Below are 288,358 nucleotides of genomic sequence, written 5' to 3'. Positions count from 1 at the left end.
GTGCATTGCGCTGTCACTGGTATTTTGATAAAAGAATTTGAACAACATATAAGAAGCATATAAATTATTAAACAGTAAAACATTAACATTTAAGAAGTAAAGTTACATTGAGTACTACTGTAGTGCCTTCGGGTATACCTCATTTTTTCTTTGCCCATTACATGCTTAAATGTATACATTTTTTGGTGTACCTACCCGAGAACATGCGACATATAACCGACCGTGGGAGAAGCATGGATTTTAAACACGCGTTGAGTTCATCTGCTGGTGTCCCTCGTGGAATAACTGGTAACGTTTGACTAAAATCTACAGCGAGTAAAACGACATTACCTCGTTTTTTTTTTTTTACGATCTCTGAGATCTTGCTTTTTTCGGTTCAAGGCTTCATAAGCTCTTTTATGTTCCATGGTGTACTTATCCCAAACCATCATCTTTGAATGTTGCAAGACTTTCGCCTTGTATGTAGATCGGGGTAATTACATTCATTGCATTCCTAGTCTGAATCACAATCTGATTGTAACATCCGCTACGTGCCCTCTTTTAATTGCGAGAAGCAGATATAAATAGCCAAATTCTCGCGCTTCGTTGCAGTGAAGTACCGCATTTAATTTTTTATTAAGAAGAAAAGAAAATCTTTTTAAACGGATCGAAAATATACCAATAACAATTTGTTAAGGATCTGTTTTTTTGTGAAGCTCCCTTTTCACAGCTGTCGCACTACGGCGTGTGTTTCGTTTATTTGACAGTATGTAGATCGTGGTAATTACATTCATGGCATTCATTTTCTGAATCACAATCTGATTGTATGGGTGGTTACCTGCCAGGTCACGCTTGTGGTTTGTCAGCAAGTCGCCTTACGTCCGCCACGTGCCCTCTTTCTGTTCCCAGAAGCGTTTCTATAAACTTAATTTAAACTTACGTTTTACACCGTGCTTTATTTCCCTTATGAAGATGCTTGTATGCTTCACTCGCTGGCTTCTTATTGTTTCGCTCCCTTCTCAATTGTTTAATGAATTTTTTGTTCTTCACGGTTTGCGGCTCTTCCTTCATTTCTCCCTACTGTGTTCTTTTATCTCGCGAATATGTTATTGCAATCCGCAGCGGGAGCGTTTCTATAAACTTAATTTAAACTTATGTTTTACACCGTGCTTTGTTTCCCTTATGAAGATGCTTGTATGGTTCACTCGCTCGCTTCTTATTGTTTCGCTCCCTTCACAATTGTTTAATGAATTTTTTGTTCTTCGCTGTTTGCGGCGCCAGAGTTGAAGCCCCTAACGTTGCGGTCAGCAAGTCGGCTAACATCCGCCATGTGCCGTCTTTCAGTTGCGAGAAGCAGATCATAGAATGGTTTTAACAGTTTACTTTCAAATAATGCAAAGAGTATGCGACACGTGTTTCTCCCTAATTCTGGACTCATCAGGCGTATACACTCACTGCATCCGCTCTCGGGAACCTAATCTCGAACGTCAGCGCCAGAGGTGAAGCCCCTAACGTTGCGCTACGCATGTGGTTCGTTTATACCTCGTGTCTTCTCATTAAACTTTTATCTCACGAATATGTTATTGCAATCAGCAGCGGGAGCGTTTCTATAAACTTAATTTAAACTTACGTTTTACACCGTGCTTTTTTCCCTTATGAAGATGCTTGTATGCTTCACTCGCTCGCTTCTTATTGTTTCGCTCCCTTCTCAATTGTTTAATGAATTTTTTGTTCTTCGCTGTTTGCGGCTCCTCCTTCATTTGTCCCTACTGCGTTCACAGTCTTTTCACGTGATTACGTGGGAGGTGTGATGACGTGACACTCAACTCCTCCTCCCACGGCCATCGAGCTGCCGTCCATTACAGTATATTGTGAAAAAAGAGGTTCCAGTTATGACCATTACGCGTTGAATTTCGAAATGAAACCTGCCTAACTTTTGTAAGTAAGCTGTAAGGAATCAGCCTGCCAAATTTCAGCCTTCCACCTACACGGGAAGTTGCAGAATTAGTGATGAGTCAGTCAGTCAGTCAGTCAGTCAGTCAGTCAGTCAGTGAGTCAGTGAGGGCTTTGCCTTTTATTAATTAGTATAGATTGTGGCAGTTAATTGGAGAGAGGATGGATTAAAGATGGTTGGTGTGACTAAATCTTCTTTATTTTACCACATCAGCATGTGCTGTATTGTTGTGTCTGTGGCTTGGAACTCTCTGGCGGCCCCTTGTGGTCACAGTGCATACTATTTTGGTACAACCATCATAGAGTATCTCTCTCTTATAATAAATAAATCTTGGGACGAGACAAGATTAATTCTGCGAAGAGACGTGACTTTTTGAAGAGACTTTTCGGAGAAGAACTCCCGCGAGACGGAGACTTTTACCATGAGATTCTTTCAAGTCACGTCCTACTTACAACTATTTTCAAACAAGACCACGGTCATCAGGTGCATTCCAGCGCTTAACCTGGACAGACACCAATTCATTAAAGGGCTTACTTATGAACACACACACACACACACTTATGAAGTTCCAGTTTAGAGTCACCCATTCATCTAAATATGGCAGCGAAAGACGATGAAGTCAAATGAATTAACACGAAAATTGGCGAACGATTACACAGCAGATTGGTTAAATGCATATCAATAGACTATGCTGAAGCAGTTGGTGGTGATCGTGCGGAACATGAAAACATTAATTTACAATATCTCATAGAATATCTACAAGTATTAACAGCGTCCGGTCTTCCACCAGCCGAATTATCATTGAAAGAAGGATGTATCGTAATGTTATTGCATAATTTATGTATGAGTGATGGACTATGCAATGGAACAAGATTAGTTGTATTAAAAATTGGTCAAACAATTCTAACATGTAAAATTTTAACAGGCGACAAGAAAGGTAATGTAGTACATATTCCATGAATAACATTAGATAACAAAGGAGATCTTGATATGCCATTTGTATTAAAACGTTTACAGTTTCCCGTTAGAATAGCTTTTGCTATGACAATTAACAAATCACAGGGACAAACATTTGAAAAAGTCGGCTTATTTATTAGAGAGAAAGGAACGATATTCACTCACTGGCAGTTATATGTTGCGTTGTCACAATGAAAATTCAAACATGGAATCAAAACTCAATGCTATCTTGAAGAAAAGTTAATTCTAAATATTGTTTTAACTGACGTTTTAAAGTAAAAGTGACAATAATGCATATGTAATAATTCCCATGAAAATAACAATCTCTTTAAATTGTATATCCGGTTAATCAGACCTGGGGGTTGGCGATCAAAGCGAGCAGGTGGCAAAGCCCCCTAGTTTAACATAAAAATGAAAATGACACTTGTTACATAACAATTACAATCTTTGTGGTATTTGAAATTAACTTTAAGTGAGTTAGTATTCAGTTGAGGGAAGGTCATTTTCCTCTTAAATAATAAAAACGTTCTTCTCGGTATCTCACCTTTCTGCCCTACTAGTGGATTTCCAGGAACTAATTAGGCTTGTAAGCCAGGGAGTGTCAGAATGAATTCATATAACAGAGATCGAAGAACATACTACGCTCTGTATTGTTTCACAGGAGGCAAATTCTACAACCGAAACTCAAATACATTTAAAAAAAAAAAAAAACAACGAAGAAGAAGGTCCCACGCTTTGACAGATTCGAGATTCATGGATGTAAAAACAGAGCCAGGGTTTGCAGGGAATTCCTGGGGGACTTTGAACAGGTGATAAAAGCAAAGAGCACAAGCTCTCCGTCATTGAAGGGGTTGAAACAGGATGAGCAGCCAAACATGTCCCCCGCATTTTAGGGATTCAGTTTTATAAGTTAGTAGCAGGACTTTAGAAACCCTTCTTAGGAAAAACAGACTATTAGCTGTTGCTGTCTCGCGACTCTTGACTGAGTGTGTGTGTGTGTGTCTTTCTTTTTCAATCTGATGGCCGGCTTTTTTCAATTTGTTTGTCTTTTTTTTTTGTTCAGGGCATTAGCCAAGTCTCTGAAAGGTGAAACTGCAGTCTAAGCTGAGAAGCAGGATTGTTTAGCAATTCAGAGCATTGTGCCTGCTTACAATGGGAGTGTGTCAAAGTTCCTGATCTCATGCAAGCCCTGAAATTGGATACAGCAGGAGTCTCGAGTATTTGCTGGGCTCCATCCACCATTGTTTACCTGGAGACCGCTGACACAGGTGTTTGTGATTCACCAGCCCCCACATGTCCTCGAGGATTCTAGGAACTGGGATTCCCATTTGAATTCAATTAGAACAACAACGACGACGATGGGCTGCTTTTTTTTTTTTATTGTGTAATCATGTATCACTTTTGCAGAGGTGGGAATACTCAAGGCTTTCATACATTTTTAAATTATTACTGTTCTGCATGCCCAGGTAAAACCTCTTAGCATACATGACGGCAACTGAGGGATTATTTTTAAATTTTTTATGAAATCTCACATCATTCATTTATCATAAACCTGACATTTCTAAGTCAGGGTCTGAGACACACAAAATAACAATCAAATGTTTATTCTGATGTGCCAATCCAAAGCACTGTTGATCTAAGGGTCCAGAGCCTGAAAAATCAGTCCCACAAAGCAGAAGCAGGGTGAGCTCCTGATTTATTCAAATTGTTGCCTACCTGGAGAAGCTTATAATGGAGCAGTGGCGCTTCTGCATTAGGGGCCGGTGGAGCACAAATGAACAGTACGCTTTGCTCAACATCTTTATAACATTGTCTTTTAAGCAATTGCTCTCCGATTTTCTATTCTATGTGTTTCTTATCTTTTTGTAGCGTGTGATATTGTCTTCACAAGGGTGCAGCAAGCCTATTTCTGGTTGACAGGCTGAACCAATTGGCCCTGCAGTGTTCCCTATACCCTTGGATTAGAGTGCAGCCTGAACTTTCCAGTTTAATGATGGGGCTTGAAGGTCATTGCCCCTTAAAATGAGGACCTCAAGTTTTGCTTTGTCTTGTTTTGTTTTTTTTTTAAATTTCAACTTCCAGTTCAAGCTTTTTACAGATATGGTTGGGCAGCATATGCCAGAAAAGAGGTACAAGAAGTCCAGGACCATTTCCTACCTTAAAAGTAGCCACACTAAGAAAAAAAGAAGAAAGGAAGGAAACCAACAGCCAGAATACATCATTCACAGAGCATTATGCTGCATTTTGATTTTCATTCTAAATTAAAGAGGACTCTGCTGAATTTGAAAAAGCCACCAAAGAAACCTAAGTGTTCTCCTTCCATTTTGTATTAAAGAGGTCAGCAGAATGGCACATCCATTTCAAAGAAGTAGAGAGTCCCGATGCAAAAAGAACAGATACGGTGCCCACCATAGTGTTTGGGACATGGACACATTTTTCTTTGATTTACCCCTCTGCTCCACAGTGTAGAAGCCATAAATCAAACAGTCCAGATGTGATTAAAGATGAAGGTATTTGCGTATATTCCAGTCACACAACACTTTTTCTACATGGCACCCCGCTGTCACACACGTGTGAGTAGGAGGCAGCTAAAGGGCCTGAGTAATTGTAATAAAACATACGACCAGGGGGCGGTGGAGTGAGCTGACTGTCTTCTCAGTTCCCTACAGACCTTTCCCAGGAAGTCCTTCAAGGTTCTGGCGCCTCAGAAGACATCATTTCTGGTGCCGACCCCTTTGCTGATGTCATAAATGGTCCATAAGACATCACTTCCAGTGTCGGCCCCTTTGCTGATGTCACATCCGTTCCAGAAGACATCGCTTCTGATTCCGGCCCTTTTGATTGCGCCACTTCCTTTACGGGCCTTTAAAACCTCCATCTTTGTCTGTAATGATCAGTTCTGTTTTGGACTCTGTGTTATGCACATCGTGCTTCTAAAACTCAACTTTTGCAGCAGGGAAAAACAATATACGGATGGCTGCCCCAAATTTTTATGATGTCTGTGTTGTATTATTATCACACAGCATTTCAGGGCACCATAATGTTTGGGACTCAGTAATGGCGGGTATAGTAAAGCAGTCATATTTATGACTTTGTCGCATATCCCTTGTATGCAATAACTATTTGAAATATGCAATTCACAGACATCAGCAGGTGATGAGGGTCTTCTCTAGTGATGCTCTGCCATCTTCAGCTTCTGCTTGTTTTGGGGGCTTGCCCACTTAAATTGTCTCTTTGGCATATGGAAGACATGCTCAATTGGATTTAAATTGGGTGACTGGCTTAGTCATTCAAGAATTTTCAATTTTTTAGTGTTGAACTGTATTGCCTTAGCAGTATATTTGGGTCATTATCTTGTTGTGGGATGAAGCCCCATCCACTGAGTTTGGAGGCATTTAATGGAACTTGAGCAGATCAGATGTTTCTATACACCTCAGAATTCATTGTACCCGTGCCATCTGCCATCACCAGTTCCATCATCAGTGAAGAGAAGTGTGCCAGTACCTGTGGCAGCCATACATGCCCAAGACATAACACCACCACCACCATGTTTAACAGATGAGGTGATCTTGGGCAGTTCCTTTTCATCTCCACACATTGCTCTTGCCATCACTCCGATCAGGTTCATCTTTACCTTGTCTGCCCACATGACCTTTTTTCTAGAATTCTGCAGGCTCTTTTAAGTTGTTTTTCACAAACTGTAATCAGGCCATCCTGTTTTTGTGGCTAACTAGTGGTTTGCATCTTGCAGTGTGGCCTTTGTGTTTCTGTTCATGAAGTCTGATGATAGTCATCTTTGACACACACTCATCCGCCTCCTGATCTGTCAGACAGGCGTTTGGGGCTTTCTCTTTACCAGAGTGAGGATTCTTCTGTCATCAGCAGTGTAGGCCTTCCTTGGCCCACCAGTCCCTTTGTGATTACTGGGCTCACTGTCTTAATCTTCTTTATTTATTTATCTGGTTTGTACAATGCTATATACTGTATACCCTGCCGTTCTTTATTATATTCTGTAAGTGCTTTGAGCATGGGAAAGGCACTATATAAATAAAATGTATGATTATTATTATTATTATTATTAATAATAATATTCCTGACAGTTGGTTTAGGTAATGTTAAAATTTTGCTGATGTCTCTGATGGTTTTATTCTTGTTTTTCAGCCTCATGATGGCTTCTTTGACTTTCACTGGCACAGCTCTTGTCCTCATGTTGAACAATGGCAACTGCAGACTGCCAAGGGTGGAAGCAAGCCAAGGTATCTTATAAAGCAATGAAGCCCACCCGGGGGATCACAAACACCTGTGACGCCAATCGTCCCAAACATTATGGTGCCCTGAAATGGGAGCTCCACGTATAAAAAGTGTTGTCATTTCTACCCGATGAGACCTCAAGGTAAGCAAATACCCTTAAATGTATTTCTGCAATGTGCACTTTAATCACATCTGAATTGTTTTGATTTTTTTAGACTGTGGAGCAAAGGGTTAAATCAAGGAAAAATGTGTCTTTGTCCCAAACTATTGAGGGCACCGAATGTTTTTTAAAAAATCATTTTTGTATTTTTTGTTGGTCTCAAGCTGACCTGCCACCACCCTTCCACAAGCCCTCTTACTGGACATGCAGTGTGTGTAAGTCTTCACGTCCTGTCTGTGTTGTTGCAGTTTACCCTTTGTCACCTCTTAGCCATTCCATTTCAGTCTTGGTGTGTTTCTATTTCAGTCTGGGGGAGTTTACAGCCAATTGATGATTCCAAGTAGTTACAAGTGTTACTGTTTATTTAAATCTACTCAGCTGTATTTTGTCCAAAGATGACGGTGTAAGAGGTTATCTCAATGATCAGATGCTGATCAAGACAGACCAGGCACCATCCCATCGTTTGATTGATTTTTCATGATGTGAAAGGTGTGTGAACTTGCATGTTTTGCTTGGCATAAGCGGAAGAATGTCAGATATTATTAATTAAGCAAGTTAAGGTTAATGTTAGAAATGTCTGCACACATACAGAAATATTGTGCTATGGCACCACCAAAATGACACTCATCTGAAGGTCCTCTGCAGTCAAACCACTCTGGGGAGGATGGGTTCTTTTAAAGAGGTATGCTTTGAAATGGCTTATGTTCCTCTTTGTGATATGGATAAAGAGTGCTGTTTCCCTTGGGGCTGGGATCTGAAACACTATTTCAGCTGTTATTGTTCAAGCAGTAGCCGGTTTTCTTCTAACAAAAGCCTGATTGTGCAAGTCACAGTGGAGTTTATTATTCTTTTGCAATGCTGTGCTTACACAGTTCTTCCAGCATTATCAGGAGGGTAAGTGGGTGTTGGAGCTGAACATGGACAGCGAAAGACATGAATGTTTATTTGTGTTGCTGCTTCAGTTATTTGCTAATGCCTTCATACTGTAACACCTCTAATGTTTGATCCTGTTGTGAAGGATGGCCAGCATTCTTACCCAGCCAGGACACCCCTCAGGCTGGAAGGACAGGGGGAGATGGCTTAAACAGGGCTTTATTCTCCACCCCAGGACACTAGATGGCAGTGAGCCCAGACTAAGATTCCCACATGGGTAATCGCAGGGCATGCTGGGTATTGTAGTCCCGGAGGACAGCCCTGTTGTGTCCTGTGGGGGCTGCCAGGGGGATCTGCAGGATTGGGGAATCCCTACATCATGGAGTTTCTGCCTCACCTGGCAGTGCTGACCGTACCATATGAGCGGAAGATCTGGAGCACTTCTGGGGCAGTGCCAGCCTCACATCATGGAACCTGAGTCAGGAGGGCGAGGATGAAGGAGCAGAGGAGGCAGTAAGAGACAGAGAGAGGAAAAGAACAAAGAGTGTGCTGTATTGTGCTTGCTGTACTTATGGCTGAGGTGGTGGGAAATGCTTATAAAAGAAGAGTTTTCCTACAATGAAAGACTTTTTGCCTTTTAACTTGTGTTTGTGTCAATAGTGCCCCGTATTGTCCACACTGTGAACTTTCCAAATAAGCTGGCACATCCTGGTCAAATTGGACCTGCACAGCATTATTGGTGCATCTTTTTTTTTTTTTTTTCTTACATGACTTTATATTTACTGCAATTGTGTACAAGAGCACAAAACAGGATGAATTGAATGTAAATGATTAGAACATTACAACATTAGAACAATCTAGACAAGAACAGGCCATTCAGCCCAACAAAGCTTATACACTTATTAAAAAAAGGGAAGTAAAAAGTGTAAAAATCTTTCCACACTCCAACCTAATTATGTAGATTTAAGTTATTAAATTAAATGACTGCTATTATTCAATAATTAATTTTAATAATTACGCTGTAATTGTCAAAAAAGAAAACAAAGGAAAATGCCCAACAACCAAAATGTTTTAAGGAAGCCGATTAATTGTCCTGTTACAAGAAATAAATCATTTAGTAATGGAAGAATACAAAGAACATGGAGAAAAGAGCTGACCATTCCTGGAGACTTGGCAGTTCTCGTGGAAATCCAGCACAAAAAATGGAGCAGGCCTCAAAACAAAAAACCTCACAAAAGGCCAGGCCTGTAATTCTGGTCTGGACCTACTGTACTGGCCTTGAAGGAAATAAGAGTCATAATGTGAGAAGAACAATGGATGTTACTCAATCAGCTAATTCATTATCAACACGGGTAATTCATTAAATAATTTGGTAAGGCTCCCACTTTAGTTATATTTTACCACTCTCTGGTCATTCGACTTACATCCAGATAAATGAAGCACACGCATTTTAAGAAACAGAAAAAGCCAATTTGATGATTAACAGAAGGATTATGGAAAAATGATGAGATTAGATTAGATTAGATTATTTTAATACATAATTTGCCTGCCTCCTCACTCACTCACTCACGTCCGTCCGAAGCCGAATGCAGTCGCCTTCTGCGCAGCTGCCCAAAAACCCTTACGAGACCGACATCCAACCCCAACATCGCGGCAGGCGGCGGATTTACGGCCACAAAAATTCAAAGAGAAAGGCGACTTCGATTAAAGCTCTAGAGGCCTGAAAGGCGATTTTGACTACAGCTCGAGGCCTAATTACGCATTCTGATTCAATTATGCATTCATTCAATACACCTATATCAGTTTTGTGGTGCTTATACTTATTACTATTCCATATTGTACTGGAACATTCATCATTCAATATTATACTATAGGCCTGGAAAATTCATCAGCTAACAGTACAAGCCTGTACAGTAATGAGTAAAGCGGACTACAATCATTACAAAACAACTTCTTCGTTACTTATCATTTGTTCTTCATACACTGCTGACACAAACTCGTGCCCGTTTCATCTTACGTTGTCGAAACGGGCACTTTGTCTAGTTTATTTATAAACAACAGAGGAGCGCCAAAGTGCTGAACAAAGAAGCATTAAAATAAGCACAATGCAAACAATCATGCAGAAGCAGTTTAATTAAACAAACAATTATAACATCCACCATAATCCCATTATACATAGCAAAAGGCGGGAGAAAACAAGTAGGTCTTAAGCCGACTTTTAAAAACCTCGATAGAGGATGAAGACCTGATGTGAAAAGGCAAGTCATTCCAAAGCCTAGGAGCAACAACTGAGAAAGCACTGAATCCCCACGACTTCAGCCGAGATCTTGGAACAACACGGAGCAGCTGACCAGATGACCTTAATGCTCTTGGTGCCACACAAAAGTGAAGGAGGTCACAGATGTATTTAAAAACAAACAACTTCTTCTTTTTCTACTTTTGGCTGTTCCTGTTAGTGGATCATCTTCTTCCATATCTTTCTGTCTTCTGCATCTTGTTCTGTTACACCCATCACCTGCATGTCCTCTCTCACCACATCCATAAACCTTCTCTTAGGCCTTCCTCTTTTCCTCTTTCCTGGCAGCTCTATCCTTAGCATCCTTCTCCCAATATACTCAGCATCTCTCCTCTGCACACATCCAAACCAACACAATCTCACCTCTCTGACTTTGTCTCCCAACCGTCCAACTTGAGCTGATCCTCTAATGTACTCATTTCTAATCCTATCCATCCTCGTCACACCCAATGCAAATCTTAGCATCTTTAACTCTGCTACCTCCAGCTTTGTCTCCTGTTTTTTAGTCAGTGCCACCATCTCCAACCCATATAACATAGCTGGTCTCACTATCGTCCTGTAGACCTTCCCTTTCACTCTTGCTGATACTCGTCTGTCACAAATTACTCCTGACACTCTTCTCCACCCATTCCACCTTGCCTGCACTCTCTTTTTCACCTCTCTTCCACAATCCCCGTTACTCTGTACTGTTGATCCCAAGTATTTAAACTCATCCACCTTCGCCAACTCTACTCCTTGCATCCTTGACCTCCTCCTTGACTGTTCTCTTACTACTAAAATACTGAAAGATTCTCTTAGGGTCGTCTTTCGCCTTATCTGCTATGTTCCTCTCCAACTGTCTTTTAGCCTCCCTGATATCCTTCTTAAGTTGCCCTCATGTTCTCATATGCTATACAATTCATTTTGCAGTCATTAGTCTTATATGCCTTATAAAGCAGTTTTCTCCTTTGCAGCTTCTGTTTTAAATCTTTATTAATCCACTGTGCAGTTTTTAGACTTTCCTATTAATTTCAATTTTAGTTACAGTATGTATCTGTCCTGCATTACATGTAAATCATTTTTAAACCTGTTTCACTGCTCCTCGACTGTCTCCATAGTACACATTTGCATGAAAAGTAAACATATCAGATAAGGTAAGATCTTGAGAAATGATACTGTTGCTACAGTACACCAAAGAGGCCTCCACTACACACCATTGTGAGTAAAACAATGTGGGGCGGAAATGCTGATCTCAACAAAGCCAAACGGTCAGCTGTTTGTTTACAGATGCTATTGTAATGAATAGAATCCTCAAAAAGGGAAGTAAAAAGTGTAAAAATCTTTCCACACTCCAACCTAATTATGTAGATTTAAGTTATTAAATTAACAGATTTAACAGAACCCCATGGTCCACTGTGTCAAATGCCGCACGGAGATCCAGTAAGACTAAGATTGCAGAAGAGCCCGAGTCCAAAGTTAATAGATAGATAGATAGATAGATAGATAGATAGATAGATAGATAGATAGATAGATAGATAGATAGATAGATAGATAGATAGATAGATAGATAGATAGATAGATAGATAGATAGATAGATAGATAGATAGATAGATAGATAGATAGATAGATAGATAGATAGATAGATAGATAGATAGATAGATAGATAGATAGATACTTTATTAATCCCAAGGGGAAATTCACATACTCCAGCAGCAGCATACTGATACAAAAAACAATAGTAAATTAGAGATTGATAATAAACAGACATAGAATATCATTGGTCACCTTCCGCAAAGACGATTCAATACAATGAAGTTTTTTAAAACCTGACTGAAACACATCACATACATTGTTATATTCCAGATATGAAAGTAACTGCAAAGCAACCACTTTCAATTTTAGATGGAAATAGGAGCTTAGAAATAGGCCTATAGTTTGAAAGAGCTGTGGGATCAAGTGTGGGCTTCTTCAGTCAAGGCTGAACACGATAACACATATATATCGACATAGAAAACAGAATTCAAGACAGACGAGAAAGACAAACATCTGACACACAAGAGGCTGGCTGTTTGCTGGTGTAGAAGGCACACGGGAGGATAGGCATCCTGGCAGGAAGATCCATACCCAGATGGGAGGCCCCAAGTGAAGAGAAAGGCAAGACAGGGAAAGATTTTGCACCAGAAAAATGCTGTCCTAATGGATGGATGGACATCACAGCTGGATGAGATGAGAAAACAAAAACACAATAAGGAGAAAGGCTATGCTGAAAATAGACACGTGCACTAGGTGGCAAAGACAAAGGGGCCTCTATGACTTAGATATTGTCAAGTAAATCGAGGCGATGGGTAGGTGTAGATTTTGCATAATTCATTTGAATTATATCAAGTAGCTGTACAGATGTCTGATAGCTTGCTTAGTTTCATATTGGTATATGACTAATGACCAAGCCAGGAGATTCTTACAAACTTTTAATCAAGCAGTAAAGTCCTTTAAGGGCTCGACCACAAGTCAGCCAAGACTGGTTATATTCCTGCTGCTGTACCACAGCACCCTACAATAAAAGAATCCTCAGCAATGCTTTTTATAATGAAGCCCTGTGTGGGGTCTACAGGAAGGACTCGCAAGACTCCCAAATCCTTCATAATTCAGACATAAATATTTTGCTGTGGAAGATTCTATACTTTGTGAATAAAGTAGGAGAGAACATCGGGACAGTGAAGAGGAAACTTGATAGGACTAACTTATTCATCAGCAGAACTAGACAGATCATTAGTAGTGTATATATATATATATATATATATATATATATATATATATATATATATATATATATACAGTAATCCCTCGCTATATCGCGCTTCGCCTTTCGCGGCTTCACTCCATCGCGGATTTTATATGTAAGCATATTTAAATATATATCGCAGATTTTTTGCTGGTTCACGGATTTCTGCGGACAATGGCTCTTTTAATTTCTGGTACATGCTTCCTCAGTTGGTTTGCCCAGTTGATTTCATACAAGGGACGCTATTGGCAGATGGCTGAGAAGCTACCCGGCTTACTTTTCTCTCTCTCTTGCGCTGACTTTCTCTGATCCTGACGTAGGGGGATTGAGCAGGGGGGCTGTTCGCACACCTAGACGATACGGACGCTCGTCTAAAAATGCTGAAAGATTATCTTCACGTTGCTATTTTTTGTGCAGCTGCTTAGTGAAGCGACATGCTGCACGGTGCTTCGCATACTTAAAAGCTCGAAGGGCACGTATTGATTTTTGATTGAAAAACAAACTCTGTCTCTCTCTCTCTCTCTCTCTCTCTCTCTCTCTCTCTCTCTCTCTCTCTCTCTCTCTCTCTCTCTCTCTCTCTCTCTCTCTCTGCTCCTGACGGAGGAGGTGTGAGCTGCCGCCTTCAACAGCTTTGTGCCGCGGTGCTTCGCATACTTAAAAGCCAAACAGCCCTATTGATTTGTTTGCTTTTTTTCTCTATCTCTCTGACATCTGCTCCTGACTTGAAGAGGAAGATATGTTTGCATTCTTTTAATTGTGACACAGAACTGTCATCTCTGTCTTGTCATGGAGCACAGTTTAAACTTTTGAAAAAGAGACAAATGTTTGTTTGCAGTGTTTGAATAACGTTCCTGTCTCTCTACAACCTCCTGTGTTTCTGCGCAAATCTGTGACCCAAGCATGACAATATAAAAATAACCATATAAACATATGGTTTCTACTTCGCGGATTTTCTTATTTCACGGGTGGCTCTGGAACGCAACCCCCGCGATGGAGGAGGGATTACTGTATATATATATATATATATATATATATATATATATATATATATATATATATAGTCACAAGAACGACAAACAGACATCATAAAAGTTTGGGCCAGCCACCCGTATAATATGCCTTAGCTGCAAAAAGGTAGTTAAAGATTGTGAGTTATTCACAAGACTGAGTCCAAAACAGAACTGTTGCATATAGACAAAATGGCGGCTTTAAAGGCCAGTGCAGGAAGTGATGTCATCTGGGCCAGAAGTGGACGTGATGTAAGCAGAGGCGGGACAGGAAAGTGACATCATCAGAGGCGCCGGAACCCTGTGGGATTTCCCGAGAATGGTCTGCAAGGGATCAAGAAAGACAGTCAGTGCACCCCGCCACCCCCTGGTCGGACATGGAATTGTCATTATTCAGGCCCTTTAGTCGACTCCTACTCACACGTGTGTGACAATATATGTGTATATATATATATATATATATATACACACACACAACGCTCCAGGTCCTCCAGCTTGCAGGGAAAACTTGGTTATTGGTGGCAGGATTGGCACTCCAGCCACCGTAAAAAACATACAGTGTGGTGCTGTGGTGTCACCCACTGCACTTGTGTCCCAATCCAATCACTGACACTAATTCCAGTGTCTGTCTACCATGACCCGCCCTTTCCTGTCTGGAGGGCTGAAAAAAACTGGAAGCTGTGCCATTTTCATTAGTTTCATATTGAACTCAAGTCTGAAAAGACCTTTTCACATTTGATGACTTTATCTTGCAGTCATAATATATGGGGTGCCGGGTTGCACCCCAAATCTTTTCCATTTTGTTGTAACATTCTCTTACAACATATACCTTGTCAAGCTTGGGTCACAGAGTTGCAGCAGAGGCAGGAAGGAGAGACCAATAAAATGACTTTATTGTTGAAAAGGCAGGAACAGTCTTAAGGCTTTATTGAAAATGCAAGTTGTTCTTCAGTACACAACACACTGAACATGAGAAGCGTCGCAGCAATCATCCAGTTTTAGCTCGCTTCTTCAGGTTAAAAGAACACAAAGCCTTCCTCGTCAAGCAGGTTCAGCAGTTGGGAAGCATCGGCTGGGTCAGACGCAGTCTGAAGAGGAGAGGAATGCAGAGAGAGCAAAAGCATTAAGTGAAGGCTCGGCTTTAAATGTTCTAAACATCGTGCAACAAACACGTCACGTGGTAAGGGTGCAGCTGATCCTGCACAGCTCTTCTTAGAACTGTGTTTATTTTTCATTGAAATACTGTTTAACAGAGTCCCTGTGCGCAGCTGCTGCCAACGTCTTTGTCACTATATATATGTAAGCAACGATCAAAGGTCTTCACAGACTGAGTTCAAAGCAGAACTGCCTTAATACAAACATGATGCCGTTTTTATAGTCAGGTCAGAGGAAGTCTGTCACTGAGCCCGGAACCAGAAGTGATGTCATTGGAACTGGATAACCCATCGGTGGTCTGCAGAAAAGAGAGAGAAAGGGTTAGTACACACTGTCACTTCCTGGTTTAGCATCTTTTGAGCCCATTCACATGTGTGACAATATATACACAATATATATATATATATATATATATGCACAGGTCTGATCACAATCTGATATTTTTAATATATAATATCTATTGTGAAGGAACTAGGTCATCAGCGAGCTCCAAGCCCCAGCACAACAACAACATTTATTTCTATAGCACATTTTCATATAAATGATGTAGCTCAAAGTGCTTTACATGATGAAGAAAGAGAAAAAATAAATAAGAAAATAGAATTAGGTAACACTAATTAACATAGAATAAAGGTAAAGTCCAATGGCCAGGAAGGACAGAAAAAACACAAAAAACTCCAGACGGCTGGAGAAAAAAAATAAAAATCTGCAGGTGTTCCGAGGCCACGAGACCATCCACACAGAGAGTGGTTCAAATAATGAATGGTTTATTCACCACAAAAGCCTCCAAAAGTGTTATAAACACAAAGCACAAATCACAGGTTCTCTCTCTCTCTATCCACAATACCTTTCTTCTTCTCACCATACTGCCCTCCTTCAGTCGAGTGTTGCTCTACGTCCTCCCAGCTCCGACTCGCCTAGACAAGGGAGTTCGGCCCCTTTTATTAAGGACCCGGGAGTACTTCTGGCGCTAGGGCCACTACCCGATGGAAGTACTTCCCTGTCATATGGAAGTCCTATGAATTGAGGAGTGCATCTCCCTGCAGTGCCCACTGGCTTCACCCAACGACCCCAGCAGGGCTGTGCTGCCAGACTACAACTCCCGTCATTCCCTGCTGGTTCCCAAATGGGTGCTGATATGTACCATATGCTACCATCTAACGCCTGGGGGAATAAAAAGTCCCCAGTGACTAATATAAGAAAAATTACACAAAACACACAAGGAAAGAATGTGGTATGGAAGAACTTATATGTTGTTATTGTTTTGGTCTGCCGAGTTGCCTGGGGATGCCAGGGCGTGAGGGTGTATTTCACTCCTCTTAAACAACTTGGTATAATTCAAACTAATCTAAACCGTCTCAGTCCTGCTCAGTCAAGTTCAGAGTTGAGTGGGGCAGAGCTTACCTTGGCATTATCTGGCACAGGGTGGGAACCAACCCAAGATCAGGTACCAGCTCATTCAGCCACCAATACTGAATCAACCAGGTTAAAGCTACCAATTAGCTAATACAGTGTTGCCCAACCTTGTTTTTCTGTGGTGGAACACTTTTTGTAACCAAAATCATCCCAAGGCCTCCACTGTCTTACTAGCCACAAACACATTATATCTCATTCATGTGCTGAACTGTCTGAAGGTGCAGGACTACTGGAGAAGCAGCTCTGAGATCAGCATTCACAGACATGGCACTTAGTGAGACTTTGGTGACGTCACCCAGCTGCTTCATCCCTTTGCCTGCCCCTGTCTGCGTCAAAGACAACTCACATTCCCACCATAAATCAGCGCTGTGAATCATGCTGGCAACCACACATCCAGGGCAGATGCACTCTAGCAGCCTGGAGATGCGTCTGAAGTGCTCGAAGTACTGTGTCTGCATCATAACAGTCACAGAGCTGCTTTTATGTCAGCTTCTCCATGAAGTCCTAACCTTCTCATACAGGTCTTGACCACCTGCTAGGCCCGTTGTCCTAAGGTTCAGACCGAAGTGTGCTATACTATTATTTCCATGGCACACCTGGGTAGTTCTCATGGCGCACCACTGTGCCGCAGCACATTGGTTGAAAAACACTGACCTAACACACATACTGTAACTTTAAGGTGTGGGAAGAAAACCCACAAGAACATGCAAATTTCACACAGTCAATGGCCAGACATGGGATTCAAGCCCAGGACACTGAATCTATTAGGCATTATGCAACCCTCAGCAACTGCAGGTACATTAAAGTGTAGGATTGCAAATGAAGTGAGAAAAGGAAATGAAATTTTAAAACGTATTTATTAGAGTATTAAGAGCAATGCTGTATATAAAAGTCAGCCAAATCTGCAGGGTAGGATGGCATAAATGTCTATGAGGTAGTGTGATGTTTCTATATCAGGCCTGAAGGCCTGCAGTTTTCATTTTGGCATAACTATGAATCTTTGGGGGTAGGAGGGGGGTCTGCCAAATGGATCTCAAAGAGATAAGAGGCAGCTACATGACAGATGAGAAAGAATGTAGGAGTAAATCAAACAAAGTAATTCATCTATTTTCCAAAACACATTTGTTCAAGCATACAAAAACACTAAGGGCTGAAGACCATTGCAGTAGCTCCTCATAAAAGCAAATACCAATGCCAGATGGGATGTCAATCAATTGTAGGGCACATTCATGCACATACCGACGCATACCCACATTCATCAACCGAACACAGATGTCCTTGGAATGTGGATAGAAACCTCCCACCACAGGAACCTAAAAACACACACTTATATACATACACGCACACACACACACAGAACACACAGACTGTTTATACAGGGCTTATAAAAAGTACCAGTAACGGTGCACTGCACGATAACATGCAGTGAATCCACTTGACTTGAGCATTCCTAGTTTTGATTCTCTTTCTCTGTACCTTTAGCTTTCATTTGCTGAGAGGTTGATGCGCTTGATCCTTCCTGATCAGCTCTTCTTTTCTCCACCCTAGCGGCCCGCTTCTTCTCTTCTTTCGTCAGCATCTTTTCACATTAAAACTGATTAAGTCAGTGTTTGTGTTGCAATTACTTACTACGTTTTCTTTTTTTTTTTTTTTTTATTAATTTTTATTGTAATCATTCCATACAAATAGATAATTTATAACCAAACAAAATTGAAGACAAATCAAACCCCACCCCTGAGTAGGAGAGCTAAGCCAAAGGAGAATTGCTTAGACAACAATAAGCAAAAGAAAGGGAGAAATAAATATATATGTAAATAAGAGATGGAGAAGGGAATTAAATGCGGTAATAGTTATTTCTCTTATTCTAAAATAATATTGATCAGATCCTGCCAGGTTTTGAAAAAAATTTGTACAGATCATCTAACTGAGAATTTGATTTTTTCCAATTTCAAATAATATAAAACATCGGTTTCCCACTGACTTATCAGAGAAGAATTAGGATTCTTCCAATTTAACAGAATAAGTCTGCGTGCTGTGGTGGATTCCCGGCTTTTGATTCCGGTTCTCACCCCCAGGCCGCCAGGAGGAGCTCTCCCAACAGCGTGAACGTCCCCCGAGTTCCAGCAGGGCCTCATGGACTATGTAGTTTTTATACACAGCCCTGCTGGATACCTTGGGGGCCACCAGGAGTCGCTGTAGGAGGACTCGGAGGCTCTTATGTGCCCTATAACCCTGGAGTACGTCATGGTCACGTGACAGGAAGATACGATGTGCTCCCGGGTTGAAGAAAAGGACTGTTTACCCTGACCCGGAAGGGATAAGGAACTGTGGACGGATTGGACAGGAACACCTCCGGGGCAGGGTGTATAAAAGGACGATGGGAAATCCTAGACGTTGAGCTGAGCTGGGTGGAAGGGTGGCAACGCGTCTGGGAGTGTGGAGGATTATTGATTATTGTGTATTGTTTATTGATTTATTATTGAGTATTGTGGAGAGGAGGGTGCTTTGTGCACTTATTTATAATAATAAATATTATATTTGGACTTTTACCTGATGTCTGACGTCTAGTCTGAGGGTTCAAGGGGTCACGGAGACCTCTATCTGTCACAGTGCCAAAAGTGTAGTGAATGCAATCACCGTTTGCTTGTCCTTCTCCACTTCAAGTTCGTCTGGAAGAACACCGAACACAGCTGTTAGTGGGTTAGAAGGGATTGTGACCCCAAGACTGTCTGAAAGGCACTTAAAAATTTTGGTCCAAAATGATGTTAATTTGGTGCAGGCCCAGAACATGTGACCCAGTGAGGCAGGAGCTTGGTTGCAGCGTTCGCAGGTTGGATCTTGTCCTGGAAACATTTTGGACAGTTTTAGGCGAGACAGATGTGCTCGATACATAATTTTGAGTTGAATAATTCTATGCTTTGTGCATATGGAGCTCGAGTGAATTCTCTGCTTTGCTACCTTCCACTCCTTTTCTGATATATTGATTAAGAGATCTTCTTCCCAATGTCCTCTTGGATCTTTGAAAGGTAGGGACTCTAATAGGATTTTATATATTGCGGAAATGGTGTTTAATTCCTCGAAATTGAGCAGTATTTTTTCCAGCATTGTGGAGGGTGCGAGGTGGGGGAAATCGGGCAATTTCTGTTTAACAAAGTTTCTAATTTGAAGGTAGTGAAAGAAATGTGTAGCTGGAAGGTTGAATTTTGAACGTAATTGTTCAAAAGATGTAAATATGTTGTCTATATAAAGATCTCTGAGCATTTTAATCCCAAAACTTTTCCAGATATTAAAAACTGGATATACTTGCGAAGGTTGAAAGAGGTGGTTCTCTTGCAGAGGTGCCACGGATAAAAGATTTTCCATCTTAAAATGCTTTCTAATTTGGTTCCATATTCTAAGTGAGTAAAGCACAATTGGGTTATTAGTATATTTGCGATAACTTGCATTTATTGGAGAGCAGAGCAGGGAGTATAAAAAGTACTACAGGATTTTACTTCTATTGCGGACCAAGCCTGTGTATGTTTTTTTATTTGTGTCCAGGTTTTTATGGCTTGTATGTTTGCTGCCCAGTAATAAAACTGAATATTAGGTAAAGCCATGCCACGTTTTCTTTAATTTTTCACTTAAGCTGGCACTTAAGTCTTCAATCTGCCTCAAGAATGATTTAAGACATGAAGAGTTAGGGGACGGCAAAGGTGGTAGGGAATGAGAACGGTGCTGGTACACATGTGCCGCACGGCCGCCCTGCTGGCCTCTGCTGAGAGTTGATTCTACAATAAAATAAAATAAAAATAAAAACAGGAATAACCTTGGAGGTCAATCCTCACCCCGAAAGCGGACAGTAAAGGTCGTGTAGTATATGTGTACCAAATTTCAGGTCAACATGTCAAACGGTTTGTGAGCTACAGGTGATTTAAAATCCTGGACAGACAAACGAACAGCCATGGTAGCGTATTATAGAAGAAGATTGTGACCAGTTGGGAGCGCTACAGAGCCCCCAAAGCCCAAACACAGACAACCCAACACAACTCCAGGTTCAAATAAAGGATTATTTAATCCATGCAGCTGAAAATAGCAATTAATCCAGCCAAAACACAGACTTTAAGTGCTTTCTTTCTTTCTTTCTTTCTTTCTTTCTTTCTTTCTTTCTTTCTTTCTTTCTTTCTTTCTTTCTTTCTTTCTTTCTTTCTTTCTTTCTTTCTTTCATTCTCTCACCTCCATTGACTTTTGCCTACTGCCTCCCGACTCCGACTCCCAGAGCTATGGCACTGGACTCCTTTTAAAGCAGTTCCGGTGACGCAGCCAGTTGGATGTACTATCGGGTTATAAAGAAGTCACGGAGGTCCTCCCCCAGCAGTGCCCTTTATCGTCTCCGCAGGGATCCCTACAGAGCTGCACTTCTGAACTCCAACTCCCATGCAGCCCTGCGGTTGCCCAGACTGGGATTCTATGTGAGGGACACTACCTCCTAGTGCAATGGGGGATGACCTGCTCACGTTCGTCCTCCCTTGCCGGTTCCAGTAGCCTTCGGACATCTCATTCAGGACAGGAATCATAAGATGTCCCAGATGGGTATTGACCCTGTTTATTCCATTCTTCCATTATGGTATCCTAGCTGGGTAAGGAATGGGGCACCCATCCATCCATCCATCCATCCTCTGGGGCATCTACAATATTCACCCCCATGAAAGTTTTCACATTTCATTATAATACAATATGGACTCACAGTGGATTTCATTTTATTATTATTTTTTTTTGACAATGAAAGACTTTTTAATCAATTTCAAAGTGAAAACAAATCTAAAGTAATTACAACTATCTTGTTTCATCCTCTCACACCGCTTCTCCTGGTGAGGGCCATGACTGATTACAGATATAAAACATACAATTAATTGTTCACATAAGTACTCACACCCTTTAACATGACACGCCTGGTGCAGTGAATTGGTTTAATGGTTCAATTGAAATCAGCGGTCTGTAGTCCGAGGGTTTCTGCTGATTGTAATATAAATCCTCCTTTATCTGGTGAGTCAGTATCGTACACAAACCTTCATAATGACAAAAGAACACTCCCAGAAACTCTCTGAAAAGCACAAGTCAAGGAATGGAGACAAGAAAATATCCAAAGGAAGCACCAGGTCTGCATCTAACCTGGTCCCATTAAAACCCATGTATATGTAATCATGAAGTGTCAATGTTAGGAAAATGTTTAGAATTGCATGAGCGAGAAAAGGGAAGGACTAACAAATACAAATAAGTTCTGGTTCAAAAAACGTATGCATAAAATTCTCAGAAAAGGAAAATATACATGAATACAGCTTCGTCACAGATGAATAAAAGAACTAGCAAACCATACCATTAATTTCCAAGTTTTGTTACCAGTAAGGAGTGGCTGCTAATTACAAAACTGGTTGGCACAAAAACCTCTAGGCATTGTGGGCCCCCCAGGACTGAACTTAATAACCACACTAAGTAGTTGCTGTATCTATGAAGTATCAGTGCTGACCAGTGTGCCCCTGGGTCACATTATATAACAGCTTACACTTACATTTATTTGCTTATCCAAAGCAACTTACAGAAAAGGGAAAACATAACTGAGTAAATTAAAACAAATTGAGTTACAGAACAAGGTTACAAAATTGATCAGAACAAGTGAAGATTGCAGGAAAAAAATACAAGATAATTACAATTCAGTCATTTTCAATTAGACAAAAATTCACCAAATGACAGATACTTCTTCAAGGCACTGAGGGACTCAGCATTTTGAATGGAAGTGGGCAGCTTGTTCCACCAACTAGGAGCTACTCATCTGAATTGGGATTTGAGGTGTCACACATGTGCGTCTGTGGGTCACTTTGCTGGCTCAGATCAGATATGCAATACCACTCCAGGACAAGAGAGGGGGCTCTCCCTAAATGTCTTGTCTCTTCCCTTCACAGCTTCAAGAAGACACCTCCTTGAGGGTGAGTGACTCTGCCCTCATTGCTCCACAATGCCCTGCCCCTTCCACTTTGAACCATCTGGAATGAGACGTCTCAGTCTCAGTCTGTGGCCACTACAGGATGGAGCTCCACTGGGAGACCCTTAGTAGAGAGCCATCAGATTCTGCAATTTGTGTGTGTTAATTTTTTGGTCTTGCACCTTTAAGTGGCTGTTTATTTCCCTGCTAAGAGCCCTTTTTTTGATTTGTTATTAAAATGGAGTGACCAGGCTGACACTCCAACTTTTTTTGGACTTTGTCTGTCCTTCATACCCGACAGATGCCACGCAGAGGAGAAATCACTAGATGCCATTCATCAGCAGACCTTAGTGGTTGTCAAGCAGCACAGAACCTAAGAGGTGTCTTCGCATCTACAGTATATGTACAGACATGCACAAATGTGTCAGTACTCTTACAGCTCATTTAAAAAATGCTGCATACCTCCTGAAAAGTCCATCCATCCACCCATCCATCCTCTTCCGCTTATCCGAGGTCAGGTCGCGGGGGCAGCAGCTTGAGCAGAGATGCCCAGACTTCCCTCTCCCCGGCCACTTCTTCTAGCTCTTCCGGGGGAATCCCAAGGCGTTCCCAGGCCAGCCAGAAGACATAGTCCCTCCAGCGTGTCCTGGGTCTTCCCCGGGGCCTCATCCCGGTTGGACATGCCCGGAACACCTCACCAGGGAGGCGTCCAGGAGGCATCCTGATCAGATGCCCGAGCCACCTCATCTGACTCCTCTCGATGCGGAGGAGCAGCGGCTCTACTCTGAGCCCCTCCCGGATGACTGAGCTTCTCACCCTATCTTTAAGGGAAAGCCCAGACACCCTGCGGAGGAAGCTCATTTCAGCCGCTTGTATTCGAGATCTCGTTCTTTCGGTCACTACCCATAGCTCATGACCATAGGTGAGGGTAGGAACATAGATCGACTGGTAAATTGAGAGCTTCACCTTGCGGCTCAGCTCCTTTTTCACCACAACAGACCGATGCAGAGCCCGCATCACTGCAGATACCGCACCGATCCGCCTGTCGATCTCACGCTCCATTCTTCCCTCACTCGTGAACAAGGTCCCGAGATACTTGAACTCCTCCACTTGGGGCAGGATCTCACTCCCAACCCTGAGAGGGCATTCCATCCTTTTACGGCTGAGGACCATTCAAATCTTCTATGATGAATGAAAACTTTGGACAGCGTTTTCCATGGCCCGGACGCGGGTCACTGGGGCCCCCCTCTGGAGCCAGGCCTGGAGGTGGGGCTCAATGGTGAGCACCTGGTGGCCGGGCCTGCACCCATCGGGCTTGGCTGGGCACAGCCTGAAGAGGCAAAGTGGGTCCCCCTTCCCATGGGCTCACCACCTATGAGAGGGGCCAAGGAGGTCGGGTGCAGTGTGAGTTGGGTGGTGGCCAAAGTCAGTTGCTCAGCTGAATTAAATGGAGAAAAGTAGTCTGCTCTTTGGTATCATCAAAGTAAAGGAGAGAGTTGTCTGAGAAGATCAGAAATAAAATTATAGACAAGCATGTTAAAGGCAAAGGCTAAAAGAGTGTCTCCAAGCAGCTTGATGTTCCTGTGACAACAGTTGAAAATATTTTTAGGAAGTTTAAGGTCCATGGGACTGTAGATAATCTCCCTGAACATGGATGCAAGAGGAAAATCAACCCCAGAATGCACGGAAGGATAATGGCAGACAAAAAGCCAAGGACAACTTCTAAAGAGATACAAGCTGAATTCAAAAGTCAAGGTCTGTTAATGGCTGATTGCACCCTCCGTTGCTTTTTGAGTGAATGAGGCAATGGATTCAATGGAAGAAGACCTAGGAAAGAAAAACATAAAAAAGCCAGACTGGAATTTACTAAAATAGTAGAATTTCCTTTGAACAGACGAGACAGAACTGAAGCATTTTGGCAAGTCACACCAGCGCTATGTCCACAGATGACCAAAATAAAGCTTTCAAAGCAGAGAACACCATACCTACCGTGAAACATGGAGGAGAATTTTTTGGGGCTGCTTTGCTGCATATGGCAAGAGGTGCCTTGAGTATGTGCAGTGAACAATGAAATCTCAAGACTATCAAGACATTCTGGAGTGAAACGTACTGCCCAGTGTCAGAAAGCTCTGTCTCAGATGCAGGTCATGAAGCCTTCAACACACAGCTGAAAGCGCCTAAGAATGACGGAGAACAAAAATATGGACTGTTCTGAAGTGGCCTTCAATGAGCCCTGATTTGAATCCTATTGAACATCTATGGAAAGAACTGAAACATGCAATCTGGAGAAGACCCCCTTCAAGCCGGACACAGCAGGAGCAGTTTGCTCAGGAACAGTGGGCCAAACAACCTGTTGATAGCTTCAGAAGTCTCATGGAGAGCTCCAGGAATCGCTTGTTTGCAGTGATTACCACTAAAGTCTGTTCAAGAAAATATTAGGTTATGGGTCCTATCATTTTTGTCCATGCCATTTACATTTGTGTTATTATTTGAAATATTCTGTTGAATCAAAACTCTAAAGCAAAGTCTGATTTTTGTTAAATACAGAATAAACAAAGATGGGTACGTATTACTTTTGTCAGTTTCAGGTTATTTCAGAGACAGTCGTGGGTTCTTCTTTTTTCATGAAGGAGTGTGACGATGCGGGTTCGCTCCATGCTCCTTCTGGGAGCCCTTGAACCCAACACCGTCGGTAATGTCACCGATGAGCTAGGCAGTGAGGCACAACAATGAAGCAAGGGGATGGTGCAAAAAGTGCAAAGTGCTTTTATTTTAAAATCAACAAACAAAAACTAAGTGTCCAAATTAAAGTGCAGTGCATCACAAACAAGTCATTAAATAAATAATCCGATAAAAAGCCGTGAATTGTGGAGGTTAAAAAAACCCAATAAATAAATCCTTTAAAAACGAGGTTAAAACAATGGCTGGAAGCTGTCCTTTAAAACAAAGCTCGGTGCCTTTCTTTTACTGGTGACTCCCCTGCTTCTCCCTTCCAGGCTATGCACCAGGAGAGCCGCCCTACCTGCAGCTGACCTTCTCTCTACCTTCTGATCTGGAGGCTTCCTGATTCCTGGCTTCGGTTCAGCTCTCTCCAGACTAAGACTTGGGTTCCCCCAATGGCCAGGACACTCACACTGGGGAATCCACCTCCCAAGCCTCCCAACTCCCGTTTTGAAGTCATCCTTCTTCCGGTCACTCCTGCTCTTCAAAATACTCAGCGGAAGTGACCACAGTCGACTGCCCTAGGTGTCGGCCAAACACCCCGCTAGGGCTCACTGTCCAGCTGCCTGCGAGCCTGCGCTTGCTCGCTCTCTCGCACCAGCTATCCTCTCCCTGCTTCCTGCCTTCTTCTCCTACAACCTCTGTTTGTCTGTTCTTCCTTTTTTCATCCCTCCCCTACCTGCCTCACGCTTCTATTTATTACGGGGACGTGGATCAGATGTGGCAGTTAGCAGCTCCCAGGAACAATTATGGATGCGGACGACTCCTCACCTGTGCACTTAAGAGAGAATCGCCTGCATCGCAAATTCCCCAGCAACCGCTCGGCCACACTACCACGCCCCCTTAAACAAGCCACTAAGGCTGTGATTATTTACTTAAAAAGTGGCCTTTTTGACATGAGCTGTGGACCCGCTACACCACAAGGAGTACCAACAAATTTGTCCATGTCTGTATAATGCAATGTCGACTGACTCTTTCACTCACTCACACTCTTCAACTAAAACACTGTTTCCCATTTAGCTAAAAAGCTGAAATTTGGCGTGGTTGTATGTCTAGGCCAGTAGATATCTGCTAAGAAAGAAAACTTCATTATAGCAATATTTAGAGGTGAAAAACTCAGTACCTCAAAATGTCAAAAATGCTTTGACTAATCTGAATGAAATTTGGTGACATTAAAGAAAAAAGAACATTAGCTGGCCCATGTTTTTGTTTGTCAATATTTATTAATAGTATGCATGCACTGTGCTGAACTAAGAACAGGCTTTATGCAAACGAAGGACAAAGTAGAAGCGATTGACAGGCCAAGCCAACAGCACCACTAATCAATAGGGTGGACAACAAAGACAGGACGGTGTCCTGGACAGGAAAAAAGAGATCTGATCACGTTTAGCATGTAAAGTCTGGGATGAGATGAAAGGAGAAAGTTTGGCGAAGCTCAAGGAAGATACAAAGCTCAATGGTAAGCAAATGCTACAAAGCTCCAGTGAGCATGTCAGGCGCTATGGCTGTGAGCGTAGCTTTTGCTTTATTAAAACCAAAAAGGGAAGGAGAGAGAAGCAGAGGCGGAAGTGGTGTCCTCTAATCCAAGACAAGCCTGGATGAATCGTGTCAGTTAAACTTAATGGGTCCCCCCCAAGCTGTTCCACTCTAATTTACATTCACATATGCAGACTTTAAAATGCATCTGTTTTCGATGAGTGGGGAATGCCCCACCCACCATTTTCCAAAATTTTTTACATATTGTGAGCCAATGGTGGGCGTTGCGGTACCCTAATCCCAGACACAACAACACACACTCAGTTCCAGATGCCAAAAGATTGATTTATTGCCAGAAATACTTTATCCACACTCTACAACTCCCATGCAGGCCTGTGGGTGCCCGAGGAATGTAGCCACCCAGTGTACAGGGAAAGCACATGGCCTTATGGGTAGTCTTCCCCTGTTCATCCATTACAACAGCCTCCCAACCAGGAAAGGTACCAACAACAACATTTATTTATATAGCACATTTTCATACAAAAAGTAGCTCAAAGTGCTTTACATAATGAAGAAAAGAAAAATAAAAGACAAAATAAGAAATTAAAATAAGACAACATTAGTTAACATAGAAAAGGAGTAAGGTCCGATGGCCAGGGTGGACAGAAAAAACAAAAAAAAAAACTCCAGAAAGCTGGAGAAAAAAATAAAATTTGCAAGGGTTCTAGGCCACGAGACCACCCAGTCCCCTTTGGGCATTCTACCTAACATAAAGGAAATAGTCCTCTTTGTAGTTAGGGTTCTCACGGAGTCACTTGATGCTGATGGTCATACAGACTTCTGGCTTTTAATCCATCCATCATTGTTGGAACATCATGGTGCTTTGGGTAGATAGTGGTGGTGCCACCACCAAAAGGACACCGGAAAAGGAAACAGAAGAGAGAGTAGGGGTTAGTCCAGATTTTGAATGAATAGTTATTATAATGAATTGGATATACAGAGTATCAGGATTTAAATTGCAGTGAAGTTATGAGAAGGCCATGTTAAAGTAATGTGTTTTCAGCAGTTTTTTAAAGTGCTCCACTGTATTAGCCTGGTGAATTCCTACTGGCAGGCTATTCCAGATTTTAGGTGCATAACAGCAGAAGGCCACCTCACCACTTCTTTTAAGTTTTGCTCTTGGAATTCTAAGGAGACACTCAGTTGAGGATCTGAGGTGTCGATTTGGAATATAAGACGTTAGACATTCTGATATATAAGATGGGGCGAGATTATTTAAGGCTTTATAAACCATAAGCAGAATTTTAAAGTCAATCCTGAATGACACAGGTAACCAGTGTAGTGACATCAAAACTAGAGAGATGTGCTCGGATTTTCTTTTCCTGGTAAGGATTCTAGCAGCTGCATTCTGCACTAGTTGCAAACGATTTATGTTTTTTTTGGGTATTCCTGAGAGAAGTGCGTTACAGTAATCTAGACCACTGAAAACAAACGCGTGAACTAATTTCTCAGCATCTTTCAATGATATAAGAAGTCTAACTTTTGCTATGTTTCTTAAGTGAAAAAATGCAGTCCTAGTGATCTGATTAATATGCGATTTAAAATTTAGATTACAGTCAACAGTTACCCCTAAGCTTTTTACCTCCGTTTTGATTTTTAATCCTAATGCTTCCAGTTTATTTCTAATAGCCTCATTGTATCCATTATTACCAATCACTAAGATTTCGGTTTTCTCTTTATTTAATTTGAGAAAGTTACTATTCATCCATTCTGAGATACAAGTTAGACATTGTGTTAGTGAATCAAGAGAATCGGGGTCATCAGGCGCTATTGATAAATACAGCTGTGTGTCATCAGCATAGCTGTGGTAGCTCACGTTGTGCCCTGAGATAATCTGACCTAACGGAAGCATGTAGATTGAGAAGAGCAGTGGACCCAGGATAGAACCTTGTGGAACACCATATAGGATATCATGTGTCTTTGAGTTATAATTACCACAACTAACAAAGAATTTTCTCCCTGCCAGGTAGGATTCAAACCAATTTAAGACGCTGCCAGAGAGGCCCACCCATTGACTAAGGCGATTTCTAAGAATATTATGATCAATGGTGTCAAATGCAGCACTCAGATCTAAGAGGATGAGAACAGATAAATGACCTCTGTCTGCATTTACCCGCAAGTCATTTACTACTTTAACGAGTGCAGTTTCTGTGCTGTGATTTGTTCTAAAACCTGACTGAAATTTATCAAGAATAGCATGTTTATTGAGGTGCTCATTTAACTGCATAATGACTGCCTTCTCTAGAATTTTACTTAAGAAAGGCAGGTTAGAGATGGGTCTAAAATTTTCAAGAGCAGAGGGGTCGAGATTATTTTTCTTAAGTAGGGGTTTAACTACAGCAGTCTTAAGACAGTCTGGGAAGACCCCCGTATCTAATGACGAATTTACTATGTCAAGAACATTATCAATTAGCACGCCCGATACTTCTGTGAAAAAATTTGTTGGTATTGGGTCAAGGGCACAGGTGGAGGGTTTCATTTGAGAAATTATTTTATGTAAATCAGGTAAATCTATCCTAGTGAAAGACTTTAATTTGTTTATTATGGAGTACTGGGGTTTAGGAGGATCCTTAGTGTTGGGGAGATATACTATGTTATTTCTAATATCATTAATTTTTCGATTGAAAAATACAGCGTTTTAAAAACCTCACAGGTTTTACTGGAAGTACTTAGGAGGCATTCCTTTGAGTTACCTGGGTTTAACAGACGATCAATCGTCAAGAATAAGACTCTGGGATTACTAGCATTGTTATTTATAAGCTTAGAGAAATAGCAGCGCCTCTCAAGACGGATTGTGTTATTGTATTCTGTTATTTTAACTTTTAATATTTCATAGTGGATAGTTAGTTTAGTCTTCCTCCATTTACGCTCAGCTCTACGGCATGTTCTCTGTTCTCTTTAAATCAGACACTCTTTGGGTCTTCCATGGTATAACAATGCTAGAAAATTTTTTAACTGTCTTTTCAGGTGCAACTTTGTCAACAGCAGCTCTTACCTTAGTATTAAATCTTTCCACCTTACTATTTACATTATCCTCGCTATTATAGTTGGCACTATAAACGGACTGATTGCTTAGAATGTTTGTAAGTTTTAAAGCTGCTGATGAGTCAAAGAAGCATTTTTTAACAATATGCTTCTCATGAGTGTTTTCTATCATTATTTCTATATTAAAAAGTAGAAGAAAATGGTCTGATAGACCCGTATCAATGACCTGCTTTATATCAACTTTTAGTCCTTTAGTAATCACTAAGTCTAACTTATGACCTGCTTTATGTGTAGGATGATTAACGAGCTGTCTCAAATCAAAAGAGTCCAGGAGGTTCATAAATTCTTTTACTTTTTGGTCACACTGATTATCTATATGAAAATTAAAGTCGCCGACTATTAAGAGTGTGTCATAGTTCGTAATTAAAATTGACATTAAGTCAGAGAATTCCTCAAAAAAAGACACATTGAATTTAGGAGGTCTGTACACGGATAATACTAGAACGTGAGAATCTCCATGGATAACGACGGAGAGGTACTCAAAGGACTTGAATTTACCATTGACCACTAAGCATCCTGGATGGGATTCCTGTCCATCCTTCCATTCAAAAGGCCTCCTAGCCAGGTAAAGTACCTTCCATCCCAAAAGGGATGACAGCCAACCCATGTTGTCTGTTACAATTTCCATTTGCATCTGCTGGCTTTAAAAGGGGACCACAACCAACTGATGAAAAACACAAAACAGAAATACTTCAATATAGAAGAAAAGAAATATAGAAATGAAAATCGATAACATCTAATAATGATAATAATAACATATACTCACACACGTAAGAAAGCTCTTTCCTGTAAACTTTTGTTTTCCAATAATGTTTTACTCTCACGCATTTGTACACAGTTATGTTCAAGTGTAAGCAACTCCAGTGACCTTTTACTTTATTATTAATTATCATTATTTATTATCTGACCACTGCCTTTATTCAGGTGATTTATAACATCTGAGATACAATTTGTTACGTTTCTTTTTTTTATTTTCCAATTGGAGCACGGGTATAGGAGAAGTTATGTGTTCGTGGTCACACAGAGTCAGTAGCAGGATGTGAACTGACAACCTCGGGGTTTAAAGTCTAAAGTCTTAACCACTACACCATGCTGCCTGCCTGTAATGTTAGCTGGTGGGAAAAATATACAAATACTGTATACAGAAATCAGTAGTTAGATATTACTTCTGACAGCACTATAACTGATGCTCATTGTCTTCTGAAATATCCTGGGTGAGGCCAGCTAACACAGCTAGTACATTATGAAGGTGCTGACCCATTGACTTGTTCTGATGACATAGGCAAGCATCAAGGATTTGAACTTAATATCTGCCACTGCAGAAAGCCAATGTAGTGATCTGTAAAGAGGAGTAACATGTGCCCATCTCGGCTGGTTGAATAACAGATGTGTGTCTGCATTTTGAACCATCTGCAGCAGCTTGGTGACACAACTCCCAACAGCAGAGATTTGCAGCAGTCTAGACATGACAAGACCACCTCCTGGACCAGGTGTTGTACTACATACTGTCAGATAAGTCTGATCATGTGGATGATGTATAGAGGTAATCTGCAAGACCAAGAGACACCGTTGCAATATGGTAAGGAATGGTAGTTGGTCATCGATCACCACTCCTAGGTTGTGAACAGACTTGGCGGGTGTTAATAGTAATGAGCTGAGCTGAACGGACGAGGGGGTGCTGAAGAGATAAGTGAGCTGGGATAACAAGGAAGTCCATCTTTGCCAGGTTGAGCTGGAGATGGTGCTGCTTCATGCAGGTTGCAATATCAGTAAGACATGCAGAGATTGTAGCTGATACTGTGAGGTCCTCTGGAGGGAATGAAAGGTACAGCTTTATATCATTGGCAAACAAATGGAATTGAATGATCGTGAGGAGGAGGAGCTGTATAAACAGAAGAGGGGAGGGCCCAGCACCAATCTTTGGGGCACCCCTGTGCTTCCCTGGTGCATCTTTGACATCTCTCCTCACCAGGACACGGGGTAGGATCTGCCTAAGAAGTACTACCCAAACACCTGAGGGCAGTCCCAAGGTCAGAGAGTGGATAAATCTAGCAGATTGAGGCCAGGTGACATGTTAATTTCTTGAAGCATGTCAGAAAGGAGTGTTATGACGCCATTAAAACCTGACTGATGTGTTCACACATACAAGAAGAAGTCCTAAGATTTGAGAGTTAGTAGCAGATTAGGTTCATGTACAGGTTCCTGTCACCCTGTAGTGGACACCAGGGAGGGCTCCAGCTCCCCAAGCACCCAACACAAACAGGCACAGACACAAGTATTAAAGGCAAAGAGTCTTAATTTGTGGGAAACTCTTCTTGGACAAGCGTTTCCTGCCACCACAGTCACAAGTATATGCAATAAGCACAATAAAGCACAATTCTTTGCCTTTTCCTCTGTCTTGCACTGCCTCCTCCACTCCTTCTCACAAGTTTCATCCACCTTCCACCTGACTCTGGCTCATCCATATGAGGCAGGCAGCTCTTTTTATCTCCCACCTGGGAGTACTTCCACTCTTCCGCACACGTTATTCAAAAGCACTTCTCAAGGAAACAGAAACCCCATGAGAAATAGGGCTCTCCAGTCCCAGTAGCACCCCCTAGCGGCACCCATGGAACTCAACAAGGATTATCTGAAGAACTCCATGCCCCATGCTGCCTTGTGGGAATCCGAGGAAACCATTGCAACCCAGGAGAGATGCCAAATAGTGCTCCAGGGTGCACACTCTCTCCCCCGGTCCTTCCATCTCATGGGTGTCCCAGCCAGGTTAGGCTGCCAGCCATCCCTTACATTGTAAAAGGTCCCTCCCTACCCACAGAACCTAACAAATCCTCCTTGACATAAGGCCAGGCCTCACACCCATGCTTGTCCAAATACACTTTTTCATTTTCACACAAGCTATATCAGAATACCAAGAAAGCAAGTTCAATGGAGGTTATCTATAATAAGCACATTCAACAGAGAGTTTGGATGCTGTCCATTTTTCTGTTTAATTTTGGCTTAAACTCAGCAGGAAATTGAAAAGTAGGAAGGCATTCAAGAAAACCTTGACATTTTGATCTGTTGTAGAATCAAAGAAGGGCAGGACACATGCCTTTCTCTCATTTTAGAAGGGTCCTGAGAACTGAGGAGTCGAACTCCACTAGCTCCACTGAAATTTTGAGATCAAGAAAGGCCTGGCAAAAATGAGAAATGAGGATCTGAAAGAGTGCCAACCGTGGTAAGCAGCTTGTCCACATTTTTGCCCAGTCCCTTTGAGGTTAATGCACCCTTGTGGCTATTACGAAAATATTCATGTTGTTTCATCTGCTATAATCCTATAAAATGAAAGACCTATTAAGAAAAAAGCATGCCATGTCTTGTCATCCAATTTTTATTGACTGTTATAAATGTATAATAGAATAGAAGAGGGATTTGCAAAACTTTTAACATTTTAGAATATATAAGAAAAAAGACAGAAAGACACCCCACCCCAGTCCCTCTCAGTAAGAACGTTAGTAAATAAAGATAGCAGGAATCAGTACTTCTGCTGCTGTAGGAGCAGACATCAAGCAGTGACTGGGCCAGTTAGCCAGCATTGTTTATTAGGTAAGACAGCCAAGCCAGGAAGGCACACATCCCCTGTTAGAGATCTCAGGACATCCAGCTGTATATCAGAACACAGCAGCCATCCATGTACTTGCATACTAGCTGACCCATTGACCCTTAGTGTGGGAAGTCAGAAGAGAGGTAGATTGTAAAAAAACAGAGAGTGAGCTGGTGTCAGCAAGGGGCCAATGCTAGTTTAGTGACCAAGGAGAAAATCTTCTACTGATCAGGTAGAGAGGCAGAGGATAATTCTAGGAGGAGAAACATGTCAAGACAGAATGGTATGTTAGTGTTTAGAATCAAAGACCAGGAGATAGAAAGAAACTTGAGGGCATCTGACTAATAGAGACAAGCTGAGGGATGGCTCAAAACAGGTGGTGGAATGTCAAGTCCAGTTTGTTTGCATGTGTACGTTCTGGCCATCAAGGGGCACAGCAGCTCCCCCAAACACCTGACATACACAGGCTCGGATACAAGTGCTTCAGTTCCAAGGCTTCTCATTTGTGTGAAACTCTTCACTGGCAACAGTTTCCCACAGCACACCCACAAGTACAATTCAATTCAACACACAGTAATATTCTTTTTCTTCTGTCGTCTCTCCACCTTCTCTCCTCCACTGCTCCAGCAAGCTTTGTCCAAGCCTTCTCCCAACTCTGGCTCCCAGACTGAAGTGAGGCTGCTCCTTTTATCCTATCCCAAGAGTGCTTCCGGTGGTATAAAGCTGCAGCTTTAAAGCACCTCCCACTGGAGGACCCCACAGAACCCAACGGGGCTGTCCCCTGGGACTACAATACTCAGAATGCCATGTTGGTATCTGTGCAGGGATCCCAGCCTGGGTTGGCTGCCATCTACTGTCTTGAGGAAGGAACCAGCATGAGAAAGCTGCCTAATTTACATTTAGTTATTTGGCTGACACCTTTATCCAAGGCGACTTACAACATTTATGATACAATTGGTTACGTTTCTTTGGGTTTTCCAATTGGAGCACAGGCAGGTCAAATGACAGTGTCATTATCAGAATTTGAACCCTCAACCTCAGGGTTTGAAGTCCAAAGCCTTAACCACTACACCATACTGCCTAATGCAAGCTGGCCTCAGCCATCTAAGTAAGTAAAGGTTCTGGTGAGCCTTTTTTATTTTACCAAGAGCCATAATGTGTTATGCTCACTTCAGTCCATCAGTTATGGTCAGTCCAATAAATGTATAGCTGCTCAGCCTCTCAACATTATCCCCTCCAATGCAGATGCCAGTGTGGTCTACCTTCTGCTTCCTGAAGTCTATGATCATCTCCTTGATTTTGCTGCCATTAAGAATCAGGTTTTTTGTTCTGGCACCACGGAGTGAGCAGGTAGACCTCCTCTCTGTAAGCCACCTCAGCACTGTTGGACTATGATGGTGGTAGTGTCATCAGCACATTTAATGATGGCATTGGAGCTCTGTCTGACCACACAGTAAGTGGTGAAAAAAGAATACAGAAAGGGGTTCAGCACACTACCCTGTGGAGCACTTGTGCTGAGGATCTGGAACACTTTGTGAAGAGTAGATAGACAAACAGAATTTTATTTGTCCCCGGGGGAAGATCATTAATCAAATAAATAAATAGATAAATAAATAAATAATAATAATTCATTACATTTATATAGTGCTTTTCTCAGTACTCCTATGGTCCGTATGCACACCAGAATGACTAAAAAGGATGAAAACTTCTGACTGGGCAGTCACAGTCACAGTGAGTTGTCATGCAGGCATGTTGCCTTTGGTATATGGAAGACCTGGCAGCGTTTCCTGACATACTTCTGCTGAATGATTTATTGGCTGAAAGTCCTTGGTGTTTGTGGGTCACCAAGAGGATGTGAGGCATTGCTCATAACCGCACTCATCTTAGTTTCATTCTCACTTTTTATGTTGGGTTCTCAGACTGTGGAAGAACATTCAGACTTGGGTACAAGGCAGGAACCAGTCATTGTAGAGAACACACATACACTCTGAAACCCATGATGCAGGACTGATTTGGAATTGCCTGTTTAGTTAAGTTATACGTTTCTGGGTGTGGATGTGGGAGGAAAAGCAGAGTTCCAGAAAACAAATTCATACAAATATGAGGTGAATATGCAAAATGTACAGCCCATCTAGAATCTGAACTCAAGATCCTAGACTGGTGAGGCAATAGCAGTAATTGCTGCCCCAAGGGGATGGATATAAACACCATCCATCCATCCATCCATCCATCCATTATCCAACCCGCTATATCCTAACTACAGGGTCATGGGGGTCTGCTGGAGCCAATCCCAGCCAACACAGGGTGCAAGGAAGGAAACAAACCCCGGGCAGGGCACCAGCCCACTGCAGGGATATAAACACATACATACAAATATGGGCAGCTGGGTGGCACAGTGGTAGCGCTGCTATCTCGCAGTAAGGAGACCAGGGTTCATGTCATGGGTCCTCTCTGAGTGGAGTTTGCATGTTCTCCCCATGTCTGCATGGGTTTACTCCTAGTGCTCCTGTTTGCTCCCACAGTCCAAAGATAGGAAGGTTAGGTGGATTGGCGATACTAAATTGGCCATAGTGTATGGCTGGGGTGTGTTTGTGTGGGTGTGTGTTCACCTTGCGATGAACTAGTGGCTTGTCCAGGGAATGTTCCTGCTTTGAGCCCTATGCTAGCTGGGATAGCCTCCGGCACCCTCCATGACCCTGTTCAGGACTAAGCAGCTTAGAAAGTGACTGACTGACTGACATACAAATATATGTGTAGGTGGTATCATCATTTCAGCCATTAACTATCTCTCCCATATGACTCCAGACAAGCCGGTCAGCTACTTTTCTCAGCCGCATCACGCCTGCAAATATTTCTGTTTCTTACACTCATTTTCCATTTCTGAGTTTATACAGTATAAAATATACGTATAATTTATTGTATCTCTTCTATATGAAGGTAGAATTTGCAGGGAAGTACAGTATGTCCCCCATACCATCCTAACATGAACATCTTCGACATGTGAGAGCAAAACCAGAGTATCACACATGAAAACTGTGTACACACAAGGGCAGAACATGCAAACTCCACCCAGACCATAATTAGAGTGAACTCAACTGTTTTTTCAGCACAAAATCCACAATAATGGTTCACAAATTATAAGTACCGTTCAGCACCTTACATGACAAACGATTTTAGCAATGATTGTTACAGCAAGTCTGTACTGCCCTCAAATGAATGAGGGCACCACACAAATTTCAAAGTCACTGATTGGGGAAGGCAGTGGAACTCAGGCCCGCTGTAACATCAGTCTATCTGGAGAATGCAGAAGCCCAACGGCACCACATTAAGCCTATCTGTTAATGACCTGCTGCCACCTGTCCATTGTCCCAAGTATACAAAGTAGCAGAGAAATAGTCGGCAGATACAAGGAAGAACATGCAAAGGGGAAATTGAGACATTGGTTCCAAACTGGTACTTCAAAGGGCCAGCCAAACCAATTTAATGCTTAGATGAAGAAGAAGCAATCAGAATACAAGAAAATGGATATTGCAAACCAGCTGTTGTCTGCCAGGCAGCTGACGCCAAAGACTGTATCATGTGCACTTGGCAGATGGACAGGTGTTCCGCAATACCCACTGCCACCTGCTCAACATAAAACAAACAGATACATACACACACCTATGTGAGGTTACATCGCATGGTGCTACAAAGGGGTTGGCGCTTCTGCCTCACTGGACAATAGGTTCAAAGGCTGAACTGGTCTGCACATTGTCTGTGTTTTCTTTTTTTTCCTGAAAATACTTTAGTTTAGTCAAATCATGCCACAGTTTGCATTTTGCCGGTGTGAGAGAATTTTCTTAGGTGCTCTGTTTTCCTCCATTGAACTGGAAACAAATCATGGGCTGGTTTGCACATTGTTGGTGTAAGTGTGTCTGCCTTGTGGTACCAGGCAGCAGGAAACTGGGTTGGTTCCTGCCTTGAGTATAATGCTGTCAGGATGTACACTGGCTACCAGAGAGCCCAAGAACTTATTAAGAAGGGTCAGTAAATGGTGGGATGGTTGAATGATGTGAGCCCTGACTGAAGTGGGCATGACAATAATGAGCACACACCGATGCATTCTAGAAGTGTCAAGAGAGACAGACTACCCACCTGCCATTTACTGCTCAAATTGTAGACTGCAGAACTGTTCTCACCTAACTGGTTACAAGAATGCAGGTGGATGGATGAAGGTCAAGCTCAAGAGGGCTGTGCTTAAATAAATAACCCACTTTCATGTTGGAATGTTACCTGTTTACTGAAACCATGTTCTCTTTTTGCTATGCAGTTGGAGAACACCAGAGGTGGTGGTTATGGGTTTATACAAGCCATCCTGAAAGCAGTGGTGTTACTAGAATGCCATTCCGGGGTATGGAGTTGGATATATAAGGAGGGCAACTAAATGCCAAAATAAGGTCAAACTTTGTTTTGATTAATTTTTCATTGGGTTAGTACTTACCACCCGTTTGTCCACCTGAAGCCATGCTCCTGGCTGGAAGATGAATAGGCGTCAATTAGCAGACTGCATGGTAATTTTATAAGTAACCCTTCCCAGGGTCCACTTTGAGCATATCATTAATCAATATGGTCGAGGCTTTGCTAGACCACCTATTTGTCATCCAATGCTCCATTTATGTGTCAAGATAATCACTCATGAGACAGGCTAGCAGCACTCTTTTGTGTCACCGCATCAGAGACTTGCCCCAAGCAAATGTCAATGCCATGGTCAGTCACTATTACAGTATAATAAAAATCATCCATGCATCCATACCTGATTGAACTGAATCAAGGGTGCAGCAGAAAAAACACAATTCCAGCAGCAGTGGATCCAGAAGCCAAATCAGAATGGGGCGCCAGTCGATCATAGTAAAAAATGTATGGCACAGTTTAAAGTTGCCAGGTAACCTAACATGGGCACATTTGAGGTGTGGCAGGAAAAGACTTAGAGATGTGGGTAGAACATGCCATCCACACCATACACATCATTCAGCCACATTTTGCACCTGAGGCTTTAGATCTGTGAGGCAATAGCTCTAACTATAGTGCCACTCCACATGAAAATGAACAGTTTTTAATTTAACACTCTGTGCCACTTGAGTAGAAGTGAGAAGTGCCTCATTCACTTTTAGGCCTGAAGCCACAGTGGTAAACGGTGTCTCACAGCTCTGGGTTCAAATCATTGCCACTGTTTTAACACTTTCCCATTAATGGGCAGGAATGAATGAATGTGTTACCTGCAGCTGAATGGCCTCACTTACTGGGTGGTCCCCAAGCTTGCCTGGGCCATAATTTTTAAACTGCATGGAACAAATTCCATACCAGATGGATGGCTCCAAAAATAGATAAATATTGCATACCTTATGAAGGGCATTGTCACAAAATCTGTCCTGTTTTCTCACAGCTGTTGTCATTAAGCATTTAAAGCAGGGAGAGCACCACGCACAAGTATCTCACACCTTGACTATACTCATTTTAGGTGCTATATTATATGCAAGGCCCGGTTCCAAGGCGTCATTTAACTGGGATAAGCTTCCCCCAGAATCCAAGTCAAGCTCCCAGACCAAAGCTGTTGTGCATTGAAGTAAAGAGGCAATAGTCACTGAAATGCAATGAACTCATCTATTACTAGGAGTAGCTCTATATTTGAAGTGCCAGATCACCAAGTAGTTTACATTGATGGTGACAGCCAGCATAGTTGTAATTTTATTATGCAATCTCATAATCTATAACCGTTTAGCTAAACTGTCTAGCCTAGTATTATCACAAAACTCAGTGAAATCAAAGTATAATGATTACCTGTAAACGTTTACCCAGGATTCATGTTTACCAGAACCTGACTAAATGCAAAGATGTCAATCACCATCCAATCCATGCAGAGTCAGTTTTTCCAGTGAGACACTGGCTATAGAGAATGTTTTGAGTGTGCCAAGAGCAAATGTGAAGAGTGTAATCAGTCATGTCATTGATGATGGTGAACAACAGGTGATGGCTTCTGCACAGTTGTTAACGCGAGTCCTAAAATAAGGCCATTTGATAGAGGCTTATACTTGGAACTTAATCAGTCTTTAGCAAAGTATTCAAAGTATATGGTTGCAGTCCTGTTTAATATTTAGTCTCTGTGCCTCTTAACCTATATTATTATGAGAAAGAGAAAAATCATTACCTGTATAATCATTTTAACAGTATAAGTATATTACTAGTTTGTATTAATGAGCTATGGATTAATTGTTTAATAATATGACTTACTTAAACTAATGAGTTAAAGATTAATTGTTTATTAATAAGACTTGCATATAAAAATTAAGTGTGAACGCAAAGCTAAAAGGACAAACTTACAACATTTCTGTCAAACTGCTGACTCTTAGTCTGTACTCAGGAAAACTGCTAATCTTTTTTATTTTCAACGCCTGTGATTTTTGTTTAATCAACAGTAATAGGTTCTTTCACTTCTTCAATTGTTTTGAACAAATGTGTTGTAATTTTTGGGCATATTACTTAACCCCCCCAAAGAATTGTATAACCTTGTCTCATGATAAGCTGTCTCTGTAAGATGTATCAATATAAAAAGTGTACTTACCCCCCGCAAGATTGGGCTATTTGCTGGTAACTGTCAGTGACACAAGCTGACAGGGGCTGCAGTGGTCTCTCTAATCACCAAGAATAAAGAAATTATTTGTTTTACTCTAGATCTGCTGTCTGCCTGCTGTTTGCCTCGAACCTTCATCCACAATTATTATTATTATTATTGCTGCTGCTGGATTATTTTCTACTGTAGCAATTTTTTGCTCTTCTTCCAAAGTTTATAATGGGTACCTATGTACATCACATTTTACTAATCTTACTTTATATCAATTTGTAAACTTTTATTCATTTCAGGAATATGTTTAAGGTGTCAGTTACAATGGCTGTTAAAAAATTTTTAAGTTTGCACTACTCGTGTTTAATTAACAAGGACAGACGCCTTTCAGCTTGCAGGATGATTTGAAACTGCCACATTTAGCAATAATATCCAACTGCAGAGCAGAGTACCTGTCACTGCAGGTCTGTGCCAGCAGTTCTAGACAAGCAGTTTTAGGATGGAAGTTAAGGTTAGAGGTTAGTATGGTTAACGTGTAGGATAAATGGCTAAGGTTAGGGGTTCATTAATGTTAGAAGTTAGTTTTGTTAAGGTTATGGTTTGGTGTGGTTAGCGTGTCAATCAATTTGATTTGTGATGACCTATAAACGTTTATTACCAAACAGCTGGTCTAGACATATGGTGATGTCACTTCTGCCCTGAAACTACTGGTGAAGACCTGCGATGACGCATGGTGCAGTGGCTCTGCAGGTCAATACATCCCTCATTTAGAGAAGCACACAGGAGGAGTGATACAACCGAAGTTGGTTTTGCATTTAATTTTATATAATACATTTCATTGTTGTTAATGCCTACTTTAATTGTTTTAAAGTTATAATATCTTCAGGAAGTAAAGATAAACAACACAAACATGTGGTGTAAGAATAAACCTCCCTATGATTTCAGTTGTCATCACAACTGTGACCATGCTTATAGCAGAGTAAAAATTGAGCTACCTCCCCTGTTTTCAGGTGAAGAAGGACAGAGTTGGTCTCGTCCGTTATGTGAGATGGACGTCTGAAGCGGAACTCCGTTAGCAACGTGGTTATTTTTTCTCTTATTTTTTATCATCCCGAGGTATCCTGTATTTACTCAACCTGAGGGGGATCATTTATTTATATGCAAGCATATATAAACATTACCGTCAGGAAAGGGGCTCAGAAAGAAAGGAAAAGAAAGCTAAAAGTTCATCCAAGCCTAGACAGGCATCAAGTTCAAGCTCAATGTACAGCCTTTCAGAGACTGACCTGGAACAGACAGGCAAAAGCACAGATTTCCCGGGACCTGACGCTGCTGCATCATCTCCAGCCGAGAGCAAAACTGGGAGCGAAGGTGAAAGTGAGTTAGGTCATGATAGTTTGTCATGGAAACTGAAAATGGCCTTGCCTTCCATGTTGTCATGTACTCCTCGTGAGCCAGGAACATCGACTTTAACTGAATTTGCCATTTCATTCACAGAGCACCAAGGCTGAAATGACCTGTCTAAACTGAAAGTAATGATGGCCACCGCCACCGCTCAAGACATAAAGGAGCTCAAGAAAGATATAAAGAAAAAATTAATGATATAAGGAAGGAAATAAATGATATAAGGAAAAGTGATATAGATGTTATAAGGAAAGAAATAAAAGGCATACACAAGACAAACGAGAAGCTGCTGCAGGATATTAAAGACCAGGAAAAACATGTAAATAATCACTTTGAAGCCATCTTTAAAGGTATGTTAGAAAAAAATTGAGGAACAAATTCAGGAAAATGCATCTAAGTTTGAGAATAAATTGAGAGCACTTGGCGCCCAGTTGGAAGACATTAAGCAAACCTTCACGACTCAATTTGAAATAGCTGAACAACTGGCTTCTACTGCTGACGAAAAAGCTGTAAATTCCGAATGCAAAAAACTCGGATACAGACTTGCTGCTCTGGAAGATGGATGCAGAAGGAATAATATTAGAATCGAAGGTCTCCCTGAGAATCATGAAAGTCCAAACCCACTGCAATTCGTAGCTGAACTATTCTCTAAAATAATCGGAGAGGACTTCAAATCAGACACAGAGATAGCAGCAGCTTACCACATACGGGGACCAAATACCTCTAAACATAGGACTCTTATCGTGAATTTCGAAAAGTTACAATCTAAATTGCATATAATGTAACTTCTCAGACAGAAACAGGAGATTATATTTGAAAATAACCACATTCGTATTTTCCCTGATTTCTCATCCTCAACAGCTGCTAAACATGCCACTCTTTACAACATTAAACAGCGCTTATGGAAAGCCGAGATCAGATACAGACTCTTGTATCCTGCCAAACTAAAAGTGGACATTCAAGGCAAGCTCTACTTTTTTAAGAACTAAGAGCTAAGAAAACTAATCGCAACACTTTTTTGAAATATGATTGTGAGTCACATCCTGTTCTAGCATTGCAAAGAAGATCTTACCGGCTGTTTGATCCACTGGGAATGATACTGGTACCATAATTATAAATCCTTTTCTCTTCTCGCCACTGTTTGTTTATGCTTTAATTACAAAAATATGCATATATGTATGTACTATATGTGTAAATTTACTAGTATTACTATTTTTTATTTATTTATTTTTATTTTAATTATTTTTTTAAGGAGACTGTTTAACATCATACCCTTGCTTTATTGTATTAGGGCTTACTACGCTTATTCAGGGCTACTGTTTAACACCATTCCCTGGGTTTACTCTCTCAAGACTGTTTAAGATTATATTTTATTTTATATTTTATGCTTAAAGTAATTGGACTGTATTGTCAATAGATATCTCTATTTTAATCCTTATATGCCGCTGCTGGGGGGGCTTGTTTTGTTTTGGATGTGCTCTGTCTCTAGGTACGTCAGAGGACTGGTACTTTGTGAAGTGTGGTCCAGCCACACGTGGGGAGGCAAAATGGGGGGGCAGGGGGACTGGTGGGAAGAGAAAGAGAACAAGCTATCTCTAATCTATCCTTTTAATCCTCATAATTATAAGTTCCAATGTAACAATAGGCTTCATGGCAATAACTCCTGGGAAAATTTAAAATTAAGGTTAAACCTGTCTTATCTTAAGTTAAGACTACAAAATGACAACAAAGTTCAGAGGCAATGTCTCCATGATCGAACAGTTAACTTTTTGAGCTGGAATGTTAAAGGTCTGAATCACGAATTAAAGAGAAAGAAAGTATTCTCTCACCCAACAGGTCTAAATGCTAAAATAGTATTTTTACAGGAGACCCACTTATTAAGCAAGGATCAGTTTTGGCTGCAGAAAGACTGGACTGGCCAAATGTTCCATTCCAGCTTTACAAAGAAAACTAGAGGTGTGGAAATGTTTATACATAGAACAATCTCATTTGTAGTATCAGATGTTGTATCTGATCCTGAAGTGAGATATGTGATTGTCATGGGTAATTTATTTAACTGTAAAGTGATTTTGATAAATATCTATGCACCCAATATGGATGATAGGGACTTCATCCAAAACGTATTTGCATCCATTCGCAATGTGAACACTCATAAAATTATAACGCCTGGGGACTTTAATTGTTTTAAATCCAGTCCTAGATAGGTCTCCTGCCACAGGGCTGAGGACATCAAACACTGCAAAGATAATTACACAGTTCGTAACTGATCACAACTTATCAGATCCCTGGGGATTACTAAACCCAAACTCAAGAGTATATTCCTTCTACTCACCAGTGCATCACTGCTACTCAAGAATTGAGTATTTCTTTGTAGATAACAATTTCTTGCCTATGATTAAATCTTTTAAGTATGACACTATTGTTATCTCCGACTACGCCCCATTGATCATGGAGCTAAAATCATTATGCCCCACATACTAATCTCGCAGCAGGCATTTTAACCCACTTTTATTAGCAAACGAGAACTGTACAGAATTTATATTTTTAGAGATAAATACATCCTCAGAGGTTTCTGCACGAATACTCTGGTAAACCCTGATGGCTTTCGTAAGAGGCCAGATTATCTCATATCTTTCCCACAGAAATAAATTGGAAACCAAGAAGGTATCAAAGCTAACCAGTGAAATTACTAGAATAGATCAAGAACATGCCAGGTGTCCAAGTGAGGCTCTTCATAGGAAAAGACAGGCTCTGCATTCAGAACTCAACCTCTTGATAACTAAATAAACAGAACAACTCATTTTTAAATCAAGACATCATTACTATGAACATGGAGAGAGAGCTAATAAGATCTTAGCTCAACAAATCCACAAGCAGGAAGTTTGCAATGCAATCCCAGTAATCACCAACACAGACCGAGACAAAATCATTAACCATAAAAATATAATGCACACATTTAGAAACTACTATGAGTCCTTATATTCTACCGAGTTTAAAGAAGACAGGACACAATCTAATGCATTTCTGGATGCATTACAGATGCCACAAATAGATACTCTCAGTACAGAGAAATTGGATAAACCTCTGGCACTATCAGAATTACTATATGCAATAAACTCACTTCAGAGTGGGAAAGCCGCAGGCCCTGATGGCTACCCTGCCGAATTTTATAAAAAATTCTCAATTAAGCTAGCTACCCTTTTATTAGCAACATTAACAGAAGCTAGAGAGACAATAAAATTCTGCAGTACTTCTTTATATTCCTTGCTTTGTACCCCAATAAGTACAAGTCATTGCCAATATACTAACAACCCAATTGTGTTTCACTCATTCAGAATATGGAACCAATGTAGGAAGTATTTTAAGATAGAGAAGCTTTTATCTGCGACACCTCTGCACAAGAACCACCTTTTTCCACCCTCTCAAATGTACACAGTTTTTATTGTCTGGAAAACATTTGGGATTAGATCACATCGCATTAGATGTACATAGACAACGTCTTTGAATCCTATGAACAATTACATTCCAAATTTAACTTTTCAGTAACACATTTCTTACACTACCTTCAAATTAGAAACTTTGGTAAACAAAACCTGCCCAATATTCCTCACCTCCCACCTACCTATATGCTAGAAAAAAATTGATCAGTCTTGAGGATTCGGACAGCATCTCCATAATGTATAAAAACATTTTACAGTCCTTCCCTTTCAAAGATCCAAGAGGACAGTGGGAAAAGGATCTCTCACTCAAAATCTCAGAAAAGGAGTTGAAGGTAGCAATGCATAGAAACCACTCAAGCTCCATATGCACAAAGCATACAATTATTCAGGGTGGCGCAGTGGGTAGTGCTGCTGCCTCACAGTTGGGAGACCTGGGGACCAGGGTTCGCTTCCTGGGTCCTCCCTGCATGGAGTTTGCATGTTCTCCCCATGTCTGCGTGGGTTTCCTCCGGGTGCTCCAGTTTCCTCCCACAGTCCAAAGACATGCAGGTTAGGTGGATTGGCGATTCTAAATTGGCCCTAGTGTGTGCTGGGTGTGTTTGTGTGTGTCCTGCAGTGGGTTTGGCATGCTGCCCAGGATTGGTTCCTGCCCTGTGTTGGCTGGGATTGGCTCCAGCAGACCCCCCGTGACCCTGTGTTCGGATTCAGCAGGTTGGAAAATGGATGGATGGATGGATGGATGGATACAATTATTCAACTTAAAATTATATATTGAGCACATCTGTCTCGTTAAAAATTGCCCAAAATGTTTCCAGGGCAAGATCCAACCTGCAATTGTTACAATCAAGTTCCAGCCTCATTGGGCCACATGTTTTAGGTGTGCACCAAATTAACATCATTCTGGACCAAAATCTTTAAACGCCTTTCAGACAGCCTTGGTGTCACTATACCGCCTAATCCATTAACAGCTATGTTTGGTGGACTTCCAGATGGGCTTAAAGTGGAGAAAGACAAGCAAACTGTAATTGCCTTTACTTCACTATTAGCACGTAGACTTATCTTGCTCAACTGGAAGAATCCTAACCCACCTCTTTTAAGTCAGTAGGTAACTGATGTTATATACTATTTGAAATTGGAAAAAATCAAATTCTCATATAGAGAATACAAAACATTTTCAAAACCTGGCAGGATCTAATTAATAAGATTTTAGAATAAGTATTTAAATTGAGGAAGCAGATTCTCTCCCCTCACTCTTATTCTATTTATTTTTATTCATTTATCAGCTTATCTATTTATTTAAAGTTTTACTCGGCTGGCCTTGTTCTCTTTCTCATGGGTGGGGGTTGACTTGTTATTGTTAAACTTGACTTGCTTGTATGGAATGTTATTTGATTTTAATAAAATCAATAAAATACAAAAAAAAGAAGATAGGCAGAGTTTTCAGTCCTGGGCAAGGCAGTTTGAAGTAGCAATTGGGGGGGGGGGGGGGGGGGGGGGCAACATTTCTTTTCAGTATTTATTAGCAAGCATTTTACTATCACGTCTAACTAAGGCAAGGTTTTTACTGTGGGACAGCCTTCCTGCTGTGGTCCAGTCTGATTATGAGGCTGGGAAAGAGAAGCTTACAGAAGCTTTTGGGTATAAACACTGCATGGATTGTTTTGGAGACAGTCTTCTGGCCCACCAGAGCTTGGAAGTGTTGACTTCCTCTTGAGTGCCACTTTCAGCAGGACTGAAGATTCTGATGCATTAAACTACTCGTAACTTCTTTCATATGATTTAAAAAACTTTCTTACAAAATGTTGGCAAAAAAAAAAATAAACTTATTAAACTTGGCCTAACACATTTCCAAAAATGCCATTTCTTTTACTGTAAACTTATGTATATATTCAAGTAGAATGGTCAAAAAACTGTCGCTCCATATCTTCCTCAACAGCAATCATTTGCCCCAACCCCCTTTACAGAATTAAAGCTTGAAGCATAACAGACTAATGGAGCACCTACTTATAGTACACAAAGGCATGGCTAATCAAATGATACTTATACTTTAATACAAGCATTTACATATTATTACACAAATGGCTCTTACATGTATGCTGCTGATATCAGCAGGCTAGTTGAGGAGGCTTTCCAGGATTATGAAGAGACTGCTAAAAGAGCAAAGAAATTTTGCAGATTTATTGCTGGGCTGGACCCTGCTCTGAGAGTGAAGTGCCATAGTTAGGCATAACTGATATGGATAAGGCACTGTTCATTGCAGGTTGGTGAGAGAATGCTGGAGATACGATTCAAGTGAACTGTTCCAACTATTATGCAGGCACAGCCAATATGACGGTGACAGCAGTGGCTCATGTAAACTCCATTACTAATAATGGGACTTTGTATAAAGCTGTGGATAGACCAACTGAAGAGATGAAAGTTATTAGGATGGAGATCAGGCGTCTGGCAGAGGAAAATGTAAGACTGAGAAATAGTTTGTGTCCAAAAGGTGTGGAAGAAGGGCTTGGATCTCATACAGCATCTCAGGGTCTGTGTCAATGTGTCTGTGGGGGGCAAGGATGTCAGTCACAGTCCTGGCAAAAGGAGGAGAGAGGACATTCCCCTGAAAGGAGAATGGGGACACCAAGGGAGAACCAACATCCATTCAAGGAATCTGGACACCATGCCATATTTTATTCCATATGGCCAACGAAAGAGTTATGAAGAGGAGCCCCGTAAGTGATGGGCATGTTTCACCTCGCCTAGTGGGGAGGAGATAGGTGCGGTCAATCGGTAAACAAACATCAGTTGTGGCACCTGTGGGCCTTAACACTGGGGAAAGTAATTCAATAACAAAGAGGTATAGGAACCTAATCAAGGACTTTGTTAAGTGGTGTGACTCAAACCACCTACAACTGAACACCAGCAAAACCAAGGAGCTGGTGGTGGATTTTAGAAGGACCAGGCCCCTCATGGACCCCATGATCATCAGAGATGACTGTATGCAGAGGGTGCAGACCTATAAATACCTGGGAGTGCAGCTGGATGATAAATTGGACTGGACTGCCAATACTGATGCTCTGTGTAAGAGAGGACAGAGCCGGCTATACCTCCTTAGAAGGCTGGCGTCCTTCAACATCTGCAATAAGATGTTGCAGATGTTCTATCAAACGGTTGTGGCGAGCGCCCTCTTCTATGCGGTGGTGTGCTGGGGAGGCAGCATAAAGAAGAGGGACGCCTCACGCCTGGACAAACTGGTGAGGAAGGCAGGCTCTATTGTAGGCACGGAGCTGGACAGCTTGACTTCTGTGGCAGAGCGACGGGCACTGAGCAGGCTCCTGTCAATCATGGATAATCCACTGCATCCACTGAACAGTATCATCTCCAGACAGAGGAGCAGTTTCAGCGACAGACTGCTGTCACTGTCCTGCTCCACTGACAGACTGAGGAGATCGTTCCTCCCCCACACTATGTGACTCTTCAATTCCACCCTGGGTGGGTAAACGTTAACATTATACAAAGTTATTGTCTGTTATACTTGCAGTTTTATCACTCTTTAATTTAATATTTTTCCTTATCAGTATGCTGCTGCTGGAGTATGTGAATTTCCCCTTGGGATTAATAAAGTATCTATCTATCTGTCTATCTATCTATCTATCTATCTATCTATCTATCTATCTATCTATCTATCTATCTATCTATCTATCTATCTATCTATCTATCTATCTATCTATCTATCTATCTATCTAGGATGATAACAGTGATAGTAATGTACACTAGGAAATGCCTACATCATATGTAAAGGGACTCATTGAGGGGACTGATGTCACTGTTTTGATAAACTCAAGGTGAAGTGTGTATCTAATTAGTCCACGTAAGAAAGACTATATGGCTACCAGTGCAGTAAATGGACAGATCCTAGACACGCGGGGCATGATAATTGTTACTCAATAGCTAGGTAACGAGTCATGGCAGTATGTATTTATGTACTTAGGGAGGCCACCCAAGCGGTGCTTGTGGGCTGGGATTTTCTCTTGAAGAATCATGCCCTTTTGGACATTAATCAAACCCATCTACAACTGTGGGACACTACTATTCCCCTCTTGCATGGCAAAGACCTAGTTCCTATTTGCTGTAATGTGTCTGTTGCCACTGCTACGAATCTTTCTCCTTTTTGCGAGGCAATAGTGCCAGCTAAGGGGTGTCTCTCAGGCCTTGCCAATCGACTCCATTGTGATTTTGTTGGGTATCTGGAGCCCAGCCTTCCTGACTCATCTTGTCTGGTGGTGGCCCACACTGTCACCTCTATAATAAATTGACTATCACCCATATTCTTAATTCTACCAACAATGACATTACTTCAAGACTGGGATTGAACTTGGGTGAGTTTTATTCAGTGGATGAATTGGATCTCCAGCTTCCCCCACTGTCCCTGGTGGATGGGACTCCAGTGACTCTTCCCCCTGCTGTGTCTCCCCAGATGAGTCTCCCATTTCAGCAGCACAGAAAGTTGCTTTGTCAAGGCTGCTAGTTACATTCAAGGACATCTGTAACACCTTTAAGAAGAACAATGGTAAATACACACTAGTTAAATATTACATAAGAACAAGTGACTATGCTCCTATTAGGCAGCACACATATTGTGCCTCACCTGAAAAAAGAGCAGAAATTGAGAGAGAAGTCGAAGACCTTCTAGCTGAGGGAATTATTGAACAGTGCTGCAGTCCTTGGGCTGCCACAGTAGTGTTAATAGAAAAAAATATGCAAATGAAGATTTTGTGTTAATTACAGGCACTTTAATAGTGTGACAGTGAAAGACCCCCACCCTCTTCTCCAGGTGGATGACACACTGGATGCACTGGCAGGCACTGTTTGTTTCAGCACCTTGGATTTCACAAACAGCTAGAAGTGCCCGAGGGGGTCAGGGAGAAAACTGGTTTTACCACTGGAAGTGGTAACTATCAGAGTTGTTCCATGCCCATTCTCCTCTGCTACATTCCAACTAATGATTGAATTGTTTCTTCTGGATCTCCCATGGCATATTTGTATAGTATATCTTAACGATACACAGATTTACAGTCATACATTTGAGGAGCATTTGTCTAGATTGGAGGAGTTATTCTTGATGTTCCAGAGTGCAGGTTTGAAACTGAACTCCAAGAAGTGCCATCTGGTCAGGGATCACATGGTATTTCTGGAACACATTATATCTCAGGGGGTCTTCAACTGGATCAATGAAACATAGAAAAAGTCAGAAAATGGCCGACCCTGCAGTCTCATTCATAGGTTGGAGCATTTGTTGGGCTATGTTCCTATTACAGGTGTTTTGTACAGGATTTTTCAAGATATGCCCCACATCACCTTAAGGGAAACAATGTGCCCTTTGAATGGATGGCAGATGCCTGATGCCTTACAGCAGGCTAACTTGGATATTACATTGTAAAACTGTGTTAAACTGGGTGGGGGTTACAAGAGAGACTCCATGTGAAAGACTGAGAGGAGCGTCTCAGTGTTTGAGGAAACTTTGGACTGAATTTAATTGTCTATCATTGACGTGTATTTCAGTTACTTCTTCTCTCACTGGGGAAAAACTCACTCAAATTGTTGTCCTTTCTTCCCTTGTACCAAACATGCTATTACAGCTACACAGTGGCCTACTCTCTGTCCATTTCTCATTCGAGTGCATCTGGGAATGGGCAAGACAAACCTATTATTGGCTGTCTATGTTTCAGCATATTAGAAACTGGTGTGAGCAATGTTAAACTTTGATAGACATGCCGATTACCTGTGCCAGCACATCAAGCTTCTATGGGAAGAGCTCAGTTGACTTGTCCCTTTGACAGGATGGCTGATGATATTTTGGAACTTTCAGTCACTATAAAACGCTATCGGTATGTGCTGGTGGTAGAAGACTATTTTACCAAGCTTGTCAACATGTATGCCTTATCGATCCAAACTACTGTACATAGACAGTTGCACAGTTTGAAGACTATGTACTGGTGCATGGTGTGCCAGTCTTTACACTATGACCAGGGCTGTCAATTTGAAGCAGAAGTGATTCAGAGCCTCTGCCAACTGCTTGGAATCAGAAAGACCTGCACCACCCTGTATCATCCAAAGTCAGATGGAGTGGTGGACCGCTTTAATAGGACCTTAACTGATCAGTTAGTTAAAACTCTACTGGACTATGGAGGTGAGTGGGGTGATTATTTAAAACATGTGGCTTTTGCCTACAATACCTCACTCCATGCCAGTACACGCTTCACTCTCTTCTTTTTCACTCATGGGCATGAGACAAGGGTTCCTGCTGACATGTTCATACCTGCCTCAATTGTACAGTCACCATGGGTTGGATCACACACAGAGTATGCTTTTGCATTAGTAAAAAATTGGAAATTACCTTCTGTCACATCCAAATGAGGAGCACAGAAGCTCGGGAGTGACAGAAACTCTGTGATGATGCAGGGGTTCATCACCAGCCTTATGGGGTTAGCACCCTGGTGTGGCTCAGTAACCCTGTGGAGAGCTGCATGAAACTAGCACCCCATTGAAAAGGACCTTGTCAGGTCACACAGGTGATAGACTCTGTGGAGAACAAGGATTACTTTATTGGGTTGCCAATCCAATGGATCCTGAAGAAAGAGAACAGGTGGTGCATTACAATAGGTTACAACGTTACAAATTACCAGTGTCACAAACAGGTCAACAATGGGCACCAACTAACCTTAGACAGCATCTCCAGGAATCTTGTCAGGTGATGAAGAAGGTGGGCTGAGTCAAGAAGAGCAAACTGACATCCTCAGTGAAGAACTGTGCTGGTTAGAGGGGCTGGCTGTGCCTGTACAAACCAGGAGTAGGACTAGGAGGATCATGAAGCCCCAGTTTATATTAAACACCTTGTTCAGCTCTAAAATGGTTGTTGTTATTGAGTTATTTTTCAACATAATTTAATTTTCTTTGTTTTGAGAGAAGAAAAAAACAGTTCTGCCTGATAGGTATCAGTATCACTCTATTTTGTTCTGTTTATAAATATTAATATATTGCTAAACGTGGTCGTTTATTTTTGAAGGGGGTTGTATATGTAACAGAACTGTCTACAATGTACTTTTCTTCAATGGTGTTACCTTATGATGCTGCCTGTTGAAAGTGCTTGTGCCCTCGGGAATGCTATAGAAAATGTGTCTGTTTTATTCCGTAAAGCTGTGTAGTAGGTGTGAACAAACTGGCAGTAAAATCGAGGTGCTCTCCATATCAGCCTGCTCTGCTTCATTACTTCATTTACGACCAATTCTAAGCCAGCTCGGTTACACTAATCTTTTTCGTTGTTTATTTTTTTCCCCAAAATAATATATTTTCATTTGTCCGATGTTCGGGGGATGCATTGTTTCACAACGCCGGTACATCAATACATATTGTATGTGAATTAACTGTATAATCTCATGCCTCTACCAAGAATATACATTACAGGGGTTTGGGGCAAATTACAGAAGTGCTGTCGGGTATGATGTTATATGTTAGGACTTAATAATAATAATACATTTTATTTATATAGCGCCTTTCCCATGATCAAGGCACTTACAGAATATAAGAAAGAACGGCAGGGAATACAGTATATAGCATTGTACAAACCAGATAAATAAATAAAGATTACGACAGTGAATTCAGAGAAAAAAAAACAGGCAACATAATTGACTTAATGCCCCTTTAGCGTTTCAGGTATCAATTGCAGATCTGGAGCGAATGCTGTCACATACAAAGCACAACACATCACGTAAGACTGCACCTGTTGACGAGCTTTTAGCGAGGATGCATAGTAATCGTGGTTACTCGCGTATCTCGGAGTGCATTGCGCACAACTGTACTCCAGAAGCACGAGTCAAATTACATTCTTAAAGCGCAATGTAATGCCGTATAGTTAATCCTACTAAGTCTATTGGCACGAGTCAGGTTACACTTAAAAACTTTTACAAGTAGATGCTATAGAGTGCACAGTACTTGTCATACTCCAGACGCACGTATTACGCTCGATCAATTAATGTACTTAATATAAAAACTCTTACGGCGCTTGAGATGCGCTGCATTGGACTAAGCAGCTGTACCTGTGACGTCACGACCCCCAGGTAACAGTGGCCACACGCTGTGAGATGGGGGCAGGTTCGGAGTACCTTATGCTTATCGTCAGACACAGATCCGAGAGTCTTCGGGAGACACGCCCTGGGCGCCTACAAGAGTGAAGCCAGTTAGTCATAAGCTTGGAGTCAGTGAGAACTGAACGGTTTGTTCGACGGACTCGGACATAATGGGGTAAGTGCGCGTGGGATGCAGCCGAAAACTGCCACTTGACAGGGGCTTAAGTTTACGTTCGAGCCGTCTTCTTGGGAGGTGCATTTACAATATGAGGCGCACGTAATTTCTTTTGGTTCCTTGGCTCAACGAACAGCTGCCGCTGTTTTGATGCTGGACGTCAGGGTTCTACCCACGCGGTATTTGACAAAAGAAAACGTTTTTTCGACGTTTTCACATCCAGAAGGGCGAGGTGTGTTACTATTGGTGATGTCGCAACGCGATCGTCGTCCTCGCGGAAAGGTGGGCTCCTAGCATTTGAAATGGAGAGTTCTACTCCGTTTAGATTTTGACTTAACTCGGTTTTCCTCTCTTCGATAAGTACCCTGCCACTTGTTTTTTTTATCTGGGTGAGGAAGGTTGGACACAAGTTGTACGTATTAGCTTTTTATTGTATGAAAAAAACGAAATACGCGTGATTTCTCCTCTGAGTGTATCGAGTATGTTTAGTTACAGGTTTTGTCTCATGGTAGCCGCTAGTGTATAGTGTATCGGCGGTTAAATTAAAACAAAATGTCAGCTGACTCGAATAGTATCTAACAATCTGGATTTCCGAGCTTATATGTTCAACTGCAAAGTAAACTTAATGATCTGCTTAATGGTTGTCGTCAATTTCCTGCTAAACTTAAATGTCAGACACTCACTGAGGGGAAAAAAGAAAAAGAAACACTACAGTGGATGGAGAGCATGCCTGTTTTACGAGATACTGTATACGTTGGATTTGTTCAAATGTGAGCCTTGTGTTGCGATATATATAATACATAAGTGTCTCAAGTAGTTGACGAATTGTTAAAGAAGCACAGATTCAGACTTCTACATTAGGTTCCTCTCAGCCTTTTTATTTAAAGATCTCCGTGGTGAGTTGCAAATGACAAAGTAGACGGAATCAATACATATCAACACTTTTGTCAGAAGGAACATATCTGGATTTTTTTTACATATTGTACTTTGCCAAGACTTTTTTTTTATTTCTTACGGCTGAGTGTGTTGGCTCACGTTGGTTTTGTAGAAGCGTATATTAGATTTGGCAGAGTAATGTGGACAAAATTCACTTCGATGTCTTGTTAAGAAATTGTATTATTATAAGTACAAATTATATTTTTCTCATGAGACCGAAATATTTTGTTCATCAAGCCATTGCCGGCTAGCCATTCATTCTGAGTTACAGTAAAGCTCGCAGAAGCTACAGCTGATGACACGCTCTCCTAACCAGGCAGCCTAACCCTGTGTCTTTACATAAGGTGAAGAAACAGGAACACAATGCGAACGCCACATTCAGTACAACGCAACTGACAGTTAAACTGCGGTCCGAATACTGCGAGGTGACCAGTCCTCCTACCACCGTACTTTGGGTTATTGTTTAATTGAGATTTATGTAAACATGTCTGCTAGAAGTGGCTGCGCATCCCATGAGAACCTTTTTAATTATAGATTTTATTTGAAGAAAGTAAAATTCCATGCAATCAAGATTTACTTTAACAAAGAAAATAGCATTACATACATTTGAGTAAAATTTAACAAACCTAAATTCAAACCCCCCTCCTGAGAGAGAGAGAGGGGAGAGCCAATAACAAGAGCAAATCTAAAAAAAAAAAAAAAAAGACCTTACCTCAAATATAAAAACTTAATCTAAAATTTTATTAATTAGCCCTTGCAATATTTAAAAAAATTTTGAGCAGATCCTCAGTGAGAACTTTTTTTTTCTTCTTCAATTTCAGTTAGTATAGAATTTCAGTTACCCACTGACTTATAACAAGTGGGCTATGATTCTTCCAGTTGAGCAAGTTAAGAGAACTCTTTTTAACCTTATCAAGTTTTAAGTATGTATCCTGGCAGCTTGTGTGGTTCACGGCTCAAAAACTAACACATTTTCTCTTCAAGTTGCACCCACTTCCAGTGTTGAGGTCATGATGCATACATGTTGAAAACCTTTAACTGGCACTGCAAAAATAAAAAATAAATAAGTGCCCTTTCTATAGTTAAAAATTCTGCAGAAGAGGTTTAGGGTTCAGGTGGTTTAGGGTGTCAGTCTTTAGTTTCAATTTTCAGGTCTAACATAGAAATAGTTGAGAGGCATACCCAGAAGCATTACATAATTAAACTCTGTCCATATTTGTTTGCACCCAGCTTCCTTGGAGATGAAAGGTCTGACAAGAGTGATGGGGGTTTGAGAGGAGAGATTGGATTTCAGGGTTCCTTTTATTTTCATATTTCACATGATTTTAAATATAAATGCAGCACAGTACCGTAGTGGGAAACTATGCATATACTTTTTTTTTTCTCCATGATGAAGGTCTATACAATGACATTTCCTGCCGTAGGAGTTACCTCCCAGTTAAGTCACTTAATTATGATTGTGTGTATAGTAAAAAAAAAAATATTAATCAGTGTTGCTAATCTGTCTGTCTGTCTGTCTGTCTGTCTGTCTGTCTGTCTATCTATCTATCTATCTATCTATGTTGAGTTAGGGCTATCACATGCAAATTCGATAGTTGGGGTGGGAAGTGCTGATACACAAGAAAAAAAAATGTCAAATTTTCAGCATGGCAGCGTGTTTTAATTTTATCATAGCCCTGATTTTCAGTAAGTACCGGATTGATTATTATTCTTGTAGTTTAAAAGGCAAAGTCTTGTGACTATTAAAGATTCCAGCCTTTGGCTTACTGCATCAAACCCACAGTGTTTTTGTTTTAAAAACATGAAGCAGGTAGGATTCCTTAACCTTAGATTTTTAGTGTTTCCTGTAAATGGGGGGTTTTTGTGCTTTTTTTGTTTTATTTTTTTAAAACCGCGAAGCACAAAGACTGAAAGATTCAGTTTGATTTTACATCTGTTTTGCCTGTGTGTGTGTATATAAATATCTCAGTCATATGTATAATCATCGCCTAGGACAGTGGATTTATGAGTCAGCAATGCCACCGTGCTCCCATTTGTTTTATGTGTATTTATGCAGTGTATGTATGTGTGTGTGTATATATTATATGCTTTCCCAAAACCCTCTTCCTAAGGTTAATTTTCATTATGAGAAACCAATTACCATTAAATTGAATTGTAAACATTTTAAGCATTGTCTGGCCCCAAAGTGACCTCCTTTTGTTTTCTTCAAATAACACCAAAATACACAAAAATCGAGAATTTAGTTTAATTTTGACATTAGTCACCAAAACATTCCTGAAAAAGAAATAGCCCTTCATAAAGTGATAAGGCATTGGTAAACCGCCATTAAAGTTTCATAGTCATAGGATTGCCTTTTAGTGTTTCTTGGGCTTCTTCAGGTAGTTCATGTTCTGTTTCGGAGCAGTGGTGCTCCGAATAATAAGGGAGTACACTTGAGATTCATTCTGCTTTTCCGTTGTGTTGCTCAGCACATGAGCGCACAAGTACACCTCACTTCAGTCTGCAGATCCAGCTCTGTCCAGTTTCGCAAGTGGCTGTTAGAAGTCTCGAATCACAGCATCAGCTGTGAGAATGACTGAGACTGGGACTGCGTGTCACCAAGGTCTAGCCCCACTCCAAACTTCCAGCCTTGCTCTATTGAGATTAGTAACAGGCTGCAGCAAGGTGTACTTGGAGTACCTGTGAAGATGATTAGGGCTTTACACTAGCAGCGCACATTACAAAATTGTTTTTGTAAACTTGAAAGTTCATCATCTTTTGAAGTTTGTAAAACACAAATTGTTTAAAGACTTTTTCTCTATACATGAATTTTAATAAAGTGGTCACATATAATTCAGGAGGGGCTTGTGCAATGTTTGTATGAGTAGTGGAACACAAAATTTATTTTTAACTCTTTTAGGGCGAAATTATTTTTAATTCCTTTTTGTTCCATCACTGTATATTTTTTTTTCCCATTGTATCACCGTGTAAGAGGGGTTTCAGAGGAGTGATCGCGTCCCTCTTCACAACGACACATAGCATATGGGGGGGGGGGGGGTAGAAGAGCGAAGTGCAGATCATGCGGCACAGCAGCAGCAAGCCAGCAGCTGATCGAGTAAAGAGGGTGTTACAATGGAAAACAAATTCCTTTTTTTTTTTTTTTTTAATCACTGTTTAAGAGGGGTTTTGGAGGAGCGGCCGCGTCTCCTTGGTGTGTAGTATTTTTCTTTGTGCATTCACTTCGCTCTCTCATCTGATCCTGCTGCCATTTTAGACGTTTACTCTACGCTACCCACACACACACACACACAGGGATTCATTGTCAACGAGTCTAACAGTCCTCCTAGTAAAGAGGGTCTACCCATAACATAACGGTGAGCTTTATCAATGTTTTCTTTTGCCCCTCAACCCTTTATGTCAACAAAAGTCGACACCCACCCTATAAAAGTTAAACTAGTTCAATAAGGATAAAACCAATGTGTAGAAAACTCAAGACTCCTGCCTAAAGCTAAGGCAAAACTACATTTACTAAGAAATAAATGATTTCTGATTCAACAAAAAACAAATGAGGCATTTGGCAAAGTGCAAATTCATTCTTCTTTTTTTTTTTTAGTTTAAAATTTGGTTGACTCATCTTTTTTCAAAATGTTCCGGAAGGACTTTTAAAAGTCATAAATGGATAGTTTATTATAAAATTGCCATGATTGTCCTTTCACAGAAGTGTGAAATTGCAAAATCAAGACCTTGCAAAAGTTAGACAAATACAGCAAAAACAATGATTTTGTTGTCTTTGCTTAAAGTGGACTCTCAATCAGGTTCTGGTTATAGATATGTATTGTGTGTGTGTGTGAGTTTTTTTATTTATATATTATATATTTGAATTTTTTATTTCTATATAACAGGCAGGAACCACAAAAAAGGTTTGGGGAGTTTATACTCGTTATACTTGGAAATATAGTCAAAAAAAAAAAAAAGACGTCTTTACAGACGAGTTCAAAAAGGAATTGACATAGGTAAGCAAGATGGTGGATATACATGATGGAGACAGGAAGAGGTGGGAGCTGGTCAGACTGGACCCAGAAATGATATCATTAGGAGGCGGAACCTTGATAGGTGGAAGTGTCATCATTACGAGGCAGGCTCTGTTGAGGGTCTGCAGACAGAAAAGAAGCGAGAGTACTACAGGACTGTACCATCCCTTACCTCGGCTGAGAAACATTTCTATTTGAGTCCAAAAACTGTCTCCTTATTGCACATGTGTGAAATACCCTCTCCCCCCCAATCCCCAGAAAGAACATTGGTGTAGGCTTTGAGAGATCCATGACGGTGAGCAACAGTAAACTTAAAAGGCTGTAGGTCTAAAAACCACCTTGTGACTCGTGGATTCAACTCCTTGTGTACCACCATCCACTGCAAATTGGCATGATCAGTGACCAGGGTGAATTCACTGAGGTAATACGTACCTCAGTTGCATAACTGCCAAAGCTTCTTGTTCCACCACTGCATACTTGGTTTCCCGGTGTACCCGTTTCTGGCTCAGAAACATGGTGGGGTGTTCAACACCATCGATACCTTTGGTCAGCACAGCACCCAATACTGTTTTGGAAGTGTCAGTCTGGAGGATGAAAAGCAAAGAAAAGTTAGGAGCCATCAAAACAGGTGCTGAAGTTAGGGACTTCTTGAGGTCACAAAATATAGCTTTGGTTTTATTATCCCATACCTCCTAATTCGGAGCCTCTTTGTTAGGTTTGTCAAGTGCATGACTGTCTCTGAGAAACAAGGCACAAACTGGTGGTATTGCCCAGCTATCCTGAGAAAGGCATATTTTAGTGGCCCTGTTTGAAGTCCTAGTTCAAGCCATCTACTTTCAAACATTGTGGTTGTACTGTACCTCTGCCCACTAGGTAACCCAAATACCCTTTTGTCATGTCAAAGGTAGTCAAATATTTCCCCTTCCCTAGCTGCTTAAGGAGGTTGTCCACTTGTAGCATTGGGTAGATGTCAAACTGTGAGACTTCATTAAGCCAACGGAAGTTGTTGCAAAATCTCAAAATACGATTGGGCTGGACCAGGGACTATGACTTTCCTCTATTACACCCAAGTCCAGCATTTGTTTGATTTCAAGGTCCATTTTAGCTTGTTTTGCCTCTGGGAGGTGATAGGGGCATTCCCGGACTATCACCGCAAGTTCAGTTATGATATCAAGTGCAACCAGAGAGGTCCTTCTGCTTGCGCCTTCTCCAGATTTTCCTTTAGAATAGGCCAAATATTTTGAATCTAAAATGTTAGTAGAGGGAAGGGGCTCGTCTTCCCACGCTTTTTTAGGATGTCCGATATGCCCCAGCATTGATGCCTTTACAGTAGCACAAAAGTGGAAAAACCCTGTAGAGGCCAGGGGTACCTCCCAATAAGCAAAAAGCATGAGGGGAAGTAACTGATCCTACTCCCGCCCATCCTTGCTGACTACCTTACATAGCATTCAGAGTTTGATTAAACCTCTCGATTTAGGCTGTCCGTTTGAGGATGATATACTGTCATCTTTAAATACTACATTCTGAGTTATTTGGCAACCTCCATTAATATCTCTTGAGGTAAACAGCATCCCTTGGTCTGTCAGAACCTCTTTAGGGATGCCAGCATGCGCAAAGACCAGTTTCTGTACAGTACTCTTAGATTTAGCTGTTCTCAATGTGATAGCCTCTAGATAACGGGTAGCATAATCGATAAGGACTAAGATGTACTTATATCCCCACACTGAATGCTCCAGGGGTCCCACAATGTCCACCCCATAATCTCAAAGGGAATATCAGCCAGAGGAATTGGAATCAGCGGAGCTCAGTCCTTCGTAGGAAACGCTCGCAACTGACACTCTGGACAGGAAGTACAGAAACAACGTACCTCCTCATTGATTCCTGGCCAATAAATTGGAGGTTTATGTGCTTCAAAGATTTGTCACCTTGGAAATACACACCTCCTAGTTGCAAATGTGCCAGCTCACAGACCTTCTGTTGTACATCCATGAAAATAACAACAGTTACTTCACCTCCCCCTCATTGTTCAGCTACCGTATATAATAAATCATTGTTAGTAACAAAGTGGGGTCCAGCGGGCATGATAATTGTGTTGGCCGTTTACCAAAACTGTTCCCTTTTAAAGGAGGCCAGTGTTTGTTTGCATTGAAACTGTACATTTGTGAGCGGCTATGAGCTGACTTCAATTGGCGAAATCTAACACAGCCATTTTATAAATATGTCACAAACCACTTGCTCAACGACCTGTTTTGAGTAGTTAACATCTGGCCATAGCCAGCGTTTGGCCTTACAGCAGACATCGTATGCTTATGAACAGGATGGTTGCTCAGGGTCAAACCGCCACTCTCGGCATAACCCTGCCTGCTGATGCGTAGAGACTCCATAGCACTTTAGTAGTTTGGTTTTAGTTTATCATAAATTGGAGGCTTCTTGCTCACGAGGTCACAAGTCCTCTGCGCCTCACCTTTCAGGAACAGTGCTAATATGTTGGCCCACTCCGCATGCTCCCATTGGTGACATGTAGCCATGCGCTCAAAGATAAGGAAATGAGACTTGATATTATCATTGTCCTGCAATGGCATTAACACCTGTGGCAGAGCTCGTGAGTTATCCTGTTGCACAGAAACATGTGCTTGATACCGTGACTCAGATTCGGCAAGCTGCGTCTGGTACTCTCCCACCTGTACCTTGAGTCTTTGTAGCTCTGTAGCCATGGTGTTCAAGACAGTTTTAAGGTCCTGTTCTTCTGGCATAGTGAACAAAAAATCCTAGTGACTGTGCCACTGTAATAATGGGCATTGGCCACAAAGATTTGGGGAATTTGTACCCTATATACTTGAAGATATGCAAAAAAAAAAAAAAAAAAAGTATGTGTGTATATAATATATATCGTTACCTGGTAGGTAACCACCCGTACAATCAGATTGTGACACAGACCACGAATGCCGTGAATGTAATTACCCGATCTACGTGCTGTCAAATAAACGAACCACACGCCGTGGCGCAACTTTAGGGGCTTCGCCTCTGGTGCTGACATCCGAGGTTCGATTCCCTAGAGGGAGTGCAGTAGAGTGTGTACGCCTGATGAGCCCAGAATTAGGGCGAAACACGTGTCGCGTACTCTTTGCATTATTTGACAGTAAACTATTTTAACCATTCTATAATCTGCTTCTCACAACTGAGGGCACCGTGGCGGATGTTAGCAGACTTGCTGGCCGACCACAAGCGTTACCTGGTAGGTAACCACCCATAGAATCAGATTGTGACACAGACTACGAATGCCGTGTATATATATATATATATATATATATATATATATATATATATATATATATATATATATATATATATATATATATATATATATATATATATATATATATATATATATATATATATAAATACACTTTTTTTTTTTTTTGCATATTTTATATTATAAATGATGTGTTGTATGTCCAGATATGCAAGTAAGAATTTCACTTTGCCCTGCGCACATGATAATATAACTACTACTAAAGCTTAATCCATATAAAATAGTGTCTCCTCATGGGAATTCTTAATGCATCCTTAAAAGGAAAAATAGATTAAAAGTAATCCTGAAAATTGTAAGTGTTGTAAATGGAATTTACTGGCTGTTTTAGCTTTCATAATGAAGAGTGAAAGGCCATCGGCCAAAACAGGTTAACTTTCTTTAAACTGTTTCATCCAGAAAATACATCACATTTTTTCCTAAATTGAATCTAATGTGGTGGTCACTGAATTTTAAGAATCTAGATTGGTATTTATTTGTTGTCAGCCCTAGATGTCCAGTTATACTTCCTGGTTTACTAGGTCTGTACTTGTGCTCACAGACCAAATGGGGTCATCTTTGACGTCAGTCTGGGCAACTGCTACGATCAGTCTGCACATCTTCAAATTTGTGTTATTTTAAACGTATTACTGCACATTAACTGCAAAACAACACCCATACACAAAGGGTTCATAATATCAACAAGCAGAAAGGTGCACAATGTCAGAAATGGCATGAAAAGGCAAAATCAGCAGGCCTGATAAAATAATTGTAGCAACCAGCATGCACCTAATGGTGCACAGTACACCATTAGAAACAAGACACCTGCAGGATTTTGTCAAGTGGGACAAATTTTCGTACATCATTTTTGCCATAGTTTAGCACAGAAAGCCAATTTTTATGTTATTTGTTGTAAGAGTGATGTGTGTATTGTCTACCAGTCTATGCTGGTACATCTGTGAAGATGGGAAAAGAAGCCAAAGAATGAACAGAGGGGTTTCTTTGTGGAAATGGAAGGACCAATTGAATGTTGTACTTAGTCATGAATGAGGTGTTTTTAGTAAAACAGAAGAAAAATTATTTGAGTGCAACTATATTATCACTGACCTTGAACACTGCCTACATCAATCTGATGTGTTTGGTGCTCTGTGCGTGCATGCAGTTTATTCTGTCCACAACAAGCTTTCTCTTGTTCTTTTCCCACTTCAAACTGGTGCTGGCTGAGTACTCAGTGTTTTGTTATTTGAAAACATTACATGCGAGGAGGCACATTGTGGTCTTTTTATGCAAGAGATTTTTTTCCACTGCTGCCAGACATGTTTCATTCCACAACAGTATTTATTATTTGGTAAGTTTGTTCAGTTTGATATGTTGTGGTTTACATGACTGCAAAAATATTGTTTGATCGCAAGCTTAAAAAAAAAAAGCCTATAATCATTTTGATAAATTTAAATTCTAACTTAATTTTAGACATTTAGACATTTAGACTATTAACATCCAAAACTGTGTAAATATCATAATATATATTTTGTCACCTACCCCTATGTGCACCTTGAGTTTTTTGTGACTCAAAAATGCAGTATGTTCATGTTTCGGGGTTGCTTCCTTTCTAGCACTGAATTTTGTACCCCTGTTGCCTTTAGGTCTGCAGCTAACATGTATTTTTGCTAATTGATTAATTAGTCAATTTATATTGTTTAATCTTTAATAAAATATTACTGCCAAACAGCACGCATTTTATTCAAAAACCATTTGGATTACCCGGCTTCTCCTGGAAAATCTTAAATGACAGTGGGTCTCCGTTATAGTGCTGTCAGTTAATCGGGTATATCCAAGTGCTTTTCTTTCCACAATAGTTGTAGTTTTGAACAGCTTCCCCTACCAAAGGCTAATAATATTAGTGTAGTGGTTAAGGCTTTAGACCTAGGACTTAAGACCCTGAGATTGTGAATTCAAATCCTGTCACTGGCAGTGTGTGTCCTTCACCATGTAACCAATTGTATCTCCGATGTTGTAAGTCACTGTGGATAAAGGCAACAATCAAATAATTAATAATGATAGTTGGGTTACTAGAGCTGCTTAATCTTGAATATGCTGTACAGAATTCTCCATGAGTAAAATGTTTTTGCGTTAGGTCAACTCCTGCTTCCCCACCTCTGCTTTTTCTAATGATTTGGCTTTATTTGATGGTCATTACAAAGTACACGGAAGTAATCAGTAGGAATATGTGAAATTTGAGTATATATTATGTTTACACCATTCACTCAAGTGCAGAATTTATTTTTGTGCTTTTCGTCATTTTTAAGTTGTTCCCCTTTAAAGTCTGCAGATGCATATGTATATCGAAAGTCATGCTTGAAATGAATATACACAAGTGCCAGTACCCTACATGTTATGCTGATGTTGTAGCTTGAAGAACCAGGAGCCCAGATCATTTCTCCAGTAGAAAGTGTCACTATTTAAGACCACCATTTCTCCCTTGGACTTTCTTGCACCATGAGTGAGAAGTCTTTGGTGGTGTGATGAGGAGCCCATTTCACAGTGTGATCATGTCTTTGAGCCATCAGTGTGCCAACTGTAGCACACAGGAAAAATACAACACTTAAATTACTCTGGAACCTAACATTTAGACTAAAGGGTCTATCTTCTTAATATGGTTCTAGAGAGTATCTGTGCCAAAGGGTATAGGGAATAGACAGGCAGACATTCTCTTCTACTGAATGTATGTGTGTGTATATATAGTGATAAAAAATTAGGCAGCAGACAGAAAAAGGTTTGGGGATGGCCACTCCACATGCTGAAAAATCAGCAAATGAAAAAGAACTGGAGCAAAGTTCACAAAGGAACTGACTAACAGATTGAGACTGCTGTATAAATATGGTGGGGACAGGACAGGACAGGACAGCCAGAACAGGAACTGATGTGGTTGGACGGGGAACTCTGGGTAGCGGAAATGATGTCATCAGTGTTGGCCAGAAGTGATGTCAATAGTGGGTGGATCAATGGTGTTATCATTAAGAATCAGGGTCTTCAGCTGGGCTGCAGAGGAATAAGAGGAGAGAGGATCAGGTGAGAGCACAAACCCCCAGTCTGTCTGACAAATAACATTAGTTAAGCCTGTAAACTGTCTCCCATACACACGTTTGTGACAGTGTGTGAGTCTGTATATAAATACATACTAGCTGCATGTGGTCTTCAGGACAAAAAAACAACCCAAAGACTCCCTAGCAGATTTACTATATTGGTGAGGCTTGCAGAGGCGTCAGCTAAGTGGGCCGGGACAGGTTTGTATCTTATCCAAGACAGACGTGTAGTTGAGTGCAGCTGTGGTACAAATTAAGTAGGACAGGCTGTAACCTGTCTCAGGCAAACTGGTAGCTCATTTTGTGAACAATGTGCATGCAAAACACTGCTGAGTTTGCTGGTTTTGGTTGAATGAGAAGTGAGGTGCATGCATGTGCTATTTCACTAAGTGCAAGTTTTGATTGTATAAGCTTCTACATCTTCTGTACAATTCACACAAATTCCCATGGCTGTGGTTGAGTGTGAGCAGAGCGGAAAACTTGATACCAACACACATACACACACCCACCTACTCACTAGACGTATATCTCCAGCCTATATGCCTGTTCGCTTTTCATGAGCGAACTACTTAACGGATTTAGATTGGGTTTTTTTCTATAATTTGCTTGAACATTTTGGTTGATTTTTGTGACTTCTCTCATTGTGCTAAGTATCATAGTTCACTTGCAGCAGAGTTTTATTAGAGCAAATCTAAGAGACAGGCTGCGGGCTGAGAGGAGTGGGGAGCTGGATAGGGCCCTCCTCACTCACATGCCAGCCTGTGTTCGAGACGGTGTACGTCTCGCCACTTGTTCAAGTCTACCTTGCCTCCAATTAGCTAGTGATACCTGTTTGTTTAGCAGACATTATCATCTAGAGATTAAGGGGTAATGTTTCATGTTTTTGAGAGAGAAATCTGAGCTATTTGTGTTTTACAGGGTAGCTGCTGATTGCCAGAGACATCACTGCCACCTGTTTTTTCCCCATGCGGGGTACGCTCTGTGACAGTGTAAACATTTGACGTTGGAGTGTACCTAGATTCTGCTTGGCCAGACATACCTTCCCAACTTTTTACATTTTTGGCAAAGAGATGACCACTATATTCTCGCCCCTGATAGAAAAACCAAAAATATTGTATATGAAGAGGCCCTCGGATAAGAAAGCTATCAGTATAAATTCTTCTCAATACAAATTACATTTTTTTTTAAAATTGGTTTTTAAAGTTTTTCCTTTTCACTACTACATGGGCGGAGTGCCAGGAACCTACAAAATATTTCGTGGTAATGAGATTCTGTATTTGTCCGAACTTTTTGATCCTCATTTTGAATGAAGATAGAATTGTTTTGACTTTTCTGTTCATGATGAGGCTTTATGTTGGTCGTAATGATAAATTAAATTAGAACATGATTGCATTCTTATAATAAATTCCTGTATGATTTATTAATCAAATGAAAGCAAAACTTGTTAATTTTAATGCAACAGGAAATATGTAATGAACAAGTCCAGCAGGTAAATAACGTATATTCATGTTAATCTTATTAATATCAACAAACTCAATAAAGAAAAATAGTTATACAGTGAATGAGATGCATACTCTGCATTATCATTTTATTTTTTAAGAAAATCAATAATCTTAGGCTGCAGTTTTTTTTTTTTTTTTTTTTTTTTTTTTTTATATATATAAAACTCTCCAGCAAGACGTCTTCCACGTGTTTTAGCAGACTGAAAACCACCTCATTTGCTCCCTCTGAGCAAGAAAGATAAATTTTGACCTGCTGTAATCCAGCCATAGCTTGAGTAGCAGTCATTTTCTCCTTGCTAATTGGTCCTTCTTCGACACTGCTATCACTTGAGCTCTCTTCCTCCGGCTGGCACTGAGAAGAAACACTTCACAGAATTAGTCAGTGAGCTCTGCGGAAACTAGGAGAATATTGTCAGCATCCACAAAGTACTGAAAGCTTATCTACTCATGGGGAAATTCAGCCCACTTTTCAGAAACCGAAGTCCAGAGATCAGTAATAGTAGAATCTTTCGAAATCTCTGGATCCTCACCTTATACGGCAGTATCTGAAGCTGAAGTAAGGATACCACTTTTTTGCTAACACTTCGGTATAGTGCTTTACCTTGCGTCCAGGCGTTTGCAATCATTTCAATACTTCCTTTCACATTAATTTTCATCTCCTCCCATCTAAAAGATATGCTGATGAGAATTTTTCTCAGCATTTCCTTGCGATTAATACACTTTCAGGGTACAAGTGATGCCCAAATCCAATGGCTGAAGCACTGCTGTGCAATTGGGTGGGAGGAATTTGACACAATCATTATCTAAATATGGAAGCATGCTGTTGGCAGCACAGTTATCAATCAGAAGCACAATCTTCCTTTTCTTCTTCTTCATATCCTTGTCAAGTTGTTGTAGCCAGTTTCCAAAAATGTCTTGAGTTATCCAAGCTCGCTGGTTTGCTTTATACTCGCAGGGAAGGAATGACACGTGCTTAAAACACAGAGGATTGGTCAACTTGCCAGTGATGAGAGGAATAATTTTGTGTCTGCCAGTTGAATTGCAGCAAAGTAGAGCTGTCAACCTTTGTTTAGAATTTTTTTTCTCCTCGGCATGGATTACCTCTGAGTACTAAAGTACAATGCGTTAGCAACTGATAGAAAATTCCATTCTCATCAGCATTGTAGATGTCTTCAGGCTCATAAGCTGAAATGATTTACACAGTTTGTTAGCTTTTTAAATTGGAACTGCAGATTCTTCTCCACAGATTGCTTTGGCTGCAATTCCAAAATAATCCCAAAAGCGAATTAGCCAACCCCAGCTGTCAGTTAAAGCTTCGTGGATTTAGGGGATGGACAGTAACTTTGCTTTTTCTTGAATGAGTGGCCCACTAATAGGAATGTTTCTTGAATGAGCATCACTGAACCACATAAACTGCTTCTTCGATGTCTTCAAATGCAGCAGTTTGCATACGTTGTCAACCAGAGATTTTTCTTCTATTTTTGCTCGGCCTTTCAAGAAAGTTGGCGAAATTCTGAATTCACGGCAATGTCTTTTTTTTTTTTTTTTTTTTCTTTTTCTTTTTCTTTTTGCTGGAATCGAGAGCCGCAAAAATTTCAAGTTTTTTTTTTTTCTTCTAATGTGAACTGTTGTTGTTTTTTTCGTGTCTGCTATTTCTATGGGAGGACGACAATGAGCTAAATTCCAATGGATGTTTTCCAAGTGTTGATGGGCAATAAGCAAAAAGTTTGTTTGGGGATCATTGTGCACAACTGAGCTGCGACCACAGAACTAACTACTCTGTTGAGGATTCATTTTCTTGACTACTCTGTCGGTGATTCATTCTGGCATAAGGTCTTTTGGGCACTTCGTTGTAATGAAATTACATTGTAATGATATTTGTTGTAAGGTAATTTGACCTGTGTGTTTGTGTAGATAAATCAAGTTTTATCCCTTGTGTGGTGCTTTCCTTCTTAAAGATAGTACAAGTATGCTGTAAAATTACATTTTTTTTAAAAAAGTGTATAGTTAACAAGTTTTGCCACTGTTAAGTCTAGCATGACACTTCTAATGCTGTTGCAATTATTCACTGTTAGAAGGTTAAAACTATTCTTTAGTGTCACAAAAAGCTGTGAAGAGTATATCATTTGATTTTCATCTGCCAGCAAAGACCGCAAGATAAACCGTCACTATTGTCAAAAAATATTCTCCCAAGGAAATTTTGTATATTGAGTTAAGGACTCTGATTCTCTACTGTCATTTGAGGATTTTGAAATTCCTGATAAAATCAAAGAAAGCAACATCAAATGTTTTTCCAGATTATCCCTAAATTTAAATGAGTGGAGTCTCCAGTGTGTTCATTAAAGTTGCTTATGGTTGTGCACCCATACGGCGTGACCTCAGTTTCACAGATCTTTCAAGACATGAAAAATGAAATGAAAAACTGGAAATTAATTTCTAAGTCCAGCTTTGTACCACACTCCTACCACATACATACACTTCAACTTTTTAAAGCAGTGTTTGCTTTTAAAAGTACTGTTGTACTTGAGTGCCTGGTACTTCTTCAGCAGTATACGAGGTGAGACACAAAAATAACCGGATTGGTAAAAAAAATATCTTTATTGATAAATTACAGCATTCTAAACCTTGTCACCTTCTATATGCTCCCCCTCCTGATCTCTACACCGCTCCATATGCATCTTTCATTGATTAAAACAGTGCTGGAAGTCTTCTTGCTTGAAGCTTTTCAACAGGCTTGCCATTTCTGTGTTCACTTCATCCATTGAAGAAAAATGTGTTCCCTTCAGGTCACTTTTGATTTTCGGGATCAAGTAAAAATCACAGGGAGCTAAATTGGGCGAATAGGGAGGATGATTGAGGACAGGAATGTTTTTGTCAGTCAAAAACTGCTTTACAGAAAAAGCAGTACGATCATTTCGAACAATCTGATTCACCGTTTTGATGTTTTTATCTGTCCGAGATGAGCTTGGGCGACCTGGGCGTTGAATGTCTTCTACATTTTCTTGTCCTTCCTTGAAACGTTTGTGCCACTCAAAAACTTGTGTGCGAGAAACTGTTATCATCGTACAATGTTTTTATCGTTTCGTAAGTTTTTGTGGCCGTTTTGTTCAATTTCATGAGAAATTAGATGTTGATTCGGTTTTTTTTTTTTTTTTTTTTTTTTCTTTTTTCTACCACTCAACATTATAGCGGCAATTAGTTTAGCGATTGTTGTACAAATACTGACTGGGCTATTCACAGGATATACCAGCCAGTCTGCAGTTTGAGAGGGCGTGTAGGAGGGGGATATAGTTCTATAATTAATGTTCGGCCGACCTCCAAATGGTTTTCCAGGAAAGTCCCAAGCCCAGTCCAGTTATTTTTGTGTCTCACCTCGTAGATATAAGTGGCAACTTGAAACAGATTATTTTATTAAACAAATTATTTTTGTATTATGTCATATTAATGCATGGCCTTTGTTCTAATGTATACAAAAATATTTTACAAAGCATGAAATCAACACACTGTTTGGACCTCCTTTAGACCCTGAAAATCGGTTGCTATTTGTTGAAAACATCTCCTCTTTGATTTACTGTTATTTTGTGGTGCAGTGTGCCCTTTTCTGTGTCGTGAAATTTTAGTTAAGAACATCTAGTTATCTGCTTGCATCTGCATCTAAATTTGTCAAGGTTGAACTGTTGTACTGATTTTTTTTTTTTTTTTTTTAAAGGTTTGTCTTTGTTTTCCACCTCTTAAGCAGGTGCTCATTTTAGAAATAATGAGGCTTTAAGCCCTAAAAGCACTTTCACACTCTTTTGTGCCTGGCTAAGGCTGATTTACACTTCTCCGTCATGTATGGCATATCTACAGCACAGTCTGATAAATGCCTCCACAAAAATGTGACTGTGTGTTACATCGATGTGAAACCTACACAGACCCCTATGACTTGGATTGAACTTTGCTTCCAGTCATCTTCCGATTTGGAAATCAGTGAAAGAATGAAAACATGAACTGTGTGGGACAAATATACTCACATGCAGATGCTGTAGCAAGAGAAGTGGTGATTGTGGAGGGCAAAAACTACCTTCATTTAATGGATCATTTGACTTTCTTGTGTACTACAAACATCACCAACTAATGTTCAGGCATATGCTTGGCGAGATGCAGAAGTTTAAACTGCTTTCAACAGCATGGCCTATGTTAATAGCTACACTGTAGGTTTAACACAGAAGTGTAAATCAGCCTGCAATACAAAGCCCTTTTGTTAGCTCCAGTTGACCAGAAAGCGGAACAATATTTTCATTTAACAGTGTACACATCTGTTAATTGTGAGAATGTTTCTTAGAAGTGCCTTTGCTGTAACTTCAGCAGATAAGATCTGTTAGTATTGGTGGTACAGACCTCTGTTTTCCAGTTTGCCATACTACTTTAGCAAGTCTACCTCAAGTGATCATTTCCTAACGTTTAACACTAGAAGTGTGATCAACAAACTGCTGAATATCAGAGGTCATGTCTACAGCCAGACAGAGTACTAAGCCCTTTCATTTGAGGTTTTCTCCATATTGTAACCTGAAATAACTGCGGAGCTGCCATGGAGTTTTCTTTCAGATCCATTAATGTTTATTTCGAGGAATATGTGATCTAACCTTACTTCAAGTTCAACTTAGTTTTGTTTCTGACTCTTAGATAACATAGATGATGGCTATTAAGAAATCTTGCATTATATGAGGAAAATGAACAAATCTGACATAACATTGTCTTAAAAGGTTTCTTGGTACTTGCTGCCTCGTCAACATGTTTGTGTTGATCAAGTTCTCTGTTAACTAAAGTTAGAAAAACATAAAATGCTGCCATAACTGTCAAATTTGAAATCCCTCTGACTAAAATAATATATTCATATTTGTGATTTAATTTGGAGATTCTCCTCTTTGGATACTATTAATACATCTTGAACAAGTTTATCATAACTTTCTCAACCTTGGTAATGTAGCTAAATTTATTGCATCTGGAATTCCAAATTCAAACTTGTGATTAACACAAGGATCCGGTGTTCATGTTTTTTTATATAATATATATATAAATAAATTAGACATTAAGCCCGTTACAATAACGGGCGCTAGAACAGTAGTGCATAAACATTAGTAGGAACAGTCTATATTAAATGGCAAGGGACTTTGACCTTATTCTGTTTCTTGTCTTAATTTTTTTTTTTTGTCAAAAATATTTTTGCAAGAAGCCTAAAGTAAAATAATAATAAAAATAAAATAGAAACATATATGACAATACAGTAAGCATAATTAATATTACATTTATCCTCTCCTCTGTGGCTGTTTGAAGATCTCTTATCCTGCCTCACTTTATTTTTGCTTGTTGCTGACTCAGTGATTTTCATTCATCAGCAGTAAGACTTGCTCTCTTAGCTCTGTGTGTTTTGGTATTTTTCTGACACTCATTTTCCTCTTCTTCAGTAGATCTATTTGCTCGTCTTTGTCTTTCTCTTTTAGCGTTTTGCTGACGCTCATTTTCTTTTTCTTAAATTTGATCTATTTGCTCGTATTTTTCTTTGTCTTTCAGCCTTTCTTTTGTTGATGTTTACTTGCTGAGCTGACTGTTCTTCCAGGTGATGTTGCTTATATAGGATTTGATTGTCTGTCTCTTTTGTCCTACTTGACGTGTCCTTTTTTTTGGGTGGCATGTTGTTAGTAGTCATAGTAATATAGGCTTGTACGTCTGTAATATTTTCTCTTACAGTAATACTGGCTTTTATGTGGCTGTAATATGCGTCACTGTATTGTGTGCCTTTAATTTTCTCTTGCAGTAATACTGGTTTGTATTTCCGTAAAATGCCTGTAATTTTCTCTGACAGTAATACTGGCTTTGATGTCCGTAATATGCGTTTAATTTTCTGTCACAACAGTGGACAATCAGCAGAGTCTCCCCAGCAAGTGATGTATTGTGTGGCATGCAGCTGTTAATCGTGCCTGTGGCGTCTCTCCAGCAAGTACTGGGCAGTTCCCCAGCAAGTATTTTAATCTGTGCTGGCGTGCAGCTGATTATTGTATGTGTGGCGTCTCCCCAGCAACGATTTTATGTGCGCGGCCGCGACTACCCAATCAGCATTCTCCCCAGCAATGATGTTCTTTATTTGCTTGTCATGCGTGGCCGCGGCTAGGCCATTCACAGTGTGCCCAGCTTCCAGTGTGTGTGTCCACGGTGTGCACATGCGCGGGGCATGATGCGCGGCACAGCCCCGCGCATGCGCACTTCACCAGAAGAGACACACACGGACACCCCTGACCCCTGGATGCACAAAGGGGTTTTATTAAAGATGATATACAAGAAAAAAAAGGCAAATGTTAACATGCTTTCAATTCCTTGTATAAAAGGTTTACATAGAAATCTGAATTTATCAGTGTAAAATTACAGCAGAACAGGCAGATCTTAGCAGAATTTATCAAAAATACGAAACACTGGAAGGTCACATAGATCGCAGTATGTCTTTAGAATGTCTGATAGCATGACATAAAAGCTCTGCTCATTTATTTATTATGCTATTGTAACTTGTTATTGCTTAAATGTTGGGAGCTGGAGTTTCAGATGTACAGATACAGCACACATTCTGTGTGTGTTATGTGTGGGCCCCTCCCACCTTCTTGCCCTCTTGTTGTGTGCACTCTTGCTTGTTTGGTTCTAGAGCAGACGCAGAGTAGCGTGTCGTACACAGTTGATTCTGTCTGTTTCTTTTTAGCCATTTCATTTTAACATATGAAAAGAGGAATAAAGTAAAAAGAAATTTGAATGGTGGACTGAATGAAAATTATTCAGCTAGATAATACCTATTTATACAGCACACAGTATAACAGTTACAGGAAATCCAAGGAGGAAATGACCCGAGTAAGGGGTGACTATACTTTACAAATGTGAAGAATTATATATACTCTGAAATAGAAGTACACCCCTGTGTGCCATTACACTACTTTTAAAACAGCAGTGATTGTGATCACAAGAAGTTACAGGGCTATGAAAGTGTGGATTCAAACTACTTTTATAAAAGAAAACTAAAGTACTAAAACAACAAAAATTAACCATGTCATCACTCCAATAGGAACAAAGAATAAAAAAGGTAAACAAACCATCTGGGTTTTAAATGCAACATTTTTAAAGCTTGCATCATTTTATGAAAACTGCAGTATAGAACAACATGCCACTCTCTGCACTACCAGTCTACCACCCCACACTTTTAAGCAGAATAAGCAGCTCAGCTACAAGTAACCCCATCAATGCTTGTAATGGGCAAACAGTAAGAGCTCACTGACCTCTATAGCTGTTACATGTGTTGATAAACATTGCTTGATGCATTTACAATATTGTGTCCCAAATCCAAAAAAAATTTTCAAACTTACTTTTCACAGTTTGAACACCCATACTACACATGCCAGTATCTCCATCTCTTTAAAGTACCCTTTCTCTCTCTTTTTTTCTTAGTTTGCTCATTGCTTAAATATAACCTCACTTCTGCTTTCTTGCCTGTTATAAATAGTGCAGGAGCATTTACTGTATTAAGTTCTCATTGAGCATAAAGAACGAGGAAGTGAGGAAGGGTTCCAAACTCATTTTGCTTGTCAGAGGTTGTCTTGTTATTGCGCTTAATTTGATTCAGTTGTGCAAATTTGATTTAAATACTCGACCAGCAATTTGGCAAGGAGTTTGTTTATGTTCTCTTCAGAGCCCATAGTGATTCATGTTAAGGGCAGTTGCTGGTGGGGCTTAGGTACTAACTTTTTTTTTTTAAATGACTTGGAACTTGCTAAACATTTAAATGGGGTTTTATTCACATCCTTAGTTTGGAGTCTACAAGTTAACTGTATTTTTACATCCATCATGACTGCAGCAACATTAAAGTTACAGATAACTGATTGAAGTGTGTGAAAACTCCTCCAAAGAAAAGCCAGTACTCCCTATACCGAAGTTTATGGTTTCCAGGATTCCTGTTGTGTCAGCATTTGTTAGATCTTGAAGGCTGGCCTGTTTATTAACAAGTGTTCATCGCCATACCTTGGAGAATTTTGTTTTCTGTTTGATTACTGTCTCATCAGTAGAGGAACTAACCAAAATGCAAATATGTGGTGTATCTCGCCTTCTCTGCCAAAACAGTTTTCATTTTTTTTTTTTTTTGAGCAATACATTCAACCAAGCACAAGCATACAAAGGCAAGAAAAAAGAATGTGAACCCTTGGGAATAACCATTTGTCTTAAAATACGGTCTTCATCTAAGTTGCATATTGAGGAAACCGTCCAGTTTTAAAAAATAACGTACCGATTATTGTATTGTTCTTATACATATTGAATACATGATTCAAATAGTCATAGTGTAGGTTAGAAAAAGTATGTGAACCTCTAAGCTGATAACTTCAACAAAAGCTAATTGGAGTCAGTATTGGCAAACATGCAGTCCAGCTACTGAAATGAGATTGGAAGTGTGGCTTAGATTTGACATTTCTTTAAAAAAAAAAAAAATAAATAAAACGGAACGTGAAACATTGAGTTTTATTCCCAAGAAGCATCTGCTGATGTGGAGAATGCCTTACAAAAAAGATTTTGGAAGATGTATGATAATTGTGGATTTGCATAAAGCTAGAAAAGGCTTGCAAAGTAATTCCAAAGAGTTTAGGTAATCATCAGTTTACAGTTAGACAAATTGTATATAAATTGAGATTATTTAGTACTGTGGCTTCTATCCATTGAAGTGGGCGCCCAGCCAAGATGACTTGGCAGGCACAGAATACTCTGTGAAGTTTATTTAAAAAAAAAACATAGAACTAAAAGCTTGAAGGAATTATTGGAACAAGTTAACATCTCTGTACTTGAGTATGCAGTACAAAAAACATTGGTCAAGCTTGGTGTCCTCCAGGGAGAGAGCCTCTGCTGTCCAAACAAAACCTCACTCCATACCTGACGTTTGCCAGAGACCACCTTAACACTCCATCCATCCATCCATTTTCCAACCCGCTGAATCCGAACAGGGTCATAGGGGTCTGCTGGAGCAAATCCCAGCCAACACAGGGCACAAGGCAGGAAACAATCCCGGGCAGGGTGCCAACCCACCGCAGACCTTAACACTCCACAACCCTATTTGGAAAATGTTTTGTGGAGTGATGAAAGTAAGGTTGAATTGTTCAGGAAGAATATGCCTCAGTATATATGATGTAAAAAGGACACCACATACCAACATGAAAACATCATTTCAATAATGTACAATGGAGGGAACATGATTATTTGGGGCTGCTTTGCTTCCATGGGATCTAGACAGCTTGCCATCATCAAGGGGCAAATGAATTTTCAAGTTTATCAAGGTATCCTACAGGATAATGTCAGGATGGCTGTCCACCATCTGAAGTTCAGTAGAAGTCGCCTGATGAAGCAGAACAATAACTGTAAACATAAATTTAAATCTATGATAGAATGGCTTCCAAAAAAGGAAAAAAATTCCCTGTTTTGGAGTGGCCCAGTCAGAGCCCAGACCTTAACCCAACAAAGATACTTTTGAATTGACAGCAAGAGAGCCATTCACACTAGACATACTAAGAGTATGGCTGAGCAGAAATAGTTCTGTTAGGAAGAATGGTCCAAAGTTCTTCCTGAGCATTGTGCAGGTCTGATCTGCCAGCCACCGGAATAACTTGTTGCAGATTTTTGCTGCCAAAAGAGGTTCAACCGATTATTATATCCTAGGGTTCACTTACATTTTGCATAACACACTGTAAATGTTTGGGTGTGTTTTAATAAAGATAATAATTATACGTGTGTTCCTAGTGTATTGTTTGCTGATACATGTGACTTAGATGAAGATCGGATCACGTTTTAGGACAAGTTAATGCAGAAAGCCTGGTTATTCCAAAGAGTTCACATTTTCTTGCCAACCAGTAAACCGATTCTCTAAAAAATCACAAATCCAAGAATGGCAGTCACTTTATTTTTCATCCCTCCAAAGATCGGAGGGAACAGAATGGAGGGTGGGAGCATCCTGGGAAAGTTTTCATTTAATCTATACTAATAAAAGGCAAAGCCCTCACTGACTGACTGACTCACTCACTCATCACTAATTCTCCAACTTCCCGTGTAGGTAGAAGGCTGCAATTTGGCAGGCTCATTCCTTATGGCTTACTTACAAAAGTTAGGCAGGTTTCATTTCGAAATTCTACGCGTAATGGTCATAACTGGAAGCTGTTTTTTGTCCATATACTGTAATGGAGGAGGCGGAGTCATGTATCGCGTCATCACGCCTCCTACGTAATCACGTGAAGTGAAAACAAGGAAGAGATTTACAGCACGAGTCAAATGCAGGAACGAAGGTAAATGACGTTAATTGTTGAGTGTCTTTTAATACTGTGTAAGCATACATATTAACACATGTGCAATTAAACGTGTGCATTTACGGGGTGATTTCTCAGGCTTAAAAGCTCGCCTTTTATTAAAAAGATAAATGCAAACTGTTTTCATTCTGAAGGGCACAAACCACGTTGGATTTCAGCCGTTAAACAAGCAAAAATGTCGGTACACCAGATAAATAAGCGCAACATATTATCAGTTGTATTGTATGCTTACAATACATGTAGAAATGTGTTAATCGTTAACTAATAGTATGGGATGGTGTTTTTCGACTCGCGCCTTGATTTAAACGATTGCATGTCTTGGTGGGTTTGCATAGCTTATTGTCAATATCTTTACACCTCTTTTTAAGACTTATTGACTGAGACGGGCTTTCACGAAAAAAGTTAGGGCTTTGCTACAGGATACACCCTCCACAAGTTAAGGAAGTAAAAATAAAGGTATATATTTCTGTTTTATTTAAACCTTTTAAGTTCGTATGCATAGCCCCATTTAGCTGTTTTAGTTTTTTTTTTTCTTTCTTCAGTAATATTTAATCTCCTTAAAGAAAAACAGCATATGCATTTTACTTTTTTTGTATCTCTTTAGTAATATTTTAGTGTAAAAGGATAACCAGTATTTAAACCTTTTATGTTACTTTATAAAATTATTTTACACAATGTTGAAAAATTAATAAGAAAGCTACATATTTTGGCAGCTGCTGCTTTAATTTTCAATGAAATGAAAAAAGCTCTCCAAGAGAAAACCTCAATGAAGAAGAAACAGTTTGCACTATCTAAAAAGGAGAAACCCTCATTTATAAAGGTTTGCTGCAGATGACTTAACTGAAAATAAATGAATATTTCCTATGTGTATAATACATATTTATCTATTTGACTTATGCCTTTATTCCAGCAACTTGCAACATCTGAGGTACAATTTGTTACATTACTTATATTTTTTGCAGCACAGGCAGGTGAAGTGACTTCCTCAGGGTCACACAGTGGTGTCAGTAACAGGATTTGAACTGACAAGCTCCGGGTTTGCTGAAATATTACTGAAGAAAAAAAAACGAAAACGGGCAAATGGGGCTATGCATACAAATGTCCATCCATCCATTATCCAACCCGCTATATCCTAAATACAGGAGCCAATCCCTGCCAACACAGGGCACAAGGCAGGAAACAAACCCCGGGCAAGGTGCCAGCCCACCGCAGGGCGCACACACCCACACACCACGGACAATTTAGAATCGCAAATGCACCTAACCTGCATGTCTTTGGACTGTGGGAGGAAACCGGAGTACCCGTAGGAAACCCAGACAGACACGGGGAGAATATTCAAACTCCAAGCAGGGAAGCGAACCCGGTTCTTCTAACTGGCACCTTTCACTGCGCCACCATACCGCCCGCATACAAACTTAAAAGGTTTAAATAAAACAAAAATATATACCTTTATTTTTACTTCCTTAACTTGTGGAGGGTGTATCCTGTAGCAAAGCCCTAACTTTTTTCATGAAAGCCCCTTTCAGTCAATAGGCCTTAAAAACAGGTGTACAGCTAAACTTGCAGCACCGCTATTCAATTACACTTGCCTAACGCCTCTCCTAAGGGGAAATACTGTGGGATCTGGGCATCCGTCAAAGCACCAATCACAGGCCCGATTAGAAAGCGGGAAGCTGTGATTTGTCGTCTCCCTCCCATGTAACAATCACAGCCCGTGTTACAACGCACTATGTGTGTGTATATGTATGTGTATATATATGTTATGTGTGTGTGGTGTGTGTGTGTGTGTGTATATATATATATATATATATATATATATATATATATATATATATATATATATATATATATATATATATATATATATATATTCACGGCATTCGTAGTCTGTGTCACAATCTGATTGTATGGGTGGTTACCTACCAGGTAATGCTTGTGGTTGGCCAGCAATCTGCTAACATCCGCCACGGTGCCCTCAGTTTGTGAGGAGCAGATCATAGAATGGTTGAAATAGTTTACTGTCAAATAAATGCAAAGCGTACTCTTTGCATTTATTTGACAGTAAACTATTTCAACTATATATAAAACCTCTTTAACACACTACTTCTCCGCTGCGAAGCGCGGGTATTTTGCTAGTTAAATATATTTGTACTAAAATTAACCAATTTATTAAAAGTAAAATTGAAATGTAATTGTTATATCATTTAAGTCCAAGATGTCTTTGAGTTGCTGTACTTATAAGTAAAAAAAAAAATATCTGAGTACAAAGGTTTAAATGAAGTAAATTGGAAACAAAAAATTAATAAAACTGTAAATTCAAAATGTTAATCAAAAATTTCTTTAAAAAACATTTTTGGTAAAGATGGTTCCCTGTCGTTGAATTAGCTGTCCCTGGTATGTAGTAGTTAAAACCTTCACTTTAACGTCACATGAACGCCGGACTCTTGAAAAGGCAACATAAAGTTGTCCATGTCCAAATACAAGCTCAGATAGGTAAATGCCTACTTTGTCCATGGTTTGTCCTTGGGATTTGTTGATCGTCATGGCAAATGCAGCGTTAATGGGAAATTGGCGTCATTTAAGTTTAAAAGGTAATTCCAGGTCAGAACTTGTAAGGTCAATTCTGGGAATCAAAACAGTATTGCTAGTATGGTATCCCGTAAGCACTTGTGCCTCAATAATATTTTCTCTCATGCTGTTCACGACCAACCGTGTACCGTTGCATAAACCTTGTTTAGTATTAAGGTTTCTTAATAGCATGACTGTTGTCCCTACTTTAAGGTTAAGATTGTGTTGTGGTAATCCGGCCGGGTTAATTGTGTTTAAATATTCTAATGGGAAATTAAGATGGTCAGTTTTGTCTTCAGAATCAACACTGTCAGTACTTAGAAATACGTGGCTTTCTCCAGGAAGCAATGCAATCACTTGGTTATTTATCTGGTCAACATCAATATTCTTTGGACATAATATAGCCCGGTGCATCAAAAGTGGTATCTGGTCTAATGATATTGCTTCACCAAAAACCTCTGTTACCAATTTGTTGCAAAAAAAGGCGTAAGGGATTTGAATAATATCTGGGTGAAGTTCAAACACATTGGTAATGTTTCCATTTCCTAGTTGCAACAACCAGTTGGTATATTCTGATCTGTACACCGCATGTTCTCTACCAAGCTTAGTTTCTCAAAGTAATGCCAGTTTTCTGCGTACAGTAATCCCTCCTCCATCTCGGGGGTTGCGTTCCAGAACCCCCCGCGAAAGGTGAAAATCTGCGAAGTAGAAACCATATGTTCATATGGTTATTTTTATATATTTTAAGCCCTTATAAACTCTCCCACACTATTATAAACATTTCCCGCACAATTATACAGCATAAACCCTTTGTATTCTCTTAGATATTAGGTAAGATTCGTTAAAATTATGTATGTAAACACAGTTTATATACAGTAAAACCTAAATATTATTTTAAAGATATCGAGCGTCTCCGATACCACATATGTTACAGCCATTACGACAGACAGGCCACCAGCAATAAATACGTACAATGCAAGAAAAATTGTATACAGTAAAATGTGTGTACAGTGACACTAAACTATGTACATGTAATAAGTACTGTACGTAGATAATTAATTATGGTTACTCCCCAACAATGACACAATGACTTGTCCAATAATGATGAGTTTAATTTTACTGCACAACAAAGGATAGCATTACAGCTCTTCTAAAGGAGCCTCTTCAGGCGACTGTGTAGCACCGCCGTTGTTGTTCTTCCAGCACTCTTCAATACAAATCCCTAAAGCAGATTCCATCCAGACTACTGCCTTATCACGTCCACTTGCAACTCGTTTTGCGCCCTGGTTAAAGGACACTGCGGCTGTAGATCTTATATGCTTTTCCTCCTTTTTAAATAAAAAGAATCGTGGACTCATTGATGCCGTAATGGTGTCCTGCAGCGGTGTAGCTGTTCCCTTCCTTCAACATATCCAAAACTTTTACCTTTTCTGCAATCATTTGCATCTTCTGTTGGCGCTTGGACACGGCCCCTGAAGCAGTAGCAGGAGCACGTTAATGCTGAATGAGTGAGATGAGACTTCCTGGTTAATGCAGCACTCCGTCGCTGAGCCAATCAGCAGCACACAGGAACTTAACTGCGTGCTCTGATTTGGGTAGCTTCTCAGCCATCCGCCAATAGCATCTCTTGTATGAATTCAACTGGGCAAACCAACTGAGGAAGCAAGTACCAGAAATTTAAAAGACCCATTGTCCGCAGAAACCCGCGAAGCAGCGAAAAATCCGCGTTATATATTTAGATATGCTTACATATAAAATCCGCGATAGAGTGAAGCCGCGAAAGTCGAAGCGCAATATAGCGAGGGATTACTGTATTTCAAACTGGACTGAACAATAGCTGAACGCATGGCGTGCGGAACAACAGCCAAGCACTGTCGAAAATCTCCTCCTAAATAAAAGTACTTTTCCTCCAAACGGAATATTATTATCCATTAATGCTCTGAGAAGTTTATCAATGGTATTGAGTAAATGACTGGATGCCATTGTACATTCATCTGAAATCAATAGTTTTGCCAGACGGATCTCATTAGCACTGTCACTTTGCATTTTCATAGTTGAAACCGATGTTTCCGTGATTGAAACTGGAAGCTTGAATAAAGAGTGACATGTCAGACCATTTGTCAACAAATTAGCCACTACCCCGGTTGTAGCTGACGCGAAAAGGTGTGTGCGTTCACGTTCGGGCGGCGGTTGTATTGTGCACGGCTTGCTTCTGGCGTCTGCAATCCTTGCATATATACAAACATTACTAAACGAAGGTTGTATATGCGGTGGTGTGCGCGTTTGTGTTTGGGCGGCGGTTGTATTGTGACCTGACGTTTTAGTCTACAAGTTGTGTTGTGGTGTTTGGGTGCCACCTACTGACTCTGGGAAGCCGCTGGGTTTGACTCTGGGGCGCTGAGGCGCAGTGCGCATGCGCTTGTGGTGCTTCTGGCCTCTGGCATCCGTGCATATATACAACCTTCATTTAGTAATATACTGTAGATGTACCTTTCTTATCAGTTTGTCCCCATGTCCTCTCCATTTTACTTCTGCACAGCACACATTAACACTCCAACTTGCACTAGTGTTCAAAAGTTCATGTTTTTTATATAAATTGATACCATTTTAGGGCGGCACGGTGGCGCAGTGAGTAGCGCTGCTGCCTCGCAGTTGGGAGACCTGTGGACCTGGGTTCACTTCCCGGGTCCTCCCTGCGTGGAGTTTGCATGTTCTCCCCGTGTCTGCGTGGGTTTCCTCCGGGCACTCTGGTTTCCTCCCACAGTCCAAAGACATGCTGGTTAGGTGGATTGACGATTCTAAATTGGCCCTGGTGTGTGCTTGGTGTGTTTGTGTGTGTCCTGTGGTGGGTTGGCACCCTGCCGGGGATTGGTTCCTGCCTTGTGCCCTGTGTTGGCTGGGATTGGCTCCAGCAGACCCCCCGTGACCCAGTGTTTGGATTCAGCGGGTTGGAAAATGGATGGATGGATACCATTTTATTATCAGAACACCATTAAATTGATTAAAAAATATAGCCATAACATTACAATCTATTATGTTCACCTGGGTTGCAAGGTGCTGACATTCCTAAAGTTCAGTTCTGGGTTCAAACATGGCCAAAATGAAACGGCTTTCTCAATAAACAAACATGTTAGTCTTTTTTTTAATAGCAATATGAATGTAATTCTGTGTGACAGACTGCCATGAAACTGAAGATTTCATACAAAAGTGTCTACTACTGTCTTGAGAGAAGAAGGTAACCTGGATCTAACCAGGATAGAAAAAGAGGGGGAAGACCCAGGCGGACAACTGCCTGAGAGGATAAAAATTTCAGAGTGTATAGTCTGAGAAGCAAACGGCTTATAGGTCTTCAGTTAACTGCTTCACTAAATGCTCTCCAAATCCCAGTGTCATTTACAACAGAGAAAAGACACTGCAGGATGTGGACCATAATGTATATTTCCAGCATAGCGGAGTCATCTTTTCTCTCTTGCGGACACTGGTATTTGGTATGTATATTTAAAAAAGCAAAAACAAAGTCCACTGAAGACTAGTAAGGCGTTTTGTTCTCAAACTGCACTCTTGTGTCCTACACACTCTGAAGTTTGTATCCTCTTATGCAGTTGTGCATCTGGGCCTTCCCTTACTTTTTCTTTCCTGGCTAGATCCAGTTTACCCTTTCCTCTCAAGACAGTAATAGACTCCTTTTGTATGAAATCTTTTTTCTTGGCAGTCTGTCACATGGAATAACCTTCATTCTGCCAACAGACTTGTTTCTTGAGAATGCTGCTTCAATTTGGGTATTTGTAAACACAGAGCTGAGCTTTAGTAATGCCAGTACTTTGCAACCCAAATAAGGTTTCAGTAGTGCTATTGCAATTAAGTTTCTCCAATATCCAGTTAACATGTAAACATGACTAATTAAGAAGAGAGTTGCTCATTAGGATGCTGAAGGAATTGCTCCTAAAAATTGGGCCTTGCAGCCATATGTGAAAAATGAATATCCCGTCATTTCAAGTAGTATTAGCCATTATAAACACTAGTGACACCATTTTTAATCAATTTTAATGGAATTTTGTTAATAAAAGGTATCAATTTTCTATCAAAAACAAAACTTTAGGTAACCACAAACATTTGAACAGTAGTGTAGTTCTGATGCTGTTATCTCCCTGCCTTCATTAAAGCTGTCACTGGCTTGTGGAATATTTTCCATATTCTGCCAGCTGAATGTGTGCTTCCAGTGTAATCTAGAAAGTTTTTTTTTTTTTTTTTTCCCCCCCGTTTGTTTTTGTCATTATGGTAATTGTAATAATTATTCTTATCACTTGCAGCTGGCAATGAAGCTGCCCTGGAACTGCTTGCCTGGTATTCTTCTTGTAAAAATGCAGAACAAAATAGTGAATTTGTTTTATTTAGATTGTGTTAAGGCACATAGAGCTTTCAGCATTCTGTATTTGCCCTCTCTGTACCAGTAGTTTTAACTGTAATGCTATTGGCTGCAGTCATACATGAAGTGACTTAAAATGGGCATGAATATAAGGAGCACAAGAGGTTTATTTTTTAACTCAAATTGCAGTGCTTTTTGTGTTTGTAATTCTTTGTCCTTTTTATGACAGTAATTTTACTTTAGCTCTGTCCTAGTAGATCTATTGTTTTGTGTACTGACCTCTGATGGTTTTTCAATGTGCCTCTGCTTAATCTAGCATCACTTATCCTATAATCGTCTTTTACCTGTCGAACCATTCTGTTTAGGCATTCTAATGGATATCGTAGGCAGCAGTGGTAAGTGTCTTGCTAGACTGTCATCATTCCATTAGGAACCACCTCATTATGAAAAGGAGGACGGGAGATGAGAATAAGTTGCTTAGTCATCCTGCATATAGAATTCCAGAGAACAAGAAAAAGGTGATGGGATTTTTTGACTTGGCTAACTAAATAAGTCTGACTAGTTATAATTGGCTACTGAGGTGTGTGTGGTTTTTTTTTGTGGTTTATCAGTAGAGAGAACTACCTTTTTTTACATTTTTGAGAAATTTTTGTCTACACTTATGGTAGAATTAGAAAATGTGACCATAATTCTGTCATAGGGTATAAGTAGGACTAAACAGCTTCTATAAAAAGATGGCATTGTACATCACATATACACAGTAAATGTACTACTTTGCTAAATGTAGGTTCCCATCCATCCATCCATTTTCCAACCCGCTGAATCCGAACACAGGGTCACGGGGGTCTGCTGGAGCCAATCCCAGCCAACACAGGGCACAAGGCAGGAACCAATCCCAGGCAGGGTGCCAACCCACCGCAGGACACATCCAAACACACCCACACACCAAGCACACACTAGGGCCAATTTAGAATCACCAATCCACCTAACCAGCATGTCTTTGGACTGTGGGAGGAAACCGGAGCGCCCGGAGGAAACCCACGCAGACACGGGGAGAACATGCAAACTCCACGCAGGGAGGACCCGGGAAGCGAACCCAGGTCCCCATGTCTCCCAACTGCGAGGCAGCAGCGCTACCCACTGCGCCACCGTGCCGCCTAAATGTAGGTTCTTTCATTTAAATTTGGAATAAGACAGATAATTAGGATTTATAGTTCTGAATATTTATACGTTCAGAAAATGCTGCTTCTGTTTTTCTTCTTTATTAGATTTTTTTTTTGCTGTCTTTTAAACTAAAATTCTGCTAGAATGAAAAGCTGCTTGCAGCATGAATTAGACGTTCCTAAGTACAAAGCTCCCCAAAACTATATCAAAAAGCCTCAAGTGGAATGATCTGTCAGTCTTTGGCATGGACCAAAAGGGGGTAAACAAAGAATGTTATTAAAAAATGTATTTCTCCAAAAATGCTCTATAACAATCAAAGTCTTATGAAGTACAAAAAGTCCCAGAAAGCGTCACCAGAGATTCAGTAGCAAGAAAGTCCCAAGAAAAACGCACATTCAAAGGAGAGGTTGAAAAATGGAGCAACAGGTGAAAATCCAGTAAATCCATAGTTGATAATCAAGAATATCGCAAACTCACTAACACCTGCGCATACTATGTACTGCCAGAGACTGCTTGTTTTCTCAAACTTTTTTAGGGTTGAGAGCAGTCCTTTCATGGAGATGGGCAGGTGGCCCTTCTCCTCGGGGGAACCACCCACAAAGTACAAGGAACTTAATATAACACAACAGTCAGAGATGTGTAACAATTACATAATAAACCAAACTAATACACACCAATGGGCAAATACATAACAAGTAATGATATTTAACACTAGACTTCCTGAAGCCTACGATAAAACTCGTAATCAAGGCCCACCTTAAATCCCTTCGCACCTTTATGTCAGCGTCTTTGGTGTTGTAAATGTGTCGATCAGCACAAGCAGCAAGCAGCCTGCTATCCCATCCCTCCGCCCAGCACCGCAGCTCAATTCACAAAGAAGGTGCTCAGTGTTTATCTTGAAGTGCCTGGAGTTGTAGAGGGTAAATAATCTATCGTCATTTGAAATGCATATATTTCATAATTGTTCTGTGTCTACAAAAATCTATGTAAACACATTGTTAAAACAGAAACTTTTTCATGTTTTAGTAATAATTGACAAAATGTAGATATGAAGTGTATAATGTGTGAAGACTGAAGTCCAAATATCAAATACTTTCACAAAAGGTATATAATAATATAACCGAAGAAAAAGAAAGCGAGTTAGTAGGCTATTGATATGACAGCTTGTGTGGTGCAGCGGTAAGAACTGCTGACTTGTAATCAAGAGGTCGCCAGTTTGATACCAGTTGGCTTCCAAATTTACTGTTTTGAATAGTGAGCTGTTCTTGTTGTTAATATTGTAGAATAAAACCATACATTTTGATTTGCGTCTGTAACATCTGGTGTAAATATATAGTACTTGTAAAAGTTAGCGGTGTTTTTTTTTTTTTTGTTTGATATTTGAATTTCAGGCTTCATATTAGTGCTGGGTGGTATACCGGTTCATACCGAAAGCCGTTTTTTATTTTTGTTATGATATGGATTTTTTCTTATACCGCAACACCAGTTTAAATTGCTTAAACAATGTTCGGAACGTGGCGCTGTGGGAAACTGTTTAAGGGGGACCTTTTTCATTGCCACACCGCTAAACAAATGCAACGGAGTACATGCGTTAGTGGAGGTGTTGCGCGGGAGCTCTTTTTCACTGCTACACTGCTAAACAGGCGTGCAACGGAGTACATGCAGTAGTGGAGATATTGCACAGTGAAAATGGACAGAGAACATTCTGAAACTGAAGCTGTAGCAGACAAAGTTGAACATAATGGCACAGAAGAACTTTTGCTGGAAAAAGGAGTCACGCCTGTTTGGAGATACTTTGGATTTAAAAGGTCGGATGTGGACCATTATGTTCAAATGTGTGAATACTGTTTCTATACTACTGGATAATACTGCAAGCCAAGTTGTACTTGTTTTATTATTTTCAATACTGTGTAATGTACCTGGGTACTGTGTAATAGTGTGACGACATGTTGACTTTATTCTCGACATTTCCACTTTAATCTTGACGCTTATGACGAGAATAAAGTCGGCATGTCGAATTTATTCTCGTAATTTGTTATTAAAGTAGAGCATCGTAAACTAAACTTCATCTTAAAATGAATATTTAATTTGCTAGATTTTCTCAAAGGCCATCATAAGTTATGTAGCACATTAAATGCTTTGTGTTAAGTGTTCCTGGAGCCATGTTAATCGATAAATGCTTCTTAAACTGACTTCCTCTTGCACTAAGAGGAGGTGTAGGCAGCACACAGAATACATTTAATTTTATGATATTCCTGCTCCCTGAACATTTTAGAATGCTAAGATAAATACTTGATATAATTTTCATGATGAAATGTATTAAAGCATGTATTAATCATGTGGGGGCACGGTGGCATGGAGGTTGCACTGCTGCCTCGCAGCAATGTCCCGGTGTTCCCTGCTTTGAATTTTCATGTTTTTCTGGTGGGTTTACTCTGCGTGCTTCAGTTTCCTTTCAAAGTCATGTAGGATGTGGGGTTTTGTTATGCTATATTGACCCTGCTAGCAGTATGTATTGCTCGTATTCACCCTGCTATGTGCTGGCGCCATGTTCAGGATTTGCTCCTGCCTTGCACACAATGCTTACTTGGATGGGCGCAACCCTGAATGGATGGCATAATTTAAACATGTATAATAAAGATTTTTTTTAAAGTTCTGAACACTCTCTGTGGTCTAAGTTTATAACTACGTTTAATTTCACAAAGACGTTTATTGTGTGGTGATTGTTTATGTGGAGAAAGAAAAAGGAAAGATAGGAACTGCGGGTTTGGTACATCAGACAGAGACCGCACGCATGCAATAAAGAAAGCCCACTGAGAAGAACATGCATTGAATTCTGTGTTTGTGTCTCTGGCCACCAGATCACGAACCCAATATTTACACAATATTTAAGTTAAACCTGTGTGATACCCATTCATACATCCAGTTTTTTGGAGCCTCGTCATACCTGCCATAAAGTTCTCTACACTGAACGTACACTAGGGGACCCCTTACTGCGAGGGCACAGTACTACCATGCATGTTTAATTTCTGCTTTAATGCAGTTCATCATGAAAATTTATCTTAGCATTCTATATTTTCAGAGAGCAGGAATATCATGAAGTGAATGTATTTTGTTCAGCGATTGCTGCTGGCGCCTCCTCTTAGTGTAGAGGAAGTCAGTTTAAGAAGCGTGTAGCCATTAACAACTGGGTCGGGGAACACTTAACACACAGCATTTAATGTGCTACATTAACTTATGGCGGGGTTTGAGAAAATCTAGTAAATTAAACCTTGATTTTAGGATGAAGTTTAGTTTACAATATTCTACTTTAATGACAAAATAAACTGAGAATAAAGTGGAAATGTCAACTTTAATCTCGACATAGTTTTTTTTTTTTTTTTCACTGTGGCCCAAATATGCTTCCGTAGGGCTATACCACAAATAGCATTATAAATGCAAGTTGCATTTTATTATTTATGTATATAACTTAGCTTGAAGCAAGGTACATATTAATGCAGTTTGCCTTAATAATGGTTCAGTTGGTAAAGATGTCATCACCAAGTTGCACTTGTTTTATTTTATTTTAATTTGGTGAATACTGTGTAATGCACATGGGCTTTGAAGTCTTAGAAGTAACAGTATTATTACTGGAAGTTGCGCTATTATTTATTGTATTTTTATTATTTATTAGTTTAAATATTATGCAGTTTAATGATGGTAAAGTTGTGTAAAAAGTCACTTTAATGTGTCAGTGGACAGAGATTGTTAACATTAACAAAGTGTAGTTGGTTTACAAAAAATATTTACTAGTTATTCCTTTTCTAAGACATGTTCAGTGCAATACAACTTTTGAAAGGCACCTCTGGATATTTTACTAAGTCTAAATGCCCCTTTGGATGGTTGAAAATATGTTGTCAAAATTTTAGTATAAGTTGTTTGCAAACTTTGTTCAATAAAAAGGCTTGTATATTTTGACTGCATCTGTCATGCAATGTGATTCCTTCTCTCATTAGTTCCACCCGCTTGAAAACTATCACTTTATGGGGCCATGCAAACCTGTATTAATACTTGTGTGCACATTAAAATGTTTTTTTGTACAATATACAATTCTCATGACAGTGGAATAGGTTATTCTTAGCCAGTAATTTTTTTTTTTTTTTTTTGTTCTTTGTTTCGCCTTATACAATTTCTTGTATTAGGAATTTGGTAGTTTTCGCATACCCCTTGGGGTCAGAGCGCAGGGTCAGCCATTGTACAGCGCCCCTGGAGCAATTACAGGTTAAGGGTCTTGCTCAAGGGCCCAGTAGAGCAGGATCTCTTTTGGCAGTGACGGGGATTTGAACCGGCAACCTTCAGGATACCAGCGCAGATCGTTAGCCTCAGAGCCACCACTCTGCCCTATTGCAGTGGAAAATGTGGTTAACATCCACTCATGCGTGGGAAAATGAAACCGGTATAATTTTGAAAAATACCATGATATAGAATTTTGGTCATATCGCCCAGTACTACTTCATATATTATATACACTTCATATCTACATTTTGTCAATTATTACTAAAACATGAAAAATGTTTGTTTTTAATGATGCGTTTGCATAGGTTGTTGTAGACACAGAACACACTTGAAATGTATGTATTCCAAGTGTCAATATATTATTTACCGTCTACAATTCCAGGCACTTCACTCCAAGATAAATACTGAGCACTGGGAACCTTCTTTGCAAATTGAGCTGCGGCAGTGTGCTGGGGGATGGGATAGCAGGCTGCTTGTGCCTGATCGACACATTTACAACAAGTGCTGGGCAGTATGACCAAAATTCTATATCGTGGTATTTTTCAAAATTATACTGGTTTCACGGTATTCGACGGTATTTTTTTCCTATGCATGAGTGGATGTTAACCGCATTTTCCACTGCAATTACTGGAGTAGACTGGCTAAGAATAACCTCTTCCACTGTCATGAGAATTGTACATTGTACAACAACAAGGAGGTTAAAGATGATTGTCAGTTTGGATTTTTCTGTGGGTATTCTCAAACATTTTCAGACAAAGGACCCTCCTAGAAGGGAAAAAAAGGACCCCCTCTATAGGAAAATGACCAACAAATCATTTATCACAAAATGCATAAAACTCTTGAAAATAAAACAAATTTTCAGATTTACATTTAGAACTGAACTGCATCACATTTTTGTATATACTTTCAATGATCACGTACCTGGTAAATGAGTGAGTTGGGTTTGCTTGTCGCTGACTGCATTGTTTTTCTTTAATTCTGGGTGTGATGGATGATAGGCAAACGTGCCTATACTTTGTCTTGATAGCAGTAAGTGCTGAGAATAAGGACTTGCAAAGCCAAACTCTATAGAATTATCATCATACTTTTTTTAAAGCAGAAGTTGGACTATTTTTCACTTCATGATGTAGACACTTGACCCAAGAATCTCTTACTTAAAATATTTTTTTTTTCTCTGCAATCTAGCCAAATAGTTTCAGTGCAGCTGAAGGTTAAATGCAGACTGTTAATTTCATTCTGAGAGAGTAATACATTTTGCAATGGGTTGGTGTTGCTTCTGCAACACACATTGTGCCCAATGTTGCTGGGAGGGGTATAAGTGGATAAAAAAAATGGACAAAGAGGATGTCCATTGGGAGCTGCAGGAAAGGCAGAGTTACTGCTGGGGTTTTTGCCAAAGCAACAGGTAACTTTTAACAAACGGCACATAATCTGCTGCAGGGCTACTAGGACTTGTTGCAAATGAGGCTGAATTGTACAGCATAAGACACCAATAACAATACTTATTCACCAGTGGCTGTATGCTTTCAGCCTTTGTTGAGTTGTTTAAGTTTGTGACCAGCTCTGAGGCTTTGACCAGTGGAATCTGTGGCTGTTAAAGATATCTGTATTTTTTATATGTACTAATTCTGCATTTTACTTGAGAATTTGTTCACAGCTGCGTGGGTTTCCTCCGGGCACTCTGGTTTCCTCCCACAGTCCAAAGACATGCAGGTTAGGTGGATTGGCGATTCTAAATTGGCCCTAGTGTGTGCTTGGTGTGTGGGTGTGTTTGTGTGTGTCCTGTGGTGGGTTGGCACCCTGCCCGGGATTGGTTCCTGCCTTGTGCCCTGTGTTGGCTGGGATTGGCTCCAGCAGACCCCCGTGACCCTGTGTTTGGATTCAGCGGGTTGGAAAATGGATGGATGGATGTTCACAGCACTTTGCACTTGCACTCTGTGAAGAGCACTATACAAAAATAAGGTTTGTTGTATATCAAAGTAAATGTGAAGCACTGTGACCAGTTTCCTTTTCATCTGGGAGAGCATTCAGTCCATTAAGTGCTTTTGGTTCACTAATAGTAAATGGATCCCATGTATCTGCTCTAGACACTTTAAACTGAAGGTTTTCCAAGGGTGTGTAGCACAAAAAACACTATTCAAAAGGAGTCTCATTGGGGAATAAGAGAAAATGGATGTTTCTTTATTTGCTGGATTTTTGTCTTCTAGGGTTGCATGGCCTATCCCAGCAGCACTGGATGCAGGGCAATTACCATTTGTAGCTATGATGTCAGTCAAATGTATGGCATGCTTGTGCACATACAAATAGAGGTTAATTGACCAGTCTGGGAACTGAATCCTGGTCTCTAGGATGCTAAAATGGCTACCGTAATTAGGGCCGGGCAATATATCACAGTTTTGACTTGACTGTATATTAAAGTCAAATAATGTGCAAAAGCCAATATCGCGATGTTAAGTACTTTTTTTTTGACAGTCTGCACTACTGCTGTGTGGTGTATTGCCTACACCAGTGTTGATTTTACACAATGGTTAAGGTTTTTCATTTTTATTTAATGGCAGTTTACATCCTTTACTCTTGGCTAAGAATCATTTGTGGTTTGGACACAACTTTCAGCGCTTTAGACTCAATGGCATGGACAGGTGGGGAGTCCATATTATAATAATTGGATCATTTTACATGCTCTTGTTTCAGTAGGGGTTGGGTTGGGCAGTGCCTTTGTCAGAAGATTAGGGCACAAGGCCGTAAGGAGTCCCAGACAAGTTCTCATCACAGTACATATATTGACAATGAAGAGTTATTACTGTTGTTGTTGTTGCTATAATGTCAGCTATTGACTTTTATAGCATATTTCCATTTAAGGAATGCTCCACCTAATTTGAATGTTCTCATGCAGAATGCAGATAAGTGTCTGAAATAACAGGTATTTATAATGACCAGTGGTGGGCAACCACTGACAATGTGGTAAAGTTGATGAAAAACTCTCACGTTACTCATGTTGCAAAATCCACATGTCAAGTCATCCAATCGTATGTTCACAACGTCTCAAAGAAATGTGTATTTTTAGTAAAATATTGATAAATAAACCAGCTCTGGAAAATGCACTTGTGAATAAATATGGGACAAACTCAAACATAACTGAGCTTTTGAATTAAAGACCCACATCCCCACCTCTTTCATTGGTGAGAAGTCCAGTAACAGCTTTTTCATTGGCTAACATTGTGCTTTACATGATGTCAACAAAAATTATGAACTGTGAAACATGTAAAGCCAAAAATTTAAATAAAATGGAGTTAAAGCATTATCAGAAAGAGAATATGCATCATACTTGTGCATATCTGAAATGCTTTAACAAGCAGAAGACCAATTCAGTAGTGCAGTTTCACAGACTACCACTAAATAATCCTGAGGAACTCAGTTGTGGCTCAAGCTATGAATATAAATGTAACAATGGGAGGAAGGTCAACATTTCAAAGGTTTGTTTTGTTTGTGTCTTGAGAGTGTTCCTATTTTTTTTTTTTTTTTAGTGAAAATACATGTTTGGGATGTTGTGAGTGTACAGCTGAATAACTTGTAATGTGAATTATGCAACATGAGTAAAATGAGAATTTTTTCATTGACTTCTTGATTATGTTTGTTGTTGTGCAGTATTGGTCACTATAGATCATTGTTATATATCAGAAGATTTGCTATCTCCGTACTGCATGAGAACATGAGGTTACAAACCATTCTTGGCCAAGTGTATGAAGTGACATGAAAAAAATACAATTTTTGGGTGGAGTATTTCTTGAAGCCCAGCACACTTTGCACTAAATACAGCACATTCAAAATGCCTTACAAACTTGTACACGTGGAAAAATGCTTGCCTGCAGCAGTTTTATTAGCCATATCGAACAGTTAAGGCTTTTTTTGTTTTTTTTACATCTGGTACTTTAAATAGTAATCTTATTTCTTTTAAATATGTTGAAGGCAATCAACTTTTTCTAAAGTAGAACTGTTAGGAAATTGTGCACGCCTTGATAAGTGGCTTCTCTAAACCTTTGATAGGATTACTCTTTTTGTATTCTTTTTTAATTCCCTGTACAAACTCAAAATAACTTGATTATTTTTATTATTAATGTTTTTGTACAGGAAGTCTTAATGTCTGTAAGTGTTGTTGTTTGTAATTCCCATGTGTTGTTCTTTTTACTTTACCAGTAAGAGAGAGGTTCTCATGGGTTATTCTGTAGGAACAGTTTCAAAAGAAAGGCAAGAAGTATCTCATGTAGTTTATAAATTGGAAAAATAAGTCCAGCCACAACCCAAGTGAAACTTGAGCTGCCCGACAGCTAGAGCACCTCCAGACCATTTTTAGTGGGGTGGACCGTGAATGTCATGGGGTGGCACACTTAGTCTACAGCATATGCAAATTTCAAGGTATAATAATTTATTATAACAGGAGGATGTAATAGTGATATTAAAGAACAGAAATTGGATCATTCACTGGCCTATTACATACCAATTTGCCGAATTCCAGTTTGAAGGAGTCATTATTTTTATTTTGACTTTTAGGCACCTTGCACACGTCTCTCTTTTTTTTTTTTTTTTTAAATGTGTGTTTTACTTTCCCCTTTTGTATTAATAATATGTAGCCTTTGTCAGAATGCCTCAAATCTCCCAGACTTAACACTGTTTATAAGGTATTGATAGATAGATACTTTATTAATCCCAAGGTGAAATTCATATACTCCAGTAGCAGCATACTGATACAAAAAAAAAAATATTAAATTAAAGAGTAATAAAAATGCAAGTAAAAACAGGCAATAACTTTGAATAATGTTAACGTTTACCCCCCCGGGTGGAATTGAAGAGTCGCATAGTTTGGGGGAGGAACGATCTCCTCAGTCTGTCAGTGGAGCAGGACAGTGACAGCAGTCTGTCGCTGAAGCTGCTCCTCTGTCTGGAGATGATACTGTTTAGTGGATGCAGTGGATTCTCCATAATTGATAGGAGCCTGCTCAGCGCCCGTAGCTCTGCCACGGATGTCAAACTGTCTAGCTCCATGCCTACAGTAGAGCCTGCCTTCCTCACCAGTTTACCCAGGCGTGAGGTGTCCTTCTTCTTAATGCTGCCTCCCCAGCACACCACCACGTAGAAGAGGGCACTTGCCACAACCGTCTGGTAGAACATCTGCAACATCTATTATTTAATAAAATTATTATTTATTATTGTACCACATAACTTCTCCCCACCTTCAATCTGATAGAGCATCTGTGGTATGTGCTGGAAAAACAAGTTCAATTCATGGTGGCCAACACCTCACAACTTAGTGTTTAAAGGATCTGCTGCTAACATCCTGGTGCCAGATATTGTAGGACACCTTCAGAGATCTTGTGGAGTCCATGCATCAACGTATCCAAACTGCATTGGCAGCATGAGGGGAGCTACACAATATTAAGCAGATTAAGAACAACCCCCTCAATTGCACTAGATTCAGAAAGGAATTTACTCTGATCTCCAAAAAGAAATCCACTTGGCGAGTATGTGGAGGAGAGGAGTGGAGGTGGACCAGAGAAAGAGAGGCATTGTGAGGCCTGGACTTTGGGGGAGTTTTGGGGTTGTGTGTGGCACTTTATTCTGTATATATTGTAAAAAACGATGTCTGCCTGTCTATCCACACTGTATATGTGTATATAAACTGCTCAAAAAATTAAAGTAACACTTTGAAAACGCATCAGAGCTCAATGGGGAAAGAAAATCCTGCTGGGTATCTCTACTGATATGGACTTGGTAATGTGTTAGGAACGAAAGGATGGAAATGAAAATTATCAACCTCCAGAGGGCTGAATTTAAAGACACCCCGAAAATCAAAGTGAAAAAATGATGTGGCAGGCTAATCCATTGTACTGAAAGTCATTGCAGAAATTTAAAATCGTATTCAGTAGTTTGTATGCCCCCCACGTGCTTGTATGCCTGCCTGACAATGTCTGGGCATGCTCCTAATGAGACGACGGATGGTGTCCTGGGGCATATCCTCTAGATCTGGACCAGGGCATCACTGAGCTCCTGAACAGTCTGAGGTGCAAACTGGTGGCGTCGGATGGACCAAAACATAATGTCCCAGAGGTGTTCTATTGGATTTAGATCAGGCGAGCATGGGGGACAGTCAATGGTATCAATTCCTTCATCTACCAAGAACTGCCTGCATACTCTCACCACATGAGGCTGGGCATCGTTGTGCACCAGGATGAACCCAGGACCAACTTCACCAGCATAGGGTCTGACAATGGGTCCAAGGATTTCATCCCGATACCTAATGGCAGTCATTTCCATTGTCTGGCCTATAGAGGTCTGTGTGCCCCTCCATGGATATTCCTCCCCAGACCATCACTGACCCACCACCAAAGTGGTCATGCTGAACGATGTTACAGGCAGCATAACATTCTCCATGGCTTCTCCAGACCCTTTCACGTCTCTATCACATGTGCTCAAGGTGAACCTGCTCTCATCTGTGAAAAGCACAGGGCGCCAGTGGTTGACCTGCCAATTCTGGTATACTGTGGTAAATGCCAATCAAGGTCCACTGTGCCGGGCAGTGAGCATAGGGGCAGCTAGAGGACGTTGGGCCCTCAAGTCTGTTTCTGAATTATTTGGTCAGAGACTTTCACACTAGTGGCCTGCTGGATGTCATTTTGTAGGGCTCTGGCAGTGCCCATCCTGTTCTTCCTTGCCCAATGGAGCAGATACCGGTCCTGTTGATGGGCTAAGGACCTTCTACGGTCCTGTCCAGCTCTCCTAAAGTAACTGCCTGTCTCCTGGAATCTCCTCCATGCTCTTGAGATTGTGCTGGGAGACACAGCAAACCTTTTGGCAGTGGCACATATTGATGCGCCATCCTGGAGGAGTTGGACTACCTATGTAACCTCTGTAGGGTCCAGGTATCGCCTCTTGCTGCCAGTAGTGACACTGACCGTAGCCAAATGCAAAACTAGTTAAAAAATGGTCAGAAAAGATGAGAAGGGAAAAATGTCAGTGGCCTCTACCTGTTAAACCATTCCTGTTTTGGGAGTCGTCTGATTGTTGCCACTCATTAACACCAAAGCAGCTGAAACTGATTAACAAGCCCCTCTGCTACTTAACTGACCAGATCAATAGCCCAGAAGTTTCACTTACTTGATGATATACTCTGATTTAAAAGTGTATCTTTATTTTTTTTTGCAGTATACTTTAGGATTGGTAGATGCATTTAAGAGTAAGTTAAATATGTCCTTTATTTGTTTGCATTTTTCTCTTTTCTTAATATTTCTGCTGTGGTTAATGGAGGAGGTATTTGTATGGGTTGAAATGTTGGCTGAAATTCTAAACAAGCACATTCCCTGGGAACATGTACTCCCTGCTGAATGCAATTGATAATCTATTGTGATCTACAGGAAAAGTGTGAGGATGCTTCAGAGGTGCTGATATTGCTTAAAACATGTTACAAAAAGGCATTATTTATTCTTATTATTTATATAAACAAGTAATGACATATGGCTCAGAATCTTAAGCACTACATTTTATCAATTTTCAATTGAAAAACATGCTGTTCTGAATTTATGGTTGGAACAATTAATCACAGACCCTCCACCATTAACATATCAGTGGATGACATTTTCACATCACTTGAATTGCTCTCTGCTGTGTATGAAATCTATTTAGTCTATTTGTGTCTATCTATTTGTGCGCTGTTTTTAACTCTGTTAGAAAGCAAATATTTAATGTAGTTTAACTCCACATAGAATGTAATTACATTATCTGTATTACTTACTATTTAATAAACAAAAATATAATAACTGACTTGGATGAAGTAAGTTAAAAATGTGAAATGGTTCAACTTTTATGCAAGTTAATTGCCGAATGCAACCTGAACATACACCATATGTATATTGTCTAGCTTTATTTTCAGTTCTGATTATTATCTGTATTTGTGTACAGGAGAAGTGTCCACATCTTGAATTTCAATGTGTAACACATTTGAAGATGCTGATAAATTTAAATGGAATCTTTTCAGAAATTTTATGCTTGTCATTTTATTAAATAAAGGCATATAGCTAATGAAAAACAAACCTTTATCACAGCCTTTCTCATTTACAAGCCATAATTGTCGGTTAAATTAATTCATCAACTATTCTATTTTTTCAGTTTTCATCCAAATAGATTTATATACTGTATTTGCTGTTTGCAACCCTGAATTCAGCAAACGTTGTAGGGGATCTATTCAGAATTGATGGAGTGATGGCCTTGAGAAATAAATTTTGTTTACGAATACTGTTACTTTGGGGAAAAGAACTTATTAGTAAAATCATAATCTTTCAGAATTATAAGAACTTCAGATATTCTGCAGACACAGTTCAGTTTAGTTTGGATCTGAAATGGACAGTATTGGACTGACAACCACAGAGCCCCAAATTAAAATATTACTGAAGTCGTGTTCCGTTTAAGTAGATGAGGAGGGAAGTAACAAATTATGTAGCAGTCTGCTGTTGCTTTTGCATTCATGTAAAATACTGTAATGTTTTCAAACAGTACCTACTAGCTTTAAAAGATTTTATTCTGTTTAAGAGAGTCTTCATGTAGCTTTCTTTAATAGTGTGAATTGCTTTTCAGTGGTTAAATCTGGCTACATTATTGCAAAGTATTTTTTTCCAGTTTGCTCCCATTACTTGCATTTACAAGGGTAATGTTCTACATTGACATGACCATTGGTTTTTGTACTACCAATATGAAATAGTGTTTCTCAGGCTTTTTTCCTGTTGTGACCCATTTTTTCCATGGTAATGTCTTTGTAATCTATCAAGGGCTGTGGGACCTCCTTTCTGAATCTAGTGCAATTGAGGGGGTTGTTCTTAATCTGCTTAATATTGTGTAGCTCCCCTCATGCTGCCAATGCAGTTTGGATACGTTGATGCATGGACTCCACAAGATCTCTGAAGGTGTCCTACAATATCTGGCACCAGGATGTTAGCAGCAGATCCTTTAAACACTAAGTTGTGAGGTGTTGGCCACCATGAATTGAACTTGTTTTTCCAGCACATACCACAGATGCTCTATCAGATTGAGATGTGGGGAATTTGGAGGCCAAGTCAACACCTTGAACTTATGTTTCTCAAACCATTTCTGAACAATTTTTGCAGTGTGGCAAGGCGCATTGTCCTGCTGAAAGAGGTGACTGCCATCAAGGAACACTGTTGTCATGCAGGAGTGTACATGGTATGCATCAGTCTTTGGGTAGGTGGTAAATGTCAAAGTAACATTCACATCAAGACCTAAGGTTACCCAGCAGAACATTGCCTAGAGCATCACACTGCCTCCAACGGCTTGTGTTCTTCTCATTGTGCATGCTGCTGTTAACTCTTCCCCATGTAAATGACATATACGCACCTGACCATCCACTTGATCTTAAAGAAAACTTAATTCATTAGACCAGGCCAACTCCTTCCATTGCTCTTTGGTCCACTTCTGATGCTCACGAGACCATTGTAGATTCTTTCAGTGGTGGATAGGTGTCCAAATGGGCATTCTGACCAATATGTGTTTACGCAGCCCCACACGCAACATGTTGTGAAGTACTGTGCATTCCGACGTCTTTCTTTTCATGGCCAGAATTAAGTTTGCAGAAATTTGTGCTACAGTAGCTCTCAATGTGACCATGACCCTGTCATCAGTTCATCAGTTGTTCTTCCTTAGACCAAGTTTGGTAGGTACTAATCACTGCATACAGGGAACACCCCCACAAGACCTTCCTTTTTTGGAGATGTTCTGACCCAGTTGTCACTCAGATCCTCATACTTTCCCATTTTTCTTCCTTCTAACACATCACCTTCAAGAACTGACTATTCACTTGCTGGCATTAAATATCCCACCCCTTGACAGGTGCCATTTTACCAAGATAATGAATGTTATTCACTTCACCGGTCAGTGTTTTAATGTTGTGGCTGATCAGTGTGTATGCTCAGAATTATTTTTTATTTTACATTGTAGTGTATCTAAATAGCTTGCTTCTAGATATTCATATAAGACTTTGCTAAGAATGCCTATAGTTAAGCCTACAACAAGATATTGGGACACTGAATGCGCGAACACTTATTTTCACATGAAAACAACACTCCGCCAAAGAAAGAACCTACAGATTCCACATTAAGCATGGCAACAGAGATGTAGGAGTGTAGGAGGCCACTTCAGCAGCCATGGACACTGTGAGAGTGACTTTAAAGTCACAGTGCTTATGGGTAACTTCAGAACACAGCAAGAGAGAATAGAATAGGGAAGTCAAACTCGTACTTAAATGTAACACGTTACAACATGGTTTAAATAGAGAAGAGTTTTATGGGCAGATATGAGGAGTGTTTGCATCTCTTGGACTGAACCAGACAACCTGACTACAAATCCACATTGTATTGAAAAACTCATTAGACAAAAGACTTCAAAAGACTTTGAAAAGTTATCTTATCAAAAGATGTTGACTATTCATTTGTTATCCTCTCTTGCAGTTAGAAGTCAAGCAAAATGACACTTTTTATTGGCTAACTAAAAAGATTACAATATGCAAGCTTTCCAGGCAACTCAGGCCCCTTCTTCAGGCAAGATGTAAACAAATGAATGAATGAATCTTAGCCTGGATAGGTCTATTAATTTTTTTACATCTCACTTAAAGGTTTTCCAATGCCGTATCTGTCCTAGTGTCTATATAAACACAGGGAATTCCAGTTTCTGTATTACATCTTGCCTGAGTTGCCTTGAAAGCTTGCGTATTATAATCTTTTTAGCTAACCAATAAAAGGTGTCATTTTTCTTGACTCACTATGAAAATAACTGAAATAGATTTCAATGAACATATGTTTTGTTTTCTTACAGAATGAAAATAAGCACGTTTCTGTATAGTTTCTTGGGATTTTATAACAATTTTATAATTTTAACGTTAAAAATTTTATCACAGAAGCATAATCCTTTTCCAGGTTTCCTGAAGCATCTGCTTTAGTTCTTGATAAAGGAGTTCTCCAATCCTGCTTGAAATGTCCAGTTTAATGATAATTCTTACTGTTGCAACACTCCGAATAGTAAACATTTTTTTAATGTGAATGGCCAGTATCCCAATCTCATTACCGTTCATTCATTACTTCATTAAACCTGTTTTTGTGTGTTTTGGTTCCAGTTATATTGGGTATATTGATGTTGTAATTGTAAATAGTGTTTTAGGACTGTGTCAGCTTGCATATGCAAAAAGAAAGTAAAGGTTGTGCCTAATCTGGTTAAAAAAAACAGACGTTACATTTCGGCTATGTAGTCTTCATCAGCAAAATGTCTGTTACCTTTTCAATGTGGGAATAACATTATTATAATGAGTAACAAAGCTGTTAAATAGAATCGCCCGATGTTATACTTTACAACACACGTACTGGACATTTTGTATGCCAATGATATTAGCTTAATGCAGCCTGATGGTGAATTTAGTTTGTAGATTTCATATACCATGTGTACTTCCAACACCTGAATACCTTAAAACTGCAAACATTAGAAATTTATTATCTGTGGAGAAAACAGTTATTGGTTATTGACTGTGAAACTTAAAAATTTTTGTAATGTGCCTGTTTGCAAAATGGCTCATAGTGGTGAGGGTGATGGTCCAGCACTACGTCATTTATCGAAAAGAAATACAGGAGAAGTCATGTCTAGGAGAATTTTAGTGTGTGATTGTTGAAGTTGTGGTTATGGTGGTTATTATTTTAAAAACAAAAAAGCCAAGACACCCAAAGACTCTTGTTATTGACACTTTTGCCCCATTACAGAGTTATTTCACAGACTGCTTGCCTGTTTTGAGAAAGCTATGATGAGAGCAATCATTTGTGAGTTTTAATTGTTCAACTTGTCGTGTCTCAAAGTTGTAGGAGGAGACAAAATGAGTGGCAAGTGAATGGTTTTACATAGCCCCTAAAAAAGGAATGGAGCCTTCACCTAAATTCTCCAATTGCATTAAACACATCTTTGGATTTCTGTTTAAACATCAATCTATTTTCTATATGGTTTATACAGTTCATGACCATGGGGCTCTATGCACACCAGCAGTGCTAACAGCTATAGCCACTAAAAATCAAGGTAAGTTCCAGAGGAAGTGGCAATTTGGCTTATCTACACTAGCGATGATGAAATGAGCTTCTGTGTTTAATACCAAAATAGAATTAATTTAGTAGTTTGAAGCACAAAGCACAGTGGTTCTGCCAGCCAAGAAGATAGGCAGAACTGCGTACTTGGTTGCTCAATATAAATATGCAGACACTAAATTTGTGTCGTATATGTGACAGGTACATCGGTGAATGTAGTGCTGTCTTCCAGTTACATTGCAGGTCCAGTTAATATTTATAATTCTCATTAGTCATATAAGATGCTTTGTAAACTGCACAATGCAGAGTATTTTTACAGGAGCTCTGAAACAATCAATGTAAAACTAACTTTGATTTTGCAGTGGACATCTTAAATGTTTGGGCAAATGTGGAACAGAAAAATGGACAGATTTGGAATTTTAAAGCATCAGGATTTTTTGACATTTGAATAATGAATCAGTTTGACTCGTCTGTTAAATATTATAACAGTGTTACCTGTCTAAGAGGGGATTAAAAACTAAGTAATCAATGTAGACCTTGGTGTATTCCCTTTCAACATCTATAAGAATGTATTTTGTAATGCATGTTATAATAAAATGCATCGTGCCAACATCACAAACATTAGAACTGCTTTTATAGTTCACATATCATAGACAAAGCCCCAGACTGATATACAGGTACACTGGCACTTTCTTATGGTGGATAATTCAATATAAATATCTTAAATCTTACAATGGGCGGCACGGTGGCGCAGTGGTAGCGCTGTTGTCTCGCAGTTAGGAGACCCGGGTTCACTTCCTGGGTCCTCCCTGCGTGGAGTTTGCATGTTCTCCCTGTGTCTGCGTGGGTTTCCTCCGTGCACTCCGGTTTCCTCCCACAGTCCAAAGACATGCAGGTTAGGTGGATTGGCGATTCTAAATTGGCCCTAGTGTGTGCCCTGTGGTGGGTTGGTGCTCTGCCCGGGGTTTGTTTCTTGCCTTGCGCCCTATGTTGGATGGGCTCCAGCAGACCCCTTGACCCTGTAGTTAGGATATAGCAGGTTGGATAATGGATGGATTGATGTTTGTGATGCTCCATCAGTTGGAATGCAAAACGCAAAGTATTTTATTTCTATAAATGTTGGTGATGTGCCATCTGTTGGAATGACAGACATAGCAACTAGACACCCGTTGTTTTGTTAAGGAGGACCATATAACAGATTATAGCAATACTTGTTGGTAACCTAACTTAATTTTCAAAGTGACATTCCCCAACACTTTATCTTGCTCACCATAAACTTATTAGAGTTATGCATATAGTCCCTTCAGCGTGTCCTGGGTCTTCCCCTGTTCCTTCTCCCAGTTAGATGTGCCCGGAACACCTCACCAGGGAGGTGTCCAGGAGGCATCCTGATCAGATGCACGAGCCACCTCATCTGACTCCTCTCGATGCGGAGGAGCAGCAGCTCTACTCTGAGCCCCTCCCTGATGACTGAGCTTCTCACCCTATCTTTAAGGGAAAGCCCAGACACTCATTTCAGCTGCTTGTATTCGCGATCTCGTTCTTTCGGTCACTACCCATAGCTCATGACCATAGGTGAGGGTAGGAACGTTGATCGACTGGTAAATTGAGAGCTTCGCCTTGCGGCTCAGCTTCTTTTTCACCATGACAGACCGATGCAGAGCCCGTATTACTGCGGATGCTGCACCGATCCGCCTGTCGATCTCACGCTCCATTCTTCCCTCACTCGTGAATAAGACCCCAAGATACTTGAACTCCTCCACTTGAGGCAGGATCTCTCTACCAACCCTGAGAGGGCACTCCACCCTTTACCGGCTGAGGACCATGGTCTCGGATTTGGAGGTGCTGATTCCCATCTCAGCCGCTTCACACTCCGCTGCGAACCGATCCAGAGAGGGCTGAAGATCACAGCCTGAGGAAGCAAATAGGACATCATTATCTGCAAAAAGCAGTGACCCAATCCTGAGTCCACCAAACCGGACCCCCTCAACACCCTGGCTGTGCCTAGAAATTCTGTCCATAAAAGTTATGAACCGAATTGGTGACAAAGGACAGCCCTGGCAGAGTCCAACTCTCACTGGAAACGGGTTCGACTTACTGCCGGCAACGCGGACCAAACTCTGGCACCGATCGTACAGGGACCGAACAGCCCTTATCAGAGGGTCCGGTACCTCATACTCTCGGAGTACCCCCCACAGGATTCCCTGAGGGGCACGGTCGAATGCCTTTTCCATGTCCACAAAACACATGTAGACTGGTTGGGCGAACGCCCATGCACCCTCCAGGACTCTGCTAAGGGTGTAGAGCTGGTCCACTGTTCCACGACCAGGACGAAAACCACACTGTTCCTCTTGAATCCGAGGCTCAACTATCTGACAGACCCTCCTCTCAAGAACCCCCGAATAGACTTTTCCAGGGAGGCTGAGGAGTGTGATCCCTCTGTAGTTGGAACACACCCTCCGGTCCCCTTTCTTAAAGAGAGGGACCACCACCCCAGTCTGCCAATCCAGAGGCAATGTCCCTGATGTCCATGTGATGTTGCAGAGACGTGTCAACCAAGACAGCCCTACAACATCCAGAGCCTTGAGGAACTCCGGGCGTATCTCATCCACCCCCGGGGCCCTGCCACCAAGGAGTTTTTTGACCACCTCGGTGACCTCAGTCCCAGAGATGGGGGAGCCCACCTCCGAGTCCCCAGGCTCTGCTTCCTCATTGGAAGGCATGTTAGTGGGATTGAGGAGGTCTTCGAAGTACTCCCCCCACCGACCCACAACCTGAGTCGAGGTCAGCAGTGCACCATCCCCACCATATACAGTGTTGACACTGCACTGCTTCCCCCTCCTGAGATGCCGGACGGTGGACCAGAATCTCCTCAAAGCTGTCCGAAAGTCGTTCTCCATGGCCTCCCCAAACTCCCATGCCCGAGTTTTTGCCTCAGCAACCACCAAAGCCGCATTCCGCTTGGCCTGCCGGTACCTATCGGCTGCCTCCACAGTCCCACAGGACAAAAGGGTCCTGTAGGACTCCTTCTTCTTTAGCTTGACGGCATCCCTCAGCGCCGGTGTCCACCAACGGGTTCGGGGATTGCTGCCACTACAGGCACCGACCACCTTACAGCCACAGCTCTGGTCAGCCGCCTCAACAACAGAGGCACGGAACATGGCCCATTCGGACTCGATGTCCCCCACCTCCCTCGGGACGTGGTCGAAGTTCTGCCGGAGGTGGGATTTGAAGCTACTTCTGACGGGGCTGTGCCAGACGTTCCCAGCAGACCCTCACAACACGTTTGGGCCTACCAGGCCTGACCGGCATCCTCTCCCCACCATCGAAGCCAACTCACCACCAGGTGGTGATCAGTTGACAGCTCCGCCCCTCTCTTCACCCGAGTGTCCAAGACATGTGGCCGCAAGTCTGATGACATGACATAAAGTCGATCATCAAACTGAGGCCTAGGGTGTCCTGGTGCCAAGTGCACATATGAACACCCCTATGCTTGAACATGGTGTTCGTTATGAACAATCCGTGACGAGCACAGAAGTCCAATAACAAAACACAACTCAGGTTCAGATCGGGGGGGCCATTCCTCCCAATCACGCCCTTCCAAGTCTCACTGTCATTGCCCACGTGAGATTTGGAGTCTCCCAGTAGTACGAGGGAGTCCCCCGAAGGTATGCCCTCTAGCACCCCCTCCAGGGACTCCAAAAAGGGTGGGTACTCCGAACTGCTGTTCGGTGCATTCGCACAAACAACAGTTAGGACCTGTCCCCCCCACCCGAAGGCGGAGGGAGGCTACCCTCTCGTCCACCAGGGTAAACCCCAATAAACAGGCTCCAAGTCGGGGGGCAATAAGTATACCCACACCCGCTCTGCGCCTCTCACCGGGGGCAACTCCAGAGTGGTAGAGAGTCCAGCCCTTCTCAAGGAGTTTGGTTCCAGAGTCCAAGCTGTGCGTCGAGGTGAGTCCAACTATATCTAGCCGGAACCTCTCGACCTCGCGCACTAGCTCAGGCTCCTTCCCCTTCAGAGAGGTGACATTCCACGTCCCAAGAGCCAGCTTCTGTAGTCGAGGATCGGACTGCCAAGGTCCCCGCCTTTGGCCACCACCCAACTCACACTGCACCCGACCTCCTTGGCCCCTCCCATAGGTTCTTATAATTCAAAATATTATATGCTTGACAGCAATAAAAAAGGTGCATCCAGCATCTTCAGCTTGCAGTGAATGTTCTTTGTAGTTAAGCCTTTTTCAGTTGCAGCTGCTGCTGTTTCCCAAAATATTTTCACAATGAAGTTTGTGTTGCCGGGAGGAGTTTCCTGCTGCCAGATTTTATTGGGGATGCCTGGGCAGCCAAATATAACTTACAAGTGATGACAGTTGTCAGTATAGCAGAATTTTGTGTTCTAGCCTTTAATTCTTTTTAGTACTCCATATCCTGGCAGTGTGACTAACCTATCCTGTGATAGTGAGGTTTCATAAAAGTTTTTGCTGCTAGATGAGCAGAAATGTGATTTTTAAAGCACTATTTTAAGTTGGTACTAAGGAGAGTTGTGCTGCTTTTTGCCACTCTATCTCTTTAAGTGTGAGAGGGTAGCAGTAAGTGCGTTCTCCAAAAGAGATTTAGACTGTGGTCTGCAAAAGGAAACGGCAGGAACAGATGCTTTCTGATGGGAAGACTATTTTAAGGTCACCATTAAACTTGTTGTGTGCAATTCTATGCTATTAGTATGATATTACTGTGCATAGGGGAGAAAGCAGATGCAAAACCTTTCAGTTATAGGATTGCTTTTTAACTCACCACATTGTTTTAAAGCAGATATCTTTAATGAGGTACTCAGGATTGAGTCCCAGTGATGATTAAATTCTGACATGTTCCAGCTTGGTGGCGAATGCAGCCTTATGTGTGTATGTATATATTTTATTTTATTTTTTGTCAGGATCAAGTGCATTTTTTTTTAACACTGCTGCATGTACAGGAATTACAGTATTGAGTCACCCCTAAATAATTTAAGCAATTGAATGCATTGATATTTGCGGAGTATTGATATTACTATACAGAATGACAGATTTGCATATACTGCTGGGTGATATGTAAAAGCAAGATTTTGTTTACAGTATTACAAAATGGCATTTTAATAGTTTTTTGCTTTGTATTTTTAAATTTTCATTGTATTTCCTATGACCTTAGGGGAATAAGTTCTAATATTCTTCGGCTGATTGATATCTTTTTTTTTTTTTTTTTTTTTTTTTTTTTTTTTTCCCCTTTCAGTTGGACTATTATCCCTAACTTATCTGTAGAGGGCTAAAATGAATATAAGGGTGTCTACTTCTGTCATATAGAAGCAAAGTTAAAAATAGTTAATAGTATTCAGTTTGTTGCAAATAGAGTATGTTCTGTATTTAATCATTGTAAAATTATTGCAACAAGAGATAATTATGCAAGTGGACTATTTAAACGCTGGAGAGGACTGTATTGTGTGTTGTTTTTTTGATTGCACTAATATTCCATTCTCTTCATTCCTATCATTTGAACTAATAACTTCATTTTAGCTTTTACTGTTTATGCTTTCAAAAATATAGTAGCTGTCAGGTTTTATTTGGGTTATTTTTTTCTTGAAAACTTACACTGCTTGGCATTGATTTATAGATTTTCAATATTGTGGAAGTATGAAGTAACTTAATTGTGTACCACAATTAAAGCTACTAAGAAAGCTGTGAGCATTTGGTTTTGCATTGAAGGAGAGTATGCTTTCTGTCTTTATTTTCATTCTGAGATTTACTAATTGTATATGGTCCCTCCATGTAGCCTTGATATTTATAGTGCTATAAAACTTAATGGAATATTGTTGTAAACCCTAGTTAATCTGGCTCCGTCCGATATCTTGGAATATCTATTCCAATACACTCTGAGTCACAAGTTTAGATCTTCAAATGAAGGTCTCCTTAAATTCCAGGAGCCAAGCTTGAAAGTAGTGGTGAAGTGGCCTTTTGCTGTTGTGCACCTATGATCTGGAAATACTTTACCAATAGAAATTCATCAGGGTAATGCTATGTAACATTTTTTAAACTGCTAAAAGCCCATTACAGTGGAGCCTCGGTTCACGACCATAATTCGTTCCAAACCTCTGGTCGTAAACCGATGTGGTCGTGAACCGAAGCAATTTCCCCCATAGGATTGTATGTAAATACAATTAATCCGTTGAAGAGCGTACGAACTGTATGTAAATATATATATATTTTTAAAGCTTTTTAAGCACAAATATAGTTAATTACACCATAGAATGCACAGTGTAATAGTAAACTAATGTAAAGACATTGAACAACACTGACACAAACACCCAGGCTCCCTGCTCAGCTGCACACACAGGCTCACTCTCTCTCTCTCTCTCAGCAGCACGTGAGCCCCCCCCCAAACTCTCTCTGTAACAATGCAGCAGTTCGCACTATAGCTTTACAATCCGATTGCTGTATAAACACCTTTTAAATGAGTTTTAAGCACAGGGAAAAAAAAGGAACATTTGAACAAATCCGAACTTTATTTAAAAGCCAACCAAGAAAGTAACATTACAGGAGTTCAAACTAATAGCATTACAACCCGATCGCTCTAAACACACTTTTTAAATGAGTTTTAAGCACAGGGAAAAAATGAACATTTGAAAAAAGAGAAAAGTAACATTGCAACACTTCTCATAATTAAGTCTCAATAATTCTCACCACTCCTCACTTGCTTAGAAGCAATGGTTAACTGCAAAAGCACACGAAATACTGTAGAGCACAAAGAGTTCACAGGTAAAGCACGCACGTCTGACTGAAAACAATGAACAGGAAGAGGCTGAACACGTGCTTAAATACAGTAATCGGCGTGTACGAACCGGAAGGGAAATGAAATAGAGCACAAAGAGTTCACAGCGAAAGCAGGCATGCAGGGAGAACAATGCAACATGTGCGATGCACAAACCGAAAGGGAAACTGGCTTGTTCGTATACCGAGTGTGTGGTCGTGAACCGAGGCAAAAGTTTGGCAAACTTTTTTGGTCGTAAACCGAGTTGTACGTGTACCGAGACGTTCATGAACCAAGGTTCCACTGTATTGGATTTTTTTTTCGCAGCTACATTTTTAGTTGTATTCCAAATAAACAACATCAGCATATAATTATCATATTCTTCAGGCAGCCTCAGTCTGTACAATTCCCCACTATTCTCTGCTGTCTTTTCTGGTTCTTTTGTGATGGCGATCTGTGACACCGCCATCTGACCAAGGCATTGCATTTGTTTTTTTTGTGCTGTATAAGTAAATGTTGTTGTGTCATCTGCATGCAGTAACAACGATATCCTAAGCTGTATTTTCTTGTGATTGTCCTGAGGGTAAAACACAAATGCTGAACAGAATAGGCCAGAACTGAACTCTAAAGAACACCATAGTGTACTAAGGCTGAGTGAGGTTATTACCCATGAGAACAAACAGAAAGCGATCTGAAAAATATGACTTACACCAGTCAAGCACTGTACGAGATACTCTGTGCCGCATTTTTGAGTGGTCAATTAAAAGAATGTGACTGACTGTGTGAAAGGAACTTCTGAGATCAAGCAGATGTTGAATGCCCCAGAATCTGATAAAATAAGGAGGCCATACCTAACCCTGACTGCAGCAGGTTCAGTGCTGTGTTCTGAAGTAGACTGGAATGAGTCCATTGAAATATGAAGAGAAAGATGATTGTGTAATTGAGCACAGACAACGCGTCCAAGTCTTTCAGCAAGAAACCATGTTAGAGTTGGGTCGATATTTTGATAGATCCCTTGACTGGTATCAGTGCAGCAGCTTTTTAGTTCAGGGGAAACCACTTTGGAGGTGAGGGGTTTGACAATCATAGTGATAACATGGCACATGGAAGATCATTTTTAAGGATGAATGTGGGCAGTATGTTCCGATTTACAGGTGGTAGCCCTTATGTTTGGCAGCTTATTAAAAAAGTATTTACAATAGTAAAATTGTGAGAAAGCAGCAGCTGGAGGAGGAGGATGAGGAGTACTGATAAGATAAATATCTGTATAAGAGGAAGAGGCACTGGGTAGAGAAGTATTAATGTGGTCTATCTTATTTATATAATAGTTCAAATATTTATTACACTGTTCAGTATTTGGTGTCAGCAGTTTACTAATTGCATTAGGTAACATTTTAGGGTTGCAAGAGCTATCATTAATAATTTGTGAGTAGTATAATGATTTGGCAGCTTTAAGAGTGTTACTATATTCTAATTGATGCTGTTCAAACATTTGTCTATGAGCAGTAAGACCAGACTTTTGTCCAGCCATTCAAGTTGCGTTCCTCTAGCTTTTAAGTACACGTTTAGTTGCATACCATGGAAAAGATTTATCAGGAGAGACTGTCTAAAAGACTGTTAATAGGTGTTAATAATCCTTCTCCACAAGCAGTGTATTGTTCCTTACATTCCTGTCCTCTCTGTTCATACAGATAAGTAAAAAGATATGCAGCCAACCAACTTTCAGCCAACTCCTTCAAAAGAGCTTAGTATTCAAGCTATTTCTGCTTGTAATAATTGTGTGTCTTTAAACGTCTTCAGTTTGCTGTTATTCCACTCACTTCCATTGGTAACAAATGAAGAGTGCGTCTACAATCCCCAAATAAACCTATTGTTCATTTTATCATGTTGTTTCATTGCAAACATGGCCGCAGTGGTAAAGGCGAGTTCTACTCGTGAACTGTGGTAAAAGTAAAACATGAAATTAGAATATACAAAAATGCCATAGTAATACTTCCTAATGTATAGTAAAGTTAGCACTGCTGATATGCACAAAATAATAAAATTAGCCTAAATTTCCATAATTTTATAATAGATATACAATTTCCCCCATGTTAAAAGTAAATGGAGGTGAGGGGCAGCTGTTGGTTTTAGGGGATTTCAGCGTAGTGTTTACAGACATGATCTTGGCAGATTACCTGATTCATCTTGCCGTGTGCATGTACTAAATTCACTTACAAATTCTATTTAACTGCAAAATAAATGTTGGTTAAAACTAATACTAAAAAAATCAGGCATTATCTCATATGCATGTGAATTGGTGAATATTAAAGTAGTTTAAAAATATGTTTTGAATAAACTCTTTATATTGCGGTGGGTTGGCACCCTGCCCGGGATTGGTTCCTGCCTTGTGCCCTGTGTTGGCTGGGATTGGCTCCAGCAGACCCCCGTGACCCTGTGTTCGGATTCAGCGGGTTGGAAAATGGATGGATGGATGGATAAACTCTTTATAGCTGCTTTTATAACAGTTGCGAGATTCCCACAGTAGATCATTAACTGATTGATAAGATCCACTGAAGAGTGAATGGTAGGTCAAGTTAACTGAAATTTTAAATGTCGGCAACCCCTGATGTTTTCATCTTGTAAATCTTCAATCCTTTCGATTTTTTTACAACTCAATGCTACATGCTTTCATCTGTTTTTAAGCTACCTCACATAGCTGATCAGACATTCCTATTTCTTATGGCAGTGTGCTGATCCAGCCTTTGCCAGTGAAATGGACAGCATTAATTACTTGAAACTGAAGGCTGTGTCCCTTTCACTCCCATACCATCCAATATGTGGTGTTTTGTGTTTGTTTCCAAAATGCAACAAATGACACAAATGTAGTATTGTGCTGATTTAATTTCAGTAATTCTTGTATCTAATAATATAAGCTGCTAACTGTCTCTCGAAGATTATGCTCTTCTGTTAATGCATGACATGTCAAGCTCACCTACAGAAAAATATGAGTAATGTTCATGTTTTGAAACACTAAGCAAATTTTAATTTTGGAGTGAGCATATGGAGCAGTTTAATTTTGTCTCCGTTGTAGACGGACAACTTGTGAGAGCTTCGCCTTGTCCAACAGTGACTGCCTTGCGTCTGTTGTCACTGGGCTAAGTCACGTGCACCCAATAATCCTAAACTGGGTAAATTGGTTATAAAATTGATGAGTAGTTGGACTTATTGTTGCAGTGTTTATTAGCATTTGAAAATGAATGTGAAGTCTCCTTTTATTTATCAAGTCTATGTTTGCCTGTAAAATGTATTAATCAGGCCGTCATTTCAGCACTCTTTCAAATACATGACATTACAAGTTAAAACAAATTCTTTTAGGTGATAGCAAAAAAAAAGTGAAATGTTCAAAGAACATTTTAGGAAGCATAAGTTCCATAAATGGGTAAAAATTTAAAAAATGAAAATTTTTTTGTGCTTGAAAATGCGGCAGAATTTAAATACTTCTTAAACTCTAACAAGTGCAACAACACTTTCTCACTTGCTCTATTTACCTTCACTTGCTGATTCCTGAAACCGTACTGCCCCATAGCTGCTCATGTAACACCGATTGAGAAACACTGTCTGAAAAAGAGATCCAGTCTTGTGCAAACTTGTTGGCATTCTCTTTAAGGACATGTGGTGTTATGCTGAAATTTCTTCACCAAAGTCGAGGAAGGAAGTGGTGACAATTTAGCAGAGAAGAAAGCCTACTGAATGATTGTCAGCTTGATATGCTGATTTTAATTATATTTTTACCCATTTCTTATTATTTCAGGCTGATTTATAATGGTAGAAAAAAGAAGCAGTTTTTCCTCTACATAGCAGCCGTCCCGCTGCTGCTGTTGATGGCGTTGTATGTCCCGCTTTCTGTGAGGTGAGTACTTTCCCAAAATGTACATCCCCCATTTCTTGTACACATTCGTATCATATGTGTCATTTGGCTGTATTGTCATGTCCAGTTATGGCAGGATCCTGAATTATTATGGTGTGCCCATTTTTTCTTTTTCTGGTTAAGTACTTGGGTAATTCTATTTATCCAAATTTATTCCAATGTATGTACACTAACAAAAAACATTCTGCTGTGTATCTAAAATAATTTTATTATATGCCAGATGTAATTTCAAACTCAAGCCAATGATACATTTTTTCATTCCTACAGAGGAGTCTTTTTCTGTTGGTAATAGTCTTGTAGGGCAGTCTAAATAGCTGCCTCTACATTTTAACACCCAGCTCAGTTCCAACTTTACTTCGTTGATTTAAGGATACTGTACAAAGTCCTGAGTCCACCTTAATAAAATAAACACAGACTTTATGTATTTTAATTGTCAGATATCCCTTAAATGGCAAGTGGAAAAAGCCAAGCTTCTTTGTCTTCCATGGCCTCTTAGCCCTCTTCTTGGTTTCCTATCCACACAGCCTCGGGTACTAAGCAGGGACCATCGCCGGATAGTGAACAAACTTACACCTTTTGGGCCCATGTAGATTTACCAGTTAACCTGTCCTACGTGTCTTTGTAGTAAAAGTGGTGAATAGCCACACAGATTTGAGGAGAACATGCAGACTCTGTTAAGACCGTGTACTGACCAGATATGAACCCAAGACTGTGCACCTGTGAGATGGTAGCATTCTCCATTATTCATTGTGCATCACCATTCTTATCAGTGATTTTTAAAATTATGTGAAGGTTGTTTAAGTTTCTACAGGATGCAACACGAGTGCCCATTTTCTATATAAAGCTCTGATGTATGGTACACCTCCAGTGACTAGTTTGAGAGAATTAGATACTCAAACCAAACTTCACCAGCTCAAAAGCAACAAGGACGGTTAATTCAAAAATCACTATCATGTTGCATCACCATTGGATGACTTCTTTGCTACTTGTTACCTAGTCATGCTATCTTTCTAAAGCGTGTTAAAATAATCAGTACAGACCTCAGTGCAGTGCACCATCTATTGCAATGTATTTTGTAATGCATGTAGTAATAAAATGCATTAATTCAAATGTTTGTGAGGTCCCAACTGTTGGAATGACAGGCAGCAACTAGATAGACACACCGACACTTGTTCTTTTTTAAGGTGGATTGTTAAAATTGTCTGCTAGATATATAAAAGAAATATTAGGCTACTACACAAGACCATTTTTAAATTATTTTATGCAGTAACAAGCAAGTCAAAGAGAATGATACATGCTTTATTTCAGATTATTTTATCATACTTTCAAATTTTTTTAATAGCTCATTCTGGAATCCTTTCTCCTTTCAAAATTTTGGTAAATACACTTCTGTTTTTCTTAAATACATTTACACAGTGACAATTAGAGTACATTTCAGGCAGACATTCATCAGCAAAACAGATAAAAGGAACATTGCAAGGAAAAAACATTGTGAGCAGGTAGATTATTAAATGTTTTCACAGATGTCAGACACTGTTAATAGAAGTCTGTTATGCTGAAAATTTCTGTGTAAATTGAACTTTCTCTAATTTCAAATAGTACCATTTTTCTCCCTTCCACCTTAATAACAGGATACATGTGTATCCAGCCGGTTGCTATGTCTCTGTCATTCTAAAAGATGGCACTTTTGAAAAAATTTTAGTAATAACTAGGGTGCTTCGCCCCCTGCTCGCTTTGCTTGCCAACCCCCATTTTTGTTCTTCCGGATACACACTTTTAAGATTTTTTTTTTTCTTTGAATTGTTGCTATTTCATTAGTTTCACTTTTATTTCTGAACTTCTGTAAAAACAATATTTGGAATCGTTTGAGTCCCAATGTGCTGAATCTTTTTAATGAGGTCAGTGAGACATGTGTTTAATGACTTTGTACCATAATTCAGGATAGGTTTCTCTGTTTGGAATTTCAGCACAGAAAAAACAATCCATATCAGCAGTTAGTAATTTTTTTTGCAAAGTAACCAATAAATGCATGTGAGGTAAACTCCGTTTTTTGAAATTCTCTTGACTTAAACTTCAAAGCCTTACAATATTTACATACTTCTGACATATCACCTATGTCCATATATTCGATCTCTATTCGCCTTTTCGTTATTTCTCTGAGTAATAATTTCTTTCTTTGCGCTAATGCAATGTTTACTTTCTTTGTTTTGACACTGTCATTTTTTTCTGCTTTCATATTCTGTATCTTTCTCTGCATGTGTTTCGTGCCTACGTTTTTTCTGAGTCTTTTGAATTCCACTGTTTTCATTATCTTTAACCTGCTCTGCATGTGTTTGGCCCACTTGTTTTTTAACCTCTGACATTTTACTTTGTTTTCTACTCTGTCTTTTATTTCTGACCTCGCTTTATCCTGCTTTTGTTTCAGTGACACCTGGTCCGTGGTGATTATTTTCCCTTTTTCGAGTAATAATTTCTGTTTGTTTGCGGTACTGCAATCTTCACTTTCTTTTTTTTTTTTTTTTGAGCCTTTTGAATTCCATTGCTTTCATGATCTCTAACCTGCTCTGCATGTGTGTAGCACCAACGTCCGGATTGGACGTGCTTTTTTTTTCAATTCCACTTGTTCCGGGCTGATAATCGCTTTCCTTATTTTCTGAATTTGCACTGAGCTTATTCTTTTTCTTTTTGTCTCTCCAATGCTTTTGAGTCTCCACGCTGCTTTCTTCTTCGCTTAGTCATCTACGTTTCATCTATAAGGTATTGTCCTTATATGCTTTATATGCACTGAGAGCCCTGGATCTGTGTGTGCTCAAAGCCAAAACACGACTGAGTATGTTGCTGCCCGTGCTCTTATTTGGTTGTAAGTAGGGTGTGTCTTGCAAGAATCTCATGTTCTTTGTCATCGCGAGACGGTCCAGGGTCAATCTCTTGGCACAAAGTCTCATGTTTAAGGTCCCCACGAGATGCTCCGTGGCCAATCTCTTTGGTCTTGTGTGTCTTAAGTGTCTTCCGTGATCTTAACGTGAAGATCACATCTCGATGCCCTACTGTTTCTCTGCAGGATTTTTTTTTATAATAGAGAGAAATGCATTGCATTTGTCATTCCAATTAGATGGCAGACCACAAACAATAACATGCCTTTTACAATTCCAAATACCAAATGGCATATAACAAGGACATATACATTGAATGGTGCACTGAAAATGTTAATGCTGAGGTCCACGGTGACTACTTAGATGTCAGCCTGTCTTAGAGGGGTAGCACAGCTACAGTAGTTTCAATATAGTGGAAGGTGTTGACTTTTTTTTCCCCTAACTGCACCCAGTTTTCTAATTAATGATGAATTCATATAAATGGGGGTGATTGGGCTTACGAATGTGCATGTTTTAGAAGATGTACATGAATTGAGTTATACTAGTTCTCACATGTAATGAGAAAGGAGTATTTGATCATTTAGTGAGATTTTATTTCACTTGGTCTACAAGAGCGTTACACAGTGGTTTAAATACTTGCTCAGTGAAACTAATTATAACTCCTATACAATTAGGAAATGGTGATGCTGGTGAAACAGTAACAGTGGTATTCAAATTTGTGTTTTCTTTGAGAAAAGTTAAGAAAAAATAACATTCTCTCAACCTAGTTTTTGATAAACCCAGACATCCTATGTAACTCATTAATTATGTGCTTCTCATAGCAAAATACTGTAATTAATGCAAATCTAGACTACCATATCAGTTCAGATAATGCTTGTTGTTTAAGTCCATCATGCTGAGTTCCCTAAGTAAATAAATAACAAATACCTCATTTTGTGACTACAAAGATTTATAAGGAGGGCAGATTTGGTAAGTGCACTGTCTGACAAATCCTCATTTATACAATGTAGCAAATTAGATACAGATCTATAGTACATATTAACTTGAATGTCAGTCCCTAAGGAATCAATAGCCATTTATGAGTCGGACAAATTTTAAAGGATTATTACTTTTTTTGGGGATAAACTGCTGTGGATGTGGAATCTTCAGCTTGTATGAACATGAATGATAGCTCTGGAATAGTAAGATCTTGTCTTCTCTCCACATTTTATAGTGTGAATGGTCTAATTAATGATAGTTTTTGCTATTTAAACTCTCCTTGGAAGGTTAGCATTTTTTGATGGAGATCTGGAGATGGAGGTCATGTTTATAGCTCATCAGTGTGTCTGGTTGATTCTGCTGTCTTTGTAGTTTGGGGTTTCTTCTTATCCAAAAAGCAAGTTATTATTTGATGCTTTAATTTTGCTTTAAAAGATTTCCATAGAGCTGCTGGAGAGGCCTCCAAAGAGAAATTGGTTTTAATAGGTAAGCTGATCTGGGGATATACATAAATAAATAACATCATCTGGTACAATAAATGGTCTGAATTGCCAGCAGGCTTTTATATTCGGTAGTCATCTTGTAAGGTCCATAATAACTGGAGTTTCGGAAAATGCTACAGCATCATAATTTCATGATATGACAAATGATGGCAACTCATTTTCAGCAAAGTGGTAGTAAACTTTCAAGGTAAAACTAAGTGATCAGGCAAGTGTCAAATATGATAATAATGGAAGACATAATGATAATAAAACAAGGTTTTTAACATTGTATTCTCTGAACAGCAAAATGATAATGTACTTCAGAAGTGGAGCTGGCAGCTGAGTGCATAGGATCTGCCAAAAATAACTTGATTATCAGATTATAAATGCAATGCCTTTGCTTTTAGTGAGGGAGCCTAACAAATTGTCAAAAAGATTAATGTGGGATCTCATTACAGTACTTAAAAGGATGAAGCTCCTCTTTTTCCAAGTGTAAAAGCATGAATGCTTAAAGAAGATTTTCCATTGTTAATTCCATCCATTTTCTAACCCGCTGAATCCGAACACAGGGTCACGGGGGTCTGCTGGAGCCAATCCCAGCCAACACAGGGCACAAGGCAGGAACCAATCCCGGGCAGGGTGCCAACCCACCGCAGGACACACACAAACACGCACACACTAGGGCCAATTTAGAATCGCCAATCCACCTAACCTGCATATCTTTGGACTGTGGGAGGAAACCGGAGCGCCCGGAGGAAACCCATGCAGACACGGGGAGAACATGCAAACTCCACGCAGGGAGGACCCAGGAAGCGAACCCCATTGTTAAATGCCATTGACTAACCTTCTATTTCTTATTGTTGTGCTATTAAGACTGTCCTTTACCTCACTTGCATTTCATTTAACCACCACATAAACAGTTTATATTGTACTGTAGTTCCATGTAGCTACTTCAGCTGAGCACATCCAGACAAGACTTACAATCATCTACCAGTTCTTATCATTGTAAACCATCTGTAGATCAAAGTAATGCAGAAAGAGATGGCTTCAAAATGGCAAATTATCAGCTGCCAGCTTGGGTATTTTTTAGTGCATTTTGCTACTGCTTTTCTATTATGACCATGTGCTTTGAGTGTTTTTTTTTTGGCTACAGTAATATTACACTCTCCATGAACTGAACAAAACAAGTTTGATAGTGTTAGTTTGGATTTCTGTTGATTTAAGGACGGATGTTTCAATTAATTGACAGTTTTTATATATATATATATATATATATATATATATATATAATAAAAAAAAGAGTTTACACATTTTCCCTTGTCAGAAATGTAATAATTCACTGGTTAGATTCAGTTCAAGAAGTCTGTTCATCCTAATCATGCCTCTTCAGGTGTCTCCATTTTCTGGAAAAGTGTTGATCAGTAAGAGCACAGAGTTATGTTGTATGCTTTCAACTACAGAATACTCTCCATAGTTGTTTATTGTGTACTTGCTGTATGTAGAGGTGTGTTATATTATGCCTAGCCAGTTTTCTCAGCCTCCTGCACATGCTACAGCTCCTTTCTGTAACCTAGTATGCCTGGGATTATACCACTTGTATGTTACTTAACTAATATTGCACCTGATACATACACATTTCCTTGTGGGCAAAACTCATGTGCTGGCTTCATGGAGCTTTTCAGGAATAAGCCACACCATGATGATAAACCCCCTACCTATTTCTGTTACACCAAGGTGTATTCGGGCAATTTGTTCTTGGGATCCAAGACAAAAAAGCATCATGTCTTAGCCTTGTCTGTACTAGGCTAAAGATAAAGCTTTGCTGAGTAGTGTTAAATGAGAGAGAGTATGCTCTGATTGCCTGTTGTCGCACCCACCACAAAACGAACCCAACTGAAACAGTGTGAGGTTTTTTTTATGGTGGCTGGAGTGCCAATCCTGCCACCATCACCCAAGTTTTCCCTGTAAGATAGAGGACCTGTTTGCAGGGCTTGGACACAAGTTAACATTTTACCCAGGATGAAGCAATTGCAGGTTAAGGGCCTTGCTGTAGGGCCCAACGGAGCAGAGTCACTTCTGGCAATTATAAAGTTTGAACCAGCAACCTTCTGATTACCAGTGCAGATCCCTAGCCTCAGAGCCACCACTCCACCCCGTCAAAATTGTGGAATGAATGAATTGTTGTGGAATGAGAGTTCATAAATATCCTGCTTGATGAGAAATGTCTATTTGTTAAATTCTCATTTAAATTAATCTTACATGTTTATTACAAATTACAAAATAGCTCAGCTTATAATGCTTTACCATCTATTGAAAATAAACTACATTTAAATTAACACCTTTTTTGTCAATGACAGGATTTTGTAGCATAATTAATGTTGCTGCATTATTAGTTTATAGTAATGCAGAAGAAAATAGGCCACTCTTCAAGACCTAGGATCAGCCCTGGTGTGCTCCCGTCCCTTGTGTACTATGAAGAACTTATAAACCGCCAGCACAAATACAGATTAGAAAGAAAGCCCCTTACCATTTTTATTTATTTCCAGACAGTATTTGTATGAACACTGTAAAATAATAAAGAGTAACATATTAAATAGATTCAATTGCAAACCTCGATAATTAAATGGACTTGACGTATGTATTTTTATAGTAGTCCTTAGTTTTTCTCACTGGTAAGATATTAAAAAAGTTTTGTAAATAAGGATATGCCAGTAAAAGGAAAACAATCATTATAAAAATTGCCAGGTCCGGTACTTTGGATGATTTTCATACAGAAGTGTGGTAAATAAATTAAAGTTGTATCAGTGACAGAAAATGTTATTTTAGGCTTCCAAAAGGTCATAGACACAATAGACTTTAATCGTGTGCAAATAACAGTGCCAAGCTCATTAGAGAGTGTAATTGTGAAATAAAAATCATACATCGCGTCAATGCACAGGTCAGTCCTTTTAAATGACACTGGCCAGTCGAGTTGTGCAATCAGACATTCTGATGAAGGTAAACTCCTTCAGCAAGAGTAACATTGGAGCAGCTCTCTTTTTGGTTGCTCAATGTGCAATATCTATTTGCAAATACTAAATGTACTGTTCTAGTAATTATGAAGCAAGCTGTATTCTTGTGTATAATTTTCAATTGCTCCTGAATGCGTTTCATGGTATTATTGAATACATACATGTCCTAAGTATTTAAATTATGATGTTTGCAATCACTAGGCAATTCATAGAAAACTTGGGGCGGGGGGCGGGGAATCCATTTAATATTTAATTATGAAATGCACAAATTCAGAACTGTAATGTACTTAGACATCAATTTGCTATGAGTGGCAATGCTGCTTCTTTTGCTTCCTTTATAGTGGATATGTGTCAAATGTTATTTCTTGATCAGCTGTTGAAAAGAACATTTTTACATGTGCTTCTATTTTATGACAACTGAAAATTTTCCAAGCTGTCTTATAATGCATCAGTTTCACATATAAAACCACATCTACTAGGTGTTCAGATATCGCACTTTCCTGTGCTTTCCAAACTATGACATAAATCTGTAAAAATAAATTGATGGTCTGTTGTTGGGGCTGCTTAACTCTCACAAGTGCTGCTTAAATCTCATGGATTGCCCAAGCCCGCCTAGAGTTAACGAGAAACACTTTGTGTTCAAGGAACTGACTGAGCCTCAATTGGAAAACAAGGCTTTTTTCAAGCGAGGTTTACCAAGGTAAATGTCAGTTTCTTAAGCATGCTTCATGGAATACCCACATCACCCTCCCACCTCCCACTGTATGTTAAGGAGTTGTGCATAATTTTAGAGAGATTAAATTAGAAAGATTGTTTTCATTGGTTGCACATAGTATCTGCATGCTAAATTATTGAGTACAATTGGACCAAAAGAAAAAAATTCACTCAATAAAGTCATCAAACATATGTGTGGAAAAAGTCAGAGTCCCAGATGACAAAGTCCTGTCTAATGTAGGACTGGAAAAAAATGGAAAAGGTAAGGTAACAAAAATGGATTGATCATCCTGTGTGTGTGTGTGTGTGTGTGTGTGTAGTTTTTTTATTTTTTTTTTTTTATATAAATAATGACGTGCCACTATAGTATTCTGTTAAACATGCTCTGGACGACTGATACTCTGCTTCTGTGCTATAGTGGATTTACAACTTTTGAATCTGGAAGGATGGGAAGTTGGAAGGAGGTGGATTTCCATTGTCCTGAGGATCAGAATGCAACTGATTGTCCATAGTCCATGCAACCCCTTTTCCTTTGTCCTGGTGTTTCTGTCAAACCAGTCTGTCATGTGTTTGATAACTCCGAATCAGGGATGCCATTACATTAGGCCATGTACCCCAACTGTTAAATTGTGCACTGGCTGTAGTATGGCAATAAAACAGATTTAGAAAAGAGATGGATGGATGGGAGATCCACAGCTGAACATTACAATTAATCTACTTTCTGCTGCCTTGAAAAGTAACTGTTTTTACTGAAGCAAGCCACAGCCCTGTTTCTGAAGTCCCATTCACACTTTGGGTGTCCCAATAGTCATCCACTGTGCCATGCTGTGCCTCTCTCCAGGATCCCATCTTAACCTTTTGCGAGGCTCTGTTTATCCAATGCCCCGGGAGTCTCCACCTGCCTACGTGAACCTTCCTGGGCTTGTAAAGTGTAACACAAATATTCTAGATGTTTGTTCAATTCAAAACTTTGCGTACATGTGTGACTTTTCACTGTCAAATCACCAATTCAGCTACAATCTTCAGGGTAACATGCTGGCTTCTGCAGTACAGTTTGCAACCATGACCACCTGTGTGTTTGTACTGTGATATCACTTGAGGCAATGATCTTTATGTGTGTGCCGACTTGTATGAACACAGTTTGCCTTAGCATTATTTCACATGGATTTATATGTACAGTGTCTTTTGTACAGTACAGTTTGCAACCATGACCACCTATGTGTTTATACTGTGATATCACTTGAGGCAGTGATCTTTATGTGTGTGCCGACTTGTATGAACACAGTTTGCCTTCGCATTATTTCACATGGATTTATATGTACAGTGTCTTTTGTATTACCTCCTGCATCATAAGGGCATATAAACATTGGTGCAGAATTTTAAAAAAAAAATGATATTTGTGACATTTCTAAATAGTTGCTATTGTAAAGCTGCCCTTTACACAATGCTACCAACATTTATATTTCAGGTGACCGTGCAAGGCTTGTTTGCATAAATGGAGTGATCACGTAACATACAAGATTTTCTTTATTGGGCAGTGGGGATGTTTGCAGTTGAACATTGTTGGTGCTAGAAGTGGAATTTGACTCCACAGTTCTGTTCTTAGCTCCTGTGCAGAGATGTCCCATTAGTTTTCACATGCAACTTGTTTATTTTGCTTAGTTTTATGACTTCAGAGTATTTAATGTATAAAAACTATTAAGATTAATATGAGTAATAAATTGTTTTCTAATCCACATTGGGCACATGGTTACTGTCTGAGAACCATTTTACAAAGTTTCAGGGGTTCCAGTCTACTGAAGTATATAGCAGTTGTAAATGTATAGTGTTTTGATGACAAATGTTGAATTTTATAAGTTTAACAAACCCTCTCTGTATATTTTCCTGTTTTTTTGTTGTACAGGTTTATAGAAGGTCTGATTCCAATGGATAAGTGCCCGTTGCCCCATGAGTATCCTCTACATCCTGGGAATCATGTGGACAACTCTCTGGATCTCTGGTAAGTGTCCGAGGCATTTCTAAGTGAAATGTGTGATCACTGCCATGTCTGCATTCTTGAATCATCATAATCATTGGGGGCAGACTAAGATCAAGACACTGAATCCCTGTTGGACAGAGAAAGCCAATGGTGACGGCTACCCGTGCTTGTACTGTAAGAATCGGTTCATCCAGGGTTATGGAGATTATTCTTTGTTGTGTATATGAGCAGCATTTTTTGTGTAATCCTGCCTTGGTGCTCTCCAGTTTAGCCTAAAATATTTATAGGACTATCGTTGTCAGATTTTAAGGAATAAATTAGGCTTCACACAATGCTTTTTAGTGTATGTCATCACTGAAGATGTTTAAAATGGCAACTGGACCTGAAAGTGGCATTTGTCCCTGACTTAAGACTCTTTGTGATGCCCCAGTTGCCTGCAGCCTTGGCTTCTTCAGTCTGTGAGAGCATGAGGTTGAAAGGGGTGCTTGGCTGTTTTTGCATACACGTGCAAATGCGAGTGGATCAGTCGGGTGTCTCATTCACACCTTAGAGAGGGCAAAGCACCACACCTGCACCTGATCAGGCAGGATAAAAAGGAGCCTGCACAGTGTAGGGCGGACAGACAGACAGAAAGAGGAAGAAAGAAAGAAAAACCGAATTGGGACAGAAACACATGGAGGTCTAAGAAAGCCAGTAACGGGGTAAAGTTGGCATGAGACAGTGGGCAAGCAGGCAGAATGGAAAGTGAGGGTTAAGGGTTGCTCCTGCTTGAGTAGCCTGGGAGCAGCGGTGAACAAATTACTCCAGGAGGACTCACCCTCAAGGCTGGGGAATGGCAGTAGGATTTGGAGGGAGTAAAGCTCACTGCGACACCCTGTAAATGCTGACGTACTGGCAACAGGAACTCAAGCGGGATCAAAGGGTTTTCTGCCCCTGCTGGTTAATGTCTCCCCGTGCTGCGGAATGGATAGAGGGTAAGCCAGGGAGACGTCTGATTTTAGCATTCGGTACTGAGGTGTTTGGGTTTTAAAGAAAACGTTTGTCTTTGTGTTTTAACCTCATTTTTTTGGAAATATTTATTTGGATATTTTAACCTTTCTGAATTGCACTGATTTTTATGGATTATTTATTTATTGGGTTGATTTGAGCTACTGCACTTTTGAACACTGTTTTTTGGTTTGATCTTTCATAAAAGCACTGACACTTTTTGCACCAGCCCCTTGCTGAATATGTGTGTCCTCATTTGCCCGGCTCATCTCGGTACATGATTGTTGACTGTTGTGGGTTGAAAAGAAAAGGATCCTGGCTGTGACAAGGGAGATTGGAGCCAACCCGGACCCGTCGCCATCTGTTTCAGTGTTTTGTATAATTGTTTAATTTATAAGGTTTTCCTTTTTCAAAGTGCCAGAATTAACCACAAACTGTATTCAATTTCATATGACATCTGAGACTGCAGATGTGCTATAGTGACATCATCTCGCCTATTATGGACCCAAGAGAAATTGTGCACAATCTAGTCAGTCTCATGTTTCTGCATTGCTTGACATAAATGTTAGCTGAGCAATTCTAATTTTGGCTCTGTGTGATCGCACCAATCAGTAGTCAACAGACTGAGAGAGACACGTTTATCTTAAATATGTGGCTAACCTCATTGTTATAGTGTATGCATTTCTTATAGACATGAATTGTTCAAAATATGTAACAGTGTTTTCTCTCAAGTCAAACAGAAAGATGAAAGTAGCACTACACTATGCATTGTGCACGTTTCCACATCCAGGTAAAAGCATTCTTTGTTGAACTGTTCAGAAATTTCAGTGTTTAAATTCATTTTGAAACTTGCAGTGCTAACATTCTGTGGCATCAGGTGCATATAACCGATCTCCTGAGCACCTACCTACCTCCTCTGTGACTGTTTTTGTTATAACTGAAACTCATTTTCTTGTTCCAGGTCCAGGACTGATGTCCAAACGTGTACTTACTGGGGTGCCCCTATCATCTGGGATGGCATGTTTGATCCAGAATATTATGATGAATTTTATCGAAAGCAAAACATCACAGTTGCTTTGACAGTGTTTGCTGTTGGAAGGTGAGGATCTGGAACCACCCTACCTGTCCCTTGTTTTGTATTTCAGTATCCTTCCAGTAGTACTCCACACCACAGCCAGTATTCATCTGTTTTTAATATTATGGCTGTGGAGAGGGTTCCGGTCTTGTGTGCTGACATTTTATCTTTCTGTCCTTTTAGTTTTGCCCATCTGGTGCTCAAAAGTTCTGTGTTGCTGTAGTTCTGAACAACTTGAAGCCTAATTTAAACTAGTAAGCGGACACACAAAATGGTTTTAAAAATCACTCCAGGTGTGCTAAAGTTGGTATCAGGACCAGACTCTGTACTTCAGCACTAGTTGAGGATGATCCTTAGGTTGAAATGTTTTACCAACGAACAATGGAAGGAGGTCAGGCCAGAGTTTAGCTGCTAGCCAGTCCTGTCGTAGTCTATTGTTTATCATCTGTGTAGTCAACCGATTCTGTAATTGCTTATTAGCCGTTGCGCACTGTAATGAGTAATGTGGTGCAATGCATCCCCCCATTTAAGTTTTAAATTTTAAACCTCGTGAAACATACTGAAAATTTAAATCCTCTAACAGCATCACACAATTATTGGAAACATCATGAGGCAGACTGCAGGATTATTGTAAATATTATTCATTTCTGGTATTGAAGGCCTTGAAATTCTCATATCAGCATCTTTCACTGTAAAACATTTAATGGAAACTATTAAACAAGGACTTTAATACTGTATCAGTACATTGACCCTTTAAGTTGAGCAGCATTCACCAGTATATCTGCAATCTAAATTTTGTACCATTGCTTCATTGAACGAAGCACCATAATCGAGAAATTTATATATTCAGCAAGTGCAGAATTAAAAGAAACAGAAAGGAACAGATGAAGTAAGAACTTTAAGAGTCTGAATACTCGCACAATACTAGAGTTGCATCTTTAACATTATTTCCCCTTTGACTCTTCCAGTTTTGTAAATAATACAGAAAATCTGGTGACGTAACATATATTACCAAGTACCACTTGTCACACATAATGTATGCAGCAAATTAAAATAAATGAATAATCCAAGCAGTGCCAAAATGCACATAGCACCTTATTAAATGTTGGAGAATAGTAAAGAGTGCACCAAACACAATGCAAACTGCACACTTGAGCACAAGCCCAATAAAACTATCCACATTGTGGAAAGTTTAGTGTTTGACTTGGAGGACATCCTATAAAAATACTAAGACAGTACGCAGCACTTTATCTTACATTGTGTACTTTAATAACAGCACTGCCAATACTGGAGAATAAATAATGGTTAAGTGTTCAAGGAAATAGTTTATTATTTTTTTTTTTATGCAGCAGAATAATTCGAATTGATCAATATTAAGATTTGCATGCATTGTGTATCATTTTCAGTGACACTGAGTTAACCTTTTACGGTGCTATATTTCAGTGAAAATTGGGATAGACACTGTCTGTCTGTGAGTGTGTGGGCGTGCATGCATATGCATATATAGACAGGAATTTTTTTTTTCCCCTTGGGAAATTTTGGCTTTTTACAGAAGCTATTTATATAGACTCCTAAACAAATAAATATTATAAACATCCACACACACCAAAATGACTAAGAAGGAGGAAGATTAAAAAGAAGAAATGCTCAGACTTAGCAGTTATAGTCTCAATGAGGTATTATGCAGACGTATTTCTGTTGATGTAAGGGAGCCCCCATAGTGTTTCTTGACACACCTGTACGGAATAATTTGTAGGCTAGAAATCCTAAGTGTTAGTGTTTCAGAGAGAGGATGTGCAGCATTGTTCATAATGGCCCTCAGTTTTGTTTTCATTCTGGGCTCCTCTACTATCTCCTGGGGGTCCACATGTGTCCCATATGTTAGCCTGCCCTTTTAATGAGCTTGTTGATTCAGTGGGCCTCTCTTGAAGTGATGTTACCAGCCCCGCACAGTGTAGAAAAATTGCACTGGCCATCACAGAGTTGTAGAAGATGTGAAGGATGTTACTTCCCACAGTCTCCTAAGGAAGAAGACCCTGCTCTGTCCTTCTATAGTTCCTCTGTGTTCCAAGACTAGTCTAATCTGTCATTAATGTGGACCCCCAAGTACTCGCAAGAGTGCACTACCTCTTCATCCACTCCCTGAATAGTGACCGACCATAGAGGCTCTCTCTTTGGTGTGGTGAAAGTCAATAATCAGTTCCTTGATTTTGCTGATGATAAGTTGCACACAATTCTTTCTCCATCTGACTCCTATACTCTCATGTTTTATATATAAAATAATTAAAACGCTCGAGTTGTAATTTCAGTGCTGCTTGCCAACTTTCTGTTAGAGTTGAAGATACTATATTATTTGAAATGCTTTTTTTCTGAAGTATGCAGCAAAATATCAGATTTTTAATTGCTTTAATAATGTTAAGCAAATAAATAGAGAGTCTGATTTAGCATAAGCTGCCCTAATTTGGGGTGTTCAAAAGAAATGTAATGATTTACACAATAAGAAGGAGCAGTTGTGTTACATATTTAAAATGTGTGCTTAAATTAAAATATTTAAAGTCTAAATATACTTGATTGTAACATAAATTTGTCATTTTTCACTTTCTGATCGGAGGCCCATAGTGTGCTAGATCCCTAGTAAAGGATCAAAAAATAACACCATAATCTTAATTGCTGACCTTGAAATAATTTAAAATGATAACCCACATGCTTATGTTTGAAATTTGTCATTTTTAACTTTCTGGGTTTGGCTCTTAAGAGATTTAGGACCAACAGTAAAGAATTCTGATTCTGATTATATTCATGACCAGAAACCTTGAAATAGCATGAAATCACCCCCTGCACCCCCATATTACTGATCTACATTGTTTAGAAGTTTTGTGAAAAGGGTTTGCATTGACCCATCTTATTCCATTAGATGGTAAAACACACTGCATTGGTTGCTTTAGGCATGCGTAAAGTCAAGTGCTTCTGATGATTTCTTGCTGAAAACACCTATTGCTTTACTCTTTGTCATAAGGGTGTAATTTCCTGCACAAAATATAGTCTAAATGTGATCTAAAATGAGGGTTGTTTGGGTTTAGAAGGTCAGAAGTGGGGGGTGTAATAGGCCATAAAGCTTAATGCCTTGTTTAAATAGGAATAAATAAGTGTCAAACGGTATATCATACAGTATGTGGAGGTTTACTTGTACCAGTGAGTCAGTAAGAGCCAGACAACTAAAGTGGTGTCTTATTGTGTTCCTACTGTATGAACTCTTAACACTACAAGCTGGACTTTTTATTGTTTTGTTTTTTTGTTTTTTTTTGATACCCCCGCTCCATCTGCTGGTGGCTGAAAAAATTACAATATATGAACAACAGGACTGCAAAGCAATTTTGATAAACAAGAGTTTAATAATTCTTTGCATTTATATAGTGCTTTTCTCACTACTCAAAGCGCTTAACAATTGAAGGTTATGGGCATTTGCTTAAAGGCCCAACCAAGCAGAGTCCCTATTGGCATTTATGGGATTCGAACTGGCAACCTTCCGATTGCCAGTGCAGATCCCTGACATAATTGTCTTTTTAGAAATATGTCTCCTCACCTTTGATTAACACCTCCTTTTATTAACTGAAACTCGAGAATGCAAGCTGACCAAATGCTGGAGAGCTGCAGGATAGCTTAGTCACGCATTCCAGAAGGAGTCAAAACTGCAAGTGAGGGAAGGGCAGTTTGTTTTTTTTTTTTTCTTCTGTGTTAAGGTTGATCCTTGAATAGAGAAGAACTGGTGTGCCACCAAAAGCCTAACAAAACAGAACAATGCACACTTCATCCAGTCCTAGAAAGAATTTATGAAAAATGTATTGTTCCTTCAGAGTCCCATGGGATAAACTCTGTCACAATAGGCCTAACTTCCACCCTGACTGTGCAATCAACCAAGTGGGTCATTTGGACATCTTGAGGCCCATGTTAGAAATGCGTCATGTGGTATTGCTTTGTAAAGCACTTTTGGAATATGTTGTATGAACTTGTCTCCATGATCACAGATTCAAAGGTTTTTCATTAGCTGTTCACTTATAATTTTTCAGCATTTTTTTTTTTTTTTTAATAAACTGGTCATTTGCATAGATTTGTCTAAAGCACTAGTGTCTGCTCATCCAGTAACACGAGATATAATGCAGCTGTCAGTTTACACAGTTAACCGTGGATACTTTTGACTTTTATTCCACTGCATTTTACAGCAAATATCGGGACTTCCTGCTTCACTAGATTTCTATATTTTACAGTCACATGAACGGTTTGTTCTTTCTGAAGGACTTTTTTTCTTTGAATCATGGCAATCAATTCATCAGCACAAATGAACGGATTTAGTTCAGCTCCACAGGAGAGCTAAAACGCATGCATGATACAGTCAGCCTATGACACTTAAGAGTAGTGTTTCTTAAGCCATGGGTCACGGGAGTTGCGGCATGTCTTGGATTGGTCGCCACATAATCGTGTGGTAAAATTAACCAAGCTTGTCCAAGTGTAAATTGTGTATCGAGTGATAAGCCGCCTGCTATTTATTATACTGTTTACATACTGAAACAATTCTGTTGACGTAACACAGACAGCTTTCATTTCGGTGGTACTAAAATACAGGGTGAGCCAAAAAGAAGTACCACATTTCAAATGCCACAAGATGAAATAAATTTTATTACTACACAAGAAAGTGAATAAAAAATTGATTTTTTTTTTCCACTGTGTTTTAAAAATGATGTCATAAAGGTGGTGGCCATTAGCGATACAAACCTCAAGACGATTCTGAACGCTCACATGACTTGTTTGGTCATTTCAAGGAGAATAGCGGTGATTTTTGTGGCGAATAGCGTCATTGAGGGCTTCAAGGTTTAGAGCTCGGCGTGTGTTTACCTTTGACTTGCGATATCAGATTTTGCGAGACCGGGCGAATGTGAAGGCCACCCGACATCACCGTGCAGGGAGATTAGCTTCCCTGGAAACATCTCCCGCAAAGCTTGCGTGGATCTCCATGCCGTATGAGCTGTTACTCCATCCCGTTGAAACCAGGCATCCACCACATTGTTCTAGTTGCAGCTGCAGAAAGTTATCTAGCATTTCAATGTAACATTCTGAAGTGACTGTTACCTTTACTTCCCTCTCCTCAAAAAAGTAGGGGTCTATAGTGCCAAATTCTGCAACGGTGCACCAAACTGTAACACGCTCACTGTGCAGGGGTCTCTGATGAAGTTCACGAGGGTTGGTTTCAGCCCAATAGCCAAAGTTTTGCTTATTTGCGCAACCATCCAATGGAAATGCGGTTTGTCAGTGCACATGACGATGGCATCTCGGTGAGCGTTTTGCAGAATGTCCGCACACAACTCTCTATGGCTCTCCCAGTCTCTCTCAGTGAGTACCTGCACTACCATCATGTGGTATGGAAGGAAATTAAGGTCCTCGTGCAAAATCTTCCTCAAAGACGTGTTGGAAATGCCTAAGGCAGAAGCAGGTTTTTATGCTGAACGTCTAGGAGACCGCAAAATCGATGCCCTTACAGCTTGGATGTTTTCAGGTGTTCATACAGTCCGAGGACAGCCTGGAGATTTTCTGTCCAGTGTTGTACCTGTCTGTCTAAATTTAGCCACCCACTGAAGAATTGTTTTCTGATTTGGGACGTCAACATTAGGAGGAATGCTGTTGCGTAGTGATGATGGATTCATTGTTTTTGTAGAACGCTTTGACAGCAAAAGCACAATGCGCACCGCCGACCAAGGCACATTGCCGACTGAAAACTACAAGGGATCGCCTATCAAAGGACCCCCCCCCACCCCAACCCACTCAGCTGCCTCTGTCTTGTGCAAGAACCTTGAGAAACGTGGTACTTCATTTTGGCTCACCCTGTCCAATAAGCATTCCTACCTTCTTTCTCTCAACCAGTGAACCAGACAAAGTGAGAAGACTGGCAGCAAAGACGCATATAAGAGGGTGAAGCGACCATGTTGCTGGTTTGAAATGTCTAAATGAAAATAGCAGTTGTAGGCTAAGGAGTGTTTGTGAGTGGAGAATCAATAGATTGGGGATATATATAGTGCCATGACAGTGTTTTATACTAAATGATGTTTCGGTGGTCACAGACAGCTGCTTGGTTTGACTTTGTATTAAGTTTAACGTGCCTTAGTGAGGAAAAATTCCTTCCTCTCGCACTATTTTGAAGTAGTTTTATAAATCTCAATCTTCTACTAGTGTAAAAGACTTAAGACTGTGGTTTGCTAGACCACTGACAACTGCATGAACACCAGAAACAATCAAAAGAGAGAGACCAGCAGTAGGTATTGAGCATGACGTCAGTCAGTAGAGTTACACACTTTAAAGTGGACCGTTCACAGCAAGATTTACCCTATCGACCGTAATAAAGTACATATTGTGTATTTATTTAGGTTATACGTTTATTAGCTTTAGTTTTAGTGTTTTTTTTTGGATAATTGAGCTGTTAAATGGAAACTGGAGTACTTTAAGCTATTTTCAAACTAATTTAGAAAAATGTACTGTTAATGGTGGAGCTCATTTGAAAAACATTTTTTTAATGTTAAGACCCAGTAAATGAGCGGCGTTATTATTATTTTTTTTAATGATTTAATTCCAAAGCTGGTACTGTGAGTCAAATGACTGTAATTTTTTTCTTACTGCGTTTTCAGACATATCCTTACACCACACCCCATGAAATTCTTTCTTTGAGCTTTGCTAAAGCTTAAATTGAGCATTTCCACAGGCAGTGACACACCTCAGAACTTACTGTTACTGTTTTGAATGATAACAGCTGTTTTAGGCTCAGGCCACAGGTGCTCTGTGTGTGTTTGGACTGTGGGAGGAAACGGGAGCACCCAGAGGAGACCCACACTCACAAAGACCTGCAGGTTAGGTGGACTGGCGGTGCTGAATGTCCCTCTGTGTGTGTGTGTGTGTGTGTGTGTGTGTGTGTGTGTTCACCCCCTGATGGGATGGCATCCTATCCTGAGATCGTTCTTGCCTTGCCTAGCTCCCTGTGGCTTCTGGGATAGGCTCTAGCTGCCCTATGACCCTCCTGTGAATAAACCTCTTCAGAATCTAGATCAGGGATCTCAAACTCCAGTCCTGGAGGGCCGCAGTGGCTGCAGGTTTTCATTTTAACCCTTAATTAGTGACCTGTTTTTGCTGCACATTAACTTGTTTTGAATTAATTTTAATTGACTTGCTCTTGAAGACTCAGACCCCTTTATTCTTTTTCCTTAATTAACAGCCGAACAATGACGAGATACAAAATGAACCAAAACAAGACCAGCAAACTGTGGCCATCATACAATATCTGAAAATAAAAAGGGCGGAGATCTCAGGAATGTTGATTTGCTCAGGTCCCCAAAAGATTTGAACAGTGCTCTGAAAAAGTAAAGAAAAAAATCAACAATTTTATAAATGTCTGCTATTGTACAATGTGAGCAGCAACAAGCCATGGAATTAAAGAACAGGTTTGATTAACAACAAGAATCAGAGCCTAATTAAGCAACTGGTTTGGAGTTTGAGGCCCTGACTTAGTTGGTCTTCTTCTGTTGGCTCACTCACTTCACGTTTCTGTTTAAGGAAAAAAATCAAGCAATTCAGAAGAACGAAGAAATTCCAGGGAAGAAATCTTTAAAAAGTCAATTAAAATGAATTCAAAAGAAGTTAATTAGCAGCAAAAACAGGTCAATAATTAAGAAAAGGGTTAGAATGAAAACTTACAGCCACTGGGGCCCTCCAGGACCGTAGTTTGAGATCCCTGATCTAGATGAACATTATTACTGTTTTAATAATATATAGTTAGGTCCATAAATATTTGGACAGAGACAACTTTTTTCTAATTTTGGTTCTGTACATTACCACAATTAATTTTAAATGAAACAACTCAGATGCAGTTGAAGTGCAGACTTTCAGCTTTAATTCAGTGGGGTGAACAAAACGATTGCATAAAAATGTGAGGCAACTAAAGCATTTTTTTAACACAATCCCTTCATTTCAGGGGCTCAAAAGTAATTGGACAATTGACTCAAAGGCTATTTCATGGGCAGGTGTGGGCAAGTCCGTCATTATGTCATTATCAATTAAGCAGATAAAAGGCCTGGAGTTGATATGAGGTGTGGTGCTTGCTTGTGGAAGATTTGCTGTGAACAGACAACATGCGGTCAAAGGAGCTCTCCATGCGGGTGAATGAAGCCATCCTTAAGCTGCGAAAACAGAAAAAACCCATCTGAGAAATTGCTACAATATTAGGAGTGGCAAAATCTACAATTTGGTACATCTTGAGAAAGAAAGCAAGCACTGGTGAACTCAGCAACGCAAAAAGACCTGGACATCCATGGAAGACAACAGTGGTGGATGATTGCAGAATCATTTCCATGGTGAAGAGAAACCCCGTCACAACAGCCAACCAAGTGAACAACACTCTCCAGGGGGTAGGCGTATCGATATCCAAGTCTACCATAAAGAGAAGACTGCATGAAAGTAAATGCAGAGGGTGCGCTGCAAGGTGCAAGCCACTCATAAGCCTCAAGAATAGAAAGGCTAGATTGGACTTTGCTAAAGAACATCTAAAAAAGCCAGCACAGTTCTGGAAAAACATTCTTTGGACAGATGAAACCAAGATCAACCTCTACCAGAATAATGGCAAGAAAAAAGTATGGAGAAGGCGTGGAACAGCTCATTATCCAAAGCATACCACATCATCTGTATAACACAGTGGAGGCAGTGTGATGGCTTGGGTGTGCATGACTGCCAGTGGCACTGGGACACTAGTGTTTATTGATGATGTGACACAGGACAGAAGCAGCCGAATGAATTCTGAGGTGTTCAGAGACATACTGTCTGCTCAAATCCAGCTAAATGCAGTCAAATTGATTGGGCGGCGTTTCATGATACAGATGGACAATGACCCAAAACATACAGCCAAAGCAACCCAGGAGTTTATTAAAGCAAAGAAGTGGAAAATTCTTGAAGTCAGTGACCTGATCTTAACCCAATTGAGCATGCACTTCACTTGTTGAAGACTAAACTTCGGACAGAAAGGCCCACAAACAAACGGCAACTGAAAGCCGCTGCAGTAAACGCCTGGCAGAGCATTAAAAAGGAGGAAACCCAGCATCTGGTGATGTCCATGAGTTCAAGACTTCAGGCTGTCATTGCCAGCAAAGTGTTTTCAACCAAGTATTAGAAATGAACATTTTATTTCCAGTTATTTAATTTGTCCAATTACTTTTGAGCCCCTGAAATGAAGGGATTGTGTTAAAAAAATGCTTTAGTTGCCTCACATTTTTATGCAATCGTTTTGTTCACCCCACTGAACTAAAGCTGAAAGTCTGCACTTCAACTGCATCAGAGTTGTTTCATTTAAAATTCCTTGTGGTAATGTACAGAACCAAAATTAGAAAAAAGTTCTCTGTCCAAATATTTATGGACCTAACTGTCTATGATAGTCTCCCAGTTTTCCCTTTTACTAATTTTCATGTGAGAGAAATGCTTGAAAGGAAACAAACATTTACGTTTTTTATGATGACCATTGTTGTTTGTCTCTTTATAACTCCATTATCACTATGATGATAATCCTTCTAATTTGGGCCCTCCGATTTTTTTAAAAAGGTTGCCCTGTTTTAGAGGTGTAAAGCGCGTGTGCGATGCTGTCAGCCTCTTTCATTTAAGTGATTAAAGTGCAAGTGAAATGACCATAATACAATACAGTAACAAAACATTTATATTAGAATGTATTAATTATTTTGTTTAAAACAGAACATGACAACATAATATTAAACTAATACGTTTATCAGAGTAATCTGCATCAGTCCTAATTAAAATGGCACAAGCTGTTGTGGTGCCCGGCGGGTGTCCATGCCCGGCTGGGACGCCTAGGAGGAATGGAGGAGGGCTTGTGCCTCCTCCAGGACACGAGGGGGCGTCCTCCCTGGTGGCTTTGGGGACCACGGGTACCGAGCTTAGAAGCTCAACCCTGTAGGGGCCCGTGGTCACCGCCAGGGGGCGCCCCGATGCCTTGGGAACATTGTCCCTCAGTACTTCCGCCACACCGGGAAGTGCTGGGGGGAAGAGACTTGAGGGCACCCGGTGGACTTCCGGCTTCTTCCGGAGGTCCTGAGGATGCACCTGGAGCCCATCCGGGGCACATAAAAGGGGCCGCCTCCCTCCAGTCAAGGGCAAGAGTCGGGAGGAAGAAGACGAAGCGTGCTGGAGAGGAGTGGAGGCGGACCAGAGACTTGAAAGGCATTGTGTTGTGGCCAGGACTTGTTAAGGGGTGATTGGTGCTTTGTGCACTGGGTTGGGCACTTTATTGAATTATTATGTTTAATAAACGTGTGGTGGACGATAATATGGTGTCCGTCTGTCTGTGTCCGGGCTGCGTATCACACTGTACTATAATAATATTTAACACAATGTATGTTCTTTAGGAACACCTAACACTCTGTTGTACTGCTGAATCAGGGGATGTATTCCACAAGTATTTTTAATACTTTAAGTGTATTTTCAAGCTAGTTCTTTCTTACTTAAATAGAAAGGTCAGCGGTGTACCTCACCGTTTTACTAGAGTACATCTGTGCTCGTTTATTTATACTTAAGTAAATTGTTAAAGAACTTCCTCCACCACTGGACTTCAGAACGCTTGGAAGGTGGTGTGTGTGTGCGTGTGTGTGTGTGTGTGTGTCTACTCGCATTAGCTTTGGAAAAATGTGTTTAAAAATGCATTGGATTCTTTGGGGTCCACATGGCCAAGGCTCACTCATTGTCCGTAGTCACCCCTTACTTTACGCAAGACTCCATGATCCATTCTGCTTTTCAAACCTCCATGGGGGTCAGTTAGCTGCAATGGGTGGTTCCTCACAGGGCTATATGTGTACCTACAGTTGGATCTTAAAAGTATTTGGATCCTCTCATCGTCTGCACACTTTACAAATGTGCTCAATTAAAAATAAATGTACACCACAGTCATTTTTTTGCCCATCAATCTGCACTCAATAATCCATAATGACAAAGTAAAAACTTATTTTCAGAAAGGTTTGCAAATTTATTAAAAACTGAAATCTCTCATTCATGCAAGTTTTGAGACCCTTAATTAAATACTTAGTAGAAGCCCCTTGGGCAGCATTTACAGCTTCTAGTCTTCTTGGGTACGTCTCTACAGGCTTTGCACACCAAGATTTGGGCACTTGATTCCATTCTTTCTGTTGGATCCCCCTTTTAGATTGGATGGGAAGTGTCTGTAAACTGCCATCTTCAGATCTCCACACGGATGTTCTATGATGTTTAATGCTGGGCCACTCAAGGACACTCAAGAGACTTGTCTCAAAGCCATCGCAGTGCCATCTTGACTACTGAATGCTCAAGCCATTGTCATGCTGAAAGGTGAACAGTTCCTTGCACACACTGAGGTTGCTTGAACTCTGGAGCAGGTGTTCTTCAAGAACCTCTCTGTGTTAGGGTTATCGAAAGTATCAGAATATTGATAAGTGTTTATTGTAATATCACTGTGTTTTTCATGGTGTCAGTTCCACAGCCTACATTATGCACTTCCGGGTTGCTCTCAACTTTTGAAACTTGCACCTCGTAGGCTACCACTAGGCATGGCTAGCGTTGGACCTGTGTTTCCACCAACTCAGCAGTGTTGGGCGTCTTCACCAGCACACTTGCCTGACAAAGAGGGCAGCCACAGTGACATCTGGAAATACTTCGGCTTTGTGTCAAACAGGGATGGTAGACGACAAGATACATGCAAGATTGCAACCACACAACACCAACTAAAGTGGCAGATGCTACCACATTAGCCTGCATTGTGCAGGTGTGGATATATGCATCACTCTGTATGATTACAGTACAAAATGAAATCTAAATATCAGGAATATTTATACTATATATTTATACGGTTATACTACCTTAGAAGGCTGGCGTACTTCAACATCTGCAATAAGATGCTGCAGATGTTCTATCAGACAGTTGTGGCGAGCACCCTCTTCTATGCAATGGTGTGCTGGGGAGGCAGCATTAAGAGGAAAGACGCCTCACGCCTGGACAAACTGGTGAGGAAGGCAGGCTCTATTGTTGGCATGGAGCTGGACAGTTTAACATCTGTGGCAGAGCGACGGGCGCTCAGCAGGCTCCTATCAATTATGGAGAATCCACTGCATTCACTAAGTAGTATCATCTCCAGACAGAAGAGCAGCTTCAGCGACAGACTGCTGTCACTGTCCTGCTCTACTGACAGATTGAGGAGATCGTTCCTCCCCCAAACTATGCGACTCTTTAATTCCACCCGGGGGGGTAAACGTTAATATTTAACATTATACATAGTTATTGTCTGTTTTTCACCTGCATTATTATCATTCTTTAATATTATTTATTGTATCAGTATGCTGCTGCTGGAGTATGTGAATTTCCCATTGGGATTAATAAAGTTATCTATCTATCTATCTACGTTGATTTCTCGGTATACTGTGTTGTCGCTGTGTTCTCATTCTCCTGAACACTTTCATTAAAACAAATGGACTGTACACCATACAGAGCCTTACTGCCCCACTCCTCCTCTGAACCCCCCTGTGTGACCTTACGAAGGGGGGGCATGACTGTTTAAAGGCTGTTCCTCAGTGCCATCTCGATTTGATGAATTGCCCTGCCGCTGGTTATTTGAAATGCTGGATGGATCAACTGAAAGTGTTTTTTGTTTGTTTTGTTTTCCAGATACCTGGATCTCTACTTGGAGAAGTTTCTCACCTCTGCTGAGCAGCACTTCATGGTTGGCCAGAGAGTCGTGTACTACGTGTTTACAGATTCTCCCGAGAAGGTGCCCAAAATCAAGATGGCTGCCTTCAGAACTCTCTTCACCTTCAAAGTAGAGAAATACAGCCGATGGCAGGACGTGTCTATGCTGCGCATGAAGATGATCAGCGACATCATTGACTCTCATGTCCGCCACCATGCCCAGTATATATTCTGCCTGGATGTAGATCAGACATTTGTGGGCCGGTTTGGCACAGAAGCTCTGGGTGACATGGTGGCTTTGCTGCACTCATTTTATTATCGTAGGCCAAAGTTCTTCTACACTTATGATCAGAATCCAAAGTCGACGGCTTACATAAAAACTGGAGATATGTATTACCATGCAGCAGTCTTTGGTGGAACATGGCAGCGGGTGAAAAATCTCACCCAGATCTGCTATGATGCCATCATGCAAGACAAGATGAACCATGTTGAGGCACTGTGGCACGACGAGAGTCATCTCAACAAGTACTTCCTTTTGAACAAGCCGACCAAACTTCTGTCTCCAGAGTACTGCTGGGCCGAGTACATCGGGTACCGCAGAGACATTCATGTACACCGTCTAGTGTGGGCCGAGAAAAATTACAAATTTGTCAGGCAGTGACTGTCAGCCCCTTGATATAAAGCACCACAACCTGCAGAAGATACCACAGTATAACCACAAGGCCTTTATTTTGGAGGTGGTCACCAGTAAAACCAGCTTCACTCACTTTCTGGTTGCAGTCTGCAAAGTTCAGTATTCCACTTGGGAAGCAGTTTTTGCATAAAAGTCATGAAAGCCATATTTTTTTCTCTCTGCTGTTCGGGGTGGACTTTTCACTTCAGTGGTCAGATGGTTTTGGCCATTAAGATAACGGCATGATGTGTGAATGGCCAGTGGTCAGAACATTCAAGCATGGAACACCTTTAAAACTTGTGTGTGGAGTGTCAGCCATAGTGGTTACAACTGGTGGATGTCCTGCAGCTGCTTAACTCCACCAGTGACACAGTGTGTGTTTTTATTTAGCCATTGGTCACTTCACCATACACTGGTGATTAAACAGGAAGTGTTACATTAGTGGACATGTCCCTTGCAGGAGGTGCACGATGTGTTGTCGGTTCCATATGTGATCAAAGATTCAGGGCTCCAACCTGTGGAAATACATCCCATGGGAACTTCACTCAAAAGCACTGGTGTTTTGTCACCTTAAGCCTACGGAGAGGTGACCATTTTGGTGAAAGTGCCTTTGACCAGACCTGCTCTCTGGTGATTTTTAGCCAACACATAAAGGGTAACTGAGGGAAGCCATGGCATGAGACTATTACGAGGTGATAAACTGTACATGAATAAGATGGAAGGTGTTAATTTGCACTGCATGCTGCTCATTTACGGAGGAGGACAATGATGTGTGTAATTGGTAGACCACTCTGCTTTATGCCTTGTGAGACCACCATGTAGCAGGAGCCTGGAAGAGCTTGAAAAGTAGTGTGTTGTGGCAGCTGAAGGGATGCCGGAGTGCACTGTCTCCACTTTCTTAGGATTAACTTTTTTTTGTTTATTGATTTCTAATTTATTTTAATGATGTTCTTGGTATTTAAATTTTTATTTTAATAATAAAATAAAAATAACAAAAAACGGTTTTACTGCAGTGTCTTTCACTTTTCCTTTACGCTGTGATGTGTGTGGCTGTTCTCCTTACAACCTCATTTGGCAGCGCTTTGGTTCTCACTAAGAGTCTCTCTCTTCTCTTGGTTTCATAGGTAGGAGTGTTTGTTCATCACCTTTACAAAGCAACGAGGACACATGGACATCAATCATCTCCATAGGAGGACACCAAGGTGCATTTGGAAGACAACAGAGCAGACAGGAAAGCAGATAATGAAGTAGTTTACTTTTATAAAAAAATACAAAGTGCACTTTATATTTGTTAGTTCCATTGCATAATACATGATTTTTAAAAATTCATGCAGAGGATATGGATTCAGAGGAGCTTCAAACCTAGGAGTCTCTCCAGACCCCTGTTTGCAAGATCAACCTCGGTCCCTAAATAAGTCCCAATGATTTCTCTCAAACTTTGAAAGCAGCAGCCAGCCATTTTAATAATAAATAAACATTTCTTCAAAGCAAGGCTGTGAGCTCTCGGTTGGCTCTGGACTCCTCCATCTTAACAGAGCGATGCTCTGATTCTCTGAATGCACGAAGGCCACATTTTTGCAACTCTACACCTCGAGCCTAGATGGCAGCATCTCTTCAGAGGCCTAGGTGGAGGACCATTTCTCTAGCCTCTCTGCACCCTTTGATCCTTGTGTGCTCGGCCGTTTCAGCCAGGTTGCCAGATTTCTGCAAGCATGAATGCTGGAAAAAGGGGTTGTACTGGGTAGGAAGCCAGTCGGGGTCACTGCATACCGCTGCCAGGCTGTCCGCTTCCATCCCTTCCAGCTATTTCAACAAGCAATCCGGGAGTGTGGCTGTAATGCTAAGCTGCTCTCACCTTGCATCTCCCTACGGTAACACTTTGTCCCCATTGTTAAAACACTTACAAACATTTTGGCGTTGTCTGCAATAGGAAGAGTGGATTTTTTGCCACCCTTCCTTCCTGCAGCTACAATGACGGTGTAGCTGTGACCTGTTCTTGGGTACCAGAGGCTGCTGTAAGTCTAGTTCTGCATTTCAGGAGTTGTTCTCTCATTTGTAATGCACTGCAATGCAAATGTCCAAACTGCATGCCTGAACCTGGTAAGACAGGTTATTATAAATATTAAAGCATTATGACATCTGCCCAGGTAAACTGTTGGCTCTGGCACAAGCCATGCTGTTCTTTTACCAAAAATAAATCAATGTTTAGGTTTGTCCTTGCTGCCCCCCATCCCAGCTGTCATTTACTGCCATTGTCTCAGTGACTCCTAGCCCAGTCCTTTCTGCCAGTCTCTGCCATCAGACCTCCTCGTTTCCTGTGCAGAGGCTCTCTGCCGGTTCTGGGGTCCTAGCGCATGCGCCAGCTGGGGTCACGTTCAGGTAGCCAATGTCACTGGGCTGGGAGCGTGGACTGGAGAATGGGGTCTGCTGACACTCTGGCAGCTCCATGGCCTTGACCTTCCGAATCACTTCTAGAATGTCCAGGACATTCAGGCTACCTGTTGGAAAGCTAAGCATGTAAAACAAAGAGGAGAAAAGCAAGTTAAACCAGCGGCCTTAAAGGCTGAGCCCAACTGGGACTCTACATTTGACAGGGGTAACAAGGCCCCCGTCTCTCAGTACCTGCACTCGGACACTGCCCTCCCCTTGTGAGGAGGCCTTTGCTAACCTAACCAGATACACAGTCTGAAGACTTGGGCACATTTCTTATTTGCTTTGGGCAAAAGCGTGTGCTCCAATACATTGGCTCATTATTACAAAAATATTTGATAAAAATGCAATGTACTGTATATGTCTGTTTGATAATGTAATTAATTATCCAACTTCTAAATCTATTACATTTTCTGAGGCGTGTTCTACTTTTGTTCCACTTTTATTTTTTTCCAGTTGCTCTTTAAAAAACACAACCTGCAGCTATTCTCTGAGAGTTTGGTCGCCTTGTAATGGTCTCTTATTGGCGTGAAGCAGTTAAGAATTAGACTTTCAGGAATTTCCTGCCTGTGGAGTGGACGCCAGCCTTCCAAGCCAACCGTTAGGCTTTGAGTGCCGTTCAGTATCTCGTTAAGTGTCTGACATTCCCCTGAGGCATTCTAGACAGTACGCCGTAATTTGAATTACTGACTCGACTAAATTCTTCACTTATTTTCAGATCTGCTGAATGCCTATCTTCTGCCGCACACAAACATCTGTTCTTTCTATGCTTCCATATTCTCCCTTGATAAAATACAACCCAGATTATAAATATTTTATCTTCATGGTTCTTCCTTTTGTAATATTCGGTGTATGTTTTTATGGTAATATGTTGCAGGGAGGTTACTGGAATTTGGCCCAAGTTATATACACATTTTATATTCTTATATGGTGTTTACTGTTTGGCAACATGGAAACTTGAAATATTTTTTTTGGAGTTCTTGATACTGGCTTTCCTACCCCAAACAAATTAAAACAAAATCTCTGGTGGTATTTACTGTACAAGAAGCTGGGACTCCAGGGGGGTTTATAGGTCCTTGGTGGATTACAACATACCTGAGGCTGGGTGCTTGGAGATGGCCTCCATTCACAATGATTGCTTCACCAGTGAGCGCTTTCTTCAGCTCCTGCAACAAAAAGGGACAGGGTGTTGTGCCCACTGTTCAGTCAGAAAGAGTGGCAGCTGATGCCATCTCTTGGAAGAGGGGAAGTGTCTTTTGCCTACTGTGAGCTACCAAAGTATAGCTTTGGAAGTGACTTTAGCAAACTGTGCTGATCCTTGTGAAATAAAGTCTCAGCTGGTGCCCTTGGCATGTACCCATTTAGACAGCTGGACACAACCAAAGGTAAAATTAACCCAATTGCTGCCAATTCCATACTGCTTGGACGCCCCAGCTCAAGTACCTCAGTGCCACAGAACGACTGGATACTCCTCAGGGCTCGCTCCAGCGCTCCCACCTGACTGGAAAGTTGCAGTGTCTTGTCGTACAGTTGTCGGTTCTCCTCCTCTAGGAAGTTAACTCTGCAAAGATAACAGAAATGGTGTAAATTCTAAATATAATTCGTAAAGATACAGGAAATGGTGGAAGATTCTTTCAGGCTCACTAATAATCAATACAGTAAGTAAAATTGCATTTGAAGTGTAAATGTAAATAAGCTAAGCCTGCAGACACATTGCTGCCTCACAGCTCCAAAGTCCTGGGTTAAAATCGAGAGTAGCGTGTAGAATTTCTCACCGTGATTATGTTTATTCAGGTTTTTGCTTGACTTGTTACGACAGGCTTGTTGACAGCTCTAAAATTGTCTCGAAGTGAATGTGTTCTTCCAGGGCTGAAATATGATGCCACCTGGATAACTGTATGGAGCCAACCACCATTAACTGGATTAGGCAGGTTTCACAATTGATGGATAAATGGTTTGGACTGGCCTGGCATGCTATTCTGTGGACTTCCTGCTTTACACTTACTGACCCCTGTAAATCTAAACTTGTTTAATAGGAGGCCCTGCCGCGATTGATCCACTTGTAGCAGTGCTACTGTGGGGAGAAACTTCACTTCCCAGCAGCCCAAGGGGGTTACCTGCATAGGATGACAGGAACGGAAGTAGGGGCTGCTGGAGACGAAAGGGGCCAGCGGGAAAGTTTAAAAGGAAGGCCTGACGAAGCAACAGGAGATCGATGTTTTTGTGTATCCTGTCCAACGTGTCATCTAAAAAGTCAATTATGCCCGGGATCGTTTCACGTTAGATGAATGGACTGTCTCGTGCCTGCCTGTCGTGTTATAGCGGTGGATTAGTCGTTGTGCCTCTTCAAAAGAAGCGCTCCTGGAAATCTCACCCCTCGCCGCTCAGGACTACCGGTGGGACTGTTTCACTTATTTACTATGGAAGCCGTTCTCGGGATTCTCAATAAACGCCACACCATTTCACCTGCTTTTGCTGTATTGGACTGTATAAGGACATTGTCGTGAGTGTTTATTGTACATCACCGTAAGGGGACTGGGGTGGGATTATTTAGCGTATAGTTATATTTTGTTTATTAGTGTTTAATACATTCTTTAATTGTTTTATTAACCAGTTGTTTTTGTCTCTGTTTGTGAGTGTGTGCAGGTCGGGCCAAGGCTGGGTGCGACTCTGGAATCTCCACCAAAAAAAAAACCAAAATCACCGTTTCTTTGACGGTGTGAATCCTAGTGGCATCGGACTGCTATGCATCTAATCCAATTTTTAAGTCGCATAAATCTCAAGCTTATTCTAACAGCATTGTTGGGGCCTTAGTACATTACATTAAGAGACATGGCTACACCTCGAACACCACTACCCACAGTTGCTGTCCTGTTGGCTCCATACTGGCAGTTGCCCAGCACCCCCTACCACAGGGCAATGCTACACAAGAGCTGCCAGCTGCCTTTGAGTCCATATGTTGCTACAGGCTACTAAAGCTACAGTACATTCAAACTGCTGATAAAAATCATTCCATACATATTTTTGTTTCATGTTTTGTTTTGACTGTTCAAATTTTGTAAACAATTAAAATTCTATATGACTGCTTTCCAATATCTATACTAAACTGACAAAATGAATAAAATTTGGACCCAAGATGCAACATAATAGGCAACCATGAATTATTTGTGACTTATTTACAGTGCAATGCAAATGCACAAAGGGGTTTTGAATGGAATCCCCACTGCTGAATCTGCACCTGTGGAGACAACCAAGGTGCCATGGAAAAATGTCCACATTTCAGAAAACACGTAGCTATTGGGCTGTATTGGCAGGACTTTCATTTTTGCATTTCACATTTCTCTAAAACGATCAAATCTTTGTCAAATTAAAGAAAAGTAAAGTAGATCAGTATTTAACAGCAGTATAAATAAGTATTTGAAAGGGCAGCTTTCTATTTAACATGCCATCCTAACGGACAGATTATGGTGAGGTGGCAACATAATCACAGTCTTAGCATGCAGCCCCCTAAACAGATAAATTAAATGTTGGTCCCTGAAATAAACTGACTGGTCTAATATAATAAATGTAATAATTGCCCATAATTCCCCTTTAGTGTATCCTTGTCTATGTATGCAAAAATGGTAATATCACTAATCAATGAATGCACAACGTCAGAGTTTTTCCAGTGAGAACTCTAAAGGACTTTTTTCAGCCAGCTGGAAGTGAATGTGCACAATCACTCAAGTCACAGGTGGTGGTGAACAACGGACGACGTTATTTTCTGAATTTTAATGCAATCAATAATGAAAGTCAATTTGAGAGATGCTTATACCTGGAATGAAATATCCATCCATCCATTTTCCAACCCGCTGAATCCGAACACAGGGTCACGGGGGTCTGCTGGAGCCAATCCCAGCCAACACAGGGCACAAGGCAGGGAACCAATCCCGGGCAGGGTGCCAACCCACTGCAGGACACACACAAACACACCCACACACCAAGCACATACTAGGGCCAATTTAGAATCGCCAATCCACCTAACCTGCATGTCTTTGGACTGTGGGAGGAAACCGGAGCGCCGGAGGAAACCCACGCAGACACGGAGAGAACATGCAAACTCCACGCAGGGAGGACCCGGGAAGCGAACCCAGGTCCCCAGATCTCCCAACTGCGAGGCAGCAGCGCTACCCACTACGCCACCGTGCTGCCCTTAAGCAATGTAGTTCAAACTTAGAGTTGCAGTCCTGCTGCCATGTTGATCATTTAATTTTATTTTGACTTGTTTGTGTCTTCTATACTATGTCAGTTTAAGGACTGTAATAATTATTGTTTATTACTGTATTTATATCTGTAGCCAATACTTGTTCCCCACCCCAACCATGGTTTATAAAAAGTCGGCGCCCATGCCACCGGCTCGAAACTTCATACCTCCGCTGCACGGTGCACACGTTGCGGACGCTGGTTTGGCCGAGTTCCTCTTCCTCGCTCAGCTGTCTCAGAAGTTCTCGCTTTTCGTGAAGCAGCTTCTCATTTTCTTCATTGAGCCTCTGAATCCATTCCTGCTCCTGCATTGCACAAGCACCATTCCATAATCATTCTGTTTTCTACGCAACAGCACCTCCCATGTCTACAAAGTCCGCGCCTCCCTACCTTCTCAGATAGACTGGCAGCCACATCCATCTTGTCTTCTAGCTCTTTAATCTTGATGTCTCTCTCCGCCACTTCCTTCAGGAAAACTTGCTTGGCTCTGCGCAGCTTGCTCTTGTGCCGTGTCTGCTTCTCATTGTACTTTCTGGGCAGACACAAGAGGTTACATTCAGAAGAAGGCCCACTAGCCGTGGACTCCAGTTTCATTTGCCTTTTCTACACTTGCCATTACTTCAACTACACTGACTGGCCTTATTTTTCTGACAGCTTTGTTTCACCACCTTGTGTATTCAAAAATGGATGTGTACCTGATATGGGAGTCTAGCTGTTGCATCACCTGTTGCAGTTCCTCCTGCAGCTTCTCCGACTCCTGCTGGCAGCACACCAGTTGCTCATACAGCTTCTGGTTGGCTTTTCGACTTTGCTGGTGCTGCAGAAATACAAGAAGAAATGTATTTAAAAGAGGCAGGACTAAACTTCTGTACTTGAACCGTTTTGGCCAAAAATGTCTGCATATCTCTTGGAACTAAGCTCACCCTTTAACAGGAAGATTTGGAGAAATACTAGGTTGGATAACCTTGTGTTACAAAGAATTCCGTTGTGATATCCTATTCTACACCACTTGTGCAGACTCATTTTGTTCAGCTGGAAGACAAGACTCCTAACCTATCAGCTATAGCTGTGTGGACGAGCAGTGGTTTATACTGTATTATCTGACACTGGGAAACAACACATTCTCTGTGCAATAATCAGTTAGGAATTTTTAAGATATTGTCAAAAACTCCTCAGTGCAATTCTACAGTAAACACACCAGGCCTTTATGGAGACATTTTACTTTATATGCAGTTATTTTATAAGACGCGCTCTGTTATCGTGTAGCTCCCCGAGTACGGTGACAGGTAAGTGTCGAGTATGATGGATTTTCTCCAGAATATGTTTTGTATTTGGTATGTTTGTTTTCAGTTTGTGTTTTATCTTATTTAGTAATAAAAAATAAATGATTAACAAAAGTAAAAGAAGCAGTATGAAGAATGCAGTGTTTCTTCTGGTATACTTTAGTGACCTGTTTTTGCTGCTAATTAACTTCTTGTGAATTCATTTTAATTGAATTGCTTTTTTAAGATTTCTTCATCATTCCTCTGATTTGCTTCATTTTTTTTCCTTAAATGGCACCCAAACACAAATTAAATGTGAAGTGAGGGAGCCAACAGAAGATCAACTAAGTCAGGGCTTCAAACTCCCACCAGCTGCTTAATCAGACGCCAGTTCTTGTTGTTAATTAAACCCGTTCTTTAATTCTGTGGCTTGTTGCTGCTCTCATGGTGCATTAGCAGACATTTCCGAAATTGTGGATTTTCTCTTTTCTAAGAGCACTGTTCAAATGTTTCGGGGACCTGAGCAGACCAACATTCCTCAGACCTTCATCTTTCTTTATTTTCAGATATTGTACTTTGGTCACCAGTTGTTTTGGCTCATTTTGTATCTCATTATTGTTTGACTGCTAATTAAGGAAAAGAAATAATTAAGGGGTCTGAGTCTTCAAGAGCAAGTCAATTACAATGAATTCAAAAGAAGTTAATTAGCAGCAAAAACAGGACACTCATTAAGAAAAGGGTTAGAATGAAATCCTGCAGCCATTGCAGTCCTCCAGGACTGGAGCTGGGGACCCCTGCACGTTTAGGCAACAAATTCGGGGGGGAAAGATACAGCAAATTGAAATAACCTGCTGTAAATTTTTGAAGACGCACACTGCAACCAAGTTCTCTGTGGTGTTTGTAGGCTTACTTTTGCACAATCCATCCATTATCCAAACCACTATATCCTAACTACAGGGTCACAGGGGTCTGCTGGAGCCAATCCCAGCCAACACAGGGCACACACACACCCACCAAGCACACACTAGGGACAATTTAGGATCGCCAATGCACCTAACCTGCATGTCTTTGGACTGTGGGAGGAAACCCACGCAGACACGGGGAGAACCCAGGTCTCCTTACTTCGAGGCAGCAGCGCTACCACTGTGCCACCGTACCGTCTTTGCGCAATCCTCCTGTTCTTATTCCATGTTCTTTACATCCGTTGGCTGCTTACATGACCCTAAAGCTGCTTGCAGTGCAAGAAGCAACCTGGAATCCGTGTGAAAACTCGGAAACATTTAATGATATGAGATATGTCGAACACCCATCTTCGCTTTAAATTTGACTTAAAAATTCTGGTAAATTAGAGGAGCTCATAGATTTTGCTAATTATCAACAGTGTAAGATCAATTGGCTCCAGCAGACCCTCGTGACCCTGTAGTTAGGATAGTGTGGGTTAGATAATGGATGGATGGATGGAAGATCAATGGATGTCTGCCCAATTGTGTTTAATTAAATGTTAGACTTTGGTTTACTCTAACAATTTATCAAAGGCGCATTTGTATTCTGCATAATGTAGTAAACACAAGTCTTTGTGGGGAGAGAAAGCGGTGCACCAAGGAAGGTGTAATTGCTCACATGAAGGCATCAGCAGGGACTGGCTGCATACATGGAAGTGCCTACTGAAGTTTCAAAGCTGTCTCATCTGTAAAGCAAGGGGAGTCCTCCTTTTATAACACCATTGTTGTAACCTGAAGGCCCCAGGACGGGCAGCTCTTAGCCATGACACCATAGAGTGAATTCCTGGATTGAGACAAATGAAGCTGAAATCTTGGATTTGCTTTGTGGAGGGAAGAAAGTGTAACAGTCCTGGGGCCTCATGCATAACGCCGTGTGTAGAATTCGCACTATAACATGATGTAAGCACAAAAGCCGAAATGTACTTACGCACAGAAAAAAACAGATGCAGGAATCTGTGCATTCGCCAACTTCCACGTTCTTCCGCTACATAAATCCCGCTCAGCGTGGAAATAAACGCACGTGCACGCGCTTGCTGTCCCACCCCAACTCCTCCCAGAATTACACCTCTTTGAATATGCAAATCAATATAAATAGCCCTTAAGCCCAACGTTCTGTGAAAAGGCAATGGCAAAAGTACGAGGAAAAATAGAAGAATTTCAACGAATACCAAATGGAGGCAAAGAAAAACGTACTATTTGTTGGTTTAAACAGTTATATAAGCAACAAAAGGAAGTTGATCAAGTGACATAGCGTGTCGGAGAAACTCGAAAGCTCAAGTTCACAAAGTCGCACAGTGCCCGAAATAAAAAAAGTCACATATCAAAGTCGGTGTGAAAGGGCGAGTCGTAGCCCACCGTCTGAGTGTCATATGATAGCTTATTAGGGTACAGAGAAAAAAAGGCACACAGTGTGAAAAAAGCGCGAAATGTCAACTTTAATCTCGAAATTTCCACTTTAATCATGTAGTTTATTTTGTCATTAAAGTAGAACATCATAAACTTCATCATAAAATTGTTTAATTTACTAGTTTCTCAAATCGCATCGTAACTAAAGTAGCACATTAAATGCTTTGTTTTGTATTTGATCTTCTATGTGCTCTATGTGCCTGAATCACTACGTGCTCTTCCTCCGACAGGACACAGAATCCATTACGTTCATAATATTACAGCTCTCTGAGTAATTCAAATACTGAGAAGTATACGTGATTTCATTTTCATGATGATACGAGTTAAAGCATGTTATTAAACATGGGGACACGGTGGCGCAGTGATTGTTCATGTCTTATAGCAAGATGCTTGCTGCGCCATGCGTGACCTTCAATGAAATGCTTTATTACAGAAGTACTGTCTTTTTCAAACGTACTAACCCCCAATTCCTGCCCTTACTTTTCTTTCTCCAAATACCCAATCGCCACACAATTAGCTCTGTAATAGACATTAAGCCATCTGTAAGCTTAGAACGCCGATTCTTCAAAATGTTTAAGGAACATCGAAATATCTTCATAATGTTTAATTATTCAGTCCATCTATCCTTCCAGTGTCGCGCCAGCCACAGCATGAAAACAGCGCGAGGCAGGAACAATCCGTGAACAAAGCTCAAGTTCGCCAGCGCCCCGGCACCATGTAGTTAAAGTTAAAGTTTTATCTGTATAATATAATCAACATATTTTGCTGCATTTCATCTTAAAAATGATATCGTCATCATACGTAAATACGCGCTTTATAAAGTGGCTCAGGATGTGCAATATTATAACTGTATCATAAGTACAATTACCTCACGGTAACTTGCAAGTACAAACAGTTCTACAAGGAGCACTTGAGCCGCCGTCGTGGATGTGGATCTAAGAAAGGGTAACCACACAGGAACGGTAGCACTGCTTTGACGCTGGGTACCGCCAGTCTGCAAAACCTAACGGAGAACTTGTGTACGACAGGGTATGAGGTACCATGGAAAAGTGCGTGGCTTTACGCCAAGTGTAGATTTTATACATTGCGATTTGAACGTGGAAACGTTCTTACGCAACATTTCTGTGCGTACGCACCGTTTATACATGGGGCCCCTGGTGCGTAGGAGCCAGCCTGATGCTGCACACACTGAATTTCACTGTTGCGACTGTGGTGGATTGCCGGCTTTCGATTCTGGCTCTCACCCCCAGGCCGCCAGGAGGAGCTCTCCCAACAGCGTGAACGTCCCCCGAGTTCCAGCAGGGCCTCATGGACTATGTAGTTTTTATACGCAGCCCTGCTGGATACCTTGGGGGCCACCAGGCGTCGCTGTAAGGGGGCTCGTAGGCTCGTATGTGCCCTATAACCCGGGAGTACGTCATGGTCACGTGACGGGAAGAAACGACGTACTCCTGGGGTGAAGAAAAGGACTGTTTACCCTGACCCGGAAGGAATAAGGAACTGTGGACTGTTGGGTAGGAACCACTTCCGGGTCAGGGGGTATAAAGGACTCATGGGTAAGCCCAGACATTGAGCTGAGCTGGGAGGTAGGGTGGCAAGTGTCTGGGCGAGGAGGAGAGAGTGATTATTGTATTGTATTGTGTTTATGAGTAGTGTGGAGTGGAGGGTGCTTTGTGCACATTATTGTTATATAATAAAGAAGTCTTGGACTTTGTGTCTGGAGTGGTACCTGAGGGTCCGAGAGGTGGACAAAGACCTTATCTGCTACACGGCTCAGAAGTTGTTCCATTTCCCTAGTGGAGGAGTCCTACCTTTATGGCTTATTGGGAGGGAACTGCATCTTTGTAACCCAGAGGTTTTAGGTTTGTAATGAGTTGGCTGTGACACCACCGAGTGAATTCCTGCACTGACACAGAAGATGTATGCTGATTGGAGGCACCAATAAAATTGGCAGCATATGATACCAGCCAGCAAATGTAGGAGTGGATGTGCCATTTCAGCATTTACTGTGATGGGGGCATTCTAACTAGCATTCAATTTCCTCTACCTTTTAATACACTGTGGGGTCCCAAGTACCTTGCAATTTCCACCCTAGATGGCCTCAGAGTGAATGTGTGTTTTTCAGTATTTTATTTATTAGCCACTTCTGTGTTACTGGCACACTGCTTCACTGTTTCCTTTAGTTTAGCTGGGATATATGACCCTCACTTTCATTTCACAAATACAGTTTAAAGCTCGCAGTCATCCTCATCTGTACACATCCCCAGATTGACATGATGGCTTGACACCTCATGTTTGTACTACTGAAAGTAGCCAAACTACCGAGAAGGTGAAGCATTTGCCCAAAAAAGTGGCACATCGATAGCATCCTGCCCTATACCCATAGATTGAAGAATGTTTTGAAAAAAAAACAACACTGAACAAAGATTGCATGGAAAAAAAAAACATTCACCTCATCCGTAGTCAGACTGTGCTCATCCTCCAGAATGCTGAGGCGTGCCCCCTGCTGCTGCAGTTTGTGACTCATCTCACTGTTGGTATAAGTCAGTGTGTTCTCCTTCTCTCGTAAGGTCTGAACCTGGAGCTGCAGTTCCTCTATTTTTTGTTCCAGCAGTTTTCTGCACAGAAACCAAATAGCCATTAATCTGATCCTACCAATTATACTAGTCCTCTCTTTTAAATAGCCTTGGAGTCTTATTTTGAGCAGTGCAAGCTTTCAGTTAGCATTTAAGTTGCCCTTTAAGTTTGAAGCTATTTGTCCATCTCCAGGGTCATCAGCTGTCAGTTAGATCACTGCAACTGAATCTTCAATTAGGTCATATAAAAATAACTGACCAAATCTGTCTGGTACAAGACATGCATTGAACTCATTATTCTAAACAGACTTCTGCTGTAGTTTGGACTCTCCTATTCACCAGATAGCCAAATATTCTGGTGGCTATTCATGATAAAAAAAAGTCTTGGTTTAAACCAGAGTGTAAGTGATCCCACTGAAGCTTTGTGGTGAATCTTCTGATAAAAAGTGGAGCAGCTTCTACAAGTGAAATCCTTTACAAGATAAAGTTCCAGCAACTGAAAAGTCACACGTCAAGGTAGTAGTAACTGGTATCAAATCTGCTCAGCTCCACAAACACTTTAAAAAAGACCCTCTCACTCAAGGAAACAGTCACCCATCATTTGGTTCCTTCTATCTGAATTGATCTTTTTAGGACAACTTCTATACCTCTGGAGCTGCTCATTCTGCAGCCGACTCCTGTGTGATGCCAGGCTATCTGCAGCAGTCCGGCTCTCTGCTTCCATCCGCTCCAACTCTAGTGCGCGGGTTTCAGCCAAACGGAGCTGATGTTGGGCACCTTTGAGTTGCTGCTGCAACTCCTGGACCTGAAAGTGTTAGAGCATATAATGAATACATACGCAGAAATGATGGCCAAGGCCCGTTATGCCAACCTCAGAGGCTGACTTGCAAATTATTTTTTTCTGACCATCTCAGTTTTATTTACTCTTGTGTGGGCTCTGCTCCTCTGCGCAGACTGTTACAAATTATTGAAGCAGTTCCAGCTTTCTCCAGGTCAGCACCTCTCCTTTTTCACAATGCTGAAAACCATGATCTGACCATATGAATTGGTCATTTTTATGGGAGGTTATAAATAGAATGGACCGTGGCATGACATATTATATATTAATCTGATCAAAAATTCTTTTTATTTCCTCCTTTCCATGGTTGTCCTCTCTTCCCTATTGGTAGAGAGGCCAGACAGGGCTGTCCTCCTTCCCCATCCATTTTAATTTATCCCTTGAGCCCCTTGCTATTGTCAGCTATAACTCAAAATTGTTCACTCCCATTACAGTTCTAACCACATAATTTCTCCAAATGCAGATGACATCCTAAACATGCTAAATTTGTTAAGTCTTTTGAAAATGTATCCAGTTATTAAGAACCTGAGCAAAATCTTCGCTTCTACCTCTCAATGATCTTTGTTGACAAGCCCCTCTTTGATAGTCATGTCCTGCAGGCTCTTATATTGTGGAATGGACATATACTTTTATTACTTTTAAACATTGTGCCTTGTATTCTCTGATGTTGGATCTGCTATTAATTGTTACTAACTGCCAAATAACTCCAGCACTAACCACAGGAAGTATGGGAGTGTGACAGCAACCAGTATAAAGGATATTAGGAAAGCTAAAAGGCGGTAAAAGGGAAATATGACTGAAAATGTGCAAGATAACCTAAGCAGGGGTACTCAATCACGGTCCTGGAGGTCCGCAGTGGCTGCAGGTTTTTGTTCTAACCTGGTTGCTTAATTAGAAAGCAATTCTTGCCAATAATTTAATTTCATGGCTCGTTAGTGCTTTTACTCTGCTATGTCAGGTCTATTCTCATATCCTGGATTTTCTTCCTCTTTCTAAGGATGTCATCCGAATGATCTGAATGCTAAAATGGATGAGTGATTCTTAGTCCTTCACTTTTTTCTCTTCACTTTCCTTCCAAATATTTAATTAAACCAATTAGTGCACGATAAATACACACAGGTGTAAATGGTAACAAGCTAAATGGAGAAATGGTGGTCTCTTTTGTCATTTGCATGTTACTGCTAATAAGGAGCAATTAAAAACCAAGACTACAGCTGTTTAAGACTAAAATAAGCAATAAGGGATCAACATCTTAACAAGCAAGACAACTAAAGTGAAGCAGAAGTGTTACTTGAGCAGTAAGTGCTTCTTATTAAGCAATTGGGTTGGAGCAAAAACCTGCAGCCACTGCGGACCTCCAGGACCGTGATTGAGTACCCCTGACCTAAAGGGATCCTTTTAATTATTTTAGTAGTAGAAGAACAGTCAAGGAGGAGGTGAAGTATATTAGGAGTGCTAAGTGAATTAAAATAAATCAGCCAGTGAAATAGTGAATGCTCTAAACTTCACATGTCAAGAAGTTGATAACCTCTCAGCAGTAATAAGGACTACTATGGAGGTACATAGTGATTTGGAAATTGTAGAGGAAGAAATAATGTTTAGATTAAATAGGCTGAAATCAAACACATCAACAGGACCAGATAAAAATTATCCTTGAGTGCTTTAGGAGGTTAAGGTGGCTGCTACTACTTTTAATATACATGGATAGGAACATACATAACAAGCTAGTTAAGTCTATAGAAAACACAAAACTAGGTGGAATGGCAGGTAATCCACAACCCATTTAATTATCACAAAGGGTCTTGGACAGAATACAAGCTTAGGCAGATGTACGAAGGATGAGATTTAAATTAAATAAAAGGCAATAACATAAAATGCTTGTATGAAGAAAAAGTGTTAGATTTGAATACACAATGGGAGTTCTGAAATTTGAAATGACCATTAGGAGTCACACTGAACTCATCACTGTCAAAGCCCAGATTGGGTACAGAATTCATTACTAGGCTGGCAGAATGTTAAGTTACATAGCATGATGTGTAGAGTACAAGTCAAGGGAAGTTATACTTACAGTATGTTATATACAGTAGCTTAAGACCAGATCTGGGGTCTCGTTTATAAAACTTTGCATGAATTTGCACATGTAAATATGCAAAAAACATGGATATACAAGGTGCCCTTCTTGCAATTTGAGTGCAGTAAATTACTCCGATAATGTTAGGGGAACTGGACACTGCTGCAAATTGCCTTTATAAGTTGGCAAAAACATGTCATGTGTTATGTATGCACACTCACATCATACAAAAACTGGATGTAGCACTCTTGACTGGGGGTTAACGGCTCCCAGCACAGCATGCATGATGCAGTAAAATTTGGCCAAGATACTCCTGACCTGTCAGCCAGTTCCCTGAGAAGTGATAACAGGTAGCTGACACAAACTGAATAAAAAACTCAAAGTTCTTCAGTGCAAATATGCAGAATTGGTCTAGTTAAAAGGGAACCAAAATATTGTCTGTATATCATATTCATCACTTCGGAGTTGTAATACGGTTTTGACATTAATGCACATTGTAATAACAGCTCAGTGATATGTGAATTATTGTATTATGCAAGTCATTGTTTAGCTGGTTTGGGTGCATCTCCTTACTTGATCAAGGATGTTGTCATTTCCCACTTTACCGTAATGTTATGCAAGGATTGTCACAGAGTCAGAGTTGCCATAAATATACACACATTCTCCCGCCAAGTCTTCTTTTCTAAATCCTGATGACTGCATGGAAAGCTGTGTGTGCACTACTTCAAGCCTCATTTTGACCGTACATTAAGTTTTATAAATCTAAACCCTGCAGTACTGTGTGCAGTTTTGGTCGCAGGCTACAAAAAAGACAGCAGTGAAAGAGAAAGGCCAGAGAAGAGCGACCAGGCAGATTCCGGGACTGACAGGTATGAGCTATAAGGAAAGATTAAAGGAGTTGAACTTTTTCAGTTAAAGCAAATGGAGATTAATAGGCGACATGATTGAACACAGCTGGAAACTTAAGTATAAATCTTACAGAAAAGTTTTCTTCACACAGAAGACAAAAGACACATGGAATAAATCGCAAGTAGTGTGGCAGACAGCAGGACCTTGAAAACACAACTTGATAAAATTTTGGAGAAATTAGGTAGATAGGATTGGCAAGGTTTGTTTCTGTCTTTAGGGTCAGTTCATCTTATACTACTGATTTATGACATCATGTCGAGAAATTATTTGCCCTAATATGAAACGACATAACCACGGTGTCATCTTTCACAGCCCTTACTCTCTCAATTGGTGTCAAGCTGTGCAATTGTCCTCACTGGCAGTACCAGGGAGTCAAACATATTGGCATATCTGTTTGCAACTTTGTGCCTTATGATGCTCTAGTCTATCTATTCTCGTTTCCACCATTCTAGCCCTTCCCTCAATGCTCAGCCATGTTTTTTATCAGACCCTGTTCCCTGACATCCTCTGTTTTGTTCCTTTCTGCACCAACAAAGCCTGTCTTAAATCTTTATTCCCTCCAGGCTCTTCAATGACAACCCTAATATTTGGAGCCCACAGACATTAATTACTGTTACAACATACTCGGGCTTGTTTAGCAGCACGCTTAATGCTTTTCTTGCTAAACTATGCCCTTTCTCTCCTCTACACCCTGTAGGTTCTCTTTGAGGGAGAGGCAGGGATACTGGGTAGCATGTAGGTTTTATATTTATTTCATGTGTTGTTACATTTTTTGATTCAATAAAAAATAGATTACAAAGAAAAAGAGAGCGTAACAACATGACAGCTACCTACATGCCAGTGAAATGCACATAGAAGTGCCCAATAGTCTACAATACACATGGAGGGTGACACACTACTCAAACGTGTCTTCCCAATCGTCCCAGCTAATTAAGTACTTCTGGGTTACAAGAGATTACGATGGCTCATTATGGTTGCCGCTTATCCCACGTGGATTAAAAAATTGAACTTCTCTTGGCTATTATTGCCCATATGGTCTGCTGCCATCCTGCTTGTTTTGCTTCTTGAATCCTGTGGATTTTCTCTTGGGTTATGGATATAAGATACTCTTTTTCAGAGCTTTATGCTTTTCAGCATACTGAATGCCGAACCCTGACATTGCTCCTTCCGTTCAGACATTTAGGAATTCTGCGTCAGCCTAGGTACTGTCACAGAAGTTGGCATCTGAAGTTTGACTATTATGACTCGTGTGAATAACAGTGATTTGATCTGGATGCCGTTTTATTTACACAGCTGTTCTGCTATCTCTATGGACTGTCCCATGCTATAAATTCTGACGACTTGCGGTCGTTATCATGAATGTATCAAATGCCAGAATCCTCTGGTTACATGCAAAATGCTAAAATTGCCTACTCGACGTCCACTCTGTTAATAGCAAATCAGCTTTTATTGCAGACTTTATTGTGGGGCATAACATTGACGCTTTTTTTTGTGCTTGACAGAAACTTGGCAAAAACCAAATGACTTCAGTCGATTCCTCTTAATTGGGACACATTAGAACTAGGACATTTTGTCCCAATTAAGCGCCTACCCCAATTAAGCGAATTCCACATAAAATTAAACAATAAATAATTTTCTTTCAATATTTTAATAAAATTATTGAACCCAAATATAAATAAGAAAATAATATAAGCTGTGAAGAAAAAATAATAATAAATTCTAAAGTAAAATAATTAGGTATGTACATACAATTTAATGCTGCAAAAATGCATCAAGTGTAGTCTGTCTTTTGTTTTTGTAAGTTTGTACTTTGTCCTTTGCAGTTCGTCTTTTCTGTAATGCCCATTCCTCACGCAGTTGATTTTCTTGTTGTAAGAGACGCACTCTGGTATATTTTGGTACACCAGTTATCTCAGCGAGCCTACGATGGCTTGTATTAAATGGCTGGCTTTTAATTTTATCCAGCAAAGCAATTTTACTTGAAAGTGTAAAATAATTTCTTGGTATCTTGGCAGGGGTTATAATTTTATAAATAAAATTGACAAAAAAAAAAGTTTACTTATACGTTATACGTACACGCGAGGTGGTGTAGGGGTAACTGAATACGGTTCGGTAGTGGTGACGGTAGACTATTAAGCAGACATGTGCTACTCCACTTTAAGATTGTACTATCTAAACTTACCAGTGCTTCTTCGACGGGTGACGACAGATGACTGACTTGTAGCATGCGTCTGCTACTGTCCCAATTAAGTGGAATGTTGTCCCAATTAAGCATTTAAATTATGTATTAGTTTATTATTTTGGTTTTCATTCCTTGAGATTTGGCCCAAATAAGTGGCTGCCCCAATTAACCAGTGGCTCAATTAAGCGGTATCAACTGTATTTTGTATTAAATATGGCTTTTACACCCCTACTATTGTTATCTGGAAAAGCCACATATTACTGGTCGTGGGGGTGGTGTTGCAGTTATATCTAAGTTTAGAATCAAGCCAGTTTCAATTCACGATGGTACATCATTTGAGTATCTGGCATTACTGCTGTCTGGTGCAAGGCCTCTGTTGATGTTGTCTATCACCCTCCAAAACAATCATCTGTCTTCTTGACAAAACTCTCTGAGTTGCTCACTTCTCTGTGTTCTTTGTATCTTGCTGTGCTATTGCTTAGTGATTTTAACTTACATGTGGATTCTATAAATTCCTTACATGGCTGATTTTCTTAATGTACTTCAGTGCTTTCATTTTACTCAGTATGTCAACTTTCCTACTCATGGTAAAGGACACACAATTGACCATTAGGCTATTTTGTTTGATAAGCTTATCCTTGGTCAGTCAGATGGGAGACAATCATGTCGTAATCTCACCTTTAGGAACACAAAAAATATATCCGTGCCACTGTTCTTCTAAGTGTAAGGTCTATTTGTTCAGTCAAAACTGTGTCCATGTCCTATTTTAACTGGAAGCTGTTTATCTAGTTTCCCACTGTTAGATGATCCTGGAATCCATAAGCTGCAGGCCAACTACCTGTATTCTAGATCTCATGTCGTCTTCTTTGGTTAAGGCTGCTTTGCCTATTCTTCTGATTTTTATCACCAGTATTATCAATACATCTCATTATACTGGCTTGGCCCCTTCCAGCTTAAAGACAGCTGTTCTTACCCCTGTCCTCAAAAAACCTGGACAGGATTTTAAAAACTATCGACCTATTTCAAATCTTCCCTTTCTTAATAAAATCCTAGAATGTGCTGTTGCGGTCCATCTGAATGACCGTCTTTCCTCTACTGACCAGTTTGACCCTAAAACCAGACTGCAAATCCTCAATCACAGTACAGAAACAGCACCTGTCAGGGTGACTAATGCTCTCAATAATTGCAGCAGATCATGGTCTTTTAAGACCTTACTGCTGCTTTTGATACAGTACATTAAGCCATTCTTTTGTTTAGACTTCAGAGTAAGTTAAATATTGCTGGAAGTGCTCTTGCATGGTTTAAATTGTACCTTAAGGACAAACAGCAATTTGTTGTCGTTGGTAAATTTAGGTCTGACCCATCTTATTTGTTCCAGGGTGTCCATCCGGGATCAGTTCTTGGCCTCTGCTCTTTATCATTTATATGCCTCCTCTCAGTGACATTATTAGATGACATGGTTTGCGGTTATATTGTTATACTGATGATACACAGATTTATTTACACACAGGGATTATGCAAACATTTCCTTCTCCTTTACTGGTTGCCTGTTTGGTTGACATCTAACACTGGTTATCTGAAAACTTTCTCAGACGTGATAAAACTGAGGCTTTAATTATTGCACCTTCAGGCACTTGACAGAAAATAGATAATATTTCAGTTAAAATCCCGGGCTTTATTACATCTTTGTCTGCACAGGTACAAAATCTTGGTATTATTCCTTGATTCCACACTCTCCTTTGATCCACATATCAATAATATTACCAAGGGTGCCTTCTACTACCTTATGCAAATTCTACATCCAAAAGTCTACATCCTACCTCACAAAAGTCTACATCCATTGAATAGATAGATACAATTCTTTATTGTCATTATGTATACACATAATTAAATTTTTTGTTGGTAGGACTCGGCTTCAAGGCAGAATACTTAAATATACAATACACTATAAATAATAAAATAAACATAATAAGTATAAAAGACAGCAGTAATAAAACATCATCAAGTCCAGACTTTTCCTGCGGTAGTACGCCTGCAGAGACCAGTGATCTGTGTTCGTGGGTCTGCAGGGGAGGAATACGAGTGTGTGTGTTTGATTACGAGGGAAAGTGCGTGTGCATGTCTACAGTGGGGCAGGTTAGGGGTAGATGTACTGTAGATGTATGTGTGTGTATCAGCAGGGGCAGATGGACTTCACATCTCTGTGGAAAAAGCTGTCTTTCAGTCTGCAGGTACGTGTTTTTATGTTTCTGTACCACTTTCCCAAAGGCAGTGGTACAAACAGTCCATTTTCCGAATTGGTGAGATCCACAGCCATACATTTGGCCCTCTTCTGCACCCTTCCAGCATATACAGAGTCCAGGTCTAGGAGAGGACTTCCCACGATCCCCTGTGCTGTTCTCACCACCCGTGCCAAGTCCTTCCTGTCCTGTGCTGTGCAGCTGCCGTACCACACTGTCGTACTGTGACAGAGAATGCTTTCTATAGCGGATCTGTAGAAGTTTGTGAGCAGCCGAGAAGAGAATCCAGCACGTCTCATCTTCCTGAGGAAGAAGATTTTTTGTTGGGCCTTCTTTACCAGGTGAGATGTGTTCAAAGACCAGGTCAGAACCAATGTGATGTGGATACCCAAGAACTTAATATTGTTCACACACATTATAGCCTCCTCATTTATGAATATAGGAGCATGTTCTGTTCTTCTGGACCTCCTATAGTCAACAATGATCTCTTTGGTCTTGCTGGTGTTCAAGATGAGTTTGTTGGCTGAGCACCATAGTGCTAGGTGTTGTATCTCCTCTCTGTAATGAGTCTCATCATTGTCTGATATGGGACCCACCACGGTCATATCATCCGCAAACTTCACAACCATATTTGTGGCATGGATGGCAGAGCAATAGTGCTTAAATAACATGAAGAGTGCTGGGCTGAGCACACAACCCTGTGGCGTGCCTGTGTTCAAAACCAGTGTGGTTGATGTCCGATCTCTAATTCTAACCACCTGAGGCCTGTTGGTGAGAAAGTCCCTGATCCAGAGACACAACGATGTGGACAGACCCAGATTTTGAAGCTTTTGTACCAGCTTGTCTGGGATTACGGTGTTAAACGCTGAACTAAAATCAACGAATAGCATCCTAACATAAGTGTTAGGGCACTGCAGATGAGTCAGGGCTGTGTGAAGTGCTATTGAGATGGCATCCTCTGTAGATCTGTTCCTCCTGTTGGTGAACTGATGGTTATCAAATCCAGCAGGAATGGCATCCTTGATGTACTTTAGGAGGATTCTCTCAAAGCACTTCATTATTACTGGGGTCAGAGCCACAGGGCGGTAATCATTAAGGCAGGTGACCGCTGATTTTTTAGGCAGCATTTTTTTCTGTCTGATACTGCAATTGAGATGCTTATTCATGCTTTTGTCACCTTGTTACTTGACTGTTGTAATGCAGTGTTGTTTGGTATCCCTTTTCGAGCCTAAACAAGCCACAATATGTACAGACTTCAGTGGCAAGGGTGCTTACACATTTAAAACCTTAGAATTACTCCTACACTTATAAAATTACATTGGCTACCTGTCCCTTTCTGCATTCAAAATACACTTCTCCTTTTAGTGTTTAGGGCTCTTCATGGTCTGGCCCCACCTTACTGGTCTTCTTAATTATGTCCGTATACTCCATCATGTTCACTTTGTTCTTCTGACCCCGTGCCAGTAACCATTCCACTGCATAGACTGTGCACTATGGCTGAAAGGAATTTTAGTGTATCTGGGCCAGAGTTATGGAATGTCCTACCTTTGGAGCTCCATATATGTACCTCACTTTCTCTTTTTAAATCTAAACTTAAAACCTATCTTTCTATTATTGCTTTTTGTTGTTCTAGCTCATTTTGTTTGTATTAGACTGTTTTGATGTTATGTATATTGTTGTAGTGTCTCCTTGGGTTGAAAGGTGCTTTTAACTAAAATGTATTATTATTATTAATAACAAAATAATCCACAAGTACCTTTTTCTCTGTGAGAGCAAGTCTCTTCCTCTCAGATATCAGTTCTTCCTGGAGGCTCTGCTGTGTCTGGTTGCTCTCACTCCTCCTTAGAGCTGTCAACTCTAGCTCCATAACTTTCTGATGTCTGCGCTCCAGATCTGCATTCAGGGATACATTCGCCTGCTCTTGTTCTACCAGGCGCGTCTGGACCTGCTTTAATTCAGCAGTCATCTGTCCATGATGAAAAAAAGAGAAGTTGAGAGCACACACATATCTGCTGGAAAGAGGCGGTGCTGCGTGTGTCAAGGAAGGCCCACCGGTAAGGGGTGCATTGACACAAATGGAGGGATCTATCACTGGTTAGAGAAAAGCACTTTGTAGGCAGTTGGTCAGTACCTGTACTAAAGTACTGATAAAATGACAATATCAATTATTGGTTCAATCTCAAAGTGCCAAGTCAATCTTTTGCAATATTAAAAAACTAGCTGTTCAGCTGTTGGCAGAATTCACAAGGTGACAGACACATGGGGGATATTTTCCGTACGTTGCTTAAATCATCCGAGATCAGGTGCCTCATCTTGAATGAGTTAATGTCGGTGACACTCATCCGGGATAAGTCGGTTTTTCAAACGCAGCCATGTAGTAGATTAGTCGAGCTGGATCTAATCATCCGAGATGAATGCGCGCGCCCGCACTGATTGAAAAGCCCATATATATTGAGTCTAGAAAACATGATCAGCAAGTCTTTGATAGGCTGTAACAAAATGACAAAAGATCGGGTGCATTTTTTTTTCACACAAGCAGAGCAAGACCTTTTATTCGAAGGACACGAAGAATTTCAAGATTTAATGTGCACAAGGGGTAACACTGCAAAAGCAGCCCAAACCAGAAAAGACGGCTGGCAAAAAGTGGCCGACAAATTAAATGCGTGTGCATTGTACTTGCTGAAAGCATCGTTTCATTTCCTATGTGTCAGATTAATTATTATTTAATATGTCATAATTCCAGATCAAACGTGAGCACAAGGAGAACACGGAAACAGGTTAAAGTGAAGTACAAGAATATACTTCAAACTGGTAAATATTGGTATATAACTATTTAAAGAATTGTTGACATAAAGAATCATATATAATGTAAAGAACATTAATTTTAAAGATAATAAGAAGGCAGACAAGCAAAAAACAGGTGGAGGTCCACGCGGTCCAGACCTAACCCCTGCAGAAGAGTTGGCTCTCCAGCAAAATGCCCATCGCCCTGTTTCTGAGGGCATTCCAGGGGGAAGCCCCTCCTCAGAACCAGTGGCAGGATGCAGTGGTCAATTCATTTCAGGTAAAGGATGGTCATTGCATATATTTGTCCTCAATGTGTGCCATAGGTATGTTCCATATAGCTCTTTTTTTGTGTCAGTTGCAGGGAATGTCATATCCCTTGAACCTGTGTCTGACCAACAAGATATTGACAAAGGTCAAATATTTCATGAAGACACTGTGTCTGATTATTCATCAGGAGGAGAGGTACATTTTCCAAATAATGTTTGATCAAACTCCACTCTGATCAGTCCCATGTGCCCCAATCACATTTGGAAATCCTGGGTAATGAGAATGTTAGGCTGATTGTGAGATTCTTCATGGAACTGTGGGTGTTTTTGCCTGTGTATTACCTACCTGCAATGGCATGGAACACCTCTTTTGTTTGCACACGCAGGTGTCCAGGAAACACTATGAAAACCCGAAGGAAATATGTCAGAGCCAAACAGACTTTACGAATTGCCTGGCAAACTGCACTTTTAGTTAGATTTTCTGCATCGCCTACAGTATATAAAAAAAGTGCCGCTTGCAAAAAACCTCAAAGCAATGCATACTGTCTGTGTGGTTGTGAGAGCCCTACTTCGCCGAGTTTGACTTCGAATATAAGGTCCTAATAAATTTTTGAGGTACAATATTCCCTCTCGGCTAAAGCAGTAGCTTTCGAAAAGAATTTCCTCCGGGAGCAATAAAGGATCTTGCCAATCGCGCAAACCCCTCTCTATATGAAATTCTCTTCTTATAATTTGCGTACCGATATCAATTTGTCGCTCATTCATGAACGGTGAAGTCATGACTGAATGAATTCCACGCACGGACACTGATTACGTGTGTGAGCTAATCCTTGTTTTCATCGAACAAACCTGCTCCGAGCAGGTTTGAGGATTAGGATGTGTTGCTATGACAACACATCCAGCAAGAGTTTCGAAAAACAGACAGATCCAGGATCAGGCCAAATCGTCAACAATTACATCCGGCTAAACGAGTAATCCACGTACAAAAAATACCCCCAAGGTCTTTGCTAGTGTTTTATGTTTCTGATCGTAAATATTGGGATAATGGTTTTATATTTTATTATTGCCAATAATGGTTAGTGGTACACCAATTACCTGTTTAATAACCACCAGTCCATTATGTTATAATCTTGCCATTTCTACTCATTTTCTTTACTTTTTACCATCTAAAAGGGTAGGAGTAAATTTGGTGCTTGGTGTTGGTAACCCTTACAAACACAATCAACATGTGGCGGTCCACATGGTTAATTGTAGTCAGTTTGCCTGGTGTAGGGATTGACTGTTTCTTCCTTGACCTATGCACAGTGCTAACAACATTAATTGTTAAAAACAACAGTAGTGTTGAACTCATCCCTAATTGGTTGCACCCAATTTCAGTCTGCATCAGAAATGTGCAGAGGTATTGTTCTATAACTGAGATTCACTAATATGACTACTTTATCTGGTTCACCCCTTTTTGCAGAATCAGTCCATCACAGGGCACACTCACATACAAGGCCATTTTTGAGTCACCAGTCAACATATCTTTAGAATGTGGGGAAAAACTGGAGTAATGTTAGAAAGCCAACACAGATAAAGAAAGAATAGACAAATTCAACACTGACTGTGACCAGGCTGGGACTTGAACCCAGGACTCTTTAGCTGGCAGGCAGTGTGGTGTAGTGATTAAGGCTTTGGACTTCAAACACTGAGTATATGGGTTTGAATCCCACTACTGACACTGTGCGTCCATGAGCAAGTCACGTGACTAGCGTGTGCCCCAACTGGAAAACCAAAAAGAGATGTAACCAATTGTACCATAAATGTTGTAAGTTGCCATGGCGTCAGCTAAATAAGTAAATGTGAATGTAGCTGTGACACAACAGCACTGACCATAGTGCCCAACCACCCATAAATGCAGAATTCTCCCTCGTGTGGCCACATCTACATCTAAAAGCCACCAACCAGTGGACCAATGGAACTCATTTTTCATTCCATTTTATCTGCCTGCAGTGACCTGGCAAGTGTAACCAGAGGGGGTCACTTCATTAAAGTCTCTCATAAGAACTATTTTTATCCAAAGCTGTCCTTACTCGAGTCTTCTCCTGCTCCAGGAGGGCAATGTGCTTCTTCAGATCAAGACTCTTCTCTCGTTCATAGCGCAGTTCTCTTTCAGCAGAAGTGAAAAGGGTTTGCACCCTGTTTAGGTCATGCCGAAGCTGCTTGACTTCTTCTCCCCTTTGCTGCAGCAGGGAGTCTTGGGACTGTGAACATAAACAATGTCATTCTATAGATGCTTCAGAGGTGGCGTACCATAACGGAAGAAATCAGATGAGGTGTGCTCACCTTACTCCTGCTCTGTGCTTCACTGATCTGTGCCTGCAGAGCCAATTGGTGCTGACTGGCTAGTAGCCGCTCTTCCTCCAGAGTGGACTGCAGACAGCCCATTTCCAATCGCAAGGCCAGCAGCTGTGTGATAAAACATACGGTTAGCCATGTGACTGTTCTGCCAGTGAGTAAGCCTTTGTGCTGAAGTGAAATCCCAAAAACTACACTTCAGTCTTCAATTCTGCGAACCCCAGCACAGGGCTATTGTACTCACTTTGAAATCCTGAAGTGTCCCAGTGAGCTCCCAACATGTCTAGAGCATGCATTATTAGTGATAGGAAAGCAACAGCCACAGCAAGATCCCTACCTGACTGCTGCTGCCACTCTCATCACGGTCCAGTCCCGATTCTAGCAGGCTCCCCTCCTTCCTGCACTCCAGCTGCTGTTTGGTGATGTGCAGTTCTGTAGCCAGATGTCGCTTCTCCTCAGCATCCTTACTCAGACGTTTCTGGAGCTCGGCCAGTTGTGCTTGTGTCTCACTTAGCACCGCCCTGCAAATGAATAGAATCTTGTAGAATGTTACTTCGAACTGCAGTGACTGTTTGCAAATAATGGCTGAAATGCTGCCGCACTTGAAGAAAGAGAACGTGAAAAGTAGACTTGCATAAGAAGAGTGTGGATGAAAGTGAAGAGACCATAAATTAATAGAGCTAAAAAATACAGAACTAATGATCTGCTAATGGAATGCACCGCAGATCCCACCATAGATGTCCCTTTCTACTGCTCTAGATTCACAAACAGCATGACCACTCAGGATTCAATGCTGATCATCTAAAAGATGGCATTCAAAGTCAATGTGGCATCCTGTAAACACACACCCACATAGTCAGAAATAATAAAGGCAGCTGCAGGCCAAGGAACCCTGGCATGCTGGACAATTTTTTCTAAGTGTCTTCCCGTATCTGACAAGTATAATTAAATGACCCTGCAAACTCAAACTGGAACTCCTACAACAGCTCCCTGGTTTTAGTTCAGCATCTCCAAGTGACTGAAGGAACAGCTGAAGGGCACACAGCCACGTATTTTCACCATATTACATGGTATGCTTTTCAGTAGCACTGAAATGAATCAAACTGCGTTTTACCGCATGGTATTGCGTTCTTCTTCCAGCTTTTGTAGCTCTCGTTTCAAATCTTGCACAACTGTACTTGACTCTGTTGTCAGGTTCTGCTGCACTCGTCTTCTCTCCTCGTCTGGCTGCTTTGGCAAAGATGCCTGCAGGGTGTGCAAATGAAAAAAGTCGCTTAAGCAGAACGGTAAAGCTTCTCCTAATTTGTGAACTAACATCTGTAATTTTTATACCTTGAAGCCATACCAAAATGAAACAATTGAGTCTTGCATCACTGTTCATTACTGCCTACACACTAGTTACAGATATGCCATGCAGATGGCCAATAGACAGAATGGTGGCAAGCAGAATTCTACATCACCTTCAGCTGTGGCCCAGCTGCTGCACAGATGAGCTCTTCTGGTGGACAGTAGGTACCACGAGTCTCATTCCTGACATTTTCCTAAGGAAGTAGGGAAAAACAACACCGAATAGAATCATTCAGGCAGCTGGCTCACTAGTTCATTCTAGTGTCACATTCTGTGGCCATACCTGCTTGACACAATGTTTACATAGATCACTAGATCCATTAGGCTCCTGCAGCTTCTTACGCAGCTTGGAAATTTCTGCTTCCAAATCTGAAATCTGTGAGGAGTGGGGATGCATATAGTACAGTACATTAGAAAGAATGTATCAGCATGTTCCTTTAATATTAAAAAAATAAAGAAACAGAAAGTGCTTCACAATGTAAATCCAGGAAAGAAAATGAACTACAAGAAGAATGCAGAGATGAATGTGATGAGGAAGCCAATAAATGAGTTATCACCTTCCGTCGCATTCCCTCCACCTCACTCTCAAAATGCTCCTTTTCATCCTTCATTTTGTTTTGTGTTTCTCCAAGGATAGATTCTAGCTCTTCATTTCGCTCTACCAGTTCCTCGTGTTCTAATTGCAGTTTCTGCAACTTCCTGTTGGCTTCCTCAATGCGGCAGTTTTTATCAATGATATCCTGCTGGCACCTGTGCAGAGTACAAAAGGATGACAAAAGAAGTGGGGCACAGAGATGCAATTAGGTGTCAAAAACTTTTTGACCTACTAATTCCAAACAGACTGAACCTGTCAGATCTGTGCCCTGCATATTTACCCCAGAGATTCTTATTGACAATATTCTGCTTCTTTACTCTTGCTATGATCCGTTTAGACTTTGTGGAGGATGGCCAGGACGTCCCTTCTACTTGTATTCCAGGGGAGCAGCCATGGACTCCTCAATACCTCCCCCGGGACGCTTGGTGGCAGCCTCCCTGGTTGATGATGCCTCAGTTTCCCACAGGGTTTCATGGGAGATGGAGTTCTTCCCAACCCTGTGGGGACCTGGGATGGCCGCCAGGGGGCGAGGCAGAGATAGTTAAGCCCAGCTGGTCTAATCATGGGACCCACACGGGAATGCAATTGGGAACAGGTGAGCAAGCACCAAGAGTACTCCCGGGAGGGCCATAAAAGAAGTCAGCAACCACCACTCAGGGCCAGAATCGGGAGGAAGAGGTGCCTGAGAGGAGTGGTGGTGCCAACGGAAGGATTGCTGTCTTGAGAAAGAGGTACTTTGGGACTGTGTTATACCTGTGGGGTTTACGGGGAAGACGTGCCCCACAGGTGAAGAAAAAGATTTATTTGTGTTGTGTTAAGTGCTTGTGGGACTGTGTTGGGCCTGTGGGACATGGGGAAGACATGCCCCACGGCTGAAGAGAAAATAAAGACTTGTGTTCAATTTATACGTGCCTCAGTGTGAATCTGTGCCAGGTCGGACGCTTATATAGCGCCTTATTCACAACTTCAATGCTCTGCTTCTATACTGACATGATAAGCATTAGTGTACCTTGGATTATGAATCTCTGATATTCTTCCCCTACTCCATTAATACAGACAGACAAATCCTGTTCAATATTATTTCCAATGTCTCTCCCAGGGGTGTGGAAATCAAATTTTTTTCTACTTGTCCACGGACAAGTAAACTTAGGAAATCCACTTGTCCGCCAGTTAAATTCACTTGTTCATAAACAAATAACAAAAGTGAAAAATAGTTTATTTTTTCTGATCTCTTTTATTGATACCAAAACTGCCTTCCATTTTAAAACTGAAAAAAGTTCTTTCAGGGAGTAGAATTTTGCCATCTTGCTCTAGAACATTTTATAAAAGATTCCCTTATCATTTTAACTCACTAATAAACAATGCCTTCATTATAGCTACACTAGTTCTGTTTCACATACTACAGTTACAGTGAAGATTTTTATAGATATTTCATAAACTTTGGAAACTGTTAGAATGTTTTCTTCTTTATTTTTTAATAAACTGACAGCGTGAAACCAACTTGTTTTATAAGAAATATTCACTAATCAAAAACTATCTATTGACAGCTCATTAAAATTGATGTCACGCAATAAATTTCTTAACTCCTCAATATATCGTAACCTACACGAAATCGCAAATTTCAGGAAAGATTAACTGCCTAACAAGCTTTGTTATGTGGTGAAAACAATTTTATTGTAAGTAAAATGACTGCATTTTTATGTAGAAACAATGAATTTTATCAATCTTCTTCTATAATACGCTACCGTGGCTGTTCATTTGTCTGTCCAGGATTTTAAATCACCTGTAGCTCGGAAACCATTTCACCTTTTGACTTGAAATTTGGTACACATACAGTATACTACGTGACATCTACTATCCGCTTTCGGGGTGATGATTTGTATTACTCTATTTTTATTTTATTGTTGAATCAACTCTCGGCAGTGCGCAGCAGGGCGGCGCATGCGTATGGGAGCCGTTCTCATTCCCCACCACCTTTGCTAATCATTCTTAAGGCAGATTGAAGACTTAAGTGCCAGTTTAAGTGAATAATTAAAGAAAATGTACTAAGTAATTGCAACACAAAAACTAACTTAATCAGTTTTAACGCAAAAAGATGCCAACGAAACAAGAGAAGCAGCGGGCCGCTACGGTGGAGAAAAGAAGAGCTGCTCAGGAAGCAGCAAGCGCATCAACCTCTGAGCAAATGAATGCTAAACGTACAGAGGATGAAAACTAGGAATGCTCAAGTCAAGTGTATTTATTCACTGCATGTTATCATGCAGTACACCGTTACTGGTAATATATAAAAGTTATTGATTATAATGAAAAATCATCAGATTACATCGTAATGTCGGCATGAAAAAAATGACCGCATCTCCAAGCGTGTATGTATTAGGGTAAAATACTCATGTAAGACCGTAAGAGTGCTTCCACTTTGAAAAATCAGCCGTCGTTTTGTAAACAATATTGAAGACCAATTTGAGACATGAAGAACTTGCCTAAGTAGACTGTTTCCACACAAAGTACGTACCCAAATGTTTAAAATATGAAAGTAGTGGTAAAATGTGCCTTGCACGGCACATATATTTTTCTCCAGAAAATTGCACTTGTCCACGGACAACTGAAACAGAAAAACACTCTATTCTGACGGTCAATTTACCCGTGTCGGACGAGTTGGGCGTTGGATTTCCGCACCCCTGTTTCCCTGTGAGAGTCTGTATCTGTCAAATTTTACTATGGAGATCAGATTACAGTGTGCCAACTTTGCCAATCAGTATGACCCATGTAACCATGTTGTGACAAGAAAAACTCAACTGAAATTTTAAAAAGGCGTCCATCTTGCCACAAAGTTATTAAAATTAGTGTGGTCCAGTGCCATTTAACTCTTTGCAATGGCAACTGAGCATCACAGTGAAACCTATTCATTGGAAATGGCAAGTTTTGCCAGACAGTTTGACCCATGAACTCACTTTGGTCCAAGCAAATCTCAACTGCAACATAAAAAAGCAATCATGTCACAAAGCTATGAAAATAAGGGTGACAAAATGCTGCACAACTCTCTACAGTGCCTGTTAAACATCAGAGTTAATCATAGTCATTGAAAATGGGAATGTGGCAAATATGCCAGTCAATTTGAGACAGGTGGTCACATTGGTCTATGCAAAACTCAACCTGCAACTTAACAAAGGCATCTGCATTTTCTCAAATCTGTGACAACTAGGGTTGTCCAATATCATTTAACCTTTTACAGCGCCCATTAAACATCACAGTTAATTTCCTTCAGTGACAAGTTTACCAGTCAGCCTGACCCATGTAACTGCACTGGGACAGCAAAACTCAACTACACTTAAACAAAGGTATTCACTTTTCTCTGAAAATTAGGGTGGGTCAACGGCATACAACCCTGTATAACACTAGTCGAACATCACATTGAAATCTGTTCATTAGATATATGGGAATATGACAAATTTGTTATATGGCCTGGAGACGGTGACACTGACCAGAAAGCAGGAGACGGAGCTGGAGGTGGCAGAGTTAAAGTTGCTAAGATTTGTATTGGGTGGAACAAGGAGAGACAGGATTAGAAATTAGTACATTAGAGGGTCAGCTCGGGTTGGACAGTTGGGAGAATGCGTTGTTTTGGTCATGTGCAGAGAAGAGATGCTGGGTATATCAGGAAAAGGATGTTAAGAATAGAGCGGATGGCCTAAGAGAAGGTTTATGGATGTGCTGAGAGAGGGCATGCAGGTGATGAGTGTAACAGAGCAAGATGTAGAGGACAGGAAGATATGGAAGAAGATGATCCGCTGTGGTGACCCCTAATGAGAGCAGCCACAGGAAGAAGAAGTCATCCTGATCTGTCCAAGTAACATACTGCTTAAACAAATCACCAGGACTTCAAATATCTACAGTTCCCTCAATTCCACAATAACTTTGTATAACTGCTGTTTGACTGGGAGTGCAAGTTAATAAAATCTGAGAATTCTTAAAGACATATTGTTCCACATTTCAATATATGATTTGTGTTATGCTTAGCAGACAGGTGAAGTTGCATTTCAGAATCATCCTGATACGACTGATCTTGTTAGGAGAGACCTGCATTGTCATAGTACAAATGCTTCTTCAGTGCACACCAACCACAAGTCAGGCCCAAAGAGGTTGTCACATAAGTGTTGTTACAGGACAAGCTATGCTGACATTCACCAGAAACATGGAAAAAAAATAAAACAAAAATGAATCAAGATTTTTTCTGTTTTTTTGAATGTATACAGAACTTAAAGGCATGCATTCCAATGGGAATTTGACAAAAACAAGATTTTAGTTCTGTAGGTGACATACCTCAATATTGAAGCGGAATTAAACTTTTACAAAACATATAGAAGAAAAAAAAAAGTTAATTGTGAAGTCCTCTATCCATTAATTTGTCTTGTTGCTTTACTCCTGGGATTCTGATCGTGTTAAACACTGATATCCTGCTCCAGGGAATCTAATTGTGTGAATCTCAGTATTGTGTGTCAGTCTTAAAAAGCAGTTATTACAGACAAGGATCAGATCTGACAGTATCCCTAGTGTCCTGCTGAGTACCTCGGGCTCTAACCAGTCAGATATCCATGCGCTGCTGCCTTACTCCTTAGACTCTGATTCTGTAAAATGTTGGTATCTTGCAGCTTTGTTATTCCAATTTGAGTAGTGATTAAAGTGCTATATAAATGTAAAGAATTATTATTATTAATTCTGTTGGAAGTCATATACTAGTTTTTCAAAGTCTCATGAAACAAGGACATGCAGCTCTCCATAGTCAGGGATCCGCTCCTGTAACGCCCCTAGAATCCTTATTTTTGGGTCTGGACAATCAGATTATTTTACTGTGCATCTCAGAATTTTACAGATTTATTCATGGGGAGTATTCAAGGCAAATCTTGGTATGAAATCACACCAGGGACTATAACTCAATTGTGCCTCAGTAGCAAGGTTATCATCAAAAATAAAAACAAAACAAAGATGAAAACTATTAATTTAAAACATTTTCATAAACAAAGATGAAAACCTAATACTACAGCATATGAAACCGTTTAAGTAGCTGAATAGATGATCTGAAATAAAATAATAAATTAGAAAAAAAAAAATATTTTATGTTTCATCACAACCTAATCTACACTTGGGTAACCTGGGCTGCAGTTGCTTTGACATTAATCAAAATATATAAATGAATATTTGTTTTTTATTTTACAAAGAAATATTCATGCTGTGGGCGGCACGGTGGCGCAGTGGGTAGCGCTGCTGCCTCGCAGTTGGGAGATCTGGGGACCTGGGTTCGCTTCCCGGGTCCTCCCTGCGTGGAGTTTGCATGTTCTCCCCGTGTCTGCGTGGGTTTCCTCCGGGCGCTCCGGTTTCCTCCCACAGTCCAAAGACATGCAGGTTAGGTGGATTGGCGATTCTAAATTGGCCCTAGTGTGTGCTTGGTGTGTGGGTGTGTTTGTGTGTGTCCTGCGGTGGGTTGGCACCCTTGCCAGGATTGTTTCCTGCCTTGTGCCCTGTGTTGGCTGGGATTGGCTCCGGCAGACCCCCGTGACCCTGTGTTCGGATTCAGCGGGTTGGAAAATGGATGGATGGATGGATATTCATGCTGCTAGACTTTCCGATCGAGTCCTCTTGAACCCCATTTAAACACCATTTGTGTTTACAGAAGAGCTCAGTATGAGTTGTCAGAGTGTAAAACACGAAGAAGAAAATGATTTATTGTTTTATAATAATGACAGCATGGCAGATTGTAGTTCTCGTTATAGTGAAGCATACAAAAGGTGATGATTTTGCTCAGCTGGTTAAATTGTAATGCAGCTTTTAAATGGGCATAAGACAGACAGAGAGGATCCTTACAGAATTCCAGTCTGTTTTCACATGGTGGTATGTTAGATGTAATTGTGATTGAGTGCAACAAATATAAAAAAAAATGAACCAATCCAGCAGCACACACTGAAACCAAATTCCAGGGTGCACGCATGCTCCGATACAAGTCATGATGAGCTGCTGGGTTTCTTTCTATTAATTGTGTATCAAGGTGTAATTTAAAAGCCTTGAAGTTGAAATGAACTGTGTGGCGGACGGCTGGGGTCCATGCCCGGCTGGGACGCCCCTACGACACTAGATCTGGGGGAGCAGCCATGGGATGTACGCTACATCCCCCGGAACACTGGAGCTCATCCCTGTTGGACTCCATGGCCACTGCCCAGGGGAGCTGCAAGGCTTAACTAGCCCATCTGGGCGGGAGAGCAGCCACACCCAGAAATGCAGCTAGAAGTGGGTCAACGAGCACCTGCAGCACTTCCGGATGGGCTATAAGAGGAGCCTGCCTGCACTACTCAGGGCGCCAGAGTCGGGAGGAGGAGGACGACGAAGCTGCCCTGGGAGGAGTGGAGGAAAGAAGAGTGTGGTTTGGGGTGTTTTATTTGGGACTGTGTTATGCCTGTGGAGTTCACGGGGATGACGTGCCCCACAGTTGAAGAAAAATAAATCTTTTGTTTATTTTGCCCGTGCCTCTGGTGTCAGTCTGTGTTGGGTCGGTGCCAACCAAGTGCCTTTATAACAACTGATTAACAACACCTTTTTCTTTTGGACACAAAATCAAGAGCAAATAAACATTTTTAGTTTATTTCTCAGGTTCTTGGATTCTGTTGACAATAATTTACTTGTCAGTTTGCACAGGTGAAGTCCTCTTTTAAAAAAATAAAGCCATTATTTGACAAAGTGATAGACTTATTAGGTCTCCACACCAGAACAGCATGTTATCGCCGACTAATCACTTGTATTTTAGAAAAGTTGTTATGGCAATGAAGTGATACAGACCACATGTATTTACAGTATTGGCAGAGCTTTTACTGAATTACAGGTTAAGTTTATTGGCAGCTTGATATAAGTGTTTAGAGTCTACATACTGGCTGAAAACTTAATCTTACCGATTGTGTTAATTTTTAAATTTATGTTGATTTTATTTATATTTTTTTTCTCGCATTCACAGCTGATAATACCTGATATTGCGAGATTAAATACTACAGTAGAATAACGTTATAAATATTTTTCCTTACCTCCTTTCATTCCCTTTTAAAATAGATAGTTGATGGATCATACTTTCTTTGTTCTTAACATTTGACCTGTGAAATTATACATATACACATACGTATATACTGTATGCTTTTTAGAATCTCTTATGATTTTTCATAACTTTTCAGGCCTGTAGGTGACAGAATTTTGATAGAAACTTTCTTGAACTGAGACAGAATTAAATATGATTGGTATTAAATGATGTAGTCCGGCATCGAAGGTTTTTTTTTTAAATACAGCATCAAAAGTGACAGTTGTATGTGCACTGTCTTCAAGCAGGATACATTGTGTGCTGTAGATAAGAGTAAAAACTTCACAAATCTAAAAGTTCACCTACAAAGTCATCACAAAGTGCCCTACAACCTATTTCTGGGCAAAGAAAAAAAGATTTAAAGGTGCCAACAATCAAAATACACATATTAGTATAAATCCTCATAATGTAAGGCAATAAACGTTAACATCATGTTTGCAAAGGGCAGCAGCATGGGGAATAATCTTAGTCAAACACAAAAAATGCAAAGAAGCCGTGTTAATTTGTCCGTTGATACTGACACGTCTGTAAGGCTAAGTGGCACACCATAGCTCAAAAATGAGACATGTGCTGCATGAGTAAATGTTACAGTGGGAGTTTAGAAAAGTGAATTCTGTAATGGAGAAAGTATTTCCTTAAAATTTTTCAGTATTAATCCACTTCAGCCATTTATTGTTTGTTTCCTCACCACAAATAACCTAAAAAGGAACCTTATAAAATAGTTCATATTCTGTCGAGTTTGCTTTTTGCTTGTTTTTAATGGGACATACCCATAGGCTTCTATTAATATTAAACAAATTTTATTTCCAAACCCATTAATTCTATAGTTCTAGCTAATTGTGACACAAAACTATACTCCACAACATCTGTTTAATGATACCATAATAACTAAAACAAATACATACAAAACTAAAATAGGAATGTTATTGTGAAACAAAAATTAAACAAAAACTAAAAATGTAGCACACAGACTAAGTAAAACTAAACTGAATTTCCATGTAAGATCAGAAATAATATAGAAATAAAGAATACCAAAAAAAAATAAAAATAAAATAAAAACTCAATTACTTTGCCCAGCTGTCTGCTGCCGGTTCACATAGCCAGAACTTAATGACCTGCGGTCTGCATTCTGGTACTTTTACAACTCTCAGTCCTGCAGTCTTCCTCCCAGAGGGTGTATTCTCCTTGAAAGTCTCATTTGCCAGACTTCAATTTGCTTCTGCTTTTGCCACAGTTTTAAAGCTTATGGAGATAGCTGCTATCATGAAAAACTACTGGGAATAGCTTGCTATTTCCTCATTAAAATGATCTCTCACTCACTCTAAGACAAGAGTCAACATCAGTGACTGTTTTAAGCTAAGATGGTACCTTGCATGAATCTCCTCTGGTGTCTTCAGCTCTAAGGCATTGTTCTGCACGTGACAAACACTTGGAGCCATTTGGTGTGGGCTTTGGAGGCCGGATATGGCCTGTATAGAAGAGAAAATTACAGAACAAATATGCCTATATTATTATACTTAAATATTACATTATATTTCTATATCATTATATGTTATTTTTCTTTGTATACCAGTATGTATCTACCATTCTATTATATATATATATATATATATATATATATATATATATATATATATATATATATATATATATATATATATACACAGAGGTATACACAGAGGTAACCAAATTAATTGAGCAGTTTTAAAAAAAAGTTTTATTCTTCACCACAATCTCCATGTACAGTAATACACTTGTTATAATGCTCATAAAGCTTAAAACATTTTGTCTTGCTTGTGCAGCCACTATTCTGGAGATGCCTTCATCATCGGTAGCTCTTTGGAAAAAGAACATTGGTAGTGACATGGAGCCAGCACTGGAGAAGAGAGTGACTGTGTTGGCATGTCTTTGAATCAATAGCTTCACAGGGCAGCCTTTGCAACCCATGCAAATGTCACCAGCTTTACTCGTTGCTTTTCCCTTGGCTGACTGCTACAAACGGCAACAGAAATCAGTGTGATACTGGTCAGTGATGTATGCCTTTTGCAACATGTAATTAACATGGACAAGACCTTCAACATTGGGCATATGATCTTGCCATCAGTAGCTTGGATAGAGAATTTTCTGGTGTTGGATAATAGCCATGCTTCCATTGTTTTAACTGTTTTTTGGACATTGGAACATAGTGATGTTTGTAAGTTTCCTTTCAGTTATCTAATCTTCTTAAATTTCTCTGTAATTGATTAGCTTGAGATTCTTTTGGAACATTGGATGCAGTGATGCTCCATTTCAGAACCACATAGCTTACTTATATTTAATTGCTCATGAAGTAAAGAATATAGGGTCTGCTGTTTCACAGGCTTAATTAAATTCTCCATTACAGTCTGTGCCATAGTGGCAACATTTTATTGTGTTGTCAATGTCAAAAGATGGCCAGACCTTGGGACATCTTTAAGAGATGTCCTTCTGCAATGGAATTCTGGAGCCTCTTGATAAATGAAGGCATATGAAGGGTGCTGGCCCCAACATAAGAATTAATTACTAAGGGTATACTGTTCTCTAACATTAGAATTTCAATGATAGCACATTACAGTGATCCCTCTCTATATCACGCTTCGACTTTCGCGGCTTCACTCTATCGCGATTTTTTCTCATACACGCTACGTCACTACGCATGCGCTTTCTGAGAACTTTTATCTAAGCCTCACGATGGCTCCTAAATGTGCTGCTTTTTCTAAGCCTTCTGACAATGAAACTAAGCGCCGGAGGAAGATGCTTACCATCCAGGAGAAGGTGAAACTCTTGGATATGATCAAAGATGGCAAGAACATTATGGAGGTTGCCCGCCATTACGACTTGAATGAATCTACTGTTTGCTCCATCCGTAAAGATGAAAAGAACATCCATGAAACGGCTACTGTCTCTTTCAACAAGGAAGCAAAGCGCGTTGTGACAAGTCGTAATAAGTTCATAGTGAAAATGGAGTCTGTCCTAGCCGTTTGGATCAGCGACAGCCGCAAGAAAAACATTATGTTGGATTCGCTGGTCATCCAGGAGAAGGTGAGGCAGCTCTATCAGCGCTTTACGGCGGATGAACCTCAACCAGGACCCTCTTCTGCAACGTTCATGGATTTCACGGCGAGCAAGGGTTGGTTCGAGAAGTTCCAGAAGAGGTATCATCTGAAGAGTGTTGTTCTCCACGGAGAGGCTGCCTCTGCTGACCAGCCTGCAGCAGAGGACTACGTGAACAACACGTTCCAGAAGATCCTTGAGGAGGGCAAGTATCATCCAGAACAGGTGTTCAATATGGACGAAACAGGACTGTTCTGGAAATGAATGCCTTCCCGGACATTCATTTTTAAGGATGAGGCCAAGGTCCGTGGCTTCAAGGCGTATAAGGATCGCGTGACTATTGTTATGTGTGGAAACGCTGAGGGATTTTTGCTCAAGCCTGCCCTTATCTACAAGGCCAAGAACCCTAGGGCCCAGAAGAATAAAAACAAGAACCAGCTGCCAGTGCATTGGATGCATAACAACAAGGGTTGGATCACGAAGCAGCTGTCATCAGACTAGTTCCACGAGTGCTTCATCCCCCAAGTCAAGCTGTATCTCGCGGAGAAGGGACTCGAGTTTAATGTCCTTCTCCTCATGGACAATGCTGGAGGTCATGCGCAAGACCTATCCTACGGCGGTGTGTGGATCGAGTTCCTTCCTCCCAACACCACTTCGCTGATCCAGCCCATGGATCAAGGTGTTATTTGCGCGTTCATGGCCCTCTACACGCGAAACACCATGCAGCACCTCGTCGAAGGCATGAACCTTGAGGAGAACTTCTTGCTGAAGGAGTACTGGTGGCAATATACCATCGTGACATGTCTGAAGATCATCCAGGCTGCACTGAAGGACATAAAGACTGAGACCGTGAAGGCCAGCTGGAAGATGTTGTGACCTGAAATTGTCCACGACTACAGAGGATTCACCCCAGAGGATATAAGCAACTCGGCAGTGGATAAGGCAGTTAGGCTAGCCCGGATGCTGAGAGGAGAATGTTTTGGCGGATATGACCTGCGATGATGTGGATGAGCTGCTGGAGACAGATTCGGATCCCTTAACTGACGAGGATCTGGTGGAGATGACTAAGTCTGCGAGTGAGGAGGAGGAAGAGCAGCCAGAGGTTCCTGAGGGTCAGAAGGAGGAAGTTGGCCTTACACTTGAGTGTCTCTCGCAAGTTGTGAGAACTATTAAGGTAGAACAGGACAAGATTGGTGAATGGGACCCACAAATGATGCGTGCATTGCAGTTCCAGAATGCACTTGATGGAGCAATAGAACCCTACAAAAGCCTCCTCACGCATATGAAAAGACAGCGCCAGCAACTGCCTATCACAATGTTCTTGAGCCGCGCACCCAGACACCCACTGCCTACTCCTAGTGCTCCTTCAGCGGAAGAAGACAATGACGCACCTGCTGAAGATACTGCACCACCTGAAGACTCTACTACTGAGGTCATGCCTTCATAGGTTAGTGGTTATGTGTAAGAACTGTGTGTGTGTAATTAAATGTACAGTACAATAATAATAATAAGATATTTGTAACATCTAATATGTCTTATTTTCTCTTATTTTGTCTAATATAATGGGTAATACGAGTGTAATGGTGACTAAACGGTGTTATTTCATCTCTAGAGGGCTCTAATAATGTTAAAAAAACATATTTAGAAGTTCGTAAACAGGTTTTCTATACTCTAACCGTGAAAATATTCGATTTATAAATAAAGAATCCTACTTCGTGGAAATTCATTTATCGCGGTAGAGTCTGGAACGGATTAACTGCGATAAACAAGGGTTCACTGTACTCCATTTTGTGGTTTTTGGCAACACAACATTCGATTTTCCTAAAAATGGCAAAAAACACCATAGTCCTATACAAGGCTTTAATTCCTGGCGTGTTTTCTAAAAGGACTGCATGTTAAATAAAACAATGCAAAAGAACATTTTACCAGAAAATGGTAAGAACATGTTAAATATTCATTGAACCACTTTTACACATTTTTTCTGTACAGCGACCTAAAAATGGCCAGCAACTCACTCTATACCTGGGATAGTAGTACTTCTGTCTCAGAGGATTCTGCTTGCTGGTCGTTCCTTAGCTGTTCCACCTTAAAAAAGCAAATGAAATTGACTAGCAAAATTTTCAGAGAGGAAAAACTCAGTTACCACTCAAATGGAATGGCCAGACTATCATTATCATTATCATTAGCTGACCCTAAGAGAAATGAATTCCAAATCACAACTATAGTACAGTGGCCCTTTCATTGTGAAGTGTCATCTGAAGAAGACTGTCTTCTCAATTCCAGCTATAATGTACTGGGCGACTTGTTATGACAGTTAATCTGCTGAGAAATTACTTCTCATTTATTGCAAGACACATAGGAGACCAGGAAGTGAAAACCATAAACAAAACTCTTAATCAAAGACAGACAGAGGTTGTAGCTAAGATGGTAAAGTGATCATGCAAACAAAAGCAAAGGATAAAACCAAAATCAAAGGTTGAAGATTAAGAGGGAGTTCAAAAACCTAGAGCTAGCACCTCCTTGAATTAAAACTAACTCCCACTAAAAGACATGAAGATTTATAACTTTTATCCACTATGGAAGTTATGAGTGTTGTGGCCGTCACCATATTTATAGCATCATTCCTTGTGAAGTCAGCAACATGACAGTTGTGGTCATGACACGCTGCAAGAAGTGTTGTGTAAACAAAAAAGATGTTAACAAAAATAAGCTTTGACAAAACAAGTTAAATAAAAAATAGACTACGTAATGTAATTCCAGACCCAAAAGCACAAGAATTGAATAAAAATAATTAGGTCCATAAATTTTTGGACAGTGATATAATTTTGGCTCTGTACATAACTATTATGGATTTGAAAGGAAACAATCAAGATGTGAAGTGTAGACTTACAGCTTTGATTCAAGGGGTTTAAGGAGCCTTTGAGCTTTTTTAGAAAAGATAGCCATTTTTATACATGACCCCTGATTTTTAGGGGCTCAAAAGTATCTGGAAAAGCTAACATAATTATAAACATAATGATCGTTTTCAATATTTGGTTGAATATTCTTTACAGTCAATGACTGCCTGAAGTCTGGAGCCCAAGGCCATCTCCAAGTGCTGAGTTTCCATCTTAGTGATACTTTGCCAGGACTTTACTGCAGCTGTCTTCAGTTGCTGCTTGTTCGTTGGACTTTCTGCCAACAGTTTTGACTTTAGCAAGTGAAATGTATGTCTAGTTAGGTTAAGGTCAGTGGATTCACTTGGCTTTTGAAGAACATTACACTACTTTGTGTTGAAAAGCATTTGGCATGCTGCCACAGTATGTTTTGGCTCATTGTCCATCTATACTGTGAAGTGTCATCCTTTCAGTCTTGCAGCATTTCTCTGAATCTGACCAGATACAGTAGTATAGCCCTGTACACTTCAGAATTCATCCTGCTACTTCTGCCAGCAGTCATATCATTAATAAACACTAGTGACTGACTTCCATCCGCAGCTGTGCATGATCATGACATAACACTGCCTCCACCATGTTTCACGGATGATGTGGTATTCATCGGATCATGAGACATTTCTTCTCTTCTCCATAATCTTATCTTTCCAACAGTCTAGTATTGATCTTGGTTTCCTTTGCCCAAAGAAAATTGTTCCAGTCTTCTCCATACTCTTCTCTTTCCAACATTATGATATATTGATCTTAGTCTCATTTGTCCAAAGAAAAATATTCCAGAACTGGATAGACTTTTAAAAATGTTTTCTGGCAAAGTCTAATCTGTCCTTCCTATGCTTGTGGTTGTGGTAAACCCACTGTCTTTACTTTCTCTTCTCTTGTTTGCAGACTTTGGCAATGATAGGTCTACCTCCTGGAGAGTGTTCTTGGTTTGGATAAATGTGAAGGAGTTCTTTTTCACCAAGGAAAGAATTTTGCAATCATCGAGCACAACTGTTTTCTATGGTTTTCCAGACCTTCTGGTGTTGCTGAGTTCACCAGGCTAGTCCTTCATTTAAATGATGTACCAAATGGTTGATCTGACCACTCCTCGTGTGTCTGCTATCTCCCTAATGGGTTTGTTTTGTTGTTTCAGCCTAAAGATGAACTGTTTTTACTTGCAGGGACAGCTCTTTGGACTTCATATTGAGAGTTCACATTGACAGTTTACAAATGCAAATTCCACACTTGGAATCAATTCCTGACCTTTTACCTGCTTAATAGTTAAAGAAATAATAAGGAGAACTTGGAGTTGGAGCATGTAGACAAATGGTTGTCATTCCTAAACAGTTCATACGATATTTTGTGGTAAACCCCTTAAATCTAAGATGAAAGTCTGCACTTCAATCACATGATTGCTTTATTTGAAATCCACTGTGGTCGTATACGGAATCAAAATTATGAAGATTGTGCCATTGTCCAAATACTTATAGATCTGACTCTAAATATTGCTTAATTGTTATGTACTGTATTGTGTATGTGTGTTTCAAGACCATATTCCTCCAGTTTGCTGGATGGATCTCCAAGAGGTGGGACCGCCATGATGTCACTCTGTGGGAGGGCCCCCCGCCTTTATATTGAGGTTGAGGTGACGATTCCAACAGAGTATAACTGGCTGCTGTAGATTGCATTTCTTTTGCAAGAACTTTCTTGGGATTACTGGTTATTGTGGATTTTTGCTTTCTCTTTGGTTTCTGATTTCTGGATTATGGATTAGATCTGTTAGCCTTTACAGACAAAATCTTTTTGCCTCATTTGTGTCATATTTTACTTTTGTTTTGCCTATTTAATACATTCTTTGAATTTAAAAAGCACAGTTATTTTGTTGTTCAAGCCAGTAGGGTTCATGGTTTTCCTGTCCCTTGAAGGACATTCTTCTGTTTTTTTGTGCCATTTAAATGTGTATTTGAAGTTTGTAGGCCACTATCCCATTTTTGGGCCTAAGCAGGTCTGAAAGCCTGCCTCTTGAGTTTGGGGCCTGGCTTCCTGGGGTGAGGACCATTTTTGGGGCTTACTGGTGAAGTTCTTGTCAGGTTTTCATCCATTTTGAGGCCTGTTCACCTCTTTTCACCATCATAATAATCAGACTGAAGAGGAATTCCTTTTGAGTTATGAAGTTTGGCTTTCTAGTTTCAACACCATTGGAGTGTCCATCATATTATGAAAACAGACCCAAAGAGAAATTATTTTCCAGTTACATCGCTACTGGAGCTTAGCTTTATGTACCAACTGAACAAGAATTACTTCTCCATTTAGGCCTACCCACACAAATCTACTGAGGACACTTGGACAGAGGCAGTGGTGCTGTAAGAATTATGTTTCCGGACTTCTCTAGCGCCTTCAACACAATCCAACCTCTGCTCCTTAGGGACAAGCTGACAGAGATGGGAGTAGATTCATACCTGGTGGCATGGATCGTGGACTATCTTAAAGACAGACCTCAGTATGTGCATCTTGGGAACTGCACGTCTGACATTGCGGTCAGCAACACAGGAGCGCCACAGGGGACTGTACTTTCTCCGGTCCTATTCAGCCTATATACATCGGACATCCAATACAACTCGGAGTCCTGCCACGTGCAAAAGTTCGCTGACGACACTGCTATCGTGGGCTGCATCAGGAATGGGCTGGAGGAGGAGTACAGGGACCTAATCAATGACTTTGTTAAATGGTGCGACTCAAACCACCTACACCTGAACACCAGCAAAACCAAGGAGCTGGTGGTGGATTTTAGGAGGCCCAGACCCTCATGGACCCTGTGATCATCAGAGGTGACTGTGTGCAGATGGTGCAGACCTATAAATACCTGGGAGTGCAGCTGGATGATAAATTAGATTGGACTGCCAATACTGATGCTCTGTGTAAGAAAGGACAGAGCCGGTTATACTTCCTTAGAAGGCTGGCGTCCTTCAACATCTGCAATAAGATGCTGCAGATGTTCTATCAGACGGTTGTGGCGAGCGCCCTCTTCTACGCAGTGGTGTGCTGGGGAGGCAGCATTAAGAAGAAAGATGCCTCACGTCTTGACAAACTGGTGAGGAAGGCAGGCTCCATTGTTGGCATGGAGTTGGACAGTGTAACATCTGTGGCAGAGCGACGGGCGCTCAGCAGGCTCCTATCAATTATGGAGAATCCACTGCATCCACTAAACAGTGTCATCTCCAGACAGAAGAGCAGCTTCAGCAACAGACTGCTGTCATTGTCCTGCTCCACTGACAGACTGAGAAGATCGTTCCTTCCCCAAACTATGTGACTCTTCAATTCCACCCGGAGGGGGTAAACATTAACATTATACAAAGTTATTGTCTGTTTTTACCTGCATTATTATCAATCTTTAATTTAATATTGTTTTTTGTATCAGTAAGGTGCTGCTGGAGTATGTGAATTTCCCCTTGGGATTAATAAAGTATCTATCTATCTAGGAAGGAAGACAGGTCAAGACTCTTGGCCATGTCTTGGCAAATGAAGCTCAGCATTGCTGGAAATAGCACAAGTTCATAAGTGGGCCTGGAAGATCATTTTTATTAACCTTCTTTAAAACTGAACTAGTGCTTGAAGAGGACCTTTAAAGTTGAACAGTTAAGTAATAAGATATTTTAAATATAAATTATAAAAGCAGCAAAAGATGTAAAAACATTTTTCTATGGGTCTTGTAATTAACAAGAACTCTGCATGAAAAACAACTTTAAAGCAGAAGCTGACTTTGGATCACCCCACGAACAGACAGCACAACAAATTAAAAATGAATCATGGTGGATACGAGCCTGAAATAGCTCTGTTTAACCTGTATGATGAAATAATAAGGACAGAGTGTTATTGGTCAAAGTGCAGAGCAATAAATTAATTAGGAACTGAAAGGGGAGAGCAAATGGATACTACTGAGGTACAGAGACAAAATAGCACAGTGGCTGGCCTTCTGCCTCACAGCTTCAAAAGACGGGTCCATTTCCCTTCTTGGGCACTGCCCATGTGAAGTGTGCATGTTCTTCATGTGTCCACATGGGATTATCTTCCCATAGGCCAAAGATATGCATCTTAGGCTGATTGGTCAGTCTAATTCATTTTAAAAATGAGCAAAATTGTCTCTGTAATCACATCCCTCACTAAAACGTCTCTTAGGCTATTTAGTTGGACTCAGCTGCTAGAATGGGGAGCTCTAACAGGTTCAGGAAATAAAGTTCTGTATTAATATATTCTTTTTTCTCATGGCCTCCAAGAGTGGCAATATGTTTTTTATTGGTTGAACTGGCAAGTAAAAATTTAACTGTACTCTTGTGACAATACAAAATACTTAGTAAAAGTAAGACTTGGTATTGCAAATGTGTTATAAGATTTTTCAGGTATGAAAGACAGACATTTCAAGGTAAGGTTGTTATACTAACTGATCATGGTGCTGGATAGGTGTTGTGTTGCATGTTGCAAGTATTAATTTCACTGCACTCTGCACATGTTATAATAATGACATTTTAAACTTATTGTAATTTAATGTATAGTAAGAAACATCATATTTTTAAATGCCCTGCGGATGCAACCATTATTCTGACATTTTCAGCATATGACTTTTCTTCCACTATCTTGCAGTAGATTGTTTCATGCCTGTTAGCGTAGTTCCCTTAATGTCAACTGTGTTATTGAACATAGATACTGCAATAGCATTATTTTCATATTAAATATAAAAAATAAACAAAAACTAAAAAGACTGCACAAGTTTGCCCTGAAATACAAAGGCGTACAACTTAGGTTTGGTTCCTGTCTTGTGCTCTGGACCCCAGAAACCTTGAACTGAATACATAGGTAAAGAAAATGGATGAATAGAAAGCATGTAAAAAAGCTGAATCACATTTTGCAATATAAAGTACTGCCAATATGAAATGTGGTCTTGTATCATATATTGTATGACATTACAAATTAAATGACACATAAATGAAAATGTCATTCATTGAAGGCGAAGGATTTAAACATCTGACTGAAAAACTGCGGTATAACATGATTACCATACTGCACTTTGGCAGAACTATTATTCACTGTCTATATAATGGTGTGAAGTTAATAGCTGTATGTGAAAGTGGGCTTGAAATGCAGGTTAAGCAATTTTCACAAACGGACACACTTACAATAATGTGGTGAGCCACATCCCTGGACGAATACTGCAAATCGAAATATTGCTTCATAAATGCACCACTGCATCCACTCTATTGGGATTGCCAAAGAAAATTAATCACTGTATTGAAACAGTTCTCATGATATACTCAAAGGTTACTGGGAGGAGAAAGCTGCAGTTACTGTAGCTCTCATGAATCACGGATATGAAAATGAGTGCTTGAGACATCAACACAGCTTTCACTGATACCAGTTCAGAAACAGGGTAGATTACATCCATCCATCCATTTCCCAACCCGCTGAATCTGAACACAGGGGTAGATTACAGCAAGGAGGAATTATACAGCAGTGGATCTTGCGTTGGTCTCAACAGAGGCCATCTAGTATGTTGAAAAGAAAAGGTAGACAAATTCCCAATGCTTATTTTTCTGGTCAAACCATACTGTACGTCTATGTCTGTGACTGAGTGTTTTCAGCGGCAGGGGATATTGTCACAGTGGAGAAGTCTCAGCTTCATGCAGAGTGTTGTCATTCTTAATTGTTTTTTATAAGGAAATATCACACAAGTTCTATCAGTAAGTAGTTCAAGCAGGAAATAAAAGGATAGCCATTGCTGGAGCAATGTTGGGTGCTATCTCAGAAAACAAAAAGATACATTTAAATTTGGATGGTTTTGAATATCAGTAATTTTATGAGTTTATAGGGTGTCACACACATGCGAGTAGGAGGACGCTGTATGGATCAAGTGAGGGTAATTCCAAGCCAGGCCAGGGGGTGGCGGGGTGCGTTAAACCATCTTCTGTTGTCTCTGCAGACCAGATGTGCGAAAACCTGCCTGACTCGTCCCTGAAGATGTCACTTCCAGTTCTGGCGCCTAGGACAATATTACTTCTGGTTCCAGTGCCTAGGACGATGTCACTTCCGGTTTTGACGTCAGAAGAAGGCCACTCCCGGTTCCCATATGCCACTTCCGGTCTTGGCATTTAAAGCCGCCATTTTTACAACCTGTACTCGGTTCGCTTTTGGACTCCATTGAAGATACTTCTGTCTGATTTTCAAACCCATTGCAGCCAGGCACAAAACACGGGGGACTGCCCCAAACCTTTTTGAGTATGTTGAGTCTAATCATTTCACAAGGGTTATAGATCATATCTTACTGCAGTGTAAACATTTTACGCTAAAATTTAAAGATTTATTTAGTCTAATAAAATAAGGAAAAAACTACAAAAACATATGTTAAAAATAGTGCATTCACACACAAATTTCAATATTGTTTGCAGTTTTTTCATTTATGAATGTCAAATAAGTAACACTAAACATAAAGTACATTTATTTTATGAAAACTTCATATTATGGGAATATTGTATTGTGAAGCCTGAATCCCGGTATGAATGGTACTGTGGAAGAAGTGTACAATCTCATTAACAGATAAAGAAGTGAAAGCTGGGAGTAAATGAGAGCAGTGTAGCTAAGATGGAAGACTGTAAACTGCAATTTGGTGGACTCGGTTCTAACCTCTGACTCACCATGCAGCCTTGAGGGGATCATTCTACTTATCAATCTTCAGCTGTAGCAGTTTCAAGAAAACTGTAATTTCCAACTCAAGTTAGATAATATCAACTCATTCTCAAACTTGCTTAAGATATGTTAGATAATAATGTCAGATTAAATAAAAAATAGAAACCTATATAATGCTAACAGCAGCAACAATTACTTTTAAAAGGTTAACAATCATAAGTTGGGAGCAAAGGAGTCTTATCAGAAATGTTAATGGTTTAAATATCTAGAACCAGCAGCCTAGCAAAATGACTGAATACAGCATGCTGGGAACCATTAAATCTTACTTTCACATTTAAAAAAAAAAGGTGAACAGGAATGAATGGTGAATAAAATGCCCTATTTTAAACTTTTTCCTGTTACTTTTGAAAACTTTTGAAAAATTTCCAACATTGCTGCATATTATTTATTTTGCTACTAGCTCCACAAACTGCAACATATAGTTCAAGACAGACAAGAAAACAAAGCTGGAAAAAGCAAAGTTAGTATGGCCAGGTCTGGGGGAAAGTAATTAATCACTATAACTCAGAAATGCCACAAAAAGATGAAATGTACCGTTTCTTGCAGCATCTTCCTTTGTGAGTCTAAGGAGCGGACACGATTTCTCAAAGCCAGGTTTTCTTTATCAAGCCTCTGATTGTGATCCTTGGCCTTCTGCAGCTCCAGTAGATCTAATTGAACACACAAAAACAGCAGAACAGGTTTAGTTAGAAAGCACTCAAGCGAGCCAGGTGCCTGTGTCCACTCCTACAGCTGAGCATGGTGCTGCTTGGGTGCTGATGTGCTCTTTCTGGACTGAGGCGAGCCAAACCATCAGATTTGCTCTTTGTTTGTTTTGTACTCAGAGCTGGCTCTACCATTTACACAACATAGGTAGTAGCCTGGGGTGCAGCATTTTTTTTTTTTAAATATACTGACTGGCTTACAAACACATGGACTAGGTACAACTGTCCTGCTCCAATTAACCCTATTACATTGTTTTATATTATTTTCGCATGCTAACAATGTTTGGTCTTAATGTCATATGACCTATACATGAGCCCTTTACAGGTGGTCTTCACTGTATTCTGTTTCATAGATGCTCTCTTTACATTGAATGTTCTTGTTCTTTATTTTGTGCTAAATGTGATTGCCATCTTTTTCTGACTCCGAACCTTTACACCTATTTTATTTTTAATGTGGTGCGATAATGATCAACACGCATGTTAATGCAGGTATAAAGAGATGTGAGAATTTGTAGCTAAAGCAAAGTATGTGTGTTATGACTACCTGTCTTACTCGACTTTATGCACTGAGCACGGCACCGTATATGACTCATGTAACAAATGGTCTTGAAAAGCGCAGGATGCAGTGCAATTAGCTCGCAGGAATTCTCTTTACTCTGAACCATTTTCTTTATTTTCCTCAAGTGCAAGATCATAGTCTTACATTTACTTTAATATTATTTGCCACTCACTAAATTTGTTTTTTATCTTATTTTCCATCTTCATTTTGACATTAGGTTAATACAGATTTTGGATACATACACTATAGGTCAAAGTTTTAGAACACTTCAGTTTTTCTTAAAATTTGAATAACATTTTGTACACTTAAAAATATAACCCAAGGAATCATTATTTGCCATTGTTTATTTGTTCTATGCCAGTGTAATATTGTTGAAGTAGTACTTCAGAGGGTGCACTAACACAGTCTGTTCCAAATCTGCTTTAAGAAAGACAAAGGGTTTTTAAGTAATCAGCAGAAATCGAGATAACTGCAAATTGTTTGCTTCAACTTGCAAGGTTTAATTTACTTTAACTGCAGCGGAACTGGATCTGTAGGTTATAACCTATTAGATCTTCCCTGAAGAAGGCCCATTTGTAATATTCTGATAAGCTGATTTGTATCTAATCACTGAATTGGTCAGCATATACTTTACTATATTATATATATTGTCTCAAGAATGACCATGAGACATCAAGAAGGTTTGGGGCAGCCACCCATTTAATCGATTACGGCTGCAAAATTGGTCTAATAAGGTAGACATGTTCATTCAACCAAGTCCAAAACAGGACTGACTTCTTCAGACAGTATGGCGGCTTTTAAAGGCCAGCTAAGGAAGTGACGTCATCAGCCCCGGAAACGGAAGGGACGTCATTGGCTGCCCCAGAGCCGGGCAGGATTTCCCTAGAATGGTCTGCAACAGATCGAGAGGGAAAAGTAGTACACTCCGCCACCCCCTGGCCTGGCATGGAATTACCTGTATTTAAGCCCTTAGGCTGTCTCCTAAACACATGTGTGTGACAATATTATATATATATATATATATATATATATATATATATATATATATTAAATGCCCATTTTAAACTACCATGCTTTTTATTGGTATTTTTCCATATTACTATTAACATAAATAATGTGTGAAATTAATAAAAATGCTACATGGGTATAAATTATTGTTTTTTCACCCACATACTATATCTGTGGATACAGTATGAATATATTTGTCCTTATGATTCATAAAATTCCCAGCTATTTCATCAATGGAGAGTGAACTCAGCCAAACAGTAGATTTAAAAGAAAAGTCTGAAAATATGAAGTCAGCAAAAATGCAGTTTTGAATTTCATTGATTTGTATTTTTAATATTGTAAAGAAATTTAATTAAATATATTATTTTGATTTGCTTCTTAAAACTGTTATTTTCTTTGTAAGATGAAACTACCATCAACCAATTAACCTATTTATTACTGTTATATTATTATATTTGTGTTTACACATTTTGTAAATAAAATATATTTCATTCCAAACTCCATCAATTTTCCAAACCCACTTATCCAGAGGAGGGTCATGGAAAAGCTGGATCCTATCTCAGCAAGCATGAGATGCAAGGCAGGAACAATCCCTGGACATGGTGCCAGCCAATTGCAGGATGTGAATATAGTATATAAAAGTAGTTCATAATCCATTTAAACTAACAGATTACAAACAAAATTTTATATACATAATACAACATCAAAGGGTAAAATAGCAATCATCTTACATTTTTGAAACTCTACAATTGGTACTGCTTAAACTGAGAACTGACAATTTCATCCATCCATCCATCGTCTCCCGCTTATCCGAGGTCGGGTCGCGGGGGCAGCAGCTTGAGCAGAGATACCCAGACTTCCCTCTCCCCGGCCACTTCTTCTAGCTCTTCCGGGAGAATCCCAAGGCGTTCCCAGGCCAGTCAAGAGACATAGTCCCTCCAGCGTGTCCTGGGTCTTCCCCGGGGCCTCCTCCCGGTTAGACGTGCCCGGAACACCTCACCAGGGAGGCGTCCAGGAGGCATCCTGATCAGATGCCCGAGCCACCTCATCTGACTCCTCTCGATGCGGAGGAGCAGCGGCTCTACTCTGAGCCCCTCCCGGATGACTGAGCTTCTCACCCTATCTTTAAGGGAAAGCTCAGACACCCTGCGGAAGAAACTCATTTCAGCCGCTTGTATTCGCGATCTCGTTCTTTCGGTCACTACCCATAGCTCATGACCATAGGTGAGAGTAGGAACATAGATCAACTGGTAAATTGAGAGCTTCGCCTTGCGACTCAGCTCCTTTTTCACCAAGACAGACTGATGCAGCGCCCGCATTACTGCGGATGCCGCACCGATCCGCCTGTCGATCTCACGCTCCATTCTTCCCTCACTCGTGAACAAGACCCCAAGATACTTGGACTCCTCCACTTCGGGCAGGATCTCGCTACCAACCCTGAGAGGGCACTCCACCCTTTTCCGGCTGAGGACCATGGTCTCGGATTTGGAGGTGCTGATTCTCATCCCAGCCGCTTCACACTCGGCTGCGAACCGATCCAGAGAGAGCTGAAGATCACGGCCTGATGAAGCAAACAGGACAACATCATCTGCAAAAAGCAGTGACCCAATCCTGAGCCCACCAAACCGGACCCCCTCAACACCCTGGCTGCGCCTAGAAATTCTGTCCATAAAAGTTATGAACAGAATCGGTGACAAAGGGCAGCCCTGGCGGAGTCCAACTCTCACTGGAAACGGGTTCGACTTACTGCCGGCAATGCGGACCAAGCTCTGGCACCGATCGTACAGGGACCGAACAGCCCTTATCAGGGGGGCCGGTACCCCATACTCTCGGAGTACCCCCCACAGGATTCCCCGAGGGACACGGTCGAATGCCTTTTCCAAGTCCACAAAACACATGTAGACTGGTTGGGCAAACTCCCATGCACCCTCCAGGACCCTGCTAAGGGTATAGAGCTGGTCCACTGTTCCACGACCAGGACGAAAACCACATTGTTCCTCCTGAATCCGAGGCTCGACTATCCGACGGACCCTCCTCTCCAGGGGCCTCATGTATAACGCCGTGCATAGAACTCACACTATAACATGGCGTAAGCACAAAAGCGGGATTGTGCGTACGCACAGAAAAATCCAGATGCAGGAATCTGTGCGCACGCATACTTTCACGTTCTTCTACTACATAAATCCCGATTTGCGTGAAAAGTAACGCACGTGCACGCGCCTTCTGTCCCGCCCCAACTCCTCCCAGAATTACGCCTCTTTGAATATGCAAATCAATATAAATAGCCTTCTGTGAAAAGACAATGGGAAAAGCACGGGAGAAAATATAAGAATTTCAGCGAATACCAAGTGGAGGCAAAGGAAAAACGTACTATTTGTTGGTTTAAACAGTGGTATAATCAACAAAAGGAAGCTGATCGAGTGACAGAGTGTCGGAGAAACTCGAAGGCTCAACTTCACAAAGTCGCACAGTGCCCGAAATAAAAAAGAAATCACATATCAAAGTCGCTGTGAAAAGGCGAGTCGTAGCCCACCGTCTGAGTGTCATATGAAAGCTTATTAGGGTACAAACAAAAAACATAGGCACACAGTGGGAAAAAAGCACGAAATGTCAACTTTAATCTCGAAATTTCCACTTTAATCACGTTGTTTATTTTGCCATTAAAGTAGAACATCATAAACTTCATCTTAAAATCGTTTATTTTACTAGTTTCTCAAGTAGCATGTTAAATGCTTTGTTCTGTATTTGATCTTCTATGTGCTCTATGTGTGTGAATCACTACGTGCTTCCGTTCTTTCTCTTTCTCCGACAGGGCACAGAATGCATTACATTCGACATATTACAGCTCTCTGAATAATTAAAATACTGAGATGTATACGTGATATCATTTTCATGATGATTGGAATGAAAGCATGTTATTAAACATGGGAACACGGTGGCGCAGTGATTGTTCATATTTCACGCAAGAGGCTTGCTGCACCACGTGCGACCTTCGATGAAATAATTTATTACAGAAGTACTGTGTCTTTCAAACCTCCAATTCCTGTCCATACTTTTCTTTCTCCAATCGCCACACAATCAGCTCTGTAATAGACGTTAAGCCATTTGTAAGCTTAGAACGCAGATTCTTCAAAACTTTTAAGGAACATTGAAATATCTTCGTAGTACATGTTTAATTATTCTATTCGTCTATCCTTCCAGTGTCGCGTCAGCACCAGCAAGAATACAGCGCAAGGCAGGAGCTATCCTTGAACCAGCTATACGCTGCGGCACCGTGTCCTCACATGTTTATTTATTAACAATACAGATTATTTAAATGAAGTTAAAGTTTTATCTGTATACTGTAAGCAACATATTTTGCTGCATTTCATCTTAAAAATGATATTGACATCATACGCGCTTTATAAAGTAGCGCAGGTTGTGCAATATTATAACTGTAGTGCAAGTTTACAGTGAGGTGATTGAGTGCGTTTATAGTTCTTGGGATGAAACTGTTTCTGAAACGCAAGGTCCGTACAGGAAAGGCTTTGACGCTTTTTGCCGTGGTTGAGGTAGTGTGTACTTGAAACTATATACCGATCATTCTCTTTCCGATCATCTGCTGCTGTGATTCACACTCAGATACAGTGATATAAATACTCCGAGTGGTGCAGTGAGAGTAATATGGAAAAAGATGATCCGCAGTGGCAACCCTTAACGGGAACAGCAAAAAGAAGAACAAGATGCAGTGAGCGTAACAACGCTAAAGCAGTTATGGTATTTGGAATACTATGGCTATTCCCTGGCCCATTATATTGCAGCAGGTTAATTACAATCAGATGTATTACACTAATAAACAATATGCAGTTAATTTCAGTGTATTTATAAAGCCGCGTCAGGAATGTGGAGCTAAGAAAGAAAGGATGAGCACACAGGAACAGTAGTTTGACCATTCTGTGGACCATTATATTGTTACAGGTTAATTACAATCAGATGCATTAAATTTATGAATGATATGCGGTTAATTTCAGTGTATTTGACAAAGCCGCCGCCGTGGATGTGGATCTAAGAAAGGGTAACCATACAGGAACAGTAGCACTGCTTTGACGCTGGGTGCCGCCAGTCTGCAAAACCGAGCGGAGAAATTGCGTACGCCAAGGTATGAGTTACCGTGGAAATGTGCGTGGCTTTACGCCAAGTTTAGGTTTTATACATCGCGATTTGAGCGTGGAAAGGTTCGTACGCAACATTTCTGTGCGTACGCACCGTTTATACATGAGGCCCCAGGACCCCTGAATAGACTTTTCCAGGGAGGCTGAGGAGTGTGATCCCTCTGTAGTTGGAACACACCCTCCGATCCCCCTTCTTAAAGAGGGGGACTACCACCCCGGTCTGCCAATCCAGAGGCACTGTCCCTGATGTCCATGCGATGTTGCAGAGGCGTGTCAACCAAGACAGTCCTACAACATCCAGAGCCTTGAGGAACTCCGGGCGTATCTCATCCACCCCCGGGGCCCTGCCACCAAGGAGTTCTTTGACCACCTCGGTGACCTCAGTCCCAGAGATGGGGGAGTGCACTGACAATTTCAAAGGATGCAAATCAGATTCCTTGGCAATTTTGGAGTTGTGAGTTGTAATGAAACAGCACCCTCTAGAGCATCACATAAGGACATGGATTTAATGAAAAGAACTCCGCACTCAGCACACATCTAACTACATTACTTTCTTAAAACTACTTATTGCAGTTCACAGGAGTGGGCACTGGATTCTATCCTTGCAACACTGGGCACATGGCAGAAATCAGACCTGGACAGAATGATCTTCCATTTTTAGGGCACACTTATGCACAAAACTACACTCACATTGGACCAATTTAAAATTGCTATTTAAAATAACACTTGTGTATTAAAAGGATGTGGAAAGAAAATCAGAGTATCCATCCTACAAAGTTATAGGGAGTGCATGCAAACTCCACACGGTCTTCAACCAGACAGCAGGGCCTAACATGTTGGATTGATTTAGATAAAAGCAAAGAGATTAAAATTTACAGCAACACCAGCAGGATCAGGTCAAAGCTCAGTTTATGATACAAGGTAAGTCCTCCTATAGATCATGGCTCTTTGAATTCTGTTGGTTTAATTTTCCATGAAATTACTTGCCACAGCAGGCTGCAAACCAGCAAGTCTCAGCTGCTGAGCAGCAGCCTTCTGCCATCTACAGAGGAGTGGTCATTGTCATTTGTTCTATCAAGTCCTCTAGAATTAGCCCCAAGAAGCACAATTTGTTATTCTGAGGCAGGTAGTTACGGAGGAATATTTCAGAAATAAATAAATGTGACAATATATACATTAAAACACAATGATATGTGAGCATGACTAATTGTGCAATGAAATATGGTTTGTGTTGCTAATTTTTTATGTATATATTTGATTATTTCTTCATTAACGTATTTTAGTGATGCCACATGCCTCCACACAACATGAAACATGCCTTGAAAACTCACATTTTCACCTATGAAAGTTGAGTGGGTGGGCTCTAGCAAGTCCAGTGTTTTTGACTAGTGACTCCTTAATAAAGGGAACATGCAGTTACAAGATTGTACATGTCTTTGTGCCACTGGATTCCCATGGGAAGCAAAGTGCATACTCAAAGTTATGACTGTGCAAGGCCATGGCATATGAGTGCGAAAAACTGGCCAAAATTACTGCATTAAGCATCTATTTTAATTCAAGAAGCTCTGAACTCATCATCATCTCAGGAGTCTGTATCTGATGTTTCTGCCTATGAATACAGAAGGCTGAAGATTAACATGCTGATGATTCACCAATCAAAACACAATACTCACTAAAGGGCACACTCTCAGCTTTGATGGGTGAAAATGAAGCTATCACTAAGAACTCTCAATATTAGCTCCAAATAGCTGTCCATACTAGTAAAACAATATCATAAGGCTGAGGAACACCAGGAGTGGTCAAATCAACCATTTGGTACATTCTTAAAAAGAAAGAACACATTGGTGAGCTCAGCAACTCCAGAAGGTCTGGACAATCATGGAAGACAATTGTGCTGGATGACTGCAGAATTCTTTCCTTGGTGAAGAAGAACCCCTTCACAACATTTAGCCAAACCAAGAACACTCTCCAGAAGGTAGACCTGTCATTACCACAGTCTACAATCAACAGAAGACTTTATGAAAGTAAAAAGAGAGGGTTTACCATAAGGTACAAACCACTGGTAAACCTCAAGCATGGGAAGGGCACATAAGACTTTGCCAGAAAACACTTTTTAAAAGACTGTCCAGTTCCAGAACAATTTTCTTTGGACAAAGGAAATTAAGATCAATGTATACCAGAATGTTGGAAAGAGAAGAGAAGAAACAGCTCATGATCTGATGAATACCACATCATTTGTGAAACATGGTGGACGCAGTATTATGGCATGGTCATACATGGCTGACAATGGAAGTTATTCACTGGTGTTTATGGATGATATAACTGGTGGCAGAAGTAGCAGGATGAATTCTGAAGTGTATGGGGCTATACTATCTGCTCAGATTCAACCAAATGCTGCAAAACTGATAGGTTGGCACTTGACAGTAAAGATGGACAATGAGCCAAAGCATATTGTGAAAGCAAACCAAGGGATTTTCAACACAAAGTAGTGGATTATTCTTCAAAGGCCAAGTCAATCCACTGACCTCAACCCAACTGGACATGAATTTCACTTGCTGAAGACAAAACTAGTGGTAGAAAGTCCAACGAACAAGCAGCAACTGAAGAGAGCGACAGTAAAATCCTGGCAAAGTACCACTAGGGTGGAAACCCAGCACTTGAAGATGGCTCTGGGTTGCAGACTTCAAGCAGCCATAGACTGTAAAGGATTTTCAACCAAGTATTGAAATTGACTTTTACATTCATGATTATGTTAGATTGTCCAAATACTTTTTGAGCCCCTGAAAATAGCAGGACAATGTATAAAAATCTCATTGTCATTCCTAAACAGCTCATACAAGATTTTTGGTAAACCCCTTAAACTAAAGCAGAATTGATTTATTTCAAAAACATTGTGGTTATTTACAGAGGTAAAATAACGAAAATTGTGTCACTCTCTAGATATTTATGGGCCTGACTATACAATTGCTGTGATATTAGATTTTAGTTAATAAATGATATGCTTTGCAGAAAGCATTGGCAATTATTATTAATTATGCATCCAATGCACACAATTTTCAGGCTAACAATCTAGTACAATATTTTGCACAGGCTTGACAGGTGAAAAATTAATTAAAAATTCCAAATCCACTCAAGATGAAGTGGAGTTCACTACATGAGTCTGCTTACAGGTAATTGACAGTAACCTGAAGAAAGTAGTATTAGATACTGTCACAGGTGACCGGGTGTGGTCCGCAGCCATCTGCCTATTTAAGGAGCCGCCTCCCTACAATCAAGGCTGGAGTCGGGTGAGGAGGTGGACGAGGTCAGAGGAGGTGGCAAAGAGAGGCCCTGAGTGTTGTGTGAAGAGGAGGCTTAATGAAGAAGCCGGGATTGTGAGAGACTGTGGGGGTATGTTGGTGTGGTGCACATAGTGACTTGTAAATAATATTGTGTAAATAAACGTGTGGTGATGGATGGAAACGTGTCTGCCTGTCTCTGTCCGGGTCGCCTATTTCAGAGTGGCGTAGTCGGCAGGATGCTCCACCTGGGTCAAGGTGGGGACCTGTATTGTTGAGAGATTCTGTGAAAGGCCTGGCACAGCAGGCAACCTCACCCACGTGCCGCAGGGGCGGCGTGCACCCAACCCCGCAATTACCGGGTGTGTCACAGACCAGGGGAGGTCCGCTGTTGGACTTGGTATTGTTTCAGGGGCGGCTCAAGAGCACAGTGGCAGCAGGGAGAGCTGCTGGGAAGGAGACGCTGCACACACAGCAGCTGCGGAGCTGGCCAGAACCTCGCCCTCGAGTGTGGAAGGAGGGTGAGGAGGTCGCAGACCGGAAGTCCCTCCTCGTAACAGGCACAGGATTGGGCAGCGTGTCCTATCGTCCCGCCAACGATTGGTCAGAGGCGGAAGCAGGGAATGTCCATCTCGTGCCAGGAAGAAGCCCGAGTGGGCTGCAGGGAAGAGCCCACGGAGAGCAGTCGGCGAGTGGCGCTGCTCGAAAGGTAGGCACACCGCCGACTGTTTCTCACTCTTTGACAGCGATTCTGCAGGAGCTGCAGGGCGAGCTGCAGGGCGAGCTTCAGCTTGCGCTATCGCTGCCGGCCGAGCGATGTGCCCTCCAGGCGGAAATGCAGGATCCAGGAGGGACGGCAGTGGCGTGCGATCGAGAGCCGCAGAGGAAGGAGGATCGACGCGCTGCGGGAACTTCGGACTGGAGAGGCACAGCGGGGAAGGTAAGTGGGACCAACCCCGTGAAGCTCCAGACACCAGCAGGGCTGGGTCTGCCCTTTTGCAATGGGCAGATTCGAACCGTCACGGCGTCCCAAATTAAAAGGAGGAAGCAGCTTGGAGAAGCCAGTTCCTCCGATATGGGAGGACATGCAGCTGAGTGCGCGCGTCCCTGGAAGGGCCGCCCTCTGCCGAGGCAGAGGAAAAACCCGCAGGCTGGGAGGCGAGACAAATGTGTGCACCAGTTGACGGTTCCGTGGCAGGGGTCACGGAAATCTTGGGCCAGGAGGCCAAGATTACAAGCATCAGGATGCCGGATGGAGCGGAGAGCGTTGGCCCAAGCCTGGAAAAGGCGCACAGAGGCGCCGTGTCAGGGCAACGTCTCCGCCCCTTGTTTTTCTTTTTATTATAGAGGACCGGGCCCTAGGCTGGGACGGATCGGCCTGCCACAGAGGAAAATCTGTCCTCGCGGAACTGTCCGCTGGCCCTGTGGGGTCTCAGCGTGGAGGGGAGTTATGTCGCAGGTGGCCGGGTGTGGTCTGCAGCCGTCTGCCTATTTAAGGAGCCGCTTCCCTACAATCAAGGCTGGAGTCGGGTGAGGAGGTGGACGAGGTCAGAGGAGGTGGCAAAGAGAGGCCCTGAGTATTGTGTGAAGAGGAGCCTTAATGAAGAAGCCGGGATTGTGAGAGACTGTGGGGGTTTGTTTGTGTGGTGCACATAGTGACTTGTAAATAATATTGTGTAAATAAACGTGTGGTGATGGATGGAAACGTGTCTGCCTGTCTGTGTCCGGGTCGCCTATTTCACAATACACATTTTAGCAGCTTCACAAAGCAAGAACCAGTTTAAACCTTTACATACAGCAAAATCACCACTTTATGTGTAAATAACACAAAGTATGGAAATACTCCTTACATAAATACAGTATTACCGTTAAGGCTTACATTAACACAGCAAGTTCTATTTCAATACTAACAATTTTGCTATGCACCTGCAAAAGTACTGCACAGTCTCCAGCATGATTATTTTCAGTAACATTATTCACATCAACATAACAATAGTAATATTATAATTAATTGTAAGAAAACGTCTTGGAAATCTGGCACTAGTTATGTTAGTGACAGGTTGTTTTCAAATTACATGGTGTGCTGCAGCTCGGTCAGTCACAAGCTCCTAGCTATCATAATCTTTTTTACAGATCATTTATGTCAAAGGTTGTCGTGGCTTGTTTCTAATACTGCCTCATAAATAATTAAAATGAAGTGAGATTGTGCAGAAAAAAAAAAATTTGGTCAGTTGTCCTTTATCAGTACATGATGGAGCAACCATGCTCTTGCGCTGATACAGACATTTGTGATTTGCAGTTGTTTAAATGTTTACATTCTTTCAATGAATTTTCCAATTGATTACTCTTTGTTTCTCACACAGCTATTTTAATCAGTGCTACTTGACTGCAGTTTTATATCATCTCTGAACGCATTTTAACTAGGCTTAGAGCACTACTGAAGGCAGAAGGCTTTGTATATACCGAAAGCCCCTTCTCCTGCATATGCTAAGTCAAGACACTATATAAAATAAATTTTGTTATCATTCTTGTTGGTGCGGTTGCTTTGATGCACTAAAACTCTGGAATCAAATCCCTGAGAGGTCACTATATAGATTTACTAAATTCTCAGATTCACACGAATTTTCCACGTGTAATCAGGGTTGAAACTGACTGACAATTCTAAATTGGCTTTGATGAAACTTATATTGGAATAAGTAGATCTGGAAGAATGAATGAGCCATTCCTGCAGATGGTAGGTAATGGTGCCATTTAGGATTGCCTTGAAATACTTTCAATCAGCCAAGTAGCAACAACAATTCACTGGCAATAGAGGGCAGCAAAGTTCCTTCCAAGACTAGCTAAACTGCAAAACATCCAGCCACAATGATTAAGTTTTATGCCTAGTTGTCCTTTTTTTTAAATTGCTCACAGGAAAATATTAGGCAGTCTTATTTTGTTTTTGTTTTGAGGGTTTCTTCTGCATTTTACTCTTATTTTTATGCAGTTTTGACTCTATAAACAAACATACAGTACATATTATCCTAGGCACAATGTTGGAATATACATAAAGTAAACCCACTCCCATTTGGGTCACTATACCTGTCTTTCTTTTTATTAGTAAGCCTAATGTATTTTTGAAGTTTTTCTTTTCTCATTCATTTAGGTATTATTTTACAGTTATTATGTGTATATAGAGCACAAGCACATGTTTAGGAGGAAAACACAGCACCTGTAGAACAGAGTCATTCATTTCATCACTGATGTAAAAAGGCTTACAACTGCCCTGTTAAAGAAAATACAGATTTAGAAAGTGTACAATAGATACACATGGTGGAGCCACAAAATGAGGTCCACATATTTGGCTGCTGCATTGGTGACACCATCATATTCGAAAAGCAGGTATACAAGAACTTAAAGGAGCAGTAGCTGACAGAGACGCATGGTGTGCTAAAGTCCATAAGATCACAAAGAGTCGGACTATGCTAAATGATTGAAGACAGACAAAGAGAGAGAGACAGGTATAAGAGACATGCAGTTCGTGTGTGCATGTAATCCAGATAAAGAATGTAAATTATTTTTATAGTGGATTTTGAATCGAGCTCATTTAGTGGGATCAGAAACAAAATCCCAGTTGCTCCTCTAAACAACCAATCATGTGGCAGTAACTCAATTTATATAGCAAGCAGATGTGGGTCAAGAGCTGTTGTTTGCCCAAACATTAGAATTGCAACATGTGTGATCAAAGTGACTTTGACTGTGATATGACTGCGTGTACCACACAGAGTGGTAAGAGCACCTCAGAACTAACTGTCTTCTTGGGTTTTTCATGCAATCCTGCCTACAGTTTTCAGAAAATTGTGTTGACTGTAGGATCAGAATAGCTTGAATCTATTGATCCTTCCTGCCTTGTGTTCAGGGCATATGATGTTGGTTGTGCAATGGTGTTGGATTTTTTTTGGTACACATTGGGTCAGTTAGTACCAAATGAGTGTCATTTAAGTGTCACAGTGTACCTAAGCACTGTTGCTGACCATGTGCCTCCCTTAATGTCCAAAGTCTTTTTCAAAACAGATACAGCTAGCAGGATACTGAGCCATGTAGCAAAGCAGACATCATCTCAAGATGGTCTCTAAACATGACAGGCACTTCTGTATACTCCAATGGCCTGAACAGTCTGCAATCTTCTTCAAATAGAGATAAGGTGGAAAAGGAAGTTTGCAGGGTGAATGTGTTGCCAAAAATATTTGAGCGATTACATGATGAATATATAGCCAACATAGTCCAAAATCTATAAGGAATGTTTTCAACACCTCTTCTGAAGACAAAAAAGGTCCAAGTCAATAGTAGATAGGTGGACCTTATGTGGTGGCTTCTGAGGATAGTTAGTAAAATTGTAAAATTCACGAGTGACACAAATATTACAGTGACAGCAAATACCTTGGAGAAAAAAGAAATTGAAGAAGATATTTCCAAATGTTTCAAGAACATTTTAAAAATTAAATTTAATGTAAAAAAGTGCCAAAAGCTACATACAGGCATCTATAGAGGAACATTAATTATAAATTCAAGATGAGTGAAGTTGACCTACAAAGACAACGACCATGGTGTAGGATTCAGGGGTCAACATAGACACAACATTCTCAGAGATAGAACTCTATTTCATCATCAAAGCTATGTGTACAAGCAATAAAAAATGTGAAATAAAATATTAGGTTACATTGCCAAAACTGAGACTACATGTGAAGCTTAAGTGCAATTCTGGTCACCACACTACAAAAAAATGACATAGGTGCAATATAAGTTGCAAAGAGAAATGCAACCAAGTGCATCCTATGACTAAATGGCTTTTCCTACTCCTAGGGTCTCGGAAAACTTAACTTCTTTAGTCTTAAGCAGAGAAGGCTATTTGGAGACCTAATCCTATTTTTTTCAAAGACATCAGTAAATTTATAATTCTGATTTTTTTCAGTTGAATAATGTACTCAAGAAAACAGGTGAACATTAATGGGATGTGGACTGAAGCCAGCAAGCACATCTTTACTGAAACAATCACAGGAATCTTGGAAAAGAAAGTACAGATTCAGTGAATACCTAGACAGCTTTTAAAAAGTATCTGGATGATATATTAGAAGGAATTAGTTGTACACTAACCGAACAAGCATGACAGACTGAATGTTCTTATGAGATACAGTGTATTAATTTGACTAAATATCTACTATCATCTACATGGAATGATTATAGAGTTAACATAAGTAAATACTCGTGATGGGCAATACTGACAACTCTGTTTTTGATCCGATACCAGGTGATACGGAGGCCAGTACTGCCGATACCGATACCAATATTAATGCAGCCTGATTGATCTTCTGTAAAAACTTAGCAGTATTTGTGGACATCAAAATGTCACATTTTAAAGACTTTGCATTAGTAGACCACTACATACAGTCATATGAAAAAGTTTGGGAACCCCTCTTAATTCTTTGGATTTTTGTTTATCATTGGCTGAGCTTTCAAAGTAGCAACTTCCTTTTAATATATGACATGTCTTATGGAAACAGTAGTATTTCAGCAGTGACATTAAGTTTATTGGATTAACAGAAAATATGCAATATGCATCATAACAAAATTAGATGGGTGCATAAATTTGGGCACCCCAACAGAGATATTATATCAATAATTAGTTGAGCCTCCTTTTGCAAATATAACAGCCTCTAGATGCCTCCTATAGCCTTTGATGAGTGTCTGGATTCTGGATGGAGGTATTTGTGACCATTCTTCCATACAAAATCTCTCCAGTTCAGTTAAATTTGATGGCTGCCGAGCATGGACAGCCTGCTTCAAATCATCCCATAGATTTTCGATGATACTCAAATCAGGGGACTGTAACGGCCATTCCAGAACATTGTACTTCTCCCTCTGCATGAATGCCTTTGTAGATTTCAAACTGTGTTTTAAGTCATTATCTTGTTGGAATATCCAACCTCTGTGTAACTCTGCGAACATTATCCTGAAGAATTTGTTGAAATTGGGTTGAATTCATCCGACCCTCGACTTTAACAAGGGCCCCAGTCCCTGAACTAGCCACACAGCCCCACAGCATGATGGAACCTCCACCAAATTTGACAGTAGGTAGCAGATGTTTTTCTTGGAATGTGGTGTTCTTCTTCCGCCATGCAAAACATTTTTTGTTATGACCAAATAACTCAATTTTTGTCTCATCTGTCAAAAGCACTTTGTTCCAAAATGAATCTGGAATATTCGGCTCAATATTTGACAGCGCAACCCGAAGTTCTTGGTCAAGATCTTTTAAGCATGATCGCTTATCATTTTTAATTAACACAAGAGTTGTTTGTCTTTTTTTGGCGTAACTGGGATGGTTTGAATTTAGATGTCGATTTAGTTTACTGGGTGCCATTGCCTCGTTTGATAGCTGATCGCCGCAAATGATGCATTGTGGCTTTGGAGCCGTTTCGTCACCACACCACGAGAATCCATATCGAATGTAGTCATCGTTGTACTTCCTTTTCACAATCTTCTTTGTTTTTTTTTTTTTTTTGCAACACTTGTGCTGGGTTCATCATCATCTGTACGTGAAGACGAATCTATACGTCGGCTTGAATTGAATCTAGGTGAGGGCACGGAGCGCTCTGCCTATCAAAGCATACTACGCAGTTGTCTGGCGACTACGTAGGGCCTACGTCATAGGCGCCAGGCGATGGGATTTATTATTTCAGAGAAATGACACATAAAATTATGAAACCTTTAAAATGCTATTTACGCGAATATTTCATTGCACGTATTCTCGTTATTGTGTTTCTAAGGAGGACCGTTGAAATATTATTTAGTTAGAAAATTGTCTTATTTGACAGCGTCACACCTGTATCGGCTCAAGGCACACCAGTGTGCCGTGGCACACCGGTTGCGGAGCATTGCCCTAAACCATGATACTGAACAATCTTTGTTTTCAGATCTTTTGAGAGTTGCTTTGAGGATCCCATGCTGTCACTCTTCAGAGGAGAGTCAAAGGGAAGCACAATTTGTAATTGACCACCTTAAATACCTTTTTTCATGATTTGACACATCTGTCTATGAAGTTCAAGGTTTAACGAGCCAATCCAACCAATTTGGTGTTGTAAGTAATCAGTATTGAGCAGTCACATGCATTCAAATCAGCAAAATTACAAGGGACCCAAATTTTTGCACAGCCACTTTTTCACATTTGAATTAATTACTGCTTCACTAAAAATCTTTGTTCAGAAAACACCCCAGTACTCAGATGTTCCTAGGAAATGAAAGACATACTACTGTTATCTTATTTGTTGAAAGTAGAGTAAATTATTATGCAGGCTGAGAGGGGTTCCCAAACTTTTTCATATGACTGTATAGTGCCAAAGATCAGACTTCTTTGCTTGTTTATTAATAGAAATTATTAAACATGTTCAGTTCTTGCAAATGATCTGTGGAACAACAACAAGCATTATTGTTACATTTTTTTCTTGAAAAAACATGTAAAAAGCATTGCATTTTTTGGCTCAAAAAAAGTTACATTTTTATTTTTTACTGTAAAATGTGCAAAACACTAAAAGTATGCAGTCAGAAGTGTAAAAAGTATAAAGATGCAAATACCGAGCGAGCGTCATATTAAATTCATCAGACACACTTTCGGTTTCACTGTCCGTTTCAATTTCACTGCCTGAAGACAGATTCACTTCATCCTCACTACTGATGAGAGGCTCCTCAACATCACTGCTCACATCACTGTCAAGAGAGTGTAATACCTGAACTGCTAAAAAAAATGTTTTTTGCGAGATGCCATTATAACTAGGGACGCCTACAGGTGACAGGAGAAGTCACGCCTATACCGTTGCCCAGATAGTGCTCAAGACTACTGTTTTTAGCATTGTTTTTACATCCCGAGTGTCACTTGGGTCTAATGCCAGCATATTTCTTTTTTTACAAAATGGACATAATATATTAATTTTGAAAATGTGTTCCATGTAGGTCCATTCATCAAGCTATAAATGTAATACACTCCATCATAAAAACAGACATTGATTATTTTCTGTTCAAACAATTACAACAACCTTACATCAGATTACAATACTAGCGTTGCTGGGTATTGCCTGCCTTTATGGTAGGCTTCTTTAAGAGTAGGCTGCAGGAAGAGTGCTGGGCTCTCTTCTGATCGCCTTTATTGTAACTCAGCGTGTTCGCCAACATAACTGACTTTTAGGTGTTTTACTAGGTCTTAATAAAGTGCGGTCTTCTGAAATGTATCACATTATGCTTCATTATGTTTCACTCACTAGAGTAAAAATAACTCCAAACAACGCTTCGTTTTCTTTCTACCATTGCCTCACATACACTGTCCCATTGCTTTGGCTGGTGGACCGTAGCACTGCCAGTGTGAATGCAGGGCGATGAAAAACGCAGAAGGTAAAGCAGCTCCTGTTTTACACAATATGACATGTTTAATTTTTATCATGTTGTCATCATCAAATGCTTTTTAAAAATAATTTCTAATAAACTCACATATTATTGAAAATGTGTAATATCAATACTTTTAAAGTGAACACTGATATTAGAATTAAATTGTAAGGATCATAAACATCAATACTTTAGTATCGATCTGCCCATCCCTAGCAAGTATACACCTTGTGAAGCCCATGAGATGACGAATTCAATTCGTTTTGGAGGCAACTGACAGATTAGTTTGTTATCAAGTAGGTCAGCCTAATAAAGTGATTATTCACTGTATATGTAGTACACTTATTGCTTTACAGTTACTTAAACAGGTTACATGTGTAACCTTTCACTACATCGTGAGGCATTTTGGATATTTAAATTAGGAAAAGATCCCAAATGGGCTTAATGAGGCAAACAAATTTGGGGTGTTTTTATAAATACATCACTTAAAGCTATGCTTTATTGCTCTTTTTTCTCTTCGTTATACAGGTGCTGGTCATAAAATTAGAATATCATGACAAAGTTGATTTATTTCAGTAATTCCATTCAAAAAGTGAAACTTGTATATTAGATTCATTCATTACACACAGACTGATGTATTTCAAATGTTTATTTCTTTTAATTTTGATGATTATAACTGACAACTAATGAAAGTCCCAAATTCAGTATCTCGGAAAATTAGAATATTGTGAAAAGGTTCAATATTGAAGACACCTGGTGCCACACTCTAATCAGCTAATTAATTCAAAACACCTGCAAAAGCCTGTAAATGATCTCTCAGTCTAGTTCTGTAGGCTACACAATCATGGGGAAGACTGCTGACTTGACAGTTGTCCAAAAGACGACCATTGACACCTTGCACAAGGAGGGCAAGACACAAAAGGTCATTGCTAAAGAGGCTGGCTGTTCACAGAGCTCTGTGTCCAAGCACATTAATAGAGAGGCGAAGGGAAGGACAAGATGTGGTAGAAAAAAAGAGTACAAGCAATAGGGATAACCGCACCTTGGAGAGGATTGTGAAACAAAACCCATTCAAAAATGTGGGGGAGATTCACAAAGAGTGGACTGCAGCTGGAGTCAGTGCTTCAAGAACCACCACGCACAGACGTATGCAAGACATGGGTTTCAGCTGTTGCATTCCTTGTGTCAAGCCACTCTTGAACAAGAGACAGCGTCAGAAGCATCTCGCCTTTGGACTGCTGCTGAGTGGTCCAAAGTTATGTTCTCTGATGAAAGTAAATTTTGCATTTCCTTTGGAAATCAAGGTCCCAGAGTCTGGAGGAAGAGAAGAGAGGCACAGAATCCATGTTGCTTGAGGTCCAGTGTAAAGTTTCCACAGTCAGTGATGGTTTGGGGTGCCATGTCATCTGCTGGTGTTGGTCCATTGTGTTTTCTGAGGTCCAAGGTCAATGCAGCCGTCTACCAGGAAGTTTTAGAGCACTTCATGCTTCCTGCTGCTGACGAACATTATGGAGATGCAGATTTCATTTTCCAACAGGACCTGGCACCTGCACACAATGCCAAAGCTACCAGTACCTGGTTTAAGGACCATGGTATCCCTGTTCTTGATTGGCCAGAAAACTCGCCTGACCTTAACCCCATAGAAAATCTATGGGGTATTGTGAAGAGGAAGATGCAATATGCCAGACCCAACAATTCAGAAGAGCTGAAGGCCACTATCAGAGCAACATGGGCTCTCATAACACCTGAGTAGTGCCACAGACTGATCGACTCCATGCCATGCTGCATTGCTGCAGTAATCCAGGCCAAAGGAGCCCCAACTAAATATTGAGTGCTGTACATGCTCATACTTTTCATGTTCATACCTTTCAGTTGGCCAGCATTTCTAAAAATCCTTTTTTTGCATTGGTCTTAATTGATATTCTAATTTTCCGAGATACTGAATTTGGGACTTTCATTAGTTGTCAGTTATAATCATCAACATTAAAAGAAATAAACATTTGAAATACATCAGTCAGTGTGTAATGAATGAATCTAATATACAAGTTTCACTTTTTGAATGGAATTACTGAAATAAATCAACTTTGTCATGATATTCTAATTTTATGACCAGCACCTGTACATATGAGACATCTGTAGAACATTATTTTTCTTTCACAATTTTCTGTTACATATTTACTGATGGGACAGAAATCACTTTTCTTTTTTCCATCCTATAAATAATTAGGTTTATTGGCTTATTCCACTGGAATATCCACCTTTATCTCTGCCACCTGCAGCTCTGTCTCTTGTTTTTTGGTCATTGCCACTGTCTCCAGCCCACATACTGTAACATGGCTGGCCTCACTACCATCTTATAGACCTTCCATTTCACTCTTGCTGATATCCGTCTGTCACAAATCACTCCTGACACTCTTCTCCACCCACACCACCCTGCCTGCACTCTCTTCTTCACATCCCTTCCACACTCCCTGTTACTCTGTACTGATGATCCCAAGTATTTGAACTAATCCACCTTCACCAACTCTACTCCCTGCATTCTCACCATCCTCATCATTAAGTACTTCAGACAACTAAATTTATGTTGTTATTGTTTGTTATAGAATAGTGGGGATAAACTTATTGTGGCGAGATCACTTTGCTTTAATCTCATTTTTGTGTCCATTCTTATCAGGTATCATATATTATTTTTATAATTATTATAACATTATTTTATTCAACTTGCTGTCTCTGTCTGGGTCATATTTTGCAATCAATTCTTAGCCACTTTTACCAAACCAATTTCCTTCAAACTTTGCATGCAGTTCTTTTCAAACGTTCAAGACCAATGTAGATAAATTCATTCAATAAAAAATTATTTTTTGATTAACTGATATCGAAGTTTTGTCAAATTACTTCAATATGACAGTTAAGCAGCATTGGTCAAGTGGTTATCGTTTTGAACGCTCAACCAAACAGTTGGAAGGTTTGAGACCAATGTACACAAACTATTTTTTTTTTAATTTTACCAAATTTTCATAATTTATATAGAAATTTGTCAAAATACTCTTTTCAATGATTTGGTGATATTGGTTTAGTGAATAAAGTGTTGGGCTTTTCTAAGAAAGATTGAAGGTTCAATTCTCCAATAGACAAACACACATTTCCAGTACTTCACAAGTGTAAAGTTTCACTGTGGTTAGGATTTTCTGAAATGAAAAAATGAACACGTATGAATGTTACATTTCACTTTATGATCATAGGCTCAATTCCACTCTGTTACTAATGTAATTTCTATCAAATTAACTTCCCACCCAAGTCAAGGTTTTTGTAATGTGCCAAGGACTGTGTGGCTATATAAGGGTGTCGCCAGCTGCCTCCCAACTCTAAGCTCTCTGAACAAAGGAAGCAAAGTCCTAATATATTATGCATAAACCAAATTCTGGTTACCCTGCCGTAAGCACGTCTGAGGTCCTGGCTGATATTATCAATCTCTGGTGTCATATAGGTAGGTCTCCCCTAGCAGTACCAGAGATTCCTGCACATTAGCCTCAACACAGAAGTGTAATGTAGAGGATTAGATTGGCTGTCCTCACCACTACACCTGTGAGGCTACAAAATATTGCACCTTAGTGGTACAGGGGGTCCTCGGGTTATGACACAGTTCCGTTCCTACAACAGTGATGTAACCTGAATTTTGGTGTAAGTCGAAACACACCCTAGCCTAAGTCACTTACCTATCCTAACACATTTGCAAAATCATAACCTAGAACATAAAAACACAACTAAGCCACAGAAAAAGGAAAAGGACATAAATATACCGTACTGTACTGTAGTAACAGAAAAAATGAGTGTAAAAAAATCCTTACCTTTATTCCTTCTCATGTCTCATTTTTTTTTTTTTTTAAGTTTTTATGGGAGTGAGCGTTGTAAACTCGAAACGTTGTATGTCGAGACATTGTAACCCGAGAACCCCCTGTATTGTAAAAACTCAAACCCTGCAAATAGTGCGTATATTAGTACCTACGGGTCTGCTATGTGATGGTAGTGTCCTCTACTGGTCAATAAGGGTACCGCTACCCAGAATAACTTCACTCTATTCATTACAGGTATATCTGTAAACTATAGTAAGTATTAAGCAGGACCCAAGGAAATCCATAATTGTGTGGCATAACAAAATCCTACAAATTTGTGTCATATGCCTAAATAAAGGTATTTTATACAAATTTTGCTGTTCAAAGATAATCACATTTCATCCTACTGTGGAATTATCTAAAATAAATAAAAACAAGTACTCCTTGCACACTACAGGAATGCGAGTGTTACACTAATTGATAACTCTACATTGGTTTGTAGGTATGTATGTGAGTGTGCTCTGTGAAGGGCCAGGGTTCAGTTCAGTGCTGGTTGCTGAAGAGCAGCCAATGCTGCCAGGACAGGGATTCGACCCCACAACGCTAAACTGAATTAAATGGGCATGAAAATAGAAGGATGGATGGATAACAAGAAAGAATGTTCAGGTCAGTTACCTTGAAACTGAACTGTTTACAAACTAAGCATTGCTCCTTAAAAGACAATTAATAATTTCCATGGATGCAAGTAGGCACTGGTGCAAGCAGACAGAAGAACATTATTTCAATATCAATCTAGAGAGCTTGCCAAACAGACTTGTCCATATTGATATCACAAAAGCACCGTACACAGTTAAATTCATAAGCACAATCACAGACTTGAAAGCACACTATAAAAAGACAGCCATCGCTTTGAAAACACACTTCATGTCTGGGAACCTTTAAAGCCACTTTTCTGACCTATATGAGATGTTCAATCCCAGGATGCACAAATGGAGTGGAATCCAGCACAATCTTGCAATCCACAATATTTCATTGGCCAGCAGACAATTTGATGAGGTCAGTTTGTCCAGCAAAAGGCAGCAAAGAACCAGAGTCTATTCTAGCAGCAACTGCAGGATGAAAGGAACCAATCTAGGATGGAGCTCCAGTCCATCACAGGTTGGTCCAACACAATCCTCCACACAGGGTCATTTTAGGGTGATCTGAAAATGAATCTTTGGACTGTGGGAGGAACTCACAAGGACACGTGGAGAGTATCCAGTCGCAAAAATGAGAGCATCAATGTCTGGAATTAAACCAGGATCCACACACTAGGACAGGGGTGGCGAACTCCAGGCCTCGAGTGCCGCAATGGCTGCAGGTTTTCATTCTTACCATCTTCTTAATTAGTGACCAGTTTTTACTGCTAATTACTTCTTTTAATTAACTTGACTCAGGCCCCATAGTTGTTTCTTTTTCTTTAATTAGCAGCCAAACAATAATGAGACACAAAACAAGCCACCACATGACCAGCTCCCCTGTGCCCATTACACAATATCTGAAATTAAAGAGAGGTGATGGTGTTGGTAAGGTTGATCTCTTATGTCACCAAAACATTTTGATGGTGCTCTCAGAAAGAACAGAAAAACAACAGCTTTCAAAATGTGTGCTCTGCAAGAATAAGAGCAGTAAAAAGCCATGGAATTAAATAACAGGTTTAATTAACAGCAAGAATTGGCTTCTCATTAAGAAAGTGGTTGGACTGAAATTGGTTGGAGTTTGAAGCCCCAGTTTAGCTGGTCATCTGTTAGCTCGTTTCACATCTCATTTCTGCTTGGCTGTCATTTAATGAAGAAAGGAATCAATTCAGAGGGCTGAACTCTTCTAACAGGGCTATTAAAGTGATGGGGAAAAAGTTAAGTAGCAGTGAAAACTGGTCACTGATTAGGGAAAGGGTTAGAATGAAAACCTGTAAGTACTGCGGCACTCCAGGTCTGGAGTTCGCCACCCCTGCACAAGGAGGAAGCAATGTTAAATACTGAGCCAACATACTTAACAAAATTTCTGCATTCATGAGTAGTCTCTGAAGAATAATGACAGTGTAAATATTCTTATAATGGCGTATGCAATACAACTTTCTAGACATGCGATGACATCTAGCCTAAAACACTGACAACCAACCATGGTTTTAAAAGTTAATTTTATAATGTAAACAGTTGTCCAATTACATGTGAAATAGCGCAGTCGAGTAAAGGGCTCACTATTCATTCATTGAGACTGATCATAATGAGTGATTCTTATTTCACGATGGTCATCCGCACAATAGGTGATATACGAAATGCACACTGATAAACACTCACCTGCATCTTTTAATTTTTTCACTTCTTCTCTCAGACGGTCTGCCTCCTGCTGAGCCTTCAGCACTTCTGGGTCTGGAATGAAGAAATTGTGAATAAATGTATAAAATAAGAACACAGTATGTGGCCTACAGACAGTAATTCAAAAACTTCCAAACAGGGGAGCTGTTATACGTGTCAGGAGCCTGGGACAGAACTGTACTAATGGGTCCCTCATTAGCCATTTAACAACACTATTTCTAACAGAATATAATCAATGTGTATTTTATAGCACTACAAACCAAATGGAATAAATTCTAAACATATATTATGTATCATTTCAGCCAACATGCAAAATATTACCAGCACGTACTTGTTTATTTTTTTTTTTTTTTTTTTACATTTCATGCCAAATGCAAAAGATTATCAGCTTGTGTTTTTAATGGTGCAAATCAAATACAACAAAAATCCTTTTAAAATCATGTAGATTAAATTAAATATAGTTAATAACAGGGCCTATCTTATTGCAATATTTTTTTTACAGAATCCCCAGCAGACCCCCGTGACCCTGTGTTAGGATATAGCAGGTTGGATAATGACTGACTGGCTGACTGACCTCCAAACATTCATAGTTGCAAAATAATTAATGACATCAGCACAATTCACTTGAAGCTCCTACTCAGACAAAACTGCTCAGTTTTTCTCTGTACATTATTGTGCGTAAGTAATTTCTAATGGATTCAGACAGTTTTCTTTAAAAGGAACAATCAGTCAGCTGCTGTGGAATATATTACATCTGACTGTTGTGGGAGGTCATTTTTGTACTATGATGAGCAGTGGGACACTAGAAACAGGGAGCTGATTTTGTATAATGGTTCAAGTTATTATACTCGCCCTCTGTAGCCCCAAGCAGGTGTCGCTATCAGTAACAATATCCACAACAGTGGTTCTAAGCCCAGGGGCTTACAACAAGTTTTTCTAATTTCCGGTCTCCTCCAACAACCTATCCCCCCATGCAACCTTTGGTAACCCTGGCTCCAAAAGTGTTACTGTATTTTCTCTTTGTTCAGTTCTTCCTGGTAATTAAAAGAAATGTATTTTATATTATTTAAATGTAAATTTAAATTATGTGGTGGGAACTTTTCTGAATCAATCCCTCAACAAAAGCTTCAAGGTAAGGTTGCTATACTTGGGAATCATGGCATCGAAGAAAGGGGTAATGTATCACACGTTGGTTGGAGCATGCAAGTAAAAATTTCACCGTAGTCTGCACATGTTATACTACGACCCTATAAACCTCTACACACATACAACCAAGTAAACAGTGCCTAGGTACTTCTCGTCAGTTGCCCAAGGTTAAGCCAAGGTTGCCAGAATGTTTTCTGGCCGGGCACTAAGTACAAAGCAGGCATAACTGAAGCATTTCCACCTCGCTTTCCTTCTAAGAGTCTTCATCTCTATGGTTGATGCTGTTAAATTACTCTTCTACCCATAAGAACTTGAGCTTACCGTTTTGATGTGCCTTCCTGAGAATGTCGAGCTCATCAGTGAGCCTGCGGATCTCTTCATGTGCCATGGACAACCGGCGTGCCGCCTCATCCAAGTCTCTCTCGAGCCGCTCACGGAGCCGCCGCTCACTGCTTAACTCGTCATCATACGTCTGTGACAGGAGTGCATGAGGTAGGTGAGGGGTGGCAGGAGAGCAGTGTTAGGTTACAGGGACGCAGGCAGGAGAGAGGTCACCCAGGAGCTGCTAAGAAAGCGTGTGACATAAAAGCAGAGCCAGGGCCGCAACATGTCTACCACGGCTTAGTCCAAAGCTGGCTTGAAAACGGAGTGGCTGCAAAAATTTGATTGCGCCTTTCTGGAATGCTGTGGCAATGTTTCCTCACTACATGGCCAACAACGAAAAGTCAGGACCTCGATATGGTGCAGTCTAAAAGAGAGTGGCTGAGGCATAAGAATGAGGTCACCTTTTTGGTATAAATTTGTAGGCTTTTGTGAAGGCAAGTGTTTTAAGAAATGTGATTGCGCTGTACACAGAAGTCTGGGAAGTGGGCCTTTGGCCAAAAGTGGACTTCCAGCACCCTGGGAGCCTGGACTGTTAATATGAGTCTGAATGTAATGCAAATAACGTGAACAAATATGTGCCATGGTAAACAAAAAAAAGCACAGAGGTGGCCATGACATAATGTGAAGAGAATTTATGTGACGTCACGCAAGCCAGGTTTGTCCCATCACTGACCCTGCTGCTGCTGCTGTGTCTCTCATATATGAGGAGCCCCATTAGTCGTGTGAAAAGACTGGAAACATGCAAGAGAGTTAATCAGTGTTTCAGGGTTAGCTGTATGAGGCTGGGGTAAATACTGTACATGATAGCAACAGACGAAGACAGATGCTGGCTCTCCCAGTTAGGTCATAATGGACGCTGCTTTGCAATGCCAAAACACTGTGTCCAGATAGGATGGCAATGCTTTCAAAAAAGGTAGATCCACATTATCTAGATGGACACCAGGTCAACTATTGGAGATTGAGCTCTGCACACACTGTATTGCTTTGCCTGTCACCCCACAAATAGGGGAGCTGTTATGTGTCAGGGTCCTGACATTGAACTGCAGAAATGAACCCCTCATCAACATTAGCCATTTAACAACTCCATTTCTAACAGAATATTATCTGTGCATTTTATAGCATTATAAACCAAATGGAAAACATTCTAACCATATATTGTGTAACATTTCAACTGAAATGCAAAATATTACCAGCATGTACTTTTTTACATTTCATGCCAAATGCAAAAAATTATCAGCTTGTGTTTTTGACAGTGCAAACCAAATGCAATGAAACACCCTTTTAAAATCATGTAAAATAAATACCGTAAATAACTGGGCCTATCTTATTGCAATAATTTGTTATAGAAAAAACCTCGAAACTTTAATAGTTGTTATTGACATCAGCACAATTCAATTGAATTACAAGCTCCTACTCTCAGACAAAACATAATGTGAAAAGAATTTATGTGATGTCAAGCAAGCCAGGTGTGCCCCACCAACCACCCACCCAGCTGCTGCTGTTGCTTTATCTCTCAGATATGTGAAACCCCGTTAGTCATGTGAAAAAGACTGGAAACATGCAAGAGAGTTAATGAGTGTTTCAGGGTTAGCTGTACAAGGCTGGGGTCAATACATGATAGCAACAGACAAAGAGAGAGTGCAGGCTCCCCCAGTTAAGACATAATGGAGGCTGCTTTGCAATGCCGGCAATATGTCCAGACAGTATGGCAATGCTTTCAAATACGACAGAGCCATATAATCTAGATGGACACCCAGGTCAACTATTGGAGACTGAGCTCTGCACACACTGTGCTAATTTGCCTGTCACACACTGTTCTGTCCCCACCTTCCCACCTTTCCCCGTGCAGAAGTCAGGAGAAGATGGACATACGGGAGCACCAGCGTGGGTACTCTGTGCTGCCCTGTGCACACCAAACAGCTTCTTCCAGGGGCTCTGGCTGGGGGCCTGCAAATCCTTGGGGAGAGACAATGTGCATAAGGTCAGATGAATGTTTCAGTAAAGTTCTCACCCGAGCTCAACAATTTCCGTCATTCCCTCAAAACCCCACCTAAACCTAGGAAAGCAAAGTCTTCTACAAAAAATTGGTGACAGGACCAGCCGCCACACGGAGGCTGATCCTGTGCAAACCCTGCCGTAAATGGAAAACACATGGCACTTGCACAGGAAAGCTGAATTTTGGAAGCAGTGAAGTAGTTTCACACCAGAAAAAAAATGGACTTTCCCAGTGATGCCCTCTGCTTTTCCTTTTGCAATAAAGCTTTCAGACTGTGCATCTAAAGTGCTCCAGTTCAGACAGCTTGATTGAATTAAAGATTACAAGTTAAATTTATAACTTTGATTACCAGATGGCAGTGTCACTAATTGGCTTGCTTAGCTGTCATACCTGGCACCTTGCCGTATTCATATAGTCCTTTCATTTCTTGGACTGGCTTTCCAAACCCTAATATCTTGGGCACAAACAGATCCCCTGCCCCTGGGGCCTTGAGGGTTTTCTAAGATCTGACTCTAATGCCTCACCTTGTTCATAGTTTCTTTGGTTCGCTGCATGGATTCTCTCTGCTGCCGCAGTTCCTCTTCTAAAGTTTGCCGAATCTGGTTTAGTTCTTCCTGAATGCAAAAGAAAGACATGCTTAAGAAAAATATGTCAGGCAGTTGCAAAAATTAGAAAAGCAGCTGGTGGTGGAGTGTTTGAGAACATAAGGAGGCATTGCAGTAGGTCTTACATCTGTTGTGGAATGGACACTCATCATTTTGGTGGAGGGTATGCAGGCACTCTATTAAAAGCAAGTTCCACTTATTAACATGTTTTTGCTCAGACAGACTGCAATGGTATTGTAAATGAACTCTATGGGATTTACTCAGAAATGTTCATGGAGAGCCATGCTACGGGAAACTGTTTCAATTCCATGAATATTTTTCTATCATCTATGGGGGCAGCGAAAGCTTTAGATCAGGGATGGGCAAAGTCATTCCTGGAGGGCCGCAGTGGCCGCGGGTTTTTGTTCCAACTCAGTTGCTTAATTAGAAAACAATCCTTGCCAATAATTACATTTCATGGCTTGTTAGTGCTTTAACTCTGATATTTCAGGTCATTCTCATATCCAAGATTTTTTTTCCATTCTAAGGATATCATCCAAATACTTTGAAGTGTAAAACAGATGGGTAATTCTTAATCCTTCACTTTTTTCTCTTCTCTTTCTTTCCAAGTATTTAATTAAACCAAATAGTGCACGATAAATACACACAGGTGTAAAGGGTAACAAGCAAAATCGATAACTGCTGGTTTCATTTGTCATTTGCATCTTATTGCTAATAAGGAGCAATTAAAAACCGAAAATGCAGCTGTTTAAGACTTAAATAAGCAATAAGGGTTCAAAATCTTAATGAGGGAGATAACTAAAATGAAGTGAAGTGTTTCTAGAGCAATAAGTGCTTCTTATTAAGCAATTGGGTTGGAACAAAAACCTGCAGCCACTGAGGCCTTCCAGGAATGACTTTGCCCACCCCTGCTTTAGATGCATCAAAAATTTCGATCTCTGGTTTTTGATGGATCTCGACATTTTAGGGTCCCCCGATACTGGAAATATCAATATCTCAATGATGGGTGTGTGTCTGTCTGTATGTCACAATTTCTTGAGGACGGTCTAGAGTTAAAACAGCTGGACGGAAAAATACCGAACTTAAAACTTAAGTCTGTTATGATATGACGATGTAATGATTGGTTTTTCAGCCATATCATGCATGAGAAAGAGGCACTCTAGAGAAACTCTCAAATACCATAATTCTGCAATTAATTATGAATTCTTCTCGTCAATTGCTATTGTAATGACCTATTTTATGATCAGAAAGATCAGCATCAGAGCAGTAAATAATTACTGAAATGTTATACAATAGTTCAGGTAACTTGGTTCCTAGGGCGCAAAGCCTATTGACATTCACATCTGAATTTTTTCCTTATGTTATCTAAGTGTACTGTATACCTCATATTATAATCTTAGGATGGTCTATAATTTAATTGTCAGGTGTAAGGAAACTGGAGATAGCAACTAGACAATATAAATTGTTTTGCACATACTTTTGTCATCAAAGCCTCTCTGACAAGCAAGCTATCCATAACTATCTAGTTATCTAGCCATTTATCTGCACGTAACATCATAAGATACCAAGACTCACATGGAACTTTTTGCATAAATAATGGATTGCCCAAGGGAGAGACAACAGACAGAGAAAAACTCCATTCCATAAGAGAAAGAAATTGCATTCTACCTGAGAAATAATCCATCTGGACATCAAAGCTGTCTTCCTTGCATTATTCTGACTGCTAAACCACAACACACTTTCTCTGACGCTGATGGCACACTTTGCCGCTCGTCTTCAGTTTTCCTATCTTTATGAAAAGTATTGTTTATGCTTTTGAACTTTAAAGCAAGGTGTAATTTTATTAGGGCTTTACATTTAGTCTATTTATAAACTACTCTTTTATATTTTCTATAATTTGTTTCATTTATATTTTTCTTCTGCTATTATTCTGTACTTAATAAATACTGATTTGCTTTTAAAGGAACACTCCATACAAGAATAATATTTTATATATTACTTACCTCATTTAGTTTTTGGTGACTACAGTACTGAGAAAAAAATGTATTCTCGTGTTTTCATGCAGAATGGACATAATGTTTCTAATGAATTAGTATCTACGGTGACTAACTCTGGACAACAGCAAACAATATCAAAAATTTCCTTGATAAAATCTCACATTACTTATGTTGCACAATCCACATGTCAAATCATGTCATCCAGTCATGCGCATTGGTCACCATAGGCACATATTGGATCAGAAACTTTGTTGTCTCCTTTCTGCATAAAATATGAGATTAATAATTTTTCTCTGGCATTGCTATAGACTGTGGGGGGGAAGTAGCATATAACAAAATATCATTTTGGGTGCATTATTTCTGCACATTTCTGTACTTTTTAATTTTTTTAGCCAATCAAAATGTACAGACAAAGCAGATACAGGGCACCTGGTGTGGGGCGTGACTTTCTTTCTCACGGGTGTAGCAGGATGAGATAGGACTCCTCCTGTACAGGACAGCATGGTGGGAGTAATAGTAGGTAAGTGATATTGCCCAAGGTGTATCAGCCTTTAGGTCTAAGTAATATTCAGCGACATCTTGTGTCCTGCTTACACAAAAGCTAGTGAGTCTCCATATGGAGTACTGAGGAGGGATAGGCAGTGCAGAAAGTCACCCATAATAAGGGATATCACAAAAATTGATACTTCAGTACCAAGTCAATACCAAAGTTCCCAAAATGTAACGGTACTAGCTTTTGCGTAGTATTGTAATACCAAATGAAAGCCAGTACTGCATTCACAAGTAGATGAATTACTCCAAAAAGTACACTAATGCATGTACATGTAGGATGAAACAAGTAAAAACTACATATAAAAATGGTGGATGTGGGGATGATACAGCATTGCAAAAAGAAAAACAGCAGTTGTCACAGTAGAAAATGGTTTTTATTTGAGGCAGGAGAATTTCAGCTCTTGATTTGGGAAATTGTGCTTATTATTATTTAAAAAAAGCCAAAAGGATGGGCAAAACCGCGTAGTTCATTGCTAAATACAAATATGCAAATACTAAACGTGTGTCATTTGTTTGTTTTTGGAAGCCAAAATAAAGTTCATTAGTATAACCTCTAAAATGTGACAAATGTAGTGAAAGCAAATATGTTATATATTTAAAAGGTACTTTGGCAAATGTAATACACTGTACCAGCTACATAACAGGTCCAGTTAATATTCTAATTCTGGATTAGTACACAGGCTAAGCAATAACAAAGTCTTACCAGTCATATAAGATACTTTGAAAACAGCACAACAAATGGTGTTTCTTAGAAGTTCTGAAACAACGGATTAATGTCAAACTAATGTTTAATATTACACAGGTAATTAACGTTTGAACAAACGTAAAGAAAAAAAAAAGGATGGACAGATTTGGAAAATTAAAGCACCAGGATTTTGACACATTTAAAAATTAAAAGAATTTGACTCATCAGTTACAGTATATATTACTTATTAGTAATTTGTTTTATAATTAGCTATTGCTGAAAATATAAATCTTAAAAATCTTACAATAGCAAATGTTACAAATCCAACAGAGGGATTCTCTGACAAACCATACTTTAAAAGCATGTTGTTACAAAAACAGCTTTAAAAGAGTTTATTTACAATAAAATATCTTGAATTATCTTAAAATTCATTAATTCAACAATACAGATATAATAATATATGAATTTGTATTTTTAGTATTGATTTTAAGCAGTATTTCTAAGATACTACAGAGAAAATGTCACAGAATAAATTTGAAATGTGCACATGGTAAGATAAATCAGACAGTCCATAATGATATGATCCTTTACAAACCCTAGGCTGAAATCCTCCCAATTATAAAATCTCCCACACTGCCATTTGTTACTGTACTGGGAGAATCCTCATCTCTATCATACGTTAAAATTCAAGCCCTGCATTGTATTTTGATAGTTATAAATGTCAATACAAGTTTATTTAAATGATAGTTGGGTACCTACTTGATGGATATACCACTATGTAAGTACCTTTTACTATTAGTATTCATAATGTATATTTTTATAATCTACTACAGAAAAAGGCACAATATTGTTCACTTGAATAATGGAGGTACTTTCAAAAAAATACCACTGAATGAGATATCAATTTTTTGCATGGTATCAAATAGGCATCAAGTATCATGAAATTTCACTGCTATTGGTATCAAATACAAAAACTGAAAGATTGTGACATCCCTACTCATAATCAGTGCTTCAGTGGATTAGGTCTGTGTGTGCATCTATGGGAGTGAAGGCCAACCCTCAACAAGCCTGGCAAGTTCAACTAACCCCACAATAATATCACTATGTGTAGATTTTCAGAACAGTCACATTCAAACCCCACATACCAAAGCCATAGCTCACATTCAGGGAAAACCCCAGGTAGAGGAGTATTGCAGGGTGAGGCCCAGGCTCCCCTTCAAAGTTCAAATGTACCTGTAGATGCACTTCTCGCAGACTGCCTGTGTAACTCTGGGAGTCAAGCTTGCCCTCTGCATTATCCAGCTTCTCCAGCAAAGTGGCCCTCTCTACTAGCAGGTAGGCAATCTGTTCACTGGGGCTGCTGTGAGCGATGTCAGCCAGGCCTTCCTGGTCCAGCATCTCCTCAACCTCCTTCACCTGCGCTTCTGTATAAAAAACACAAATGAGTTCAACCTCCAAAATGCAATCATGGTAAGAAATTAATTTTCAGTTCTCATGTGGACAATTTGCAGTTCTACTTCACTACCCTTAAATTAAAATATGTTTGAGAAGGTTGTCTCCTTTCAGTTTTATATAAAGCTCCTTTGTGAGTGGCTTTTCTATCATCCAGGTACAGCTACTAAGTAGCTGCTTACAATAAATTTCAAGAATGAGCAAGGTGGTAAGAAGCTGGAAAATGGGAGAGCTGTGCCCTACTGGTCATGCTTTCCGTGCTATGTAAAATTAGGCTAGTTTCCCATCTTTTTCGTTTGCCCAAGCTGCTATTCAATGTATACAAGCCTCTTAATGACAGCTGAGGATTAAAGGACATTCCACGAATATTGCTTGCAGCCGAAAGCAAATTACTCACCCCGTTCAAGACGCAACTGCTGCAGGTCGATCCTGAGCTGCTCGTTGTCCCGCTCATACTCTGCTGTCAGCGTCTCCCTCTCCTCTGACAGGTTACGAATGTGCTCCACATAGCTCTCCACCTAGAAGGAAATTACTCCATTATAGCAGGTGATTGGTTGGACACGTAGGGCTTGGCACTGTGGACTAGCACCTTGAGCTGGTCTTTGCCCACTTACCTCCTTCATCTCAGCATCCTGCTGTGAGCGCAGTATCTCCAGATCCTTGGTGACAGACAGCAAGCTGCCTTCACATTGCAGATACAAGCGCCACAGATGTCGGAGACGCTCATCAGCTGTGGCTCCTGGATCAAAGCCATCCTTCTTCAGCCGCTGAATGATGTCATTCAGTTCAGCTCTCTCCTGAAAGAAATAGAGCTTTAGTGACTTTTTGAATGCACGTTGGATTCGATTAACTCCTATGGCACATGAAGGGTAGACCTCCTTGCCTTTAACTAGGTTGCAACCATACTGACCATTATACTACATCAGGGGGAAGTATTCTGGTAAGGTAATGGGATTACACCCTCAGAGAACTGGCATGCCAATGACCACATGGACAGCAGTTCTAGAAAAGGAATGGGTGTGAGGATTTTATGATTAGGTCTATAAGAATGTTTAAAAAGAAAAAAAAAAAAAGGTTAAAGGTTATTTACCTTCTTTCCTTGTCAGTATGTAAATATGTTTAACCTTTTTTTTCTTTTAATATGCATGTTGATGCACAGCTTCACTAACTGTTTATTTTATATACCAAAGTTTTCCCATTTTGGAGCCTAAATGCCACACTTCTGATTGCATGCAACTTCCATGGCTTCCTTTATAATGAACATCAGGGCACTGGAGGCTCGAGGCTTTGCAGCACACTCCCTCACTTACTGGCACAGAGCAGCAGCAAGTCTCACTGGGACTCGCAAATCACCTCACCAATACAACTCTACAGAGAACTGTTAAACAAGTGCAGATATCAAGCAAATTAGAACAAAAGCAATTAAAAGAGAGGACTTACTGAGTAGGTCTCCGGCATTGCTGAGCTGTCCATTGACTGCCCGATTTCACTTTTTTTGTGCTGCATGTGTTTCCATGAGAACTGTCCGGCTGCACTTGACAAGAGCCAACAGAGACACGCCCCAACCAATTGTTGTAATCTGAACCCTGCATTTGGCGGCAAAGAAACAACATGTGCTCGGCAACGAGGGAGTACAACTCCAGCAACTAGGAAGAAGGCTAGACTCAATGGATGCCCACCTCCATGACCTAAAGAGCTTCAAGTGACATGGACAGAGGCAACAGCATGGATGATTTCCTGTCAAGCAGGTGGCAGTCCTCTATAAAGGTCACTCCAAAATAAATTGCCAATGTATCCAGCCTGGAGAAAGAGCTTAGGTTATACATCCAGCACACCATCAGTGCCCTCATCAAGCTTTACTCTATTGTAACCCTAGCTGGGGGAGGGCTGTGCTTTGGCACCCAGGAGAAATGTGAATAATGGAATGTAACATAATGGCTCTTGGAATTAAAGTGTTCAGGTTATTGTAAGGGATATCTCAGCCCTAAAAATGTAAACAAACGAGTGTAAATGGCCAATAGCAAAGCACAGAGTGGCAGACAGAAGGTTGCTGAGCCTTTTAAATTTTCTAATGCAGATTCTTGTGATGGGATGTCAACTTATGGATGTACAGCAATTTATAAAAAAGACCACCTCCTGCTCAGGTATAAAAAAAAAAAAAAAGAATTGAGGACCCCTTAAATGATTCACCAACTGAAGATTTCATATGCAAGTTCCAACTCAACTCTAAAATAGCGTTTGAATGAGTAAGTGGTCCAAGTGCAACAGTAGACAACTCACCTTGGGCTACAGTTCATCAGGAGATGGGGAAGTGCAAAGGAATGTAGGTCAGCAGAATGGAGGTACACGGCACAACAAAAGGGTGGCTACTCATGTGACATTCATCAACTCAGCTACTAGAATACTGTACAAATGAGGATTAGGGGGCATAGAGCACAAGAAAACAGGTTTCTGCCATAGGAGACAAGGTGCCCTTAAGTGAACATGGTAGATAACAGGGCACAGTCATGAGGCGTATCATCTAGTGGAATGAACTGCCAAAATGTGGGATTAAGGATTGTGGTAATTATAGTTCACTTGCATGGACAGCACCTTTGACCACATGTTGTCTGTTCACAGCAAAATCTTCCACATGCAAGCACCACACCTCAAATCAACTCCAGGCCTTTTATCTGCTTAATTGATAATGACATAACGACGGACTTGCCCACACCTGCCCATGAAATAGCCTTTGAGTCAATTGTCCAATTACTTTTGAGCCCCTGAAATGAAGGCATTGTGTTAAAAAATGCTTTAGTTGCCTCACATTTTTATGCAATCATTTTGTTCACCCCACTGAATTAAAGCTGGAAGTCTGCACTTCAACTGCATCGCAGTTGTTTCGTTTCAAATTCATTGTGGTAATGTACAGAACTAAAATTAGAAAAACGTTGTCTCTGTCCAAATATTTATGGACCTAACTGTATGTACAAGGGAGTGTTATTTGGAACTAAGGGTGCAGGACACAAAAAATGTATATAAATAAATTGTAAATAATGAGTTAGGAAATTTGGCTTGAAGCAGTAAAACACAAAGGGTACCTACTACTGGAATTACTTAGGTAACTAAGGACAGTGGGGTATCAGCAGAGGGGTATCAGCTACTGAAATAAAATGTAAGCAGACAAATCAAAGAAGTACACAGCGTAAATTTCCTCTAATGTAACAACAAATAAAGGGGTTTTTTGTGACTTAGGTGAATTCAGCATAAGGTTGATAAAGAGTGATACAGTCATTACCAACTACAAGATTTATTTTACACTGTGCATATATAAAGTTTAATTTCCTGATAGTTTACTTTCAGTAACTGAAAAAATACTGTTTAAAAGCTATATTAAAAATACTAATGCTAACTTTATTATATTAGTGCCACAAGAATTAGTGAATGCCAATATTATTCAGGATATTCCTTTACACAAGCTGTTATTCTAAGAGCACATTTTTCAAATCAAATTTGTCACAAAATCACATTTTCAGGTTTGTGACATTTTACTATTCTGTGATTTAAGCTTGTATCAGCATAGCTGAGACATTAGCTAAATAATACTGAAGAGTAATCTTTAATGGACAAATCAAATTAAACTTTATAATGTTACATGCTCTGAATACTTTAATTTTCTAAATCTCTCCCTCATTTTTTACATTTGTCCCAACCTTAAAGTTAAATTTGCAAAATCAAGTATCAATTGAAGATAAATGGATTATTTCAGTATTCTAGTTACATAGCCTTTATTCTGTTCTTTTCATGGTGTGTCACATAAGTGATTCGAATTTGTAATCTCCAGGGACTGTAGACATGTTGCATGCTGATTAGCACATGCAAGTAAGAATTTTATTGCACTCTGTACACATTACAATAATGCCCTTATGGCCTATAATTGTTTATGTCTATATACTAATAATACAGAATTATCTATTAAACTAGACTAACCTTAACTGGTGCAATTACTTGAAACTGGAAACAGCTTACCTTTCACAACATTACTATTCTATTTTACTTTCAACATATCTGTCAATAAAAAAATAAATAAATAAAAAAAACAAAGAACACCACAATTTTAATGTTTGCCAGTTTATTTTTGGCAATGGAGAATACCATTTGTGAATGCACATCCCTGAGATTGTGTTTTGTCTCATGTTTTGAGGCATTATGAGTGGAGCCACACAACTGTCTGGTCAATGTGGAAGTTTTACAACACTAGCTAAATACAGCACATTTTATTTTGGAGTGAACATAAGGAGGAGCTCTAACAATTTTACTGGATACAATTTTTGTTGGCACTGCTTGTGTAGAATCTTTGCCCAATACTCAGGTTTCTCCAATATCTCAAACACATGAAGGTTACAGCAGGCATGTCAAACTCGCGGCCCGCATGACAGATCCTAGTTAGCACCGAACTTGTACAAAATTATTACTATCGTTTGTGATTGAATCATTCTGCATCTTCGGTGTTACTTATTGACTTTTCTTACTTCTGCCTTCTGACAAAAGCGCGTTTTCCCATGGCATTACGGTACCGGAAACGTCATCAGCTAGTATAGCCACGAGCCTTGACCAAAGTTAATGAGCCGCGACGTCGCAACTGAAGTTCTAGGCTGCAACAGAGGTGGCCTTAGGCATGTGCAAACTGTGCACCTGCACAGTGCCACCAAATCCCAGGGGCCGCCATGCCAATATACAGTATATTGAATATAAAACAGAAAGAGAAAATAACGACACAGCTGACGGCAATGTGGCAGAAAAACATTCTGTTTCTTGTTAATTAGTACGCTGTGTTTACAAATGTCGCTAGAGTCGGAGCAGTAAGCTATATGTAGTATTATAATGTTTTGCCGTAATGAGAATATCATTGCCCGCCACTTGGTTTTCAAGTTACGGACACGCGTATATAGAAGCGTTTCATGAGCACGAGGCGGCTATGCAGTGTCCGCAACGCTTTCATAAGATACCGTATTGACATTGCCAGACGAAGGGGCCACCACGAGCCTAGAGCCGCCCCTGACAGGCTACACTACTGGCTGGGCTGCTGAGACTGACCACTGGGCAGAACTGACCATCACGAGTAGTAATAGCCCGCATATTTTCACATTTTTTGCTCTAGTTTCATGTAATTTTGTGCTAGTATTGTAACAGTTAGTGCAGAGTACAGCTGAAGATCTGAAGCGGACGCGAGAAGTTGGTGAGTTGTTTATTAACATATTTTTGTGATTTTGAGTTTGTAAAATTATTGTAGGTCAGGTGGCTTTTTGCATATCGGCTTATTTTACAATATAAACTTTGAAGTAAACTTAGTAAAGTAAAATTTGATTTTTGGAGGATTTGTTTTCCAACTTGAATTACTGAGCAATGAATTCAGTGAGCATTTTCGTAATTTCAGTTCACACAAACAGGGCATTGCGCTTTTCTCTTACAACGTTGAGAATGCGCCTGAGAATATCCAAATGGAATTGATTGAAGTGCAGTCAGATTCTGTTCTGAAGGCAAAATACAACGAAGTTGGTGTGCCAGGCTTGTATGCTTACCTGCCACCCTCGTATGTGCAGATCCGCAAGTTGGCATCGAGAGTACTGTCAATGTTCGGAAGCACTTACCTTTGTGAGCAATTGTTTTTGTTAATGAAAGCTACCAAAACCCCACATCGCTCAGGACTTACCGTCGAGCACCTTTCATCCCTCATAAAAGTTGCAGCTGCACAAGATTTCATGCCTGATATTGAAGAACTGGTTACTAACAAGAGATGCCAAGTGTCGGGACAAAAAAAATAAATCTCACACTGTAAGGCTCCTATATAAGCAATGAATATAATATAATGAATATCAATCATCAAGATACTATATAAAAGCGGTCGGGATTGTCCTTCCGTCCCGTGAGTGCAAAGCGTAGCGGTACAGTATTCCGCTTATCACAGACTTACTACTTGCGGCTTGCGGTACAAAGCGACGCGATGTGAGCAGAGTTCTGGTGCTCCCATCGTTCCCTTGCTTTTGTGCGCGATGCGCTGGAAAAATAGACAAAATTATGTCTCTGGAAATAATTAATGTTGATGGAGTACAAATGCCTCACTGCGTAGTAAATATCAGGGGAGATGGTGCTTGCTTATTCTCATCTATAGCTTATTTAGTGCATGGAACTCCGTCTTTAGCGGTACAGATTCGGGCTGACATCGTACGACATGTTTTAAGTAATTGGTCAAGGTTTCAGCCATTTACAATGATGCTGTCAGGAATGTCTTATACAAAAGAGCTTCAGTATCTCACTGAAATGTCAAAGTCTCAAACTTATGGTACCATTTCTGAGTTAATGGCAGCGGAAGAGTTGTTCCCCAGTGAGTTTTAAGTATATTATTATGGAGTCCTACACTCCAAGTTTGGACAGGCACTCAGGGGATAAAAAAACGTAGGTTTTCGGGAGATGTTATGAATGGGCACTTTGATGTTCTCATTCCCTACACTTACATGCCTGATGTACACATGGAGTGCACACAAATTGAGGATAAAAGTCGGTCGCCTTAAAAGGCGGGTGGGCCTAGTAATATAATAAGGACCTAGCTAAGAGGTTAAGACTCTAATTCTACACTGTTGTATAGAGACTGCATGGAAATAAATTGCTTTCCTTTAAACTTTATGTGTTACATTTTTTAAAATTTTCAGTATAGGAAAGAATGCTACAGTAACTTTGTATAATAGTATAATAGTATTTGTTACAGTGCGGCCCACTGACGCACGTATGGCAGTCGAAGCGGCCCACCAATGGTAGTGAGTTTGACATGCTTGGGTTAGAGAACCTGATGACTCAAAATTGACACCATAGCAGAAAGTGTGGATGTGTGTGAGTGTGGCACCCCATACAAAGCTGGTTCCTACTTAGTACCCCAGTGCAGTGTACAGTGGTGTGAAAAACTATTTGCCCCCTTCCTGATTTCTTATTCTTTTGCATGTTTGTCACACAAAATGTTTCTGATCATCAAACACATTTAACCATTAGTCAAATATAACACAAGTAAACACAAAATGCAGTTTGTAAATGGTGGTTTTTATTATTTAGGGAGAAAAAAAAATCCGAACCTACATGGCCCTGTGTGAAAAAGTAATTGCCCCCTGAACCTAATAACTGGTTGGGCCACCCTTAGCAGCAATAACTGCAATCAAGCGTTTGCGATAACTTGCAATGAGTCTTTTACAGCGCTCTGGAGGAATTTTGGCCCACTCATCTTTGCAAAATTGTTGTAATTCAGCTTTATTTGAGGGTTTTCTAGCATGAACCACCTTTTTAAGGTCATGCCATAGCATCTCAATTGGATTCAGGTCAGGACTTTGACTAGGCCACTCCAAAGTCTTCATTTTGTTTTTCTTCAGCCATTCAGAGGTGGATTTGCTGGTGTGTTTTGGGTCATTGTCCTGTTGCAGCACCCAAGATCGCTTCAGCTTGAGTTGACGAACAGATGGCCGGACATTCTCCTTCAGGATTTTTTGGTAAACAGTAGAATTCATGGTTCCATCTATCACAGCAAGCCTTCCAGGTCCTGAAGCAGCAAAACAACCCCAGACCATCACACTACCACCACCATATTTTACTGTTGGTATGATGTTCTTTTTCTGAAATGCTGTGTTCCTTTTACGCCAGATGTAACAGGACATTTGCCTTCCAAAAAGTTCAACTTTTGTCTCATCAGTCCACAAGGTATTTTCCCAAAAGTCTTGGCAATCATTGAGATGTTTCTTAGCAAAATTGAGACGAGCCCTAATGTTCTTTTTGCTTAACAGTGGTTTGCGTCTTGGAAATCTGCCATGCAGGCCGTTTTTGCCCAGTCTCTTTCTTATGGTGGAGTCGTGAACACTGACCTTAATTGAGGCAAGTGAGGCCTGCAGTTCTTTAGACATTGTCCTGGGGTCTTTTGTGACCTTTCGGATGAGTCGTCTCTGCGCTCTTGGGGTAATTTTGGTCGGCCGGCCACTCCTGGGAAGGTTCACCACTGTTCCATGTTTTTGCCATTTGTGGATAATGGCTCTCACTGTGGTTCGCTGGAGTCCCAAAGCTTTAGAAATGGCTTTATAACCTTTACCAGACTGATAGATCTGAATTACTTCTGTTCTCATTTGTTCCTGAATTTCTTTGGATCTTGGCATGATGTCTAGCTTTTGAGGTGCTTTTGGTCTACTTCTCTGTGTCAGGCAGCTCCTATTTAAGTGATTTCTTGATTGAAACAGGTGTGGCAGTAATCAGGCCTGGGGGTGGCTACGGAAATTGAACTCAGGTGTGATACACCACAGTTAGGTTATTTTTTAACAAGGGGGCAATTACTTTTTCACACAGGGCCATGTAGGTTTGGATTTTTTTTCTCCCTAAATAATAAACACCATCATTTAAAAACTGCATTTTGTGTTTACTTGTGTTATATTTGACTAATGGTTAAATGTGTTTGATGATCAGAAACATTTTGTGTGACAAACATGCAAAAGAATAAGTAATCAGGAAGGGGGCAAATAGTTTTTCACACCACTGTACTTACAAAAGTTAGGTATGTTTCATGTCCTATTGCAACACCCAAGGGGGTAAAAACGGGTGTACCCCCTAAACTGTATATATAGATAGGGGAAACCCGTCCTCACTATTTCTGCGACTTCCAATATATGTAGGAAGCCCAAATTTCCCATGCTCATCCTTTACACTGTACTTACTAACGTTAAGTATGTTTCATTTCACACCATGCCCTGTAATGAACTTTTGAAAATAACGTCTTCTTTTTGGCAGTTCTCACCATTATGCTGTAAGAAACTTTCAGAACTGACCTCTCCTTTTGGCGGTTTCATTCCTTATTTCCGTTAACAGAGGATTTATTTCACAGCAGAGACGCACAAGGGCTGCCCCCGGTCCCCCTTCCTTTTTCTGCACGGCCGCTGTCCGCACACCTACCACATGGTTAGCTGCCTGCCTATATACATTAACGACATCCCGTGCTCATGTGCCTCCTCACTCGCTTCCTTACTTTCCTCAGCTGTTTGTCGTGCTCACTGCTCCCTTCTTCTTTACTCCACCGTTTCAAGCCTGTTATTGTTCACCTTGCTTCACATCTTCCTGCTGGTGACTCCTGCCTTTTCATTTAGTTTCTTCACACTCTTAATCCTTCGGGCATGTCTCTGCATACTCTACTTTTGAAGGTCGGCGCACCAATTACAGTATGTTACTACGAAACTTACACCCACCAAAACTTTGTAACGGCACCGGTCTTCAGATCAAATCTCTGCACAAGAACCTCATTGAAGCAACTATCTTCACTGGAACTGGCTCAGGGGAGACTGTATTTATTCCTCGCATCCCTCTCATACCCTCTGACCTCCCATTCCAATTCAAACGCCTCCAATTTCCAGTAAGGGTCTGCTTCGCTATGACAATAAATAAGTCACAGGGCCAGACTCTAAAAAAGGCCGGCATTGACTTGACACAAGATTGCGTCTCACATGGTCAACTGTACATTGCATGCTCAAGAGTAAGCTCAACAGACAGCTTGGTCATTTTACAGCCCGAGTGCAGAACTGCAAACGTCATTTACAAAGAGATCCTTACATCCTAAAAATGTGCATTTCTCATACACAACATTTACAAATCATAAATTAAAGTCTTTACAATCATCAAATTCACTCTCAATACTAAAATAAGCCTACGACAATTACATTGACAATCATGTCACATTATTTTTAAAATGTTTCCTTTTCTTTTTCATAACTTCTTTAACATACTACTTCTCTGCTACGAAGCACGGGTATTTTGCTAGTCTGTGTATAAGGTAACAACTCTTCTTAGAACGATCTTCTACAAGTGTTTTTCAGTCTGCCCTTCACTTTTTTTTCCCACCTTCTGGTATACTTTGATCAGCCACAGTAATACAACAACTGAGAGGTGAAATGAATAACATTGATTATCACGATACAACCACACCTGCCAAAGGGTGGGATATATAAGGCAGCAAGTGAACAGTCAGTTCTTGAAGGTGAAGCAGGAAAAATGGGCAAGCATAAGGATCTGAGTGATTCTGACAAGGGACAAATTGTGATAGCTAAACGACTTGGTCAGAGCATCTCCAGAATGGCAGGTCTTATGGGTTGTTCCCAATATGCAGTAGTTAGTACCTATCAAAAGTGATCCAGGGAAGGACAACTGGGTCATAAGCACCCAAGGCTCAATGATGCATGTGGGGATAACAGGCTAGCCCATCTGGTTCAATCCCAGCAGAAGCAGTGCGATGCTCTGAGTGATAATTCTGCTGAGAAACCTTGGGTACTGGCATTTATATAGATGTTATTTTGACACACACCACCTACCTAAACTGCAGATCATGGACACCCATTCAACAGGATAATACACCCTGCCAAACTGGTTTGATTGTTGAATGGTTCGAGAAAGGAGTTGATGTGGCCTTCAAATTCTGATCAAGCATCTGTGGGATGTGCTGGAAAAACAATTCTGATTCCTGGAGGCTCCACCTTGCAAGCTGCAGGACTTAAAGGAGCTTGGTGCCAGATACCACAGGACACCTTCAGAGGTCTTGAGGAGTCCATGTCTCGACAGGTCAGAACTATTTTGATGGCACAATATTAAGCAGATAATTTTCATTTTGCGGCTGATCAGTGTATATATTATGGCCAAATAAATGACTAAAGGACTGTGAAGTATGAGCTATGAAGAAAGTTTGAATGAGTTGACCCTTTTCTGTTTAAGGAGACAGAGATCAAGAGGTGACATGATTAAAGTTTTTAAAATGATGAAGAGAATTTGTATGGTGAATCTCAGCTGTTACTGTAGATCAACAAGAACATGGGGACGCAGATGGAAACTTAAGGTATAGATTACACACAAATGTCAGTTTTTTCCACACAAAGAATCAAAGACATGTAAAAAATTACCAAGTAGTGTGGTAGAGACTGGTACTTTTGGGACTTTTAAAATTCAACTCAATGTAATTTTGCATTTTACTGTGGGAATGTTCTTTTCCTGTTATGCTGGCTGTAAGTATTACTTGAATTTTAGCAAAAAAATGCAGGTATTTTGCACATTATAAGAATATAAATGGATAATGGACATGTGGCATATGCGACACAATTATGAGAATTTTCTTTCTTTTTTCTACATACATTTTTCACAGTTAGCCATTGTCCAGAGTTGGTCACAGTTTGGTCCCGTTCAGTTAGAAACATTGTTTATCTCATTTCTCAATGAAAACATGAGATTAAAATTTTCTCTCAGGCAACATTATAAACTACAAGGGACAATTAATATATAAAAAATATAATTTTTAACAATAATAATAATAATAAATTTTATTTATATTTTAGCAATCTCAAAGTGCTACAAAGTAAAAATAAAGTAATAAAACAAGAAAATCTATAAATACTTTAACAAAATGTCTTTCTAAAAAGATGAGTTTTTAGATTTTGTTTAAAAGCATCAGTTGACTGTGGGGCTCTCAGGTAGTCAGGGAAGGTGTTCCACAGCCTCGGCGCCACAGATGAAAAAGCCCTATCACCCATACTGCGAAGCTTCGTTCTAGGGACTTGGAGAGTGTTAGTGTGTACAGAGCGGAGGGTGCATGAGGAGGTATGAGGGGTAAGGAGTTCCTGTAAGTAAAGGGGGCATGTCCATAAATGCACTGATGGGTGAGGAGAAAGACCTTATACTCTATTCTGAGTGGGACAGGGAGCCAGTGAAGAGTTTTCAGGATTGGGGTCATATGGTCATGCTTTCGCACCTTCATCAGGATCCTGGAAGCGCTATTCTGAATATACTGGAGTCTCTGGATACTCTTGCCAGGAATCCCGATGAGGAGCGCATTACAGTAATCCAGCCTGGAGGAGACAAAGGTATGGACGAGCTTCTCTGCATCTGCCAGGGTGAGTGCTGGACGGAGTTTAGCGATGTTCTTGAGGTGGTAGAAAGAAGACTTACAGAGGTGTTTGATGTGGGTGTCAAAGGTGAGTTGAGGGTCTATTTTAACACCCAAATTGGTGACAGATGTGGAAAGGGGGATGTTTTGGCCAGAGAAAGTGATACTGGTGATGGTAGAAGAGCGGAGATGGTGTGATGTGCCAACTAAAATGGCTTCTGTTTAGGATCTGTTCAGCTGAAGAAAGCTGAGCCTCATCTACGCCTCTATCTCCTCCAGGCAGGTAGTCAATGTGGATATTGGCAGAGGAGCAGTAGAGGAGGTGGGGGTAGTCCTGAGGTAAAGCTGAGTGTCATCAGCATAGCAATGGAAAGATAAACCATGTCTTCTAATGACATTTCCAAGAGGGAGCATGTAGATGGTGAAAAGGATGGGGCCTAGCACAGAGCCCTGTGAGACACCACAGGTGACGTTGTGTGTGTGAGATTTTGCGCTGCCCAGGGCGAAATGCTCAGTTCTGCCGGTCAGGTAAGTTGTGAACCAATTGTGAACATTTCCTGAGAGTCCAATGGTGTATTGCAGGCGGTGAAGGAGGATGTTGTGGTCTATTGTGTCAAAAGCAGCTGTCAGATCAAGGAGGATGAGTAAAGAAGGGGAACCAGTATCTGCTGTTATCAGAAGATCATTGGTGACCCTGACCAGGGCTGTTTCGGGTTTTTGGGTGGACTATACTTTTAGGAAATGCCCTGACAGCTTAAGCCTTTTGTAGCAATTGTATTCTGGTATCTGTATTTAGTTGGCTCTTTAATACTTCTTCATTCGTAATGTGGTCAAGATAGGAGACTCCTAGGATCCTCCAGAGACATCTCTGACAGAATATATTCAGTCCATGTTCTAACTGATGATTTCCATGTTTCATAAGCATACAGTACTGCTGACATTACAATAAGGTTGTATAGCATGTGCTTAGTGTTAAGATCTTTTATTTAAGACTTCCAGATTTATGTAATTTTTTGGAAGGTGCTCCAGCTTTGTATATGTGCTAAGACATCATACATTGCATCACCATACAAAGCCATTACACTTCCCAGGTAAGTCAATTGGTCTGCATTTTACAGGTCCTTTCTTTGGCCAAGACAGTGTCACACACCAAAGTAATTTAGAAGGAGTATGGAGTGTATGGCCCAATAGCGATGGCTTAGCTAATTGAATCACTTTGGTAATTGGTGTTATTGGACATAACACAAGGATATATTTTACTAGAATGTGAGACAGAAATGGAAGAAGTGTATCTGCTGCTTCAATAAAATGGGCATATAATTTAATGTAATAAGGGTATTTGGGGAGTGCATGGCTCAAATGGGGGAGAATTTAGGAGAATCAAAGGTAAGGAACTCAAGTGGATGTATCAGATACAGTGACCTAAGCAAGTATAAGTAGAAGAAATGACTGAAGAGTGGCTGAACTGATAAAAACCAAGGGTGTGTGGAAAAATTGATGTGACTGGCTTTATGAGGCAGAAGAGATATGCATTTGCAGAGATGGGGTGGAAGAAGAGATGGGTACTAGAATAAATTGAGAGTCATACAGACTTCCAGTAGAAGGCTAAACAGGATGACCAGAAAGTTTTGCTCTATTACATCTGTGCAAAGAAGGCTATAATACTGTAGGGGAGCACAAACACAAAAGATGAGAGAATGGATAAATAAATAAGTTGCAGGCTTACATGCTTCTGCTATCTATGTCCACTGACAGTACAACAATTTACAACACTTAGCTCTGCTGTTAACGTTAGTAGTACGCCATCTATCTGAATGAATTTTGTCACACATAAAGTAATAAAATGCAAAGCCTTTTTCATTCCAATAGAGGGTGTATGGAAAACAAAAGCACTGTTTCTCGAAATCCTGTAGCAAATGCATTATTGCATTAACAGACAAACTGTACCTTAATAAAGTAAAAATTAAATACAAAAAAAATTGATACAGCTATACAATATAGGCCTAAGCCAATTTCTTTCCGTCTAGCAGTTACACCCAGCTGGGGTATTCGGTATGAACTTTTGTAACATATCATCTACCGGAATGTATTTTGTAAAGTGTGTAACAACAAAATGCATCACACTTTTAGCTTAATACTAATCTCTGCTTGGCAATATATGTATGAAATTCAAATTTGTGAAATCTGAAGTGTCATTCGTCAGCAGTATGTACAAATAAGAATGCTCTTGATCCAGAATCACCCCTAATGATCCTAAAGACAGAGTCAAAGCCATGAGGTTGAATTACTCATGGGGCCTCAAAAAGCCTTTACTTGACACAACACCTGCAAGTCTCAACAAGGAGCATTGTCAGAGTGCTAGTGATAAACACATTGAACACCATCCTTCCATTTAAGGGGCATACAATTAGCAAGGATGTGAAATTTGCAATATGGCTGCCCAGAATTCTAGTCGTATGGAGTTATCTATCCCCTGCCACAAAATTTCCTTACAAAGGCTATTTGAATGTCTAAGACCCCATGGGGACAGGAAAACCTTTGCAGAGTAAAGCAAAATTCACTGCCTACCAGGCAATTCACCCTGGAAGCAAATAAACAGGGAGCCATTACCCAACCATGATAAATATGAGAAGAATGCTAAAAGGGCACATGTGCTGGTAGGGTTTCAGCTGTTCTATTGCTTGTCTTAAATCAATTTTGGTAACATACTGTATGTGCAACAAAACATTGGAGAAGTTCATGTAGTCACCCAATAGCTGCCTAGGCCACAAAGGCAAGTTTAACTTGAAGATCCCTGGTTTGAGAGCATGTGTGTATTAAAGGCAGATTTAATGAAATTTGATCTGGCACTTTAGGACCAAGTCATTAACATAGGAATTTCTCAGGTTCTGCATGTCAAAGGGGCTTCAGTCATCTCATTAATTTGCCTCACTAGCTGGCCTAGGTCAAAGATGCTTCTGTCCAGCCCCCAGACCCTACCAATACCTTCTCTTATCCCTTTCCTTTAATCCGACAACCAAAGAATCACAGTCTTCAAGTGTCACCAGACAAACTGGCAAACAATACTAGCACACTTCTTCTTTGATAGAAGAAGGGAATTTAGGCAACGTTCAGCATATGTAACCAATCATGTCACTGCTACAAATAACCATTACATTAAAAAGAAACCCTGTTTCCTGTAAACTATTTGACCATCAATCACATCTCAGCCTTCTGGCATCATTTACAACCTTCCGAACCTCTATGGTAAATCTGATTTAAGAGTTTCTCACTATTTAGCCTGGGATTCCTCATATTTTAGAATGTACTTTTAGTGGAAGGAAGCCAGAAGATAAACTTTAATGGATTCTATTCACCTTACACATGACCGCTGACCTTTCCTGGAAATGCTTCAAGTAACCTGCAAGAAGAAGGGGCCTCAGTTGCCTCGAAAAACTGCATATTGTAAATCAGTTCAGGTAGCCAATAAAATGTGTCATTCTGCTTGACTTCTCATTGCATCCATAATGACAAACTACTACTATGGAAATACCTACATAATTTAGGATAGAAACTACCTGTTAGAGACAGCACAATAGGAAAGATGTAGTCAGTACGGATGCAGAATATCACATATTTATTAAGATTGGATGGAGTAATAGTTCCAAATCCACTCTGGCTGACAAAATAGGAGAATGACTTATAGTATGCAAAGATGTAAGGGGATAATTTCATTTACTTTGTTCTACCCTTTGATGTGGGTGAAGCACCAAAATAATAATAAAAAAACAAAAAAAACACAAGAGTACAAAATCAGAAAACAGACTAAATTGCCCTCCACCAAGTAAACAACATGGCTTTGGTGTTTCTGAAGGTGCAGGTACAACACATTCATGTGGGTTCTCATCCTTTCATCAGGTTCAATGGAAACTGCAGCATAATCCTGCATTGCTAGCCAAAGAATGTGATATAGCCACACTACTGTAATTTTGTGGTAAAGTCATGTTTTGTCATTTTGATTTTCATAACATTTTTCTATAAAATGCAGGTTTACGTGTGGGTAGTTACCAGTATATAAACTGAAGCAGCAGCTGTTATGTTAGCTTTGATAAAAAAAAATCATTTGTGTAACTAAAATTAGATGAGCCTGTGATCATGTCAGCATGTTGTCTTTGTAAGTTGTTTAATCAGCTTTTAAAATTAAAAGCAGAAAATTAAAACCACCCAAAAACATAAGGTTTATTTGGACACAGGCGGCTTTATTTCTACGGCAGGTAAACCATTGAAACAGTATTTTCCTACAGACCTTTTAATTTGAACACTAGGATTCTGCAGTTCTTTAAAACAAGGGCATCATAGCCTACTCTCCATTTAGGGATTGTCCTCTGTCCTCCAAAACAACAGTCAGGACTCCTTTCTTCTCTCCGCAGAAGTAGCTCTGCTGCAGCTGCCCACAGGAAGGCTGGTTGCATTATAAAGGGGATGGAGTAAAGCCCTCAGGAGCCTCTTCCCCAGAAGTGCCGACTGGTTTGGTGCCGAGGTGTCACCAGCTGCAAAGCAGTATGCGGGTCCCAGACTGAGAGAGCCCATCCAGGTCGACACATGGAATGTCTTGTCCCTCTGGCATGATGATCATCTTCCTCTGCTCTTGGATGAAATTTGTAAACACCAGCTTTTCAGTGGAGGCATCTTTGAGGTGCGCAGACCTGGGACTGGCCAGAACTCTGTAGGTAGGAACATGTTTTATTGGTCTGATGACTGTCATACTCAGGGTGTAGCTGTTGCTGTGGCGGATCTGCTCCTTTCGATGGTGTCTGATGTCACTCCTTTCAACAAGCATATTATGAGGGTCAAGATTAAGGCAGCCTCAGAGTGCCTTGTCTGTTGTCTCAGGTATGCTCCGACCATGATAAGTGATGTCTTGGTGAAGGAGACATTTTATTTGCAGCTTCACCTGGTGGTTGATGGGTGCCCACGAGGAGACACTCCTCTGATCACAGGTGATTTCAATGCGACCACTGGCACTGACAGGGCTAGCTATGAGAATTGTGTCGGTCCCCATGGGTCTGGCGACAGTGGTAAAAGTGGTTCCATGTTTCTTGAATTTGCAAAAGGTCAGGGACTGTGGATCGCTGTATCCTGGTTCCAGCGCCCTGAGCTGTATCGTTGGACTTGGTACTTCAATACTGTTGGTGCAGTGAGGGGGATGGATCACATCCTCATGAGCAGACACTGGAGGCTCTTACAAAACTGCAGGGTCTACAGAAGTGCCCAGTTTGTGAAGTCTGGCCACAGACTTGTTGTTGCTACTCTGAAGATCCAGCTTAGGTCCAGTAGGCTACCACCTACTAGGAGAATGAGGCTGGACCTGGCCAGACTCCAAGATAAGGCGGTTTATAATGAGTTTGCACACAGTTTGAAGGAGGAACTTATGTGACAAGACACTGAAGGTTGCGGAGGGTTGTGTTGGTGTTACCAGTGTGCCCAGAAGGAAGTGTTTTTTTTCTCACAGATCACCCTGGATTTCATCGAGAGGAGTCATAGTGCATGGCTTAATGGCAACTCCGGTCTGTACCGGGAACTGAGAAGGACGGCTATGAGGGCTCCGAGGACAGATAAGGAGACATTTGCTACAGGAATCTGTGAGCAGGTTGCACACCTTCTATGGTCTAGCAACCCACATCCTGCTAACAGATGAATCAAAGCATTACATACATCCAAATCTGATTCTCAAAGAGTTGCAGTCAGGCGGTTCACGGAATAGTCCTTATGGATGACGCTGCCATTTTTACCCACTGGGCTGGCTACTTTGAGCAGCTGTTTAAAGCTGATCCTCCAGCTAGGACGCTGAACATCTTTGGGGCCACGGTTCTTGAGGATGATCATCTAATTGGCTGTGAACCACCCAGTCTCACTGAGATTGCATAGGTGGTGAACCAACTGATGGTAGAGAAGGCTGCAGAGACCTGTGGTATCCACAATAAACTTCTACAGGCTGGTGGTAAGGCTGTCCTCCTTGAATTGCAAGCAATTTTTGCTTCCATTTGGGAGACAGGCATCATCCCAAAGGACTGGAAAATGGGACTTGTCCCTATCAGGAAAAGGAAGGGTGATCATCTGGATTACTGCAACTACAGGGGGATAAGACTGCTCTCGGTGCCAGGAAAGGTCCTTGCTAGGGTCATCCTCAATAGGATCCGTGATCACTTGCTCACCTACCAACAACCAGAGCAATCTGGGTTTACACCTAAGAAGTCTACCATCGATTGCATCCTGGCATTGAGGGTTCTCATGGAGAACAAACGTGATTAATCGGCAGAGTTTCTTTGCAGCCTTTGTCAATTTTCATAAAGCGTTCGACTCAGTTGATTAAGATGCCCTGTGGGACAGCCTGAGACTTTGTGGAATTCCCCGAAAGCTGCTGGATATCATGGCCGGCTTGTTCACTGGTACTGTGAGTGCTGTGGAGGCAGAAACTCTGTGTTTTTCCCAGTTGATTTTGGGGTTCGTCAGGGGTGTTTTCTTGCTCCTACTCTGTTCCATGCTTGCATGGACTAGGTGTTGGGGAACACCATGGGGTCCAGCGGCTGTGGGGCATCTGTGGGTGAAGTACAATTCACTGATCTTGGCTTTGACAACAGTGCTGTGATGGTTCAGCAGAGTCAATAGAGGCTCTGAGCGGGGCTCTCGAGAGACTAAGCAAAGAGTATGAGTGTCTGGGCTTGCGAATGTCCTGGATATAAACCAAGATCCAGGCCTTTAACGACTTCTTGGACACATCTATCAGCAGTGTGTCTGTCTGCGGAGAGACTGTTGACCTTGTGGAGAGGTTTACTTGCCTCGGCAGCAACATTCATGTTTCTGGTGACTCTTCCTATGAAGTCAGTAGACGAACTGGGAGAACACCGGGTATTGGGTTGGGGTCATGAGGTCGCTGGAAAGGGGTGTGTGGTGCCCCCGATATCTTTACAAAAGGACAAAGGTCCAAGTCTTTAGAGTCCTGGTGCTTCCTGTTTTGCTGTATGGTTACGAGACATGGATGCTATCCAATGACCTGAACTGAAGGCTGGACTCCTTCGTTACTGTGTCTCTTTGGAATATTCTTGGGTACCGCTGGTTTGACTTTGTGTTGAACGAGTGGTTGCTTACTGAGTCCTGAATGAGGCACATTACCTGCATCGTGAGGGACTGTCAGTTACGGAACTAAGGCCATGTGGTGCGATTCCCCGAGGATGATCCGGCTCACAGGATCCTCATTGTTGAGGACCCTAGTGGCTGGACCAGGCCAAGGGGATGCCCAAGTAACAACTGGCTGCAGCAGACAGATGGTCATTTCTGGGAGGTGGGACTGGACCATGTGTCCGCTTAGGGAGTTGCCAAGCAGGATCCATAGCTGCTTCATCGTGTGGTGGGTACAGCAATGCAGCTGTACCAGTGTATGCTCCCCAACTTGACCTGAGCTGTTAAATTTGTACATACACTGACAGTCAAAAGTCTGGACACACTCAGATATCTTCATATTTTAGATAGAAATTGATATTTTTTATCAAGATACCATTAAATACAGCCAATATACTACTAGCGTTTCCAATGGCTGTTACTGATAGAAATTACTGATTTTTAATCTGTTATTCACATATGACTGCAAAGCCCCATTTTCAGTAGCCATTCCTTCAATGTTCTAATGGTCAGCTCCCTTAGCTTATTCCTAATTTGTCATTTTTAATTGTAATTGGTTATTAGAGAAACCTTTGTAACTGCACTATTGAAACATGTTATTCTTTTTATTTGGGTTACAAGGTACCTAAAGTTCAGTTATGAGTTAAAAAATTTCCAAACATGTCAGTTTTTTTTTGGCAGAATAAAGGTTATTCCATGTAACAGATTGTCAGGAAACTGAAATTGCATATAAAGGTGTCTGTTACTATTTCAAGAAGAAAGGGAAACTGAATCTAACCATGACAGAAAAAGAAGAATCGAATGCATATTTGCATAACAGGATAAAGAAATTAGAGTGTTTAGTTTGACAAATAAAATGCCTTGCAGGTTCTTCATTTGGCTTCTTCCTTAAAATACATGCCAAACACCAGTGTCAACTGCAACAGACAAAAGGAGAGTCTAAGATGCTGGTCTTAGAAACAGAGTGTTAAAACTAAAGCCATACCTGAAACTGGCAAATGCAAAAGTTAAAATGGGCGAAAAGAAAAACAGACACTGCATGGAAGAACACTGGAAAAATGTAGCATGATCAATATATTTGAGTCATCCTTTTTCTTTTGTAGATGACGATGACACTGGCATTTCATGTGTACTTAAGGAAGAAGCCAAATGAGGACCTGTAAGGCATTTGTTTCTTAAACTACAGACTCTGATGTGCATATCCTCATATCAAAATTTCAGTTTCTTTGCCATTTGTCACACAGAATAACCTTAATTCTGGGGTGAAAAATATATAGATTGACATGTTTCTTGTGAAAACGATTTCATTTTGGCCATTTTTCAACCCAGGACTGCACCATGCAATCCAAATAATCCAGTCACAAAGGTTTCTCTAACAACAAATTAGCATTTAAATACTGTATGACTAATAAGCAAAGGTAGTTGACGATTAGCATACTAAACAAATGGCATTGCATTTATATGTGAATAATAAATTAAAAATCAGTCATTTCAAGCAATAATAGCCATTAGAAACACTAGTAAGGTCGTTCCTGTATTTTTAAATCAATTGAATGGTATCTTCATAAAAAAGATCAATTTCCATCAAAAACATGAAAATTGGTGGATGTGCCCAGGCTATTGATGAGCAGTGTATGTAGCCCACTTCTCTCTGTTGGCCGTCCGCGATGTGTGTGATGTTTAATGAAAAATGCAGACAGCTGTCAGACTGGATCTGATTCCTGTTGTTTCAAATGAGGAATAAAGTAAGAGGAGTGTCACAATGGAAAACATTCCTCTCTAACTCCTCTTCGGTGTTCACACCTCGTCTCTTACTTACCTAACAAGACCATTATATAATAAAATTTATAATACAACTATTTACATGAATGTCCAATAAAAATACCCACTTTAAACAAACTTATTTACAGTAATATCGACACAGAGGCATAGGAAGGTGGGTGCGGCCCGCACCGGGTACCAGCTCTGAGGGGGTGACAAAAAATTGCCAGTTTTGTATTAATGCGCCTTTTTGTTACATAAAATAACATGTCAAATAATTTACATGGGCTTTATCCATCCATCCATTTTCCAACCCATTGAATCCAAACACAGGGTCACGAGGGTCTGCTGGAGCAAATCCCAGCCAACACACGGCACAAGGCAGGAACCAATCCCGGGTAGGGTGCCAACCCACCGCAGGACACACACAAACACACCCACACACACCAAGCACACACTAGGGCCAATTTAGAATTGCCAATCCACCTAACCTACATGTCTTTGGACTGTGGGAGGAAACCCTCGCAGACACGGGGAGGACATGCAAACTACACACAGGGAGGACCTGGGAAGCGAACCCAGGTCTCCTAACTGCGAGGCAGCAGCGCTACCACTGCTACATGGGCTTTAACAATCCCTAATTGCAGCAAATTGCGGATGAACGATGTGATGCTGTAATGATTTAGTATTATTGTGGGGGAAGGGGGTGTTCTGTCTCGTTTCTTTTGAACTGTGTTGGTGCTCAAGTAAACAAACAACCGGTCCTGTGACTACTTGTCTCATCCCTGCCACAAATATATCATCGCCCCAAGTCGTTCTGTGCAACAAGATGATATTTTTAACCCGAACATCATAATAATATAGTAGGCGCGAAACGTTTTAGACAGTGGGGTGGGTAGGTATTGTCCGCTCTAGAACTGACCATAAAGTAAACAAGTTTACTTTAGGATCATTCTACGAGCGAACGGATAATATCTCCCTCCCCATCCCACTTTCTTAAGGCCCCTGTATATACGAGCTGGGACACACGACGAAAAGAGCCGCAGACTTTGGACCAAGAACTGAAAAGTGCATTGATAGGTTTGCACAAGAAATCGATACACGTTGCGAAGGCATGGAATGTATATCAGATCGGTTTGCAGTCTTAGAGCCCAGAAATCTGATCGAAACCACGAAAACTGAACTTCCCAAGTTTGTACAAAGTTTGGTTGAAAATTACAATGAGCTTTCTGCAGATGGTATCCTTACAGAAATTCCTCGCCTAAGAAGATTTCTAAAAGCCGCCAAATTTCCAAAAGAAGAGTCTCTTGGTTGGACTTCCTTAAGATTCTTAGAGTTTGTGGTTGAATATGAACTTTTAGACTTTGTTCCCAATCTCACTTTAGCATTAAGATTTTTCTTAACTTTATGTGTTTCTGTTGCATCATGTGAGAGGAGTTTTTAGAAACTCAAACTAATTAAGAATAATCTCAGATCCACTATGAACCAAGCACAACTCTCTAGCTTAGCCATTTTGTCAATTGAAAATAGTGTAGCTGAAGGTATCGATTTTGATGACGCAATTTCAAAATTTGCAGAGCAAAAAGTTAGAAAGAAGAGATTCTAAGTATCATGTTAAAGTACAGTTTGTTGGATTAGAGCCTAGAGAACGAAACTTGTAAACAATTGAGTTTTCATTAAATTGTATTATAATAATAATAAAGTTATGCACGAGGTACTATCACTATGAAAAATGATTTCTTACATTGTACATTAAACTGGTTTATTAATAAAAAGGCATTTAACTTTTTTTATTATTCATAAAAAATTGTTTACAAAATAATTAACATTATGCCCTCTTTACTTAACCAATTGAATAAAAAAAAAATGCTTTCTCAATAAATTTCATTTTATATTTTGGTGGACATGGGGTTGACATTGACAAGTTTAAACTCCGCACCGGGTGCCACCAGACCTTGCTACGCCACTGTATCGACATATCTTGTATGAAACAAAAAAGAATCAGGAGCGTCACATAGGAAAACAGACTCAGTCTAACTCCTACCGAAGTAAAAATCCCAATTAAATATTTTATATTGAAAGAACATATAATGTGAAAATGGGAAACCATAGAAAAAGCTGAGGTTACACCATTACAATGCGAAACGGGCGCAGGCGCGCCGCGAAGGAACAGTTGTAAGCGCTACTATGACAAATAATAAATGTACGGTATAGAATAAGAACAGAGACGTGAAAATAAAACAGTACTGTATGTGTAAAATACATTACATTTAATAATAATTAAATAAATAAATAAATATGACACAAGTTGTGTCACACAACTGAATCAAAAGTATTAAGAGTTTGAGAGAGAGGTCGAAAATAACGTCTTACCGCGTCAGGTGTCATCACTAGACTACACATGTGCGTTCGTGGGGTGCAACACCAACTAACACCCCCCAACAACAAGAAAAGGAACATTATAAATTAAATACATAAATGCGGAGTTCTGACTTTGAAGGAAGTACTGTACACCAACTACATACATACAAAAATCCAAATAAACACTTAGCTACACATACAAACACCGAACGAGCTTTGAGACGGTATGGCACCCTGTACACGGTAAACTTCTGCCTTACACCCATGACCCCGAACTGGGTTAGACGGGTTTGATGATGGATGGATGGACAGACGGAAGGAAGGGGGTTGTGACTGGGATGCAATTGCTGTCATTCTGCCACCATACCCCTGTTGGATCACCCTTATGATACCCTGGCATACATATTTATAAGTCATTTCCACATCCTCAAACAAATGTAGTCTGCCACCATTCTTCATACATCCGTGCAAGTTCATGCCTTTCATACAACATGGATACTGTGCACTAGTCACAAGTTAGAACATCCCAAAATTCCATATAAAGCCTCTCAAATATCTCTAACTGCATGTGGCATCTCATTTCTGTAGAAACCGTTTGTAAAGACCCCGCCAAACAGGTGAACAAAGCCTGATCAAAGGTTTGACTATTGCATTTATAAGGTAAAATAACCGCACGAAGTACTACTGCCTTTCACAAATCTCAGTGTTGGCCCTGTTTTTTTACGCGCGTCGAGGAGTCCACTTAGTATATAGCCATAAAGACCTGAACTCGGTAAGCATAAAGCATATATTTTTTACGTATTCAATTTTTTATTTATGTCAAAAACAAATAATAAGGCACACAGCGATCTTAACATTAGCGGGCAACTCAAATCAACCGATCTCACCAACAATAACGCTGTGTCGCCCCCTAGCGTTCATTTAGATTAAGGTTCTGTGATAGCTTGCGTTAGAGATCACACTAGAAAGCGAAGTAAATGAATGATTAACCAGACATCAAAGAACAATCTGTTATTATCATTGTTTTAAAAAGTAAATTTAATGCATGAAGGTGCAGTGCCGAATGCATCCTCCTACCAAATCTTCCCCAAGCCAAAAGGAATTATTTCTTTCCTATGGTAAATATATAAGTCAATTGATAGATTCTGTCCAAATATGTAGCCTAGTGCGACCGTAAGATCACATTTATTTCTATTCTGCGTGTCCTGCATGGAGCGTCAGACAACATTAATCGACTGTGGCTGCAACAGAATTACAGGATGTTGACATCTTCCCATGCAGAAATACCCCCGTAGATTAAGCACTGCAAATTCCATTATTGTTGTTACAACATTGACATCATCCTGTCGAAATCATACAAGACACAAACCAGCACCCCACAGGAAACATGGCCGTGTTGCAGCTCTAGTCATTACATTTTTAGGACATAATCTATAGATCAGTAGGTCACAGCACATGAAATTTGTGATTCTGACCTTACAGTTTGAAGTTAAGGGGGTGGGTGGGGGGCTATGTCGACACCCTAAAATCCCTTGGCAGCTACAGTCGAATAATATTGTCTAGCTCTGAATGCAGTAACACTCTAAATGTGATCTTACGATCGCTATAGGCTCTCCAAATGTTATGACAGAATCAATCAATACCACTTATAGTGCCCTCCATAATCTTTGGGACAAAGACACATTATTCCTTGATTTACCTTTCTGCTCTACAATTTCAAATTTCAAATCCAACAATTCAGACCTGATTTGAGTGCACATTGCCAGCTTTCATTTAAGGGTATTTGCATACATTTTATTCAAACAATGTAGAAAAGACAACAATTTTTAAACATGGTCCCCCAATAATGTTTGCGTCACAGCTGTTTGTGATTGCGCAGGTGTGTTTCATTGCTTCAAAAGTGCAGGCATAAGATACCTCGGCTTGCTTCTACCCTTTGGAGTTTGCAGTTGCCATTGCTCCTCACAATGGCAAAGAAAAACTCCCAAACACCTTTTCAACAGATCAGAAACAGTCCTCAGGAAGCAGATGTAGATGTGTCAGAAACGACTGCTGAAGACTTCATGAACAGAAGAGAAATACAGAGGCTACACATCAAGATGCACACCAACAGCCAAAAAAAACAGAACGGCCAGACTACAATTTGTGAAAAAGTCTTTAAAAGAGCCTGCAAAATACTGAAAAAAGGTCTTGTGGACGGACGTGACAAAGATGAACCTGTATCAGAGTGGTGGCAAGAGAAAAGTATGGAGATGAAAAGGAAATGCCCAAAATCCAAAGTATGCCAGATCATCTGTTAAACATGGTGGTGGGGGGGTGTTATGGCATGGGCATGTATGGTTGCCACATGTACTGGCACACCTATCTTCACTGATGATGGAAATGCTGACGGCAGTGGCGCAATGACTTCTGAGGTGTATAGAAACATCTTAAGTTCCATCAGATGCCTCAAAACTCATTGGACGGCGCTTCATCCTACAATAAGATAATGATAATGATAATAAGATAATGTGAATTTCCCATTGGGATTAATAAAGTATCTATCTATCTATCTATCTGATCCCAAACATACTGCCAAGACAACACATTAATTTTTCAAAGCTAAAAAGGGAAAATTCCTGAACGGCCAAGCCAGTCACCCAATTTAAATTCAATTGAGCAAGCCTTCCATATGTTGAACAAAAAACTTAATGTGGCAAGCCTCTGAAACCACCAGGAGCTGAAGATGACTGCATTAGAGGCTGGGCAGATCACCACCAGGGAAGATCCTCGGCACGTGGTGATGTTTATGAATCGCAGACTTCAAGCAGTCATTTCATGCATGGGATACAAGATTAAGCCCTAAATATGATTGCTTTAGTCTACTATACCTGCCATTGCTATGCCCTGAAATCGGGGACCATGTAGAATAAGTGCTGCCATTTCTAAATGGTGCGACGTAAAAGCAAACAAAAACTCTTAATTTCTGCAATATGCACTTTAATCACGTCTTAAATGTTTGATTTGTAATTTTAAACTGTGGAGGAGAGGGGTAAATTAAGGAAAATGTATCTATTTCCCAAACATTATGGAGAGCACTGTATATATTTAACTTAAGAATGAGAAAAATAATACATTTTGGCATGAGTGAGGCGCGAGCACGGTGGGGGGTTGTGAGGTGATTTGGTGGTTCTGCTGCTCAGATTTACATTCCAGTGTCTCTTAACGGTGCATAGCTCAGGGGACTCCATGGAACTGTCATGTTTCTCTATAAACTCTTCACATTAAAGTAGCCTGCTTTTCGCTGGGTACCGATTCACCGATTTGGGACCATATTCGGACAAGAGTAGCCAGTCAAATAATACACGGTACCAGCATGCAAAAAGCAGTTGAGCAGCAGGGTCGTCGCTTTTGTGAGCCCTAGACACACACTCCATGAGGCGCTAATTAAAACCTGTGCCCATTAGCTCTCCGCTTACGCACTCCCCGTAGTAAAGGCAGTTATTCGTATGTTATACTGCCGCGTCTGCTTTAAACGTCCGACTGCACTCGTTCTCCTACCTGTTGATCCTCGGCAGGCTCCATACTTCTTAAAACGCTTTCTGTGCCTCAGAGTTTCCACTTGCCCATAAATCCTACAGAGACCCCCTCGCCAAGGCGCACGCCGGATCTCAGTCCTCGGAGTGGGCGATTATTAGAGGAGAGCACCTCCTTCGCGGTGGGGGGTTTCGCTGCCCCCTAGTAAAGCGTTCGTTCCTATCCGAGCGAAGGGTGCAGCGAAGCACCAGTTGAGCTGGGTGGGCGCAGCTGTCAGTTGAGCAGAGCCGATTAAAATGAGTACCGAGGCGATGTCCTCCGGAAAATAAAGCGAACATCTCCGCGGAGATCGGGGAGGAGGAGAGGCCAATCTATTTCAAAGAGCCCACCAGCCGGAGGCATTGTACACTGTACACGCTTGGCTTGGGTATTTGGATGACTCCAAAATAGACAGTTGATGCAGAAGCCCCCAGGCAATGATTACAAGAACTCAACTCCACTTTCAGAGCCGGCGCGGACTCCGCAGTCAGCGACTGAGGCCGCACCAGGCAGCCTTGGCAACGGAGCAAACCATATGTCGCTTAGAGACGAGAGTCCTACGAAAGCAACTTGAGAAAGCTTAAAGGCGAGCTCTTATTATAAAAGAGTCAAGCATATGTTAAACTTACTAAAATTAAGAAACTTAGCACTCTAAATGTGAATATGTCAGCTCTATGAAATATTTAGCAAAGACTACAAAGTTTTAAATGAAAGACCACCCCTCTAAATTTTTAGCGAATGCCTCTTTGGAGAAGACTGGTTCCGACTTGCAAAAAGAGGTAGCTTTCAAAATATTTAGTTGATTCAGAAATTGTTTGATATTATAAAAAAATCAACAACAAACAATTTCTTGATTTCGGATATCACTCGTACTAAATCTCCTACCCCGGTAACATAGTAAGCAAGTTTCAAAGTCGTGTACAGTTCGGCCTCATGTAACCGGTCGGGCAGTTTTTTTAAGTTGCACCAGGCGGAAGCACGTGAAAGTAAGGCGACTCAACATGGGGAGGGTAAGACGGTGAGTGTCAGTCTGCAACGTTTCTTTAATAGATTATGGATTTTATCAAAGAGGGGAGCATTGATTTTAAATTTTACTTTGGCTGGTCAAGTTTCATAAGCGTAAATATGGTGTACATTTTTTAAGAATTCATATGTTAGATTAATTCTGTTACTTTGTAAATATGGTTTTACTTTGTAAATATGGTTTTAATCGGCGACCCCAAATTGTCCAGCTGTGAGGGCGAGTTTAGCGAAGGAAAGCCGCCCTGCCCAGGCTTTGCGCCTGATGCTGCCGGGATAGGCTCCAGCGATCCCGATTTGGATTACGTTACTGCTTAACGACTTCTGATTTAGCTTCCACATAGTTCCCGTTCAGTGCACCGTTGCTGTACTTGTATTCCTCAGGTGTAGCTCTACTGAATTTAAGTTTGTCCTTAATTTTGTGTAGGTTTAATAAAGTTTTAAAACTTTCTTTGAAAAGTGATCTGTTAAGATATGGAGCAGCTTGAGGACAAACTACCTTGTGATTAACTAAGTGATGTTCCGTCTCTTGTAACTACGTTTGGATTGGTGGGGAGGGGGTTAAAAAAAAGGAGAGGGCCTTATTATTTGAGTGGCTACTTACTCGCAACTCCCTATGCACTTCTAGCTGTTTATTCGCATCCTATTCACACACCTTGTGCAAGCCAGTTGCTCATTTAACTTTAGCAACAAGAACTCTACTTGTGTCAAGTAACAGTTGAGTTTTGTCTGGCCCAACATAGGTACCTGGGTTTAATGGATTACTAACGTTCATCTGCGTGGGAATTATTGTGAAGTTTATGGGCTACAGGGTTAAAAGTCATTGGGCCACACTGATTTTCTTAGTCTTCAGAAAAGATCGGTGCTACTGTTAAGTTTCAGTTGAGTTTTGCCCTGCCAATCTGTTATGGTATGTAAAATATGAGACATCAGACAGACAAGCTTCTCTTCTTTTGGTGAGGTTGACAGTCTCTGTGCTGCTTAACGGAGCTGGAGCTGTGGAATGGGTTAGTAGCTGGGGTGCTTTCAGCCATAGTCTTTGCCTTTTTCCCATTCTATTTAGTACATAAAGAGACAACAGGCAGACAAGCTTCTCTTCTATTTGTGAGGTTCAAAACACGTGTGTTCATTTTTTTGTTGTTAGATTTACAGCCAATCCCTCCAACTAATGAGAAAATCAAACTGTCTTGATTGTTTTTGTGTAGCTGGTTGGTCTCAGTTGTTAGGTATGTTGCATTAGGTGATTGTATTCATGGGAGATGGTCACTCACACTAGCATTACAATTGCTTGAGCTGATGCTCCTATCGGCAATTCAGTTTGACATGTAAAAGAGGAAAATACTGTAGTCAAAATACAGGACTGGCTGTAAGTTTCCAAACATAGGAAAATAAACATTTTTTTAAAAAAAACTATTTTTATTTATATAATAAAATGCTCTACATGACTGCCATTGTTAAAACACATTTTAATACGTGTTCACCACTGCTTTGGGGGCATTTGAAGGCCATGGCGTATCAGGAAAAGATACAAAACATAAATCATCTTAGGGAACATATCGCCAACGCCATTACAAGCATCACTCCAGCTGTGCTAATACGTGTTCATCAGCAGTGGTGGACATGTATTGAAATGTGTTTTCAAAACAATGGCAGTCATGTAGAGTATATTATACTAGACAAAGAGCCCGTTTCGACAACGTAAGATGAAATGGACACGAGTGGAATAGTATAATATATAATAAGTATAAGCACCACAAACCTGATATAGGTGTATTGAATGAATGCATAATTAGGCCTTGAGCTATAGTCAAAATCGCCTTTCAGGCCTCTAGAGCTTTAATCGAAGTCGCCTCTCTCTTTGAATTTTTGCGGCTGTAAATCCGTCGCCTACCGCGATGTTGGGGTTGGATGTCAGTCGAAGTCACCTTTCTCTTTGAATTTTCACGCCCGTAGTCGCCTTTCTCTTTGAATTTTTGCGGCCGTAGTCGCCTTTCTCTTTGAATTTTCGTGGCCGTAAATCCGCTGCGATGTCGGTCTCATAAGGTTTTTCGGGCAGCTGCACAGAAGGGGACTGCGCATTCGGCTTTGGACGGACGTGAGTGAGTGAGGAGACTGGCGAATTATGTATTAAGATAAATAAAAATGTTTATTTTCCTATGTATGGAAACTTATGGCCCACCCTGTATACAAGCTGAAGTGACCTCTCAAGTTAAATGTAATTGAAATCATACAGGTATCCAATTGAACAGTAAACCCTGCCATAGACAGTATGGATTTTATTATTAGTTGAACCATACATCCTCTGAACCCAGGACTGGGGGATGCCTGAGGCTATTCCAGCAAGCAGCTGGCATGAGCAGGAACAGTCCCTAGACAGGGTGCCAGCCCATTACAGGGTGAACATTAGGAGATGATTTAGCATTGCCATTTTGTCTAAGCTGCATGTCTTTAGATTGAGGGAGGAAACCAGAGCAACCAACAAGAACCCTCTAAGATGACCCCTGGACTCCTTATTACGTGGCTACAGCCACGCATCTGCATGTGGTGTATTCATTGAGTATTAACACTTTTAAATCTCTTTATTTGAAACTTATTATATCTGTAAAACTCCACCCATGAATATCAAATTCGCACAAAACAATTGGAACCTTTCTTGTCTACCTTAGACTGTGGGTTTTCAGGATATAAATGTGGGCTTAGAACAGTGCTGGTTAAAGCTCATATGGGGCCATGGGCAAGGTTCAACCAAAATCCCCAAAAAAGAACTGCCAAAAAATGTACAGTACTAACAATGGACATAAAAACACAGATACCTTCATTTAATACAATATAGACCGAAGTAATAGCAAACCAAATGTGCAAAGGGCATACAGGGTAACTATAAATAATAATAATAATGAAAAAACAGGTGTTTGGAGGCAAATTAATTAAATTTAAAATAAAGAACACGATTATCTCTGGAACTATATGCATTATACATGATGTCACTTAACATAATTATTGCAGGGCTTTCACAACTGACATTTAACAAAATGTATAGACTGACATGACAATGGGAACTTTTCTCTTTACAGTTTTGCAACTCTGGACTTGTTTACTGCAAAGTCCTCAGTGATACCATCCTGTGAGAGATGATTAGCAACCTCATGGTTGATGCTTCTTACAGCCTGCTTAGGTAGTAGGGTTAATTCTTATGATATGACAGAAACTTCAGACTGAACGTGCAGTCTTTTCCTTGAAACCTTTCTTAATGCTATAGAGCTATGATGTTCATAGGAGGCAGGCAGACTTGGAAGGAGGGGGCGGTGGGATTGAACCATTGTTTGGACCCACCCCATAGGCATTCTGAGGCAACCACAGAAAAACTAGTATATAAAGTCAAAGCTTCGGAGTCGCCGTGCCATAGGTGTATGGACAGGAGCCAAAACCACAAAAACAGTGTCTGAGGTCAAGCGTGATGGAGAAACAAGGATAGAATATATGCAGTGACAAAGCTTGAAATTATACTTGATAGCCATCAGAGCAAAGTGGACCATGTGAAATATTAAAAAGCAAATGAGAGTCTGATCCCTCAGACGTCAGTTTCAAGACGGAAAGATCTAGAGAAAGGGAGGAAAAACATTTAAAAACATCATTCTGGCACTTTTGTTTATCTGCCAATAAACTTTAAGAGTTGTTCAGTTTTCAGAGATAGGGTCAGTTGAGTGATAGTATGCAGTGCAGTTTGTATTTTGTCAAAAACACCATTCTTCACAGGTCTGTAAAGTGTAGAGGAGGATTTTATTTTCAAAAAACACTTCTGCCAACAGTGCAAAGTGACAGGTAAACAATGCAAATACCTGTTATGTAAGTTAAAATATTTTTCACTCGTCATCTACATCTACACGTATGAGACATTTTAAGTAGAGGTTTTGTTTATCAATACACTTCAGTGTCAGATTTTTAAATTACATGTAATAGATTCAAATAAAGTCGTCAACTTGTCACGACTGACAACAGACCAAATGAGCGTCCTGCAATTGTTTTTCAATGTGTGGTGCTAGACAAGTCTGTGTGCACATCTATTTAGCTCAGTCACAATTGCATGTAACTCCTTTCACTTATTAACAGATTGAAATTCCTTAAGGCAACATCTTTACCTGATACATCTGTCTTTTCACCCAGGAGAGCAGTGAACAGCAGTTTTGAAAGTTGTCCAAAGCTCTTTTTAATTTGCCCCCATTCAGATGTGTCATCAAAGTTTACTGTTTATGCAAAATTATCACCTTTTATATGCTTCACAATCACCAGAGTTATAACGTGACAAATTGCTTTTTTCATCATGCTCTGACAGCCATTTTCAGCTCCTGGTGCCAGAGGTTGACCATCACTGGTTTAGAGAAATGGAAATTCTGGAGAGGTGTGAACCTCTGGCTGTTGAACAGTGATCATACATTTAATAGTTAAATTGTAGTCCACTTTATTATCTTTAGATGTTCTTCAAGTTTTTTTACACAAGTGTTTTTGAAATCAAACCTGCATATGCATTGAACCTGATGCACTAAGGAGCCAGCATTTTACAAAGTAGTAACATATAACTAAATGCCTAAATATCTATGAACTTGGTGACTGGTGTCACAAGTCTGATTTCTACTGAGAAAGCAGTAAGTCTTTCTAAGGGTATTCCCATAAATTAGACCCGATTATCATTTTCCCTTCAGTGTTGCTCTAAAATTTAGAACCCATGGAAAAATAAGTGAAGTTACAGTGTATTATAAATGTATTCAGGCCCTGTAAAAGTTTGCAAAATGTTTCTGGAGAACAATTAATGCTTTTAAGTCAGTATTTTGCTGCACACTAATGTGCTCAACAAGAAAATGTTTGATTACTACTATTACTACTTTGATTATTGCAGCTATCTTAGGCTTTCATACCTCTTGCATTTATACTTGGTTAAGCTACCTTTTGTCACAAAAAGTAATAGCTTTGCATCTTCTGAGATGGTGTTTACCAGGATTGTCCACTTTTGCTACTGCACTTTTTGGGATTTTGGAAAATATTTTTCTACCACAGATGGGCTTTTAAAGTTTTATCAGAAAGCTCATGTTTGTTTAATCTGATTAGAAGACCATATACAGACGTTAGCTCATTCACTGTTGTGCATTTTAATTCTCTTGATTAATTCTTTATTTTTATCTTCTCATACAGACCTAAGTTGTGCTATGCTTTGATGCACCTATATAAAATTCAGAAAAAATTCACAAGCATTTGAGTATAATAAGCTTGTCTTGTGTGGAATGGAAATTTTCAGTTTACAGATAACTGTCCTTTTTATATTATAAGAAAATGTGTACTTGACAGTTTTCAGAAACTGTATATGTGACCTTTAACATATATTACTGATGCTGACCTGTGTGAGCAGTTCAAAAGAATCTGACTTTACCAGAAAGCTGCCTTTACCAGAAATGTATTTTTATAAACTGTTCTTCCTGTTTTACGAATAAGCTAAGCTATGAACTCATCTGTAACTGTCGTCTATTTTAAGCCCTAAAAGGCTCATGTATTAATCTGCCTTTATACGAACTTGTAAAGTGTGCACACAATCAGCTGATATAAAAGAGCTGAACTCTTTCCTGTCAGCGCGCATGCTACTGACACTCCAGTCTAGGTATGCAACAATAAAAGAAAGCTTATGAACATTTCTTCTGGTGTGAGACTCTGACTCCTTCCATTTTACGGGTCAACAATTCTTTCTTCCACACTTGTTATTAGAGAAGGAGTAAAAAAGCCAGATCAGTAGAAGTTACGGGTTTATCTTACATTGTTTTCTGAAAACCTACCATTATTAAGTTCTGCCGCCAGTTCATGCTTTCACAACTGTAATCATTGTGCTGTGCAGTATTGATGTGCTAATAATTGTGTCCACTTGTCCTGGTTGATGGTATTTGAAGATCACTTTTTTTCTCTCTATTGAAGACCAGTGAAACGAAAGCCCCAAAAAAAGGAGTATGATAGTGATGATTCCTTGCAAGGCAAGAATGTTAAGGATCCAGATAAGGTAAGATGTTGTGACTGAATCTATTGATGGTGTTGAGGAGAAAACTTAAGTTGAGCTAGGGGGTAGGGCTAGACCTAAATGTTGTTTAATGATTTAATGTCTTATCAAAGTTTCAGGCTGGCACTGCATAACTAAATAATAATAAAATATTGATTCTGCTTTTTACAGAATAATTATATTGGGGAATGTGGGACTTTTTTCTCAATCTTTAATTTTTTCTATATTGTTGCCAGAAATCATCCCAGTATTATCAAGATGAAGTTGACGATTTCCATCAGAGTAAGATCGAAGTAAGTGTTTTAACTTTCCATCTTTAAATCTGATGCAGTTACTTGTTTTTTATATGCACATTTTGGAAAAAAGCTGAAAAGAATGAAAAGACTTGACAGAAATGTCTCTTAATACCTCATTGTTGGCAAGTGCAGATCTGTTCTGTGTACAGCTCATATTTTTGTCTAAGATAGAGTATGAGCCAATGAAGTGCACCCTTTCTATACATGAGGAAGATTTGCATGAAAGGCTCAGTTATTGTCTTGTGAAACAGGCACATTGAAAATCCACTTAGTCAGTGGGGCATTAATTGCATGCATAAATTCTTTGAAGCTTTTTCCTTCACTGCTTCTTTTTCCCAGGACAACTCCATATTTCGAATTTCTGACTTGGACCTTGGAACCCATACGGTCTCAGCTTATTCAAATTCAAATGGTCTGTGATGACTTTCCCAGTTTTGAAAATTCTGCAAACATTCAAAAATAAAAGAAAAATATGTAATTATACCCTATGCAAAATGTATTCTTTATACAAGAAAAATACTTCATTTTAACCAAACGTAGGTCAGTTCATTTCAACCCATTTAGTCCAGTTTTAGATTCTGGCTGGCCACAACTCGGCATGGTGCTAGAACCATTTCTGGAAGGTCGAACTGGTATACTCACTCACTGGGTCAGATTTGATTCACTAGTGATTCTGTTATTCAAGTTCTTGTCATTTGAAAGAAATACCAGGTGAAAACCTAATGGTGAGAGTGACTAAGTTGGAGTTTGAACCCAGACTCCTGAAACTAAGGAGCCTCCTGCACTTACCATATTACCACCACGCAGGTGAAGGTGGAATTTTCAAAGCCTCTCAAATTCTAGATTTCTTAAACTGTAAACTCATTATGATTATAAAAGTTCATCTGTGACGCCTTTTGATTTTGATCCAAATTCAGCTTGATAGGTAAAAAAAATCATATTAAGGTTGCAAATTTTAAACATCTTGTGATTAGGAATGGACATCTTTTTAATTATTGTTAATTATTAAAAATAGACATCATGCCTTATAATACAGAAAATACTGCAAAAATAAATTTCCCAGAAAAGGATTTATTTTTGTATTACACTTAAAAGAATTAATTTTATGGCTAAATGAAAAATCTGTCACAAATTGCAGAATGTAGTTGTGTGAATTGATATGATTTTTGTCAGTGTGTACAAGCACACATCTGTGTACACTGGCCCTAAGTAGCCGAGAACAAACATTACTCTGTCAGCACTGATGTTCTCTGCATGCTCAGGAAGACTCTCGCCACTGTTTAAGGTATTTGTCACAGTACCCATAAAAAGTATTCATCCTCTTGTGTCAAACCATGTTCTGTTTTACAACATTAAATCATAGTACATTTAATGACCATGAAGTTCAGTCTTAAACATAGATGCTATTCTGTGCTAAAGAGTGCTTATGGGCTCACATTAAGTGCTCTGAAAATAGAAAAGGTGATACCATAGTTGATACAATGCATAGCCCAATGTCCTACGTTATCATCCCCTTGGAAATAAAAATTCCAAAACCCACATTTGTAGCTTCAAACCTGCTTTCAACATAAATTGGCAATTAACATCATTGCCACCAAATGTAACATCAACAAATACAAACAATGCCAGCGCATGGACCAGTCTTTAGGCAAGTATGGTCATCTGCGTTGATATCTGCACCTGTACTCCAAACATCACATGCAAGAGTGGTAATAGTGAAATGCATATCATTAATATTGTGTGGCACAAGCTGCTGGTCAGATCGTTAAATTTATTGTGAAGACTACAAAGATACTTTGGCCATCCATGTAAACAAGGAAAAGTGTGATTGAACTGACTGAAAAACTAATGTGGAATTCTCCTACTTTCCATTGTGGGCAGGAGGAAAGTAACTTCCCCTCTTATTGTCTTTTTAAAAGTATCAAAGCAGTGATGACTGGTATCCCTCTCTCTATAGATATGAATGTTGATGTAGATATTAGTATTTGTCTTGCCAAAAGCTGTCCAAGTAGTTGTGAGATAAATATGTCATACAGGTAAATATGAAGATTGCTGCCTTCAAGACACTTAAAAATTGACAGCTCTGTGACTCTTTAAGTTGTGACACTTGAGTTGTTTATGCAATGTGTCCAGGAAATCATCCACGTTCACTGGGAGGACAAAATTCTGAATACTAATCTTTTCAGATATTTGGCATCTTTGACACCGAGTCCTATCTATCTATCTATCTATCTATCTATCTATCTATCTATCTATCTATCTATCTATCTATCCATCCATCCATCCATCCATCCATCCATCCATCCTTGTTGTCCGCCCAGGTTTGTTGGACAGGCCATGCCACTCACATAAAAGACTGTTTGCTTGAGGATGGTGCTCAGATTAGGGAGGTCAATGATAGCACAACAAGGATAAGCTTTTGGCTAACATAAAGATGTGAGGCGTAGACCACACTGAACTAGAGAAGATAGTAGCAGACTGGTAATAATGCAGGTCCACTGTATTGGATAAGCATATTTAACACAATCCTTGCTACTGACCAACTAATACCTACTTCTTATATGACACTTTTAACAATACCCATGTTATGTAGGTTAGCCTGGGATTGCATCATTGAACTCCTTTGATGCATCATGTTTTACAATGAATTTTGTCACATCTCTGCTTAAAATGCCACCAAGCCAATTCTGTTTTTTATGTTTCTTTCTCACTGAAGTTGTCTAATCCACTTCCAGATGTAAAGCAATCTTATATGTAGCATAAGTACTTCCCTTCCTTCTATTTAAACAATCAGGTCAACGAGTAATACTGTAACTGAAGCAACAAGACAATTACCGTATTTTTTGCTCCATTAGACGCACCTAGGTTTAGAGGAGGAAAATAAGAAAAAAAATATTCTGAACCAAATGGTGTACTAATATGTTTAATAAAATATAGCAGAATAATATTTCAACCATGTAAACTCAACAGCGGTATTAAGAAACATCATCACTGCCATTAACAAATAAGGAGAGACTTTAAGGTTCAAGCACTCTTCTAGTTTTATGGAAACCCCAAGAACTCCTCATCGCTAGTGTCAGAATTTATGAAGCTCAGTTGCTCACAATCACTTTGCAGGAGCACGTACCTATCATCACGCGGCATAACCTGTCCAAAGCCACCAGGGGACAAAGCACGTTTGGACCAATTCTCCCTGAAGTTATATCGCCAGTCTAGTCCCATCTATACTTGTAATGCCACAAAGCCCTTCATCTCATGTTTTGTTGTGGGTTTCCAGTTTGAAAAACGAGAATGCGGTGCAAGCACAGCCCTCGATTCAAAAAATTGCTCTGCATACCTGTTTGTCTCGTCTGACAGTAGCTGAAAGGCTGCTTCAAGAAAGAACAGCCTGAAGTAGTCCAGCGGCTGGTAATCTGTCGAGTCCAACAGCAAGCCATACTGTCTTGTGAAGTCCGGTAGCCAGTTTGGCTCCCACGGATCAATGTCTAGGTATTCCTCCCACACGAACCTTGCCCTAGGTGCATCGGCTGCACGAATGCGCTCAGCTGGGGCGGCATCGGCTGGTGTCCCGATCAGCTGATGCCAGTTTCTCACTCTCTTGTTCGATCTCCTGATCACTCTCAACAAAATCAGATTCTGACTCAGTGATAATGCGCAAAACATCGTCTGCTGAGTATTTTGTTTTCTGCACTCGCTTCGCTCCCTTGTGAGATGTCGATGCCATCTTGCCTTTGTTTACATTTGTTTACATTTCGCAACTCACACACACACGCAAGGATTAGATGCTGAGTCAATGAGTCTAACATTCTTCCAAGCACAGAGGGAATGCCTGTAACGTAACAGTGAGTTTTGTCGCCCTCTACCCCTGGATGTCGACTTTTGTCAGGTAATACAGATCATGGTCTGTGACGCAATATTCGCTCCATAAGACGCACAGGCATTTCCAACCTTCTTTTGGGGAAAAAAAAGTGCGTCTTATGGTGTAAAAAATACGGTAAATCTCCCAGTGCAAATTTAATCATATAATGAATAAGATTTGCTTTAGGTCCTTAACACGAGTTAATTGTTAACATCCTTATAAGCCTAGTTCTTAGTGTATTGGTTATAAGTCATGATAAGAAAATATTGCAGTACTCTTCTTGAGTCCCTTACCCTCTGATACATGCAGTATCTTCCTGGAGTTTTCAGACAGTAAAATTTAAGTATGAAAGTTTAAGAATAAAAATGTGAGCATTCCTCCCGGATTCTCCATGTTTAAAAAAATGTATGTTGTGAAACAATATCCTGCATGGACTATAATTGCAGCAAAACTGCCATAGTGCAGGAGCAGAAGATAACAACAACATTTATTTGTATAGCACATTTTCATACAAAAAAGTAGCACAAAGTGCTTACCCAGGTGGCAGATGTGCTGGTAATGATATCGTTAACAATGACAGCAAATACCCCAGTATTGGGTATGGAGACCTTGAACAAGTGACTCATGGAGCACCAGCTTACTTCTAGTACACAACAGGATGATGGAAGGCATGCTGAAGTCTGCCATGCCCTTGGGGGGCAGTAGGAGGACTTGTGTGCCCTCATGGTCAGCTTATTGTGAGATTGCCTGGCTTTTAATAAAAGGTTGGAATTTTGGATTGCAGGGACACATTTGGCCATTAGCCATAATTGTAGCTGGGCAATTACAAGAGTTTTTCAGGAGTGTTTCAGGCAAACAGGCCACTCACTCCACCGGATTTTTAACACCTTTTTAACCTACCAAGTTTTTTAACACTTTTTAGTCAAGCCATGAAAGCTACAGGTTTAATTCCCCTGTAATTGGTATCCTGTTTCCAAGACCAGTTTTGACAAAGACCAGACCACATCCAGAAGTTCCTTTCAATTTATGCAAAAACAAGATCAAGTCATATTTTGAAGGCCCCAAAGTACTACTGTCTTCCAAACTACTTGATAATTTATTCCATATGTCTATGGAGGTTTGTGTGAAGAAAAAATATTTTAACATGCAGCATTTTCCATTAAGTTTTTATCTATACTCCATGTTCTTGTTGTATAACCAATCTAAAAGTAGCATATGGAATCCATATACTGTAATTCTCTTTATAATAATAAACAATTTTAGTCATGTCATCTCTTAAAATCTCTTTCTGCCTAAACAGAAAAAGTTAAAAAGTTAAACAGACTTTCTCATAGCTCATACCTCTCATTCCTGAAATCAACCTAGTCAATGCATTTGATTCATGATTAAGTATGCCTTTCACTTGATAATATACTCTATAGGTAGATTTTTAAGTGAAATTGGGAGGAGGAGGAGAAGGTTGGGAGCATGCACTGATAGAACGTAGCCACACAACGAAGCACTGTAATTAGAATGTTGGCTTTTTCTGGAGTACTTTAAAATAACATAACACTTAGGGACTCCTCTTTCTTCTTTATTCCTGTGTAGAAGCTGATGGGTCAGGGGATTGAACTTGACAGTGATCAAGAAGATCTTGCAGATGAGGTAAGGAAAATATGTACTATTCTAGTCTTAGCCTTGCTATGAAAACCATCCTTGTCTTCTTTCTAAACCTTCCACCTTGAGGGTAAGCCTCTGCAGAGCTCAACAATATTGGTCTAATCCAATTTGGAAAGACTGTATCACTATCTATCCAGCAAATGAGTAGTTTTGCATTGATATTCAAAAAGTTGCAGAAAATTGCGGATTATTATTGTGGCTTTATAATACTGGTAAAAATACTGGAAACAAATACAGAAGTCTTGGTTTTTGTACTTGTTGACCAGGAGGAGGTTATGGGCTTGGAGCTGACTGAGTCCGAGGAGGATGAAGAGGAGGAGGCAGCAGAGGATGATAACTATGAAGAAGAACAGAGTGATATGGAGAGTGACTTGGAGGGCAAGAAAGATGAGGGTGAGATATTGCAACAGAAAAATTCAACTGTTTCTAGGTCTCTTAAGGAGAAAATGATCACTTATTGATTTTAAGGTCCTTATTACTTGCATCCTGCTATGCAGAACACTGCTTATGAAAGATTGCACCACTATGTTGTCTAATACGTTAACAGTGGATTGGTGTATACCAGCATCCTAGGTTTGAATCCCACATCTAGATGTCTGTGTGGAGTTAGTGCATTCTATCTTTGTCTGCATTGTTTTCCTTCCACATCCCCAGAGACATGTTGGACAGTTTGACATCCGTGGCAGAGCGACGGGTGCTGAGCAGGCTCCTGTCAATAATGGAGAATCCACTGCATCCACTAAACAGTATCATCTCCAGACAGAGGAGCAGCTTCAGCGACAGACTGCTGTCACTGTCCTGCTCCACTGACAGACTGAGGAGATCGTTCCTCCCCCACACTATGCGACTCTTCAATTCCACCCGGGGGGGTAAACGTTAAAATTATACAAAGTTATTGTCTGTCTGTATACTTGCATTGTTATCGGCATTGTTATCACTCTTTAATTTAATATTGTTCTTTATCAGTATGCTGCTGCTGGAGTATGTGAATTTCCCCTTGGGATTAATAAAGTATCTATCTATCTGTGTAATTTAGATTAACTGGGAAATTCACATTGGCCCCACTGTGGTGTGAGTGCAGTGTACTGGCACCCTGCCTAAGGCTGTCTTCTGCCACACACTTGGAGCTGCCAGGATAGGCTCTGACCCCTGGTGACTCTGAATTGGAGTAAACCGGTCTGAGAATGTTACATTAACGTGGTTGACTTATTTCTTTGCATACAGATAAAACTTTGTGGTTCATTCATAATTACCTGTATTAAGCAATACCACAATTATCTAATTCCAGCTCGGATTTTGTTTACTCCTAGAGAACAGTGCAGTGTGAGCAAAGTTTTCTACATTTTTAGGCTGGATGCCCTTCACATTATATTCCAGGAATTTAACCATTTCACATTTATTTTCATATTTTTGCTTAGCTTATAATCATGAACATTAATAAAATTGTACACTTTACATGATTTGTGTCTATTAGGTTAGATTAAGAGCCACTGTTATGTCGGAGTTACCTTGCAACTGTGTGCTTTAGCCAATTGTGTTGTCTTTAATCTTTCAGATCTTCCAAACGAGCTTGCCTGGGGACACAGGAAAAAGACGTACTATGACACCGACTACTCTGATTCCAGTAAGTATGCCATGTTGAGTGATTTTGTGTGTTTGTATTTAACAATCCCCATCTCATAGGATGCATTCATCTTTCAGCGGTTAGTATTTTTGTTTACTTGCAATAGCAGCTTTTTGTGAAAATACATGACACATGGAGTTTTGCTCCCTGTCACTTATAAGATTGGCCACTTCTCTAATCGGAACAGACCCTAACTTCTCAGCTGAAATAGGAACAACCTATTGTCTTCATCTTATTTTAGCTTTCCCCAGGTTACTTGGGAACATTAATTAATGCTCACTTCTCTTAAAAGTCATCTGTGTTTATGTGGGTCAGTGAAGCATGTCACAATTTGCACCTCACTTTAGTTCCTTTTTATTAACTTCAGATCTACTTTTAATACAATTATCACACTCTCACCTTTTTGATGGACTGATGGACATGGACATGAGTATTAATCCTTGTATTGTTGGCTGTTGGTCTTCCTTACTGACAGGAAGCAAGAGGTGAAATTGAAGGGAAGCATCTCTATCTCACCTGAAGTATTGATAGCCCCATGGGTGGTTTTATTGGTACTCCTAATTCTAGCTGGATTTCACATGCAGGTTCACATGGTCGGGTTTACTAGTGGCAACACTCTTATTAAGGCTAATATTAAATTGTTTTGAATCTGCGTAAATGAATGAGTTAATGTAACTTGTGAAGTATTGTAGCCTAGAGTTAAATGTCAGTTAGTAATAAGAGGTGATGGTAAACTTTAGAGAGATCACTCTCCCCATTATTTATTAGTGGCAAGGCTGTAAGATTGATGGAGAATTTCATATTTCTGGTAACTACAACTTGTAACATTCTTATGGAAAATCATTGCATCCTTTGTGGTCAGTAAAACTGCCAGAAGCTCTTCTTTCTGAAACAGTTGAAATTCAGAGCATTGAACCTTTTGTAGTCCTAGAAATTGCTTTGACCTTCTCTGTCACTGTATGATATGGTGCCATCTCTGCTGGGTACAAAAAGGGAGAATGTTATGGACTACTAGTAAAGGAGATGGTTGACTTCTCTCCACCATGAAATTACACTTCCAGACTAAAATATAAGGAGATTGTGATCTTATTTGATCTGTCACAACCTGTACAAACTCTGCATTCTCTGCTTCTGCCTGGTAAACCTCATGGGTCATTCATTTATTCATTGGGACTACCAGGTTTCATAACTTTACTTTCCCGCAGGTTATAAAATGCATGAATTTAACATTTGATTTTAGAGCCTTCTGGATTTCTGTAAAATTAGTGCAGAAGTTAAATTGCCTAATAGCTTGCTGGTTATAAGTGGATGATGATTACTGTTGACTTTGTTTTCATTTTTATGATTTTCATCACATCAAATTCCATGCAACTGTTGTGGTAATAAAATATACGCACCTTTTTGATTTTTACCAGAGGCCAAATCCCAAGAGGAGATAGCAATGGAAGAAGAGGAAGAGGAACAGGAAGCCAAGAGCATCCAGAACCGCCTTGTTGGCATCCTAAGTGAAGAGGACTACGATTTGAATCTGCTTCAGGTATCTAAAAAGGCTAGAAAAAACTTATTGACAGCTTTGCACATCTAACCATACAAGACGGATCTTTCATTGTATGTTTTTGTTCACAACAGGAATTCTCTAAGGAACAGGAAGGGCAAAAGGAGCCTGAGAAGGAGGGTAAAATTACCAAAGACTTGGAAAATATGTCTAGCAAACAGAAAATGAAGTTGCTGAAGAAGGAGTCGCCAGAGCTAGTAGAACTCATACAAGACTTTAAAGCCAAGGTCAGAAAGTAGAAGATACTGCAGTTATGAATTTACGAAAAATTGAAGTCCTCGTCACAGTTAACTTGTTGAGATTTGTCTTGTAGCTGACTGAACTCAAAGATGAACTCGAGCCTCTTTTGGAAATGGTGAATAATGGCAAGATTCCTCCTGGAGAAGTAAGTGGCTGTGTTTTCACCTATTGGTGCTGCCTTGGTTATTTTGGTTCTTTCTAATAATAAGTCTTGAGATCAGTCAATGGCATGATTCCAGCATTACAGCTGGAATAAAATAACGAACCATTTAGACAAATGAGCATGAAAAGTATAATTTGCTAAAGTTGGGCAAGGATGTCATATTCTGTGCTGTATGAAGTGGAAGTCAGAATATTTATGACTAAGCTGTCAAGTGCATTTCTAAGGTTACATCTGGGAAATATGTATGTAGAACTGTTATCAATGCAGTAACAACAGCAAGAGAAAGGCTATAATTAAAGCAATTTGACTTATTATAGTCCTTGAGGAATACGCTATTGGAAAAGGGTGAGGGTTGAATATTTTGAATTTAAGCAAGAGTAGATTAAGAAGAGACAGGACAGAGGTGTGGAAAATTATAAAAGTAAGGGTAATGTCAGCTATTACTTTAAAATCATGTCTTCGGCACTTACTGAATCCTGTAAAATGTAAGGAAATACAGTGATCCCTCGCTATATTGCGCTTCGCCTTTTGCAGCTTCACTCTATAGCGGATTTTATATGTAAGCATATTTAAATATATATCGCGGATTTTTTGCTGGTTCGCGGATTTCTGAGGACAATGGGTCTTTTAATTTCTGGTACATGCTTCCTCAGTTGGTTTGCCCAATTGATTTCATACAAGGGACGCTATTGGCAGATGGCTGAGAAGCTACCCAACTTACTTTTGTTTCTCTCTCTCTCTCGCGCTGACTTTCTCTGATCCTGACGTAGGGGGTGTGAGCAGGGGGGCTGTTTGCACACCTAGACGCTACGGACGCTGGTCTAAAAATGCTAAAAGATTATCTTCACGTTGCTACCTTCTGTGTGCAGCTGCTTCCTGAAGCGACATGCTGCACGGTGCTTCGCATACTTAAAAGCTCAAAGGGCACGTATTAATTTTTCACTGTTTGTTTTCCTCTGTGTGTCTCTCTCTCTCTCTCTCTCTCTCTCTTTCTCTCTTCCTGCTCCTGACGGAGGGGGTGTGAGCTGCCGCCTTCAACAGCTTTGTACCGGCGGTGCTTCGCATACTTAAAGCCAAACAGCCCTATTGATTTGTTTGGTTTTCTCTCACTTTCTGACATTCAGTGCTCCTGACGTGCACTCCTTTGAAGAGATATGTTTGCATTCTTTTAATTGTGAGACAGAACTGTCATCTCTGTCTTGTCATGGAGCACAGTTTAAACTTTTGAAAAAGAGACAAATGTTTGTTTGCAGTGTTTGAATAACGTTCCTGTCTCTCTACAACCTCCTGTGTTTCTGCGCAAATCTGTGACCCAAGCATGACAATATAAAAATAACCATATAAACATATGGTTTCTACTTCGCGGATTTTCTTATTTCGCGGGTGGCTCTGAAACGCAACCCCCGCGATGGAGGAGGGATTACTGTATCACTTCACGTAAAGAACCATAGATATATGGGACAAGGTACTAAGAAGTGTCTTTGGTTACTTCATCCCTCAACCACACTTTAGAAATGTTAGGTGTACTGGGATATCATTTTTTAATCATGCTGCCCTTCCTTATGCTCAGTGAAGCAAGCAGATATGATCAAAGAGAATGTAAAAGTGTGAAATGTGATGAAAAATTAAATCTAATAATGCAGAAGGCTTGTCAGCAAGCAGATTATATAATATAAAAGAAGTGGGTAGAGTAGCTGCGTCTTTTCCGTGTTCTCAAAATCGAGCAGCCACTGAGTTGGCAAGTTAGGATAAGTAGAAGTCAAATGTATAATGAAAGAAAATCCACAGTTCAATAAAGTTCATCACTGAAAATTAAGAAAAAGAACAGCTTACAAAAATTCAGGAAAAAGTTACAATACTCACAAAATAAAAAGGAGAAATGGTTTCTTTGTTTGATTACTGTCTTAGTACAGTTTGAAAATGTTTGTCCTTCTTGCATTTCCAGCTGCAAGGAAGAACAAAGACTAAACTAGTCTATAGTCAGAATTACAGGAAATAAATTACACAGAGGATTCCATTTACTAGTTAGCTTGTAGAGGTTAAAATGGAATCTTCCATTATTTGTGTGTGTGTATAAAACACAATTTCTGTCCAAGGAGAAATTGAACTTAATAAAAAAAAAAAAAAAAAATTATATGCTTACAACTTCCTCTATTTATGCCCTGCTCCCAACAATTTTTCCATTTCTGTAATCCATCCATTTTCCAACCCGCTGAATCCGAACACAGGGTCACGGGGGTCTGCTGGAGCCAATCCCAGCCAACACAGGGCACAAGGCAGGAACCAATCCTGGGCAGGGTGCCAGCCCACCGCAGGACACACACAAACACCAAGCACACACTAGGGCCAATATAGAAACGCCAATCCACCTAACTTGCATGTCTTTGGACTGTGGGAGGAAATCAGAGCCCCTGGAGGAAACCCATGCAGACACGAGGAGAACATGCAAACTCCACGCAGGGTGGACCCGGGAAGCGAACCCGGGTCTCCTAACTGCGAGGCAGCAGCACTACCACTGCGCCACCGTGCCGCCCCCATTTCTGTAATGCATCCTGCAATTTGTTTTGTGAAATTTTGAGTTGGTACCATAGTGAATTGTCTAGCATTTGAAATCTGCAACCTTTCAGGATGGATTTCAACTTCAGGAACAAAAAAAGTTAGCAGGGACTGTGCACCCATATTTCATCACCTGTTTTATGACATTGTTCAAATGCTGATGAAAACTTTCTGAAACATCTAACAAATCCTGACTGTTACAGTTTGCTTTTTGCCCATCCATCAAGAGAGGTGGGTCATATATTGCAGCAGCACAGTGCTGTAGATTTAAGTCAAAATTGTGTGAAACAAACCTTTACTGATGTCTACTTCTTCAGCACCTTTACAAACATGAAAGCATGCACTTTCTCAACATGACTATTGGGGCGCATACAGCCACCCTAACCCGACACAAGTTCTAGTCCAACACACACGGTTTATTTACAGCTGGGGAGTGTTTTCTCTCTCCCCACAACACAGTAGCTAAGCACAATATAAATCTCAGTCCTTTATTTTACTTTTCTTCTCTTCCTCTTTCATTCCGTCCTTCAGCCTCCACTCCCTCTCAGGCAAGCTTCGTCCACCTCCTCCCGACTCTGGCTCCCAGAATGGAGTGAGGCGGCTCCTTTTATTCAGGTCCTGGGAGTGCTCCAGATGACTCATCAAGATTACCTGGAATCACTCCCAGGTGTAGTAGAAGTCCACCATGGGGCTCTGCAGCTTCCCCTGGCGGCTACCACGGAATTTAACAGGACTATGCCAAACTCCAGCTCCCAGCGTGCCCTGCAGGAATCCGTGGTGCCACAGCCACCCAGGAGGGCTGCCCTCTAGTGTCCCAGTGGAGGTATTGCCTCACCAATGTTCTCTCCCCCGGTCCTTCCAAACACTAGGGTCCTTGTGTCCAGTCCTTCTGAGAAGTCTGATTGGCGAGTTTGGCTTTGGTAAGATGTTCCAAAGAGGAAGTGCAAGTGTGAGATGCACAAGGAGGAGTAAAAGTGTATAGACAGCAAGTGTAAAACCAGACAGGAGGTGCCAAAGGTGCTTTGAAAATGATGTTTGAGAAGCAGGCTTTATGGGAACAAGCTTGAGAATGAGCACTGGTGAATACGCACGAATACAGAGGAATGGTGCTGAAGGTACAACTGGAACAAGAGATATCAAATGTTTTTTAGTAATTTTATTTGCAGTCTTTGACATGTACCATAGCGTGTGTGTATGTAACCAAACATTTTAACATAATTAGGTAAATATTTATATCAGGTTAACATAACCTAACTAAAAAATTTCGCTCTTACAGATAGGTTGTAGGTTATTTTAAAGAAACTTTAAATTGCGATCTTTAAAATATATTTCCTAAACTTATGATCTTGTTTCTTAGGGTGCCAGTTACCTTCAGATGAAACATCAGCTTTATTTGAAGTAAGTATATTATTACACTAATTATGATACCTGAAAGTTGAATGGACTTTAGGATTTTAGGTTCTCATTGCTAAGTTAAGTTTAGGGAAGTAACTCTGACCAGAACTGAGTTCAAACTCTGTTATCAAACCTAGACTTTGTAGAGGAAGTATTGAATTTTGTCAACTAACTTAATTTAAAGAGTTTTCAAATAAGGGTCAAGTTTAGTCATGCTCAACCATCCTTTCTTTTTTGATCATGCTGAGACATTCCATACATTTCTGCACTTTCTTTGATTGCTTCAGTTTTTCAGTATCGTTGTGGTGTGAAATGAGTGAAGGGCCAGCATAGACGTGTTCCATTTGAAAGTAGAAAATTGAGACTACACTTTTATGAAGCCCTTCTGAGAAAGCTGAAAAATTTGCAACATTATATAGGCACAGGGAGGGCGAAAGGGTGGGTGTGACATGCCAGTGTTCTGAAAGTCTGCATCATTATTGAATCTGGTCTATATGGAGAAATCTCAGACAAATGGCAGGTGTTTCTAATTAAATACCCAGTGTAAGAGCCATTTTCCTTGTTCTATAAGATTCATGAATGTTTATTAGATGACAATGCATAAACTATGGAAGGTTCCTATAACCCCCGTGAATAGAATCGTTTTGGTATGTTCTTGCCATTTCTAATAGCTTGGAGTAAACATTATTCTTCAGTTAGTGTCAGCCTTGCCTTGTATAAGGTGTGGAGGCATACGGTTTTTAACCGTGACCGCACGTTATCGTGCCTAGGCACTTGCCTATGTGCCAAACGGCTTACGAGCCTTTAAGAAGAAAAGAAAAAATTAAGAACCTTTAAGTAGGAAAGAAGAAATTAACAACCTTTAAGTATAAAAATACTAAAGTCTTTCAAGAAGAGCTAAGTTTATAGAAGATTCATTTTTTCCTTTTTTTTTGCCTTTTATTCTACGGTGTAACTATTTTTTCTTTTATTCTTGTGTGGACTATTTACTTTTACCTTTCACTAAATACCTTTAAAACGAAGTCTTGGACTCTGAGAATTCTTTTGACACGCGTCTTACCCGTGCCTGATGACACCTTATATATTTTAGCAGCTACACCCAGTAAACATAAAATTAAGGTTTAAACATTAAACCAGACAACTCCCTACACACACTGAGCGAGCAATAGCTGATTCAATAAGCTAGATTTAATTGGTGACAACATAGTCTGCCTACACCATGTAAGCAATATTTATTAGCTCACATGACTATACAGCAGAGTTCTTCATTTTAAACCCAAGTACAAATGAACTGGCTACAGATTATAGTGACATTTCCAGTATGATCAGCGCCTTATCCTGTTTCACTTTGACTGTGGAAGCAGGTGTACTTGTGTGTTACTTGGCTGATTTTTCTCGTTTTTTGTTCTTATACTGTTGTGTATTTTATCGGCAATGTGTGAAAAGCATGAATTAGGCATTCTATAGAATGTGTGATGTTTTTATGCAATGCATCAAATGTGTGTTACTTATATACTTTCCCTAGGCATTGCATATAATAAATACGTAGGCGTTATACAGAACTAGCTGTGTAAGCCTGTATTGTTAAAAGCCTGGGCTCCTAGAAACTAGTGAATTCATCAGGAAAAAAAATTGAAATGCAGAGTCGGTGGTTTCGTTTTGCGGACATGTCACGCAACCCCCCCAACCCATCTATCACCCCTTGCCTATCAGCGGGTTAGCGCATTTCTCTCTCCTCAGGGGTTTCATTTTGCCGATGTGGAAACCTCACTTGTGTAAAAGCGGCTACGCGAGTTTGTCTCCGACTCGTTAACTTGGGGCCACCTTGCCGACTCCGAGCTTCATGCTGTAGCCTCGTACTTCCGAGCCGGACTGACAGACACACACACTTCCACATGCAGACATTTATATATAAGATGACTTGCCGGTTTGCTTTTTGGTATTGCATAGAGTACCTAGGAAATGTTTGAAATTTTAATCGTATCATATTTTGATATCCCATTTTCAATATTCTATAGATTTCCTAGGCAATCTATACAATGCATAATTTCACACATTGACGGTAAAATATATTTCTTAAGTGATACCTTCAAACCTATTTGTTGCCTCATTTTATCTTGCTTATGCTTTTACAAGGAGCGGGGTTTTATATATAAACAGATATATGTCACATAGCTTGCAGCAAAATAAAGATCAGAAATACAGCAGCTTGTAACTGTTTTATTAAGTGTCTGATAAACATTTTTTATATTTTATGTATATAATAGCAATAAATACAATTTTAAAACAACTCAGCCTTCTCATGTTTATATTGTTTTGACTTTTTTTGGTTACCCAGGATTTGTGCTGTTTTACTCTGATTTGAAACCGATGCATTATTTTTATTAAACCTGTGTTTTCCTGTCATTTTTCTAGTTACTGCACAAATATCAGCTTTTATTTAGTTCTAAAGGCCAGGAGAACTCCAGTACACAACCATCCTGTGATAGAAAGGCTACTTGCCTTCAGAAATGTAAGTATTGTTATTTCACACTCGAGTGCTAAAGTACCACCTGAAAGCCCCTTGAAGTTCTATGGTGGTTGAAACTCTTTCTCATCCTGTAGCTGATTAACAAATTAGGAGCTGTGGATGCTGAGCTGGCTTCCCAAATTCGGCAGCTGCTCTCCACTGAGCCGCTTGAAAAGAAAGACAAGAAACAAAAGAAACCAGCCAAGGCCGCCAATAAGGTGAGCAGTATGGGAATGTCTACTGTGTAACTAGCTATTAATCTTCATACCATTTTTCTCCAAAACTATTTTTTCCATTTTTATCCAGGCATCATTTTATCCATTTTTAATGAGCCTAATCCAGTTTATGGTTGGTAGCAGTTGCCAGAGTCTGTTCTAGAAGTTTTGGCCATAAATGTTTGAAGCATCCTATACTGGAAATGATGATATGCGTATACTGACTGAAAGTGTCTACTAATGTTATTCCTTTGATTGACTATAAATTCTGTGCAGGAAATTATGTTGGACACACCAGTACTGATTTGAAAATTGCCCAGTGGACCATTCCAGTAATCCACCCTGATTAACAGGGGGAAATGGGGGGTTAGCGTTCAGTGAGCATACGTGCCAGAGATTGCCATATTAGCAAATTCTAAACTGTGATTTTCTAGATAACTGTTGAGAGTCCCACATGAATGTATGTCTTAAGGGAGTATTTTTTATTGTATTGGACTCATGAAAGCAGGGTGAAGGAAGGAATTTTCAAATGCAAGCACAGGGAGTGGACATGGCATCTATAAAACTTTATCCACATAAGCCAGTTCAAAGACCAAAGTTCTTGTGTGTGTATTTTTAGGTGACAGATAATGAAGCAAGCCAGGTAGAAAATGCTGAAGATTCTGGATCAGACCTGGATGAGGATGCCTCGCTTCATTATTACAAGCAATTGGAGGAGAAGCTGAAGCTAAAACGAAAGAGGACACAGGCTGAGAAAGAGTGGTAAGTTTGGTTTCATTCTGTGGGCAGCTGGCAGGCCATGGACTGTGTTAATACGGAACGGTTTTATATACGGAAACACTATACATGATGAGGGTATTGCGTAATGACAGTTGGTCAGAGTCACGGGGCAAGTAGTAGGTTAACATTAAGAGGCGTATCTAATCAATGTAGGTTATTATATAAAGTGAGCGTTTAGTACTTTTTGTCCTCATAGGAAAATTTAAAATTGATTAAGGAATAGTAGAAGGGGGACCTTACAAAGGTGAGACCCACCTAACTTTAGAAAGTGGCATCCTAATCCAACAGTATGTGAGTATCGTCATTCTTTGGTGCAGGGTCTTATCTCTCACGCCTTTCAGAACAGACTCCCTTTGAAATTGGTGTTTTTTTTAAATTGCACAATGAATTTACAAATTTGTGTACAAACATTTCTTTAAGAGCTACGTGTTCTATTAAGGGATTGAAACGCTCACACATTACAGACCATCTCCATAACGACCTGAAACAATTCAATGTCTCTTGGCTACTTTTAGAATTAATTGACAAGTAGGACTTCTGGTTTAAAGCACAGATTGATTCTCGGTGTATGCAGTGTTGCTTTCTGCTGGCTGTCAAGTATAATCTGATAGATAGTACATTCAAACACGTTTGTGTGGCAGTGTGAGTGAACTTTAATTGACTAGCTATGAGAGTTTACTTTTTATGTGTGCACCTATGTACAGTGGAACCTTGGGTCACGACCGTAATTCGTTCCAAGACTCTGGTCGCAGCCCAATTTGGTCATGACCTGAAGTAATTTCCCCCATAGGATTGTATGTAAATACAATGAATCCGTGTATGTAAATATATATTTTTTAAAGATATTTAAGAACAAAAATAGTTAATTATACCATAGAATGCACAGTGTAATAGTAAACTAAATGTAAAAAAACTGAATAACACTGAGAAAACCTTGAACAGAGAAAACTAAAATTGCAGGAGTTCACGCTACAGCCTTACGAACCGCTCACTGTAAACTTTTTTTAAATGAGTTTTAAGCACAGGGAAAAAAATGAACATTTGAAAAATCTGTAATTTATACAAAAACTAACCATAAACAATCAAGAAAACTAGCCTTGCATGAGTCAAGTTCTGGCATGAAGGAAGTGAGGAGGAACTGGGTGGAGAGGAGATCACAGTTTTGAGGTAAAGTCCGTCTGCGCGATGCACGTCTGACCGAGAACAATGTACTGTACAGGGAGAGACTGAACACGTGCGTAAATCACCAGCGCATACAAACCGGAAGGGAAACGAAATAGAGCACAAAGAGTTCACAGCGAATGCACAGGGAGAGACTGAACATGTTCGGAAATCATCGGTGCGTACGAACCGGAAGGGAAACCGGCTTGTTCGTCACCTGAGTGTGTGGTCGTGAACAGATGCAAAAGTTTGGCAAACTGTTTGGTCGTAACCTGATTTGTACGTGTTCAGAGATGTTCGTGACCCGAGGTTCCACTGTGTGTATTTGCTCTATTATTACTCCTGTTACCGCCTATTATATGCATTATTAACGACAATAAAAGCTCCCATCACTTCCATCTTTTCTCAATATAGACAAGGTAGAATACACTGCACCGCAGTAGAATCAGTTATTGAAGAGCTGCATACAGTGTACTTATTGTTTTTTGTGCTATTCATGACTTTTCATCATCTGCTATTTTAGGGAAAGTGTCCTTTTCTCTTGAATTAAAGATCGGAGGATTGCATTTCTAATTTTAGGTCAGAGGAGGTGAATGAGGAACAAGTGGATGAAAACGGAAAGAGAGCCATCACTTACCAGGTTTGTGGAGATTCACCTTATCCAACTACAATCTACCAGACTGCACAACTGTGACTAGGTTTGCTGGTGGCGTTTTTCTGGTAGGCCATACGGAGTCTGGAGAAAGCTGTGTTTTTTTGTTTTTTTTTTAAAAGTAAGTTATAACATAGCAAAACACAACTAGAGTACCATTGCCACAGCTTTAAGGGTATGTACGTAATAGTGAAGCTTTGCAAACTCAAGAGTCATGATCTTCTGGCATGATTTCAGCCCAGAACCACCTTAAACATTCTGAGCCTTTCACAAATGTTCACAGAATTTATCAACTGACTTTGATGCTCAATCTCAAGAAAGTCTGATCATGTGCAGTTAGCAGCTGTCAAGTCTTGATGTTTCCTCCTACAGATTGCAAAGAACAAAGGCCTCACTCCAAGGAGAAAGAAGATTGACCGGAATCCAAGGGTCAAGCACCGCGAGAAGTTCAGGCGGGCCAAAATTCGCAGAAAGGGCCAGGTAGGTGTCTTTAAAAAAAAAAAGAGAGAGAATAACAACAGACGTGTGGTGCTGGCTGGCTGGCTTGTGGTCACAGTTACATTTGTCAGTGAGCAGAGTACGAAACTCTACTGTAGGCTACAAATGGGGTGTCTGTTGTATTTCTCGTCTTTATCGCTTGTTGCAAGACAAATTGTGACATTAGTATTCTGATATGCTGTTTAAAATTTCATTCATGCTGACTTTTTTTTTCTTAAGGTGTCGGAGGTCCGCAGAGAGGAGCAGCGGTATGGAGGAGAACTGTCTGGCATTCGGGCGGGCGTTAAGAAGAGCATTAAGCTCAAGTAGAATTGCCAGTGGTCTGGTGTGTTTTTTTTTTTTTTTTTTTTAGTTAGGAATCAAGTGTGAAATAAATGTTACAAAAAGAACTTGATGCAGCAGTTAGTTTCCTGTGCATGAGAGCCATGTATCTTCATTTTTGCTCACCTGGACCGTATCATCACTTGGTGGTCTGTTGTAAAACACAGACCACATGACTCCACAAACACTTGTCTGCTTCTCTTTCACTAATAACGTTTTTGAATGGCCAGCCCAGAACCAACTTAACTTCACCCAGATGTTCTCATCCAAATTCAACTTCAAAGATCATTTCGGCACAGTGGACATCACAACACGTGGGTCAAAGACAGCAAATTATTTTTAAACATACATAAAATGCAATTTGGAAGATTCTTTCTCTTTTTTTATTATTATCACAACCCCTATCTTTGTAAGCCACAACTGTTGAGACTGGAATTCCAATAAAAGGAAAATGATGATGGCTTTTAATCTGTGCATGCAGTGAATTTATGTCGGCTGGAAGGAGGCCTAAGACTTCGTCTACCAAATCAACATTCATACAGCAGGGCCATAAAGGAACAAGAACAGGCCAAGAACTCTTCAAAAACTGCAGTGGAAGACCTCTTTCCACTGTGCATCTTAGTCGAGCGTTCACAGAGAATGCTCTTTTGCAGAAGGTAAATCAGTCCCCTCCATCTCTGATAACCAGTAATGGCTTACATGGTGAATTTTATTTTCACCTCAAGCATACGGTGGAAATGCTGCTGTGCACTGTGACATGGCCTAAACTGAGCTGCATTTCATTTGTCTTTATTACAATGAACACGATTTCTGCAGCAGTGCACATTATACACTCACCGGCTACTTTAGTAGGTACACCTCGCTAGTACTGGGTTGGACCCCCTTATGCCTTTTGAATTTGGTCCATATTGACATATGCAGATTTCTCAGCTGCACATGCATGATGCCAATCTCCTGTTCCACCACATCCCAAAGGTGCTCTATTGAACACTAGAAGACTTGGACTTTTCATAAAACCAGTTTGAAATGATTTGAGCTTTGTGACATGGCATGGGTACACTGTGGTCATAAGGGGATGGAAATGGTCAGCAACAATACTCAGGTAAGTTGTGGCAGTTAAACAAAGCTCAATTAGTACTAAGGGGCCAAAAAGAGTAAAATTTAATAGAATTTAAATTCTGTTAATAACCTACAAAGCATTAAATGGCCTTGCAGCGGACTACATCGGCGACCTTCTCCATCACTATGCTTCTGTCCGCCTACTAAGGTCCTCTGATTCTGGTAATCTTGTTCTGCCCCACACTAACCTGCACTCTATGGGTGACAGGGCCTTCAGCTCCACAGCACCCAGACTCTGGAATGACATCCCAAAATTAATTCGATCAGCGGACTCCATTCATTCTTTTATAAAACAACTTAAAACTCGTCTATTTAGGAAGGCTTTTAACTTAACATTCTGCCCTTTCTTTCAGTTTACCTCTCTGTCCAGGTTCTCAGGATAATCTGTGTGTCTGTGATATCACAAATTAGGTTATTTGTTCAGGCTTTTCTTTTAGTACTGCATTTAGTATTTTACTCTGGTTCATTGTCCTTTATTCTATTTAATGCTTTGTTATCTGTTTCATTGTTCTGTTCAGGGAAACATTTGTATCCAATGTTACATATACCCTGCTGTTTTTTTTTTTCTTCTTCTGAGACTCTGAAGCACCTTGAGCATGGGAAAGGCGCTATACACATAAACTGTATTATTATTAAGAGTGTGCACCCCCATCAACAGAATGAACCATTGATACCAAGCAGGATGGATCCTTACTTTCAGGTTCTACCCTACCACCCAACTGTTGCAGCAGAAATCAAGACTCATCGGACCAGGCAATGTTTTTTCAGTCTCCCATTGTCCAGTTTTGGTGAGCCTGTGTGAATGTAGTCACAGTTGCCAGCTGCCAGGAGTGGCACCCGGTGTGGTCTCTTACTGCTGTAGCCCATCTGCTTCAAGGTTTGACATCTTGTGCGCTCGGAGATGCTCTTCTGCATACCTCGGTTTTAACGAGTGGTTATTTGACTTACTGTTGCCTTTCTGGCAGCTTGAACCAGCCTGGCCATTCTCCTCTGACCTCTGGCACCTACAAGGTATCTTCGCTCAGACACTGCTGCTCAGTGGCTATTTTTCGGACCATTCTCTGTAAACCCTAGAGATGGTTGTACTTGAAAATTCCAGTACATCAGCAGTTTCTGAAATAATCAGACCAGCCTTTCTGGCACCAACAACCATGCCATGTTCAAGGTCACTCCAATCGCCGTTCCTCCCCATTCTGATGCTCGGTTTGAACTTGAGCAGGTCATCTTGACAATGGCTACATGTCTAAATGCAATGAGTTGCTGCCATGTGATTGGCTAATTAGATATTTGCATTAACAAGCAGTTGAACAGGTGTACCTAATAAAGTGGCCAGTGCGTGTATGATACTATCACTCGTGTACTGAATAAAATAGCAAGCACAATGTTAGTTACTGTTGTCTATGGTCATTCCTGGTTAGCAGACGATGGATAAGGATAAGGTTGATTGCTCATGATCAGCTTTATTTCCATATTTTGATTTTATAATATATCTTTCTATTCATCGTCTTGTGGCAACTTAAATGGGCTGCTGCAGCTCAGAAACCTTTGACTTCACTGTTCTGTCATAATCCTCTGCTCCTCTATAAAGTTGCTGTGGGCTGCGGATAAATTGCATACTATCTTTTCTTCAATCTCCACCTCCTTCAGAATCTCTTCATCGGAAAGCACCAGTTCAGTTTGGGACTCCTTCGTCACAATCACCACACAACCTCGACGTGTGTCCAGGACGTTGGCCACTACAACTTGATGGCGGTAAGTGTCCAAGGCTTTGCGCGCTCGGTCCACAACGATAGAGGGGTCGGTTTCAAGTTTAAAGGAAATGACAAATGCTTGTGGTGCCCATTCCTTCACGAGGGGAGACAGCATCTTGGGAACCATCTTCATTGTAATCTGCACATGAAAGAAAAACCACAAAGAAGCTTGAATCAACAAGAACTGTTTTTTGTACCTTCAGTAACAAAGCTACTCCTGTAACAACTGCTTCATATAACACAGTCGTTTTTCCACAATCTCTTCCTGCAAAAGTTTAAAAGAGAAATCCAAACTATTACGTGGATTCATAGGCTAATGAAGAAGATAAAAAAAGGTTTATAAGCCCAGAAGGAGGTTTGTACGAGGGGGAGTCAAGCTAAAGACAGAAAATGGGATTTATTAGAAAACGGAACGAACCATAACAAAACTGATCACGTCATTTCTCAATGTAGTCTCCACCCTTCTCAGTGCCAGGATTCCAGCACAATAGGAGGTTTGGTCTTGTCCTCGTCACCACTCGTGCACCGCTTTCTTCACGTCGTCATCTGTCCTGAATCGATGACCACCCAGATGTTTTTTTTATTAGCCGTCCAAAAAGGTGGGGATCACACAGTGCCAAATCTGGCGATTACGGAAGATGTGGCAATACCTCAAAGTTCAGTTTCTCCAGACAAGCCTTGGTGTTCTTAGCGGCGAGTGTGTGGGAGGGCGGTCATTGTCTTACAGCAAAAGGACTCCTCGAGACAGCAGTCCCCGCTGCTTGGGTCGAACAGCAGGCTTCACGTTGGTCTCCAGCAAGTCACAGTAACTTGCACTAGTGACCGTAGTACCCCTCGACATGTAGTGTTCGACAGTAACTCGGGTGCATGAGTGCTGGCGAGGACAAGACAAAACCTTTTATTCTGCTGGAATCCAGGCACTTCCAGGGATTGAGAAGGGTGGAGACTACATTGAGAAATGACATGATCAGTTTTGTTATGGTTTGTTCTGTTTTCTAATTAATCCCATTTTCTAACTTTAGCTTGACTCCTCCTCGTATTTAAAAAAAAAAAAAAAACTATGGACACATATCCTGATTCATCTAAGAACTTCTTATGGACTGGGATTTGAAAGACATGGGCATGTGATGCTAGCATCTTTATTGGCCCATGCACAGGAGAGGAGACCTTTTATATTTGATAAGACATAAGAATAAGTGAAAGAGCCTACACCACAGCTATGCCCATCTGGTCGATGTGATCCCAAATCTCGCATACTGCTTGTGTTTTGTATCTGGTAAGTCACCTACCCCAATGGCCCACAGTGATGTTCTTCTCTGGCAGGGTAGGCACAGTTGCTACTGCATCTCCTAATCGGTCTCTCTGTGAAATTGATTCTTAGTTTAGTCGTTTTGTTATTTCTTTGAACTGAAACATCCTCAGAGCTGAACGTCTTTTAAATAGTTCAGGTGATGATTCAACATTGGACCTTGGTTAATCGGTTTTAAATTCTAAACCCAAGTGGTCAAATTCTGATTAAAGCTAGAAATGAGGAAACATCGATGTATACTGTTATTACTACGAGCAAACATTTAGGGTGTCTTTCAGAGGTCTGTTCCAACAACCACAACCATCTACAAGTACTTCTTTAGGTGTTCGCTGACTCTTTCAGTCTCTCATAAGCAGCGTTCGATAAGCCCATCTTCCAGCAGTGTTCATTTGGTGACACTAGAACTTTGCTCCACATGTGCCCTTCAGTCTACTTATGCTGGCTAGCTTCATGATTTTAACATAACTTTCTAACCTCAATGTAGCTAAACATCTCTCCTTCATATTTACCAATATAAAAAGCTTTTCTTTTTGGTAAGTAATGCTAATAAGAATCACCAAATCTTTTGAAATCCCACAATTGGCTTGATATTTTTACAGTATAATTCACCTAGTGATGTTAATAACATATACTATATAATAAAACACTGAGGTCTGTGTGTCCAATCTTTCGGAGTAACCTGATTGGTCAGTTTCACTTTGGTGACGCGACGAAAGACAAAGTTTTGAGTGCGAGATGGAGGAGGAGGAGTAATGGTGCATGCCGAGACCGTCACCTTCAAAGGCAGAAAGTATAAAACCGGACAAAAGGCAAGGAAGTTGCCTTATAAGTAATGACAAAGTCTGAGAAGCAGGCTTGAGAAAAGGAGCACCAGTGAAAAGGGGTTCAGACACACACAAATACAGAGGAGAGGCACAGAAAGTACACTTAGGGCAAGAGAGAGCAACTATTTTAAAATTACTCTATTATCGGTTATATATTATTATTATATACTAGCCGTTCCCCCGTGGCTCCGCCCATGTAGTAGCGTAACAGGATCGTGAGGAGGGCCCTACCTGGCACCCCACTCCTGACGTGACACTTCTCCCTCCCTTCAGCCCACAGCCTCTGTCTCGTATTAGAGCAAAGTCACAAAATCAACCGGAATGTTCAAGCAAATTATAGAAAAAAAACAGATCTAAATCTGTTAGGCAGTTCTCTCGTTTGCTAACTAAGCGGAGGTAAGGAATGCCTCGAGGCTGGCACGTGAGAGACGAGGGCCCCACCCCCCCTCCCCTCGGCCCGCTGACTGTCTCTCGGATTCACGCAAATAAATCGGTACCACAAGCCAACTATGATACATAGCGCAATGAGGGAAGTCACAAAATCAACCGGAATGTTCAAGCAAATTATAAAAAAAAACCTGATCTAAATCAATTAAGTAGCTCTCTCGTGAAAAGCTAACAGACATACAAATAGAGAAACATTGGGATATATATATATATATATACAGTGCATCCAGAAAGTATTCACAGCGCATCACTTTTTCCACATTTGTTATGTTACAGCCTTATTCCAAAATGGATTAAATTCATTTTTTTCCTCAGAATTCTGCACACAACACCCCATAATGACAACGTGAAAAAAGTTTACTTGAGGTTTTTGCAAATTTATTAAAAATAAAAAAACTGAGAAATCACATGTACATAAGTATTCACAGCCTTTGCTCAATACTTTGTCGATGCACCTTTGGCAGCAATTACAGCCTCAAGTCTTTTTGAATATGATGCCACAAGCTTGGCACACCTATCCTTGGCCAGTTTCGCCCATTCCTCTTTGCAGCACCTCTCAAGCTCCATCAGGTTGGATGGGAAGCGTCGGCTCTGGCTGGGCCACTCAAGGACATTCACAGAGTTGTCCTGAAGCCACTCCTTTGATATCTTGGCAGTGTGCTTAGGGTCGTTGTCCTGCTGAAAGATGAACCGTCACCCCAGTCTGAGGTCAAGAGCACTCTGGAGCAGGTTTTCACCCAGGATGTCTCTGTACATTGCTGCAGTCATCTTTCCCTTTATCCTAACTAGTCTCCCAGTTCCTGCCGTTGAAAAACATCCCCACACCATGGTTCACTGTAGGGATGGTGCCAGGTTTCCTCCAAATGTGATGCCTGGCATTCACACCAAAAAGTTCAATCTTTGTCTCATCAGACCAGAGAATTTTCTTTCTCATGGTCTGAGAGTCCTTCAGGTGCCTTTTGGCAAACTCCAGGTGGGCTGCCATGTGCCTTTTACTAAGGAGTGGCTTCAGTCTGGCCACTCTACCATACAGGCCCGATTGTTGGATTGCTGCAGAGATGGTTGTCCTTCTGGAAGGTTCTCCTGTCTCCACAGAGGACCTCTGGAGCTCTGACAGAGTGACCATCAGGTTCTTGGTCACCTCCCTGACTAAGGCCCTTCTCCCCCGATCGCTCAGTTTAGATGGACGGCCAGCTCTAGGAAGAGTCCTGGTGGTTTCGAACTTCTTCCACTTACGGATGATGGAGGCCACTGTGCTCATTGGGACCTTCAAAGCAGCAGAAATTTTTCTATAACCTTCCCCAGATTTGTGCCTCAAGACAATCCTGTCTCGGAGGTCTACAGACAATTCCTTTGACTTCATGCTTGGTTTGTGCTCTGACATGAACTGTCAACTGTTGGACCTTATATAGACAGGTGTGTGCCTTTCCAAATCATGTCCAATCAACTGAATTTACCACAGGTGGACTCCAATTAAGCTGCAGAAACATCTCAAGGATGGTCAGGGGAAACAGGATGCACCTGAGCTCAATTTTGAGCTTCATGGCAAAGGCTGTGAATACTTATGTACATGTGCTTTCTCAATTTTTTTATTTTTAATAAATTTGCTAAAACCTCAAGTAAACTTTTTTCACGTTGTCATTATGGGGTGTTGTGTGTAGAGTTCTGAGGAAAAAAATGAATTTAATCCATTTTGGAATAAGGCTGTAACATAACAAAATGTGGAAAAAGTGATGCGCTGTGAATACTTTCCGGATGCACTGTATATATGTGTGTGTGTGTGTGTGAGATTATTATTATTATATATTTTAGTGTATTTATAAAGCCTCAAGTCAAATTTATTGTCATGGGTACTCGGTACAAGGGATTAATAAAGTATCTATCTATCTATCTATCTATCTACAATGAAACTTAAGAACGGTTGTCAAGCAACCATTATGACCTGTGCATTGTAACAGTTTCTGAATCTACTGGTGTGAGTGCCAGTGGTTTCAGGTATGCCGTGTAGAAAGGGTGAGAAAAGCAAATGTGCAGGATGGCTGAGGTCTTCAATGATCCCGTTAGCCTTTCTAAGGCAGCAGGTGCTGTATTCATCCTGAAGTGACGGCAGCTGGATGCCAGTGATACTTCATGCTTTAAATGCTTTACATTCTTGAGGGCAGCAAGGATGGAACCCACTGAAGTTCTTCAACAATACTGTTAGACTCAACTGATGACAGGGATCTGAAAAATGAATCCCACAAACACGTCAATTTGTACCACTGGACAGAAGGGATCTCGATTGTATAAACAGTTTGTTTCTATAAATTCTTGTCTTCATCTCGTTCCAACTGCTCCACTATACCTAGTAGCGGAACAAATGAAAGGGCACTGTGTACAAAGAAGCTCGAAATCCACCCCACTAATCCCAGCACTGTGAATTACAGTGGCATGTAAAAGTATTCAATCCCCTTGAAAGTCATCATAATTTTCTACATGGCAAAAGATTTGTACACATATTTATCCATTCAGTATTTTAATGTGAACTCTTACACTGTACAAATACATTTCCTTAATCAAAATAAATCATTTTCTGTATTTAACTGGAGAAGAGAAACTCAAAAGGTAGTGTTTGAGTAAGTATTCAAGCCCTACACATTAATACTTTGTCGAGAACCCCTTTTCTGCAATAACAGGCTTCATTCTTTTAGGGTAAGTATTTACCAGTTCTGCACATTGTTCAGGAGTGAATCCACTCTTCTTGGTACAATTTATAGAGATCCTCTACGTTAGTGGAATGATGCCTCTGTACTGCAATTTTCAAGTAGTGCCACAGATACTCAATAGGGTGAAGAACAGGGCTTTGACTTTGCCATTCCAAAAACGTTCATCTCTCTCTTTTTGAGCCATTACAGTGTCGCTTTGGGTCACTGTTATTTTGAAAGATGAACCTTCTCCTGAGCCATAGGTTCACAGCAGACTGGAACAAGTTCTCCTGCACTATTGTGTGGCATGTGTGTCCATCCATTGTCCCATCAACTTAGGTAAGATTCCCAGTCCCAGCACACAAAAAGCATCCCATAGCATGATGCTGCCAATTCTATATTTCACTGCAGGTATGGCATTTTTTGAGGCATGGGCAATGTTAGTTTTATGCCACACATACCTCTTTGAAGTCTGGCTAAAAATTTCTATTTTGGTCTCATCTGACCAGAAAACCTTCTCCCACATCTTCACTGGGTCTTTCTCATGCTTTGTAGCAAATGACATACAAGCTTTCTTGAGGAAAGGCTTCTTTCTTGTTACCCTACCGTACAGGCCTGTTTTAGAGAGCTCCTGAAATTGTGGACCCATGCAGAGAGCACTGCAGATTTCTGAGAGTGACAGTTGGATTTTTAGCAGCCTCGCCAGTTGTCATCTTGCTCTGATGTTAAGTTTTGAGGGACAGCCTTTTCTAGTAAGAGTCTGGGTACTGTGATGAACTTTTCACTTTCTGATGATGGATCCAACAGTGCTTAACATTCAGACTCTTCAATGTGTTTTGTAGCCATTTCCTGGCCTTGTGCATTTCAATGACTTTGTTTCTAACCTCAGCACAATACTCCTTTGTCTTCACTTTTGCAGTGATTGTCCAAAAAAGACTATGACCCTTACAAAAGGGTACTTTTTATATCCAGAGAGATAATAAAGGACTCATGAGTAGTAGATAATTATGTTTAATTATGGCCTAGTGACTGTGATTAATTTGTCATTGGTGTAAACCTGGAGCTTCCAAAGCACAGAGGTTTAAATACTTATGCAAACAATTTTCACTTAGGAAATGTACTGTTACAGCCTAAGAGTTCACATTAAAAATACTGAATGGATAAATATTTGTAGAAATCTTTTGTCATGCAGAAAATTATGATGACTTTCAAGGGAGACTGAATATTTTTGCACACCACTATATCTATAATGAAAAAATGTTTAACAAAAGATAAGTAGATTGTGATGACATTGATAGACAACAACAGGCAATAGTGGAAGTTGTTCATCTGAATATAATAATTTCTTGTAAAATTCTGGAACACCCTTTGGATTTTACTAATCTATTGTACAGTACAAATCATGCAAGAGAGTTTAAGCAGCAATTTCTAAAAACATTGGTATGGAATGGGCCACACAGTATTTTCATGAAAATTTCACTTTAGTGGTACTGCAGGAAATCACCTCAACAAAAGATTATACAATACAACTGATTGTGCTGTGCAAAATTATACAATAATGTATATTTACTTCTGTATTATTTATTATGAGTAAAATGAACAGGAAATAGAATGTTGTAAAAACATTTTAGTAATATTTAATTTGTAGCTAAACACATTGAGTCAAATGAAGTAAACAAGGACTGATAGGCAGATTGGTGCGAGGTGGCTTAGTGTCTTTGTGCACATCAGTCAGCCTTTACAGATCTATTGTGGTGTGCGTTTGTATGTTCATTTCTTTCGCTTCATCTTCAAGCATGTACACTGGTGGGGTAAAAAAGCAGTCATCTATCTCCATTTATAAATTTCTTTGAGTGTTATGTGTGTGCCCCTACATATATTTAAATACATTTATGTATCTCAAAAAATACTTGTACAAAAACTTTACATTTTGTAAATCAATTGACCTGTCCTCGTGACTAAATGGAACAGACTGCAATAACTCCAGTTAAACAATTCCTAAAGCTGCTATCGCTGGACGCAAGTCAAACCATTTTGGAAAGATATGGGGAGAAATACTGAACCAAAAACAATGGACCCAGAAGCTACACCAAAACAAACACGGTGCAGCTTGTTTGAAAAGGATAGGTGAATTGTTTTCAAATGTTATTATTGTACATAGGTCTCTCTAATCAGGGCGGATATCTGAGAAACTGCTTGTTCTAAGTTTTAGGATCTTGGCTTAGGATGTAGTTATTCAGAAACTCTACACAACTCAAAGAACAGCATCATGTTGTGACACCAACTGTAATTTTAAGATGCCAGTTTGAATTTTACACACACACACACACACACACACACACACACACACATACATACTGATGGCATGTTATTAATGAACTTTTCTCAACACTGTTAACCCGTTCAGCCCTGGAGTTTCTATTTTTATATGAAAAAATATTTTGCGAGATATTCTACCTTTGGGGTGTCTAGGAAGCTCAAAAATGAAAAAAACAAAAAACATATCACTATTATTATGCAATAGCTGCCAAATACTTCCATCTTCTTCAGGAAATAAAATTGAAAGTGGTGTGCATACTCTGGAAGTGTCCATTTTCACTTCCGTGTTTCGTGGACTGTATGCCAGTCTCTCCAGTCTGCGCCAATAGTAGCATGCCCGGCTCTAACGGCTGCAAACATACCTGTGCTTTACAAAAACGGCTGCATATATGTACTAGTAATAGGATGTCGGGGCCGAAAAGGTTACCATCATAAAATCAGAATCGGAACTTAAGCTTGATAGCTATTTTTATGACTCCTGTTACAAATCTTTCATTTACAAGTAATTGTTGGGCAAAATACTTGTCTGCTCCAGCTTTAAGGTGTATGAGATATGGAACAGAGTCTACTGCCTACAATGTATTAGCTTACCTGCAAAGGCCCATTAGACGACTGTATTTTATGCTCGGGCATTTCAGATGCAGGAATGTAGAAATCAGACACTGCTGCTGCAAGATAAAACATGGCTTTGGAACCTAAAAAACATTAAAACAAAATAAAGAAAGCATGTAAAACTTCATGAAGTCAACTCAGAACGTTTGTGATCTTGTTAAAGAGTGGCACAGTAAGAACGAGTTTAAGATTGCCTGGAAGTCGCGCCACACAACACCTGTGCCCTCTTTAAATAGGACTCTCTATACTGGAAGCTGTACAGGTAAGACAGAGGAAAGGGGATTTCTGTGTCCAACTTCGAGATGTGAACATGTGTACCAAGATCCATGACCTGGAGATGAAAATCAACAAAAAAAAAAACAACTGCAGTTCAGTCTACCTTGTGCTACTTTCTTACCTAATGGGCTGAGTGTCTGTGCTGCTGCTTTCAACAGATGCAGGTACTCAGAAAGTGTGTTAAACTCAACAGACAGCAAAAGTCTGTCTTTCTTCACAGCCTGATAGCAGTGCAGCACATGGATGATGTTGGGTAAGGCTTTCTGGTCAACCTCCACACGGACAGTCACAGAGCCTTCCTCTGATGTGGTCTGCAGGGCATCAAGAAGATTCACTCCAGCATATTTCCTGACAAAGGGATACAGCGAGCGATGGCGGTGAAGGAAAATCACTGCATAACCTGAGGCAAGGAAGTACTCTGCTGAGCAGGCCCCTCGACGACCACTGCTAAAATTGTCCAGGAATCTGACTGTCTTCGATTCCAATGGAACTTTTGTGCCTCCTGAAGTTACCAGAACAACTCTCCGTCCTGCTGAACTGTGAAACTGCACAAATTCTGACATCTTTGTGGCTGCAGATTCCACCTGGGATGGGATAGCAAATTCTGTAGCCATCCTGTTAGTTGCAAACGCAACTGTTGGTGATAATGGAAACCCAGAATCCTCCATGGTCTACCTCCTAGCATGCTGCAGAAAAAGGTAAAAGGTTTTAATCAGCTGAATTCCTTAAACTGTGCCAGGCTTCAAGGCTAACTTTAAACATTGGACACAGTGCAAATGAAACAAAGGAACCATCAGTTAAGTTGTTGCCTAGCAGGTTGTTGTGACAGTGAAGAAGACAGGTCTGTTACAAAATGAGTAAAGTTAAGTAACGTGTATTGTAGTTTATAAAACCAATCAGAAACAAGGCTTGAATGATGAGATCATTTCTTTAATTGACGACAGGATAAACAAGTTAGAAGATGGATGGACAGAGGATTTCCCATTGAAAGAAGAACAAAAGCACTGAAACTGCAGAGTCGCTAAACTAATCAGTTTATAAATGTACACTTGTTTAAAAGATGCATTCTGCTGCACTGTAAGGCACACACTTTTCCTAACAACACGTAGGGTACGGGTTAACATTTAATGTGACTTTAGGATGACAAACAAGGGAAGTGTATGGGGCAGGGGCAAGAAAAAGAGCATGACGTTCAACTGTTTACATGGGTGCAGTTTATTTACTAAAATGCTACTCATCTAAGGGAGAAAAATTCTTACATCATTATGGGGAAGCTTTGAACTTAAAAAGAAACGTATTAAGTATGCTGAAGGCCAAGTTGCCTGCAGGCAGCTTAACTGATTCGTTTATAAAACAGAGGCCTAATTCAGAAGTCTTTAGCTGCATTCTAAGAGGCTTGTTTTTCTTACAGGTCGATATGTAGTCATGTGAAACGTATGTACTCCCCATGGAAAAGTGTCGACTTTTTCAACATATTTGCACAGGCAAACAGTAGATCTTCATGTAGTCAGTACCTACAGATTCAGGTGATATACTTGAATAAAAACACAAAGGAAATGTTCCTTTTCGATGATTTATTCAACACAAATATCAATAGATAATGGTAAAGGTCTATAGGGGGAAACGTAAGTCCACCCTTGGCCTCAGGAGCTGGGAATATCCCCTTTAGTACACATGACTTCTTCTAAGTGTTTCGCATGACTGCCTACCAGTCTCCAACATCAACAAGGTGAAAGTTTTGACCAATGTAAAATGACTTTACTTGCAAGATGTCTATGGGTTTTCTCGTATTTTCTGCCCGTTTCAAATCCCACCACAACATTTCAATAGGATTCAAATCAGGGCTTTGATTAGGCCAGTCCAGTACCCTCCATTTAAACTTTCTGAGCCATTCCTTGATGGATTTGCTAGTAACTTCTGATCATTATCGCTTTGAAATGTTCATTTCCGGTTCATCTTCAACTTCTGAACAGATGGCTGCATATTCTGTTCAAGCTCACTTTGATATGATGCAGAATGCACAGCTGACTCAATAATTGCAAGTTGCAATTGCAATTCTCCCGAAATGCTGTCTTCAGATTGTGCCAAACATGTCTACTATTACTGTGGTATTGTCTACCTTTGATTCTTCTGTTCAGAGCTCATTGTTCCAGAAAGCCTGGTCTTTGGCAAACTGTAGTCTTCCTCTAATGTTCGTTTTAAACAACAAAAGCTTCTACTGGCACACCCCACATGCTGGTCAAGTTTGTGCAATTGCTTTCCGATTTCAGATGCATGCACTTTGACACCAGCATTTGCAAGAGATACCTCCACATCCAGCAAGGAAATTTTGGGGTTCTTGCAGACTTCTTTTTCTATCAAAAGGTCAGTTCTTAGGCTGAATTTGCTGGGAAGGCCAGTCCTGGACAAATTAGCGGTCGTCTGAAATTGACATCATTTGGAACTAATTTATTCCTTAAAGTGGAATGACTGATTTCAAACAATTTGGCTCAACTTTTTAAATCCCTTGCAAAACTCGTAGGCATTCACAGCCTTCTTTCTGAGGGCCTCAAAGAGCGCTTTTGATTTTGGCACAATGACACCACACATGTCGTTATCAAAGAGAACACCAGACCCGTGACATCTGCAGTTTAAATATGACATCCACCTGCACATTGTATAAGGAGGTTCTAATCATTGGCACCTAATCTAGAACACCCGATTCTAATTTTATAGATTTAAAATGGTGATTAATGTACAGACATACTTATTTTTTAACATGACAAATCTGCATTTTTGTTAAGATTATGAAAATTAATACAGCGTGTCAATCTTATGTGTCATTTGCTCAAGTATATCACCTTTATATTCAAGCACTGTTACTGTCATGATCTGTTTGCCTGTTCAAATATGTTCAAAACTTTGACAGTTTCCTTGGGGTTTACTTACTTTTGCGATTTAAAGCCTGATTTGCACTCAATGACTGTGTAGGTGAGAATTTCAGCTTTACCGGCCATTGTTTCACCTGCAGTACTTTAGAAGTTGTGAATTTCTATCACAATGTGGTCCAGAGAGACCAAATGTTTGGACAACTTCACTTAAAAAAAAAATATGTAGCATGCGTGCCCTACTTTTCATATGTTGTTCAATATTATGTTGTATGCTAGTTACTCCTGACTTTACTTATTTTTCTTCATATGTGTCGTAACATTTATTATATGCATGATTCCCCTTGGTTTACTTAGCCGACTGTCTGATTGCCCATTAACAGCAGCAGGCCAGCAATTAATTTCTTGTCCACTGTCAGTTAATAACATTCCACTACACATTTTTTTCAATTTAAGGGGACAGAACACAGGAAAAAATGTACATCCTAATTTAAACATATTAAAAAGAAGCAGTCATTAAGGTACATTTGATCAAAATGAGTGCCAATGTCAATATTGTAAACATTATTCACTTCAAGCATATGAAAAGGCCCTGTAATTCTTTAGTGGAAAGTAATAACATCAAGAGGTACACATTAGTTGAATCATATCTGAAGCATTATTGTCTCTCTTTAACCCATTTCCCAATTACGCAGATAAACCAGTAACAGAAGAGTTGTTATGTGCCACTCATTATGTGGCCAGCTTTTCCTAATAACCAATTTAATCCAACAGTCACCAAAGCATTATGAAACAATATTGATAAAGGTCTCATCATAGCACAAACTTCACAGCAGAGCACAAGCTCTATAGAGTACATACTGTTAGAAATGTCATGTCAAGTCACTAGGACACCTGCATAGCCTAAAGCTCTAATGTGTTTGGGAGGTTGTTGTTTCTTTTTATAATATTTATAATTTTCTGGAGCTTTTGTAACTAAGCATTTCAGTACAATTTGCACTGTTTATAATTGTATAAGAAAAAATCTGATTTGATTTGATAACTCCATGACAGTTCACTGAAGAAACTGGCAACATCTTTCAACAAGCAATTTCCAAACTTGCAGCTGAGTGATTTCTTAACTAAGGACACCAATTCTATGTCTTTTTACTGAAGATTAATGGTTAAATGTATGTTGATCTGTATTTTCCCATTTCTTATATTACACAATATAAACATTTCCAAACTTCACTTAGCATTTCTATGGCATTCAGTTAAAAATGCTTGATTCAGTATCACACAATACTTCCATTCAAATATAAATACAAAATCTGGTTTCCTTATATTTTACTGGCATATAAGTGTTTTTTCATGTCCTTAACAGTCTACCTGATGCGTGCTGAATTAATTCTGTAACATTAACCACTGTACTAAGTCCGTTAAAGCTGCTGACGTGATGGACTAAGTTAGTACGTGACTTTGTTCACCTTCTCCAACTCCAAGAAGCACACTGCAAACAACAGTTTGTCTTAGTTTTGATTCGCTGCTAGTCCACACTTCTGAAGGCACACTGTAACAGTGCTAAACTCCAAAGTTAGCTGTTTCCATAAATACTGCTAAGACCAGGACCTGCATTTATCAAGTGTTTCAGAATTACTCCTTGGAATTGCACTGTCTGATCTCAAGAATTTACAAAGTGTTCTACGCCTACACCCAGCTAGGTGTGAGAGTTCATTTTTGAGAACTTCATTGAGCTGCAAACTGGAACTCATGACGTTTTGTAGTTTCCTGATAACAACACTAAGGCTGCACAACAAAGATAATAATATTTAAAATAGTAGAAGAAGGAAACATAGTATAGTGGAAGATTGTGGGTTCGCTTCCCGGTTCCTCCCTGTGTGGACAGCGCTTTGAGTACTGAGAAAAGTGCTATATAAACGTAATGAATTATTATTATTATTACTGTGCTAACCTGCATGTAATTGTTACTATAACATGAAGAATATTAATGTTATGAGCACTAAGATAGAAACATCAAGACACACATTGAATGAGAGCAAAGCCAAATAACAGGCACGTTAGTTTAGGAATGAATGCTTCAGGGATTTCCTGCCTTGCACCCTTTGCTTGCAGGGATTGGCTACCACTTCCCCACAACCCTGCTCAGGATTAAGCAGGTTTAGAAAAATGGATGGGTTATCCACAGCCGTAC

The 288,358-nt window shown here is 40.3% G+C and overlaps 4 protein-coding genes across 10 annotated transcripts in view; 2 read left to right on the top strand and 2 right to left on the bottom strand.

The window, feature by feature from the left end:
• Positions 1–53,207: 53,207 nt before the first annotated feature.
• Positions 53,208–138,156, top strand: LOC114656225 (alpha-1,3-galactosyltransferase 2-like). Its single transcript, XM_028807695.2, has 5 exons — positions 53,208–53,378; positions 111,606–111,704; positions 121,684–121,779; positions 123,707–123,844; positions 136,541–138,156. The coding sequence occupies exons 1-5, from the start codon at positions 53,374–53,376 to the stop codon at positions 137,220–137,222; spliced, it is 1,020 nt and encodes a 339-aa protein (XP_028663528.1). The 5' UTR covers positions 53,208–53,373; the 3' UTR covers positions 137,223–138,156.
• Positions 138,157–138,476: 320 nt separating this feature from the next.
• On the bottom strand, positions 138,477–245,901 carry ccdc30 (coiled-coil domain containing 30). 5 transcript variants are annotated; one of them, XM_051930365.1, is made up of 29 exons: positions 245,408–245,901; positions 220,111–220,256; positions 219,581–219,672; positions 219,285–219,467; positions 219,068–219,188; positions 218,452–218,642; positions 213,904–213,993; positions 213,256–213,339; positions 211,321–211,471; positions 209,836–209,907; positions 186,089–186,204; positions 177,930–177,992; positions 174,204–174,304; positions 165,687–165,879; positions 165,413–165,505; positions 165,243–165,323; positions 164,897–165,027; positions 164,120–164,303; positions 163,771–163,893; positions 163,518–163,688; positions 160,149–160,358; positions 150,800–150,957; positions 150,029–150,194; positions 144,602–144,723; positions 144,297–144,438; positions 144,075–144,211; positions 141,108–141,225; positions 140,760–140,830; positions 138,477–139,743 (listed from the first exon to the last, which is right to left on the bottom strand). In XM_051930365.1, exons 3-29 carry the CDS (start codon positions 219,581–219,583, stop codon positions 139,533–139,535), a joined length of 3,486 nt encoding a protein of 1,161 aa, XP_051786325.1. In that variant the 5' UTR covers positions 219,584–219,672; positions 220,111–220,256; positions 245,408–245,901; the 3' UTR covers positions 138,477–139,532. The 5 variants fall into 5 exon arrangements, with proteins under 5 accessions (XP_051786325.1, XP_051786324.1, XP_051786326.1 ...); XM_051930364.1 differs by lacking the exon at positions 219,581–219,672; XM_051930366.1 differs by lacking the exon at positions 220,111–220,256.
• Positions 245,902–245,925: 24 nt separating this feature from the next.
• utp3 (UTP3 small subunit processome component) lies at positions 245,926–272,027 on the top strand. Its single transcript, XM_028807692.2, has 16 exons — positions 245,926–246,440; positions 252,398–252,479; positions 252,713–252,769; positions 258,219–258,275; positions 258,557–258,683; positions 259,846–259,914; positions 261,330–261,451; positions 261,544–261,696; positions 261,783–261,854; positions 265,786–265,826; positions 268,239–268,335; positions 268,428–268,550; positions 269,167–269,309; positions 271,068–271,128; positions 271,513–271,620; positions 271,858–272,027. The coding sequence occupies exons 1-16, from the start codon at positions 246,424–246,426 to the stop codon at positions 271,945–271,947; spliced, it is 1,419 nt and encodes a 472-aa protein (XP_028663525.2). The 5' UTR covers positions 245,926–246,423; the 3' UTR covers positions 271,948–272,027.
• A 2,491-nt stretch (positions 272,028–274,518) lies between these two features.
• The window catches only part of ppcs (phosphopantothenoylcysteine synthetase), a 14,906-nt gene continuing 1,066 nt past the window's right edge, over positions 274,519–288,358 (bottom strand). For 2 of the 3 annotated variants that reach the window (XM_028807693.2, XM_051930386.1), the window contains exons 2-4: positions 283,422–283,986; positions 283,004–283,107; positions 274,519–274,968 (exon numbers count right to left, since the gene is read on the bottom strand). In XM_028807693.2, the coding sequence (XP_028663526.1) occupies positions 274,630–274,968; positions 283,004–283,107; positions 283,422–283,968 (990 nt within the window). In that variant the 5' untranslated portion in view covers positions 283,969–283,986 and the 3' untranslated portion in view covers positions 274,519–274,629. Of the gene's footprint in view, positions 274,969–283,003; positions 283,108–283,421; positions 283,987–288,358 lie in introns of those variants that run through there. The other variant, XM_051930387.1, reaches the window with a different exon arrangement.

Source organism: Erpetoichthys calabaricus, chromosome 8 (genome assembly GCF_900747795.2).
Source record: "Erpetoichthys calabaricus chromosome 8, fErpCal1.3, whole genome shotgun sequence".
In the NCBI taxonomy this organism is placed as follows: Eukaryota; Metazoa; Chordata; class Cladistia; order Polypteriformes; family Polypteridae; genus Erpetoichthys; species Erpetoichthys calabaricus.
This window is presented reverse-complemented; position numbering and strand designations above follow the sequence as displayed.

Bases quoted from the DNA above. Each gene is read 5' to 3' on its own strand.
- LOC114656225 (XM_028807695.2), top strand. The intron at 111,705-121,683 runs GTGAGTACTTTC...TTTGTTGTACAG, and splicing joins TATGTCCCGCTTTCTGTGAG to GTTTATAGAAGGTCTGATTC. The intron at 121,780-123,706 runs GTAAGTGTCCGA...TTCTTGTTCCAG, and splicing joins GACAACTCTCTGGATCTCTG to GTCCAGGACTGATGTCCAAA.
- ccdc30 (XM_051930364.1), bottom strand. From the start codon at position 220,176: ATGCAGCACAAAAAAAGTGAAATCGGGCAGTCAATGGACAGCTCAGCA. The intron at 177,993-186,088 runs GTACATTTCATC...TGCTTTTTTAAG, and splicing joins GGAAGATGCTGCAAGAAACG to GTGGAACAGCTAAGGAACGA. The intron at 140,831-141,107 runs GTACTTGAGCTG...TTTTTGTTGCAG, and splicing joins AGTCGTTCTGTGGCACTGAG to GAGCTGAAGAAAGCGCTCAC.
- utp3 (XM_028807692.2), top strand. The intron at 265,827-268,238 runs GTAAGTATATTA...TCATTTTTCTAG, and splicing joins AAACATCAGCTTTATTTGAA to TTACTGCACAAATATCAGCT. The intron at 271,129-271,512 runs GTTTGTGGAGAT...TTCCTCCTACAG, and splicing joins AGAGAGCCATCACTTACCAG to ATTGCAAAGAACAAAGGCCT.